The 288,358-nt window shown below is 41.7% G+C and overlaps 2 protein-coding genes and 2 non-coding genes across 4 annotated transcripts; 2 read left to right on the top strand and 2 right to left on the bottom strand.

The window, feature by feature from the left end:
* The first annotated feature begins 47,266 nt into the window (after positions 1-47,266).
* On the top strand, positions 47,267-225,662 carry LOC126235351 (uncharacterized). The gene is made up of 8 exons (XM_049944074.1): positions 47,267-47,540; positions 92,173-92,501; positions 148,861-149,019; positions 179,041-179,137; positions 190,732-190,937; positions 194,323-194,430; positions 202,305-202,492; positions 225,198-225,662. Exons 1-8 carry the CDS (start codon positions 47,267-47,269, stop codon positions 225,229-225,231), a joined length of 1,395 nt encoding a protein of 464 aa, XP_049800031.1. The 3' UTR covers positions 225,232-225,662.
* Positions 126,505-126,577, top strand: Trnaa-cgc (transfer RNA alanine (anticodon CGC)). The gene has a single exon. It is a non-coding gene; the product is annotated as a tRNA-Ala (tRNA).
* Positions 136,110-136,181, bottom strand: Trnah-gug (transfer RNA histidin (anticodon GUG)). The gene has a single exon. It is a non-coding gene; the product is annotated as a tRNA-His (tRNA).
* Positions 225,663-244,699: 19,037 nt separating the features above from the next.
* Positions 244,700-286,139, bottom strand: LOC126235350 (uncharacterized). Its single transcript, XM_049944072.1, has 5 exons — positions 286,071-286,139; positions 285,590-285,706; positions 265,437-265,544; positions 255,197-255,345; positions 244,700-244,865 (listed from the first exon to the last, which is right to left on the bottom strand). Exons 2-5 carry the CDS (start codon positions 285,638-285,640, stop codon positions 244,700-244,702), a joined length of 474 nt encoding a protein of 157 aa, XP_049800029.1. The 5' UTR covers positions 285,641-285,706; positions 286,071-286,139.
* Positions 286,140-288,358: the final 2,219 nt, after the last annotated feature.

Below are 288,358 nucleotides of genomic sequence, written 5' to 3'. Positions count from 1 at the left end.
CTGATGATGTAAATTCTGCAACTGAACACGTTCAGTCGTTTAAAGGAAGAAAGTCTCACTATGGTTTAGCTAAGTCTCAAAAACGCTACTTGTCAGAGGAACTTAAAGTGAGTAAAATGTTTTGTCTCTACAAAAAGGCTTTCCCAGATAGTAAAATGTCACTGGAAAAATACAGAGAAAATTTAATTTGACTTTTGGCTATCGAAGGTGTGACAACTGCAGCACCTGTAACGAATTGACTGTGAAAATATAATCTGTTCATTCGAACACTGCCCACTACTGCTCAGAATGAAGCTATAAAACTTAACTGTGAAATAAAGAACCTATTACAAAAAAAAGAATTACACTTAAAGTGAGCTGATTCCTTTTTCAAACTAAAGAAAAATGCTAGGCTTGCAGCACAAAAAGACAAGACCAAAGAAGTAATTGCCATGGACTTTCAGAAGAATCTACCTCTTCCAAATATCAGCACAAACAATGTTCACTATCGACGATAACTATCATTCTACATGTTTAACATAAACCAATTATCAGATTCTGAAGCTATTTTCTACATTTATCCTCAAACCTCCGGCAAAAAAGGACGTGATGAGGTTTGTTCCATGCTGTGGGATTTCATTTTTCATCTTCTTGACTCTGAAGTAAAGGCACTTTCTATTTTTTTGTGACTCATGTAGTGGTCAAAACGACAACTAATCTGTGTGTTTAGAATGCTACAATACATTGTACATAACGCCAGACGACTAAATACGACACAAATGGGTTTTCCAATAAGAAGACATTCGTATTTAGAATGCTATAAAAACATGGGTTTAGTTAACCAGAAGTCTGTGGTTGAACTTCCTTCTGAGTAGAACAAGGGTCTCCAGAACTCGGCCGGCCGAAGTGGCCGTGCGGTTAAAGGCGCTGCAGTCTGGAACCGCAAGACCGCTACGGTCGCAGGTTCGAATCCTGCCTCGGGCATGGATGTTTGTGATGTCCTTAGGTTAGTTAGGTTTAACTAGTTCTAAGTTCTAGGGGACTAATGACCTCAGCAGTTGAGTCCCATAGTGCTCAGAGCCATTCCAGAACTCGAGAAACAAACCAAGACCATTTAAAGTCATTTCTTGTGACAATCAAGAAATATTCAGATCGTGGACCACCTTTCTTTCCCTGATATATGTAAAACAATGTCCCTTTAAAATATGTCCAGTGAGGAAACTGAAGATCATCAGTCACCATCTTAGAATGATCTTACATCGGCAAACCTACAATGGCATGGGTGATGAAAGTGTTGTCACCAAACCGAAGAGGAAAATCTTATCTCTACCTAATGGCTGCTTTCACCTTCCTGAACTAGCATATGACAGACCTATACCTGTTCCAAAAGCAAAGTTTGATGACCTTCAGTACCTGAAAAAATTTTGTTCTGTCAAACCCCAAAAATTTTATGCATCATTCCCTCGTTTGTGAAGCATATTGTGTATTTAAGAAAGCTAGTATTAGTTTCAGGTATGATGTATGCCAATTTATATCAAGTGATATTTTAAGTGTTTCAAAAACTACCACACGAACTATATACTCATAGATTTCACTACAAATGAATGGACAGTTATCCTTTTTGCCTACATTTTTGTGACATGAGTCAATTATAATGTTATTTTTATATACTACATTAATGCAAAAAGTCTGTCTACATAATAAAAATGTGCCAGATACGTTATTTATCAGTGTAACATTATTGTTTTTTAGGATTTAGTTATTTCGTTTCAACACTAAAACAGCTGGTTTCTCAAAACTTTGTTCACTGGACCCTCATCCTTTTTTCCCTGGACTCTTCATATACAAATTAGACAAGTTTTAATTCAGAACTCATTATATTAAGATTCTGTGATACCAACCCCATATACTATATATAAAAGTTTACACACAAATACTTTATAAAGTGACTAGCACATTCGCCCTTTTGCAAATGAATGTGATAAAACATTTAGAATATCTAAACAAATGATCATGATCTGTTCCATTGGAATGTCACCTCACTCTCAGTCTACTGACATACCATACTTTTTGCGTACTTCTCTGTTTTTAAACTGCAATATTTCTTTAGCACTGACCAAACTAATTATTTGTTAAATAAATTAGATATTAATCACCAGTCTTCACAAATACAATAAGGTAATGTGTAGTATGATATGAGACTTGGCCTACTGCATTCATTTACATTGTGACTGTGGTGGATTCTATGATCTGACATATTTCATTAATAAAGATATAAAAATGGTAATAGCTCAATAAATAAAATAGATATAAATGTGAGGCGTGGGGGAATGATAGCTGTAGTGTTAGGCTTCGATCCCATACTTCGTTTATTAAGATATTATGCGATATTCCGCAGTTATTAACTTACACTGATTAGTGTGATACTATTCATTTGTGTCGACATCTAACTACTACAGCTTTTTAGATACATACAGTATTAATATTCCAAAAGATGCATATCAGTGACTTGACTACGACCAACCATGGAATTATTACAGAACTAGCCGAGTCCTCACCATTGCCCAGATACATATTTATTTCAATTCTACTAGTCAGTCTCCTCCTTACCCCTCTCTCTGTCCATCGCCTTCTCCCTTTTCTCTCTGTCCACCTCCTCCATCCCCCATTTTCTGTCCTTCTGTCCCTCTCCCTGTCCATCTGCTACTCACCCTTCTCTCTTTCAATCTCCTCCTCCCCATCTCTCTTTTCATCTCTTCCTCTTCTCTTTCTCTGTCTATTTCCTCACCTCTCTGTGCTGTACAGTGATATAATGTTGTATGTACATTCAGTGTGATATGTGGATATCCCTTAACTGAACGTGTTCTGATTTTGTAGATCACATTGGTTGGGTGAAATTGCCCCAAGGCAGTTAGAGAGAGGGCTGTGTTCCCGAACCGTTCCTTCTTACGATCGAAACAGGCCCACATCAGTAATGTTTCACTTTTGAGGGATGATAGCAGTCGTAGCAACTACAATGTCTTTGTTTTCAGTTCCTTTATGGGAGTTATTTATTCGTATTAGGCTTCTGAAACAACTGGAAGTAAACTGCTATTTGTCAAACAAATATTAACCGATTTATTTTTGCAATTTGGCTGCGATAAAATTGACTTTGCATCAGTGATTAAGAAAAAATGCGGATTCTGACATTAGAGGTGAAAAATTTCATACCAAGTTTAGAAATTTTGTATCAACAATGAAGGCAACTGTAAAGAAGTGCTGGGAGATTCTCAGTCGTTCATAAGCGAAAAGAAGTGGATTTATTTCAAAAACTTGAGTGCATAGCACATGCTAATATTCTGAATACCATTACAATTGAATAAGACGTTTAATTTCTGATCAGTCAATGGGTGAAAGGAGGGTAGAGGTTGACGCAAGGAATCCATGTGGCTTCTGAGTGAGCAGAAACAGCCTGGAGAGGCGAGCGTGAAAATTCTGCAATTCAGTAATTTATGTATATATACACTTACATTAAAAATTACATACAGATGTATTTGAAAATAAAATAAACAAGAAAACCGAATGTACATTCAGTGGTGGTTATTTTACTTGCCGATTTATCGGTCGTTTAACTCACTGCGAGAAAGAGCAGGTAGTAGGCATCAAACTCTCGATGAAAGGGGTTTGAAGTCCAGTGTTAAGGGATTTGTCTTGGACACAACATTGTAACGTATTTCCCCCGGTGACTATAGTAATTTTATTCCTTTTCTGATTTGGTGAACTTTACGGGTCATAAAAGTAACTTTACTCTGCCACGATTTCTGCTGATAAATTAAGAGCACCCAGCGTAGATGAAAATCAAACTCTATTTATTCATATATGTACATAACCACTATCTCACATACGTACACTTCCAAAATACATTTTCGGTGGTAGTACTGTGTTCCAGTAATTCAAACGTGAAACTATCTTTCACGGAGCCCGCCTGCAAATCATCAAACCCAGACTTGCCCTTTGTTTTCCGAGCATGCTTGTTGGCTTCAGCGATTACGTTAAATACATCATACAGTGGTGCTGTACTCTTACAAACAGTATGAAATACGAACACTTTTAGTGGTGCATGAGTTTTGATTGAAAACTTTTTTGGAAAACATCATTTTCAAAAGCTGAAGAAACGACTGTTCCACTATATCAGTTTTGTTAATTTCCAAAACATTTGGAAGAAAACAGCCCATCTCGAATCTTTTTAGAATTAGTTGGGATCTGTCTTAAGAAGCATCATGTCGTACGTTATCTTCCCACGATCCAGGTTGTATCCATCACGAAAGACGAAAGCTAAATTTATTTCCTGTGGGAAAATATTTATGTCTCTGATGAATTTCAATAATGATCACAAGAACAAAGGCTAATACTATGTCCGCATTTCCTTATCACTGTATTTGTCGAAGTATAGGTTATTCTGTAGCCCTTTGAATCCAAGGAAAAGTACCTATATGAAGTATCAGGTTGTCGATCACGATTTTCTCATGTGACTTAAAAGAAACTGTTGCAAAGTAATTAATGGTTCATTCATCCTCTTCTTAGTCTTCTGAATAAAAATTGAAAATAGTCAATGCACTGAAATGAGGCAGAACCTTCAAACGAAAGGATTGGAGGGATACAAGAAGGAATCGTTCAAAAGTTAGAAATTATCAATATGGGACTCATCAATTTGTTTTTGATAAAATAAGATTACTTTTTTACAATGTTTAATTTCAGTGGAATGCTGGTTTAAACAAACCCTGGGTACTTGCATGAATATGAAAATGTTATCAACGCTCTGCACCTACTTATTTAACTGAAAATCGTAAATTATCTAGCTGAGAAATGCGTCAGCTCATGCAGGAAAAAAAACAGATAATTTACAAAATTCCAGAAACAGATGCAGTATGTGCATCATGTTGTATCTGAGTAGCCACAGCATAAAATGAGACTTTATCAGAGAACAAGAATTTTTAAAAGAAAATATGACTTGTTATGTTTGTTTCACAAATAATGGTCATAGTAGCTTTTGTAGATTATGTTATTCAAATTAATAAAGGGTCGTCAGTCATTAAGTTAGAAGTAATGAAACTGTTGATTAATCAGCTACTTCGGAACAATATTTCTGAGACAAAAAAAAGGATTTAATTATCGGTTTTTCCTCCTCTATGGTGGCCGTGAAAACATTCTCCTATTGAAAACAAATGTTAAAAAACCCAATTTTGACAATGGAAACAAACTGCGTGATAGCATAAGGCAAAAATTGGATTTGAAAAACGAAAGCTTGCCCTATAACATCAGAATGGCTTTTTGGTAATTCTACCATTTTTTGCTTCCCACTAAGTTTTTTATCATACACTCCTGGAAATTGAAATAAGAACACCGTGAATTCATTGTCCCAGGAAGGGGAAACTTTATTGACACATTCCTGGGGTCAGATACATCACATGATCACACTGACAGAACCACAGGCACATAGACACAGGCAACAGAGCATGCACAATGTCGGCACTAGTACAGTGTATATCCACCTTTCGCAGCAATGCAGGCTGCTATTCTCCCATGGAGACGGTCGTAGAGATGCTGGATGTAGTCCTGTGGAACGGCTTGCCATGCCATTTCCACCTGGCGCCTCAGTTGGACCAGCGTTCGTGCTGGACGTGCAGACCGCGAGAGACGACGCTTCATCCAGTCCCAAACATGCTCAATGGGCGACAGATCCGGAGATCTTGCTGGCCAGGGTAGTTGACTTACACCTTCTAGAGCACGTTGGGTGGCACGGGATACATGCGGACGTGCATTGTCCTGTTGGAACAGCAAGTTCCCTTGCCGGTCTAGGAATGGTAGAACGATGGGTTCGATGACGGTTTGGATGTACCGTGCACTATTCAGTGTCCCCTCGACGATCACCAGTGGTGTACGGCCAGTGTAGGAGATCGCTCCCCACACCATGATGCCGGGTGTTGGCCCTGTGTGCCTCGGTCGTATGCAGTCCTGATTGTGGCGCTCACCTGCATGGCGCCAAACACGCATACGACCATCATTGGCACCAAGGCAGAAGCGACTCTCATCGCTGAAGACGACACGTCTCCATTCGTCCCTCCATTCACGCCTGTCGCGACACCACTGGAGGCGGGCTGCACGATGTTGGGGCGTGAGCGGAAGACGGCCTAACGGTGTGCGGGACCGTAGCCCAGCTTCATGGAGACGGTTGCGAATGGTCCTCGCCGATACCCCAGGAGCAACAGTGTCCCTAATTTGCTGGGAAGTGGCGGTGCGATCCCCTACGGCACTGCGTAGGATCCTACGGTCTTGGCGTGCATCCGTGCGTCGCTGCGGTCCGGTCCCAGGTCGACGGGCACGTGCACCTTCCGCCGACCACTGGCGACAACATCGATGTACTGTGGAGACCTCACGCCCCACGTGTTGAGCAATTCGGCGGTACGTCCACCCGGCCTCCCGCATGCCCACTATACGCCCTCGCTCAAAGTCCGTCAACTGCACATACGGTTCACGTCCACACTGTCGCGGCATGCTACCAGTGTTAAAGACTGCGATGGAGCTCCGTATGCCACGGCAAACTGGCTGACACTGACGGCGGCGGTGCACAAATGCTGCGCAGCTAGCGCCATTCGACGGCCAACACCGCGGTTCCTGGTGTGTCCGCTGTGCCGTGCGTGTGATCATTGCTTGTACAGCCCTCTCGCAGTGTCCGGAGCAAGTATGGTGGGTCTGACACACCGGTGTCAATGTGTTCTTTTTTCCATTTCCAGGAGTGTACATTCATGGTTATTGCAACATTTCTTCTCTACCATTTTCATATTTGTATTAATCAGTGCTACTATATTGAATGTTTCTTTGAAAACGATTATCTCTTTACAGAGAATGTATTTTTGTGCCATCTGAGCGTACTTCTGTGCTTTGACGTGTGCATCTTACGGTTCTTGGATATTACTTTTTCTGTGGAAGCAGAGGACAACTGGCTGCTGGCCATGTAAACCGTTGGCTGGGTGGCATTTGAAAGGTTACATTACTATGTTGCATTATAAAACTATTGGAACGATTTATGAGGATCTAGAGAAAGTGCAGAAGGGGCTACAGTTTCAAAGGGTGTAGGACGAACACAGAAAGAGAGTAGACATAGGAACAATCATTAATGTAGTTGTAAACTGTCGTAGCTGTGCTGGAAAACAACCAGAGCTCCAAGCGCTAATAGCATTGAATCTCAAATCGTTATACGTACGAAAAGCCGGATAAAGCCAGAAATAAGTTCAACCGAAATTTTTGCAGAGGACCAGCCAGTGCTCAAAAAAGATAGATTAAACACAGTTGGTAGTAGAGCATATATTGTTGTCAGAAGTAGAGTACCTTGTAAGGAAATTGAAGTAGATGCATTTCGTGAGTTAGTATGGGTAGAGGTTATATTTAACAATCGGAATAAATTAATAATTGGTTCCTTTTCCAGACCCTCCGACTCAGATGATACAGGTGCTGAATAGTTCAAAGAAAAGTTGAGTGTCATTTCAAACATGTAGGCCTATCATCTCAGTTGCGTGACAGGACCGTGGTTGTCCATCAGAAAGGTCACAGTTCGTAAACAACTGATGGAAAGCTATCGAGAGAAAGAGAAGTAACATCTGGCGTTCTGCAAGGAAGTTTTATAGGCCCTCTGTTCTCCTTTATCTACATAAACGATTTAGGAGACAATCTGCGGAGTTCTCTTAGATTGTCTGCAGATGATGCTGGCATTTATCGTCATGTAAAGTCATCAGACGATCAAAACGAATTGCAAAATGATTTAGACGAGAGGGTACGATAGGGAACAAAAAGTGACAGTTGACTCTAAATCATGAAAAGTGTGAATTCATCCACATGAGCACTAAAAAGAATCCGCTAAATTTCAGTTGCACAATAAATCAAACAAATCTAAAGGCTGTGTATTTATACTTAGGGATTACAGTTAACAACGTAAATTTGAACTGTCACATAGCTAATGTTGTGGGCAAAGCAAACCAAAGAATGCGATTTATTGGCAGAACACCTACAAAATGTAACATGCTTTAGTTTAAGTTAGGTTAAATAGTTTGTAAGCTTACGGACCGTTGATCAAAGCAGCTTTGTCCCATAAGGCCTTACCACAAATTTCCAAATTTAGGCTGTGGGCTCCGCATGAGATAGAATAACTTAGGACATCGAAAGAGTTCAAAGAAGGACAATTCATTTTGTGTTATCGTGAAATAGGGGAGAGAGTGCCACGGATACGATATACGAAATGGAGTGGCAATCACGAAAACAAAGACTTTTTCGCTGCAGTTGGATGTTCTCCTGACATTTCAATCACCAACTATCTCCTGAGAGGTTGAAAATATTTTGTTAGCGCCCATCTACATAGGGAGAAATGATCATTATAATAAAATATGAGAAATCAGAGCTCGCACCGAAAGATGTAAGTTTTCGATTTTCGCTCGCGCTGTTCGAGATTGGAACGGTAGAGAAGTAACTTAAATGTGGTTCGATCAGTTGTCTGCCAGGCACTCAATGTGAACTGCAGAGTAATCATGTAGATGTAGATGAATTTCGTGAAACTGTTGCAGAGTAATCACGTAGATGTAGATGAATTTCATGAAACCCAACAACTTGTTTTAACCATAGTTTTATAATATGGATGTTTACTGTTGCCCAAAAAGTTGGCCACTACTTCTGTAAACGAGGCCTAAGCCCTTTTCTCCACCTTATTCATTGCAATTTCAGCCAAATATACTTTCATTAAATTTATGATCTGCAGCCCCACAAATATCCGATACTCAAGTTCCTCATAAGACACTTCCAAAATCATTTTACCAAGTACAGGAAGCAGTAATCTTTAGGGAGTGCTTTACTGAACTGTTTTATTAATCCACGCTTGATGTGAAGAGGTGATATCAGTATTTTACTTGGTTGAACCATTGGTTTATTTGCTGTATTCTGTGAACCGGGCTGGAAGCTTTTTCCTTAGGGACAGCTACTTACGCTTGCCTTTGGCTTGGCTGTCCCACTCACATATGAAACACGGTATTTTTTGTAACCAGATTGTTGACAAAGTAACATGCCAACTACTTTCAAATTCCCTCATATTGTCCAAGGATGTTCTTCATAGTTCACATTATTATATCAACGCAGGTGTGAGGTTTTCATACGTCTCCATATGTTATATTAAAGTACACCTTTCAAGTTACGTTTTCATGAGTCTATAAACAGTCTACAAATGCTTGGACGTACGTGACGTTAAGAAAATTCGTTGCAGTTTGATACAGAAAACAGCCAAAGTTGCGAAACTCTGTTCTATTAATTTAACTGATGACCGGTTTCGGGAATATTCCGCAATTGCACTCAAACCATCTTAATATTGTACATATTTGTGTCTAGGTCAAGTTTCTCAGTGACTATTGGCAGGACAAAATGGACTTAGTCACAAGCATGTACTGTATTAAAATGGTTTGCGTGCTATCGCGGAATACGTCATTTTTTCTGTTTCAATGTTTTGAAAATGGGTTCTGATACCCGAACCCGGCCATCAGTTAAATAAAGACTTGGACATTCAGTATATCCTCAACATCAGAACAAAAACCCATACGATCTTCTTCAAATAATTTTATTAATTGATTTTCTCTGTTCTTGTACCAAAAGAATGATACTCCAAACAGTAGATGTTTTGCTTTGGTCTTAACCCAACCAAATCGGTGGCATCTTTTGTCAGATTCAGGTCACGAGTTCAATCATTTAATTCATTTTGACTAAATACAGGTAATTCTGGTGGAGAATCTTCTTTCAGCTTGTAATCGTCACCATCATTGCATTCATTTTCTGAGCTGTTCTCCCGTAGGAAATCTTCAAGAATGATATGTGGAAATGGAACAGGAAGAGATTCCCTGTGCGTAGCTGGTCGTAAGGCCAAAGAGATGTTAAGATATTTTATATCCTACGTACTTTTTGCATTATGATCTTCAATGTTAACCGTATGAAAATAACATGATATAGCCTACACGATTTTGGGGCTCCCTCCAAACCTTGGGAATTGCAAAAGGCATTGGTTATCACCAAGCCTTATACCAGTGCATGCGTAGTAGATATTTTTCACGCAACTACTAATATCCTGTATTTGCTTAGCAATCACGTACTTACCACAGATATTACAGAATATTTTTGGGTTAATTCAAACACTTGCGGAAACTCATTTCTAAGCAACTGTAAAACTACATCTAACATCTACATCTACACCATGCACCGCAAGCCACCTAATAGTGTGTGGCGGAGGGTACTTTTATACTGAGCCCTCCAATCCTGTTCCACTCGCGGAAAGTGCGTGGGAAGAATGATTGTCGGTGAGCGACTGTAATGGCTGTAACTTCTCGAATTTTCTCCTCGTGGTCATATGTGGTGGGAAGTAATATGTTGCCCGACTTTCCCGGAAAGTGCTCTCTCGAAATTTCAATAGAAAATCTCTCCGTGATGCACAACGCCTCTCTTGTGCGTAACGTCTGCCAATGAAATTTGTTGAGCATCTCTGTAACGCTCTCGCACCGGCAAATGATCCCGTGGCGAAACAGCACTCTTCGTTGGATTTTCTCTCTATCTTTCTCCTATCAGTTGTGGATGGTAGGGACCCAGATAGATGAATAATACCCAAGAATCTGTCGAACAACGCCTTATAAGCCACTTCATTCATTGATCAGTTAATTTCCTTATGATTCTTCCTATAAATCTGGCATCTGCTTTCCCCACGGTTTGTTTTATGTGGTCATTCCACTGCACAAATATAACCTCAAAACACTGTAGCATGTCCACAATGAACTAAAGTTTCCCGCCTACGAGCCTGATGTGTGTGGTAAGTGTGGTAAACTATTCCATATTACTAAAATAAAATTTCCATTATTGCAATAAAATTTCTCTCTGAGGAACTTGAGTTTAAATAAAAAACAAGTTTAACTAATTAGTGAAAAACTGTATGTGACAGAATATACTAAAAAGATCTGAAATCAGCGCAAAAACTATTCCAAGAACAAGTAAAATTAAGTAAACATCAAAAACCATGTCGTACGGTGTTATGAATTGGCCGTCGCGATGACTTAAATGTCCGCCGCTTCAGACTGTGAGGTACTGGGATTCCGCCACAGACAGATTTGGAGCTCCTTAATTCTCAATCATCGAAGTGCTACAAGCCACTCTTCTAGATTCGAAATCTTATGTTGAAATTGCTCTCTTATCACGTTCGAATATCATGACCGCCACTACGTTCATCATTGGTTGTCTTAGTCATGACGATTGATGCTACCTCCGCCACCGGATCGCATTACGACAACCAAGCCATCAGAATGAGGATATCATCTGAAATCATTGCTATGACAACAGCCACACTGTACTCGGCACCATCTGCTACCTGGTAACAACATGGGCAACAATTGCCTGTTGGACAGACAGACACACAGGACGTTCATCTACATCTACATACATACTCCGCAATCCACCATACGGTGCGTGGCGGAGGGTACCTCGTACCACAACTAGCCGGCCGCTGGTGGCCGAGCGGTTCTGGCGCTACAGTCTGGAACCGCGCGACCGCTACGGTCGCAGGTTCGAATCCTGCCTCGGGCATGGATGTGTGTGTTGTCCTTAGGTTAGTTAGGTTTAAGTAGTTCTAAGTTCTAGGGGACTTATGACCTCAGCAGTTGAGTCCCATAGTGCTCAGAGCCGTTTGAACCATTTTTTTGAACCACAACTAGCATCTTCTCTCCCTGTTCCACTCCCAAACAGAACGAGGGAAAAATGACTGCCTATATGCCTCTGTACGAGCCATAATCTCTCTTATCTTATCTTTGTGGTCTTTCCGGGAAATACAAGTTGGCGGCAGTAAAATTGTACTTCAGTCAGCCTCAAATGCTTGTTCTCTAAATTTCCTCAGTAGAGATTCACGAAAAGAACGCCTCCTTTCCTCTAGATACTCCCACCCGAGTTCCTGAAGCATTTCCGTAACACTCGCGTGATGATCAAACTTACCAGTAACAAACCTAGCAGCCCGCCTCTGAATTGCTTCTATGTCCTCTCTCAATCCGACCTGATAGGGATCCCAAACGCTCGAGCAGTACTCAAGAATAGGTCGTATTAGTGTTTTATAAGCGGTCTCCTTTACAGGTGAACCACATCTTCCCAAAATTCTACCAATGAACCGAAGACGACTATCGCCTTCCCCAGAACTGACATTACATGCTTGTCCCACTTCATATCGCTCTGCAATGTTACGCCCAAATATTTAATTGACGTGACTGTGTCAAGCGCTACACTACTAATGGAGTATTCAAACATTACAGGATTCTTTTTCCTATTCATCTGCATTAATTTACATGTATCTATATTTACAGTTAGCTGCCATTCTTTACACCAGTCACAATTCCTGTCCAAGTCATCTTTTATCCCCCTACAGTCATCCAACGACGACACCTTCCCGTACACCACAGCATCATCAGCAAACAGCCGCGTTTGCTATCCACCCTATCCAAAAGATCATTCATGTAGATAGAAAACAACAGCGGACCTACCACACTTCCCTGGGGCACTCCAGACGATATCCTCACCTCCGATGAACACTCACCATTGAGGACAACGTACTGGGTTCTATTACTTAAGAAGTCTTCGAGCCACTTACATACTTGGAAACCAATCCCATATGCTCGTACCTTAGTTAGGAGTCTGCAGTGGGGCACCGAGTCAAACGCTTTCCAGAAGTCAAGGAATATGGCATCCGTCTGATACCCTTCATCCATGGTTCGCAACATATCGTGAAAAAAGGGCGAGTTGCGTTTCGCAGGAGCGATGCTTTCTAAAGCCGTGCTGATGCATGGACAGCAATTTCTCTGTCTCGAGGAAATTCATTATATCCGAACTGAGAATATGTTCGAGAATCCTGCAACAAACCGATGTTAACGATATTGGTCTATAATTTTGAGGATCCGTCCTTCTACCCTTGTTATATACAGGCGTCACCTGCACTTTTATCCAGTCGCTCGGGACTTTACGTTGGGCAAGAGATTCGCGATAAATGCAAGCTAAGTAAGGAGCCAATGCAGTAGAGTACTCTCTGTAAAACGGAATCCCATCAGGACCTGGCGATTTATTTATTTTCAGCCCATTCAGGTGCTTCACAACCCCAGGGATGTCTATCACTATGTCCTCCATACGGGAATCTGTACGAGACTCAAACGGCGGTATGTTTGTACGATCCTCCTGCGTGAAAGATTTCTCAAATGCTAAATTTAAAATTGCAGCTTTCGTTTTGCTGTCTTCCGTTGCCAGGCCAGACTGATCAGTGGGTGACTGGATGGAAGCCTTCGACCCGCTTACCGATTTTACACAAGACCAGAATTTCCTTGGGTTTTCAGCAAGATCTTTTGCTAAGGTATGACGGTGGTAGTGGTTGAATGCTTCGCGCATCGCTCTTTTTACAGCAGCACGAATCTCTACTAACTTTTGCATGTCCTCATTCTCCCGATCTTTCTTGTACCGCGAGTGCAACTGCCTTTGCTTCCTCAGCATTCTCCGACTTGCGCTGTTAAACCACGGTGGGTCTTTTCCGTCCGTAACCCACTTTTTCGGCACATACTTGTCCAATGCGTGATTTACAATGTGTTTAAAATTTGCCCATAATTTTTCCACGTCCATCGTACCGGAAGTAAATGAAGTCGATTGATTTACTAAGTGGGATGCGAACAACTGCTTGTCTGCTCTTTCTAGTAAGAATACTCTCCAAGCCTTCTTGACCGACTTTTTAACTTTCGTAACCATAGTCGTAATGACAACATCATGATCACTAATCCCTGTCTCAACACTGACACCGTCGATGAGGTCTGGTCTGTTCGTGGCTGCCAGATCTAAAATATTTCCATTACGCGTTGGCTGTCGATTTAGCTGCTCAAGGCAGTTTTCGGATAATGTGTTCGAAAGTAATTCACACGACGGCTTGTCTGTATCACCTGTAATGAATCCATAGACATCCCAGTCTATACTAGGTAGGTTGAAGTCGCCTCCGACTAATATAGCATGATCCGGGTACTTCCGCGATACAGAATGTATACTCCCTTTGAATGATTCTAGAACTGTCACGGTGGAACCTGATGGCCGGTAATAACACCCCACAATTAACTTTATTTCCCCTAGCCCTGTTAAACGTGTCCAGATAACTTCACAATCACACTCTACTTCGACCTCAGTAGACACAATATTTTTGTCAACTGCAATGAAGACATCACCTCCTACGGTGTCTAATCTGTCTTTCCGATACATGTTCCAACCCTCACTAAATATTTCAGAACTTCCAATCTCAGGGTTCAGCCAGGTCTCAGTCCCGAGAATAATTTGTGCGCCACACGCTTCCTGGAGGGCAGTAAATTCAGGAACTTTATTCCGAAAACTGAAAATTTACTGCTAATATCTTGATAGCCGAAGTGTCTTTACACTGAGCGCGTCCTGATTTCCCTGCCTGCACGTCGACTGGTGAGTGTCCATCAGGACACCTCGCACTACTGCCTAGCCTAAAACAACCCCATGTGCACACCACAAGTACTCTGCTACCTGAGTACCCGCTTCCTTTGCGTAGTGCACCCCTGACCTATCTATGGGCGTCCAACAATTCCCCACCCAATAGCGCAAGTCTAGAAATCTGCAGCCAAGACCGTCACAGAGTCGACGAAGCCTCTGGTTGAGACCCTCCACTCGGCTCCAAACCAAAGGACCCCGATCCACTCTGGGAAAGATGCTGCAAATAGAGAGCTCTGCTTGCACCCTGCGTGCGAGGCTAGCGGTCTTCACCAAATCCGCCAGCCGCCTGTACGAACTGAGGATCACCTCAGAAACCAAGCGACAGGCATCATTGGTGCCGATGTGAGCAACTACTTGCAGATGACTGCACCCCGTACGCTCGATAGCCGCAGGCAAGGCCGCCTCCTCATCTTGGATGAGGCCCCCGGCAGACAAACCGAGTGCACGTTGGATTTCTTTCCAGCCCTGTACGCTATTTCCCTAAGGGGCTCCATCACCCGCCTAACATTGGAGTTCCCAATAACCAGCAAGCCTTTGCCCCAGTGTGCCTGCTCGGGCCCTGCTGAAGGAGCGGCCACCTGCCCACTGACAGGATGAACGGGCGAGGCCAGCCGGCCAGCCTCCACATTGGCCCTCTGCCTCGAGCGACGCGAACGCGTTGCAGTCCGCCACTCACACTGAGGTGAGGACGGCCCCAACGCGCCGGGTACAGTAGAAGGTGCCTCGTCGGCTGAGTCAGCAGACGCAGCAAGCGACACCTGGGGTCTTTCAAGCGACGCGCCAGACCCTCCGCCGTCGCTGCACCCCGAGGCAGCAGCCTGAAGGCGGCTGACTGGCCAACAGCACGCTCAGCTGCTCGCAAACCGCGGCCAGTTCCTCCTGCACCCGCACACAGCACGCACACACCCTATCCATCCTACTGCTAATATCTAACGACTCCGCGAATTTATACCCTACGGCTATCAATAAGCAATTTTACTCCTCTCAAATACGAGAATACGCAAGGATTTTATGTAATTAAATATGCAAGCGCACAACCCCTCGGAAAGAAATTAAGAATCAAACTACAAAACAGATATGAAAGCTAAATATGCGACTCGCTACTGCACTGCTGCTGCATTGATACTTCACCAGCGGCTGCTCAAGGCTCACGTTATCAGGGATTTGTCCATCTCCCCTGGTGTGGCGGAATATGAGCTGCTTCTCCTTAATAATCATCTTCGTATGTGATGGAATACCTCACTTTTTGTGGTGTCAGGTCAGTTCCTTTCTAAGGTTAGTTGTCTTCTCATGGTCAGCAGCACTGGCACAGACGTCTTGAGAGGCAGCTGATCTCTTTGCCTGCAGATCAGGCAGTGTGGCTGTCTGGACAGTTGGCAACATGGCCCCGATGGCTCACTCCAGCATCTCGGCACGGTGGCACACACACCCTGTTGAGGGTTGGGGACAGTGAGTAGACAAGTGCAGTCAGGTTGCCACTGGTGACAGCTGCTGTTAGCGAGTGAGTGGGCGCAGCAGCTGCTATGGAGTGACTTGGTGAGGCGTTGGAAGTGACGGCAGTGTTAGCTGCTGTGTTAGCTGCTTCTGTGTGTCGGCGAGTTTCCCCCCTTGGAAGACTTTGATTTGACCGTCTGCTAACTGCCTTTAGTGCCCGTGACAGCTGTATGTGTTGTACAGGGGCAGTGCACTTAGACCCACAGACGTTCCTGCACATTCTACAACACTTCTGTAAGCCATAGCTCTCTTTTTGCAGCCAGTTGTGGAGGCGCTGACCAACCTTATCATCTGGGTGGATCTGCTTGCAGGCTGTGACTCCATCCTGAGCAACTTCTCTGCTCTTTGTCGAGGCCTTCACTTCCATACCTCCACGCAGAATCTGAAATTCTATATTGGCAGAGGAAGATGGTCGTATGCTTTGATGTAATTCTCTTCTATTTTGTCCAGTTCCACGTCTGTATTCACAGGGAATGCCATCTTGGTTGGGGGATCAGATGAAGTCATTGGCAAAGCCAGCTGCTTTGCTGCACTGAGAGCCTCAAAGAACAATGTGTGCACCCACACCACTTTTGAGGTTTTAGAATGAGGGGGAGCACATACTGGTAAGCCACATGGCACTTCAGAAGAGCTCCTGTCACCTCATTTCATCGCGTACACAGCGGTAATGGCGTCCACAGTCACACGTACACCATTGTGCAATGCCATCGCACCTCAGGCTAAAAATCACCCATCAGACATTTGCAACACCTATCCACAACACTCCAGCATAACTCACGGTGCCACTGACTGACTAGGCAACAGCACCACAACATCAGCCACAACTATTAGCATCATCAGCTGCAGTATCATGACCAACAGTAGCAGTGATGTCATCACTAGCAGCAGCCACTATGCCACCAGCGATAACACAAGCTACAATATATGCAACAGCACCTGCAGGTAAACATTCTCTACCACCAGTCATCTCACAACTTCCTTTCAACACCCAACCTAAATCTATTACAAAAATCAACAAAAGGCGCAGTACATGTGAGTGTCTGTATGAAACCAAAAGAGTTAAGTTAACTGTATAAAACATAGACGACATACAGATTGAAATAACTCCAGAACAGCAAAACCAAGTACCTTTGTCTTCCTCTTTATATATCAAAAGTGACCCCAAATTCGTAAACCCCAGGAAACTCTTCAGTCACATTCAACGGTGTATACCAGCACTGCAAATCCAGAAACTCATTCCCTGGAAAGCCATCATCACCATCAAAACCAATGACCCACATTATCATTCGTCCATACTCAGATTTGTCTCTTCTTTAGGAGGAAATTCGACCATAATAATCCTTTTAACCCTTGACCAAAACAACTGCAGCCTCCAGGCTGGCGCCCAATGTTCACAGCAGTAATTAAAAATGTTGACTGAGAACACACAGACAAAGAAATTGAAAGTGAACTGAACGCACTACCAGGAATCAGTGTACATAATGCACCACAAGTTCAAACTGATAACAGCCTCAAAACTTAGTAAGAGTTTTTCAGAATGACCCCACAACATAGGTAGACTTATAAAACAATAGGGCCTTATTTACTGCAGGAAACAAGTTTTAGCAGCATCTAGAACAATGATGACAATGTAGTGTCGCCAATATAATGGCCACCTGACCAAAAACTGCAAGAACCCACCCAACTGTCTTCACTGCAAGCAACACCACCTTTGCAAACAATGAGTGAACCTACAATCCCCACCTACCTGTAACAGCTGTGCCCAATCTCATCATACCTCCTCCCACAAGTCTAAATCCAAACCCCTTCCCCAAAAACCTGAACTGACCTTGGCCACATACATTGCTAATATACTGCTCCATGCTAACAACTCCCTCCATCCTCCACCCACTACTGAAAACAGCTCCTTTTTTTTAACCTTAGTCCTCCACAGCATCTACTCTTTTGAAAGACCCCATATCCTGTAATATTAATAAAACTTGTCACCTGAACCATTTTTCATCTCAATGCATACATCACATATTCCCAAAATGAAGCCCATTTCATTTTTGATTGCTTCTAAACACTCATTTGAACCTACACCTCAAACATCTCCCTGACTAACTGAAAATAGTGTAACAGACACACATCACTCTATACCAAAATATCTGTTCCCTCTGCTCCAATGAAAATGCTCTTACCCATGCCCTCAAACAACACAAAACTGATGCTCTCCTCCTTCACAATACCTTCCTCCAATCCCAACATTGCACACATGTCTCCATATATGCCACATTGAGCTGAGAATGCTAAGCCTATTTCCCATGATAGAGTAGTCATTGCCCATCTTCCAAATAGGCATTCTACACATTAACCCCTCTTAAATGTTCCAACTGAGCAACTCACCTGCCCCAATTTTCTCCACCACAAGTATCACATCACTTATGATTTTCTAACCTACATAGACCAAACCCTTAATACACACATAATCACTGCTACCATTAACCTGTGAAAAACATGTTGAAAACTGTGATGGTATTAGTTTATTAACATCCTGAGTGATGACAAAATCCACATCCCTACCCACACCCAACTTGATACCCCTGTATACTACCTCTAATGACATTATTGCTCCAAATAACCCAGTGTTGTCTATCTGCATGCTGCAAGCTGCATGTAGAGTGAATAAAGTATTTGTGTGACTCATGGTTCTCAAACATATTTTATAATAATATATAAAAATGACAACTAACACTGAAAACAAAAATACTTACAGGTACACTAATATGTTAAGATATTTTTCATTTCAATTAATGTTGATGAATTCAGCCATGGGCAAGTTTGCCACTTATCTTAGGGGCATAAGTGCAAGTACTGCAGCTACTGGGGGTTAGGGAATGTGATGGGGAGGAACATTTGATTGTTTGTCTTCCAGTAATGATAAATCACAGGTGTGAGCCACTCATATTGATTATCTGGTGTGGTATAAATATGAAACAGAAATAACCAGGATTTATGAATGGGAATTATAGAGTTGATCACCTTCAAATAAGGAATATGAGGTTAAATTAAAGCTATTGTAATACAACAAAATAGTAGAGGAAAAATGGCATTCAAAACATTTAGTGAACATTTATGATCATGTCTCATATTTCATAATGCATTTAAATATAAATCCAATTAATGATCCACTGCCACAGGCAACTCAACAACACTTCATAGGCAATTACAGGGTCACAACTTTGTTGCTGAGGTGTTGCCCCACACTGTCAGTAGCAACCCTTGAGCAAAAGAGTTTGACTAAAACTGCTCTAACCTCTTGAGATGCAGTCCAGTAGAAGTCCTAAATCCAACTGGAGGTGATCATCTATCTGAACTTCTTCAGATTTCTTATTGTGTACCAATCCCAACACAACATACTCCTAATCTTCCACCATGAGGAATCCAGGATTTTCCTATGCAGACTGGAATGGATGCCATGACCAAATCCTGCCTTTATCAAAAGCCACAATTCCAAACTTCAGAATCCTGATGACATCCAGCAAGAGGTTGATTTCCTATAACAAACCATCTCAAATGCAATTTCCAATCACATCCCACTATGAGCTATATACTACAACTGTCGCACTCCACCTTCACGTGCTCTTCCTCTGCTCCAAGAAATCCATTGGTTTTGTAGAGAATTGTTTCATTCCTGTGACTGAGACATGCTCACACACCACCAATAGCTCCTGCAGTCACATATACCTTCCTACACAACAAGAGACTCCTTCCTGGCAGTCTCACCAAAGCCAAGCACTTTGATTCCTACTTCGCAGATGCTTTCACCACCATAAATAGTCCAGACTTTGATAACTTTTGATGATAACTTGATGGGCCCTATGTGTATGAACATAAATATATATCCAACCTCTCACACCAAACTGCCTGTACTGATACAGCATTCCACAAGCAGAATAAAACACATAACTAACAGATGATAACACAAACTCTCACAAAAAAAGTGAAACACTGCACCTGGTCATGATACAGTTACTGCCACCTCAAGGAATGCCCTAAAATCTACCACAAACTGATTGCTATGCTTTACAATACCAACCTCTACACAGGTCATTAGCAGGGCTGTGAAAAACATCCAAATTCCTGCTGTTCCCTAAAGCTAATAAACTACCACCACAGGCCCCTTTCTATTGCCCATTAGCCTCACATCGGTTTGCAGCAAAATCCTTGAAACTATTCCTACTCAATGAACCCATTATCACTTTGCACCCCACGTACCCATATCCAACACCCAATGTGGCCTTCATACCAACTGTTTCATTGACAACCAACTTCCTTACCTTATCTGCCTTACCTTATCTGCCTTACCTTCAATCAATTAAATTAATGAAAACCTGCCATATTTGACTCCATTCATATCCAAAAAGAACTGCTCTCTAAGTTGTAAATCTATGCACTCTCAGTTAAATATATCTGTCTTATTGGCATCCTTCCTTCACCACTGTCCTACATATGTCACATCCAACCACACCTTCTCCCATACATTTCACCACAGTGCAGATCTGTCCCAAGGCTCTGTCCTGTCCTCCCTCCTTTACATCCTGTACATTGCAGACATTCCCAGACCTCTACCCTCCACCTATTTCCTGCAATAAGTTGATAAATTCACCTACCTAGCCACTCGCCACACCCTTCAGTTCTCCCATACCTTCCTCCAACACCACTTGAATCTCCTGCTCAAGAAATGTAATATGCCAAAACTTCAGATGAATCCACAAAAGATCCTTTGGTCACACAAATTGATATTTCTGTCATCCAGACTGCTTCCACATCTCCATTTACAACTAACTTATCCCTCTGACTAACTCATACCTCCTTACCATCCAACACGAATCCCAAAACTGACTAAAATTACTAAACAGCCACACCTGGGGTGTACATCCTTCTACCTTTATTGTCACCTATAAATCCCTCATCTGTCTAATCCTAACTGCCTGTCCCCTAAATTCTGCAAGTCCCTAGAAGTCCTGGAAAGACATGCAACCTACCTTGTCTTCTGTATGACCTCACCTTCTCCAACTCACAAGCTACACCAACTCATCCATTTCTCACTGCTTTTTCTCTTCATGAGCACCTTTGGTCCAATACATTAATCGTAAAACCCAGTGCCAATTAAATGTCCCATTTTATCTTTTAGCTTTTATACACTTTTATTCTCTTCTTTATGTTAAATGGTTTGGGATTACTATGAGAACTTTCTATCTTGATAGAAAAGTAGAATAATTTTTATTTAATTTTTAGTTTCCTTTTATTTATACAGCCATCTAATACAATTTTTAGAATCAATTTACATTATGTGTAAAATTATCTACTTGCAGTGTATCAACTCTTTGAAACAGTATCTCATAAGCAATCTAATGAAACAGGTTACAGGATGTCTGTACCGTGACCAGTCCACAACTCATAAATCAATGGTAAGGTGATTGAATTCCAAAGACAGAATGTCATTCAGAACAATGTCAATTTAATTTTTATATTACTTCCTACTTGCCTAGCATCCATTAACAACATCACAGTTTTGGGCATTGCAGTACATACACACAGGCTGAGACAGAAGACAGCATTTACAGTTAGGCTATCCACCCATAATTCTTGTATTTTTGAAAGTGCTGAAAAAACTCTGTATTGAAATGTTAAAGTTGTATTGAATCTGAATGTTGTCATTCTTTATTGACCTTTTAGAAAGCAGAAACATTCAGTTTACTACCAGGATGGAATATTGGTGACATTATGAAAAGAATGGATTCCTACTCACCATACAGTGTATATGTTGTGCAGACAGGCACAACAAAAGGACTGATAACCAAGTACACTTTTGGCAAAAAGGCCTTCTTCATAATTAGACAACATACATACTACACAGTCATGCAAACACAACTCACACATATGTGACCACTGTCTCTGGCTGCCAAGGCCTAACTGCCCTTTGGCAGATATGACCTTCAATTCCAGCTCAAGATGGTGGAGTTGGTGGTCATGTTTGCATGCTTGCCTGTGTGTATGAATGGTGTGTGTCTCTCTTTTGCTAATGAAGGCTGTGGCTGAAAGCTTCATGTAAGTGTCTTTTAATTGTGCCTGTCTGCAACTTAACATCTCTTCTTTATGGTAAGTAGCACTCTGTCTTTTCCTTCATTGTTGTTTTTCCTATATGGAGTTTCCATTGTTCATTTAGCAGCTTGTTTGTTGTGCCTGTCTGTAACTCCATGTCTCTGCTATGTGGTGAGTAGTAATCTACCCTTTTCATAATACTATCATTATTCCATCCTGGATTTTTCATTTACTAGTGTAGATTGTGAAACTTTAATCACATGTATTGGAAATGATTCCTCATGCTTAATTAATTTTAAGTAAGATGTCAAAAAACTGCATGGTTGAAGCCCATTAATATTTTACTCAGTAAATAAGAACAATAAAAGTTATCAACTTTAACAGTACATACTAAACATCACAATTTTGTAGCAGCACTGGCAATTTTGCATCTCTCTGTACTGTTAGTAAAATAAATGCTTAATGAAATTTGTTCATACACAATAAGATACAAATAATAACTTCAATAACAGAGTAGTCTGCAGTCAATTAAACACATTAAGATTATAGTGAGATATATAATCAAATTCTAGAAAAATCACACTGATACAAAAATTAATTGAAAGAAATAATAGCTTTGGCGTTTTGTGGTCAATGATGCCCTGAGATTTATTATCAATTCATTGGTGCCCAGATGTGCTGCATCATATCGTTCAGCTCTCATACCATTTGCATGTTCTTTTTTCCTGAATATCTCTTCACATTCAATTACTATTCAAACAGCAGCATATCAATCCAAGGTTAATAATCATGATCTTGAACAGAATGCAGGCTTGTTTTGTCTACTCTAAGATTTTTTCTTGCATCACATGCAGAACAGTTCTGTTTTTTCAGGAGCACGTACCATAACAACTGATATGTATTGTTTTTGTGTGCATGACAATGCAATACAGCTCTACATCACAGGAGATTCCCCAGATTGTTGCATCCAGATCAGATTTACAAATTGTGTTTGTAATAAGGGTCAGATTACAAATTCTCTTTTATAATTACAACTTCTAATTATGAATTATGTAACTACTACAAATTTCTTCTGATAAAATTTACACAGACACTAGCCATGTATCATCAACAAATACAATACATAGTGTTAGGCAAAAAATGACATTTCACAAAGCAGATACAAAACTGTGTTAAATGTATGTCAGATGGCAGTGTAGTTACATTATACAGGCACCCAATACCCCTCCCACTAATCGTCAATTCAGGTATGTTGCTGCACCATTACATCCACATTCAACCTTCCATGCACCTTCATGCCTTACCTATCCTCCCACTTCCCAGTGATGAAATCCATCCTGAAATATAGCCGCCTTTCCAACCCTAGTCACAACATTCCATCTCTCCACTCCTCCATCTCAGTGACCTTTAGTTGCTGCCTGCAGTCCCACAGGTTCCAATTTTCACACTCAACATTCCGCCTCCATCATATCGTTAACATTTTCATGCACCATCAGGATCAGCATTGTACCAAGGCATCATTAATGTTTACCACTAGTTGTCATTTTTAACTAAAATTTCAAATTGTCTAAAAAGTTTTAAACGCCTATTGTTCATCAACGTACTTTTTAAAGAACACCATTTATTGTCATCTGTTGTTTTATGTCTCTCAAAATTTGTTTTAAATATGTATAATGTTTGGTTGGATGGTTAGTGGTTCTTATCCATTGCCATCTCTCCCTTCCCCCTCCCCCTCATGGGAGTTGCAATAACAATAAAGGAAATGTAAAAAGCAGCACTTCAGAAGATTTCTGGAGAGTTTATGTCTCCTCAAATGTCACAGACACACTACTACATAGCATTTTCTTATTTTGTTTACCATCCCATGCTATCACCATGGTTTATATTACAATCAACTTTCTCTTTTCTCTACAACATTTTGTGCCTTCCTCTCCCTCATTTTATACTCTTCTCTTGCTTCTGGTGTCTTCTGTAGAAACTGTACTCCAAAAGTACCATTCTTCTTCAAACCTACTTCTTTAACTTCAGGATTCCACCAAAGTGTCTCCCTGTGTCTCCACCTTTTATCAGTTCATTTATACAACTCATACCCTTCTTTTAAAGAGTGTTCTTAACACTCCTTCATTCTTATTGCACAGTTTGTAGCTCAACCAGAAACTTTTTGTTTCTTATTTTCCTCTGATATTGTCCCTTTAGCTCTGCTTCTTCTAGTTCCATAGTATCATTTACGATTCTTGCTTTTCTTCTTCTTTTTTCTACTTCATTTCCCTGATTTTCATCAGTAGCATCTGGTGGCAGCTATCTAAGCTTCTGATTGTATTCCTTTGATAATTTCTACATATATTATCATCTGATCATCTATTGTTGCTGTTATCTTCAGTACAAATGCGTATCTAATGCAACTTCTAACCCCCTTTCTTTGTTTTCGTATGTGTTAAAATCAATGGTTGAATTTCATCAGGAGACATCAGTGGCATGCGTTGGTGTAGTCTGGGTATGACGAAGCACAAAGGCAATGCAAATAAATTACAATGTGATGGAAAAAGATTATTTGAAAGAGAAAAAGTGACTTGAGTTGTATCTTCTATGTAAACTTCACAAAGTTTCTTTTATTTGGCTCAGTATCTATTTGCTTGATTCCTGCTTTAGGAAGAGAGATCCAGATTTTGTAGTTCATTTATTATATTTTAGAAATGAAATATTGCATAGCTTTGCTCATTTTCATTACTTACACAATTTGTTGCTTGTACAATGCATCACACAATTACAAGACTTTTTCAGATAAATATCTCCCTTCTTGGATTTCCAGCATAGAACAGCACAGAACTGGTAGCACTGAACAGAATGTACAGAACACAACTCCATCAATAGCATCAAAAAGTTAGACTATCTCGCAACACAGAGACATTAAAACATATCAGTCTATGCACCAAAAGATAAACTCTTATGTAATTCATACGTTACATAATTTGCTTTACACATGTTTTCAAATTATCATCCAAAAGTGATAATAGAAATAACAAATACAATAACAGCAATTTTGAACATATTTTCCAAATAAAAGAAATAGGTTTAACATGGCTTTTTAGTGTTTTAATTCTTAGTTTGAAATAGCTGTTTATTGCATGTTCTTATGACTGAAAATGAATAAAATAATCCTTTAATGTTTGTTTACTCATAAATAAAAAAACAAAATTTTGCTATCTATAAATAGTGTCAGTAGATAAGGTAGTATGTTTACTTGAATGTATTGACAATCATGTTGAAGAAAAGTGTGTCATTGATCAGTCGCATTACAAGCTCTTCTTCATCTCTGAATAGCTACTGCAATCTACACCATTTGTACCTATCTACTGTATTCAGGCCTGGGTCTCCCTCTAAGCTTTTACCCCTCCACACTTCCTTCCTTTACCAGATTGACTATTTCTTGATGACAGGATGTATCCTACCAACTAGTTTCAGTCAGATTCTGCCATACATTTATTTTTCTCCAGTTTTATTCAGAACTTCATCATTACTTAGTTGATCCTGATGTTTGATCAGTGTGCAGATTGAATAACACTGGAGGTAGTCAACACCCCTATCTTACGCCCTTCTTAAACTACTGCTCCCCTTTCATGTCCTTTGACTTACAACTGCACTCTGGTTTATGTACAAGTTGAAAGTAGCCTTTTGCTACCCAAATAGCAAAATCCATTTATTACTTTAGTGTTTCATTTACTAACCTAATTTCATTAGCCTTGCCTGGCTTAATATCAGTACCTTCCATTATCATTATTTTAATTTTGTTGGTGTTCATCTTATGATCTCTTATTGAGGCACTATATATGCCATTAAGCTCCTCTTCCAAGTCTACTGCCAACTATGACAGAATTATAATACTATCATCAAACCTCAAAGATTTTATTTCTTCTCCCTGAATTTTAATTCCGTTTCCAAATTTCTCCTTGGTTTCCATTACTGTTAGCTCAGTGTACAGATTGAATAATATGGGGTATAGGCTACAACCCTATCTTATTCCCTCCCCAATCACTGCTTCCCATTCATGTCCTTTGGCTCTTATAACTGTTTTCTGGTTTCTGTAGAAGTTGTAAATAACCTCTTTCTCCCTGTATGTTATACTTCTGCCCTTCAAAATTTCAAAGAGTGTATAGTAATCGTCTTTATTTAAAGCTTCCTTTAAATCTACAAATGCTATAAACATAGATTTCATTTTCTTTACCCTATCTGTTAAGACAAATCATAGGGTCCACAGCTCGTGGTCTCACGTTTGCGTTCTCGCTTCCCAAGCACGGGGTTCCAGGTTCGATTCTCAGTGAGGTCAGGGATTTTCACCTGCCTTGAGATGACTGGGTGTTTGTGTTGTCCTCATCATTTCATTATCATTCATGAAAGTGGCGAGACTGGACTGAGCAAATGTTGGGAATTTGTACAGGCACTGATAACTCTGCAGTTGAGCACCCCACAAAGCAAACATTATCACAAGTCATCAGATAAGCATTGCCTCTTAGTTTTCTACATACCTCTGAAATCTTAAAGAACCTTCCCTGTTTTTCCATTCTTCTGGTACTTATTTGTGTCATTTTTTGCAGCTGTGACATATTAAACTGATAGTTTGATAATATTGACGCCAAACAGCACCTGCATTTTTTGGAATTTGAATAACTACCATGTTCTTGAAAACAGAGTATTTCCCCTGTATTGTGTCTTTCAAACTTCAGGTAGAATATTTTTGTTGTGCCTAGCTCTCTCAACAATCTCAATAACTTTGAGAGAATGTTGTCTGCTACAGGGGTCTTGTTTCGACTTATGTCTTCATGTTCCCTGGCAAGCTCTTTTCACAGTATCATATTTCTAATCTCATAGACTTCCTCTTCTTTATCTATAATATTGTTTTGAACTCTGAGAGAATGTTGTCTACTGCAGGGGTCTTGTTTTGACTTATGTCTTCGTATTCTCTGCCAAACTCTTTTCACAGTATAATATTTCTAATCTCATATACTTCCTCTTCTTTATCTATAATATTGTCTTGTAGTTCAGTTCTCTTGTATAACAATTCTATAATATTCCTTCCACATTTCAGATTTCCCTTGTATGCTTTGTACTGTCATGCCATCTAGCCTCTTGATAGTCATACAGCTGCTTCTCCTTCCTCTAAAGCTCTCTTTAATTTTCCTATATGTGCTCTCTATCCTCTCCCTAGTTATACATGCTTCTACAGCCTCACATTGGTCCTGTAACCATTTCTGATTAGCCATTTTACACTTTGTCAGTTTCATTTTTAGATATCTGTATTAAGTGTCACCTGCTTCATTTGCAGCATTTTTATATTTTCTCCTTTTGTCAGTTATATTCAATATCCCCTGTTTTACCCAAGGATTTCTATTAGGCCACATCTTTTTACTTGTGTGATCCTCTACTGCTTTCATTATTTCATATCTCAAAGCTACCAATTTCTATTCTGTGGTATTCCTTGCTATTGCTTCAGTCAGACATTGCCTAATACTCACTTTGAAACTTAAAAATCTCATGTTCTTTCAGTTTATCCACACTCAATCTCTTTAATTTCTTAATCTAGTAACATATGATCATTTACCACTTTTTACACCTGTCATTGCTATATCATTTTATCTTACGATTGTGCCTCTTATCAAAGTAGTAGATTTCCCATTTCAATCCATCCCTTTTGCAAAAACTTAATCACCTTTCGCCTTCCTTGTTTCTGCTACCCAGACATTTGCTCCAAGTACACTTTTGTATCCATGTCTCTCTACATCAGCTAGTGAATTCAGTATTCGGCAGTACTGAAGTATTTAAGGATTACTTTACCAAATATTTAAAAAAAATCTTTAGAAATGTAGTTAATGCAGCCAAAAAACTGCAAAATGATAACCTGCTCAAATTATCAGCTAACAAAAGTAAATGCATGTGGAAAATCATTAATGCACACAGTGGCAGAAATCAGCAGCTGACAAGTAATATGAACCTAAAAATAAATGGGAAATCAATCACAAATGAAAAAGAAATAGCAGATGAATTTAACTCATATTTTATTAAAAATGTTGAAAGTCTCACAGACCACCTTAAAAATAATCACCTCCCAAACTTAGAACAAAATAACTGCACTGACACACTGTTCTTATTAACAACAGCAGAGGCAGAAATAGAAGAAATTATTCATACAAAAATTAAGAAAAAATTCTCTGCAGGACAAGATCAGATCTCCTGCTTTCTTCTCCTTAACTGCAGCAACCTTATAAGTAAACCACTGTCCCACATAATAAACTCTTCATTCCTCAAAGGCATATTTCCTAATAAACTTAAGACTGCAAAAATCATAACTGTTCATAAAAAAAGGAAGTAAAGATTATATCAACAATTACAGGCCAATAGCAGTACTCTCAGTATTCAGCAAAATATTTGCATATACTATGGCAGACAGACTAATTCTTTTCTGAAAAAAAGAAAAGCCATATCACCTGCTCAGTTTGGTTTCCAAGGAGGAAAAACCACAACTGATGCAATACAGCAACTCCTAGATTATACCTTAACGCTAATAGACAAGACGCTTCCAGCCATAGGCATTTTTCTTGGCCTAAAAAAGGTATTTGATATGGTCAATCACAATATACTGCTCCAAAAAATTTATTACCATGGAATAAGGGGCACCGCCCATGACTGGTTTGAAAGCTACCTCAAAGACAGAAACCAGTATTTCCAGATGAATGTAACTAATCAACCAGGAATTTCTAATACTGTACAGTCATCTACCCAAATCATAGATCATGGAGTTTCCCAAGGCTCAGTGTTGGGACCCTTGTTATTCTTACTTTATATAAATGACCTATCCTTAAATTTACACAATAGCAGTACCTTCCTCTTTGCTGATGATACCACAATTATGATATCCCACTCAAATGAACATCTTCAAGACGCAATCAACAGGAGCACAGCACAACTAAACTTATGGCATAATTCAAACATACTACTCCTAAATATAAAAAAGACAGCTGGTATTACTTTCCACCAGTACCAAATATATCACTGAGTGATGATAAAATCAACTGTGTAAAGGAAACAAAATTTTTGGGGGTTACCATAGAACATGCTTACATGGAAAAGTCATATTGATATAACCTGCACCAAACTGAATAAAGTATGTTTCATGATTAGACAAATAAGGAATATTGTTAATTAATACCAGGACCCTCACATCAATGTACTATGCTCTATTCCACTCTATATTAAGCTACGGAATTATCTTTTGGGGCCACACTGCAGAAGCAGTGAGGCTGTTTAAACTCCAAAAAAATTGGTTAGAATAATATTATTCAAACAGCAGAAAAAAATATTGAAAATCACTGTTCCAGAATCTGAACATATTACCCCTCCCATGTCAGTACATACTGGACCTCGTACTGGACCTACTATGTTTCACCAAGAAAAATATGAGCAACTTAGATATAAACTCAAACTGGCACCAACATGATACAAGGTCAAAGAACTCTCTACGAGTAATTCCCTATTCAACAAAACTATACAGTAAAGGCGTCAAATATATGGGAATAAAACTCTACAATCATCTCCCAATAGCAGTGAAGAACATTACACAACTGGAGGATTTTAAAGTAAAACTACAGTCACTTTTAATTAAACTGCCTCTACAGCATACAGGAATTCCTCGAAAACAACTTGCTATAAGAAACTGCTATAAGGAACTGCTCAACAAAACCATCAGAAAATGGATCCCAAAATATTGACCTTATGTAAGACAACTGAATGTAAGTTTTATTAGTATAAATGCTGGCCGCGGTGGTCTCGCGGTTCTAGGCGCGTAGTCCGGAACCGTGCGACTGCTACGGTCGCAGGTTCAACTCCTGCCTCGGGCATGGATGTGTGTGTTGTCCTTAGGTTAGTTAGGTTTAAGTAGTTCTAAGTTCTAGGGGACTGATGACCACAGCAGTTGAGTCCCATAGTGCTCAGAGCCATTTGAACCAAGCCATTTAGTATAAATGGTAAATTCTGGTAGAGAATAAATATAAGACCTAAGTACAGTACACATGTGATATAAATATGCAATCATTTTATAGATTCAAAGACATGTATCTCTTCTTATAAAAGACTAATATATATCAAATGACCTGTCCTATATCATGATGTGCATTTCTGTACAATGTGTTATTCAGAGGATCAAAATAAATAGGCTAAATAAAAAACTTTCATTATAATTGCATTCTGTTCAATGTGAGATAGGATAATAGGTTTAAATATTTTATGATAGTGTAATTAGTGATATTGTTCTATAATTTGAAACTTCTACCTTACTTTCTTTCTCAGAATCAGATCAAAATCTTATTATCTTATTATGTGCATATATAAATAATTTACTTAATGTACAGGAGACTCATCAATATAAATAATGCAACTGACACTCACTTAATATGCCAAAAAAACTAAAATGAACATTAATTTAAAAATACAATTACTAGTTTTTTGTGTTACTCTACAAAGAAATCTTTATAATCTTTTAAAAATTCTATTACTGAATAACAACTATTTACACTAGGATGGCATGTAATTTTATCTTCAGTACATCTACTTCCTCACCAGGATAGTGTCTCAGTTTTAAAAAATTACTACAAATTTTCATAGTTATGTACTAAGGAGTCTGTGAGAGATTTTTAATCTATGAGCTGGTAACATAGCATTATCTTCATTTCTTGTGTCACACATAGATTGAAAATAGTTTCCTATAAACAATTCTGGACTGGAGCACATAAAGATAAATAGTTCAAAATGTAAATACATGGAATAGTTAAAATATTTAGATCCCTCAATAAAGGTTGACATCAAAGCCTAGGCATCATATGACATACATTTCTAATACCAGTTTTTTTGAAGTGTTAATATTCTCTTTACACTTCTTCCTGAAGATTATTCTGTATCTTCCAATAGACCCAAAATAACTGTGGTAAACAACTTTCCTATCGTCCATGTCACTTTCACAGGCCAGTATTGTGACTGTGAATGCAAGACTATTTAGTTTGTTGCCAAACAGCTTATGTGAGAAATCTAAAATAAATTTTTTACTGAAAATATCCCCAAAATTTGGCACAATCTGCTTCCCTAATTTCCAAATGTTTATGTATAGTTTGGAAGTCACTTGATTTTGATTGTTTGGTTCTAAACTGCATTAGCTGGGTCTTTGTCATGTTTAATTTTAATCTATTTACATCAAACCAATGTTGTAAACTATTTAATGTGCCAATGACTCTTTGGGGAATTTGTTCTGGAGTCACACTTTCAATGAGTATAGAAGTGTTGTCCGCAAATAAAACCGAGCTGGATGTTGTATGTAGAGTACAACATTTATATAAAATAAAATCAGGATTAGGTCTAAAAAGAAAACTTGTGGGACCTCTCATGAAATAATTTTCCAGTCTGAGAAACACTTTCCTGTATCTGACACTACAGCTACTCTCTGCTTTCTACCTGTCAAACATGATTTGAACCATTTCAAAGCACTACTATCTTTCTAATTTATGTAAGAATAGAGAGTAGTTTGAACAGTCAAAAGTCTTCATAAAGTCACAGAAAATTCCTGTGACTTTTTTGGAGTTGTGCAGAGAGAAGCAAATTTTATCAACAAATTTGTAGACAGCACATATTGTACTCTTCCCTTCCTGGAAGTCAAACTGATTTAATGTTATGACTTTAGCTTTTGCTATGAAATTTTGCATCTGGATTGCAACAACTTTTTCCAAATACTTTTGAGAATATTGTTAGAAGTACTGGTTGTAATTTTCTACACCTTCCAAATGCTCAAAGCATTTCTTGAAGACTGTTTTTATTACTGCAGGCTTTAGAGCAGCCTGTTTGGAATGACTTGTAAATTATTTGAGTTAGGGGCCCTGATGCTATACTATAAATTGTGTTAAATACCATAGTGGCTATTTCAGACATTTGCTTACTCACCCTTACTTTTATGTTTCCTGCAATACTAAAATTAACGAGTTGTGTAAGGGATTACTGATAGGCCTATTGTTTATATGATTTTTACTATCATATTAAAGATACCTGCCTAAATAAGATTTCCATAATTAAGTTCCATTTTCAAAACACTGTAGAACGAGAATGACACCTCAGAATGACATTAAATGTAAACGACTAATTATTGCCACAGAGAGAAATATAAGAACATTTAAGCATAAGAATATGCACAACAACAGACATGCAGTACATGGCTATTCCTCAGTTTGTGTCCACATGACTGTTTTGATGAAGGATTGCATGATGGTGATGAAGCTCTTTTATAAGAATGGTGATTGTGTGTCAGTTGGCCTGCAGAAAAACTAGACACTCAAGTGCATGAAAAAGGCTAGGGGTCTGGAGGAAATGACAACAAAATGTGAAAAGACAGGTTGTCTCGAAGTGCAGTAAATGGCACAGGGAGGAAAGCAGTTGGTCTGACATCTGCTGGAGATGTGACCACAGCATTCCAGGAGGGATCAAGTGATGGTGTGCAAACATGCTGTGCATGGAGAGTTGCCTGAACATTGGAAATGCCTGTGAGCATGATGCATAAAATCCTATGAAACATCTTGCATGGCTATTCATATGAAATCACCCATGTTCTGGAGTTGGTCCCTGCTGACCTGCCAGCAAGATAAAAGTTCATTCTAGAATTTCTTGCTCATGTTGAAGTGGAGTGTGAATGACTATGGAATGTTCTATGGCCAGACAAAGCTCATTTCCATATCCAAGGACATATCAATACACAGAATTGCAATATGGGCAATGGGAAATTTGCATACACATCAACCAGTACCACATCTATCTGCAAAGATAATAGTGGTGTGGGTTGATAGCATTATTTATCAAAGGACCATATTTTTTCAAGGAGATGAGTTCTGTGGGTCATGTCACCTGTACTGTAACTGGGAAACACATGAGACTCTTTTGCACACCGGTGTCATTCCCACCCTTCAACAGTGTGGAAGGTTGGTGTTTCTCAACACATTGCACAGCCAGTGAAGCAGCAGCTGCAGAATCATTTCAGAATTGCTAGAATTATCAGCCATCATTTCCCTACAGCCTGGATATCCAGGTCATCTGATCTTAATCTGTGTGACTTCTGGCTGTGATGTTATCCAAAAGGTGTTGGATTCAGTGCACCAATTAAGAACATAGATGAATTGAAGGCATGCATTGTGCAGCAAATTTTGAACATGACCCCCAAGACACTCCAATTTCAATTTCAACTTGTGGCAGAAAATGGTGGTCAGCATATTGAATATGTCTTGTGCCAGTCTCACTACAACTAGAAACATGTCATTTTTCTTTTTATGTGGCTTTTGGCCCCAGGACAATTAAAACTGATGTCATTTTGTGTAAGCTGAAGGTCGAGCTATGAGAAATGAAAGGAAAAGGAATAATTGCAAATGTAAGCTGCATTGGGTCCTTATGTACAATCAGTGGCGATGAGTGAAAATATGTGACAGACCAGGACTTGCATGCAGGATCTCCTGCTTATTACACAGTAGTGTTAACAACTGCATCATCCAAACACAGTGTTTATCACAATTATTTGGATTATCTCAGCACACTTCTCTACTTAAGTATTCTAACAGTTAATGATAGTGATGCAAGTAAATAAAAGGAATACTTCTGTAATAATGACCATATTTTACATATCTCTTAATCTATTCTAAAGGTATTGATGCAGTTTCTCTGGTATCAGAGGTAACTATATTTCTGAGTTCATATGAATGTAATGTATTTGTCAGATTCATGTAAATTATACTACATTACAATAACTTTATGTTTATTTAACCCATTTGAGTGAAATTTTGTGTGGAGCATGGCACCAACCATTTCAATTGCTCCTTTATTGCTGTTCTGTTCAAGAAATGAAATTCTTTTAAGTGGAATATGTTTACTAACAAATATGCCATCCCACCTCTTTTGTAGTGTAACCTGCAGTAACTAATTGCTAATGGATAACCACCTTATTTGTGATATATAAATTCACTATCCATCAGTTCAAGGTCTGTTATTACTAATAGGTGTAGTCAGTTCTCATCCACAGACAGTTTTACCAACTAAGTTTTTTTTAGATGCTGACATTTAGGTGCATTAATCTAAGGGAGACAAATTTTTACCATATTCTGTTCTCTACAAATCACAACAATAGGTAAGGGATCTTGAATCATGAAATGCATCCATATTTAAGAATATGGATAACCATCAGCTGTATAATGTAATGACAACAATGAAAATTTGTGCCACACCAGGACTCAAATCCAGATTGCCCGCTTTAGGTGAGTGTTTGTCTTAACCACTTTGGCTATCCATGCACAACTCATGGTCAGAACCATACTCCTATATGTTATCATTCATAGATTACAACCTGCACATGTGCACATTATGTAATTTCCATATAGAGGGGGGAGATTTTAATTGAAAGTAACTGCTTGGTATCAGTGGATAAATATGATATTGCAGTGCCTGTGCAGTACAGTGCAATGTCCATTCAGACATGCATGCAAGCTGACGAACCAAGCAGTGACTTTCAATTGAAATGTCCTCCCCTGAATACATGATGCATATGAGTGCAGGATGCGATGCATGAATGATCACACATGGAAGTTCAGGCCTGGCTATGAGTTGTGCATGGAGAACCAAAGCGGTTAAGGCAATCCCTCATGTAAAGTGGGAAATCCAGGTTTGAGTTCCAGTTTGGCACAAATTTTCATTGTTGTCATTCCACTATACAGCTGATGGCTATTGATATTTTCAACTGCAAATATGTGATGGCTGAATTCACTGTAGTGTCTGCATTACATCATACTTCTTAACAGCACAATCACTGAAATGTTGTATTTGGAATCTTTTGACTTATTACACAGATCATTCAAGCTGCACTACAATCACAAGTTACTCACTTCTAAGCCTTCCTTTTATCCAGGAGAACAAGGTTCACTTACACTCAAGATTTTTAATTTAACAGTGTTATGTTACTTCTTGCTTCCAAAAGAAAACTTTAGGATGACCGGGTATTTCCTTTCATACATTTCATCACAGGGTCCTGTTTACTGGTTAAATAAGTGTAGCTTTCCCTTTCTGTTTGAGTGAAATCCATGACTACTGTAACTTAACTCTTTTTTAACATATTCCTACAGAATTTGAGTCTTATATTTTGCTAAAATAAAAACAGTAAAATTCCAGAATGAATCTTTGACTCTGCATTACAGCTTGTTCTCTGGATTTGATAAAACATTTTAAGCCCAGCAGTTACTGATCCCCTGTTCCTGCTTCTATTTGATTTTACCTCTGAAACTTCTTGGCAGATTAAAACTCTGTGCCATAGCATGAGGGGAAGGGTACTGGATTTGTGTCCCTTCCTGGTATTGTTTTAATCTGTCAATTAGTTTCATTGGTAAAATTAAACAGAAGATGGAACAAGGGATCGGATCAATTAAAGTAGCAGTACATTCCACCTAAGTCAGAAGATCATCTATAGTCAAGAGTTAGTACCAGTATTGTAAATTCCCCCAGTCTGTTATTAAGTAGCTAAACACAAGTAGCATGCACATAACATAAAAAAAATCAATAATACAGCCAAAATAATTTGGAATGCTATTAAAAAAAAGAACAAAAATAGTGGTATAAATGAAATTTCATTTCTGGAAAATAGAAAAAGAGGACATATTGAAATCATTGACCACAAAATTAAATAATTGCTTTCCTCAAAGTGGCAACAAATGTTAAACTATTAACAAACAACCAATACAAATGCAACAGATTTACTTTGGTGGGTACTCGACCACCAAAAGATACTGATTTCTAGAATATAACCACTAAGGTTGTTAAAAAGTAGTAATTATTTTGAGTTAAATGGTTTTTCCAGCATAATATCATAATCTAGGACTATTCTTAAACTATTTTGTAATCTGTCAATGAATCAGAGCATATTTATTGGCAGGCTTCAATATGCTGCAGTAATACACACCTATAAAACTGAAGCTAAATGAAAGATCACTGATTACAAACACATTTCACTCCTCCTAGCATTTTCAAAAGTTTTTCAGGAAGTAGTCTGTAATATGTGTTGACTCATTTTTGTGAGTTTATCTTATTAACTACCTTCGAGTTTGGCTGTCACAAAGGATTCTCCGCAGTGAAAGTCATAGAAGATCCATAAATGAGACTCTAGAAGAGCCAACAAAATAATAACAGAATGCTAATAGTAATGATAATACTACTGCCTACTATTTGAGTTTCCCAAAGCCTTTAATTCTGTAGACCCCAAAATTATATGTATGAACTACAATGTTTTGGCACTGAAGTCATCCTCCTTACATAGATGAAATATTACTTTCACAGCATAAATAAGAGGGCCACACTGGCAGACTGTGTCACAGGAATAAAATTAAACTCAGAATGGCCAACATCATGCATGGAGTCCCAAATAAAGGCATGACAAAATGGCTCTGGTAGATGACTAAAGGATGACATGATATGGTGGATCAGGCAGGTTACTAGAGAGTTTTGGTGTTTTGAGAACTCTGACAGCCAAATGGAGAGGAGTCGTCAGCACCCAGACCCGGCAGTATCTGGAGCGGGATCTGGATATAGATAGATAGATAGATAGAACTCTGACAGTGTCTAAAAGGGGCATCATTGTGAGTTCCCATTGGACCAGCTGGTCAAATCATGTAATATCCAGATCAGTGGTGCATTTGGATGTGACAGAGGCCTGATAGTGGGCTGCTTGGGTACATAAGGGGAGGCACACTCATTGTCAAAACTCCAGCAGAACCCTCTGACCATGACAAGGGACAATCACTATGTTGTGCATCAAGCACACTCCAAACCCTTCACATCTGTGACTGCCATCACAGAACACGTAATGGACTCCCTGAAACATTCTGTGACATCCTGAACCATTGGTTGGAGCCTAGCAGCAGCTGGACTAGCTGTAATGTTACGGACTACTGAAACTACCGATACCACTGGCTGGCAAGGTGTGCAGTGCCGTCAATCAACTTGAAGGAGCAAGGAGTTATATTGCCACAGAACTATATTATAAACACTTTTCATTTTTCATACTATGTTTTTCACATATGTATACATGTGATGTGTAAAATATCGATATACAACCAAGGTTGGCAGTATTACACAGTTTGTAAGCTCTGTGAACAGGGGCCGGTTGTTGGCAGGTGTAGAGACAATGGGCAGTTGGTGTTGAGATGTAATACGCTTGCTTTGAGAAGGCCAAGGATAGAGGGAACAAAATGGTGTATTGGAAAAGCTGTTACATTGAAACTTATTGAATATCATCATGATCAGCATTTATAAAATAAAAGTTGGAAGTTTAAATATGTGTCAGTTCTTACACAGCAGAATACACACCCTGGACATCAAATTGATTTAACTAACAGCCGATGGCGAGATTCATCACTGGACCGTGAGCGTGCAACAACGACTAATAAAGGTACGAAAGTTATATTACTCTAAATTCAAATTGTGATGATACCTTTCTTTCTTCATGTCTTCAACCCTGTATGTACTCTGTTGTTAGAGTGAACAGCGTGATGGGGACTTGCGGTCGACTAGGCACACCAGGGAGACCACACAGGTTTAAAATGATAATTTGTAACTTAAAGTACTACTACTGATAATAATTAATATATGTCCCCCGGAGTAAGAGGTGCATTACATAGGGAATTACCATTCCATCCATAAGGTTACAGTTACCACCACAACACAAATGACTGTGTTTGAAGTGATGTAATAACTAGGAAACATGGACTGCTGATGAATGGTGTCGCATTGTGTTCAGTGATGAATTGCACTTTTGACTACCCCAAATGACCACCACTGATGAGTATGGCAGCAATATGGGGAGAAATCTCCTAGTTCCAATGTTCTGGAGAAGCATGGTGTTAAATTCCTGGCATCATGGTGAAGGGAGCCACTGGGTATGACTTCAAGTCACGACTGGTGGTATAAGAGAATACTAATGGCACTGTAGTACATCATGGACATCTCAATCCTCATGTATTTCTCCTCATGTGATAGTATCAAGGTGCCACTTTTCAACAGAACATTTGTCCACATGTGTCACATGTTTTTATGAACTGTCTGTATTCTTGGTTCCTAAATAACCATTGCTGTCTTGGTGGTTTATGTTATTGTCACTTTTCATATAACTGTAAAATGTCAAATACTCATAAATTCTTCATTACACATATTCTATTTTGCCACTTTTCATATAACTGTAAAATGTCAAATACTCATAAATTCTTCATTACACATATTCTATTAAATTGACAGAGGACTATGTAACCTGCACTTTTGCTTAGAACATTACAACTTACATTTAACTTACACAACATGACTTTCATTTTACAATATATCACATGTTTTGACATACAATTTAAGCTCAACATTTGTTATTAGTAATGGAAAACTGTCCTAAATGATGGCAATGCATTTTCCAGTTAATTTTAGATTGCATCTGGCCATCACTGATTCTATAATGTCAGTGATTATAATAATATTTATTGATTCAGTTTTCATTTCTTAGGTAGCATCCTGTGAGCCATCTTTGGGCTACTTGTAGCTGTCGCTATCTCCTACAGAGGGCAGGCCACGTTGAAATACTTTCTTCCTTTCAATTCTCTATCACAAATAAAAATTCTTTTCATTGCATAATTTATACATCATCTCATAATTATATTTTTTGCTATTATGTTAATAGCAATTAAACTTTACTGCAATCTTATTATGAAATTACATCATACTCTGTAACCATTGGCTGTAAATGGTATTATGCTGAAAACAGTGGATGAAGCCTCCACTTCTGAAAAGCAAGTGGCCATACATTGGTCAGTAGCATGTGTTTATCATTACTATATAGCATACTGCTCCTTGCCACTCTCTCCAGCCATCATCATGGGTAGGTGTGGAATCATGGTTTAAATTAGTTATGTTATTTACATTTATACCTAGGTCTTGTTTTCTAAAACTTTGTATTGCTCTTTTCTCAGAGTTTTAATGGTCTGATGATTATCATATCATGATCAAAACTGGTCACATGAATAATAAATTGATAATTATAATAATTTACATGTGATCCTAGACAGTTTTTGTTTTAAGAAACAGTCAGCAGAAAGCAGTCAGTACCGTTTTGGTTAATCTACGTTCACTCATAATTATTACTGATTAAGGGAAATGTTGATTAATTTTAGCTGTTCCTCCAACTGTAGTATCAGAGCACTAACCCTAAAAAAATCAAACTACCACTTTCAAATCTCCTATGTCATGTGTAATACTGCAAAACAAGTACTACAAAAATGATGATGAAAAAGAATATTTCAGATGAGTTTCTAATAGTTCTACACATATTCATGGAACAAGAACCAGTTTGGACTTCATTTACTTAGGAAAAACAAATAAAAATCCCAAAACAGCATTTTTATCAGGGAATAAAATTGTATAATAAATTCACAAAGAAAAGAGAAAGATTACTAAAAGGCATCTGTTTAAAAAGGCATCTAAAACATTATTCATAGGTAACACACCTATAAAATTTAAGATCCCTTTGAGGATTCAGAGTATTGGGTAGCAATGAAAAAAGGGTAACTACAACACCCCATTGTATTTCAGTACACCTACATGATCGCAGTTTACTGCTTTCACAAGAAAATCGTGTGTCAGGAAGTAAAACGCATTATAGTAATGTCTTGTCATTCTCCAGGGTTCAACATCTCACTCATCATGGGAGGATGCTGACTCAGTTTTTCATTTGGGCTGAGGAACATAGCTGAATATGTGCAGGCATGAAGTCTACTTTCTGAACAGGCTAGAGTTGGTGCAAGGAGCACAGTAGCACCTTCCCAGTACAAAAACCTCCAGTGGGTGTCCTTAGTGTGCTCAGAGATAAAGAATGGGACTATATCTTAAGTTACGAGTTACGTGAAATAAATTGTGTGTAATCAGGGAACATTGTACAACAGGGATGAGCTGAATGGGGCAATGCAGCTGTTAAGACACTGACATCATGTTCAGGAGGCCATCCTGATTTGGGTTTACTGTGGTTCCCCTACATCACTAAAGCAAATGCTGAGATGGTTCCTTAATCAAGCCCACGGCCAACCACCTGTACTATCCTCAAGGACTACTTGTCCTATCCTGATGAAGCAAATTATGTATTCTTTGTGTTGTATATGTTGAGTTACTGATCTGTATTGTATTACTTTCATAAATCCTACCTCATTGTGAAAGTATTAAATGATCCTTGGATGAATAAAGATAATAATAATAATAATAATACAAGGTCCTCTTTAATCAAAAAGTATCTTCCATGCTAGTAACTACAATTTCCAGCCTTACTAGTTGACTGATAAACTCTCATGTTGTCAGCAGAGCTCAGTGACTTCAAATATGGACTAATCAGCGGATATCACCTGAGTAACAAATCCATCAGGAACATTTAAACCCTTCTAAAGTCGCTTGAGTTGACTACTGGTGATGTGATTGTCCAGTGGAAGTGCAAAGGAACAACCATAGCTACACCAAGACCAGAAAGACCTCATGCACCGACAGTAAGGGACTGTCAAGAATTGTGGAGACTGGCTATAAAAAGTCACATTATATCAGTGGAAGGAATCACTTGTGAGTTCCAAAAGTGCTACAAGAAGTCCAGCTAGCACAAGGACAGTAGGGTGTAGGGAGCTAAAAAATAATTGTGTACAATGGTCAAGCAGCTCCTCACAGGCCATATATTTCTGTATTCAGTGCTAAGTAACACTTGAGGTGGCATAAATTGCAATGCTATTGAACAGTGGATGACTGGGAATGGGTGATTTGGAGTTATGAATTATGTAATACCCTGTAACAATCCAATGAAAGGGTTTGGGGTTGGTGAATTCCTAGATAATGTTACCTGCCATCATTTGTAGTGCTGTCAGTGCTTTTTGTAGTAAGGGTTTGGTCCCTTTATTGCACTTAAGAAAACACTAGGTGAGGAGGGATATGAACACATTTTACAGCTTTGTGCAGTAGAAGAACAGTTCAAAGATGATGATTGTTTGCATCATGGTGACAATGCACCCTGTCATAAAGCAGCAATATATGGACAATAACATTCATGAAATGGACTGGCCTGCCCAGACTCCTAATCTGAAACCAGTGGATCACCTTTGAGATGAGTCAGAATGCCTATTCCACTCCACACACCAGCATCTAACATCACTATCTTCTCTGGTTTCAGCTGTTGAGGAGGAGTGGGCTACCATTCCTCCACAGACATTCAGACACCTCATTGAAAGTGTTCCCATCAGAATTCAAGCCATCATAAAGGTAAAGGGTGGGCACAACCCATATTAACGTCTCCTAATGGGTATCTGGATATTTGTGATCAGATAGTGTATGTATGAAATATGTAGGCTCTCACTTTGAGGAAACAATCATTGATTTGGTGGCCAATAATTTCAATGTATCAACTTTTCTGTTGCAGCTATTTTCTGGGAACTCCATGTATCACATTTTTTGTTTCTTTTTTGCTTTAATAATGTCCCAAGTTGTTTTTGCTGTATTCTTATTGTGTTTTACTTTTTGAGCATAGCACTTGAGTTTTACTTTTTTATAAACCTGGGAGAGTTTTAGAATACTGGAAATAATAGTGTTTCAGTTCTGATTATAGCTCTGAATTAGGTAGAACACTCTCCTATTAGTACACAACCCTTTTATCAAAAGTTATCCATCCCTTGTCTTTATTTCTATTCTGCTTTACATTTGTTTGGTAAGGAGAAAACAAGACTTAAAGTGTTCAGCACTAAAAATATGCTTTATAAGGGTATAGCTTTGGTTTCTACAGCTTTCTGAAAGCAGAACTTTATTTTGGGAGTTGTTGCAATCTATAATAGTCATAATTTACCATGATAACTTACAGTGCACCCATGAACTTGCAATCAGTGGTATAAATATAATTGCTTTCTGATGATTCTTTCATAGTACTACATTTTTATGCATGTTTAATTCATATCAGAGTGACCAGATTATTATACAGGAAAGGTAAAAAAACTTCTTGAAAACTTTTACCAGTTGCTGACACACTTGGACTACGTATGCGTGATAGGAGACATAACTAGCAGATTGAGGAAGGTGCCTAATAGACAATAAAGGTATTTGATACCTACAGAAAAGCTTTGAACTGATGAAGACAATAGAAGTATCAAGAATTTGCAATGAAAAAGAGCCAAATTACAGAATGTGACAAGTAACTGTAATAATAGGTGGATTAACATGAAAACCCCTTACATAGAAACCATGTGGAGAAAATATTGGATTTAAAATTAAGAACACAATAATAAAGAAGTCCTGAGATAGTGAAAAAAAAGTTAGAAACACCAGAAGAAGTGAGACAGTGGAAACACATGAATGTGGTGAAGTCTGTGTTGGTGAAACTCAGAGACCCATTAGCATTCACATTTCAGAGCATGAACATTACATATGGCTGACACAGAACAACAAGTCAGCTGTAGCAGAACACCACCAGAAATGTGGCCATCCTATCAATTTTCAAGAACCTAGTGTGCTTGCTCAGCAGGTGTGGATGCAACAACGGAAAATAAGAGTGGCTACTGAAATAATTAAATTCCCTAAAATACGAACAGGGAAGATGACTACAAGTTATCTATGACCTGGCTGCCAGTGATTCCAGCCCAGTGACCCACATGTGTTCATCAGCCTGCAGCACCACTTGATCTCGATTTAACTGTATAAACAGCAACTGATGTAGTACTGCCAAGTGGCCTTAACAACTCCCTGCAGGAAAACAGTACCCTCTGGACACAAGGTGCTGATGTGTTATTGCCCTCCAATCAGCAACAAGAGTTTGCAAGCTTCCAGAGCCAGTGATTCCTTCTTCTGGAAGAACAATTGGAAGGGAAGGAAGAGAGGTGAAGGGAAAGGAACTGGAGTGCTTTAGGAAAAGGACTAGAGTTTGGAAAAGTCACCCAGAACCCTGGGTCAGGGGAGACCTAGCAGACAGGTAAGTTTCCCTTGAGCCAGGTTTCTGGCTCAATTGCTCAACGTGTTTTGTGAGTCATGCAGCGACTTCCCTAGCGAGCACAATCTCTGAATCTGTCTCCAACAGAGCACATTTGAGATATGATTGGATGAGATATGACTTGTGCAATGTTTGAATCAACAACTCTTGCAGAACTACATGAACAGTTTGAGCAGGTGTGGCATAACATATCCCAGGACAGTATTCACCAAGTTGATCTGTATCTTCCCAGTTTAAATAGTGTTTTAAGAGTGGTTGGTCAAAACATTATTATCATCTGGTTAGTAGCTTGTTGGCCCAATTTTGGAACTTGGTACAGCAGCAGTTCTGCAAGGCATAGAGTCAGCAAGTCCTTTGTAGGTTTCTGAATGTATGTGATAACCTAATGTATGTACATAGATAATGCAATGCTTGTAAATTATGGGCTGATGGATCACTGGCACAGAACTGGCACCTGATAACATCTCAGATATGTTCCTTTGAGTTCAGATCAAGTAAATTTGGTGGCCAAAACATCAACTTGAGTTCATTATCACAAACCTCAAACCACTGTTGAACAATTCTGGCCTTGTAACATGGACAGCTATCTTGCTGGAAGCTTCCATTGCTCTCAGCAAAGACATCAAGCATGAAGGAAAGCAATTGGTTCACAATAACGTTCAAAAAGTCCACATGTGATGAAGCAAGTTGGTATCTCTTTACTTCCTCTTGTTTTGCCAGTTGCCTCCTCCAATTCATTTTATTTTCATTTTTGCCTGATTACCATTAACATACATGAGTATAATCTGCATTTTCATAAAAGAGAAAGGTTTGTCCTCAGTACAAAGGAATATAGCAACAGGTCTAATGTTATGCTTAGCTTTGTGTGTTTCCTAATTTATTTTGTTATAGGGTGAAATTAGTAATTGTTTCATGACTTGGATTCTATTGTTGACTAATAAACCTATATAATTTCTATACTAATTATAAGCATTTGGAAGAAGAACTACTAGGATTCTTAAAGTATTTATTTGACACTATTCAAAAACTTATTAGCAAAACCAGCCCTTAATTAATTCCAAAATAATTACTATATTTGTCAAAAGTATTGTTTGTATTGCTATATCTGTTAATTTCATTATTTAAACAAATAATTTGGCCTAACTTCATGGTCAAAGTACCTGTTAAGAAGAAGGATTTTCTCAATAGATTCAGTTAAATGAATGAGTTATATTTTAATTGTAATTTCTGTTACTTAAACATCAAACAACATATAGTTTTAGTACCTATTATTGTGAGGTTATATAAAGGCCCAATTTTCGGTCCCAAGACAGTCAGGTCCCAAGACAGTCAGTCCACACCCGATTTTCAGACAGGAGGTCTGTATCAATTACATTAACAACAATGCATCAACTGAGCAGTGGAATTATTGTAACATAAATAGGCTATGTGTTAAAACAATGACAGTCTCTGTTCAATTTATATGAGAAATAGTGAACTGTGTGGTTAGGTATTTCCTGTTCATAGATGTTCAACAGCAAAGTATTGTAGCAGTATGCTGATGTTTGACTGCAGACTATTAGTGAGGCTTATAAAAAGTTAACCAATAGTGAATTGTCATACAACTGTGTAACTTTGAGGGTTGTGAACAGTGAAAGTAAAGAATTCTAAAATGCAACTGTGCAGCTGTCAGCTACTTACATCATTTACAGTAGTCAGTGTTGAACTTACACCCCCCATTTTTCAGCCATTATAATATTGCAGTATGTTGACATCAATGGAGAAATAAAGCAGGTGAATGTCACATATGGAGCCCTTTTGGGTGAGGACTATTGTATTTTGGCACAATAAACTAGGACTTGCAAACTCTGAAAAGTGAACTCAAGAATGGTTTACAGTACAATGATTTTAACGAAGGAAGTGCAACAGCATATGAGTGCATGGGTTTCATGGCCACAGTATGACAGCAGCCAATCAGCAAGTGGCTTCTATGAAAGCAGCCACTGAGTACAGGAGAAACCAATCAGCATTCAGTTGGACATAGCCAACTGGGATAAACAATTCGCCTTACTGAGAAAATTACACTTGCAGCAGCGGTGCAGACGACAAATCGAGATGACAACCGCAGCAGTGGCAGCAGCAGCAGGAGGCAAGTGAATTAAAATAAGGTAATTCATAGCAAAAGCCATTTTATATCAAGTGATGCATAATGAGTGGTCTTAATGAACAAGACAGTGTGATGGGGGAGAATGGTCAATAGTGGAGTGATCTGATTGATAACAAAGCTGTAGAGGTTAAGTTTTCAAATGAACAGAAAGACATAATGGGGACTGGTTCTGTAGATGATAGTGGTTATAATCAGACATGAATGTAACTTTGATTCATGGGGATGAAAGTGCTATTGTAGATGAGATGATAAAAGTATCATCTACACTGTGTGGTGATGTGAGTGAAATGGACAAAAACGGTACTAAAGTGCGTGAAATCATTAAGACTACGGGGGAGGAAACTAGCAGCAAAAGTCAGCAAGGGCAAAAGTTTGTAGCAGGCAGAAAATTGTAAGGCAAATTATGAGTCATTTGAGTGGTATATGTATGAAAGAAGATATTAATAGGGTGGAAAAGAAAACTGGTAGCATTAAAACTGACATGACTAGCTTAAAGGATGAACTGAAGAAAGAAATTGAAAAGGAAATTACGGTAATCAGCTCTAATATTTCAGAATTAAATAAGAAGGTTGAGGCAGTAGAGAAAGATTGTGATGAGAAGATAAAGAAAGTCATGCAGAATACTAATGAGACATTAACATGAATCAGTAGTAAATGTGTAGAAGAGAGAAAGAAACTTTGTGATGATTATAGTAGGAGGGCGGAGACTTCCGAGAAACAGTGTAAAGATGAAGTTAGAGCAGCCAGGAAATTTTGTACTGAAAATAGGGTCAAACTTTAGAACCAAATCGATCAGATTAAAAATGATTTAGAAACAGAGGTAAAAAACCTAGTTTGCAGTACTGTTAGAGGAAAAACTGAAAAATAAATAAAAATATAGATTCAAAATTGGCTGAAATGGAGAAAAACATGGAAGAGGTGAAAAATCTAAAGCATAGAATATGTAGTGTCCCAAACTGTCCTTCATTTGTTAGTTGTAAGAAATTTAATAATTTTGAATCATATGGGGAAGTGAATTCACTGGATTTCATTAGGGAATTTAATGATTTTCCTGAAACATGGAATGACAAAGAGAACATGTCATTTGTGAGAGGTTTTTTGAAAGATGATGCTTATGGATGGGCAGCTCAGGTAGCTGATAGTTGTGCTTCATGGCATAGCTTTAAGAAAGCATTTTTAGATGCATATTGGTCCAAAGAGAAGCAGCAGAAAATTTTGAGTGAATTTTGGGACGGAATGAGATTTGACTCTAGGAAGGGTACTGTGAAAGGTTTCTGTCAGCTTTGGATAAACAAACTGAAACATTTGGACAAAGAGCTAGGCAGTGAATCAATAATTATGGGTTTAGAAACTAAGTTACATCAGAAAATTGTAGAATTGCTTGTACCTGCCCCTAGGGGTTAATATTAGTGATTTTTTCAATTATGTTGCTAAAATGGTGAGGGTAAAGCCCTCAGTGGAATATCATAGGAGGAATTTTGATGACAATAATCAATCAGGGAGAGGGTTTCAGGTGAACAGGATGAACAGAAATAATTATAGTAGAAATTCATGGAATGGTTGGGTGGAGGATGCCAGAATGGGCACAGAAATGGTAGGAGAAATTCAACTAACAGAAATGGAGGAGATGATTTTAATTCTGGATCAAACCATTTAAACAAGATAATGCTCCAGTTTTGGCTCACACTAGAGCAGGTAGTGATGAAGAGCTATGTGTATATAAATGTGCTGTAATCACAGGTAAAAGTAATGATAGTAGTAAGACAAGTGTAAATTCTAATTCTAGTTAGATGTTGACTGATGGTATGTGTAGCAATGTTTATCCTGTAAAAAGAGAAGAGGAAGTTACTATAATAAAACTAAGTGATGAAACAGTGTGTGTTGCTGTTGCTCAGGATGCCCTGAGTGTCAAAATGGATGGTAAATTTTTAAGAGAACATAAGGAATTCAGGTGTTTTGCTATGTGGTCTAATAATGGAAACAAGGATCAACTAATTATCCAAGTATTTGAGGAGAATGAAACTGAAAGTGGTTCTGATTATGACAGTAGTTGTAATGGTGATAGCAGTTGTGAATCCAGTAGTGATGAGGACAAGGTATTTGAATTTATAATTGATAATGCTGGCAATGTGTTAAGTAAAGAAAGAATAAAAGAGGAGAATGAAGAGCTATATTTTAATGAGAATGGTAATGAGGAACAGGACCATTCTGTCTGTCATTTAAGTGTGTCTGATAATTGTTTTGGTAACTAGGATGATAGTTTTCCAGGGAAAGGGTTATCAAAGATTTGTAGTTTCAAGAAGATCACATGGTAGGTAAAAAGGAAGTGTGGCACCCTGTAATAATAACAAGTGTAGAAGGTATACGTGTTAAGCGTTTACTGAACAGTGATAGTGATTTTAGTGGCATTTCACAAGCATTTTTTGAATCTATTAAGATCACAGAGGGTACAGTAGTAATGCATTTTACTGGAATAAAAATTATTGGTGCTACTGGTAAGCTATGAAAGAGTGAGAAACAGGAGGTACTGTTAACTGTGGGGTTAGAGGATGGCTATTGGAGTGCAATTTCTTGGTGATTGATGTAATATTTGGGACTAATTTCTTGTGCAATTAGCAAGTAGGGGGTTGAACATTCTGTGTTAGATTCATTATGTGGCAATAATACTTACCCCAGTGGTCTGTCTCATTTTTTGTGCTTCCTGAGACAGTGAAACTCTTCTCCTATCCTATCTGTAGTTTATAAGTGAATCAGAAACATTCTATCTTTGATGTGCATGTGATTTTGTACAGCAAGATACTTTAGTATAGGAATATTTTAGAAAAGGTTTCTCCAGTTATATCTATATATATTACATTGTGTTAATGATAAGTAATCATAAGAGGATGGAAGAAAAGGCAAGAGAACAGCACTGGTATTTGGTTGAAATCTATGAGATACTGTGTTTACTCTAGTTTTGTGAAATATGATGAAAGTAAATTGGTATCATGGTTAAAGAATTTCTATCAGACAAAGAGGTAAGGTAAACAGAATATGAAAGGTGGCAGCATATGTGGAGGAGAAGGTGCAGATTATCTGAAAACTATAGTTAACATATGAAGTAATCAGCTCATGGGTGCAGCAGCAGAGACAGTATGCAGTAAACACCATCATGAATACTAGGTATTAATATTAATTGTGGTATAATAGAAGTGTTTGTGTTCAGTGCAATCAGTATATGGAGATAACTATCTACCTATAAAGTGTGTTATGGTACAGCCTCTTCTAACATTAAGGAAATAAAACTTTAAATATAGTTGTGTGGAGTAATGTGTGTGGAAAGAACAAGCAAGATTTGTATGTATATTGCTCTTCAGGCTATAATCTCAAGTAATTTGATGGAATAAAGTGAAATAATAGTTTTTCTAAGTGATAATTTTGTCTGATCAGTAATGAGAGTTACATTTGTGTTAGCATAAGGATCCGTTACTGTGGAGTGTTTTTCAACAGAATCAATTTTGCACTGGATAAACGGAGCTGGTGTTTATTTATTAGATGATGAAGCAATAATGAAATAATAAAATAATGTATAATGTTAGGGTCTTAATGGTTAAGGAGCCTGTCTCTGCAGTAGGGATACTTTTTGAGAATGGACTCCACTAGCTAACGAGGTACGAAATGTAAGTAAATGATGGAGGTGACAGACAAGATGAGTAATGAAAAAGATAGCTGTATACAAACAAATGTGGTACAACCATATTGATGATCTGTTTTTGAATTAGGCAACATTGGGTACTATATACAGGGTGTTTCAAAAATGACCGGTATATTTGAAATGGCAATAAAAACTAAACGAGCAGCGATAGAAATACACCATTTGTTGCAATATGCTTGGGACAACAGTACATTTTCAGGCAGACAAACTTTCGAAATTACAGTAGTTACAATTTTCAACAACAGATGGCACTGCAGTCTGGGAAACTCTATAGTACGATATTTTCCACATATCCACCATGCGTAGCAATAATATGGCGTAGTCTCTGAATGAAATTACCCGAAACCTTTGACAACGTGTCTGGCGGAATGGCTTCACATGCAGATGAGATGTACTGCTTCAGCTGTTCAATTGTTTCTGGATTCTGGCGGTACACCTGATCTTTCAAGTGTCCCCACAGAAAGAAGTCACAGGGGTTCATGTCTGGCGAATAGGGAGGCCAATCCATGCCGCCTCCTGTATGTTTCAGATAGCCCAAAGCAATCACACGATCATCAAAATATTCATTCAGGAAATTAAAGACGTCGGCCGTGCGATGTGGCCGGGCACCGTCTTGCATAAACCACGAGGTGTTCGCAGTGTCGTCTAAGGCAGTTTGTACCGCCACAAATTCACGAAGAATGTCCAGATAGCGTGATGCAGTAATCGTTTCGGATCTGCAAAATGGGCCAATGATTCCTTTGGAAGAAATGGCGGCCCAGACCAGTACTTTTTGAGGATGCAGGGACGATGGGACTGCAACATGGGGCTTTTCGGTTCCCCATATGCGCCAGTTCTGTTTATTGACGAAGCCATCCAGGTAAAAATACGCTTCGTCAGTAAACCAAATGCTGCCCACATGCATATCGCCGTCATCAATCCTGTGCACTATATCGTTAGCGAATGTCTCTCGTGCAGCAATGGTAGCGGCGCTGAGGGGTTGCCGCGTTTGAATTTTGTATGGATAGAGGTGTAAACTCTGGCGCATGAGACGATACGTGGACGTTGGCGTCATTTGGACCGCAGCTGCAACATGGCGAACGGAAACCCGAGGCTGCTGTTGGATCACCTGCTGCACTAGCTGCGCGTTGCCCTCTGTGGTTGCCGTACGCGGTCGCCCTACCTTTCCAGCACGTTCATCCATCACGTTCCCAGTCCGTTGAAATTTTTCAAACAGATCCTTTATTGTATCGCTTTTCGGTCCTTTGGTTACATTAAACCTCCATTGAAAACTTCGTCTTGTTGCAACAACACTGTGTTCTAGGCGGTGGAATTCCAACACCAGAAAAATCCTCTGTTCTAAGGAATAAACCATGTTGTCTACAGCACACTTGCACGTTGTGAACAGCACACGCTTACAGCAGAAAGACGACGTACAGAATGGCGCACCCACAGACTGCGTTGTCTTCTATATCTTTCACATCACTTGCAGTGCCATCTGTTGTTGAAAATTGTAACTACTGTAATTTCAAAAGTTTGTCTGCCTGAAAATGTACTGTTGTCCCAAGCATATTGCAACAAACGGTGTATTTCTATCGCTGCTCGTTTAGTTTTTATTGCCGTTTCAAATATACCGGTCATTTTTGAAACACCCTGTATATTGTGCAATCCATGACACTGCAGCTGGGAAAGAGAGTTTGACAGAAAGAGCAATAATTTAGTTAGGTCCTAGTCATATAATGCTGCATTATTGAATTTGTAGGTTATCTGAAAGATACTAAAACGAATTCTTTACAGACAAATGGAAAAACTGGTAGAAGCTGACCTCAGGGAAGATCAGTTTGGATTCCGTAGAAATGTTGGAACACGTGAGGCAATACTGACCCTACGACTTATCTTAGAAAATAGATTAAGGAAAGGTAAACCTACATTTCTCGCATTTGTAGACTTAGAGAAAGCTTTTGACAATGTTGACTGGAATACTCTCTTTCAAATTCTGAAAGTGGCAGGGGTAAAATACAGGGAGTGAAATGCTATTTACAATTTGTACAGAAACCAGATGGCAGTTATAAGAGTCGAGGGGCCTGAAAAGGAAGCAGTGGTTGGGAAGGGAGTGGGACAGGGTTGTAGCCTATCCCCGCTGTTATTCAATCTGTATATTGAGCAAGCAGTAAAGGAAACAAAAGAAAAATTTGGAGTAGGAATTAAAATCCATGGAGAAGAAATAAAAACTTTGAGGTCCGCCAATGACACTGTAATTCTGCCAGAGACAGCAAAGGACCTGGAAGAGCAGCTGAACAGAATGAACAGTGTCTTAAAAGGAGGATATAAGATGAACATCAAAAAAATCAAAACGAGGATAATGGACTGTAGTCGAATTAAATTGGGTGATGCTGCAGGAATTAGATTAGGAAATGAGACACTTAAAGTAGTAAATGAGTTTTGCTATTTGGGGAGCAAAATAACTGATGATGGTTGAAGTAGAGACGATATAAAATGTAGACTGGCAAGGAAAGCGTTTCTGAAGAAGAGAAATTTGTTAACATTGAGTATAGATTTAAGTGTCAGGAAGTCGTTTCTGAAAGTATTTGTATGGAGTGTAGCCATGTATGGAAGTGAAACGTGGATGATAAATAGTTTAGACAAGAAGAGAATAGAAGCTTTCAAAATGTGGTGCTACAGAAGAATGCTGAAGATTAGATGGGTAGATCACATAACTAATGAGGAGGTATTGAATAGAATTGAAGAGAAGAGAAATTTGTGGTACATCTTCACTAGAAGAAGGGATCGGTTTATAGTGCTTGTTCTGAGGCATCAAGGGATCACCAATTTAGTATTGGAGGGCAGCGTGGAGGGTAAAAATCGTAGAGGGAGACCAAGAGATGAATACACTAAACAGATTCAGAAGGATGTAGGTTGCAGTAAGTACTGGGAGATGAAGAAGCTTGCACAGGAGAGAGTAGCTTGGAGAGCTGCATCAAACCAGTCTCTGGACTGAAAACCACAACAACAACAGGTTATCTGAAAACTTCTATTTGTGTTCTGAGGAATTATAAGCTTAAAATGGTAACACTGGAATGAAGAAAAGTAATTTTACTGATTAACTGATAAATGAGGTGCTAGAGTGATGTGAATATTCTGACAGGTCAATTATTTGGTAACATTTTGTGATCTTTTAATTTTATGGTTGAATGAAAGTAGTACTCAGAGCTGAGTGGAGAAGTAGGGCAATGATTTGGTACAACTTCCATCTCCTTAATTTTGATTTGAGTAGTAATTAAGTTATGTGATGGTGACATTTTTTGCATAAATTAATGGTTAGTAAATCTATGCTACTGCACATCTTGAGTTTTTACTGTTTTGCAGATGGAAAATAAATCCAAATCTTTCAAGTTTAGCCAGTTTGAGACAGAACTGTGACATAGTGTAATGTCTTGCAGTGTAATGTGCACTTCATTTTAAATTTTTATGCTAGTTTCCACCTTTAATACTATAGTCAATTTTAGTGCTGATTATTGTGATGTTATGAGAACTAAGTAATGTGTTTATTCATGAAGTAATGACTATTATTTGCCATTAGTGTGAAACATTTTTTCCTTATACTTAGTTAGAAATAGAAGTGAGTGTACTAAAGTAGGGTATTTTGTTTAACTTTTTCATGTATTGTGGTGGAGGAGAACCACCTCCATATTTCCATATTTCAATTACCTACTTTATAGTGAAATTCTGTTGGTAATTTCTACCAGGTTTCTTCATGTTTTTCTGTCTACTCACATAAATTATCTATAGACAGTTTTTCCATTGTTAGTTATGAGTTGAAATTATCAGTACAAAAGACATTAATAAGCAAATTGCATTATACAGGAGATAAGCACATCAGTAATTTGAAAACAATTTTGCAGGAGTATACAACTAATGAACCTTTATATAATTTAAGATCTCATTCAGCAATTTCAATTACCCCTAACTTCGTTGGACTCTTGATACTACCATTTCCTTTCAAAGTTAACCAAACAATTTCTTGACTGTAATACCATAATCCTTAAATCAGTTAGCAAAGTTTTGTGTCAAACCACATAGACGTTTTACCACAACAAAAACTGCCTCTTGTACATATTCCTATATTGACATTTACTAATATTGGTTTTTTCAGTTACTTTTTTATTTACATCTTGTTATTTGAAGAGGTGAATTCACAAAAATTAGCTGCCACATGATTGGGTTCCTAATACATTCTCTCACCATGACTGCATTAAGTAATACCTTTAATATTCTCCACAATTGACACCATTATTACTTCATATACTTCATGAACACCAGTAATGGCAGCTGAAGACTTCCAGCATAAGAAGCTACCCTCATTCAACCAACAGTTTTGTCAAAGAGGACAGAGGAGTGGATAAAGATCCAGGGCATTCTCTTGTGTTGATGTGAGAAACTGCCCCTGAAGCCAGAAGAAACACCAATACTTGACAGCATGAGGATGCAGAAGGCAATGGAAATCACTGCTTTAAAGACACGTAATGTGTACCTATCCATTAGACATGTGGCCTGCAATTGAAGATGTGTCATGATGACCTCTCCATTGGTAAAAGATTCCAGAATAGTTCCCCATTTAGATCTCTGTGAAGGGACTGCCAAAAGTGAAGTGACCATGAGAAAAGATTGAATAACCAATTAAAGGATAACATTCTACAAGTCAGGCCTTGGAATGTCAAAAATTTGAACAGGTTGGGAAGCTAGAAAATGTGAAAAGGGAAATGCTCAGCCTCAGTCTATATATTGTGGTGGACAGTGCAGTGAAATGGAAAGAAGACAAGGATTTATGATCAGATGAGTATAGGGTAGTATCAGCAGCAGCAGAAAATGGTATAACAGGGGAAGGATTAGTTATGAATAGAAAGGTAGAGTGGACAGTTAGTTACTGTGAACAGTTCAGTGATAGGATTGTTATCATCAGAAACAACAGCAAACCAACACTGACAACAATAGTTCAGGTACAGATGACAACATTGCAAAAATGTGTGAGAATGTTGAATGGGTAATTCAGAATGTAAAGGGAGATGAAAATCTAAGTCATGGAGGACTGGAATGTGGTTGCAGTGGAAGGAATAAAAGAATGGGTTGTGGAAGAATATGGGCTTTGTATTATGAATGAGAGAGGAGAAAGACTAACTGAATTCTGCTGTAAATTTCAGCTAATAATAGTGAATACTCTGCGAGGAGACTAGGAGATATGGGAAGATTTAAATTAGATTACATCACGGTCAGGCAGAGATCCCAAAATCAGATGCTGGATTGTGAGGCATAGACAGAAACAGATATAGACTCAAATCACAATTTAGCAGCAATGAAGAGCAGGCCGAAGTTTAAGAGACTAGACAGGAAGAATTAATGGGCAAAGAATTGTGATACAGGAGGACTAAGAAATCAAGAGATACAGGAGACATTATCTGGAGTTATAGACATTGTGATAAGGATAGCTCAGTAGGGAGTTAAGCTTAAGAGGAACAGACATCTCAAAATAGGGCATTCACAGAAGTTAGAAAGAAAAACTAGTTAAAAGAAGGCAGCTGCAAAGAAACAATTGGTAACAGAAGAAATTCTTCAGTTGATTGGTGAAAGAAGAAAGTACAAAAATGTTCAGGGAGATTCAGGAATACAGAAATACAAGGCAGGCCCCTACGTAGGAGTGAAATAAATAGGAAATGCAGGGAAGCTGAGGTGAAATGGCTGTATGAAAAATGTGAAGAAATTGAAATAGAAATGATTGTTGGAAGGACAGACTCAGCATACAGAAAAGTTAAAAATCCTTCAGTGAAATTAAAAACAAGGGTGGTACCATTAACAGTGCAATGGGAATTCTACTGTTAAATGCAGAGGAGAGAGCTAATAGGAGAAACAGTACATTAAAGGCTTCCATAAGGCTGAAGACTTGCCTGATGTAACAGAAGATGAAACAAAGTTGATACAGAAGAGATAGGGGATCCAGTATGAGAAACAGAATTTCAAAGAGCTTTGGAAGACTTAAAATCAAATGAGACAGAAGAGATAGACAACATCCCGACAGAGTTTCTAAAATCATGGGGGACTGCGGGGGAAGGGGAGGGTGGGGATGGCAACAAAACAACTATTCACTCTGGTATGTAAAATAAAGGAGTCTGTTGACATAGCATCTGTCTTCTGTAAAAATATCATCCACTCAATTCTGAAGTTACAAGAACTGACAAGTGCGATAATTATTGCATAGTCAGCTTAACATCTCATTCATGCAAGTTGCTGGCAAGAATAACATACAGAAGAAGGGAAAAGAAAATTGAGAATCTGTTAGATAATAATCAGTTTGGCTTTAAGAAAGGTAAAGCCAGCAGAGACGCAGTTCTGACATTGCGGTTGATAACGGAAGAAAGACAAAAGAAAAATCCAGGCATGTATATAGGGTTTGTCAATCTGGAAAAAGCATACAATGGTATAAAATGATGCAACATGTTTGAAATGCTGAGAAAAATAGGAGTAAGCTATAGGGTGAGACAGATAGTATACAATACCTACATACGTACTTCATCCAGTTTAAATATAGATGTACGAAAAATACGTACAGGAGTCAAGAGGGAAAAATAAGACTGGAGAACCAAGAACAAAGTGCTCAGATTAAAAATGGTGTAAGACAAGGATGTAGTCTTTTGCCCCTACTGTTCAATCAATATATTGAGGAAGCAATGAAGGAAATAAAAGAATGGTTCTAAAGTGGAACTAAAATTCAGGATGAAAGGATATCAATGATAAATTCGCTGATGACATTGTTACCCTCGATGGAAGTGAAGAAGAATTACAGGATCTACTGAGTGGTTAAACAGTCCAATGAGTACAAAATATGGATTGCAAGTAAACTGAAGAACGACAAAAGTAATGAGAAGTAGCAGAAATGAAACAATGTGAAACTTCATATCAGGATTGATCATCATGAAGTTGACGAAGTTAAGAAATTTTGCTACCTTGTCAGCAAAATAACTCATGACAGGTGGAGCAAGGAGGACAGTATCAAACGTAGGCCTTAATTTGAGGAAGAAATTTCTGAGAATGTAAGTTTCGTGCACAGCTTCATATGGTAGTAAGACATGGGCTGGGGAAAACAATAACAGAAGAGTGCCAAAGTGTTTGAGATGTGGTGCTACTGAACAATACTGAAAATTAGGAGGACTAATAAGTTAAGGAATGAGGAGGTTCTCCGCAGAATTGCCTGAAGGGTTACACTGCAATAAACTTTACTGGAAACACCCTTAATAATATGCAAAAGCACTTACTTTCATTCTAACTTGAAAACATGAAGCATGTAAGTGGAAATGGTCCTAACGGCCAAATCTCACATGTTGGTAAAATTATAAAACAATGTATATCTTTTGGTACATAACTTACTAGTAACCAAAAACTGAGAAGGTGTTCTGGTAACATGGAATTGTGTTTCTATCTTGTAACTGCAAAAAAGAATAAGACAAAGGAGAAATATAAGTGATTGATTAAAAACATTCTAAGTGCTATACCAGGAAACTAACTGATTCTAAGTGCCAGTAACAAAGTTTTTGTTATTGTTTTCCCACAGCCCATGTCTTACTACCATATGAAACTGTGCACAAAACGTACATTCTTAGGAATTTCTCCCTCAAATTGAGGCCTATGTTTGATACTGGTAGACTTTTCTTGGCCAGGACCACCCTTTTCGCCAGTGCTAGTATGCTTTTGATGTCCTCCTTGCTTCGTCTGACACGAGTTATTTTGATGACTAGGTACCAAAATTCCTTAACTTCATCAACTTCATTAGTACAGATGCACTACGCTTCATTTGTCATACCACAAGGACAGAAATACAGCAGTAAAATTTCGAATAGTAGAACTGCAGTCAACAAAAACTATTTCACATTTCTTTCAAATTTGATAGAAAAGAATAACATAATTAAATTCAAGAAAAAAAATCTCTCAGTATTGACTTCTGTTACTTACACAACACCACTCCTGAGATCAGCTGCTATGAAATTTATTGTGAAACTCCCTGTACTCTTCAGGAAGAATTGGCAACATAATCAACTGGTCTTTCTGTTTTTCATGACTGGTTATTCACATGAAGTATGGCATGGCATATATCTGTCATAGTTCTCCTCTTTTGAATACATTGACATTTTTCACTCTTCCACTTTACAGTAGCTATTTCATATGGATGAATATGAAGCAGTTTGATGATACTGCATTTGGAGAGATTACACACCACCATTGACAACAAAATTTTCAGCAGCATTTTTAAACTCAAGGAACTCAGTTGTACACAAGGGAGTTACATGGAAGGGGTTCTTAGCTTTAGCTAATTGTAACAGTCTTGAGTAAATATTTCTTCATTTCTCTGTAACGGCAAAATCTCTGTTGCAGCTCCAAAATCTGTGAAACTTTAATAGTCTTAATGTGAACTGAAATAGACAAAATATACACTTAAAAAATGCACCACAAAGGAAATATCCAAATGAGATGAAAATCAGTAAATGTGATGTACACCTACAGACAAACAAATGATTACAATTTCAGAAAAACTGAATGATTTATTCAAGAGATAGAGCTCCACAAACTGTACAAGTGAATAAGGCATTGGTCCACTTGTGGCCCTTAGGGAAGCAGTTATTTATCTTGGCAGTGGGTGATACAGCTGTTTGTCCTCCTGAGGGATTTCATGCCAAATTCTGGTCCAATTGGTCCATTAGATCATCAAAATCCCGAGATGACTGGCTAATGCTCCAAATGTTCAAGACTGGTTTTATTCAGCTTTCCATGTTACTCTACTTGGTGCAAGCCTCTTCATCTCCTATATTCATCTCTTGGTCTTCCTTTATGATTTTTACCCCCCACGCTTCCCTTCAGCACTAAATTGATTATCCCTTGATGTCTCAGAATGTGTCTTCCCACAATCCCTTCTTCTAGTCAGGTTGTGTCAAAAATTTCTTTCCTCCCCAATTCTACTCAGTATCTCCTCCACCCATCTAATCTTCAGCATTCTTCTGTAGCCCCTCATTTCAAAATCTTCCAGTCCCTTCTTGTCTAAACTGTTTATCATCCATGTCTCACTCTCCATACAAATACTTTCGGAAAAGACTTCCTGAGGCATTAATCTATACTCTTTGTAAACAAATCTCTCTTCTTCATAAATGCTTTCTTTGTCATTGCTAGTCTACATTTTATATCCTCTCTACTTCAATCATCATCAGTTATTTTTCCATCCAAATATCAAAGCTCATCTACTGCCTAAGTGCCTTATTTCCTAATCTAATTCCCCTAGCATCACCTGATTTAATTTGACTACATTCCTTTATCCTCATTTTGCTTTTGTTGATATTTTTCCTATATTCTCCTTTCTTCTTGAAGTTTGAGGGTATTTTGCCTGTTTCATACATTTTGACCAACTGATAGAAGAGTTTTGTCATGGCTGGCTCTCCCAAGGCTATCAGTAGTTCGAAAGGAATGTCGTCTACTCCTGGTGCCTTGTTTCAACTTAAGTCTTTCCGTGTTCTGTCAAATTCTTCATATAGTATCATATCTCCCATCTCATCAGCATCTACATCCTCTTCCAGTTCCATAATATTGCCATCAAGTACATCTCCCTTGTATATACCCTCTATATATGGTGAGTCACTAATTATTGACACCTAGAATAACTCTGAAAGTATGACAGTAGCTGAATAGTTTGTGGGACAAATGTTGCATGGGTCAACGTGGGCCATAATATGTTGTTTTTTTCTTTTTGTTGGTAGGTGGGGTTGTGTCAGATATATGGAGGTCAACTTTGTTTTTTTTTTTAAATGGGATGTTATAGTTTGGTACTCACTTTTTGATAGCGGCTATCGAGACAAATCCAATGATGTGTAGCAGTAAGGTCTTTGAAGGTCAACGAAGGTCAAAAAGGTAGCATGAACAGAATGTGTTGGAAGTGATGACCATTGGTATCAATGCAGTGCTGCAGTCTTCTTATCATGGATTGAGTGGTATTCCTTATCACTTTGGCACTTATTGAAGCACATGCCCTGAAAATTCTCTCTCATATATCATGCAAATAGTAAATGGTCGCTGAATACGGCATATCCATCTAACGTGCCATTGACGTGTAAACATCATTTGACAGTATCACAATACAACAATAATAAGAATGGTAAGACTAGTATCGTCAAATCAAGTGAATGTGAATGACGTATTCCTTTGAAGAACAAGTCAATATGCTTCTCACTTATGGAGAATGCCAACGAAATTCGGTAAGAGCTAGAGCCTCATACACTGAAAGATATCCTCAATGTACTCACCATACACATCATACATTTAAATATGTGTATGATAAATTGAGAACAACTGGATCTTTAATGCATCATAAACATATCCAGTAAAGGAAAGTTACTAACGAGGAAACAGAAATTGGTACTCTTGCCACTGTGGTTCGAGATCCTTGTGTTAGTTCACGTCAAATCGCAAGAGAATCTGGCATGAGCCAGACTAGTATTTTTTGTGTTCTGCATTGCCATAAATGTCATCCTTACCATATCAGTCTCCACCATGAATTAACTGGTACAGATTGTATGCATCGCATTGAATTCTGCTGATGGGCTAAACTTCAGATTCAGAAGGGTGACACATTTATTAATTTGAGTATATTTACTGATGAGGCTACATTCACAATCCATGGAAATGTTGAGTCGCATAACATGCATTATTGGGCAACTGAAAATCCATGTTGGTTGCGGCAAGTTGCACACCAAAACCCATGGATGGTGAATGTATGGTGTGGGATTCTGGAGGACAGAATTATAGGCCCCTATTTCATCGAAGGAAATCTTAATGGTAGGAATTACACCATATTCCTGCAAGAAACATTACATCCTTTACTGGAATAAATACCTTTAGGAACAAGGAACAGAATGTGGTATCAACATGGTGAGTGTCTGGCACATTTTTCGCTTATGGCTAGAAATGAGTTGCAGATAGAATTCCAAAATCATTGGATTGAACATGGAAGAGATGTGTTGTGGCTGGCTCATTCAACAGGCTTGACTTGTGGAGATTCGTAACAGACATTGTTTATAAAGGCATTCCAACTACACCTGAAGATGTGCGAGAGAGAATTGTCAGAGCATGTGCTTCAATAAGTGCCAATGTGTTAAGGAATACCACTCAATCCATGATAAGAAGACTGCAGCTCTGCATTGATACCAATTGTCATCACTTCAAACTCCTTCTATAAATGGACGTTTATGCCACCTTTGTGACCTTCGTTGACCTTCAAAGAGCTTACTGTTACACATCACTGGATTCGTCTAGATAGCCGCCATCAGAAAATAAATACCAAACTATAGCATCCCATTAAAAAAAGGAAGTTGACCTCCATATCTCTGAAGCAACAAAAAACCAACATTATATTATGGCCCCCATTGTCCCACGCAACTTTTGTCCCACAAACTTTTCAGCCCCTATCATACTTTCCAAGTTATTCTTGATGGCAATAGTTGGTCACTCACCCTGTATACTCTTTTCACTTTTCTGCTTTCCCTTCTTTGCTTAGGACTGGTTTTCTGTCTGAGCTCTTGATATTCATACAGATAATTCCCTTTTCTCCAAAGATCTCATTAATTTTTCTGTAGGTAGCAGCTATCTAGCTAGTGATATGTGCTTCTAAATCCTTACAATTGTCGTTTAGACATTCCTGATCAGCCATTATACAGTTCCTGTCAGTCTCACGTTTTAGATGTTTGCATTCCCATCTGCCTGCTTCATTCACCGCATATTTATATTTTCTCCTTCCATCAGTTAAATTCAATATCTCTCATGTTAGCCAAGGATTACTACTAGCCCTTGTGTTTTTATGTAGTTAATCCTCTGCTGCCTTCACTATTTCATCTCTCAAAGCTACCCATTCCTTTCCCCTGCTCTTGTCAATCATTCCCTGATGATCCCTCTGAGACTCTCTACAACCTCTGGTTCTTTCAGTTTATCCAGATCCAAGCTCATTAATTTCCTACCTTTTTGTAGTTTCTTTGCTTTTAATAACAGTTTGTGGTGGATCCACGTGTCGAGTAATGTGAAATGTATGAACTAAGATCTGGGGCCCATGCTGAGCAGTCAGCTAGTCTCTTGATTACAGGTGTCATCTGGTAATGAATGTCTGAAACATTTGCCCCATGATTTGACACTTGCAATGAGGCTATAGATATGCAACAGAGTGCCAAGAATGCACTATCAACGGAAACATGCTTTGTGAAAACCTGCCACTGAGAATGTTTTCCATATCCACTCTTCAAATGATTTATACTAATGGCACTTGATTTATTTGAAACATTTGCTCTACTGCTGCCATTGTATACATCTCTAGTGCTTTAAAATACAGTTTTCTATAGTTTTCCAATAATGCTTCCCAAGAATTTTACATGCTCTCATATTTTTGGCTTATCTCAACACTTATATTTGTTTTAGCTGAAAGAAATTCACTAATTTGAGCAACACTTCAACATTAGATTCATTGATGAAATACAACATTTTCCACTTAATTTTGCTGACATTTAAATATTACTTTCATCCTCTTAAACATTAATAATAATTTCTGTGATGAAAAGTTTAATTTGCATTTAAACTGAGGATAGTAGAAAATTATTACATTTCTTCTATAGTCTACAGAGATGACAACAGAATGGAGTGAACCAAGGAAGGACTAATAGATTACCCAACTGGGGAGGCATACTCACCAAGTAGTGCATTCATTAATGAATTTACTTCTGGCAGTTTTTTCAATGCTGCTTAAAAAATTATTTCTCCCTACTTCAAAAATAATTCAGAGTCCTGCTCTTGTACTTCAAACATTTCACAGATTGTATATATGGTTACAGATAAATAATATTCTTTACGCAATGTACTCTTTTAGATTTTGGATGTGTTAGATTGTATGCATTATCATGGGCAGTCGTGGCTATTGTAAACGGACCATTACATAGTTGTAGAAATTTACTCATTTCTTCATTTACTCTTCTGGACTTTTCCTTGGTTTTAACTAAAATGAAATCTTACCACCATGCATTTTTTTTCAATATCTTTATTTTTTAGATAAACTTTTTTCCCATACTTTTTTTTCTTCTTTAGTTATTTCACTTAACATTGTAAATTATATTTCTTCACCAATAATATTATTAGGATTTTTTCCAAAACATTAATTCACAAGGATGAAAACCAACAGAATCATTTCATCTATTGTTTATTAAGTTTTCATTTTCAAAATCTTGTATATGACTTTCACCAAGCAATGTTTCTTTTTACTACAAAAGATGTGGCATAGTCCATTAGTTTCCTTCATTAGACTCTCACTCATATTTACTTATGGAAAGCAGGTTTAAATCCTTATAAGCCTGATTTTATACATACCCATCCATTGCACAAACCTTTCTGAAATGAATTGTGGCCCAATGTCTGATAATAATGCTTTTTAGGAACCCCAGACTTGAAAATAGTCAGTTTTCAATTTTTCTACATTTGTTCTCATGTTGGTGTTTTTTTTATAGGATGTAATTTTGCATGTGTACAGAAGGTATCCAGTAAAACCAACATGGATTTCCACTACCACCTCCTCTTCCCCCACCAGGTAGAAGTAGCTAATAGCCCTAATACATAAACTACAAGTAATTCTTTTGGGACAGTGGAAATTAGAGTATTCATCAAGCCTTTTGATGGGACAGCTATTTTTACCCTCTGACATTTTTCACATTTAGCCATTCTTTGCTTAACCTTTCTCCACAAATTATTAAATATTACTGTTTCTTGTAACCTCGCTCCTGTTTTTGTAGTACCATAATGCCCATAACTCTCCTGTAAATAATCAGTCAGTTTGTCAACATGAAATTCAGTAAAACTTACCTTGCAGTCCTGATTATCCGATTACTTTCTTTGAATACCACCCCTTTGTGAATTATGTAATACTGTTTTATGTTCTGAAAATTATCAGAATTGTAATATTGTTTAATTTTTCTTAAGTTTGCATCCTCATTTTGTTTCCTATGCATGTATTTACAATTTTTTCTAATTAATTTTTCATCTTACACCCCCTTTAAGCAAAATAATCTTACATAATCCATGTTTTCATTCTGATCACTTCCTTCCCTTTTTGCCATAGGCATTCCCGATAAAGTATTTGCTTTACCCGATCTCAATATCAAACTGTTGTAAGAACAAGGCCCACTTAGCCAGTCTTGGGTATTCCAGTCTACACTTTGTTGAAAGAAAGTTAAATTTTATGATCAGTTTTTACATTTCTTTGTTTCAAACAAATACGCTTCACATTTCTGAAATCCATGTACCTTGGTAAATGCTCTAATTCTGAGATATGATAATGTTTTTCTGCATTCATGCAAAGCTCTCCTCACAAATGCAATTGTTTCGTGTATCAACACTTCTTTTGTTTGTAACAACTCAAATACCTCAGCCCCAGACCACAAAAATTGAATCTGTGCCCAAACAAAAAGGTAGAGAAAAAGAATGTTACAATAAATTATTATTAATTAGAGGAGGAGGTTAATGTTTAACATCCCATTCATAATGAGGTCATTAGAGATAGAGCACAAGCTCAGATTAGTGAAGGATGGAGAAGGAAATTGACCATGCCCTTTCAAAGGAACCATCCTGGCTTTTTCTTCAGTGATTTAGAAAATCACAGAAGACCTGAATCAGGATGGTCAGACATGGGTTTGAGCAGTCATCATCCTGAATGTGAGACCAGTGTGCTACCCACTGTTCTGCCTTGCTCAGTTTATTGTTAATTAATTCGCTTTTCAATTTTTGGAAGGTATCTTCATATTCTTTTGCCCAATTCCATACTATATTTTTCTTCAACAAATTGCTCAAATGTGAGCTGTTAAAAGACTAGTCAACAACATATGTCCTGTAAAATCCAAATAGTTCAGTTTTTAGCAGCAAGAAAGCTCTCAACTACTTTATTTTTCTTTGGGTCTGATTGTATTCTCTTTGCATTAATTATATGGCCTAAAAATTAAATTTCCTTTTCTACAAATTCTGATTCACTTAGTTTCGACTTCATTCCTTCACTCTGAAGTGCCCTTAGTACCTCATTTAAAATTTTGCAATTTTCTCCCCACAATATTGTTAATAGCTCTTACTAACACACAGACAAAAAGATTTAGCCAAAAAGAAAAGATATCAGACAATAATAGTAGCACTTTTCTTCATGTAAAATGCTCTCTATGATGTGGAATCTTTAACTAAATTAATATTCCAATAACCAAATGTTACATTATAAAAGGTGAGAAATTTATAATCATGAAATATTTGTAAGATTTTATCAATACTAACAGCCCAATAGTTTTCTCTTTTTACTACTTCATTTAATTTTCTAGCATCAAAAACCACTCTGACACTTCTATTCTTTTTACCAGTTATTAATAAGGAATTGTTGTATCTACTATTAGAGCTTTTATTTGTACTCCTTTCTACCATTTTATCTGTTTCTTTTCTAATAGCTTCTTTTCTAGAAAAATTAATGATATATGGTTTAAAGAAAAAAATGTTCATGTGGTTTTAATCCCAATTTGCATTCAAAAGCTCATACCAGCCCTGTTTTGTCTGAAAATACAGAACTATTTTCATCATAATTTCTCTAAATCTTGCCTTTGACTGTTTGCTGTAAGCCTACCCTTTGTAATCCAAGGACTTTATTCTTGATCTTACAGTCTTAATTTTTCCTTTTGGTTCTCATACATATTGTATATTACTCATCTTTCCCTATATCTAACATATATTTTCTTGAGAATTTCAGACATGTTGCTACATTTTACATTGTTGAGCCACACATCTTCTACCCTAGAGAATTTCGTTAACTAATCAAACAAATGAATCAGTGTATCAAGCATACATGACAACAAAGATGTCTCATAAAGGTACATGTAAGCATTAAATGCAATGAGAGAAATCTCACCAAGTATAAAGTGGCTGTAGCTAATAATTAGGGCAGTCATTTCAAGTCTATACTATTGAAGGTAACAGATGTACACTGGCAACAGAAATGCGTGGTGACTGTAATGCATTGGCATCTTTGGTGGTGACTCATAAAGGGGAGAAAAAATGTAGCCAGCACAAGTACACTACCATGAGGACCAAAGGTTCCTTGTGAACTGGCTGAGAACTAAGAGTAAGACTACTATGACCTCATCAATGGATAGGTCTGATCAGCTCAGACTCCAAGTCTCACTGGATGCTTGGGATGCACCACCTACAAATGGTTCCCAGTGGAAATGCTTGGAAGTGGATAAAAAAACCTGCTCTTCAGAGTACTTTTCCTTATTAGTTTCCAAGATAGAGTGTGGAAGTGGTAGTAGGAAGCCTAGAGTTGACTGCTCGCAAACTGAGTGACCACTAGTTGGAAAAGACTGTTGTTGACGACAGGTTGTTGAGCTCCTATATACATTTCAGGACAAACCAGGTCCCTATGACAATTGTTGCCACTGTTTCTTATTTCTTTCCATCTATTGTTGCTTATTACTAATTTTCCTGGGTAGTTAGGTACTGGTAATAATTTAAAAGAGGAAAAACAGTGTACTGGCTAAATGGATATGTGTAATACTGTTTCAAAAAGACAAAAATGAAGAACAATGAGGAAATAAACAAGCTGCCAGAAAATAACAAATATGTAAAAAAAAAAACCTCTGACACCTATGAAAAATAACATCAGAATTTGCATAAAGTAAAACAACATTTTCTTGTTCATGGCTATAGGAGCCTAGTTATTGTTACAGCATGCATACTGTATCCACATAGCTTTCAGAGCTTCTTTCTCTGAATACCAGCTCATCAATATATTTGACAAAACAACAATGTGGACATCCTGGTACCATGCAATGTTCAATAGAAACTCTCCTAGCCTTGGTTTCTATGCACCTGACTATATCCCTGAACTTATAGCAACGGCATATCATGTGTGGAATGGTAAATGTGAAAAACCACATTGCCACAGAAGTTGTCAGTACTATAATCTGTGACCTACTGCTCCAAAAAGATATTTATTTATGCACTGAACATACGGTCCCCATTGTTGTTGTTGTGGTCTTCAGTCCTGAGACTGGTTCGATGCAGCTCTCCATGCTACCCTATCCTGTGCAAGCTTCTTCATCTCCCAGTACTTACTGCATCCTGCATCCTTCTGAATCTGCTTAGTGTATTCATCTCTTGGTCTCCCTCTACAATTTTTACCCTCCACACTGCCCTCCAATGCTAAATTTGTGATCCCTTGATGCCTCAGAACATGTCCTACCAACCGATCCCTTCTTCTTGTCAAGTTGTGCCACAAACTCCTCTTCTCCCCAATTCTATTCAATACCTGCTCATTAGTTATGTAATCTACCCATCTAATCTTCAGCATTCTTCTGTAGCACCACATTTAGAAAGCTTCTATTCTCTTCTTGTCCAAACTATTTATCGTCCATGTTTCACTTCCATACATGGCTACACTCCATACAAATACTTTCAGAAATGACTTCCTGGAACTTAAATCTATACTCAATGTATATACGGTTCCAAAGAAGCTACAAATCAGAAAGTGGTGCAAATCACTTAATCTTTTCATGTGGGAACTATCTGTAACCTCATAGACCACAAAAATATTATGCAAGAGTATTTATGACTCCAAGAAAGACTTTTGAAGGTACAGGCCACAAAACAATAGCAGAAATGTTAGGTGTATATAGTATGATATCTGAAAAACAGGAGCTAATATACAGAAGCTACAAAAATGGCAGGTGAGATAATAAGACCTGAAGCAAGAATTCCTACACTGCTCTGACCCACAGGGTTCAACATTTAGCCCACTGCTCTTCATTTTATACACAAGTCAGAACCATATCGTAAACACTGCTAATTACAAGGGTGGTTTGAAAAGTTCTCAGAATCAACAAGAGAGGTCAGCGGTCTCATACTGAGTTGTTCATGTGATGTTCATTGGACTATTGACTCTTGAAAGAGAGCTGTGGTGGAGACGTGGCTCTGTCGTTGTTCCAGCTTAGTGATTTGTGAAGTGGGAAAGATCGAGATTCGAGCAATGATTAAATACTTCATAAAGGAAGGTATGAAAACAAAGGACATTCACGCCAATTTCCAGAATAGACTGAGGGACTCTGCTCCTTCTTATTCAATTGTTGCTAAGTGGACAAATGAGTTTAAATCTGGTCAGGAGAGCTTAGATGATGATCCGAGCAGTGCTCGGCCAAGATGTGTCACTATTCGAGAAATCATTGCAAAAGTGCACACAATGGTCATGGATGATCACTGACTGAAATTGTGTGAAACTGCTCATGCTTGCCAGATATCATCTGAAATGGTATATCAAATTTTAACTGAAGAATTGGAAATGAAAAAATTATCTGCAGGATGGGTGCAGTGACACTTGATGCTGGACCAAAAATATGAGCCATTGCCATGGCAAAATTACATGAACTAAAGTATGAATTGTTGCCACACTCACCTTATTCACTTGATATGGCAATTTCAGGCTTCTATCTCTTCCCAAAACTGAAAATGTTTCTTGATGGATGAAGAATCTCCTCAAACGAAGAATTGATAGCCAGAGTTAACAACTATTTTGCAGCCTTAGATGAAACTCAATTTCAAGATGGGATCAAGGCACTGGAACATTGTTGGACCAAGGGCATTAATCTACAAGCAGACTACATTGAAAAATAAAAAAAAAGTTTCAGTGGTGTAAGTACTTGTTTTCTATTCCATTCCAAGAACTTTTCATACCACCCTCGTATTAAAATATAGCTACTTACGCAGATGGCACAATGCCGCTAATAAAGGATAATGAGAGAGAATATCTGGAAATAACACTTAAATGGAAGCAAATAATTCTATCCAAGGGTTGCTGAAATAAGTTTGCATAGACCCAATGCCAATGTGGAAGTAATTTGTTAAAATACCATAATAAAAGACCAATAAATGGAGATATCAATATTTGCAGAGATGAGTGCAGAGAAGAAACCCCCCCCCCCTCTGCTCAAAAATTCCTTGGGGTAATAATTGAGAAATAATAAAAACGTAAGTTGTAATAAGCATGTGGAACATACAAGAGGAAAACTCAGCTCAAACCTTTATGTCAACAAACTCAGCTAACTTAGCACATAAGCACTATTAAAATGACTTACTATGGTCTAATTTATTGTATGTTACGTTATGGCACAATTTTATGTAGAGGCACCTCCAAAACATATACTAAGACTACTCAAAATACACAAAAAAGAATAGTAAGAATGATGTTGCTGTTGGGTCTTCAGTCGAGAGACTGGTTTCATGTAGCTCTTCATGTTTCTCTATCCTATGCATGCCTCTTCATCTCTGAAAAACTGCTGCAGTCTAAATCCTTTTGAATCTGCTTAGTGTATTCATCTCTTGGTCCCCCTCTATGATTTTTTACCCTCCATGCTTCCCTCTAATACTAAATTGGTGAGCCCTTAATGCCTCAGAACATGTCCTATCAACCCATCCCTTCTTCTAGTCAAGTTGTGCCACAAAATCCTCTTCTCCCGAATTCTATTCAGTACCTCCTCATTAGTTATGTGATCTACCCGACTAATCTTCAGCATTCTTCTATAGCACTACACTTTGAAAGCTTATACTCTCTTCTTGTCTAAACTAGTTATCATCAATGTTTCACTTCCATACATGGCTACACTCCATACAACTCTTGGTCCCCCCTCTATGATTTTTACCCTACATGCTTCCCTCTAATACTAAATTGGTGATCCCTTAATGCCTCAGAACATGTCCTATCAACCCATCCCTTCTTCTAGTCATCCTGTGCCACAAAACTCTCTTCTCCCCAATTCTATTCAGTACATCCTCATTAGTTATGTGATCTACCCATCTAATCTTCAGCATTCTTCTGTAGCACTACACTTTGAAAGCTTATATTCTCTTCTTGTCTAAACTAGTTATCATCAATGTTTCACGTACATACATGGCTACACTCCATACAAATACTTTCCGAAAAGACTCCTGACACTTAAATCTATACTCAATGTTAACAAATTTCTCTTCTTCAGAAAAGCTTTCCTTGCCATGGCCAGTCTACATTTTATATCCTCCCTATTTTGACAGTCATCAGTTATTTTGTTTCCTAAATAGAAAAACTCATTTTCTACTTTAAGTGTCTCATTTCCTAATTTAATTCCATCAGCATCACCTGATTTAATTTGACTACATTCCATTATCCTCATTTTGCTTTTGTTGGTGTCCATCTTATACCCTCCATTCAAGACACAGTCCATTCTGTTCAGGTGCTCATCCAGGTCCTTTACTGTATCTGACAGAATTACGATGTCATCGGTAAACCTCAAATTTTTTATTCCTTCTCCATGGATTTTAATTCCTACTCCAGATTGTTTTTTTATTTCCTTTACTGCTTGCTCAATATACAGACTGATAACATCGGAGATATGCTACAACCCTGTCTCACTCCATTCTCAACCACTGCTTCCCTTTCATGTCCCTTGACTCTTATAACTGCCATCTGGTTTCTGTTCAAATTGTAAATAGCCTTTCACTCCCTGCATTTTACTCCTGCCACTTTCAGAATTTGAAAGAGAGTATTCCAGTCAACATTGTCAAAAGCTTTCTCTAAGTCTACAAATGCTAGAAACATAGGTTTGCTTTTCCTTAACCTATGTACTAAGATAAGTTGTAAGGTCAGTATTGCCTTGCATGTTCCAACATTTCTATGGAATCAAAACTGATCTTCCTCGAGGTCAGCTTCTACCAGTTTTTCCTGTCATCTGTAAAGAATTCATGTTAGTATTTTGCTGCCGTGACTTATTAAACTGATAGTATGGTAATATTCACACCTGTCTGTACCTGCTTTCTTTGGGATTGGAATTATTATATTTTTCTTAAAGTCTGAGGGTATTCACCTGTCTCATATTTCTTGCTCACCAATTTGAAAAGTTTTGTCATGGCTGGCTCTCCCAAGGCTATCAGTAGTTCTAGTGGAATGTTGTCTACTCCCAGGGCCTAGTTTCAACATTGGTCTTTCAGTGCTCTGTCAAATTCTTCATGCAGTGTCATATCTCCCATTTAGTCTTCATCTATATCCTTTTCCATTTCTATAATATTACCCTCAAGTACATTGCCCTTGTACAGACCCTCTATACTCTCCTTTCACCTTTCTGCTCTCTCTTCTCTGCTTAGGACTGATTTTCTATCTTAGCTCTTTATATTCATACAGGCGGTTCTCTTTTCTCCAAAGGTCTCTTTAATTTTCCTGTAGGCTGTATCTATCTTAGCCCTAGTGATACATGCTTCTACATCCTTACATTTGTCCTCGAGCCATCCCTGCTTAGCCATTTTGCACTTCCTGTTGATCTCATTTTTGAGATGTTTGTATTCCTTTTTGCCTGCTTAATTTACTGAATTTTTATATTTTCTCTTTTCATCAATTAAATTCAATATTTCTTCTGTTACCCAAGGATTGCTACTAGCCCCATTTTTTTACCTACTTGATCCTCTGCTGCCTTCACTATTTCATCTCTCAAAGCTACCCATTCTTCTTCTACTGTATCTCTTTCCCCTGTTCTTGGAAATCATTCCCTAATGCTCTCTCTGAAACTCTCTACAGCCTCTAGTTCTTTCAGTTTATCTAGGTCACATCTCCTTAAATTTCTACCTTTTTGCAGTTTCTTCAGTTTTAGTCCACAGTTCACAACTGATAAATTGTGGTCAGAGTCCACATCTACCCCTGGAAATGTCTTATAATTTAAAACCTGGTTCCTAAATCTCTGTCTTACCATTATATAATCTATCTGAAACCTTCCAGTGTCTCCAGGCCTCTTCCAAGTACACAGCCTTCCTTCATGACTCTTAAACCAAGTGTTAGCTATGATTAAGTTATGCTCTGTGCAAAGCTCTACCAGGTGGCTTCCTCTTTCATTCTTTATCCCCATTCTGTATTCACCTACCACATTTCCTTCTCTTCCTTTTCCTATTATTGAATTCCAGCCCCCCAATTTCGACTCCCGTAACTATCTCAATAATTTCTTTTATCGCACCATACATTTCTTCAATCTCTTCATCATCTGTGGAGCTGGTTGGCATACAAACTTGTCTACTGTGGTAGGCATCGGCTTTGTGTCTATCTTGGCTACAATAATACATTCACTATGCTGTTCGTAGTAGCTTATCCACATTACTGTCCGCCCCCGGTAGCTGAGTGGTCAGTGCTGCAATCCTAAGGGCCCGGGTTCGATTCCTGGCTGGGTTGGAGATTTTCTCCACTCAGGGCTTGCGTATTGTGTTGTCCTAATCATCATCATTTCATCCCCATCGACGCGCAAGTTGCCAAAGTGGCGTTAAATCGAAAGACTTGCACCAGGCGAGCGGTCTACCCGACAGGAGGCCCTCGTCACACGACATTTTTTTTTTTCCACATTACTATTTTTTATTCATTATTAAATATACCCCTTATTTTATTTTGTGTTTATAATGCTGTATTCTACTGAGCAGAAGTCTTATTCCTCCTGCCACTGAACTTCTCTGAGTCCCACTATATCTAACTTTAACTTATCCATTTCTCCTTTTAAATTTACTAACCTGCCTGCCCAATTAAGGGATCTGACATTCCACAATCCAATCCATAGAACGCCAATTTTGTTTCTGTTGATAACAACAGCCTCCTGAGTAGTTCCTGCCTGGAGATCCAAATGGGGGGACTACTTTACCTCTGGAATATTTTACCCAAGAGGATGCCATCATCATTTAACCATACAGTAAAGCTGCACGTCCTCAAGAAAAATTACGGCTGTAGTTGCCCCTTGCTTTCAGCCGTTCACAGTACCATCACAGCAAGACCATCTTGGCTGATGTGACAAGAACAGATCAATCAATCATAAAAGCTGTTGCTTTTGAAACTATTGGAAAGGCTGCTGCCCCTCTTCAGGAACCATATGTTTGTCTGCCCTCTCAAAAGGTACACCTCCATTGTGGTTGCACCTACGGTATGGCTGTCTGTATCGCTGAGTCACGCAAACCACCCCACCAACAGCAAGGGGGTCAATGACAAGAATGATAGTCAATATGAAATGAAGAGAATCATGTATGTCAGCATTTAAAGCACTTAGGATCATAACACTACCAAGAAAGTCATATGCTGGACAGAGTTCAGGTATTTTCCTGATATTCACGATATTGAGACATGATGAAACCATGACACAATGTAATTAACTTCCTTCATGCACCCAGACACATCAATATGAAATTCAAAACAAAGTCATTCTATGGAAGACCAAAAGCTCTCAAAAACTCCCTTCAAACTCGAGAGAGGCAAGAAATAAAATTATTTTTAAAAAAATCTCTCAAATCATTTTTGATAGAAAACTGCCCTATAGTACAAATGATTTCAGGTACACTATATTGTAAGATAAATTAAAATGTAATACTGAGTAAAAAATGAGACATAGCTTACATAATGTACAAGCTACATTCTTAAACCATATATAGCAGTAACATATACACATATAGCACAGATTGTGAAAGCAAAATTGTAGTTTAATATGTTGTAGTCCAATAATATTGGTGTATGCCATTATAATTTGCTGAAGGCTGGTTATTAGAAATTTGTATACTTTTCTATGATTGTGATACAAATTTGACTCGATCCATACAATGTATGTTGTTTACACATTACAGCAGGTCACTTTGTGCAAGATTGTAAGCAAGCTAAAACACCTATTGTCCACCAGTATCTCTGTTACCCATGCATCAGAAAACAACTTACAGCATCATCACAGACTATTTAGGAGGTTGTAACCTGCTCATATAATCGAATGCACATGCCCATGGAATGATTCTGTACCATTTCATGGACTGTCAAGCAGTATCAAAAAAATTCTGTACTCCTGACCTTACGTATACAATTGTCTAGTGAGAGAACTGTGAAGAAAATTCAGCTCAGAAGTAATCAGTGAATTCATACTGATCCTTACCCTTTTTTACCTTTGATAATCTAGATAAAAATGTGTTAGGTGGCAATTAATATGATGTGTCATTATTATCAGCTATTATATGCTTTGTATATCCTTAAACAATTTTTAATCATATGATTTACTACCTTTGTAATGCCACATCAGATCTGGGATCTGAATATATTCTAACATCATAGGTAACATGGTTTGTGTGCAATCTCCTTCTTAGACTGATTCCAGTTTCTCAGTTTGCTGACAACAAACTGGAGCCTGCCACCTGCTACACTTATTACTGAGCCCATGAGATCATTCCACTCCATAGCCCTCCAAAACTGTTACGTCCAAGTAGCCCTATTTGTATACATCAACAAATTCCTGTTGTGACTCATTAATATTGTAGTCATAGGATACAATGTTTTTAAATGATTCATGGAAAAACCTCAACTCCTTTTCGAATCTGAATTTCACTTGGTCCTTCTCCAAAACCCAAGCCACCTTCCTGGATGTCGACCTTCATCTTGTCGAAGCTCACATCCACACCTCTGTCCACATCAATCCCACAAACAAACAACAGTACCTTCTGTAAAGTTTGGAAGGTAGGAGACGAGATACTGGCAGAAGTAAAGCTGTGAGGACCGGGCGTGAGTCGTGGTTTGGTAGCTCAGTTGGTAGAGCACTTGCCCGCGAAAGGCAAAGGTCCCGAGTTCGAGTCTCGGTCGGGCACACAGTTTTAATCTGCCAGGAAGTTTCATATCAGCGCACACTCCGCTGCAGAGTAAAAATCTCATTCTGGAAACAGTACCTTCACTTTGATAGCTGCCATCCATTCCACATCAAACGCTCCCTTCCCTACAGCCTAGGTATTCGTGGCAAACGTATCTGCTCCAGTGATGAATCCCTCAACAATTACACCAATAACCTGACCAGTGCTTTCTTCTCCCGCAACTATCCCGCAGACCTTGTCCACAAACAGATCTCCTGAGCAATACATTCCTCCCCATCCAACAACAATGTTCCTACCCCCAGACCACACAGAAGCATCCCCCTTGTCACCCAATATTATCCTGGCCTCGAATACATCAACAAATTACTCTGCCAGGGATATGACTTTCTCAAGTCAAGCCCTGAAATGAGATCATTCCTTGACAATATTCTCCCCACACCACCCAGAGTTGCCTTTCATCTCCCCCCTAACCTCCGTAACATCCTTGTCAAACCCTACAATATTTCCAGACCACCTTCTCTACCCAGAGGTTCCTACCCCTGCAACCAACTCCGCTGCAAAACCTGCCCCTTGCATCCCCCCACAACCACCTACTCCAGCCCTGCTACTGGTAAAACATACACAATTCAAGGCAGGGCCACATGTGAAACAACACATGTCATTTATCAGCTGACATGCCTGCACTGCACAGCCTTTTACATCGGTATGATAACAACTAAACTGGCTGAGTGCATGAACGGGCACAGACGAACTGTCCGCCTATGAGATGTTTAATACCCAGTAGCAGAGCCTGCCGTCCAGTATAATTCTAGGGACCTAGGAACCTGCTACAACGTACGTGCCATTTGGCTTCTCCCACCCAACACCAATCCCTCGGAACTGTGGAGATGGGAACTTGCACTCCAACACATCCTTTTATCCCGCCATCCCCCTGGACTGAACCTACGTTAACCAACCTCACTCCCATTTACTCTTCAGTCTTCTCCTTTTCCCTCTCCTCTTTAGCCATTTGCGCATCTTTTCATCCTACATAGTTGTGTTTATCTTTATACTACATACCTCTTTACTCCTGTATGCAACCTCTTTGCTTTGAAGCTGGCACAGTACTTAACAGTAGAATACCTTTGGCTCCCCTCTGACAACCATGCCTCCATCTTTGCTACCCTCCCTGCTTACCTTTCCCTGTTGCTTCATAACCTGGGTTGTGAGTAACTGAGTCCACTTTCCCTTCTTCCCTTTTTCCCCCTCTCTCCTCCCTGATGAAGGAACAAAGTTCCGAAAGCTAGGAATGTAAATTTTCTGTTCTGTTTTGTGTATCTATTGGCTGTAGTGAGCTGAGGTAAGTACTGGCCAGCCCCTCTATCTCTTTGTTAGTATTTGATACAATGTTTTTGAGTTTTGTGAAATGCATAATTTTACATTTCTGAACATTTGAAATAAGTTGCCAACATCTGCAGCAATTTGAATCTTAGAAGTTCTGTCTTGATACTTGTGCCGCTTTTTTGAGATGGTTATTCATTATATATAACTGCATCATCTGCAAAATTCTGGGGTTGGTAGGCCTAATCATCTGTCATGTCTTTCATATAACATGAATCACAAGAACATAAGAATTTTTAACATTGTGTAGCCCTGTCAGCAACTGTGATAACTGAACATGTAACATGTCAGCCTCAGCTTCAAATAGAAACCAAACTTTACCCAGCTTTCAGCCAAAATAATTTGACCTTCTTCAGAAGCGAGTGACACTAAACTACTGCATGCAATAGTTTGGCCATGTCAAGTATAGAGCTGTAGCACCGTAGTAACCAGTCATAATCTACATTACTTGGGCTGAAGAGAAACAGCAGGCCCCACTGGGTGGACGATGTCGGTAGGTCGCGAGAGCTGCACGGGAACTAAACACGGCGAGCAGCTGTGTACTGAGCAGTGCTGGTAGCCATGTGCATGCGCGTGTGGAAATATAGATACATAACAGTAGCTATCTTTACATTAGGAATTAGATTAATATAACCATTAAAACCTTTAATGGCATAATATGTAAAAGAACTTACTTCTGAGGAACTGATACCCCTATAACAGATTCTGATCCCATGAGAAAGAATAGCTGTTACTCGGAAAAATTATTTCTCAATTCTGAATACATTGCTCAATCTTTATGTGGTTAGTTAATAAATGTATGTGTGGCTATTTACAGGAATGATCTGTAATATTGCGGAGAGTACATCAGTAAGACTAAGCATCAATAAAGGCAACAGTGCCTAAAAACTTAAAAGTAGATGAATGATTAACATAGCATTAGTAGCAGTAATGGCAATAGCATTAACAAAAATTGCATAGGGTAGTTAGAAACTGGGTAGGCCTGGCAGAACATTAGGTAGTAACATAAGATGATGTAACACGTTAATCGTGGTACTGCAAAAGTATAACGCTAAGTGTTAAGTTTCCGAGGACCTTTTTATAAATTTGGCATATAACGCCATAAATACAATGGAACAATGTACATGCAAGTATATTGTGTCAAATTACATATCCTTAGTAAAACGTAATGGTTGAGATAAAGAAAGGCAGCAGTGCCTTAATATTTTGTACTTAAAAATAAGTTAGTATACAGGTGTGTTAAACTGACATTGTCTAACACTGATTAATGAGAGAACAGAAGTTAACCATCAGTATCAGTAAGACTGGGTGTGCAATGCCACAGTCCTCAATTACATAAAAAAAATTAAACTGTCATTAGGTCAAATTTGCATTTAGACATTTAAACATGCATCTCTGCTTACGAATAATATTTAATATCAATCTGATATTATTTGCAAGCGGAAATTCATGTTTCAATGCCTAAATGCAAAATTGACCTAATGTCAGTTGAAAAAAACAATCCAGCAGTTTTGTGGATCACTTACATTCTCTTCTTGTACATGAATGTATTTTCTCCTTTCTTCCAACTATCAGGCACATTATTTTGTTCAAGGGACATTATGGTTAGAACTGTGGCTAACTCAGCCCCAGATTCCATATAGAATGTGCAGCTGGTTTGAGAACATTGTTCCATATGAGCAAACACCACTTGAGCAAACGCCTCCTCTCCATCAATCAGACATTACCTGACTGACTTTCCTTGCACTCCTTAAAAAATAAATCTAAATCTAGTGATGGTGGAAATAGGTCATTTTTCTCTTTTAAAATAAGTACTACAGTGACATTCCATTGTAACATATATAAGTTTCTGAAGCTAATTCCAGGGCTAAAGATAAAAGAAGAAACATTTCAATTTAAGGTAATTTGTGAGATGTTTAAAGGTCTTTGGTGAAAGCAGAAAGATATAGATGTACTGTATTGTTGTAGCTTAAATTAAAATGTGCTAGCTATTAAATCAAGTTCAAAGACTAAAAATATAAAATTTCTGGGATTTTTTAGTTTAACAATAGAACTTTATAATTCTGTAGGGTGTTCCATTCGAAAGAGGCTCCACCAATGTGTGTAATAATGCCGTTGAAATTGCACCATGTAATTTGTGACATTTGATGTAGCAACACTGCACTCTGCAACACTGTTTGACACAACAATGTGTTTTTGCGTATCACTATGGCTGGATCCCAGTGTTGAGTGTTTTATCACAATGTGTCACTATTCTGTCAAAGACCATGTGTTTCTTGTGAAACAGTATTGAATCACTGTTTCCATTAAGACATGTCAGTGAATGTTTATTGAACGGTTTGGTGACCAGCGTATACCATATAAATGCTGCATACAAAAGTTACTGAACAAGATGAGGAGCAGTGGAACTCTGTTGGATCTTCATTGAAAAGGGGGAGGGGGGGTTCCACCATTATTGGAAGAAAAATTGATGTGAAACAACAATTATTGCCCTCTCTCCTGCAAAGTCTGTTTGACGTTTATCTCAGGAATGTGGAATGTCACGGAACACATGTCACTGAGCTGCAAAGAAAGTTGGCATGTATCCATACAAGTTTACAAGTGTTCAGGAACTGAATGTCAATGATGAATATAGATTCACATTACATTTTGCAGTTGGTGTCAGTAATTTATTGCTCAGGGAGAGGAATATTGCAGTACACATGGTTCAATGATGAGGCTTGGTTCCACCTGTCTATTTAAAATCTCAGAATATGTATCTATAGTGTAATGAAAATCCACATGATATGCACAGGTTGAGCAAATCCCCCATTCACAAAAGATTGGCATGTTCTGCGTAATATCACAGCATTGCATCATCAGACCGGTTTTTTCGAGTCTACTGTGACAAGTGCAGTTTACATTGAAATGTTTCAGGAAGTTGTGAACCAGTTGAATGATGAAGAACTTACCCCTGGCTGGTACCAACAGGATGGTGCCACATGCCACAGGTCTCGATTGACCATGGATGAGCTAAAATCATTTTTCACCATAAGAATGATTTCGAAAGGACTGTGGCCCCCAAGATCACCTGATTCAACACCGTCTGCCTTCTCCCACTTGGGTGGTCTAAAAGACAAGGTTTACCGGAACAAACCACACAACTTGTAAGATTTATGAGAGAATACCATCTGTGAAATCCAGGCAGTGAAAGCAGAGGTTCTGTCAGCAACATTCGAGAATCTACAGTATCATGTTCAGCTTTGTTTACAAGTTGAGGATGGTCACTTATAGCATCATTTGTGAGTCACCTTTATTTCCCCATGAACAAGGTGTGACATGTTCATTTCATTTGCTTTCCTGATTTTAATGCAAAGCCTTTGAGTGTAATTTAAGCAAATGTTTGCTTGTGGAGCCTCTTCAAGTGAGATGCCCTGTATAACTTAGCCTACAAATTATTTCACTTTCCACTTGCGAAAATGGGACACTAATATAAAAAATATAACTTAATTTCATATTGACATGTGAAGCATCAGATAGTGTTTTGATGCATTATTTGTACAAGATGTGTCTGAAAATTCAGTGAATGGCCTCAGAAAATCAAGGAAACTAGGAATTCAGACAACAAATTCCTTTACTAGCCTTCACAGTAATTACAAAGACTTCTGATATCAACTGTAAAGGTGCTGAAAACCATCAGCAAACGCTTCTTATGAAATCGCTCGAAGAAGCATGGTTACAACGAAGCTGGACACACGCAAAATCTGCAAGTGTTCATGAACACCAACGCATACACTCCCTTCGCTTACCTTCAACTCTTCTGCTCTAACTCTCATAGACAGGTGCCGATTATCCGCAAGCATCCGTTGCGCTCGTCTCATTGCAAAATGGAGCAATGTTTTAACATGAAGTTTTGCTTCCAGTCACGGGAAATGGCAATGGAGATTCACAGAATGTTAGTACACGAATAGGGTGTCAAAGCAGTAAGTAAAATGTATGTGTTCGAGTACTTTAAAAACTTTAAAGACAAACAGGATGGTGTCGTGGATGAGCCGCATTTGGGTCAACATGCAAAGTTCCAGACAACATCGAACGAGTACGACAGATGCTTACGGATGAGCGGCGACTGTCTTTGAGAATGAGTTGAAGAAGGCATTATTGTTTATGAACGTTGTGGATATCCAAAAACATGTGACCACAGTGCTACAAGCGATTCCACAAGAAGTGTTTGCTGACAATTTTCAACAACTTTACAACAGATGCCGGAAGTTCACTGTACATAAATTGTGATTTCTTTGAAGAATAGTAAAGGTATTTTGTCTGTAACTCTTGTTTCCTTTATTTTGCGAGACCATTCACCTAACTTTTCAGAAGCATCATGTATATTAGATGTGCAGAAAACTCGTCACTGTATCAAAATAACAAATAAATTAGCCTCTGACTGCAACGATAATTTATTTGGAATTTCAGCTCATCACACAACTGCACTCCTACGTTCATCTTGATGGAAAGTATAAATATCATCAATAAAGAGTTAAATTTCAGAAAATTTCGCATGAAAGTAATTGAAAATTGGAAAATGTTATGTTGTCTCGTTGTCACTGTAGGTTTGTGTCATGGCAAGCCAGAAGAGGATGTTGTTGGTGACCAGTATTGTCTTCCTGTAATACAAAACCACGCATATATTAACAGCGTTCTTAGGGTTCTTTACTAACCAGAACAAGAAGCTACTTATCTTAAGCTGGTTGTTGTGGTACAAGCTCTTATTTATTTATTTATTTATTGTTCCGTGGGACCACATTTAGGAGAAGTCTCCATGGTCATGGAACGAGTCAATACATGAAATTATAACACGATTGTAGAAACAGAATGAAATGAAATATAAGAAACATATTCATGCGACAAGTCGTTAGTTTAAATAAAGAAAATCAAGAATGTAACACTGGAATTTGCTTAATTTTTTAGCTCTTCCAGGAGCTCCTCGACAGAATAGAAGGAGTGAGCCATGAGGAAACTCTTCAGTTTAGACTTAAAAGTGTTTGGGCTACTGCTAAGGTTTTTGAGTTCTTGTGGTAGCTTATTGAAAATGGATGCAGCAGAATACTGCACTCCTTTCTGCACAAGAGTCAAGGAAGTGCATTCCACATGCAGATTTGATTTCTGCCTAGTATTAACTGAGTGAAAGCTGCTAACTCTTGGGAATAAGCTAATATTGCTAACAACAAACGACATTAAAGAAAATACATACTGTGAGGGCAATGTCAAAATTCCCAGACTATTGAATAGGGGTCGACAAGAGGTTTTCGAACTTACACCATACATAGCTCGAACAGCCCGTTTTTGAGCCAAAAATACCCTTTTTGAATCAGAAGAATTACCCCAAAAAATAATACCATATGACATAAGCGTATGAAAATATGCGAAGTATACTACTTTTCGTGTTGAAATGTCACTTATTTCAGATACTGTTCTAATGGTAAATAAAGCGGCATTTAGTTTCTGAACAAGATCCTGAACATGGGCTTTCCACAACAACTTACTATCTATCCATACGCCCAGGAACTTAAACTGTTCCGTCTCGCTTATAACATGCCCATCCTGTCTGATTAAAATGTCAGTTCTTGTTGAATTGTGAGTTAGAAACTGTAAAAACTGAGTCTTACTGTGATTTAGCATCAAATTATTTTCCACAAGCCACGAACTTATATCATGAACTACATTATTTGATAATGTTTCAATATTACACACAAGATCCTTCACTACCAAGGTGGTGTCATCAGCAGACAGAAATATTTTTGAATCACCTGTAATACTAGAAGGCATATCATTTATATAAATAAGAAACAGCAGTGGCCCCAGCACTGACCCTTGGGGAACGCCCCATTTAACAGTGCCCCATTGGGACTGAACATCATTACCACTCTCAATATTGCGGAGGATTACCTTCTGCTTTCTGTTCTTAAAGTAGGAGGCGAACCAATTGTAAGCTACTCCCCTTACTCCATAATGTTCCAACTTCTGCAGTAATATTTTGTGGTCAACACAGTCAAAAGCCTTCGTTAAATCGAAGAAAACACCTAACGTTCGCAACCTTTTATTTAATCCGTCCAAAACCTCACAGAGAAAAGAGACTATAGCATTTTCAGTTGTTAAGCCATTTCTAAAACCAAACTGTACATTTGCCAGCAAATTATGTGAATTTAAATGCTGCAGTAACCTTGTATATACAACCTTCTCGATAACTTTAGCAAACACCGATGGAATAGAAATAGGTCTATAGTTGTCAACATTATCCCTGTCTCCCTTTTATGTAATCATCCACGTTAGCCTCTGCTGGTGAAGTACAAGTCCCACTATGTACACTACTCTGGTCGTTAGTTATTGACCGAGCTACAAGCTGAGCTAACTGCGACTGCGACTGGGCTGTAACTGAAGACTCAACTGGGTGATTCACTTACGCCAGCACAGAAAATATGGGCAAAATTTGTATGTATACAAATGAAAAGTAAAACACAAATTTGTGTGTGATACGAAATAAAAATACTCTATTACAAGGGCCATTCAATAATTAATGCAACGATTTTATTTCTCAACCAGTTTCAGTTGGAAAAAATATGGAATTTGTTGTGGGACATCATGAAATATTCCCATTTCAGCCCCTTTAGTTTCAAGAGTTCCGATTGGCTGCACTACATGTAGCCTTCAAAATAGCCTCTGTAATGGAGGTGCATTCCAATCAGAGAGCTGTTACTGAATTCATTTTGACCAAATAGCAGAGTATCACATATACCGGGTGACAATTATTGAACTATATGAAATGAAATCGTTATAACTTCTGAATGGCTTGTGTTAGGACTTTCAAACTGCACTGTTGGCTGTGGGCCCTGTTGGGAATCAGTGTGCAAATGCATGGTTTGGCTTAGTGATGAAGCCCCCTTTCATATGGATGGGTTCATCAATAAGAAAAACTGGCGCATTTTGGGGACTGAAAATCCGCATTTCGCAATCGAGAAGTCTCTTCACCCTCAGTGGGTGACTGTTCAGTGTGCAAGGTCCAGTCAAGGAAAAATCGGTGCAATATTCCTTGATGGCACGGTGACTACTGAATGGTGCGTGAATGTTTTGGAAGAAGATTTCATCCCCATTATCCAAAGTGACCTTGATTTCGACAAGATGTGGTTTATCCAAGATGGAGCTCGACCCCACCAAAGCAGGAGAGTGTTTGATGTCCTGGAGGAAGACATTGGGGTCCGTATTCTGGCTCTGGGGTACCCATAGGCCACTGGTATGGGCCCCGATTGGCCGCCATATTCTCCAAATCTGAACACAGCTGACTCCTTTTTGTGGGGCTATATTAAAGACAAGGTGTCCAGGAGTACAGCAATAATGCCAAAACCATTAGTGAGCTGAAACCAGACATTCAAGAGGTCATCAACAGCATCGATGCTCCAACATTTCATCAGATCACGCACAATTTCGCTATTCGTCTGCACCTCATTATCGCCAATGGTGGCAGGCATATTGAATATGTCATAACCTAAATCCAAATATCTGTAGTGACATTTACATGATGAATAAAGTTTGTACAGGGCGTAGTTTGTAAGTAATTTACGTTTTTTTCATATAGTTCAATAATTGTCACCCTGTACTCAGGAAACTTGCAGAATGTCTGCAGATACCTGACAGTGAACAAAAGCACGGTGAGTCGTAAGGTGAGGAGTTTGTCATCATCACAACAAGGTCGCGCAAATCTGTCCGATCTTCCACAAGCCAACTGGCCGCACACAGCTGTGACTCTTGCAATGTTGGAAATGCGGACACTCTCATTCAAGAAGATCGACTGATCACAATTAAACACCTCGCTGCTCAATTGGACGTCCCTTTTGGTAGTCCTGACACGCTAGTCGACCAATTGGGGTGGTCAAGATTGTGTGCCCACTGTGTTCCTCACTGTATAACAGGAGACCATAAAGATCAACAAAGTACCATCTGTGAGGAATTGCTTGTGCGTTACGGGGCCGATTGTGACATTTTTTTCAAACATCGTCACAGGCGATGAAACATAGGTTCATCACTTCGAATCTGAATCAAAACAGAAATCGATTGGGTGGCGCCATACCATCTCTCCTTCGAAGGAAAAGTACAAAGTTGCATCCCAGCCGGGAAAGTCATGACGACGGTCTTCTCGGACTCTGAAGGGATTATCCTGTTTGATGTCTTTCCCCATGACGCAATGTTCAACCATGAAGCTGCTGTGTTGCCCTCTGGAAATTGAAAAAAGTTCAACGTGCTCGTCGCCACAAAAAAGCAAACGAACTTTTCATTCTCCATGAAAACTCACGCCTTCACACAAGTCTGCTCACTCGAGAGGAGCTCGTCAAGCTTCATTGGACTGTTTTGCTTCATCCACCATACAGCCTGGTTGTCGCACCTTCCGATTTCCATCTGTCTGGGCCGAGGGAGGATGCATTTCGCTGGAAGCAGTACGTGTATGTGGGGGAGATTATTGACGTTGGCTCCAACGTCGACAAGTGGAGTGGTACCACGCGGGCATACAGGCCCTCCCAGTAAGGTGGCGTAAAGCCGTCAAACTGAACGGAGATTATGTTGAAAAATAGGGTTTAGTAACCAAAAGAGTGTGGAATAATATAGTGTATTGGAATCATGGGTGAAACCAACCTGCTTTCAGAAAAAAATTTCTTGCATTACTTATTGAACACCCCTCGCAACAAAGTGATGTGAGGACGACACCTTACTCACAAATGTAACATGTAATGTGCTCAAGTAGTACTGTATTTCTTGTTAAGGTGGGTCTTAGGTGAAATGGTTCACATTTCAAATACGTCTGCGCTAACCAGGACAATATTTGACAGTGAACTAAAGGCTCGTCTGAGGACACAGATTTACTTGGACGTTTTGGCTTCTATTATGGTAACTTTCACGCGTGTCAGTTTTCGCTACTAATTATGATCCTTCCCGTATACAAATTTTACACATGAGCGCCCCTCTTAGCTTGGCACCTCAAGCGGCCATTTGTATTGCTAGGGCCTTAGAAGTACCGAGACAGAACGTGGTAGGAATTCTATAGGGCTCTGACGCGCTGTTCAGTTTTATCTGTTTGTGGTGATGTGTAGTCCGCCCCGATAGCTGAGTGGTCAGCGCGATGGTCTGTCGCCCCCATGGGCCCGAGTTCGAGTCCCCACTTGGTCGGAGATTTTCTCCGTTCAGGGACTGGGTGTTGTCCTCATTATCACTTCATCATCACCAGTGGAAGGCAACGGGAAACCACCACTGGAATCACTTCCCTAGACGCTCATACGGAGGATCTCCCTGACGAGGCTTCACCATGACAAGACCTGCCATAAGGCATAACACAAAGTTATTAAGTAGGTTATGTGTATTCGATCCATTTTGAATGAAAAACGCACGATACAGGTGTAATATTGCACAATATTTATTATTTTACAGACCAAGTTTTACGAAGACAAGTATTCGTGGCTGTGAAATTTTTGTCCGATCAAAGGTTTTAACATTTTGCATCTACAGCATAAACAAGGGAGCCGAAGTATTTGGTGTTTCAAGAGGCACTGTATCGCAGATTTATACCGCATAGTTGGAAAGTGGAGAAACGTCACCCGCAATGTCACAATGCTAGCGGAAGTATATGTTGACTGCTCATGACAGACCGTCATTGAAGAGAATTGTGATGAAAAATAAAGAGGATGACAGTTCTAAAGGTCAATGCAGGACTGAATGTCGCAGTCGGGAAGCCTGTTAGCACCAAAACAACAGGAAGTGAGCTCCATAACCTGGGAATTGCAGGTCGAGATGGAATTACAAAGCCACACATCAATTACGCAAACGCCCATAGCAGCAACAACAGGTGTCGGCGCCATAAACCCTGGACTAGAGCTAAGAAAGAACGTTATTTGGTCGGATGACTCTCGCTTCGTACTGTTTCCTACTTCTGGCCGAGTTTATGTACGCAAGAGTGAAACATGGCAAGGGTGTGCTGATGTTTGGACACCCATGTGCTGGTGTTCCATGGGCCCGATGGTTACCCTGCGAAGTCACATTACTGCCAAGGATTTCGTGACAATTTTGGCTGATCAGGTCCATCTCTTGGTTCTCGTATAGTATTTGTTCTCCAGTGGTGACGCCTTGTTCCAAGACGACGTGCCAGACTGGTTTTATGAGCACGGAGATGAAATGGAGCAATTACTCTGGCCATCGGAGCCATTATTGAGCTCTATTGGTCTGCTTTGGAAACAAGGGTCCGTGATCTCTATCCACCTCCATCATCTGAACGTGCCACTATTTAGCAGGAAGGATAATAACTTACAAGATTGGCTTGAAAACGATATAAGACTTGTACTTATCCATTCCGAGACGATTGAGTGCTGTTCTGAACGCCAACTTGTTTCTTACACGGTATCCGGAATGATAATGCGGTTCTGGGTGTTTCCGTATCTTTGTCCACCCCCTGTATTTTATTAAAGCTAAATAGTTTCACACCGCATTTTTACTGAAATAGTAGCTCTCGTTGTAGTGCTAATCAAACATTAACAACTACCGTCTTTGGAAAGCAACTGAGGGAGATATACTGTAGATGCACTATTTTAAAATCTTTGATGCAAAACAAATATTTTACAGCCTCACATATTTATCTTTGGAACTGTTGACGTCGTAAAAGCTTTAAACTGGGTTGTAAAACAATAAATATTGTAGAATACTACACAAGTGTCAGGTGTTTCTTGATTCATAATGTATACAATACAAGGGGCGTTAAATAAATAATGCAACACATTTTTTTTCTGAGAGCAGGTTGGCCCTACTCAGGATTCCAATTCACCATATTATTTCCCACTCTTTGGCTACAAACCCCCTATTTTTCAAGTACTCTCCGTTCAATGTGACGGCCTTAATCCACCTTACTCGGAGAACCTGTGTCCCCGCACGGTACCACTCTATTGTTCTCTACTGGTCGACGTCGGGGCCAGCGCCTTACTACATCAATAACTTCCCCATCACCCATGTACTGCTTCCCACGGACTGCATTCTTGATTGGACCAAACAGATCGGAAGAAATCGGAAGGTGGATGAGAAAGAATAGTCCGATGAAGTTTTGTTAGCGCCTCTCAGGTATGCAGACTTTTGTGTGGCCTTGCATTGTCATGGAGAAGTTCGTTTGCATTTTTGGGGCGACAAGCACGCTGATGTATGTGTATACCAGTCAGATTCCTCTCAGAGTATGCTGATAAAATAGCTCCATATTTAACAATTATATACAACCACTCGCTCACAGAACGATCCGTACCTAAAGACTGGAAAATTGCTCAAGTCACACCAATACCCAAAAAGGGAAGTAGGAGTAATCCGCTGAATTACAAGCCTATATCACTAACGTCGATTTGCAGTGGGGTTTTGGAACATATACTGTATTCGAACATTATGAAGTACCTCGAAGAAAGCGACTTATTGCCACATAGTCAGCACGGATACAGAAAATATCGTTCTTGTGAAACACAACTATCACTTTATACTCATGAAGTAATGAATTCTATCGACAGGGGATGTCAAATTGACTCCATATTTTTAGATTTCCAGAAGGCTTTCGACACCGTTCCTCACAAGCGTCTTCTAACCAAACCGCGTGACTAAGGAATATCGCCTCAGTTGTGCTACTGGATTCGTGATTTCCTGTCAGGAAGGTCACAGTTCGTAGTAACAGACGGAAAGTCATCGAGTAAAACAGAAGTAATATCCGGCGTTCCCCGAGGAAGTGTTATAGGCCCTATATTGTTCCTGATCTATTCAGGGTGTTACAAAAAGGTACGGCCAAACTTTCAGGAAACATTCCTCACACACAAATAAAGAAAAGATGTTATGTGGACATGTGTCCGAAAACGCTTAATTTCCATGTTAGAGCTCATTTTAGTTTCGTCAGTATGTACTGTACTTCCTCGATTCACCGCCAGTTGGCCCAATTGAAGGAAGGTAATGTTGACTTCGCTGCTTGTGTTGACATGCGACTCATTGCTCTACAGTACTAGCATCAAGCTCATCAGTACGTAGCATCAACAGATTAGTGTTCACCACGAACGTGGTTTTGCAGTCAGTGCAATGTTTACAAATGCGGAGTTGGCAGATGCCCATTTGATGTATGGATTAGCACGGGGCAATAGCCGTGGCGCGGTACGTTTGTATCGAGACAGATTTCCACAGCGAAGGTGCCCCGACAGGAAGACGTTCGAAGCAATTGATCGGCGTCTTAGGGAGCACGGAACATTCCAGCCTATGACTCGCGACTGGGGAAGACCTAGAACGACGAGGACACCTGCAATGGACGAGGCAATTCTTCGTGCAGTTGACGATAACCCTAATGTCAGCGTCGGAGAAGTTGCTGCTGTACAAGGTAACGTTGACCACGTCACTGTATGGAGAGTGCTACGGGAGAACCAGTTGTTTCCGTACCATGTACAGCGTGTGCTGGCACTATCAGCAGCTGATTGGCCTCCACGGGTACACTTCTGCGAATGGTTCATCCAACAATGTGTCAAGCCTCATTTCAGTGCAAACGTTCTCTTTACGGATGAGGCTTCATTCCAACGTGATCAAATTGTAAATTTTCACGATCAACATGTGTGGGCTGACGAGAATCCGCACGCAATTGTGCAATCACGTCATCGACACAGATGTTCTGTGAACGTTTGGGCAGGCATTGTTGGTGATGTCTTGATTGGGCCCCATGTTCTTCCACCTACGCTCAATGGAGCCAGTTATCGTGATTTCATACGGGATACTCTACCTGAGCTGCTAGAACATGTGCCTTTACAAGTACGACACAACATGTGGTTCATGCACGATGGAGCTCCTGCACATTTCAGTCGAAGTGTTCGTACGCTTCTCAACAACAGATTCGGTGACCGATGAATTGGTAGAGGCGGACCAATTCCATGGCCTCCACGCTCTCCTGACCTCAACCCTCTTCACTTTCATTTATGGGAGCATTTGAAAACTCTTGTCTACGCAAGCCCGGTACCAAATGTAGAGACTCTTCGTGCTCGTATTGTGGACGGCTGTGATACAATACGCCATTCTCCAGGGCTGCATCAGCGCAACAGGGATTCCATGCGACGGAGGGTGGATGCATGTATCCTCGCTAACAGAGGACATTTTGAACATTTCCTGTAACAAAGTGTTTGAAGTCACGCTGGTACGTTCTGTTGCTGTGTGTTTCCATTCCATGATTAATGTGATTTGAAGAGAAGTAATGAAATGAGCTCTAACATGGAAAGTAAGCGTTTCCGGCGACATGTCCACATAACATATTTTCTTTCTTTGTGTGTGAGGAATGTTTCCTGAAAGTCTGGCCGTACCTTTTTGTAACACCCTGTATAAACGACATAGGAGACAATCTGACTAGCCGTCTTAGATTGTTTGCAGATGATGCTGTCATTTATCGTCTTGTAAAGGCATCAGATGATCAAAACGACTTGCAAAATGATTTAGATAAGATATCTGTATTGTGCGAAAAGGGACAATTGACCATAAATAAAGAAAAGTGTGAAGTTATTCACATGAGTACTAAAAGAAATCAGCTAAATTTCGATTACGCGATAAGTCACACAAATTTGAAGGCTGTAAATTCAGCTAAATACTTAGGAATTACAGCTACAAAAAACCTAAATTGGAACGATCACATAGGTAATATTGTGGGTAGAGCAAACCAAAGACTGCGATTCATTGGCAGAACACTTAGAAGGTGCAACAGATCTACCAAAGAGACTGCTTACACCACGCTTGTCCGCCCTATTCTGGAGTATTGCTGTGCGGTGTGGGATTCGCATCAGGTGGGACTGATTGGATGACATCGAAAAAGTACAGAGGAGGGCAGCTCGTTTCGTATTATCGCGAAATAGAGGAGCTGGTGTCACAGACATGATACGTGAATTGGAGTGGCAATCATTAAAACAAAGGCGTTTTTCGTTGCGATAGGATCTTCTCATGAAATTTGAATCACCAGTTTTCTCTTCCGATTGCGAAAACATTCTATTGCTACCCACCTACATAGGAAGAAATGATCATCACCATAAAATAAGAGAAATCAGGGCTCGCGCAGAAAAATTTAAGTGCTCGTTTTTCCCGCGTGCCGTTCGAGAGTGGAACGGTAGGGAGACAGCTTGAAAGTGGTTCATTGAACCCTCTGCTAGGCACTTTATAGTGAATAGCAGAGTAATCACGTAGATGTAGATGATGTCGTTCTTCAATTTCCTGAGAGTAGCACAGTACACTTCAAAGTTGGTCGTTGGATCACGAGGGAGGACCTAAAACTGGATAACGCTTTCAGAGTCCCAGAAGACCGGCTGAGGATGCGGCTTTGAACTTTTCATTCGAAAGAGAAGTGGTGTGGCGCCACTCCCTGGATTTCCGTTTTGATCCCGATTCGAAGTGATGAACCCATCTTTCATCGCCTGTGACGAGGTTTGACAAAATGGTTCAAATGGCTCTGAGCACTATGGGACTTAACTTCTGAGGTCATCAGTCCCCTATAACTTAGAACTACTTAAACCTAACTAACCTAAGGACATCACACACATCCATGCCCGAGGCAGGATTCGAACCTGCGACCGTAGTGGTCGCGCGGTTCCAGGTTGTAGTGCCTAGTACCGCTCGGCCACTCCTGCCGGCTGAAGTTTGACAAAAATTTGTCACAACCAGCCTCGTAACACGTAAGCAATTCCTCACAGATGGTCCTTTGTTGATCTTTATGGTCTTCTTTTGGGTGGTGAGGAAACCAGTGGGTACACAAACTCGACCACCCCAACTGATCGACTAGTGTGTCAGCACTACCAAAAGGGACCGTCCAATTGAACAGCAAGGTGTTTAATTGTGATCAGTTGTTCTAATGTGTGTGAAATCTTATGGGACTTAACTGCTAAGGTCATCAGTCCCTAAGCTTACAGACTAGTTAAACTAAATTATCCTAAGGACAAACACACACACCCATGCCCGAGGGAGGACTCGAACCTCCGCCGGGACCAGCCACACAGTGCATGACTGCAGCGCCCTAGACCGCTCGGCTAATCCCGCGCGGCTCGAATGACAGTGTCCGCACGTTCCAACATTGCGAGAGTCACAACTAGTCTGCGGCCGGTCGGTACGCGGAAGGTCGGACAGATTTGCGCCACCATGTTGCGATGATGACAGACGCCTCACTCAGCGACTCTCCGTGCTTTTGTTCACCGCCAGGTCTCTGTAGACATTTTGCAAGCGCATACGAATATTTGCTATGCCTTCATTTTTCACCAAAAGAAATTCAGTGACAGCTGAACGCACCTCCGTTACAGAAGCCATTTTCAAGGCTTCGTATAGCACCGCCACCTATAAAAACTTAATGAAAATACATGTGCTGAAACGGGAATATTCCATGATGTCCAAGGACAAATTCTACATTTTTTCAACCGAAATTGGCCGAGAAAAAAAGTGTTTCATTATTTTTTTATTTTTTGTTATTTTTTCATTTTTTTCTTCATTTCTTTTTTGTCTTATTTTTATTTTTCTTTTCTTTCTTTTGTTCTTTTTTTCTGTTTTTACTTTTTTCTTTTTTTCTTTTTTATTATTTATCCGATGTTTTTTAACTTCGGTGATCGGACGAGAACCGGTGTATTTTTTTAATTTTTTGTTTTTTTCTCTTTCTTCGTTTTTTTACATACTCTCCAAGTGGAACCGCATCCTATTACTCACTTACTCTCTCTTTCTGACTTTCCTTCTTTTTTCCCCCTAATATATATATATATATATATATATATATATATATAGAGAGAGAGAGAGAGAGAGAGAGAGAGAGAGAGAGAGAGGTGGACATATAACAAATATACACAGATACGTGGAGACTGATTCTATTTCACCACCTTATGCTAACTATATATCAATACTTATCTTTGCTACAACAACACATAAGACGCAAGAATGAGATCGATGTGTGAATCGTCGAACCTCGATTGCAAGACTAAATGTACAATTGAGGGAAATAAGAGGAGCTCGCACACGTTTTCACAAGGGAAATTAAGTGTAGATGGTTCAAATGGCTCTGAGCACTATGGGACTCAACCGCTGAGGCCATAAGTCCCCTAGAACTTAGAACTACTTAAATCTAACTAACCTAAGGACAACACACACATCCATGCCCGAGGCAGGATTCGAACCTGCGACCGTAGCGGTCGCGCGGTTCCAGACTGTAGCGCCAGAACCGCTCGGCCACCAGCGGCCGGCATTAAGTGTAGAGTAGTTTCGCATATGCATGATGCAATCTAACTGATAAGAAATTGGCAAAATATTCATGGTGTTTTTCACTGTTTTTGATCTTAGAATATTGTTCCCAAATGTAAGTCAAAAAGGCGAGTCCATCGTGAATTTGCCGATAGATGAGGGCGTAGACAGTATGGGCCAACAACCACACAGCAGTATTGTGTTTTGCACGCGGGAAACATTTAAAGTCCGGTACAATGACACTGTCAACAGAGACGTGTACCGGCGTAGTTCGAGTAATGAGAGTTATCATTGACTGGCAAGTCCTCCACACATCGGAAACATGACATTGCAGGCTGTGTTCTTTGGTGTCAGGCACGCCACACCTGCCACAGTTGGGGGAGGCGAGAACCTGAATATCGGCTAAACGCTGATTGGTGGGCAGTGTGTTGTTAACAAGTTTGTACCACAACGCAGACACATCGGACGACAGAACACTGTTATTGATATTTGACCACACTTGCTTCCAGTTTACAGTAGGTAGGCGAACTTCCAGTTTATTAAGCGGAGGTTGTCCCATCAATTGGAAATAGTGTTGCTGTGCTGTCCTGGTTGGTTGAACGCCCGTCGTATTCTACCAATAACCAACGGAACAGATGATTCGTTTTGGTTCTAGAAGACGAAAGTGATCGATATCGTGAAGTTTTCGACTTAGCCTATCGGTGATTTGATGTATGAGGAGAGCGCCGAGGTCGGTCCTGCCGAGGCCGGAAGATTGCTGAGGAGCCGCGACCGCAGCAGCGGGCAGCTCTGGCCTCGGCGTCGTCGCCGACCCGGCCGCGTCTTTCCTGCGGCGCGCGCTCGCTTCCTGCGGCAGCGCCCGGCGCCCACCGCCGTCGCCTTCCGCTTTCCGGGGCAGTCACTCGCGCGCGCCGCCTCACACGCTCAACCTGGCTGGCGCTGCACCGGCGCCCGCGCCTCACCTCACCATCACCTCAGCTCTGCACACCTCCACTGTCGGCGTCGCCATGCCGTCCTCTGCCTTGCCGCTGCTGTTGCTGCTCCACATACTGACGGTCGCCGTCTCGCCGTCCGGACACTTGCACAGAAAGGACTCTCATCGGAGCAAGGTAAGGGACCACGATACCCAGCGTGCTTGCCGGTTTATACAGGTTGGCGCACGAAAAATGCCTTCTCTGCACGATAGCAATCGAGATACTATCGAAGACAGTGCTGCCAAAGCAGAGTTACTAAACACAGCCTTCCGAAATGCCTTCAGAAAAGAAGACGAAGTAAATATTCCAGAATTCGAATCGAGAACAGCTGCTAACATGAGTAACGTAGAAGTAAATATCCTTAATAAAAGCAAGTCTTCTGGTCCAGACTGTATACCAATTAGGTTCCTTTCGGAATGTGCTGATGCATTAGCTCCATACTTAACAATCATATACATCCGTTCGCTCGACGAAAAATCCGTACCCAAAGACTGGAAAGTTGCACCCGTCACACGAATATTCAAGAAAGGTAGTAGGAGTAATCCACTAAATTACATGCCCATATCGTTATCGTAGATACGCAGCAGGATCTTAGAACATATATTGTGTTCCAACATTATGAATTACCTCGAAGCAAACGGTCTATTGACACACAGTCAACATGGGTTTAGAAAACATCGTTCCTGTGAAACACAACTACCTCTCTATTCACACGAAGTGTTGAGTGCTATTGACAAGGAATTTCAGATCGATTCCGTATTTCTGGATTTCCAGAAGGCTTTTCACGCTGTACCACACAAGCAGCTCGTAGTGAAATTGCGTTATTATGGAATATCGTCTCAGTTATGTGACTGGATTTGTGATTTCCTATCAGTTCGTGGTAATTGACGGAAAGTCATCGAGTAAAACAGAAGTGATTTCTGGCGTTCCCCATGGTAGTGTTATAGGCCCTTTGCTGTTCCTTATCTATATTAACGATTTTGGAGACAATCTGAGCAGCCGTCTTCGGTTGTTTTCAGATGACGCTATTGTTTATCGACTAATAAAGTCATCAGAAGACCAAAACAAACTGCAAAACGATTTAGGAAAAAAACATCTGAATGGCGCGAAAAGTGGCAGTTGACCCTAAATAACGAAAAGTGTGAGGTCATCCACATGAGTGCTAAGAGGAACTCGTTAAACTTCGGTTACATGATAAATCAGTCTAATCTAAAAGCCGTAAATTCAACTAAATACCTAGGTATTACAATTACGAACAACTTAAATTGTAAGGAACACATAGAAAATGTTGTGGGAAAGGCTAACCAAAGACTGCGTTTTATTGGCAGGACACTTAGAAAATGTAACTGGTCTACTAAGGAGACTGCCTACACTACGCGTATCCGTCCTCTTTTAGAATACTACTGGGCGGTGTGGGATGCTTACCAGATGGGACTGACGGAGTACATCGAAAAAGTTCAAAGAAAGGCAGCACGTTTTGTATTATCGCGAAATATGGGAGAGAATGTTACAGCAATGATACAGGATATGGGCTGGACATCATTAAAAGAAAGGCGTTTTTTGTTTCGACGGAATCTTCTCACGAAACTCCAATTACCAACTTTCTCCTCCGAATGCAAAAATGTTTTGTTGACACTGACCTACATAGGGAGGAACGATCACCAAGATAAAATAAGGGAAATCAGAGCTCGTACGGAAAGATATAAGTGTTCATTCTTTCCGCGCGCTACACGAGATTGGAATAATAGAGAATTGTGAAGGTGGTTCGATGAACCCTCTGCCAGGCACTTAAATGTGATGTGCAGAGTATCCATGTAGATGTAAACATGTAGATGTAGAGAAACAGGCCCTTAAATACACACGGCTCAAAAAAAAATGGTTCAAATGGCTCTGAGCACTATGGGACTCAACTGCTGAGGTCATTAGTCCCCTAGAACTTAGAACTAGTTAAACCTAACTAACCTAAGGACATCACAAACATCCATGCCCGAGGCAGGATTCGAACCTGCGACCGTAGCGGCCTTGCGGTTCCAGACGGCAGCGCCTTTAACCGCACGGCCACTTCGGACACACGGCTCGCCAGTTACGCACGAATCAATCCGCAAGGCTGACTCGCGTAAAGTTGACAGGTCGCATCATTTTGTTGAACCACAGCATACGCCATACGCATGTTTATTGGTGCGGCGCGGGGAGGAAGCGGGGGGGGGGGGGGGGGGGGCTGCGGCTACTGTGCGTAAAATTCCTCAAAGATTCTCATATACGAGGCGTGTTGGACGTGCTAAGATATCTCAATAATTTTATTTTTACATGAAAGCCTGTACCTTAATCTACTTTTCTATATAATTTCCGTCAATATTGAGCCACTGTCATAACGTTGTACTAGTTTTTGAATACCCTCCTCATAGAAGTCTGCCTCCTGAATTGTTAACCACTGTTTTGACTTCGTTATCGTCTTGAAGACGCTGACCGCCTAGGTGTTTCTTCAAGTGCAGGAACAGATGGTAGTCACTGGACGCAAGATCGGGGCTGTACGGAGTATGATCTAGAGTTTCCCATCGAAAAGATGTGATGAGATCTTTGGTCTGATTCGCCACATGCGGATGGGCATTGTCTTGCAGCAAAACGATGCCCTTCCTCAACTTCCATGGACTGTTGCTTTGATTCTGCTGTGACGTAGGCCACCCATGTAGGCCCGTAAAAATTTGGCTTAAGAAATCATCACCGTCGTTGTGGTACCGCTCAAGGAAAGTCAATGCACTGTCTAAACGTTTGGTTTTGTGCACATCCGTCAACATTTTCGGTACCCAACGTGCGCACAATTTTCTGTAATTCAAGTGCTCGGTCACAATGCCATACAAAACACTACGAGAAACATTTGGAAAGTTATCCCGCCAGGAAAAAATCTAAAGCGTCTGTTTTCTCTCACCTTATTGTCCACTTCCTGCACCAAACTCATTAACGACCGAAGGACGCCCACTCCATTGGTCATCATGCACATTTGTGCGGCCATCTTTAAATGCTCTCACCCACTTTCTTACCATTCCATCTCTCACAATGTTTTCTCCGTAAACTGCACAGATCTCACGATGAATATCGATCACTTTTAGACCTTTAGCACTAAGAAATCTTATAACAGCCCGTACTTCACAGTCGGCGGGACTCACGATTATTGGAGGCATCTTAAACACTCAGTACACAACGTAAACAAGGAAGAATCAGACTGTAATGGCGTCAGTGCGTAGATTAAGGTACAAGCTTTCACGGAAAATTAAAATTATTGAAATATCTTAGCACGTCTTTTTTTTTAATTTCAAAACGGTACTTACTTAAAAAACACGCCTCGTACATAGCAGGGTTTACTGCTGTTTCAAAAAATATGGGACCCACGATCATCGTAGTTGACAAGGCACAAAACACTCCGATTTTTTCACCGTGAAGACGTTCGTTAATCGTATAGGGAAGGGGTCGGAAATTGTAGATGAGGTCCGGATACTTTTGAAAATTTTTATCGATGTCCAGAAGAAAAACCTCATATTCCGAACACGTTTTTTATTTTAATTTTCACTCACAAGATATGAAATACAACACATAGGCATATTTGTATTAAAAAATCAATGGGAGAAATTACAAGTGCGATGTTGAGCCAGTTTCTTAAATTTAGGTTCACGTGGGGAGCAGCGTATGCGAACGGTGGCTTCAAGGTGAGCGGCAGTTAATCTTGAGCGATACTTCATCTTCAAAAAATCCAGTTTGGGAACTGGAATTTCGTAAGTAAATGTGGAGCCAAACGAAGCATCCAGGTATATGGCTAATTTTTTTGCAATGTTCTTATTTTTCTGGGACATGCCTACTTCAAAATTCTTCAGGGGATGTGGTTATAAGTTTGCTAGGAAATGTCTTCCTGCGAGTCTGTTATCTCCATTTGGAGTAAAGGCTTTGAAAGGCAGAACAACTTCGTAGCCACATCCGTCCATTCTGCCACTGAAGAAACTTCAAAAGGCGATTTTAAGAACTGCGACAGCTTCTCTGTCTCCAAAAAGTCTTCGAAACTTTCTTCTTAAGATTTGACATAAAATTTGAGAATACTGAAATGTCTGTTTCAGAATTACTTTTATATTCAAAGATATCCAGCTTGCGACGGAAAGAGGAGACACTTTTATCGGATCACATATTAATTTCCCACTTCCTTGTAGCGCGGTATTCAGCGCATTTAAATGTTTCAGAATCTCTTTCAAGAAAGCCACAAGTAGCGTACTGCGTTGCTTTGCTAGGAACTCCAAATGGTTTCTCGGTTCTTGTGAATCCTAGTTTTCTAAGGACGTTACATCATCTTTTATTAGCATCAGAAAGAAACTTTTTGAACTGTCTCCGCTGAAGAGAAGAACGGGACCTCATAAAATTAATCAACTTGATCAATCTGCCCATTGCTTCTTTCAGAGCCAGACTAAGTTTTCCACAAAGGGATGCCTGATGAATTATGCACTGATAAGATAATAGCCCACCATTCTTATCTTTGATTCTCTTTAGTAGTCCTTCTTCTTTGCTGATTATCGCTGGGGCTAAAAAAATGGTTCAAATTGTTCTGAGCACTATGGGACTTAACATCTGTGGTCATCAGTCCCCTAGAACTTAGAACTACTTAAACCTAACTAACCTAAGGACATCACACACATCCATGCCCGAGGCAGGATTCGAACCTGCGACCGTAGCAGTACTACGGTCGCAGGTTCGAATCCTGCCTCGCGCTTGGATGTGTGTGATGTCCTTAGGTTAGTTAGGTTCAAGTAGGGGACTGCTGACCTCAGAAGTTAAGTCCCATAGTGCTCAGAGCCATTTGAGCCATTTGAACGAGCATAAAGAATGGTGTTTAAATGAATGTGCTTTCTCTGATTTAATATAGGTTTCAGAGGTTGCCAGAGAGTGAAATCGATTTATAAAATTTTCTTGTTCATTAAATAAAATTCTTGTGTTGGATTCGTTTGTTCAGATCATTTATGTGGATTGACATAACATGCTGCGCCGGCCGACCAGCTTGCTCCCTTCCGTCCCCGCTCTTCAGCACACTCTCCTGCTTAGCTACTATGTATTTAATCTACCCAAAACTAACCATTAAGAATCCTAATTATTCGGAAGTTAATTGTACACTACTAAATACGCCCAAACGAAGTGTTATCTACAGAAAAGTATTTTTTTAAATAATTTGAGTACATAATTTATACTTTCAAAATAATTCTGGCAGGCCAGTTTTTGATCGATCGCGGTTCGGACCTGGACCGCGGTCCGCCAGTTGCCGACTGCTGGTATAGGGATTGTTTGTTGACCAGTACCTGGTGTTCCGGGAGTTCACGTGTCCTGTCGGATGGAACCAGGCTTCATCACTACAGCAGCGAATCCAACATTCCACTCTCACTTGTTTGACATAGTATTTCACACGTTTTGCGTTATCACTTCTTAAATACATGCCATTTTGCAGAGCTTCATCCCTATATGGTGTAAAACGCGCTATCAAGACCTACGCGAAATGTTCACTTGGTGCGACAGTTCGCGTGTCGACTTCTTTGGACGCTGGATCATTCTTTCTCTAATATCCACGATCACAGCAGGATTCTTTTTTTGCGTTTGCAACTGACCCTGTAGCACGGCACTTTGTCACCAAATCCTGAATGCCGCTCTTCGTTGGTATTGCAACGTCAGGAAACTTGTTTGCAAAAATGTTCCGCGTTCCCTTAAAGGAACCGGTTGACATGCACGCCTCCATTACTGCGAATTCTTTCTGGAAGAGCATAAATTTCGCTGAGACATTTGCTTCACACGTGTCAACCAAGTCGCAACGGCTTTCGAACTAACAAAGCAAACCGTAGCCGCAACAGCTTGGAAACAACAGATGACAATTGGCGGGCGACAGTGTGTTGTCTAGCACTCGCGGTCTGTTCTTCGTGTGCCACCAAGTATATATAACAGGATGAACAGAACTCCACCGACAAACTTCTGAGTATGTTGGTATAAACGATCCACGGTCACCGGCGGCTCGTTACAGAGCAATAATGTAACTGTGATTTATTCGGTTTGTTATCGCAATCTTGACAGCCTTGTAATGCTTAACTATGTGGTTGCCGTCGGTGTGGCAACAGCTCAGCGTAGCATTGTTTTCCCGCTCCCCATTGCATTCACTGAGCCCGTACACAAGGCGCCTATCGGTGTGTATCACTATTAACACACAACTGACACTGCCGGAAAACAAAACCCTACACTAAACCGAGCACTACTAAATGCAAACTTGAGGGCAACGAGTTAAAGAGGGCGTTACTGTTTCCAGAATGAGATTTTCACTCTGCCAGTCGAGTCTGCAGGTTAAAACTGTGTGCCCGTCCGAAACTCGAAGGCGGGGCCTTTACCTTTCGCGGGCAAGTAATTTACCGGCAGGGCTGACAAAGCACTACTTACGACCCGTCCTCACAGATTTACTTCCGCCAGTAGCTCGTCTCCTAGCTTCAGTTCGTGAGTTTTGCTTCGGGAGCTCAGTCGGTAGACCACTTGCCTGTGAAAGGCAAAGATACCGAGTTCGAGTCTCGGTCCAGCACATAGTTTTAATTTGCCTGGAAGTTTCGGCATTACTGTAGTCAACAACATGTACCATGAGCGAATAGAAACAAGACAACTAGACACACAAATTAACGTCAACATTTCCACTGTTGGGCACTATTTCTGTGCAATATAAATACGAAGTTAATTACGGCAAGAAACCAAACGAAATGCTATAATTGTGTAACGAGCCGCCGGAGACAATGGGTCTCTTATACCAAAATGCTCAGAAAGTATTCCTGAACAACTTATGAAAGTTTGTTGGTCGAGCTCTGGATCACACAGATGTCTCTCCAAAGAGTCGTCAGGAGCATTTTCTCTGCCGATTCGGCTGATACTTGCAGTTTAGTTTCTGGAATGTGTATCTAGTGTTAGCCCAAACAAAATTGTACGTCGGTCTCTGTTTATTCTTTTCACTATCAAATTCCTGAACGGTGCATAAGTGCTACTACACCTAAAGGCCGAGATGATCTGTTCCAAGTAACAGTCCTCACGAAACGTTGAACGCATTTAAACGACTAAGCAACTGAAGGAAGATGGCAATCACCCACTTCTTGCACCTTATTTTCTCAGTATACATTTCGGGCTTCTTATCCTATCTTCCGATCACTCAGAGCCAATACAGTCTTTTCTTTCCATTCTACAGACGATGCACGAACGATGGCGGTTCGCGCATGTCGAGGCACGGACTGTGATTGCATTGTTGACGACTCCAAGCGACAGTTGCGGTACACGCATGCGCGTGGCTGGCTCTGAGCACTATGGGACTTAACATCTATGGTCATCAGTCCCCTAGAACTTAGAACTACTTAAACCTAACTAACCTAAGGACATCACACAACACCCAGAGAAAATCCCTGACCCCGCCGGGAATCGAACCCGGGAACCAGGGCGCGGGAAGCGAGAACGGATGCGCGTGCTTTCCGCTTGAGGAAAGCGTTTATCCTGCAAATTATGTCACTCGCTTGCTTGTGCAGAATTTATCACTTGCCACCACAGTCAGCGATGACAACTTACAACAAATGGAATCGAAATTCACTAAACAACTCCCTACTATCACGTTTAATGCTCGCATTAGCTACGGTATTCACAGCAGAGCGCTCGGAACACTTCTAAGCGCTCATTGGCTGTCGGAGAATACGTGACTTGGGCGCACAGAACAAGCCTAAACTCTACCGCCGTCGTTCGTGACTCCAACGAAGATGCCACGGCTGTTTTTAGCGGTTCATAGCGCAGTAGTTCCTTCTTCCGTTGCAAAAAGTGGGTGGTTGCCATCTTCCTTCAGTTTACGCACATGCCTTTTTGATCAAAAATTGGTATCGGCATGCACACTGTTAGAAACTCTACTTTGCTAGAGCGATACATTCGCCATCCGGTCGGTTGCCGACTTCTCACAATCGCTATACTAACATTTAATAAATAGGACAAATTGCAGAATGTGTTATTACGCAGGGGAAAAGGGAGAAAAGGAGAGGAAAGGTCATTGGACACGGAGCTCTTGCTGGATGTGGTGGACAAGGACAGACGAGGAAATCGACCGTGTCTTATCAGAGGAATTATTCCAGCAACAGGCTTAAGCGTTTTAAGGAAACTGCAGAGTCTCTAAAGCCGGTTATCTCGAAGGGGCACGGACCTCACTTCTTCCAAATGCGGGTCCAGTGTCTCACCACTACCCACCTTTCTTTGTACCTGTGTACATAGTCGCTGTTACTTTTTTCATAACTCCGTAATACCGGCAATTGTTAAATTTTATTCTATTTTCGTACTGTTGCACAATTTTGGCCTATACCGTTTTCAAGTACTTGAGCAAATTTCTTACCTCTTTGCTCACGATGGCAAATACTGACATTTTCGTGGAGGGTAATATTACAAAGAAATTCTGTCAAATTCTGTTCACTGCAATATATGCCAACACATGTACTTTATAAACATAAAAATGTATCTAGGTGCTTGAAAATTGTCTAAGGCTGAAATTCAACAATAACACGAAAGTAAAATAAAAATTTACTGTTGCAGGGATGGAGTTATTAAACAAAACTTTACAATTTACATGGGTGAGCCTGACCATCGTTTATCCCTTCCATCAGTGCCACCTCTGCATCGCGTCTTTCATTTTGTGTCTTAATTTTTCATCATCTTTCCGCAGTACCTATTCCCTTTCATAGCTCCGTACCTCGTTCTGCCCAGTAAGGTGGGCAGTGGTAAGATAAATTTTGAGGAGTGAGGTTCAATTCCCATTCGAGTTAACTAGTCTTAGAGTCGATGTGGTTTCCTAATGCTGAAGGGAAGGTTTACTATCTTTGGCCCGAAAAAAGCATGTTCTTTGAGAATTTGTTTTCTCAGGATATGTTATAGATATCAATGTCAAATTTGGTCCAAATGTTTATTGGTATTTCCTCTACAAACTGGAATTTTTTCGACCGGAAATGTCGAAGAGCAAAGGCGGAAGTGCCGTTGGAACGAAACAAAATTTTGATGTAGACCTCCACGCGCGGTATGTCACAGGTCAGCCGGCTCGTCTGAAATCCAAATTGAGTTGACGTTAGCGAAGTACATAAAATTCTTTAGGAATTGTACCTCGCTTAAGTTATTTGGACCACAGGAAACAAAATGGCGGCCATTTGAAACAAAATAGGGGTTTTTCATCGATTTTGATGGAGCGGAATAAAAGTGGTACAAGTGCTAAACAATTTATTTACCTTCATCGGAAACAAAGAATCATGTCAATGGGTTCAGTAGATGTGAAGTTACCATACCGCGCGATAAAAAAAAGTCATTTCGAGAAAAACGCGTTTGAAGTTTTAACTACATATAAAAGCAATATTATGCAACTTCTATCTACTATTCCGGGTCCATAAACTAGTCCATCCTCTTCCTCATAGAGGGCGTTCTGCTCGATCTCGGCCATCCTGCGATGGTCCAGAGCAGCTCGCACGGCCGGTGACAAGAAGTTTTCGGCCGTTTGAATCCGGTGGTCGTCCGAATGCTTGGCGAACTGCGTCAAATAGAGTCCCAGGGTGACTTCCATCGTTGTCATGGTCTTCAGAATTGCTGAATACCCTTCACTGAAGCTGCTCACTGCCAGGAAACTCGCAATCTCCACAGTCTTCACACCAGAATGCAAATTCTTGGGGACTAACTTCCAAACACACGCGTTCAAACTTTCATTTGAGTTCTGTGTGTTTCCTCCCAAGCACCGGTACAATAACTCGTCCTCCGAAAGGGCCTCGTAGATTGGATGAATCACTTTTTGAACTTTCTTGGACAGCGGCTGGTCGTGTTGATATTCGTCCAGATGTCCGGTAGCCTCTGCAATGCGCCACTTGCACCAACTAGTTTCCCCAGCCGGACAATGTTGGTGTTGTGGGTGGTTATCCGTCGAACACTTGTGGAAATACATTGCCCAAGTTGCCTTCTTCATCTGTTCCACCGAATTGGAATGCCGTCGGATTGCCAAGGCGTAGTACGTCGTAAGCTCCTTGATCACTTGATCCTTGGGAAAGCACATAGAATAATTTTTCGCAGCTACAAAGTCGAAATTCCCGAAAAAACTGTTGCGTGAAAAAGGCCGACTTCAGGCAGGTGCATTTTTTTGTTCAACCGCGAATAACAAACATTTCCGTTCCGTATTCGGCAAGACCGTTTCAGGGGTGGATCCTAAACACTTTTATTCATCCAAAAATGCAATTTTTTAAAAATCGAGTTTTTGAACCAAAAGATAGCAAACCTTTCCTTAAGGCGGATACCGGAATAATTACTTTGAAAAGACATAGCCGATTTCCTTCTCTGCCCTAGTCCATATCGACTTATTGCTCCGTGGTCATCTCGTCGTCTGCACGACATTAAGATCTCATCCTCCTGCTCCTTTTTCCTCACCTCCTTCCCCCTTTTCCCCGCCCGCATAATCGCACATCCCCCCCCCCCCCCCCTTCGTCCGCTCCACCAATGGCGTCAACATTTGTCACTTCGCAGTTTGCCCCATTTATGAAGTAGTTTTGCTGTCGAAAGAAGCAAGTGTACTGACCCGATGACAAATGTGTCACTGTAATAAGTGTACGGTTCGTAACAGTGCTCATAAAGGCCACTTGATCATAATCTAGGCCAAAATTTTACAAGATTGCGAAATTGTAAAAAAAAAATTAACAGTCACAGACACCTGGAGTTATTAAAAAACCGTACACCTGTGCTACTGTCACTTGCCTCTTTTTACCATACAGAAAATGATCGCTCTTCACCTTTTTGTCCCAGCAGTATAGTAACACAATATCCACACTCAGGTCTACTTTTAACACACAGCAGCGCTAAAATTATGAGACTTCTGTACGTGTACGTGTTTTACCGATTACGGAAAACAATAGATTTAATACGCACACATGACAGTCATTTACGTTGGTTAGCTACGCTCATAACATAACTCTCACATCTCCATAGGAAAGATGACAGTCGGAATGGAGAGGAAAAACCTTTCCATGATTTTGTTTGCTATTCTGATAAAATAGGTAACTAACGTATGCAGGTACCTAGGGCCCAAATTGTAGAACAGTGAGAAAATAAAATAAAAATTAATATTTGCTGCATTATGGAGTTATTGGAGCGTTCATAGCGACTACGAGCACGATAATTATGAAAGAAAATCATGACACGGTTTTCTCTCATCATTCCGACTGATATCGTTCCTTTGGAGATGTGAATGTTGTGTTTCGAGAGTAGCTAGTTAGCGTAAATAGCTGTCAAGTGTGACTATTAAATTCATTGTTTTTTGTAATTGGTGACACAGGTATAAATGTCTCCCAAATTTAGTGTTACAGTGTATGAAAAATAGACCTGAGTTTGGGTATAGAGTCGCTGTACATTGGGGAAATACAGTAATCAGTTTCTGTAACATAAAACAAAGCAAGTGACAGTAGTACAAGGGTACGTGTTAGCAGCATAATATAGAATACGCAGAATGTATTTAATGTAAAAATATACAACACGTAACGTAAAACAAAATAAGTAGCAATAGTGAAAGTGCAAAGATTAGCAGAAAATCTCGAGCACCAATAACGTTCACTTAAACTGACGATGTGAATGAGCCTTCATAAAGCTACAAATATTACACACATCAAAAAAAGTTTTGCGTCACCCCAGTTCCCAGAACTCCTGAAGAGAGACGTTGACTGCGGATATTGTATCACAGACACAGTCCCTTTGACTATTCAGAGATGTCACTTAATCCGCCCAAGGATGTAAATAACCATGCGTGAGCAGCGCCTATTAGACGGAGGGGGTCCGACAGCCGATCAGGTCCAGTCATTCCAACAGGAAGTAGGTACACGGCTCGCGTTGCCTGTAGTTCAACCATGCCTAGACGGTCAATACCGCGGTCCGATCGCGTCCGCATTGTTACTTTGTGCCACCAGGAAGAGCGCTCAACAAGGGAACTGATGCCGTGCTTCAACAAGGAGGCGTCTCTAAGTGAACCAAAGCGATGTTGTTCGGACATGGAGGAGATACAGAGAGACGGGAACTGTCGATGACATGCCTCGCTTAGGCCGCCCAAGGGCTACTACTGCAATAGATGACCGCTACCTACGGATTATGGCTCGGAGGAACCCTGACAGCAACGCCACTATGTTGAATAATGCTTTTCGTACAGCCACAGTTCGTCGTGTTACGACTCAAAATGTGCGCATTAGGCTGCATGATGCGCAACTTCACTCCCGACGTCCATGGCGAGGTCCATCTTTGCAACCACGACACCATGCAGCGTGGTACAGATGGGCCCAACAACATGCCGAATGGACCGCTCAGGATTGGCATCAAGTTCTCTTCAGCGATGAGTGTCGCGTATGCCTTCAACCAGACAATCGTCGGAAACGTGTTTGGAGGCAACCCGGTCAGGCTGAAAGCCATAGACACATTGTTCAGCGAGTGCAGCAAAGTAGAGGTTCCCTGCTGTTTCGGGGGGAGGGGGGGGGGCATGATGTGAGGCCGACATAAGCCGCCGGTGGTCATGGAAGGCGCCGTAACGGCTGTACGATACGTGAATGTCATCCTCCGACCGATAATGCAACCATATCGGCAGTGTATTGGCTCTGAGCACTATGGGACTCAACTGCTGAGGTCATTAGTCCCCTAGAACTTAGAACTAGTTAAACCTAACTAACCTAAGGACATCACAAACATCCATGCCCGAGGCAGGATTCGAACCTGCGACCGCAGCGGTCTTGCGGTTCCAGACTGCAGCGCCTTTAACCGCACGGCCACTTCGGCCGGCTGGCAGTGTATTGGCGAGGCATTCGTCTTCATGGACAACAATTCGCGCCCCTATCGTGTACATCTTGTAAATGACGTCCTTCAGGATAACTACATCGCTCGACTAGAGTTGCCAGCATGTACTCCAGACATGAACCCTATCGAGCATGCCTGGGATAAATTGAAAAGGGCTGTTCATGGACGACGTGACGCACCAACCATTCTGAGGGATCTACGCCGAATCGCGAGATAGGTCACGGCCAAAGGCGCAGGTACAGCAGGAGCACAAAAGCTGACCAACCAAATAGAAGAAAGAAATACCGTGTAAGAAATTACCCGGAGAAGTCAGTTCTCCCAATACCCCGTGTTCCTATCTTCTGCCTGTGAGAATAAGGCATTCACCCGGCCCGCAATCATATGCGCCCCCTGTTGTGACAGTGTCAGTGTCATTTCGGCCAAACAACATCGTGTAAAGAAGCGGCTTCTATCGGACGGACGTTATAGCTTATAAGTAACATTATTTATCCACAGTGAGTTTGTAGATGCAGCTCCTCCTACACAGCTGGCTCATGTCCTGCTGTAGCTGCTACATCGCTACGTTATTGTATACTGCTTGACAGTTGCTAAGGAACGGAGATATTGTTGGACAGGAACAATCACAGGCATTACTGGGCGGCATGAGACACTAAATACGTAATAGAGGTGGAGTGGCAGGTTTATAACGAAAAACATGGAAAAGCACTGTAAGACGTAAATAACTTGTTTGACACAGGTCAGACTCCCAACAATGGAGATCGATATGGATTCTCAGTAAGGAACATCCCCTTCTCGGGCATTCATGCACATTTTGCACCTGGCTATCAGACTATTGAGCAGTCCTTTGGGGAAATTGTCCGACTGCTCTCTCAAGGCGGTTACCAGGTTCTGCACAATTCAGAGAGGGTTTAGGTCCGGGGAGTAAGGAGGCGTTCAGTATCTTCGCTTTCGAGTGTGTCCGACACCTCAGCTGTCCTGCGTGAGCGGGCATTGTCGTCCGTTAACAGGAAGTCGGATCTACAGTACCGCACCCACAAACTGATGGAAATGTCGCAGACTAATCTCCGTGCAATGCGGCAGTGCTGTGACGGTGCCTCGTGCAAAGATATGCAGCGGTCTTAGGCCGTTGTGCATAATCCTTGTCCACACCACAACGTCTAGGCCATTTCGATGACGTTCATGAACATTTTGTTGTGCCTAACGTGTTCAGCTCTCTCTCCATACGAACTGGCGGCCAGAATCACTTGCCACAGTGAAGCCGGTTTCTTCAGAGAACATCACTATAGACCGCTGTTGCTGACCCGAACCAACAAGCTTTCTACACCAAGGAACTATTTTTCGACGATAGTGTGATAGAAGGGGGATGCAGAGTACTACTTATCGATCCTTTTGGGGTGTCGTTGTCCGTCTAGGTCCCCCAGCATGCTTTCGCTTAGCATCTACATCTTCAGTAGCCTTTTTAAATCTCGAGATGACAATTTTGAACACGCCCATTACTGTGGCCACAGTGGTGATACTTTGGCTCCAGGCCTTCCAACTGCTCGTCCACAATCGTCTTGCAAACGTGTTACCGTACCACGCGGAATGTCGCACTAATCGGTTCCCCAGCAGCTTTCGTCAAACACCGTACTGCATGAAATATCGAATGGACACAGAGCGTTCGTGCACATGCTTCGCTGCAGTAAACACGTCCCGCCATCTAAATTTCCTTTTATTATCATTGGCCGGGAGTTCTGTACAATTATCGATTGTTCCCTAGCAGTTGACAGGTGTTCCTTAGCAAGCGTCAGGTGTTACCTAGTAACTGTCAAGCAGTGTAGGATCTCAAAGATCGATTTTCGGAGAAGGGTGCTGAAGTAAATATGCTATTTGACCGAAGGCTTCCTATTTTTGCCGAAATCTGTTGACAGGACTGGAGCGAGAAGCGACTGTGAAGGAAGTAAGCAAAAATGTGCTGGAGATAAGTAATTCAGTTGCCCTTCAAGACAGTGCCTTTGCAGCTCCCAAGTTTTTTTGGTACGATCCGCTGTTTAAATCAAAAAGGATTCTAGAATAGACCTTCTGTGGCTGATTAATAACATTATAGGTAAATTCCAAGTCCGTGACCGGACCATCGGCCTGACTGCAGGTAGAGTGCGGGCATCTTATGCACTGCTAAGGCCGCCTTTCACCTCCGAGAAAGCTCCCACATACTCATCATGGCAGCGTGATGAATGCACCTGGGACCATCCTGATGGGATTGGAACGAGGAAAACTCCTCGCCTGGATTGAACACGGGACCTCTAGAGCCGGAATCCAGTGATGTACTCACTAGACAACGACGGTAACGATTAATAGCACTGTAGGAGTTGTCTTTCGTTGTCTCTACAGACAGATGTACTCTGTTCATCTGAGCTGAACCCTCTTGTAAAGGTATGCTCTGCTTTTGGTCATCGGCTACAATGCTGATGCATTTGTTTTCGTAAAACCACTGGAAGTTGGCCTTACTTATGTATTAGATATTTTGTTGCTATTCTAGTGCGAGTGAAACTATACACGCCAAAGCGTTGAGAGTCTACGTTTCTTTGCTAATAACTGCGCTAAACGTTTAAATCATGTACTTCTTGTATCAGATCTCGCTGGTGAGTCGATTTCAGAGTGCTTCATTTAAATTAAAACTACTCACAAAGTTATTACACTTTCTAAGTTTCTCTAGAAACGGTAGTTTTATAAGGGATGGGGGGGGGGGGTGCTTTAGAAGTTCTGGCAGGGCTGCAGGTAGGAAAACTTCGGTACGTTAGCCTTTGCAGCTCTCACTCGAAGGTGGGTTACGGAGCACACATGGACTCCGAGATGAGCTCTCTGGCGGCTGGCAGAAGCTTAGAGGCGCGATGGGTCAGCTTGTATTTCTGGTAGCCCATTCAGTGCCGCTCCATTGCGTGTCGTCCTCGTTTAGCACGAGGCCAGCCGTACGAGTGAGTAACGTGGAATGTCTGGGGCCGGACGTGCGGGCGCGTGGGTCGCGCTTATGACGCACTGTGTGACGGAAGTGCGCGCTGTCGCGTGTCACGTGCCGCCGGTGCACTTTATCGCGCGGCGGCGACTGTTCAGACACGGCCACTACCGTCTCATCACGTCGAGCCTGCCCGCGCCAGACATGACGTCGTCCGTATGCAAGGTGATGAGCCAACAAAGAACCTCGCAATGCAAGGGATACTAGTCTACTGATGCGCTGCACAGTGAAAACCCCTCTCCTTCTCCTTCTTCTTCTGCCAGGCCAGGATTGTGCATGGCCTGTTCCGGCCTCACCTTCTCGTTCTCGGCCTTCCCACACGCCTTCTTCCAAGAGGATTGTTTTTCATCGCTTGTCGATGGATTCTAACTAAAGCGCCAAGAAACTGGTATAGGAAAGTGTATTCAACAACATCGATGTGTAAACAGACAGAATACTACGCTGCGGTCGGCAACGCCTATATAAGACAAAAAGAGTCTGGCGCAGTTGTTAGATCGGCTACTGTTGCTACAATGACAAGTATCAAGATTTAAGTGAGTTTCAACTTGGTGTTACACTCGGCGCACGAGCGATGTAACACAACATCTCCGAGGTACCGATGAAGTGGGGATTTTCCCGTACGACCATTTCACGAGCGTACCGTGAATATCGGGAGTCCCGTAAAACATCAAATCTCCGACATTGCTGCGACTGGAAAAACATCCTGCAAGAACGGAACCAATGAGGACTGAAGAGGATCGTTCAACATGACAGAAGTGCAACCCTTCCGTAAATTGCTGCGTGCTGGGCCATCAGCAAGTGTCAGCGTGCGAACCATCCAACGAAACATCAGCTATATACGCTTTCGGAGCCTAAGGCTCACTCGTGTACCTTTAATGACTGCACGACACGAAGCTTTAGGATTCGCCTGGGGCCCGTCAACACCGACATTGGACTGTTGATGACTGGAAACATGTTGCCTGCTAGAACGAGTCTCGTTTCAAATTGTATCGAGCGGATGGACGTGTACGAGTACGCAGACAATCTCATGAATCCATGGACCCTGCATGACAGCAGCAGACTGTTCAAGCTGGTGGAGGCTCTGTAATGGTATGAGACGTGTGCTGTTAGAGTGATATGGGACCCCTGATACGTCTAGATAGGACTGTAACAGGTGACACGTACGTAAGCGTCCTGTCTGATCACCTCCATCCATTCATGTCGATTGTGCATTCCGACGGACTTGGGAAAGTCCAGAAGGATAATGCTACACCCCACACGTCCAGAATTGCTACAGAGTGGCCCCAGGCACACTCTTCTGAGTTTAAACATTTCCGTTGGCCACCATAGTCCCCAGACAGAACATTATTGAGCATATCTGGGATACCTTGCAACGTGCTGTTCAAAAGAAATCTTCACCCCCTCGTACTCTTACGGAATTACGGCCAGCCCTGCACTATTCATGGTGTCAGTTCCCTCCAGCACTACTTCAGACATTAGTCGAGTCCATGCCACGTCGTGTTGCGGCACTTTTATGTGCTCGCGGGGACCCTACACGATATTAGGTAGGTGTACCAGTTTCTTTGGCTCTTCAGTTTATGAAGTGACGTACGCAATACATGCTCTTTCCAACCCTGCATTCGTTGTACTACTTTTTTAGTTAATGGCTGTAATCCCAATTATTTTCTTGTTTCTTGCTCTGTCTTTTCTTGTACACTCTTTCGCAAATCTAAGAAACTTCATTTCTGATGTTTCAAGCTGTGTTCCGTCTTTAGTATCTTAACTCCAACTTTCTGTTGCATACACTGTTGTGGGTAGTGCCATGAATTCATAAAATTTCATTTGGGTCTCCTCGTTTTGCCCTTTCTGTTCTTCTTATTGTGCCACATTCTCAGTATGTCCCAGTTCAGTTAGGACTGCCTGTGTGCAGTTCTAAACTGCGATGCTATTTCATGGAGATTTGCAGCGTTACGATGCTTGAAGTTTCAAAAACAGCTGTGTAGAAAGTCAAAGCGCTAGCATCCAAGCAGCAGGAATCCTGGCTGCGAATGTAACGGCATGTGTCTGGTACTCGGGGAAACATCAGTGGTGCTGTGAGATAACACACAGTTTTTTCCCCAGTGTTTGTGGGCGAATATTTGTCGAATTCTACCCGAATACCGACGGGCAGATTAATGGTTACTCCTCCAAGACGACACCCCAGACAGCAAAGACTGTGCACCACCCGACTTCTGTTTGTTCCTCAAATTGAAGTTTACAGTGAAACGAGACCGTTATCAGGCAGTTATGGATATACAAGAAAATTGTGCTACAGGACTAAATGCAACCGCAAAAACGGACTGCAGGGACTGTTTTAAAAAAATTTAAAACGATTTCAGGTGTCTTTTGAATCAGGGGAAGGCTATATTAAATAAATACAGTGATTTTGCGAAAATAATGTGTGACCTTTATTTTTCATAGCCACAGTCCTAACGGAACTAGGACACACTGCGTATATATTGATAGGTATCAGTTTTCTTATTTATGTTTCCTGTTCTTAAAAAGTTATGTCACATCCTAGATACTAGAAAGGGGACACCGTTTCTATTATTAAATTACCGATGGTTATCTTAGTTGTCACTGGGGTTTCCTAAAAAGTTGATCGTTTATGTTAGCTGATGGTAGCGTATCATCAGGTTATAATTTAGGCTTTTATTGTTTAATCTAAGTATCATTATTTGCAGTTTATCTTCACTGTCCTATAAGGTTACTTGGTAGTCAGCAAAAAGCATTATGTTTAGAAATTTTCCTGGCCCAGTTCTTATGCGTTGAGGTATTCTGTCCTCCATCGATTCCCTGACCAGGTCGTCGACGTAGATGTTGAACAGTGCTGGTGACATGCTAAAACCTTGTCTTACCCCTGGTTTATCTGCATTTCTGCTGTCAGCACTTTGCCACTATCTACTCTTATTTTTGTATTCTTACGTAAAACGTAGTACACTTATATCAGGTGATTAGAGAAACCTCTGTTATCTGTTACTGACCAGGACTTTTTTCTGTGGATGCCGGCAATTATGTTTTTCGTGGTCAATGAATGTTAGGTGTGTTTCCAAATTATATTCTCGTCCTTTTTGTGTAATTTATTTGAGAGAAAAAAACCTCGTCGTAACGAGATCTTCCTTTACGGAAGCCCACTAAGTCTACATCTACATCTACATTTATACTCCGCAAGCCACCCAACGGTGTGTGGCGGAGGGCACTTTACGTGCCGCTGTCATTACCTCCCTTTCCTGTTCCAGTCGCGTATGGTTCGCGGGAAGAACGACTGTCTGAAAGCCTCCGTGCGCGCTCTAATCTCTCTAATTTTACATTCGTGATCTCCTCGGGAGGTATAAGTAGGGGGAAGCAATATATTCCTCATCCAGAAACGCACCCTCTCGAAACCTGGCGAGCAAGCTACACCGCGATGCAGGGCGCCTATCTTGCAGAGTTTGCCACTTGAGTTTATTAAACATCTCCGTAACGCTATAACGGTTACCAAATAACCCTGTGACGAAATGCGCCGCTCTTCTTTGGATCTTCTCTATCTCCTCCGTCAACCCGATCTGGTACGGATCCCACACTGATGAGCAATACTCAAGTATAGGTCGAACGAGTGTTTTGTAAGCCACCTCCTTTGTTGATGGACTACATTTTCCCAATGAATCTCAACCTGGTACCCGCCAATCTCAACCTGGTCGTCAGTCTTCTGACTGGTTTGATGCGGCCTGCCACAAATACCTCTCCTGTGGCGATCTTTTCATCTCAGAATAGCAATTGCAACCTATGTCCTCAGTTATTTTCTGGATGTATTCCATCTCTGTCTTCCTCTTCAGTTTTTACCCTCTTCAGCTTTCTCGAGTACCATGGAAGTTATTCCCTGGTGACTTAACAAATGTTTCATCATATTGTCCAGTCTTCGTGTTAGTGTTTTCCATATACTCCTTTCCCTGTCGTTTTAACAGAGAACCTCCCCATTCCTAACCTCATCAGTCCACCTACTTTTCAAAGTTCTTTTGCGGCACCGCATCCCAAAGGTGTTGATTCTCTTCTGTTACGGTTCTCCCACAATCCATGTCTCACTACCATACAATAATGTGCCACAAACGTGCATTATGAGAAATTTCTTCCTCAAATTAAGACCTGTGTTTGATACTAGTAGACTGCAGTTTGCCAGAACGCCCTGTTTGCCAGTGCTACTTTTCTTTTTATGCCCTCCTTGCGCCGTCCGTCGTGTGTTATTTTGCTACCTACATATCAGAATTTCTTAACTTCATCTACTCCGATCTCCAATTCTGATGTTCAGTTTCTCTTTACTTTCGTCTTTCTTCGATTTACTCTCAATCCATATTCTATACACATTAGACTGTTCATTCCGTTCAGCAAATCTAATAATTCTTCTTCAGTTTCACTAAGGTAAGCGATGTCACCATCAAATCTTATCCTTTCATCTTGAATTTTAGTTCCACTCTCGAAACTTTCTTTTATTTATGTTCAAATGCGTGTGAAATCTTATGGGACTTAACTGCTAAGGTAATCAGTCCATAAGCTTACACACTACTTAACCTAAATTATCCTAAGGACAAACACACACCCATGCCCGAGGGAGGACTCGAACCTCCTCCGGGACCAGCCGCACAGTCCATGACTGCAGCGCCTTAGACCGCTCGGCTAACCCCGCGTGGCTTTTATTTATGTCATTGGTTCTTCAATGTATAGCTTGAACAGCAGGGGCGAAAGACTACATTTCTGTCTATGTTCATTTTAATCCTAGTGCTTCGTTCTCGGTCTTACCCTCTTATTGCTCCTTGTTGACTCTTGTACATATTGTGTATTACCCATATTTCCCTATAGCTTACACCTATTTTTCTCAGAATTTCGAATATCTTTGCCGGCCACCGTGGCCGAGCGGTTCTAGGCGCCTGAAACGGGAACCGAGCTGCTGCTACGGTCACAGGTTCGAATCCTGCCTCCGCCATGGATGTGTGTGATGTCCTTAGGTTAGTTAGGTTTAAGTAGTTCTTAGTTCAAGGGGACTGATGACCGCAGATGTTAAGTCCCATAGTGCTCAGAGCCATTTGAACCATTTTCGAATATCTTAAATCATTTGGCATTGTCGAACGCTTTTTCCGTATCGACAAATCCTATGAATGTGCTTTGATTTTTCTTTACCTTGCTTCTATTAAAACCGCAACTGCAGAACTGCCTCTCTGGTGCCTTTACCTCCCCTAAAGCCAAACTGATCGTCATCTAACACATCCTCGATCTGCTTTTCCATCGGCTCTTGCTATCCTCGGAATTGTGAGGATGATTAAGAGATGTCCATCTTATTGCATGGAGACAACAAGGGGTCAAGTTCAGACTCCTGATAAAAGCTAGCCCATGTGTGCTAGTAAAAAGGATCCCACAGTAAATGCGCCAAGGAAATCAAACATTCTTTTGGCAGTGGTGGGGCCAGATAGCGGTAATGTGCCGCCGAAAGAAGTCGTGTGATGGGATAAAGACATTTTCAAGATACAGTTGTGGTAGTACTTTTTCTCATACGTGCCGATGAATGTTATCTATCCCTTTTGCCTTCTTGGTTCTTCAGTCTCACAAAGCTCTATTAGATCTTGATTCTAATACTGCATCCCCTCTCTCTTCCCTGTCGCCTCCTGTTTCCCCTTGCATCACGTCATCAGACAAGTCTTCCACTTCGTAGAAGCCCGCTTGCTACTAAAAACTTAACTGAATCAGCGATGTTTCGAAGCCTTTCATCAGTTATTTTTCTGTAGATTTTATAAGAAAACCGATACCCCTGTAGTTACTTGTGTTACTTCTGTGTCTTTTTTTCAAACAATGAAATAAAGAAAATTAAACCACATACCTGTGTAAAAATAACTACTGCCACTATTGTGTGCAACATTTAAAGGCCGCTAGCTACAGGCAGAGGGTACTTCTGGTACCACTGTCATTTCTCCCCTTACCTGTACTATTCGCGTAGGGTGCGCCTAAAGAATGACTGGAAGTAAAAATCACATCGAATTTTATTGATTTTCGTGTAAGGGTCTTTTGGCGAGATGTGTATTGCAGGACGCGATATGCTGCCTCACTTTCTTCGAAAGTACGCTCTCAGAATTCCAACAATAATCCTCTCCGTAACGCACATTAGCTCTTTTGTAGCATCTCTGTAACGCTCTCCCGATAACTAAATGCGCCGTCCTCCCTGAAGTATTAGTTAAAACTGCGTAGATGGAAAGTTCCTATAATTATATATGTGGGGGCCAATCCCTGTTGAGATATGAATCGCTTTACTTGTGACGAGTAAATTGTAGATAATATTCGGTGGTACAGATGAGACAGGATTCACAAGAGATGGCATAACAAATTACCACAATACTGACCAGTGAGCAGAGCAAATCGTCGAACAGTTGTGGAGATGAGGCTTCAGTATCAATGTATGGGCAGGAATTGTCGGTGACAGAGCCATACGGTCATATACTTTAACAAACGGATTGACAGGTGCTGCGTATCACTGACTGGACAACGCTACTTTTGCAGAAAGACAACGACTGCAATTTATTCATGATGGAACACCACCTTACCGCAAGGTGTCATGGGCGCAGGATTGGTTAAGGAGGACCGGCAGCATGGCCTGAATCCGTTGAATTTCTGACTAAGTGGACATTTAAAGCCATTGGTGCATGCCCAGCCTATCGGCAATCTGCAGACGATCCAGGTGCATGTGCTCAATACATGTGACACAATACGATAAACTAGGTCTATTTGAAACAGTGTGTTATTCACTGCGAAGAGAGGCTGAAGGATTTGTCGGGATGCATGGTAACGGCAAGCATCACTGCCTATAATGTCTGCTTCTACGTAACAGGCAGATGGAAATGAGAGGACAGATTGGTCCATATCTCATTGGCTTCCAGACATATTATAGTCTTGGCCAGTAACAGTGTTCAAATGTGTGTGAAATGTTATGGGACTTAACTGCTAAGGTCATCAGTCCCTAAGCTTACACACTATTGAACCTAAATTATCCTAAGGACAAACACACACACCCATGCCCGAGGGAGGACTCGAACCTCCGCCGAGACCAGCCGCACAGTCCATGACTGCAGCGCCTCAGACGGCTCGGCTAATCCCGCGCGGCTCTTGGCCAGTACTACTCTCTGTTTAGTGTACAGTATCGGCCCCATAACACCTCTTGAGATACTCTCGATTTTTTACATCTGACAGGTTCAGACCGTTAAGAATGATGTATTGACTTCTTTGTACTAAGAAGCCCTTAATCCAGTCACCAACCTCATCCAACATTCCGTAATGTGTTGTATTCGTTGTGTAACATGTTGTAGTGAATGCCTTCAAGAAGTCAAGGAGCCTGACATCAACTTGGAAGCTGTTTCCTATGCACTCTGGATGGCAAGAACGAACAGAGTGAGTTGAAATTCACAAGATCGTTGTTTTCGGAGTTCATGTTAATGCTACAGAGGATTATAAAGCGTGTTCCAAATTCCACAACGGAATTACGTAGTGATATTGACCTATAATTATTTGCATCTTTCCTACGCTGTTTCTTGAAAACGAGCCACACCGACGCCTGATTTCCAACAGTTCATTGCTCCAGAGACCTACGGTAAACTGCTGCTGGGAAGACGAAGATGTCTCTCCGTTAAGAACGACCTGATGTCTTCTGTTTGCTAGAAACTCTTCCAAACCTATTGTGGGAGTTAGGGCGTTACAACACTGCAGCTACTAGTAGAGTTCAAGAAATCTGCTTCAGACACCGTAGCATAATTGTCTGAGACTTTGGTTTAGCCCTCTACTTGTCTCAAGAGTTAAAGTCCAAGATCAGTCGTGGGTACTACTGCTGCAAATCGCAAACTATGGTTCCACCCCACTGGCGAGGATCACTATCATCTCCAATTCAACAAGCTGTCTAAAGGAACCTAGGTTTTCGTCAGAAGTAAGTTACCAGGTGTCTTTCGTGCCCACATGAATCACAGTGTGCAGATGACGGCATCCGTTAGTTCAACAACTGTTGGCTGAGCCTATTTCAGGTCTTGGAATAGGTCTCCAGGGGAACAAACGGAACGTGCACTGACCTTCCGCACGATTTACCGACTATTCCGTCAAGTGGCTGCATTCCCCGCCAAACTCTGGATCTCCCAGTGAACAGCATATTCACTCTCTGAACTTGTCTGGCCTATGCAGGAAGGTCGTGCATACCCCCGTTCTGCTCTGGTTCAGATGTGCTCACAACGGTGGACAGCATCATATACATGTAGCTCAGAGATTCTCGGACTGCCAGTGGGTCACACTTTCAGAAGTCCACCAGTTTGCAGCGAGCTTTACCTAGAGACTAAACAATCCACAGTAAAAATGCCTTTTACGTCGGGCATGTTTCGTTAGCTCCACAAACCATCTCGAAAATTAACCTAAAATAATCTGTGTTGGAGCAATGGTTCTCTCAAAGAAGGGCAGTGGTGAGAACTACCAATTAGTGCCCACAGAGAATCCCGTGGACGCGGTGCTGCCAAATCATTTATGCATAGTGTGTGAACCCAAGGGCTAGAGTTGGCTAAGCCAATCACTTGTCAAGCCCTGAATATTGCAGGTTCCCAACGAGATAGGTCTGATGTGGACGACTATGCACCAAACCCACAGTAGTCATTCTACAGCTCCCATGTAAGCGAGATTTCTTTCACAGCGTTTTCTGAGAACGTGTAGTACACTTATGCATTACATCTACCACACATGCAGTCAGTGCACGACCGTTTCCAACATATGTAGGATTCGGTAGGCGTAACACGGATTTTTGGGTAAATGCCGTGCAGTCTGCTCAGGAGTTTCAACTTGGCCTGGAAGATCCCTCGGACATTAGTGATGGCCACAGCATGTGTGACCAGACATCTCGAACGATTGCCGCAGTGCGTTCCCACGATATCAAAAACTCTTAGCGTAAGCCCACCGGACGGAATACTAGTGACGCCAAGAGACATCAAGCTAAGGAGTTGAACACAAAATCTTTCTTAATGGCCTCCATTCGTCAAGGAAGACAATGCACAAGTTTCTTCAGGCATACTCATTGGAGATTATATTCCGTAGAGGTATCAACGTGTACGGATGTTGAGAGCTACACTTCAGCCGCTGTTCTAAATAGTGTCATACGTTTTCTATGACATTAAAACTGGTAACTTTAGTGGGCCAGTCAGGGTGTGATAGGTTGTCTGAGACAAAGTGTTCGTCTAACCTGGAACTTGTGTGTGTGTGTGTGAATGTGTGTGTGTGTATTATGTATGTGTGTGTGTGTGGGGGGGGGGGGGGGAGCTGTCTGTGAATACAGTTGGTTTTCGTCTTGGAAAATGTGAATGTACCAGTGTAATGTTATGTACATTAAGAAAATATTTCTACTTAGTGCTTGTGACGGGAAAAAGATAGCAGATTATGTGCTTCATTCATTTATGATGAAGGAAATGTCGAAAAATCGTGCATAAAATTCTGTAGTTTTGCTAAATACGCTTTGGACATGTAAGCGCCGAGCAGTTTCGTGAGGAATGGGAAACACCCGTTGTGGTTCCTTAGCCACGTTAGAAGTGGCTACGAAGCAAAGAGGATCTTTATCACACATTTAAATGAAGTCATAACTGTGCACATAAATGTTAAACTAAATCGAAATAAGAGTACAGAGAACAACGCGATAATCGTTGAGTGAACTAGAAAGTAATATTTTGTCGGCTGATCGGTTGAGCTAGGCCGGCCGCTGGTGGCCGAGCGGTTCTGGCGCTACAGTCTGGAACCGCGCGACCGCTACGGTCGCAGGTTCGAATCCTGCCTCGGGCATGGATGTGTGTGTTGTCCTTAGGTTAGTTAGGTTTAAGTAGTTCTAAGTTCTAGGGGACTTATGACCTCAGCAGTTGAGTCCCATAGTGCTCAGAGCCATTTGAACCATTTTTTTGGTTGAGCTGGACCAGACGACCCAGTCTGTCTGTAAAGACAGCCCACACCATTATGGAACCACCACTAGCTTTCATAGCGCCTTGTTGACAGTCTGGCTCCATGACTTCGTGGGATCTGTGCCACACTCGAACTCCACCATCAGTTCTTACCAGCTGAAACCGGGACTCATCTGACCAGTTCACGGTTTTTCAGTCGTCTAGAGTCCAACCGATATGATCACGAGCCAAGGAGAGGCGCTGCGGGCTATGTCGTGCTGTTAGCAAAGTCACTCGCGTCGGTCGTCTGCGGCCACAGCCCATTAACGTCAAATTTCGCCACGCTGTCCTAACGGATACGTTTGTCGTACGTCCCACATTGACTTACGAGGGTATTTCACGCAGTGCTTCTTGTCTGTTAGTATTGATAACTCTACGCAAACACCGCTGCTCTCTGACGTTAAGTGAAGGCCGTAGTGGGAGGTAATGCCTGAAGTTTGGTGTTCTCAGCTCACTGTTGACGCTATGGATCTCGGAATACTGAATTCCCTGACGATTTTTGAAATGAAATTTCCATGCGTCTAGCTCCAACTATTTCCGCGTTCAAAATCTGTTAATTCCCGTCGTCCGGCCAAACTCACATCGGAAAACCTTTCGCATGAATCACCTGACTACAAATGACAGCTCCGCCAATACAATGCTTTTTTATACCTTGTGTACACGATACTACCGCCATCTGTATGTGTGCATACCGTTATCCAATGACTTTTGTCACTTCATTGTATGATGTGGTCACGGGCACGCCCAATACAGCTCATTTCTACCGTGTTGACATGTCTCCAAGTCGACCCATTTTTTTGCGCTGATTCCATACAACCGACTTTCACATATACACCACTCCATTGCCATATCTTCATTAGCGGTGGGGGGGGGGGGGGGGTCACATGACCGCCTGGTATCATTCTACGCCATTTAAAGCTCTCCAAAGTGACCAATGTGCTCATTTTAGGGGAAACAAATATTTTTTTCCCGTGAGCTTATATCAGTCCCCATCAGATGTACCGGTCAGACAACACGTTGCCAGTCTGCAGCGGCACCCATTGTCGTGCGGTGACTCAACGCAATCGAAGAAGACTATTCCGAGGAACTGATCGTAGAAGACATTACGCAGTCGTGTCACATCTGATGGTAGCGTGAAGCCCTTGGAGAATGGCGCGTGCACGAGCTGCCGTGTGAACGCGCAGGGTGTCTGATAGACTAGCGGCATACATATCACTCATTACTTTGATACGCATGCACCCAGTGCGTCCCAAACAGAGCTGAATAAAATGGGCTTCGAGACCAGGCAGGAATCCTTGCACTAGCGAACTAACCACGCCACATAATCCGAGAGCAACTTGACTGTGTATTGTCTTGCTGAACATTCGTGGGTTGGACAAAATAAAATGAAGATATACTTACTATGACGTGTGGCCACCTTAAGCATCCTTAACGGTGTGAAACGTTTAGAGATCGATGTATGTAAATCATCACTTTTGGTAATTTAAACTTTATATCACTCATCGTAAAGAAACTGTTATAATTCTTTGAGATATACTGGTGTAAAGTTTGATTGGTTTGATTGACGGATAATCCATCATCATGTCTGCCCAAAAACAGAAAAATAGAGCATTTGTATCAATTTACCTACTACAGAAACTTCATACACAATAAAAATAGTGGAACATTACACGAGTAAGGAATTTAAACGTAACGTGCAGGTACTGTGACCGGAGAACATCAGTCAACTGTCATACAACATAGCAGGATTGAAAAAGGAAGAACAATTATGAAAGCTGTGACAAATCGAACATAGGACAAATTGCCAGGAGTGTGTTATTGGAAACATGCAAATGACAGCAATAAGATGGCTCTCGGGACTCCTTTTATTCTCAAGGTGAATGAATTAAGAAAGGTTAACGGACACATGAAAGTACTGAATGAAGCCCCGAAAGGATGCTACCCGAAGGTTTTGGAAGAGTTCGAAATACACTCACGTTACTGAAGGAAACTGAACAGATTATTTGATGGGCAGAGTAAGTTTCAGTACGATATTATTATCTATTTATATTATTTGCCATCAAGTATCTCGTTTGCTACCTAGAAATAAAAGCAAACCGTACAACCAGAAGAAAAAATTTCATTAATTCCAGAGCGAAATAGATTCTAGCAATAAACTGATAATCTTGCAAAATTTTCTAATTAACCTACCTAAATGAAAACTGTCATTTACTCTGGCATCATTCGCAGTACCTTCCTTTTACCAAACATATTCTCATACTCTGGTTCCCTGATGCTCTACCCACACCACTTATATTGTTTCTCTATAATACATTGAATTTGGTTTTTAGTTATCGTACATCGCAATGGTTGACTTGCACGTTAGATGGAGTGCCGTGTCCTAGTATTAGCTCGTACACTGCGTCCACTAAGAGGAACCCTCACGGGACTCTTCGTTTCCCATAACTTTTGCAGGCAGTTTCCAGAACGTAACACCACTCTTGTACCCGAAACGTGCAGGGTATGGTGACCTGAAGTGGCCGGCAATAAGTACTCCATTTGCCTGAATCTAAAAACTCCATTTTTCTGCATCTACGAGGGTTGGAACTTAAATAGTGGCAACTACTTATTTACAACCGATACAAGAGAGTTACATGTTTGCATCTGTTACTGTCCTTCATAGTAGTCACCGGCGTTGTGTATAACCAGTTAGAGTAAGCCCACCGGACGGAATACTAGTGACGCCAAGAGACATCAAGCTAAGGAGGTGAACACCAAATCTTTCTTAATGGCCTCCATTCGGCAAGGAAGACAATCCACAAGTTTCTTCAGGCATACTCATTGGAGATTATATTCCGTAGAGGTATCAACGTGTACGGATGGTGAGAGCGATGTGGAAGCCGTAGTATACCGTTAGCAGAGCCTGTTCTGTTGATGGTGCGAATGGAACGGTCTAAAGTTATGATGCATCTCGTGTACGATTGTGATGGTGTTATCCTGACGCATTACGTTCCTCCACGGCAGACCGTCAATGCACAGTATTACTGTTTGTTTTTGGAGCATCACCTGCGACCAGCTTTGCGAAAGAAGCGGCGACACTTTCTGCGCAACCCACCCACCATTTTGGTCAACAATGTGCGGGCGCATACAGCGCAAGCTGTGGCTCCCCTGTTCGGTCGATGGGTCTGGGAAGTACTGTACCATCCACCATACTACCCGGACTTAAGTCCTTGTGACTTTGATTTGATTCTGAAGATGAAGGAACCACTTCGTGGCATTCGCTTCAGAACTGTTCCAGAGATTCGACAGGCAGTAGACCGCTCCATTCACACCATCGTCAGGACAGGCTCTGCTAACGGTATACTACGCCTTTCACATCACTGGCAACGGATTCTACACAACGCTGGTGACCACTTTGAAGGACAGTAACAGGTGCAAACATGTAACTCTTTTGTATCGGTTGTGAATAAATAGTTGTTACTATTTAAGTTCCAACCCTCGTATAAGCACTGTGAATATTTGCCAATTGTTGCACATTATTTCTTAAACATTATATACTACATTGAATTAATGAAATACATATTTTTAAGTGCAGTGTGCTCATTATTACATAAAATTTATGTACTACAGTAGATTAAAACTGTTGATTTTTTGGCTTCTGTCTTCTGACTGGTTTGATTTGGCCCTCTACGAATTCACCTTGTGCTAACATTTTCATCTCAATGTAGCACTTGCTACATACGTCCTCAACTATTTGCTGAATGTATTCAAATCTCTGGCTTCCGCTACAGTTTTACCCTTAACAGCTCCCTTTAGTACCATGGCAGTTATTCCCAAATGTCTTACAGATTTACTATCGACCTGTCACTTCTTATTGTCAGTTTTTGCCTTATATTCCATTCCTCGTTGATTCTGCGGAGGATGTCCTCATTTTTTAGATTGTGAGTCACCTAAGTTTCAACATTCTTCTGTAGGACCACATTTCAAACGCTTCGAAACTCCTCTGTTTATCTCAAATGCTTCGATCCTCTTCTGTTCTGGTTTTCCCATAGTGCTTGTTTCAGTGACGAATTGTACAGGTAATACCATTCTTTGATGCTGTTGAGTAGCATGTTCAACTCACTGTGATGTGTTACTTAACCTGCTGCTCCTGCCATGAAGTGTAACTTACAAGCAACGTCTGTAGTTTTGGATGTTTAGTTGTTTCTGCTACTCTTGAACGGTATTCAGGTTGTTCCCAAGAACCACTGCTGCTGCTCTTCCTACTTTAGGGGCATCTTCATGTCGTTTCACTTGTGCTGCCTGTTGTACCTGGTATATTCTTGAGGCTATATCTCTTCTTGACAAATACAGTTCTAATTCACCTTGCGACACCTTTTCAGATAATCTGTTTGGTGCTTGACATACTCCGCTATCCCCTAACTATATTAAAAACATTATTTCTAAAAAGTTGTCTCTCTCGCCCCATCTTTGATATTTGTGCCGGCCAGGGTGGCCGAGCGGTTCTAGGCGCTACAGTCCGGAACCGCGCGACCGCTACGGTCGCAGGTTCGAATCCTGCCTCGGGCATGGCTGTGTGTGATGTCCTTAGGTTAGTTAGGTTTGAGTAGTTCTAAGTTCTAGGGGACTGATGACCTCAGAAGTTAAGTTCCATAAGTCTCAGAGCCATTTGAACCATTTGATATTTGTACGTACACACTCAAGAACGTGCCCATGAGTCCCTCTCAGCCCACAAACACAAACGTCGCTCTCCCACCGATTACGATTTTCAGGTAGGTGGGATATGGGCTTATAAAGTGAACCAAACCTCTTGACGGATAAAAATCGCCCATTAGCTATCTTTCTTCAAGATTAGGGAATATTTCAATCATTTGTCTCCGAGTAACGCAGCTTTCTCAGGTCTTTTGCCACTCTGTATTGATTTCCAACGTACTGTTAACAAATCTTCTATGGATTTAAATTTCTCTCTGTCTGTTTTTCAGAATCACAACACTGCAGCTCTGTAACGTATGATCTAATCCACTGGACAGATTCCAAGAATAATAAAAAGTTAATCTGTTGGTATCGTTCGATATGCTCCTGGTAATCTTATCAGTAGTACTCGTATTACTCAGGCAAGTGTTATTGTCCTCAGTCTGTGAGACCATACACTTGCTCCATGTCACACGATAACTGATCAAAAGTAGTCATGACATATCTTATTAACTGCATTGTCACCAGACTGATAGTGTTTTATACTACTGTAGCTACTTCATTATTGGTTTTATCTTTATGGGCTGGAAAATTTTGTCTTTCATAAAAAATAATCCCTGCAAGGTGATTAGTAAATACTCTGCATATTGATCCATTGCTGATTTTTGTCAAATGATAAGTGCCGTTTAACAATATACGAACTGTTTATTTCGCTAGGAACAATCATATAAAATTTTCATTGCATTTCTTCCTCTTTTTTCCGATATGTACCCTAGTCTCCCCCCCCCCTCCCCTCCCTCTCCCCCCCCCCCCACACACACACACGCACACAATTAATAGGATGTCTCTACAAGCGAAGTCCGTTGTTTCATTTGAATCCTGACCAAGACTGATTGTCTAATTGATGACATTTTCGGTCGAACGTGCCTGTCTGAATTCGTATTAATCGTAGCTCACAAACCTTAACTCTCTTAGGTCCATGAACCTCTTATGTAAAGGGCGATCCTATATTTTCGAAAAATTCTTTTATCAGGGAAGTAGGCCAATTTGGCTTTGGGAGAGCAGCATCTATATCTTCCACTTTTTGAAGACAGGAACTTCAACTTTTTTGCATGTCGTCGAAATTCTTCGGTGACGCAAGCAATCCTTGATTACACTTGTCAAAAATGGTGTTACGTTATCTTCCACTGTCTGAAGAACCTCGGACAATATACCGTCAGATATCACCGTCGTACTTTAGCAACAGGTCTTGAAGAGAACCCGACAAAATACTGGTACATCGTAAACATGCTAAGTAGGTCTAGGGCTTCTATCCAGTTACTCGTTGAACATTCTGGTGTGGAAGTAGAAGACAGCAAAAATAAAACTGAAGTTTCAAATACAGCATTTAAGAAATCGTAGAATCATACCATCGACTCGCCATTGCACAGACTTCCGTATGCGGGACACAGTAATAAGCATCGCTGATGTAGAGAAACAACTGAAAGAGTTGACAGCAAATAACTCGCCAAGTCCTGATGGAATCCCAATTCGGTTTTACAAAGAGTACTCTACGGCACTGGCTCATACTTATCGTGAATCTCTCGCCCAGCGCACGGTCTCAAGCGATTGGAAAAAAGCGCAGGCGACTCCTCTATATAAGAAGGGTAAAAGAACGGACCCACAAAATTACAAACCAACATCTTTAACATCGGTTTGCTGCAGAATCGTTTAACAATTCTCAGCTCGAGTGTAATAATTTCATTGAAAGGGAGAACGCTTCTGTCCACAAATCAGCACGGTTTTAGAAAGCACTGCTCTTGCGAGACTCAGCTTGCCCTTTTCTGACATGAGATCCTGCGAACCATGGATGAAGGGCAACAGGAGGATTTCACGTTCCTAGATTTCTATAAAGCATTTGACACGGTGCCACACTGAAGACTGTTAACGAAGGAGTAAGCATCCGAAATAAATTCCCAGGTATGCGAGTGGCTCGAAGACTTCTTAAATAACAGAATCCAGTACGTTGTCTTCGACGGTGAGTGTTCATCAGAGACGAGAGTATAGTTTGAAGTACCCCAGAGAAGTGTGATAGGACCGCTTTTACTTTCTACGTACATAAATGATCAGGCGGACAGGGAAAGCAGCAACCTGCGGCTGTTTGCTGATGATGCTGTGGTTTATGGGAAGGTGTCGTCGTTGAGGGCTATAGGAGGACGCAAGGTGATTTAGACAAAATTTCTGTTTGGTGTTATGAATCGCAGCTAACCCTAAATGTAGAAAAATGTAAGTTAATGAGGAAGAATGAGAAAAACAAACCCATAATGTTCAGATACAGCGTTAGTAGTGTCCTGCTTGACACAGTCACGTCGTTTAAATATCTGGGCCTAACGTTGCAAAGCGGCATGACATGGAACGAGCGTGTGAGGAGTGTGGTAGGGAAGGCGAATGGTCGACTCCGGTTTATTGGGAGAAGTTTAGAAAAGTGTGGTTCATCTGTAAAGACGGCCGCATACAGGCCACCTGCAATATATTGTTGAATATTGTTCCAGTGTTCCACACCAAGTCGGATTGAAGGGAGACATCGAAGTAATTCAGAGGCGGGCTGCTACGTTTGTTACCTGTAGGATCAAGCAACACGCAAGTATGCTTCGGGAACTCAAAAGGGATTCACTGGAGGGAAGGTGACAATTCTTTTCGAGGAGCACTGTTGAGGAAATTTATAAACCCGGCATTTGAGGCAGAAATGGTTCAAATGGCTCTAAGCACTATGGGACCTAACATCTGAGGTCATCAGTCCCCTAGACTTAGAACTACTTAAACCTAACTAACCTAAGGACATCACACACATCCATGTCCGAGGCAGGATTCGAAACTGCGACCGTAGCAACAGCGTGGTTCCGGACTGAAGCGCCTACCGCTCGGCCACAGCGGCCGGATTTTGAGCCAGACTGCAGAACGATTCTACTGCAACCAACGTACATTTCACTTAAATACCATGAAGATAAGATTAGAGAGATTAGGGCTCATACGAAGTGCTTACAGACAGTCGTATCTCCCTCTCCCTGTTTGCAAGTGGAACAGTAAAGTAAATGACCAGCAATATTAGAGCAGTGTACCCTCCGCCACGCACCATACAGTGATTTGCAGAGTACGTATGTAGTGTAGATGCAGGTCCCGAAGAGTTTCTTTCTTTCAGCTGCCTGATGACTACTCTTACTTGTTTCTTAATGAGGTCACTGCTGTATGGCTATGGTACGCGTCATCCTTCTTTATCGGATGTTGAATTCGATTAAGATTTTCATCCTCTAACGTGTCTTTCGTTAATAACACTTGCGTCAACAGACTCTTGTCAGTCTTTGGTCATTTCTCTATTTTCTCGTTTTAGAATTGTCAGTAGTGTAGGCGCCCTTACTTTGCTTTACCTTGTAGATACACCCTAAGGATATGAGGCCAGTTCTTAGTCAATAGTAATAAATGCAACAGTTATCTCGAAGCATTTGGGGATATTCTCGTTATTAGTGGTTCTATTCACTTTATGTGGCTTATTAAATGCGTATAGAGATGGTCTCCAGTTATTCCGTGATGTATTAACAGATGTCCTACCATTCTGTCCCTTCTTCTCGTCAGTGTTCTCTATGTATTCAAATGTTCAAAACCGAGCGAGGTGGTGCAGTGGTTAGCACACTGGACTCGCATTCGGGAGGACGACGGTTCAATCCCGTCTCCGGCCATCCTGATTTAGGTTTTCCGTGATTTCCCTAAATCGTTTCAGGCAAATGCCAGGATGGTTCCTTTGAAAGGGCACGGCCGATTTCCTTCCCAATCCATCCCTAACCCGAGCTTGCGCTCCGTCACTAATGACCTCGTTGTCGACGGGACGTTAAACACTAACCACCACCACCACCAAATGTTCAAATGTACGTGAAATCTTATGGGACTTAACTGCTAAGCTCATCAGTCCCTAAGCCTACACACTACTTAACCTAAATTATCCTAAGGACAAACACACACACCCATGCCCGAGGGAGGACTCGTACCTCCGCCGGGACCAGCCGCACAGTCCATGGCTGCAGCGCCTTAGACCGCTCTATGTATTCCTTTCCTCGCCAGTTCACCGGAGAACTTCCTCATTCCTTACCTTACCAGTCCCTCTAATTTTCAACATTCTTCTGCAGCACCACATCATAAATGCTTCGATTCTCTTCTGTTCCGGTTTTCCTACAGTCCAAGTTTCACTTCCATATAATGATGTGCTCCAAACGTACATTCTCAGAAATTTCGTCCTCAAATTAATGCCAATGATTCATACTAGTAGAACTCTCTTGGCCACGAATACCCTTTATGCCAGTGCTAGTCTGCTTTTTATGTGCTCCTTGCTCATTCGATCATGGGTTATTTAGAGGCCTAGGTAGTAGAATTCCTTCGCTTCATCTACTTCGTGACCATCAATCCTGATGTTACGTTTCTCGCTTTTCTCATTTGTGCTAGTTCTCCTTACTTTCATCTTTCTTCGATTTATGCTGTATTCATATTCTGAACTCCATTCAGCAGGTCATGTAATTCCTCTTCACTTTCACTGAGCATGTCAATGTCATCATCGAATCGTGTCATTGATATCCTTCCCCTTGAATTTTAATTCCACTCCTGAACGGTTTTACTCTAAGTGAGTCGGTCTCTTTTCTCGGTGCCTAATTGTCCTCTGCCACAAAAAGATACAGAAGATGGAAGAAAAGGAACCACTATAAACACATAACATTACCAAGCACAAACCGTAATAGGAAAACCTTTGGCATTAAAAACAACTTCCATTCGTCTCGGAGTGGTTAAATGCAGGTCCTGTATGGTTGTCAAGGGAATCTTACACCGCTCTTCCTTCAAGCTGCCAAGTTCAGGTAACGATCATGAGTGGGTAGCCATCATGCTCCCTTCTCTCCACAGTAGACGGCAGAGGATCAATAATATTGAAATATGGTGAATGTGGAGATCGGGTGACATGCGACATTACATGATTTTGGAATTCCGGCTTGCTTTGCAATTCCCTGCTTCTGGAGCTCCCTAGCTTCCTTCGAGTTTTTTTTATGCTGACAGAATTCGCGAGTGGGACATTCAATTCTTCAGTGTCTTTCTTTTGCAGCTGTAACCCTCTTTTCTTTCTTTTATTTTTTTTTTTTTTTTTTTGTTACAGTCTCCTTTAGTGACCATTGGTCACCATCACTCAAAAGACACTTTCATTCTCGTTGTGACTTAGCGCGTGCTGTTTTTCCGCTTTCCTTGAATGCGTAATAAGTATTCGATTTGGTGCCTCTTGAAACACCGAATATTTTGGCTAGCTTGCTTCAAATGGTTCAAATGGCTCTGAGCACTATGGGACTTAACATCTGAGATCATCAGTCCCCTAGACTTTGAACTACTTAAACCTAACTAACCTAAGGACATCAGACACATCCACGCCCGAGGCAGGATTCGAACCTGGGACCGTAGCAGCAGCGCGGTTGCGGACTGAAGCGCCTAGAACCACTCGGCCACAGCGGCCGGCGGCTACCTTGGTCACTGAAACCCACATCCTACGAGCATCAGTACTGTGTCCACGTTCGAATTCACTTAGCTCCGACATCATGCACTCACAAACATAGAACACTCTTCTGACCGCGACTGACGCTTTCAACATATTGAGAGCAAGCGTGGCTAGCAGCTGCATTTCTGTTCAAACATCCATTTCTCGCGGTGTTTACAAATTTTTGTCCAACTCCTGTATACTCACAAGGCACCGACGTAGCTGGAATAAACAATCTTTTCAGATCAAACTTGATTTCCACAAGTTTAAGAAATCACTGCATCTAGTCAGACAATCGTCGTGACTTCCTTGGAGCAAGATTACTTCAGGGCACTCGACTCTTTTTGAAAAACATAACATCTCTTTTGATCTCATCAGCATTTTTGTGTTGCATGTTGCACAACGAGGTTTAATGAATGTGAAAAACCGTAGAACATATGAAATGTTCAAAAGCATGGCAGCTAATTTCGCGTTTGAAGCATTGTCCCCTATTTTGGGCAGTGATTTTAAACCTGAAGTTATATTTGGTGGCGACAGTCTTTACCCAGTTTAACAAATTTTTTGCAGTGTATCTATCTTCACATTGGAAGCATTCTAGAAGATACAACTGTAACTGAGTCTTCTCATCTATAAAATGTGCCGTTAGTACATAAAAACTAACGTTCTCCCCCTGTCGTTGACTTTGCAGCAATCAAATTATTTTTAATTTTACCAGTTTGATAACGTTTTTCGAGTTTGTAGATTATAATTTTGGCATAATATATTTGTGAACTTTTTTAAATGTTCCGTCTCTAATGTCATATTTTTGTGAGATCGGCTTTATAACATGGAAAAATTTGATTATAGGTTGTTGCAAACGAAAATGGGCCACAGGTGAGGGTGTCACAAAATAAAATAAATCAGAATGTGATCGAGAACCAAATGACAGTGACAAATTGGCAACAGATTGAGACCCACTTTGACTTCCTGGTAGAACTTCATCTGAAGTGGAAGCAGAAAACCGTGAGGATGGTTTAAAAAAACGATTACTAGAATTTCTGGAGAGTAAAAATTGGTTAATTGAGATCTTGATCAGCTATCTCACACCGAACCAGAGTTACTGTTTGACGATGCGTACTTACGGCGCGTCTTCAGAACTTATATTGAGTGAGAATAACAGGATGTTATGTGCTGGCAGTAATGGTACTTTCCTTTTTTTATCTAGTTTGGTGTAACGATATCATATGTAGAGATACATTATACAGAAAAATTGAAATGCTATTAAGATGCACTGTTTTAAATTCTAGAAAGTCAGAGTGAGAAAAAGTATACACACAATGTGCTCTATAATAGATATAAGCAGTGATATACATGTAAAATTTAATACTGCAATATAGATGCCATTATTATTATAATGAACATTATCCGTGATGAAATGAACTCAAATGGAGACTGCTGGACAAGAAAGAATCCAGTACAACTGCGAGTTGAATCAGTGAACAAGCATATAGTGCCGCAAGCTGAATCAGTGATTAGCTAAGAGCGCAAAGAGCGGGAGTGTAAAAAAGGAAACTAGTTTTTCGACTTATCTGGCAGCTTCAAAGACATTTAAATCAAAACTTCTTGATATATTTGTGCTTTTTTATGAGTTGAACATACTTCTCAAGCACAGTGAGACCCACCCAATGTTACATGTGTGTTGAGGGATGTGAGAACAAATAGACACAAATTTATGTGCTGCTAGAGAGTGGGATGGATTTACAATAGGTGCGGTAGAGGAAAGGTGAGTGGCTACACTGAAGAGCCAAAGAAACTGGTACACCTGCCTAATACCGTGTAGAGCCTGCGTAAGAACCCAGAAGTACCGCAGTACGAGGTGTCATGGACTCGAGTAATCTCTGAAGTAGTGCTGAAGTAGTTGACACCATGAATCCTGCAGGGCTGCCCATAAATCTGTACCAGTACGAGGGGATGGAGATCTCTTCTGAGCAGCACGTTGAAAGGCATCCCAGATACGCTCAATAACGTTCATGTCTGGGGACTTTGCTGGCGAGCGGAAGTGTTTAAGCTCAGAAGAGTGTTCCTGAAACCACTCTGTAGCAATTCTGGACTTGTGAGGTGTCGCATTTTCCTGCTGGAATTGCCCGTCAGAATGGATGCAATGGACTGAACGGATGCAGGTGACCAGACAAGATGCTTACATACGTGTCACCTGTTCGAGTCGTATCTAGACGTATCAGGGGTCCCATATCACTCCAACTGCACACGCCCCACACCGTTACAGAGTCTTCACCAACTTGAACCGTCCTCTGCTAACATGCAGGGTCCATATATTCAGGAGGTTGGCTCCATACCCCTATACGTCCATCCACTCGATACAATTTGAAACGAAACTCGTCCGACCAGGCAACATGTTTCCAGTCATCAACAGTCCAATGTCGGTACTGACGGGCCCAGGCGAGGTGTAAACTTTGTGTCTTGCAGTCATCAAGGGTACACGAGTGGGCCTTCGGCTCCGAAAGCCCATATCGATGATGTTTCGTAGAATGGTTCGCACTCTGACACTTGTTGAAGGCCCAGCATTGAAATCTGCGTCAATTTGCGGAAGGGCTCCACTTCTGTCAAGTTGAACGATACTGTTCAGTCGTCATTGGTCCCGTTCTTGCAGGGTCTTTTTCCGACAGCAACTATGTCGGAGATTTGATGTTTTACCGGATTCCAATATTCACGGTACACTTCTGAAATTATCGTGCGGGAAAATCCCCATCTCATCGCTACCTCGGAGACGCTGTGACCCATCGCTCTTGCGCCGACTATAACACCACGTTTTGAAAACCTGCCATTGTAGCAGCAGTAACCGGTGGAACAACTGCGCCAGACACTTGTTGCCTTATATAGTCGTTGCCTTATATAGTCGTTGCCGGCCGCAGCGCCGTATTCTGCCTGTTTACATATCTCTCTGTACTAGTTTATTTGGTTCTTTAGTGTAGGTCTGCTTCACGCTGAGTCAGGATCTATAGGCGAGCAGCGAGGAGTGACTGGTTACGATTCCTGAAGTCAGTTTCCTGCAACTCCTTCGCTCGCATGTGAGCTTCCATGTGCTCCCACTCCACCGAGCTAGTTTCTTATAGTGAAGTGCTGAACTGGTCAGAACAATTGTTCCTTGTAAGCTGTTCTTTTCAAATCAAGAGCGGCAATAAAGGGGTGAAAGTGTTTGCTATGCTTATTCTGTGATCTTACTTCACATTCTATTCTTTTTATGGCTGATAAAAGTTCCTTATAGGAGTAAGGTATGTAGACACAATCATACGCATTGTCCATAGTGTATCTTTCTGCAGTCTGGGAGATGTTTCTCACTATAATGGTCTATGCTATAGTTACTAATTCAGCATGTTGTGTGGGAGGTTGTTGCTAGAGTCTTGCCCAGAAACTTCATTCCATTCACTGCTGTTCCTGGAGCGACATTTTGGGTCTGAAGACCTACCTCTCGTTTCCTCCGAGTTACTGACTGCTTATTCCACAGAGGGATCTAGCTCTTTGAATCAAGTTCAGGAGCGGATAGCCATCTCTGTCCGTGAAAGGTGAGGCACAATGGGGGAATAAAACACTTAGCTGGCTCACTTTTCAAGAGTAGTCGATGGAAGAAATTCGCCCTTGTTAAAGGGCTTTAAGCCTTGTTCCACTGTAGACAAGAACTAGTTCACACTAATTTGCTTACAGAACTAGTAATCCTACGCAACACTTGTATTCTGTGAAACCATAGTATGTCGCTCTGAGAGATTTAGATGTAGATGAAGAGAATTTTGCCCTATGAGCAGCTCGTCGTGTTTGCTTTTCTAAGTGATCCATTTAAGGTTGTTTCTTATGGCCATTTGCAATGTTTCAATACATTTATTTACTAGTTGTAATGTTTGACTATCTGATATTCAGATTTGCAGATCATATTCCTATCCCCTCTCTCTTACGACAGTATGCACACTGAAGCACATCTTAACTGACTTACAGTGAGTAGCTTTGGACACCGCTCAACGAATCAATTGCACCCTTTCAGCTCAGCAGGCCAATCGAAGCTCATGCCAGTGGCCTCTGGTTACCACAGAGACAGAATACTCCCCCAGGCCATGAAACACTCTCCTGCTTCGGTGGGGTCTATCTCCGTCTTGCATGAACCACACTTTGGCAGAGAAAGGGGTGAAATACGCTGACACAAAGGTCTTTTAGTCATTTACCAAATAGCGTTAAAAGTCTGACACATAGCCAATCAGCATTTAAAAACAAATCAAAAGAATTTCTGAATGACAACTCCTTCTTCTCAACAGATGAATTTTTAGATATGAAGTAGTAATTGTAAAAAATTAATTATATTGTGTAAAGAAACCTTACGCTAAACTGACTCATTCCACATCATTACGAAATGTCGTACTCATGATCTATGGAACAAGTATTAATATAATATGTCATATCCCTGTCTAACCTTCATCTACATTCTCTTTCGTTTCCATAATGTTGCCTTCAAGTTCATCTCCCTTGTACAGCCCCTCTATATACTCCTTCCACCTTTGAGCTTTCCTTGCTTTGCTTAGTACCGGTTTTCCATTTGAACTCTTTGATTTTCATACAGCTGCTTCTCTTTCCTTCAAATGCCTCTTTAATTTTCTTTTAGGCGGCATTTATCTTTCCCCTTTTTATATATGCTTCTATAGCCTCGCATTTGTCTCCTAACCATTCCTGTTCAACCATTTTGCACTTTAGGTCAGTTTCATTTTTTAAATGTCAGTAGTCCCTTTTGCCTACTTTTTGCGCTACATTTTCTCTTTTCATCAATTAAACTCAATATCTTTTGTGATGTCTAAGGATTTCTACTAGGGAATATCTTTTTACTTATTTGATCGTCTGCTGCCATAACTATTTCATGTCTCAAATCTACGCATTCTGCTTCTACTGTATTCCTTTCCCTTGTTGTGGTCAATCGTTGCCAAATGCTCCCTCTGAAACCCTCAATTACGTCTTGTTTTTTAACTTTTCCATGAGCTATCTTCTTACTTGCCCATCTTTTAGCAGTTCCTTCAGATTTGATCTACAATTCATAACCAATAAATTGTGATCAGAGTCCACATCCGTTGTTGGAAATGTCATACAGTTTAAAATCTGGTTCTGAAATCTCTGTATTACCATTCTGTAAACGATCTGAAAACTCCGAGGTCTCCAGTTCTCTTCCACACATACAACCATCTTCCATTATTGTTAAAACAAATGCTTAGGATGATTAAATTACGCTCTGTGCAAAATTTTACCAGGCAGCTTCCTCTTTTATTCGTTTCTCACAGTCCATATTCAGTTTCCGTCTCCATTTTTTTTCCTACTATCGCAATCCAGACCCTAATCATAACTAAATTTTCATCTCCCTTAGCCATCTGACTATTTTTTATCTTATTATAAATTTCCTGAATCCATTTTCCTCAATCAATTTTATAAAAACGTAAAAATCCGGGCCCTAGTAATGACAGTTGCCTGAATTAAATTGAACCGCGTTTGCCACCGCTAGCACCTCCATAGAATGCAAGGCCTAAGATTACTGAACTACGATTGTGAGGAAATTCAGGACGTCGATGAAAAATACCTTGTTTGCGCTAGACACAGAAAGGAATTAGAATGGCTATTTATGGAGCAGTTTGAAATAAATAAAGGACTTCCCTTGAATGTCTTGACTCTCTTGACGTTAGTGAACATAAACATTTATAAATAAGTCGTAGAAATTTCGTTTTTTTGTTTAACTAACTAACTAACTCACTGTCGACGAACCACTAAATTCTTGTCTTCGTTTTCAATCTCTTCTAAAAATCCACTGGAAACCCCAAATAAGTGATTTATTTGATGTTTTCCTTCAGTTGAGGAGATCAATGTCTATAGTTCATTTTTCAAGCAGCCAAGTTACGTATTTGATTTACTGCGTTTTCAAAATTTTCGTGAGAAAGGTAAACGTCTATATACATAACCCCCGCTACTGCTAAGGTTATTTCTGTCTTCAAATTATTATCACCTTCGGAATCATACTGAAGCAATAGTTCTCACGTTGTTATAGGATATTATCTTATAAATGATGATGATGATGATTATGATGAGTCCCAAACTCCTTTAGAGAGCGTAGGGGAGCGACGCGAGAGACCCGCGCCGCCTTACTAGGCAAGGTCCTAGTGGAGGTGGTTTGCATTGCCTTCCTCCGACCGTAATGGGGATGAATGATGATGATGAAGACGACACAACAACACCCAGTCATCTCGAGTCAGGAAAAATCCCTGACCCCGCCGGGAATAGAACCCTGGACCCCGCGCTCGGGAAGCGAGAACGCTACCGCGAGACCACGAGCTGCGGACTATCTCATAAATATGGAAGTCATTTTTGTAATCAAAGATGTAATTTTTGCTTGATCGTAACCGAGGAATCTCTTACAAAGTTTTCTATGTCGAAAGTCAACATTAGACCTGAGGTATAAGTAGCCAAATTAGTACTTGACAAGAAGCTTCTATAATTACTAGGATTATTTCATCGCATTTTTCATCAACAGCTGTTTGGTATCACCCCGTATGACCACAATGACAGCTCTAGAACTTCTTATTGCTTACATTCGGAGTTCGCCAATTACTTGCGAAGATGCAAAATATTTGATCAGGTGAACATTAGCAACTCAGGAACACATTTACAGAATAAAAATCCGCTTCAACTGCTAGCAATTTTCTTAATTTATTCCACCACCGTTTTCGAAGCTTGAAACTTCATCTTCAGGTGCCACCAAATAATTATGAAAACATGAATGTGTGGTGGTCGAGCCAGTTAGTCGCTGGTCCTAACTTCCCATATGTTTGTTTGACGCCGATGTAATCCCCAGTGACTGACTGGCAGGACCGCCGCACATTCATGTTTTCATAATTATTTGGTGGTACCTGAAGATGAAGTTTTAAACTTCAAAACCGGTCGTGGAATAGATCAAGAAAAATGAAGCGAATTTTTATTCTATCAACACTTGCCAAGATCTTCCTCTGGTACATTAATTCTCTTTTGCTTGTTTTTGTCACGTGTGGATTTCTCACTAAGTTTCTCCATGATATTTACCGGAAGTGTCGGCCTAAATGTCAGTTTTTAAAATAATAAGGTTTGTAATGACATTACTCACTCCACGTAAACCATACAGTTTCGTCTCTCTCGTTGCCCTTGTGCTATTCCCATTTCGTAAGTCTACAAAAGGTCAAGTCCCCATTTTGAGGCTTCTGTAGTTAATACTTCATATATGTATCTGTATTTCCGTCTTGTTACTACTACTTCATTTGCCCTAAGATGTGGGAAAAAACATGTACGGCATACGTCTGCGAATAGTGTGAACTTATATACATGCACTTTAATATTTTAACAGTTGATTTATTGTGTTTGTGAGGTAGAAAGAAAGAAACATCGCCACCCGTGTCTTCGCGGATGTGAGAGACCAACAAAAAAACTAGATATTTCCTGCTGGGTGTTTTGGACCAACTGCCTGTTATCCCTTGCTTAGAATAGTATGTTTTCTCTTAAATGCTGTGTCTTCGATGTTCGGCAATGCATGTGCGGGATTGTCGTTATTTGTCTATTCACGTAACTTTGTGTTTAGATACTACACGGCGTGAACGTCAAGTTTATCTTTAAGAATCTGTATCACAGCCTTAACTGTGTTGCCCGCTATTAGTTAAAAATAAAGCTTCTGCCGTGACCAGGATTCGAACCTGGGTTCTTGCGGCCACAACGCAATGTCCTAACCACTAGACTATCACGGCTGGCGAGCTGCGGGCCTCAGTAACAGAAAGACTAGCGGTCGACTGTGCAGGCATAATAGCTGACGTGTCTGTGACGTCATTGAGTTGTGTGCAGGCAGCACAACGCCGACAGTAAAGTGAGTGAGCGATGGTTGACCTAGAAGCGTAGTTTGTTGTGTGTTTTCTGTGCGTGCCTCTTTTTCCAGGTCGGAAAAAGGCAATTGGTAAAGAATATTTCACATCCTACACGTTCATGATTAATAAAGCACTGTAGGTAAGGTTACCAGATACTCCTTTGCATGTATTCTTCCGTTTTTTCGCCCAAATTTTCTTCCTCCGTTTGGTTTTAGGCGGAGTGAATAATTCTACGTTTTTGTTTTGAAGACTATTACTGATTATAATTTATGGAATAAATATAATCTTAATGTCGTTAACTTCTTGAAAAATGACGTTTTTGTAGCTGTTATAGTTTCTTTGGTATGTTGAACATCATGCACTTTGGCTTCCAGACCGAAGCAACAACAACGAAACTAATTTAAACTGCTTTCTCCACCGCCTCTAGTCTGAATCAGATGTGGTTCGGAGTGTCTTCTTCAATCGCTACTTTTCGTTAGAAAATTAATTTCAAGTTAAAAATATTTGAGAATGAAGGACATTCGTCAAAGATTCCTTCGCGAAAAAAGTTTAAATTTCGAGACAAACATAAGCAAATATATCGCATGAAGTGAGAACATGCCTTCTAACGGGTTAAGCCAGGACCAGACGAAAAGCAGGCGTTTTTTACTATGTACTTTGCACAATACAAGGGTATCTCAGTAAAGAAAAGTGTAATTCTGGAAGTTCAAATAAACTATCGAGTTCCTTTTCAACTTAAACTGTAACTTTAAAGAAGAGCATGATAAAAGCACGGTGTGTGAACTTAGTCAAGCAGTGAAATATAACCTGTTACTCGAGTGTTGACTGCGGAAACAACATTGTATCCCACATTTCTACTGTGTCTGCAATTATTGCTAGCAAACTTTCACGTGGACGCATTAACGTGGAAAAGATTGTGAAGAAGGTTCTTGCTCCTGGAATTGTTAATGGCTACGTGTCTATTTTAAAATGTCCAGAAAAGCTTTGAAAACCAAAGCATCAAACAAATGCAATCGGAAGGTGTTTCCAGGCTGCATCCGGTACTTCATTGAAACTTTTGAGAGAACATCTATGGCAGTTACCTATACGTCACTTCAAAAATTAAAAAAACAAAATTTCGATTTGATTTATGTGTCTTCTTACCGTGCAGACAGTGCCAATGTGAGCTCTGGAAAAATACATTTCATACGGATGCTGAGAAACAAAAACCCTAACCCAATGGTAGGTAATTTTTGTACGTAACAGAGTTAAGTTTGCTATTGATACATTAGATATTGATGTTGAAAATGTAGTCTTAAAGACGTCCAATCACTTCCCTGTATCAGCCAAAAAAGAAAAGAACAAAAATCATTATTTGAATTCGTGGATTTGGATAAGATTAGATTACATTACATGTACTCTTCATTCCTGTTGATCCATAGTGAGGAGATCCTTTGGTGTGTGAAACAAGTCAAAAACAACATAGAATTAAACAGCCAACCTGCTGCACATAAACGGTAGGTACGTTTATCTAGGTTTCGACACCCACTAGGGGGTGCCTAAATCAGAAAGAACTGTTGCAAAATCCTATAAAAATAATACAAAGAAAGTAACGTACTAGAAAAAAACCACATTAACCAAGATGATAATTTTCATGACGCACAAGGTTACTTACGTAAAATTACATTTGCTAAACAGCAATAGCATTTGGAGCAACTATGCTCAAGTCAAAAGTAAAATAAAATGTTCCAGTCTTTGCCTCGTGTGTCCAGCTGGGAACATCAGACTAATCGGTCCCGTAGCTTACATTGCTGACACGAAAACAATACGAGTTGCGCCGCCTATCAGACGCGGATAGTAACATGTACCCATTTGAAACGTTATACCAGAAATACTTGAAAAAAAAAGACAGTTAATTTGAAAAACAAAATATAAAGAGAGCTTATTGTCTTTTTGAAAATACATAGTAGTCAAGCACATTAAGTGTAATAGTGCCATCTGTTAGGCTTTACAGAAATTACTATTACGTAAAGGACAGAATCACATAGATTTTTTTTTTTTTTACTAACAGCTGTACAATCCAGAAAGTATTTGCATGAAGGTAACTTCAGCAGCACATACCTATGAGATTAGAAGAAAATAATGTTTCGAAACCAGAAGCAGGGAAAATATAGTAAAAATTTAAGGAATCAAAATTCCGCGAGCAGAGGATTGACACCATTGAAAAAAATTTTGTTGCGTAGTTGTAACTGTTCATTAAGAATGAGGCCATCGTTCTTAGAAATACGCTTGAAAATCTCTAGCTCTTCTAGTACATGAAGTCTGTGACATTTCTTTTTTCTGTGTAAAATGGAAATTTCTTCAACACATTTCGGTTTGCGTCCGGAAATTAATAGATGAACAGCAAAAGTGGAAAAAAAGGAAAAAATTTCAGATAAGCTAGAGTTTGATTGAAAGCAAATTGTAGTACTTGCGTACATACACTATGTGATCAGAAGTATCCGGACACCCCCAAAAACATACGTTTTTCATATTAGGTGCACTGTGCTGCCACCTACTGCCAGTACTCCATATCAGCGACTTCAGTAGTCATTAGACATCGTGAGAGAGCAGAATCGGGCGCTCAGCGGAACTCACGGACTTCGAAAGTGGTCAGGTGACTGGGTGTCACTTGTGTCATACGTCTGTACGCGAGATTTCCACACTCCTAAACATCCCTAGGTCCACTGCTTCCGATGTGATAGCGAAATGGAAACTTGAAGGGACACGTACAGCACAAAAGCGTACAGGCTGATGTCGTCTGTTAACTGACAGAGACCGCCGACAGTTGAACAGGGTCGTAATGTGTAATAGGCACAAATCTATCCAGACCATCACAGGAATTCCAAACTGAATCAGAATCCACTGCAAGTACTAAGGCAGTTAGGCGGGAGGTGAGAAAACTTCGATTTGATGGTCGAGCGGCGCCGGTAAATGCCAAACGACGCCTCGCTTGATGTAAGGAGCGTAAACATTCGACGATCAAACGGTGGAAAAACGTTGTGTGGAGTGACGAATCACGGTGCACAATGTGGCGATCCGATGGCAGGGTGTGGGTATGGCGAATGCCCGTGAACGTCATCTGCCAGCGTGTGTAATGCCAACAGTAAAATTCGGAGGCGGTGGGGTTATGGCGTGGTCGTGTTTTTCATGGAGGGGGCTTGCTTCCCTTGTTGTTTTGCGTGGGACTATCACATCACAGGCCTACATTAATCTCTTAAGCACCTTCTTGCTTCCCACTGTTGGAGAGCAATTCGGGGATGGCTATTGCATATTTCAACACGATCGAGCACCTTTTCATAATGCACGGCCTGTGGCGGAGTGGTTACACGGCAATAACATCCCTGTAATGGACTGGCCTGCACAGAGTCCTGACATGAATCATATAGAACACCTTTGGCATGTTTCGGAACGCCGACCTCGTACCAGGCCTCACCGACCGACATCGATACCTCTCCTTAGTGCCACACTTCGTGAAGAATGGGCTGCCATTCCCCAAGAAACCTTCCACCACCTGAATTAACGTATGCCTGTGAGAGTGGAAGCTGTCATCAAGGTTAAGCGTGGGCCAACACCATACTGAATTCCAGCCTTGCCGACAGAGGGCGCCATGAATTTGTAAGTCATTTTCAGCCAGGCGTCCGTATACCTTTGATCATATAGTGTATTATGCACATTCAGCTTTATTTTAATAATGTGCAAAATTATAGTATATGTGGAAACCACACCAGTGAAATCTTACATGTCATTTCTGAGAAATAACTGGTGATTTTCGTCTGAGAGAGTGACTTCCATCTAGCTCTGATCAGCGATTTTTCGATGGTAATAGCTGGTGATTTTCGTCAGAGTGACTTCCATCTAGCTCTGATCAGCGATTTTTCGATGGTGATGAGAGCTATGACAAAATAATCACTCGGGTCCGTTGTGAGGGCGTAGGAGCGAAGGGCATGGACAGATGAGCTTGCTCCGCTCGGTGTGACTCGAGTTGGTGGTTGTTCTTCGTGGTCTTCCTCGTCCTCATCCTGACAGGCATACAGCTAAGCATCGCAGACATACATCATCGTCAACATGAACTAAATCCTCAAAGGCACAACAGCGGAGTAGAAGTTCCCACCGTCAGTCTGGCGGGACTGAATTAATTACTTCTCGTAGCTTTGGTGGCTGTTCCGCGTTTTCTCTTTACGTATCACCAGCATTGTCTGAAGCAGTTATAATGAGTATTAGGGCTGACGTTTTCCCAGGCCTTATCAATCATTGTTGTCAAAACTGTTATGTTCCACCTCTCACCTTTATCAGTGCTATCCAGCACAACTGAAACAATTTCTCTTCGGAAGAGAGCTTTAAACTTTTGTATTACGCCCTGGTCTAATGTTTGCAATCTTCATGTCGTGTTGGGTGAGAAGAAAATTGAATCTGCATGGTCTAATGATGGTGGGTTGTTATGTACGGCACAGTTGTCCAAAAACAGCAAAATTTTGCGTTTCTCCTTTTTCACATCACTATTAACCGTGGTCCGCTATTCATTAAGCAATTCTTTTGTCATCCATGATTTTTTGTTTGAGCGATAAGTCATGTGAAGCGATTTCATTCACTTGAAACAACGTCATTTCGCAGATTTTATAATTATGACTGTATTCAGCTTCTGAGATCAGTCCATGTTACAAGATAGAACGACAGTTATTCTGTAGTTGTTCAGTTTTCCTCCATGATACTTTTCGTCCGACCAGGAAAGCATTTATTTTAAAAAAGCCCGGTTTCGTCTGTGTCGAATACGTTGCGTGCGTGCATTTTTTTCGTTCAACACAAAAATGAAATGAAGTGATCGTATGGCATAATTGCCCGGGAGACCCCAACTGGACTTGTACGGCCGTCTAATGCAAGTATTATTTCACAGAAGAGCCAAAGAAACTGGTATACCTGTCTAATATCGTGTAGAGCCTCCGCGAGCACGCAGAAGTGCCGCAACACGGCGTAGCATGGACTCGACTAATGTCTGAACTGGTGCCATGAATCCTCCAGGGTCGTCCACAAATCCCTAAGAGTACGAGGGGGTGGATATCTCTTCTGAACAGCACGTTGCAAGGCGTCTCAGATATGCTCAATAATGTTCATGTCTGGGGAGTTTGGTGACCAGCGGAACTGTTTAAACTCAGCAAAGTGTTCCTGGAGCCACTCTGTTGGAATTCTGGACGTGCAGGTGTCGGATATTGCCCAAGTCCGTCGGAATTCACAATGGACATGAATGGATGCAGGTGATCACACAGGATGCTTACGTACGTGTCACCTGTCAGTGTCGTATCTAGAAGTATGAGAGGTTCCATATCACTCCAACTGCGTACGCCTCGCACCATTACAGAACCTCCACCACCTTGAACAGTCACGTGCTGACATGCAGGGTCCATGGATTCATGAGGTTGTCTCCATACCTGTACACGTCCATCTGCTCGATATAATTTGAAACGACACTCGTCCAACCAGGCAACATGTTTCCAATCAACAGTCCAGTGTCGGTGTTGGCGATTCTCTTCAGTCGTCTTGGTCCCGTTATTGGAAGATCTTTTTCCGGTCGCAGTGATGTTGGAGATTGATGTTTTACCGGATTCCTGATATTCATGGCACACTCGTGAAATGGTCGTAAGGGAAAATCCCCACTTCATCACTACGGAGATGCTGTGTTCAATCTCACTTAAATCTTGATAACCCGCCATTGTAGTAACCGATCTAACAACTGCGCCAGACAGTTGTTGTCTTATATAGGTGTTGCCGACCGCAGCGCCGTATTCTGCCTGTTTACGTATCTCTGTATTTGAATACGCATGACTGTGCCAGTTTCTTTGACGGTTCAGCGTATATTCGATGTTAATAACTCTGTCTTCTTCAGAAATGCATTTCTTGCCGTTGCTAGTATACATTTTACATCCTCTCTACTTTGGCCGTCATCAGTTATTTTACTGCCGACATAGAAAAAAATAATCTACTCTTTTAGTGTCTCATTTCCTAATCTAATTCCCTCAGCATCGCTTGTCAGAATTACGGTATCATCGGCAAACCTCAAAGTTTCTATTTCTTCTCCCTGAACTTTCATCCTTTCTCCAAATTTTTCTTTGGTTTCCTTTACTGCTTATTCATTGTACAGATTGAATAATATCGGGGATAGGCTTCAACACTGTCTCATTCCCTTCTCAACTACTACTCCCCTTTCATGTTCCTTGACTCGTATAACTGCTGTCTGGTTTCTGCACAAGTTGTAAATAACTTTTCACTCCCTGTGTTTCGCCCCTGATACCTTCAGAATTTCAAAGAGTGTATTCCCATCAATATTGTCAAAAAGCCGGCCGTGGTGGCCGAGCGGTTCTAGGCGCTTCAGTCTGGAACCGCGCGACCGCTACGGTCGCAGGTTCGAATCCTGCCTCCGGCATGAATGCGTGTAATGTCCTTAGGTTAGTTAGGTTTAAGTAGTTCTAAGTTCTAGGGGACTGATGACCTCAGATGTTAAGTCCCATGGTGCTCAGAGCCATTTGAACCATTTGTACCATTATCAAAAGCTTTCTCTGAACCTACAAATGCTATAAACGTAGATTTTCCTTTCCTTGTCATACCTTCTAGGAGACGTCATGGGGTTAGTATTAGAGTCGCCGCAGGATATGCTGGCCGACGTGTAGTGACCAATTTTCGCCCAGAGTGCTAGGCGAGTTCATTCGCTTGTTGGAAAGGAGAGGCCGACAAGTGTTTGCCACTTTTCAGCCGGTCGGCGATGACATAAACGAGGCGCACTCCAAGCACTCTTTCTCAAAAGATTTTACAGAAACCTATAGCTTTATACAATAAGTTCACAATGATGTGTCCATCATTTCGTTAGTGGTCATAGTTACTGTAATAACCACGCGAAAGTAAGACATTCCATGAAATTCGGAAATGTGTGCAATGAAAAATAGAGGTCGCTATGAGTTTCGTCCAAAGTGCTAGGCGAGTTCATTCGTTTGTTCGAAAGGAGAGGCCGATGCATATTACATAATATGTTGCTGTGTATGAATTTTTCTTTCGACTTGGGTAGAGTTGTCTATGTGTCACTAATCTCGAGAAAACCGATCTGACGTAGAACAGTCAATTGCGATCGCGCCCCTCTATCGATAAAGCTAGAGTGAAATATTCACAACAATCCTCAAATTTCATAAACGGTTGCAGATATCGAAATGAGATTTCAACAAATGATAGCAGGCAAAGACGAAAATATCATTATTATGCAAAACTTCATTATCTACCATGTTATTCCACTAACTAGTCTTTTTCGATGAAAGAATTTTCAAGGATCGTCGATAGCTGGCGAAATGAGAAATTCCATGGGTTTTGGAACAAAATTAGTGAAGATAGTCTTTTGTACCGAGGATATGCTTTTTCACAAGCTGGTAACCTCATAAACTTCCTCAGTTCCTCACTTCATAAACTTACTGAACCACTCAGAATTATCCCGCAATTGTGTCTGCACAATATGTTAGTGAGCTGAGACTATGTGTCTCCAGATCTCTTCCACACATGCAGCTATCTTTCATTATTCTTGAACCAAATATTAGCAATGATTAAATTATGATCTGTGTAAAATTTTACCAGACAGCTTCCTCATTCATTCCTTTCTCGCAGCCCATATTCAGCTGCTACTTTTTCTTCTCTTCGTTTTCCTGTTATCAGATCTCAGTCTCCAATCGCAATTTTCCCTTAGCTACCTGAATAATTTCTTTTATCTCTTCATACATTCTTTCAATCTCTTGACCGTTTGCGGAGCCGTGACAGAGTGGCAGGAAGCAGTTATGGTGTTTGGACATGCCCATCACCACTCTGTGAATGAAGCTGCTCGATTTGTTGGTTTGTCAGTGATGACTGTCCAACGTATCTACGGGAATGGTGTATCACTCCCAGCCATTTCACAGGCGTAAATAAAGGTAGTTGTTAGAAGACCATACTAAGAGTAAACCTCGTCAATGGCAATTGTCTTGACACTCGACAGAAACTGCTGCTGAACGCAAGTTCATTCCTACCAGTTCCCAGGTGAACTATGAGAAGAGAATTGCATGGACATTTGCAGTCGGTGACCTCCAAAAGATGGCCCAGTGTCCGACAGTCCAGAGTTCGGAGGGTGTAGTTGAGGCTCTAAGTGGTTCTGTGATGTTTTGGGTTCGGTACCATGAGTCGGCCCACGTATTCAGGTTACCCTGAACGTGAACCAGTGTGTTTATTTCAACATTCTCGAACACCGATAATTGCCCTTATCTTACATTTTCAAGATTGCTATGCTGTGGATGATCCTGTCTTTCAAGATTACGAAGTTGTGTTCATGGGGCTCCATGTAGCAGTCGACGTCCCCACGATTTGGTAGATCTACTGAATCTATTCATTAACGAGTGGCTTCATTTAGATGTGACATGCCCGAGGGAACTCGTGAACTTCCATACTCGCTGAACTGAAGCATTATTAACGTTAGAGATGGAGGTACAGGTATCAGCCTATTGTCTCCTCAGTGTGACTAATTTTTTGGTCGGTATGCTTATGTTGGTCGCAAGAAATCTTTAGCTTTTTTTTGCTTCAACAGCTGAATGATGTAAATGTTAATAAAAACCACCACAGATGCAGCTGAGTTACGTTTATTACGTCGTAACGTCATAACCGGTTTCGCTCTAAATGACCATTTTCAGGTGACTGAAAATTCACCAGTAGTCTTCATAGATAATTTTCACAAAGGGGAAAATTAAAGTCGTATGACATTGTTGAATGAGGGTCCCCGAAGCGCAGGTTCAGCCGCCTAATTCGAAAGGGTTTTCGTCGTCCACGCTCACTGGCACAATGGCTTCGTGAAGAATGAGAGATGTGTGTATCTGATAAGTGCAGGTAACTGTATTTGGTGTGTGTAGTGCGGTGTCATGTTCGTACTGGATGTTGGCGAGAGAAGGAAGAGGATGAAACCTGGTACCAGAATAAAGCCTACTAATTTCGAGTAGCACCAAGGAGGCTGTCACATCTAATTACCCCTCCTGATGGACAGAGCACTGTCAGCAGTGTCACATGCTCTCACTTCATAAGACACTGCAGAGAGGTCTGGGATTTAATCAGAACATTTGCAAAAAGTTTGATGATCGTGAACTTTACGCCAACACCCCTCCTCTCCTTTGCCATAAAGGCAAATGGAAAGCAGCCAACAGCACTTGGCGTACTCAGCCAAGTACTGGCCACGCGCGACGTTGCTTAACTTCGGTGATGTGACGAAGAGGGGTGCATTCATCGAGGCAACGACGTTCGTTTTCACAAAGTGGCAAATCAGCACATTTCTGTCGATTCCTGAAATTCAGTCACGAAGACTGCTGGTGAATTTTCGGTCATCTGAAGATGCTAAATTTAGAACAAAACGTATTGTGGAGTAGGAAACGTATCTAAAATACATCTGTGGTACTTTTTATAAACATTTCTTTTTTTGTGGGTCGCGCGTCTGTTCGATATATCTTTGATGTTCGACTCTTTGGTCGTATTTCATCATCATATGCACAGCTATCCTGTCTATTTCCAGACAAGCGCAGAGATTACCCATACACTCTGTCTTGTCTATTACCTTATCAACATACGCTGTCCCTCATATCTCCCCTGGACCTTCTCGCTCTTGTCCAAACAATATGAGAGGAGCGCTCATTCCAATCACAACAAAATCCTTTCTGTCCCATTCCATCGTTCAGCCACTTTCTCCAAGTTCTTCTCAGTAGCAGGAACCCAACTCTGGAATAATCTCCCGCATTCTATTAGAGAACTGAATATCATCTCTAGCTTCAGAAGACAGTTAATTACGTAGCTACTGAAGCAACAGTAATGACTACCATGATCCCTGTATGCATTCGGTACCCCTGAACGTCCCTTCTCCCAGCAACAACTTTCTCATTTTCCAGTACTCTTAGCTGGTGTAGTGTCCTTAAATTTACTTCCTCCAGAACTTGCTATATCAAAAAAATATGTATTTTGTGCACCAATAAATTCTTTTTATATTTACCACGATGTCTATTGCTATTACAGTCATCATCTCTGTTATTATTAATAATATTATTATTGTTGTAGCGTAACAAGCTAGTCACGCCACACTGAGGAGGAAGCCTAAAGGCACGCGTACACACACGCCGACTGGCGTCAAGTCTGGAACAGGATAAGTTATGACTGCTATAAAGAAAATACGTAGCTTTGGGAATATACTTAACTTTTAATCAATCCTTGTGATACATCTCTCTTGACTATACAAATGAGACTCGTAAGATACATGCACTGTGACAATTGGCGCCTTGCTAATGAGACTCGTAAGATACATGCACTGTGACAATTGGCGCCTTGCTAAGTCGTAGCCATTAACTTAGCTGAAGGCTATTCTAATTGTCTCTCGGCAAATGAGAGCAAAGGCTTCGTCCGTATAGTCGCTAGCAACGTCGTCGTACAACTGGGGCGAGTTCTCGTACGTCTCTCGAGACCCGCCGTGTGGTGGCGCTCGGTCTGCGATCACACAGTGGCGACACGCGGGTCCGACATGTACCAATGGACCGCGGCCGATTTAAGCTACCACCTAGCAAGTGTGGTGTCTGGCAGTGACACCACAATTATTATTGTCGTTATTATCGTTATTAGTGACAATAGAAGCACTACTAAGAGTACTGCGAGTATTAACTTTATTAGTTCTTAGTCAGTATTTTTTACTCACTTGGTCTCTATACAGTGTGCCCCAGAAATGTTGCGACAAATTTCGAGGGGTTGTAAGTGTATCTTGAAGAACAAATCAACGGTAGGAATCCGTGCCCAGAAACGTCATCCGACGACGCTACAGAGCGTCGAAGCTGCGGGGCGCGGCACCTGCCACTAGACAACCCCTTCGGTAGCAAATGTGACTTTGTATGCCGACTGACTGTAGGCCGAACGTGTCGCAATGTTGTTTGTTATTCAGTGATCGCGACTGATTGCCACGATCGCCAGTGGAGAAGATGGAGCTATCTGCTGCTTAGAAAGGCCTTGTCTCCTATGAATGCGATACTTCGTTGCCTCCGTGGATGACGGTTTCAGACCGGGTTTCCATCTGCAGTTTATTTTTCCCCTGGAACTCTCAAAAATCTCCAGTGTTTCTCAGTATACAGGACAAAAATAAACTGCATTTGGAAACCCATGTCCAAAAGCGTCAACCACCAAGACAAGAAAGCCTCACATTCATAAGAGGCAGGTCTCTATAAGCAGCAAATAGTTCCATATGAAACGTCCCCATAGAAAAATTATGAATGACTGTGCTAGTAAACTTCTACGTTATTTGATACAAAGACAGCTGAGTAAAACTGAACGTAGACAATTCTCTCTTTACTTATTCTGATCACCACTAAACTGACACACAATATTTTTTAGCGCAACGCAATCTGACTTTCAAAAATCCCTACAAAAGAGTGGCCCTGACTAACAATAACCTATACCTTTCATGAATCACTTACCTCACAAAAAATCTTCGTCACTCGAACTACTGCAATACAGCGAGCAACAATACTGCCAGCTAAATAAAATATTCTAACTACTGAAGGCACTAACTACTGAAAGGTATAGTTAGCAAATCAGATTCAAAACTCTGACATCTCTCTCTCTCCACATCCACCACTGCTGGCGGCTCACTTCAAACTACACAACGCTACGCGCTGTTCACATCAACTGTCCAAGACTACACAAGCGAATATTCCAACAATGAGTCCAACCAGCCACAGACTGCACACAGCACAGTCAGTGATTTTCATACAGAGCGCTACGTGGCGTTGCCAACATAAAAACCTAAAAAGCCTACTTACACATCTTATCCACTGGCGATCGAGGTAGTCAGTGGCGATCATTAAACAATAAAGAACATTTCGAGACGTTCCGCCTATGGTCCGTCAGCGTACAAAGGCACGTTTTCTATCGAAGAGGTGGCCTAGTGGCAGGAGCCAGCACTTACAACTTCGACTCTCTGTAGCGTTGTTGTATGACCTTTCCAGTTACTAGTTCCTATCCTCAGTTTGTTCCTCAAGACTCCCTCTACAATCTCTCGAAGTTTGTCGCAATATTTCTGGGACACCCTACAGACACTCAAATCATTTTAATACTATTTGTCACATTAAAATTGTTGCAGCGCGGGATTAGCCGAGCGGTCTAGGGAGCTGCAGTCATGGACTGTGCGGCTGGTCCCGGCGGAGGTTCGAGTCCTCCCTCGGGCTTGGGTGTGTGTGTTTGTCCTTGGGATATTTTAGGTTAAGTAGTGTGTAAGCTTAGGGACTGATTACCTTAGCAGTTAAGTCCCATAAGATTTCACACGCATTTGAACATTTGATTAAAATTGTTATTTATTAGGTATCTATGATGTAAAAAAGGTACTATATGCGTGAAACCCTAGTCTGATGAAAGAGAGTATTTGATGGCCGTAATGAGATCTGGTCAAATAAATAAAAAATATTTCTGACTACAGTGAGTCGATGATACTTGTTGCGTGTGAGCAGTAAGCTGACCTGACGGAAGGATCTGTGGACAGGAGCGGCTGCAGCAGCTGTCGCTGCGCCTGCACCGGTCGGCGTCGGCCGTGGAGCTGGCGTCGGTGCTGGCCGCGCACGACCCGGCCGCCTTCTGTGACAAGGACATGCTGCGCTGGTTCCGCAGGCAAGCGCACGCCGCCAGATCGCCGGAAGCCATGGTGAGCGCCTCACTCCTCTGCTGCGAAGCTGACGCCAAGTGACTGGCAGGGGACCTGCACACTACATTACTGCACGCACTCCAACTCGTGTCCAGTCTGGTCCCTACATCTACATCCAAATGATTATTCTGCTACTCATAATAAAGTGCCTGGCAGAGGGTTCAATGAACCACCTTCAAGCTGTCTCTCTACCGTTCCACTCTCGAACGGCAAGCGAGGAAAACGAGCACTTAAATTTTTCTGTGCGAGCCCTGATTTCTCTTATTTTATCCTGATGATAATTTCTCCCTATGTAGGTGGGTGCCAACAGAATGTTTTCGCAATCGGAGGAGAAAACTGGTGACTGAAATTTCATGAGAATATCCCGTCGCAACGAAAAACGCCTTTGTTTTAATGACTGCCGCTCCAATTCACGTATCATGTCTGTGACACTATCTCACCTATTTCGCGATAATACAAAACGAGCTGCCCTTCTCTGTACTTTTTCGATGTCATCCGTCAGTCCCACCTGATGCGGATCCCACACCTCACAGCAATACTCCAGAATAGGGCGGACAAGTGTAGTGTTCCACCTGCCAAGTGTTCTGCCAATGAATCGCAGTCTTTGTTTGCTCTACCCACAATATTATCTACGTGATCGTTCCAGTTTAGGTTATTTGTAATTGTAATCCGTAAGTATTGAGCTGAATTTGCAGCCTTCAGAACTGTTTGACTTATCGCGTAATCGAAATTTAGCTGATTTCTTTTAGTACTCATGTGAATAACTTTACACTTTTCTTTATTCAACGTCAGTTGCCACTTTTCGCACCATACAGATATCTTACCTAAATCATTTTGCAAGTCGTTTTGATCATCTGATGACTTTACGAGACGATAAATGACAGGATCATCTGTAAACAATCTAAAACGGCTACTCAGATTGTCTCCAGTGTCGTTAATATAGATCAGGAACAAAAGAGGACCTATAACACTTCCTTGGTTAACGCCGGATATTACTTCTGTTTTACACGATGACTTTCCGTCTATTACTATGGACTGTGACCTTTTGACAGGAAATCACGAATCCAGTCGCACAACTGAGGCGATACTCCTTAGGCACGCAGTTTGCTTAGAAGACGCTTGTGAGGAACGGTGTCGAAAGCCTACATCTGCATCTACATCCATACTCCGCAGGCCACCTGACAGAGTGTGGCGGAGGGTACCTTGAGTACCTCTATCGGTTCTCCCTTCTACTCCAGTCTCGTATTGTTCGTGGAAAGAGAGAAAAAAGAGGCCTTCTGGAAGTCTAAAAATATGGGATCAATTTGACATCCCCTGTCGATAGCACTTATTACTTCATGATTATAAAGAGCTAGTTGTGTTTCACAAGAGTGATATTTTCTGAATCCGTGCTGACTATATCTCCATAAACCGTTTCCTTCGAAGTACTTCATAATGTTCGAATACAGTATATCTTCTAAAACCCTACTGCAAATCGACGTTAGTGATATAGGTCTGTAATTCAGCAGGTTACTCCTACTTTCCTTTTTGGGTATTGGTGTGACTTGAGCAATTGTCCAGTCCTTAGGTACGTATCTTTCTGTGAGCGAGTGGTTGTATATAATTGCTAAATATGGAGCTATTTTATCAGCATACTTTGAGAGGAACCTGACTGGTATACAATCTGGACCGGAGGCCTTGCCTTTATTAAGTGATTTAAGCTGCTTTGTTACACCGAGGACATCTACTTCTATGTTTCTCATCTTGGCAGTTGTTCTTGATTGGAATTCAGGAATATTTACTACGTCTTCTTTGGTGAAGGAGTTTCGGAAAAACGTGTTTAAAAACTCTGCTTTATTGGCACTGTCATCAGTGACTTCACCCTTGTTATCGCGCAGTGAAGGAATTGATTGCGTCTTGCCACTGGTGTGCTTTATGTATGACCAGAATCTCTTTGGGTTTTCTGTCAGATTTCGAGACAGAATTTCGTTGCGGAAATTATTAAAAGCATCTCGCATTGAAGTACGCGCTATATTTCGAACTTCTGTAAAACTTGGCCAATCTTGGGGATTTTGCGTTCTTTTAAATTTGGTATGTTTTTCCGTTGCTTCTGCAACAACAAAAATGGTTCAAATGGCTCTGAGCACTATGGGACTTAACATCTATGGTCATCAGTCCCCTAGAACTTAGAACTACTTAAACCTAACTAACCTAAGGACATCACACAACACCCAGCCATCACGAGGCAGAGAAAATCCCTGACCCCGCCGGGAATCGAACCCGGGAACCTGGGCGTGGGAAGCGAGAACGCTACCGCACGACCACGAGATGCGGGCTCTGCAACAACAATCTGGCCCGTTTTGTGTACCCTGGGGCATAAGTACCATCACTTATTAATTTATGTGATACATATCTTTCAATTGCTGTTGATACTATCTCTTTGAAAACATTCCACAACTTTTCTACACTTACATGATCAGATCGGAAGGAGTGAAGACTGTCTCTTAAAAAGGCGATAAGAGCATTTTTAGCAGCTTTTTTAAATATACAGGGTGATTCAAAAAGAATACCACAACTTTAGGAATTTAAAACTCTGCAACGACAAAAGGCAGAGCTAAGCACTATCTGTCGGCGAATTAAGGGAGCTATAAAGTTTCATTTAGTTGTACATTTGTTCGCTTGAGGCGCTGTTGACTAGGCGTCAGCGTCAGTTGATGCTAAGATGGCGACCGCTCAACAGAAAGCTTTTTGTGTTATTGAGTACGGCAGAAGTGAATCGACGACAGTTGTTCAACGTGCATTTCGAACGAAGTATGGTGTTAAACCTCCTGATAGGTGGTGTATTAAACGTTGGTATAAACAGTTTACAGAGAATGGGTGTTTGTGCAAAGGGAAAAGTTCTGGACGGCCGACAACGAGTGATGAAAATGTAGCACGCATCCAGCAAGCATTTGTTCGCAGCCCAGGAAAATCGACTCGCAGAGCTAGCAGAGAGCTCAGCTCGAACAAGAAGCACAACAATTCATATTTCAGCAGGATGGAGCGCTGTAACTACCTGAACGTCAACTACCCGAGGCGATGGATCGGCCGCCAGGCAGTCCGTGACAGAGCACTTCATCATTGGCCTCCAAGAAGCCCTGATCTTACCCCCTGCGATTTTTTCTTATGGGAGTATGTTAAGGATATGGTGTTTCGGCCACCTCTCCCAGCCACCAATGATGATTTGAAACGAGAAATAACAGCAGCTATCCAAACTGTTACGCCTGATATGCTACAGAGAGTGTGGAACGAGTTGGAGCCGGCCGAAGTGGCCGTGCGGTTAAAGGCGCTGCAGTCTGGAACCGCCAGACCGCTACGGTCGCAGGTTCGAATCCTGCCTCGGGCATGGATGTTTGTGATGTCCTTAGGTTAGATAGGTTTAACTAGTTCTAAGTTCTAGGGGACTAATGACCTCAGCAGTTGAGTCCCATAGTGCTCAGAGCCATTTGAACCATTTGAACGAGTTGGAGTATCGGGTTGATATTGCTCGAGTGTCTGGAGGGGGCCATATTGAACATCTCTGAACTTGTTTTTGAGTGAAAAAAAACCTTTTTAAATACTCTTTGTAATGATGTATAACAGAAGGTTATATTATGTTTCTTTCATTAAATACACATTTTTAAAGTTGTGGTATTCTTTTTGAATCACCCTGTATATACTTGGCGTTTCTTCTTGATGGTTGTAGGTGTTATGGTAGAAACAGTATGGCTTCTGTGAGGATGAGCAAATAAAACGGTGGGGCTGTGCAGCAGCAAGTACCACGGAGCAGTGAACCACGTGACCATGCGAGCCGTATCAGTTTCGCAGGTACTTCTTTCGCTTGTAGGATTCACTTTTTTAGTGTTTTTCTTGAATAACTCGAAAACAGCGGCGTCTAGCGAAAATGATTCCCAGTACAAAATTAAACTACATGTAATTTCCTACACAAAAAGGCTATATTAATTTTTTGTCTAGGACTAAGTTTTCGTGTTGCAGCGGATGGAAAAATCGCATTGGTTAAAAATAATGCTTTAATGGTACAAAATTAATATTTATGTTTACATAAACTAGGTTAAGAACAAATATAAAGTGAGCATACCACATCCATTACTGTAGAACCGTATTAAGGGATACATTGTGTTCTGGTCTGTAATATTTTAGAAAGCGTGGGAAGGAGAGGCGGGGGAGGGGGGGGGCTAAAAGCAAATAATGAGCTATTGTGCCATATCTAAGTGCCGTAGATACTGCATTATGGGACTGATTGTGTTCTCGGCTGTAACATGGTGGAAAGGGTGAGGGTCAGGGGACGGGGAAGGGGCATGGAGATTGTCATGTCTTCCTTTGCACGTTGTGTGGTTCTTTAGTGGATACAGGAGTGAGGAACAGATGCTGTTCATGCACTGACAACTCATATATTAATTTATTATACATGTAATATCAAATAGTAAAAATAAGACATACATTTTTGCTGAAGTACCAATGTCAGCTGCAATCAGTAAATTCTTTCTTTCTTTCTTTTGGCCTTTGTCCCGCGCCAACGCGGGGTCGGCTGTGTTATTACGGATTTGGCAGTGTTAGTTGCAAAGGGTGACCGGATGCCCTTCGTGATGTCACCCCGAACCCCCTGGGACGTAAGTAGTGTACCCCAGCTGTGTGCATCTAGTGTAAGCCATGAAATAGTGCGAACGTCTGTAAATGTCTGCGAGTCGTGGAACTGCGGCGGAACGTGGGGACCAGCCCGGTATTCAACAAGCGGGATGAGGAAAACCGCCTAAAAACCACATCCAGGCTGGCCAGCTTACTGGCCCTCGTCGTTAGTCCGCCTGATACAGGTCCGGCGCGCCTACCCGAGTCCAGGAAGCAGTGCATTAGCGCTCTTGACTATCCTGACAGGTAGTTGCTAACAATAAATCTGAATGTAAAAATATACAGAGACAAAATATTTATAAATCTGTCGCTTTTCAATAAAATGTCTATTCAGAAGACGTTGAGCCCTGCTCACTATGGAAGTTTGTAAACGCTATTCAACTTACAAACACACAAAATAGGCTCAGAACATGAATGCTTGAACTTTATACCCGCCGCTGAATTTCCGGAGATGGGATGCTTGTAACTCATTGGCAGCAGCTTGATCGTTCGTGGCAGCGCCCTCATGCCGCGATGGCGGTTGGAGGAAATGTGGCAGCGTCCTGGCGGCGCGCGTATGTGAAAGTGCGGTCGACCAGATAGGGGCCGATACCGCACCCCTTCCCGTCCAACTTTGGTGGTACGGGGGGAAGCCTACGCCGTAGTTCGTGATGAGGCTGGTTGCTTGCCTGGGGGACATTGCGTCTTGTGAGCGCCAGGGAAACTGCGCTGGAAAACCAGGCGCAGAACATCCGACGGCCCAGTTAGGAGCAAGGAGGGTGCTGCAGAGGGTGCCGGGGACTAGCCGACGATGACGGCGTGGATGTCCACGGGAGAGGTGACCTGCGACGTTGGCGGCGACGGTCTCAGGTGGGCAGACGTAGACTTCCATTAGCGAGACGGCCGGGGGTAAGCTGCACAGGAGGCTGCGTTGTGGCGGATGGGCGTGGCAGCTTCACGGCGGTTAGACGTCGTGCAGGAAAGACACCTGAAACAGTTTGATCTACGGCAGGATCACTGTCACGGAGCCGTAGATGATTTTGGTGGCGCTGACGCGTGCCTTCGCTGCCGCGAATACCATAATGCGCTCTGCCAGCCGAATTGAGAACGACGCCAGATACCCTTAAATATGGCTTGTTGTACACTCGATATTGAATTCTGATGTTCGGGTGAAACTTCGTGGTGAAGTCTGAAGCTGGAGCAGAGCGGTAAGGACGAAGCAAATGCAGCAAGGTCCGACGGCGCAAGCTTTCTGCCGGCGAAATGTGAGGAGCAGTCAGAATATGATATGAACTCAGAAACATCAGTAAGACAGCTTCACATGAATGTGAAGCTCGAAATTCTGACTTTTGCGTCTTGAACGTTCGAAGGAAACGTTCGGCCTCGCCGTCAGACTATGGCGATAATGGCCTTGTCCTGACATACTGTAGTTCATTGTGTTTGCAAAATTGTGCAAATTCATTGGAAGGAAAAAAGAGGTCCATTGTCAGGAACAAACTGTTTGTGGCAAGCCATCGAGAAAAAATACAGAAGCGAGTAGCCTTGATAGTGCTGGCGGCATTCGTCAAATGTATTGGGATAACAATACGGTATTTGCTGTAGACATCGACAATAATCAACCAATGTGTTAGCCAAAAGGGACCAGCAACGTCTATACGGAGGTGTTGCCATGGAGTATCAGAATGTGGCCAGGAGCGTCCTGACAGTCTGCTGAAGTGCGACATGGTGCCGCCACACGTTCTATTTTCTTATGTAAACCAAGCCACGCACAATGTTGGTGTTTAGGAATCCTGAATACTCGGTTTGATACACAAACAACCAAACAACTCATATTAATGAGTTTTATTACAACAAGACAAGTACAAATACTTAACTTTGTCTGAGAATTCTTGTAGTCCTTTATTCATGATCTTCCACAACTGCAATTACATAGATGTGTTGCAAGCAAAGGGCGATATACAAAATAATTAATCTTCTTCAGGATAGACAAACACAAGGAAAACTTCTGCTCCTAGCGACCGCTTCTAACAAAAGTCTGTCACCTGAACTGCAGTAACTGCTGATCTCTGACTCAGCTACGTAGAGACTGATAATGAAGAGGCTACGACACATCGACTAACGAAGTGGCTAACGTTGAAGCTGCTGTCTAAGTGTGCTGCCACCAGTTGGGCGCGGCGCTTACTCGTATGTCGTCTTCACCTAGGGGCCGCTGCTGTCACGTTGTCGTCCTGGAAGGAGATGGGTCAGCATACGATTGGCGACTTCTTCTCACAGCCTTCTCTCCTCTGTCGTTCCCAACTGGCGCGCCGGCGCTAACTTTACGCTGTAACAGTTGGCACGCCAGCTCCTTAGTGCGACCTGTTCCCCAATGACCTCTATACAGAAGACTTAACAGCTGCTGTTGCAACAAGGAGGATATTAACACTCTTGTCTGTTCTTTAGGCGTGTGAAGCAGAAGCGCATCATTCAGAAGAGATAAACTGTTGCAGTGCACAAAATATCTTCTTACTATGGGATAGAGAATACATTTCTGAGACCGCAGCCAGCCTTGGTGAATGTAACTTTTTAGGAATCGTAGTGATTGGTAATCCTCCATGGCTTGTGCGATCAAACGTGAATCAATTGGAAAATAATACAGTGCTTGCGAATCAGAACAATCAACAAGTGAACAAGAAGCGTCGAATGCTGCATCGGTGTCGACAGGTAAACGAGGCAGTATGTTGGCCTTTGCGTATTGTAGACTTTCATACTGGAAATTTGACAATAATAGCGTCCAATGTTTAGGCTTGTGCACTCTGCAGTCGGGCACTTGTTTCAATAGACAGTGCAGTCAAGGCTTATGGTCTGTGACCAGGAAAAATTTTCTGCCATACAGGTAATGATGAAACTTGGTGACACCATGTAAATTATAACCAGGGGTTTCTTCTCCAGCTGATTATAATTAATCTGAGCACTATTCAAAGTTTTGAAAGCAAACATGATGGGGTGTTCTATTTTGCCAAGAGCCGTGGGCGAATCATCAGTGAAAGCACAAGTGGTTTGAGCAGATCATAGTGCATAAGGCAGTGTTGACAAATCAGTGCATTTTTCAGTCTCTAAAAAGCTTGATCACTGTCTTTTGTGCAATGGAACGGAACATTTTTACGTCTAAGCCGGTTCAGAGGCGCGGCAATTTGCACCGCATTAGGAAAGAACTTTATGTAAAAAGTCAATTTTCCAAGAACAGCTTGCAGTTCATGTAAATTCTTTAGAGATGGCAGTTGCTGAATTGCCTGCAAGGACTAGAGCCATTGGCGTCTATGATCTGTCCTAAGTATTCAGTCGTTTTGTTGAGAAAAAGAACATTTCTACGGATTATGTTCAAATGTGTGTGACATCTTATGGGACTTCACTGCTAAGGTCATCAGTCCTTAAGCTTACACACTACTTAACCTAAATTATCCTAAGGACAAACACATACACCCATGCCCGAGGGAGGACTCGAACTTCCACCGGGACCAGCCGCAAAGGACATGACTGCAGCGTCTTAGATCTGCATATTACATTTGAGGCCCACCTCAGTTAAAACTTGAAAAAGACAGTCAATATTTTGGAGGTGTTAGTCCAGAGACGATTATGTCGTCAAGGTAATTAAAACAAGAAAGCACCCTCTGCCAGACACTTAAATGTGATTTGCAGAGTATCCATGTAGATGTAGATGTAGATCTTGGACGTTACTCATTCTAGAAATTTTTGAAACAACACAGATGCAGAAGCGCTTCTGAAAGGTAGGCATTGGTATTCAAACAAGACAACATCACTATTCACGGCAAAAATTTTCTTTGTCTCTTCGTCCAATGTAATCAAAAATAGGCTTCTGCAAGATCAACTTTTTAGAAGAGTTGTCCTCCCGCTAGGCGATCCAAAATTTCCTCTTTACCTAGGAGTGAGAAGGAATCAATGACTGTTGGTAAATTTAATGTGTACTTGAAATCTGCAGAGAGATGAATCTTCCTATTTGGCTTACAAGTGATGACTAAGGATGACGCCCACTAACTTGCTGAAACGGGTTTTAAGACAGCAACGGATTCAGTCTCTGAATTTCACAGTAGTAGGGTTAATGGCGTTCTTGGTGCAATTTTGATATCAAATTGATATGCAAATTAATAAAATTGATCAATTAATACCCCCACACCCGCCCATCCCCACCCCCACCTCCGGATGCTCGCAAAACTCTTCCAGTTTCCACATGTTGGGACTGACTTTTATTTAAAATCATCCAGCGTGTGTGTGTTGTGGTAGTAGTAGCAATAACATGATTTACACCATGCGATATCTAGTTTTCTGTGAGAGCCAATGAATCAAAACGTGTTAATGTCAGTTTAAAACCTGACACAGACCTCGAAGTCGTGGCAGAAAATGCAAAATGTATGGCAGTGTACAAAGCATGGTACAGCAGAAAAAGCAGTGTATCAAACAACAAAACAGGGACCCTCTCTTGCGACTACAGTCTGTGGGATATGGTCCTCGTACAGCACATGCAGTTAAACCTTACACTGGTCTATGCAAGTGACTTCGATGACTGGACGCCTGCTCCAGTGCATCAATACCTGTATATGTAATAGGACTGCTGCATATGCTTGAGTCCAGCATGTAGACAGTATTTGTTTTCGTTATATCGGAGGAGAGAAGCAGCAAAAATCTTATCGATTTATCTATCAGATGAAGTTAGCGGAGCTTTTACAGTTCGTAATTTTTCTCTGTTGGATGATACAGAATAACGCTAATAGACTGGATAGATGTGATAGATGTGAATGGACCCTGAGGGACGCAGATCTGCTTTTGAGTGCAGTACCTGTATGATGTTGAGTCTTCCTAATTTTCCCGATTAGAAACATCACCGTAACTGTTCGTACTGTCTTTTGTACTACCTCATGTTGCAGGAGCATGCTTTGTCTGGCGCACATGGTACACGGTTGGCAGAGCTACGACAACATGTTCCCATTTCCACCGAATGGTCAAAACACGGTCCTGTTGCATTAACTCAGCTCACTCTGTTTCTACATGGGTAGCAGAATGTGGTGGGTATAGCTCTCCCCGGTGTCTGCTCAGTTCCGACTTAAACTGGAACGATCACATGCGCAAGGCTGCAGGGATAGTGGGGCAGAGTCTGAGGTTCAAAATGGTTCAAATGGCTCTGAGCACTATGGGACTTAACATCTGAGGTCATCAGTCCCCTAGAACTTAGAACTACTTAAACCTAACTAACCTAAGGACATCACACACATCCATGCCCGAGGCAGGATTCGAACCTGCGACCGTAGCGGTCGCGCGGTTCCAGACTGAAGCGCCTAGAACCGCTCGGCCACAATGGCCGGCGAGAGTCTGAGGAGCAGTTACAAAATGCATAGGGACTATCTAAAACCACATTGGAATTTTACTCTAACAGATAGGATCCAACGCAGGTATTTTGTTGAATGGAAAGACTTCATTCCAAATCGCAGACAGCATTTCTATTGGAAAGTAACACTAGGGATCCGAAAAGCCAGTGTACATTTATTAAGACCTCAATCAGCACACCAACTACTGTATGTGATCATTCTCAATCAACCATCGCCTACAACCCAGTGTACATATCGCAGAACCTCTGACGTGGCATCAAGAGAGAATGTGTTACAAATACTAGAGAAATATCTAGCGGCAGCATGAGGGAGTTGCAAATACTGGCTTCATACCATATTCCTTAGCTGAATCATTTTCTAAATTCGGTGATTTTATTTCGAGCTTACACCTTGGGCGACGTGTAACCACACTGACGGTCTGTTAATACACACTCCAGCGATCACCATCTATATTCAGTGTCGCGGCATTTGTGTGGAAAAATCACTTCAGTTGGAAGTACTGCCAACATAGATTTATAAGGCGTGTATAGTTTTTAACATGGATATCGCTAGCGATAATTGTGAGCACCTGTAGAACCAAGAGTGCTTGTGACAGTAAAATGACCGTTGCGACCTTGTTTTTAACAACTGGGATCTTGCAAGATGATTACGCCTCTCTTTCTAAGACACAATGGTACCACTCGCAAGGAAAACAACTTATGAGGCATGACCATCCATCTCCGACTTTCGCTCAGTATTGTTTCGTATCGTCAGCATTCAGTTATAGGTGAAGTATGATACTTAGTAGTAGGCGATACGTAGTAGTTTCGCCGTGAGCAGCAGGATTATGAAGTATGTGAGTGTTGTGACATGTGCAAAGAAAATGACTATGCCCTATCATAGTGTTTCAAATTGCTTACAAAACTAGAACGCGAGAATCTTCTGCTGTATGATAGGACCTTTACTGACATGGAGGTCAGTTATGTATCAAAACTATCAAATGTAAGCACGCAGGCGGTAATTGGTTTCGATGTAACGGAAGAGAGAGATATGTGATAAAATTTTATAGAAGTTCCTATTACAAGACAGGCTCTCACAGTTTGTTTCGTAAAAGCTAGTGTGATATGGCATCGAACTGGAAAAACGGGACATGCCATAGTGTATTCTCTTGAATTATAGCTTGTTGTTGTCGAACGTAAAATGATTGTTTTTTTTCCGACACGTGAGTCAATGGCGTGAAGCATTGTATTCTCTAATATTATTTCACATGTGTGAAATGTTTTTAATACACACGTGCTGATTTGAAGGCGAGAGACGCTCTCAGGTCATGTAATTTGTCCAACAAGCTGAAAGAAAATGCTTAACATAAATGTTTTTCTTAAGAGTTTAAATTCTCGTGTTTTATTTACTCCAATGTCGGTTTTGAAATAGTGAGGAAATTCTGCGGTAATCTGTAGTTTTCGCATCAAAATAGTGGAAGCTTTTTCCTGATTATACGCAGGGTGGGGCATGTCTCTGCTGATCATATGTAATCGGCGGCGATGCACTTTGCTGGATGTCGCAAAATAATGAGATGCGAATTGTATCCGACAGTTGAACATAAAAACTATACCGATTTTGCTTATAAAACTAAAAGAAAATGGACTGCGCCTAGTTTTGTCGAAATAGGACATTACTTATCATCCTGATTATGTTTTCTTTTTTAATAGGATCTTGATTACAGGAGATACGTTAATGTTAAATACAAATGTTACAGCCCAGTGCTCAGAATGATGTGGTGACCGAGTTCCATATGGTCGCGGCTGTCCTTTTAGACACACAACCTGTGGCTGGGATAGGCCTCAGTTTCGTTCTGAGGGATGCAGGTGACATGCTCTGTTGTATGTGTAGCTTTTGTTGGTGTCGATAATGCTGGCAGCCCAGTCAAATGCTTGCGGTGACGTATTGTACTGAGGACACTGTGGACGATCTGGACCATTCTCCGGAATTTCGTTGTAGTCCCAGAGGGGTCCAGTCTTTCCGAGAAATACGTTTAACAGGTTGCAAGAAAGAGTTGTGTTGACGTTAAATAAAAGTGTTATTCCATCGCAAAACGACAGGCCTACTGGAGGCGTTGGAGGGCCTTTCTAGTCTGTGCCAGGTCGCCGCCGCAGATGCGCCCCCTGACCATTTGGGGCGGCGTTCGGGGGCGGGGCTGTGTCGCTATACTTTAGATGAACAAGTTGCATTTGGAACGGCCGTGCCGGCCGGTGTGGACGAGCGGTTCTAGGCACTTTAGCCTGGAACCGCGCGACCGCTACGGTGGCAGGTTCGAAGCCTGCCTCTGGCATGGATGTGTGTGATGTCCTTAGGTTAGCTAGGTTTAAGTAGTTCTAAGTTCTAGGGGACTGATGACCTCAGATGTTAAGTCCCATAGTGCTCAGAGCCATTTGAACCATTTCGGAACGGCCGTTGTTTTGTCTCCTACTGTTTAGTTAACTATACCAGTTTTTGTGTTGGTGAAGGGCCATCGCCTCAACAGCGGCCGCGGCCAGCTGATGCCCTGAGGTCCTCGGCTGTAACAGTTGACCGTTTGAAAAAGCCTGTGTCCTCCCTGTAGGGGGATGAATTGAGGGAGGGGAGGGACGAGAGGAGATAAGAGGGCCTCGATTTTCGGCAGTTTTTGAGCACCTATCGATGAGAACACATGTTCAACTACCGCCCCCTCTGCAGTATTTTGGGACAACGATTATCCCCAGTACATGTCTTCCACTATGACCTGTACATTACGAGTGCTGGTTTTTTTCACGACGATTTGGAAGTGTGATTAGAACAGTGATGCATTTTTTCCATCAGTTGTTCTAGTGTGCATTGTCTTCAGTTACCTGGGCTGCAGGGTGGATTTTGAGAAGGCATCTGTAGTGAACTCTGATGCTAAACAACAATAGATACTGTCGTCAGCTGTATGCTTACGGGTTATACACTTATTAAGTTCCTCTCAGTCCAGCACTAGCAACTCATCAGTTGAACATATTTCGCGCCAAAAAGAATAAAGAACTACCTTACACCTCAGCCTTTTTCCCGCCCAGCTTGTAGATGAAGGGTAGAGTTTGTCTGTCACAACTTTCCAGTGGTACTGTGAAATTTTCTTCCAGTAGGATAGCCCCAGTTGCCGGCTTCTGTGGCCGAGCGGTTCTATGCGCTTCAGTCTGAAACCGCGCGACCGCTACGGTCGAAGGTTCGAATCCTGCCTCGGGCATGGATGTGTGTGAAGTCCTTAGGTTAGTTAGGTTTAAGTAGTTCTAAGTACTAGGGGACTGATGAACTCAGATGTTAAGTCCCATAGTGCTCAGAGCCATTTGAACCATTTTGAGACCCCAGTTGTATGGCATCTCCAATTTTTGAGCTGTTTTGCGATTCTAGGCAGTCCTTGTGTAGCGTTTTGGATATAGTTATGTAATTAGGGTCGATCTTTACGTTAGTTTCCAAGTCAAAATAAATAAAGTACACTAACCTAACTTCCTCTCCCGCATTTAGGCATTTTCCATGTGTTCGGGATGCGCTTGGGCTTTCCTTCCAGAATGACCAGGTTTCGAATGCCGCAAAGAGTACCGCCATTTTTAATCTCCCGCCAGTTCCCGGTTGGGGGAGGGGGGGGGGGGTGGAGTGCGACGTTAGCACCGCCCTTGGACAAAGAAATTCCCACCAAAATTCGAAATTCCCGCCAAAATTCGAAATTCCTTCCAAAATTCGAAATTCCCACGAATAGGATTGTTTGGGGTAGTGGTAGGGTGGGGACTGGGGAGGAGGCTTGGCCCACGTGTCTGCTCAGAAAAACACTTAACGTCATCCGGAGGTAGGGTTGAGAGTGGTTAGGGGTAATTGATCAATTTAATTAATTTTCATATCAATTTGATAACAAAACTGCACGGAGTTCCCCATTACGCTAGTACTAGCGACGTCGTCGCATAATGCATGCGGCACAGGATGTGCACGGTAAAATTATGGTTGTGCCTTAGCTTGCAGCGTAATGTGAGCCTGAAAATCTTTTGCACATCCTAGAGTATCTTCGAATAAATGTTGATACTTGTCATAAAGTTGCTGAATTGCGGTACGAGAAGGTTTTGTGTCAATGGAATACACATTGTCCCGTACATCTAATCCGAAGGAATCAAATGCATGCATACCGAAAATATGTGGGCTTGTGCTTGAGCGGAATACAGTGGAAGGGACTGCCTTGGTTGTGTTTTTGTATTTTGCATGTAAGCGGTACGTTCCAAGCAATGAAATGCTGTCGCCGTTGTAGGCAGTGAGAAGCAAACTTGATGTTTGCAAAGGTGGTTGGTCAATTTTTTTCATGCTTAGCTAGGTTAATCAACGTGGCAGAATTTCTGGTATCTAGTGGAGAAGGCGCTGACTGGCGACAAAATGGCTCTGAGCACTATGGGACTTAACTTCTGAGGTCATCAGTCGCCTAGAACTTAGAACTACTTAAACCTAACTAACCTAAGAACATCACACACATCCATGCCCGAGGCAGGATTCGAACCTGCGACCGTAGCGGTCGCGCGGTTCCAGACTGTAGCGCCTTGAACCGCTCGGCCACTCCGGCCGGTGAGTGGCCACAAATTTTCAGCGTGATCCACACTTTGCGGTGTGTTTTCTGAATACAGTTGTCCATTTCGTGTTGTGAAAAACTGTTCTCAGATTCCACCCACGCACTAGAGCAGCGCTTTCGTGAATTTCGAGATTGGGAGAGCCTTTTTAAAGTGTGTGGTATTCGCATTCAATGCGCTCGAGTGCGTTTTCTGCACCGTTTCGCTTGTCTGGTCGTTAAGCAGGAGGCGGCGCAGAATCCGAACATGAAATGACGTTGATTTCCATCTGTACCTGCTTAGCTTTATTCCCGTGTGAAACAGAGGAGAGCTTTCTAGTGTTTCGCTGGCAGTCCGTTTTTGTACGTCTCATGTAATGACAAAAATTGCATTCAGCTTGTCTGAAGGAGCAATTCTTCCGATTTGGGTGACATAACATTTTACACAATACTTCACTTTGCGCGGAGCTGGGGTAGTGTAATTAGCGTTGCGACGGCACGGCAAACGCTGTATGCAGTGTGCCCGGCCTTGTTTACACGTTGTTGACTTGTGAGTGCTGCGGCCCGGTCTGTGGCTGGGGCACGGGTTGTCTGTCTCAAGGGAAGCGATAACTGCCAGAAAGAAATCTTGCTCTGCTAAATCTTTAACTTCGCGTTCATCGATAACTTAAGCACTTCACTGAAGCTAGAGTTGCGATGCTTCAGAATTTCGGCCCTCAATCTCTGACCTGATAGATTCTGAACAACAGCATCACGAAGCGTTTCATCCTGATACGTTGCGCCACAGACACAATTGAATTTAGAGTCTATAGATATGCCCTGCAACTCCACAATGTATTCTGTATAGGACTGATGACTACGACGTTGCGTGCGGAAAAATTTATACTGTACAGCAGCAACATGTATTGACGCTCAAAAAATTCGTCTAATCTTGCAATTATGACCTCGTAGCGCTGGGTTTGGGGCTCACTGAGGGGAAACCATTTCACTAAATGATGGTCGGTGTACGCTTGTACACATGAATGAAAAATGCACGACGTGATTCACCTGTGATTTTGTACCGTCGAAATGTTGATGCAGCTGTGCCATGTATTATTTCCATGTTTCCTTCTTCTCATCGAAATGTCGGAAGGGCGGTGGTGGCAGCTGAACTCCTTCTGCAGCTTCAGGCACTTTTGGTGCTGGGCTGCTTGCGCTTGTACGAGGCAAAAGACTGCTAACTTCAGTTCTGATAGCTGTTGACTCTGAAACTAAACAAGAGATGTTAGACGCTTCTCAGCACTTAGACGTTGCTCCCTCTACCGGATTCGCCGTGATTCCTTAAATATCTCAACTTAAATATTTCAACTTATGTCTTAGAACTTAATACACACACACACACACACACACACACAGGAATTCAATATAAAGGAAAACATTGTCCTGCTCTAGTGTTCAAAGCTCCTTGTTCCACTTTCCTTTTGCTTGTAGCCAGTCGGTTAAGTCTTTATGGATCCTTAGTGGATATACGAATTAGGAACATATGCTGCTTATGAACAGAGAATTCAGATATTAATTCATTCCCAATTAATATCGCCGGCTGGAGTGGTCGTGCGGTTCTAGGCGCTACAGTCTGGAACCGAGCGACCGCTACGGTGGCAGGTTCGAATCCTGCCTCGGGCATGGATGTGTGTGATGTCCTTAGGTTTGTTAGGTTTAATTAGTTCTAAGTTCTAGGCGACTGATGACCTCAGAAGTTAAGTCGCATAGTGCTCAGAGCCATTTGAACCATTTGAATCCAATTAATATCAAATAGAAAAAATAATGCATTGCTTTGTTGCTGAAGCAGCAGCGTCAGTTGCTAACAGTATACAGGGTGTTTATAAACGAATATCGTGGTTTTAACGCTTTATAATATTTATTAAATTAAACTTACAGTTATAAATAATATGTCTAATGAAAGAGCAACTCAAACAGTTTTACCAAGAACCTTATAAATGTTCAATGCGAGCACCATTTGTCACACGGCACACATGAAGTCTATAGCGGAGATCTTCCCAAACTTTGATAAGTGTGTCTTCAGTGTTTGTAGCAACAGCTGCTTCAATCCAGTTTCTTAATTCAGGGAGGTCTGCTGGTAGCGGAGGCACTTACACACGATCCTTGATGAAGCACCAAAGGAAAAAATCGCATGGCGTTAGGTCGGGTGAATGTGGAGGCCTTGCAAAGCAAGCCTTGTCATAGGGCCCCTTGCGGCGTATCCAGCGCTTGGGCTGTAGAATTGATGTGTGCCGTGTGACAGATGGTGCTCACATTGAACATTTATAAGGTTCTTGGTAAAACTGTTTGAGTTGCTCTTTCATTTGACATATCATTTATAACTGTAAGTTAAATATAATAAATATTATAAACCGTTAAAACCCCGATATTCATTTATAAACACTCTGTATTTGAGTGAAAAATATTTACAGACACCTAGATTTATAAATCTGTCACTTTTCAGTAAAATGTTTATTCAGAAATTGTCGATCACTAGTCACTATGAAAGTCTGTAAGTGCTATTCAACTGACAGCCACACAAAAAGGACCCAGTACATGAATATTCGAACTGACATACACTTGCCGCTGGTGTTCCGGAGAGCGAATGCTTGTATCTTTTTGGCAGCGGCGTAACAGTTCGTGGCAGCCCTCTCGTGCCGTGGTGGCGGCTGTAGGAAACGCGTTGGCATAACAGGAGGCGCGTATTTGAAAGTGCAGCCGACCGGACAGGTGCCGACACCACAGAGGTTAGAGGCGCTAGGGAAGGTAGGTCGTCAGATTGTGGTCATGCACTTCCCTCCTTAGCTCTGCAAACTGAAGAGCAAGCAGGCGATCCTCCACTCTCTCAACCACACTACATCACAAAAAGCAACTATAAAGTCATGTGAACCATGCCACAGCTTGCCTTATGAATTAATGCCGATGTAGTGTGCACACATGTTCGGAGGTGTTCGTTTTCCACCAATTTCGTTGACACTACTTACAATAGGTGATATGGTTTACTGATAGAAGGCCCACTCGTGTACCGCAGATGACTGCACTACACAAAGCTTTATGCCTCGCTTGGGCCCGTCAACACCGACATTGGACTGCTGCTGACTGGAAACATGTTGCTTGGTTGGACGACTCTCTTTTCAAATTGAAGCGAGCGGATGGACGTCTACAGGTATGGAGACAACCTCGTGAATCCATGAACCCTGCATGTCAACAGAGGACGGTTAAAGCTGCTGGAGGCTCTGTAATGGTGTAGGGCGTATGCAGCTGGAGTGATATGGGACCTCTGACACATCTAGATACGACTCTGACAGGTGAGAAATACGTAAGGATCGTGTTTGATCACCTGCACCCATTTATGTCCATTGTGCATTCCGACGGACTTGGGCAGTTCCAGTAGGACAAAGCGACTCACCACACATTCAGAATTGCCTCAGAGTGGCTCCAGGAACACTCTTCTGAGTTTAAACATTTCCGCTGACCACCAAATTCCCCAGACATGAACATTACTGAGCATATTTGGGTGCCTTGCAACGTGCTGTTCAGAAGAGATCTCCACCTCTCGTACTCTTACGGATTTATGGAGAGCCATGCAGGACTGATGGTGTCAATTTCATCCAGTTCTGCTTCAGACATTAATCGAGTCCATGTCTCGTCGTGTTGCGAGAATTCTGTGCGCTCGCGGGAAAGCTACACGATATTATGCAGGTGTACCGGATTTTTGGCTCTTCAGTGTATTTTCAGCTTATAGAGTACTTGTTTACTGTTGTTAAGAGAGCTATCATGAAAAAACTCTAGATCTTGAAGTGTTTGTCCTAAGTTTAATATGCTAGCCATATGTATACTGTATCTCTACTGTCAATGGCTGGAATAGTTTCCACAGCATGAGGTGTATCAAATGCGTCACCCCAAGTTTCACTTTCCAAACATTTGGAGAATCCGAGAGGCTCAAATTCGCTCACTCTACCACATAAGTAGGCCATCTAGGTCCTATTTCAACATAAGTCAATCAAAGTATTACAGCAGATAATTGTTTTTGTTTTTAACGTAATCGCCCTGTTTCATCAGACATATTGACACCCACCTTGCAAGATATTCTGTGAGAGTGAGGTAAGAGGTTCCACTCAGTGTAGCCCATTCCACAAGTGTCAGAAATTCCTGAATGGAAGAGATTTATGGAGTCTACTAGCAACACAATTAATGATGACAGAATTGCAGTAACTATCTGGTTCATTAATTCACCACGTAGTGAATACAGCACGGTTACAATGGCGTCATAATTTACTGTCAACGACAGACAAGTGCCACATTTATTAATACGATCCTTTTCCTATCAACACTACATAGGTTGCTGACATCACAATTACAAATAAAGCACTTGTCATCCAATGTTTATAGCAACGTATTTTACATAAAAGTTCACTTAACAACTTTAAGAACGCACTCAATAAAACGAAAATAATTCCAGCTCCAGCTCAGTGGAATTATTCTATCTACCTATATAAGATAACTGGACAGGAAATGTCTTGAGATGAGGGGGGGGGGGGGGGGGGTTGTAATCTGTTGTCTGTTTGTAAAGCGTAAAGCAAGCAGCGTTCATGGTGGAGGAAGTCGCCTTTCCCGGAAGAACGTTACAATTGCCGCACAGGATGACTAAGAATCAGTTTCCTCTCTAGTAGCGTAAAACAGTGTGCAGAGATTTACATGGAATCAGTCCATGTGTTTCCCTTCCATCAGTGTAATTTGCAACTCATATCAGTATTCAATGTAGCGTTAACAGATTGTGTAGAAAATAAACACCCCCTCCCATGAGTGTCTCCGGACTGTGTTGCCATTCATAAGGAGAGCTGCGAAAGGGTCTATACAGCTTTCTGAAATAGCTTAGTAGCTTTTTGTAATGAAATGGGGTAGAGAGAGTGGAGAATCGCCTGCTCGCTCTTCATTTTGCAGACCTATGCAGGAGGGAAGTGCATGACCATAATCTGGCGACGTACCTCCTAGCGCTTCTAACCTCCACGCCTCCCCTCCTCCTTCCCAACCTGTTACAGCCCAGAACACGATTTATCCCTTAATGCGGTTCTACGGCACTTAGATATGGCACAAAAATTTAATATTTGTTTCTAACCTACTTTATTTAACAATATACGTTAATTTTATACCATTAAAACATTTTTAATAGTACGCGAGTTTTCCATGCCCTACAACGTAGAAACTGTTAGTCCTAGAGAAAAAAATGAATGGAGCCCTTTTGCGGGAAATTTAATGTAGTTTAATTTTTTACGGAGAATATTTTCGCCAAAAGCCCCTGATTTTGAGTTATTCAAGAGAAACATATAAAGTGAACACACACACCTCACCGGTCAGGATTTTTAGTATATTGTTCAAGATAATCCCCCTACCACTGTACAAAAATTTGTGAGTGCATGAGTTTTTTTCCTCTATTCGACGTGTTTGGGTGTTCGTTGACTGGGTTAATTGAGCTTTTAAGTCTGCCCGATGATGACGAAATAGTGGAACCTAGCTGAAACAGTTTTATGATGATACATGAAAAACATGTTTTATCAAAGCTGTGGAGCACAGCTTGAAGAAAATTATGGTTGAACATCTCGTCAATAACCAGATCATTAGAGACAGTGCAAATGCTCGACTAGGAGACTAGGTGGAAGGAAATCGGCCGAGTCTTTTCACTGGAACTATCGAGGCATTCACCTTAAGCAGTTGAAAGGAGCCCATTGAAACCTTAAATCCTAACGGCCAGATGGGGATCTGAATTGCCGTCATCCCGAGTGAGAGGCCTTTGTCTTACCACTCAATCACTTGGCTCGATTCTATGTAATAGCGACACACAAATCGATGGAGGAAGAAGTATTTCTACGTGTGTTGTTTAACAATCAAAATTAGTCTCTCTCTTACGTATCTCTGTGAATGGTGCTGTGTGTTCGACCGGGGTGCTTTTAGTTATGCCAATAAATTCCGCTTTATACGATACCCAGTGGTCTGAGCAGTTAGCGGGCGCTACTGTGTATATGTTCTAACCGGAAATAGTAGTTTCGGATCCTGGGTGTGAAGGAAATTTTCACGAGTAGTACTTAGCTGCAATATGTGGATATACAGAGTGTTTCAGAAGTGGTGGTCAATACTCAGGGATATGACAGAAATGATCATTCGAAACAAAAAAGGAAACACGGGCTCTAAAACAGATACCTTAAGGGCTATGAGCAATTCTTGATCTTCGATACTGTGAATCAAATCTCTTCTACTGCAAGTGCTTTGCTTTCCATATTTTTGGAAGTGGTAGTATGGACAAAAACTAGAAAAAACTCTCCAGTTAACATGGGCTCTAAAATGCGTACCTTAAGAGCTATGAGCGCCTGTTCATCTTCGCTACTTTGAAATACAACTTTTCTAATGACCAAGTGCTCGTAACTTTTAACGTATGCATTTTAGAACACATGTTCACTGGACTTTTTTCTTGTTTTGGTCCATACTATCACTTCCCAAAATACAGAAAGCAAAGAGCTTCCAGTACAAGAGATTTGTTTCATAGCAGAAGAGATTTGTTTCATAGTTGCCACGGCCAGATTCGACGTTAACCTGTAGGTTTTCCTACAGCGGGCCAGGTGGACGTTAAACGTCGAGAAAAGCAATGAAATGGTACCGACCTTGCCATAAAAAGGCTCTGAAGCCTTGTAAGCCAAACATTATGCTACGAAGGTACTATATATTTAGACCTACCTGAAATGGAGCGTGCATCTAACACAACGGCAATCAGAAAGCCGATGATCTATTCACGCAAGCATGAATACATAAAATTTCGTGTATAAGTTATGAGGTAGTATGATAAATATTCTTCACAGACAGCTGCAAGCATAAAATGTGTCGACATGAGTCATTGTCGCTTTACACGACGTCATCAAATGGTTCAAATGGCTCTGAGCACTATGGGACTTAACATCTGAGGTCATCAGTCCCCTAGAACTTAGAACTACTTAAACCTAACTAACCTAAGGACATCACACACATCCATGCCAGAGGCAGTATTCGAACCTGCGACCGTAGCGGTCGCGCGGTTTCATATTGAAACGCCTAGAACCGCACGGTCACACCGGCCGGCACGACGTCATCGCTGCGAAACACCGAGGCATCAGTCATCTTCTGACTGAAGTGCTTCCTGGTAGTCATGATTGCAGAAATGTGGTAACTACTGTGTTCCGTTTAGTATGGTAAAACAAAAATACTTTCTCATTTTCCTTCTCCATAGATATTTCACCATATCTGTATCATGTTTAGTAGGTTCACGATAATAGAAACTTAGGCCTAAGTATTTTTGTAGTTACTGTTTGGGTGTTTCTCTTTTAGCTTAATTCTAGTACCCTTGGGTTTGTACAACATCCTTTCCTTCTGCTTCGGGCTCGTGTCAACTGCAATAACACGGTGTTTTTAACGAAGTTGTGATAATTAGAATAAAACCTTCTGCTGTATAGGTTGTTAATTTTTTTTGTATAAGATGAGGGTCTTCTTTTGTGAAAATGATCTGTCCTATATTCAGCTTAAAAGAAAAAAATTGCACAGCCTACGCAGATAAATGATTTTCACAAGTTCCCACCATCTTCCTAAAAACATGATCTAACATCAGACGACAGGCATCCATAGAAAATGAATGAATATTCAAAAAACAAAAGAAACTAGTAATTGAGGCAAAAACAAAAATTGCTATTGCAACAACAATATTTGTCCAATTTCAAATCATCGTTGTTAATGTTAAAACATCCAAACCTTTGCAGGTAGGTGAAGCAGAGAAATTGAGAAGAAAAAACTGATTTTATTAAAGTCGGGAGAACTCATAAATAGAGTGATCCAGGCAGTGTTTTCTTTCAATATACTCAGTCCTGTAATCGCTAGTAGTTATTCAGATGGATTCAAGTGTGAATTTTTCCTTTATTCTTTTATCTTTACCTCATCTGCTGTCAACGGCGCAATAACGGCTGCTTTTCGGTCAAGTTTTCCAATACGATAAAAATGCAGAAATTAATATTTTAAACAAAAATAAGATAATATTAAATATATGAAATACATTTTCAACTAAACTATTTATGTGAAGCTTTACTGTACCAGGACTATTGATGATATGTAGTTGCGGTGATAGTTAATCATCGAAAGTAGTGATTTTATGTGAATGAGTTTCAAAGGTGGGGGATTATGAAGAATTTCAAAGGAAAGTACAGTGTATAGTGAAATAGTGTTATATGTGTATGTTACGAACGATCAGGTAGGGAAAGGATTCTTAAACTCGAGAGGGAAGAAAATAATTTCTAATATTTGATAGGGTGCCTTGTGTTAGCATGGGATTCTTTGGTTGGTACTGAGAGCTGATTGGCTACGTTAGAAGATCATGAAGTACTTGTTTATTTGTATTGGTGGAAGGATGTGTTGGTTTGTGTGTGTCAGTGTGCCAATCGGGAGAAAATGATTGGGTGCTTGATGACAATTTTATGTTGAATGTAAGGTATCGTTGGTAAACGCTGTTGGTTAGAAGAAAGGAGAAGCTCGATAACTGTTAAAAGGATGCGTTTTAGGAAGGTACATTCTTAAGATGCTAGAGAGCAGGTTGGGAAAGTGGAATATTCTTGTAGCGCTATGATGTGGAAATGTCTTAACTATCTCCACTAACAACACAATCACAATTTAATGTGCCCATCTCCAAATTTCGTTGTATTTACATCCCGGCAGATGACCTGCTTTTCTAGTGTATGGACAGACCAAGCAAAATGCGCATCTTGCGACGTTACTATGTGTTGTGCCTTTGAGGTAATTAACGACTTTCGTAGTATACTCGTACGAAATTGAAAATGGAGTGGAAAATAGAAATAGAATATATACCAATTTGACCGAATTTGTCTTTCCTCCGGATGAGAAATACAAAAGATAAACAAACAATAACGCCCTTGATATTTTGTGCCTCGAGCAGGATGGATCGCTTCGCTTCCGGGCGGTCGGTTCGGGAGGTAGGATTGTAGTCTTGTCTGGGTGCTTCTGTTGTTAGTTTGGAAGTTAAAGGGAAGAAGAGGATCGCACTCAATACAAGAACATAGCCTGGCCATTTTCGGTAACAGCAAGACTTCCACTGAACTTAACTTACCCATTCGCCCGTCGGGTCATCATCATAGGCTGACGTGCTCTCACTCCATGAGACACTAGGGTGAAGTTCTAGACAAGGGTTTAAGACAAACTAATGGCGAATAGTCTCGTAATTTGCAACTGTACTCCACCATTTTTTCAACCCTTACCGGCCATATACTGCTGTTGATGGAAATATCTTCGACCACTTGGTTGATATCGGTTACATAAATTGCAGTTATTATGATCGCACTAGCAGTACTTTTTTTATTGGTGTAGCCTGCTAGGGACCATATGAATAATTTGTCTCCCTTTTTTGCTCCTTTTTTACAATACTTCTTCATTCTTTCCGTATGTTTTTTTTTCTTCTGTCCGTATTGCAGCTGTCTTTTTGCTCTCTCCTGGAAGCCCTTGAACTTTTTTACTTTTGTACTGAGCTTTTCGCTTTCTCTTATTTCTTACTCCGTTATTTCCATTTCCGTAGGCATAGTGTAATTTCTTTGATCAACGTCATTGATGTTTTTGGCTTTCTTTCAAAAAAAGAAAAAATTGCTATTTGTTGTACATTTTTCATCTAGTCTTTTTAGGTGGTCGTAGAATACGACTCTTGTCTTCCTCACTGTTTCTAGTATTCGTTCTATTTTTTTATAGACTTCTTAATTACTTCTTAATTTTCATTTTCCACTGTCATATATTTACATCCCAAGACTTTTCTGATTAAAAGGAAGGTGGTATTTTCCGCTTTTGCTAAATTAATTTTATTTGTTCAATAAATAAAATTAATATGGCAGAAGTGGAAAATGTCACCTTCTTTTTTTGTAAATTAATTTCTGTAGTACCCGCTATAAAGAAAAGCTCCTCATTATTATTCCTTTCCTTCTTTTCTATTTCACCTAACTGTTTGGCTGTATTTAACGAAATCCATTCTGAAATATAAAGGCATTCTGATCTGATGACAGTTTTGTAGTGCTGCTGTAGTTTTGTATTGATGGTAATAGATTTCTTGCCGTACACTGCTTTTTTTGTCCAGAGTATTTCATTGTATCATTTACATACATTATACATTATTGTATTGCTATTACTGGATTCATCCAGTTATATCTTCAGATCGCCCATCCACTCTATTTTTTAATTACACTCGTCCGTCTTCTACATCTACATCTATACTCTGCAAACCACTGTCTGGTGCATAGCAGAAGGTACGTGCCATTGTACCAGTTATTAGGGTTTCTTCCCGTTCCATTCACGTGCGAAGCACGGGAAGAATGGTTGTTTGCATGCCTCTCTGCGTGCAGTAATAATTCTGACCTTATTCTCACGATCCCTGTGTGACCGATACAAAGGGGTTTGTAGTATATCCCTAGAGTAAAAATTTAAAGCTGGTTCTTGAAACTTTGTTAACAGACTTTCTCGGGATAATTTACGTCTGTCTTCAAGAGTCAGTCATTTCAGTTCCTTTAGTCCTTTTTTGTGATTTTCTCCCATGGATTAAACAAACCTATGACCATGTATGTGTTCAATACTCCCTGTTTGTCCTATCTTGTACGGGTCCCACACACTTGAGCAATATTCTAGGGTGATTTGTAAGCAATCTCTTTAGTAGACTGATTGCACTTGCCCAGTATTCTATCAATAAACCAAAGTCTACCGCCTGCTTTACCCACTACTGAACCTATGTGATCATTCAGTTTCATGTCCCTACAAAGTGTTACACCAAGGTATTTGTATGAGTTGGCCGATTCCAACAGTGACTCACTGATATTATAGTCATAGGATACTACATTTTTACGTTTTTTGAAATGCACAATTTTACATATCTGAGCATTTAGAGCAAGTTACCAGTCTCTGTACCATGTTGAAATCTTTTCAAATCTGACTGAATATTTATGCAGCTTCTCTCAGATAGTACTTCATTATAGATAACTGCATCATCTACAAAATGCCTGATTTTACTATTAATATCAAGTTCATTAGTATACAACATCAACAGCAAGGGTCCCCAGTTGCTTCTACATGTGACGATGACTCTCCATCCAAGATAACATGCTGTGTCCTCCCTACCAAAAATTCTCAGTCCAGTCTCAAATTTCACTTGCTGCCCCATGTGATCGTACTTTTGACTATATGCATAGGGTCGGTGCTGAATAAAATGCCTATCGGAAACACTGCATCTACTTGGTTGCCTTGATCCAAAGCTTTCAGTATGCCATGTGAGAAAAGTGCGAGTTGGGTTTCACATGATCAATGTTTTCGAAAACCATACTGGTTGGCACTGAGGATACCTCATTATGTTTGAGCTCGGAATATGTTCTAAGATTCTACAACAAATCGATATCAGGGAAGTTGGACGGTAGTTCTGTGGATTACTTCTACTACCCTTCTTATAGACGGGTGTGACTCGTGCCTTTTCCCAAGAACTGGCCACGGATTTTTGTTTGAGGGATCTACGATAGATTATAGCGAGAAGAGAGGCTAACTGAGCCAAAAAGTCAGTATAGAATTTGACAGGGATAACACCGAAGCCTGGAGCTTTTTTCGATTAACGGTTTCAGCTGCTTCTCAACACCACTGACACTAACACTTATTTCATTCGTCTTATCAGACCCTCAGTCACCGTCTCTTTCGATAGGGACTGCACATTAAATTTGGTGCCTTTAACAGTCTTTACATCTGGCAATATTCTGGTACAGCAGTCACTGAAGGCATCACGCATTGGTCTCTTGACAGCCAAATGCGTTTCTACAGCATCCCTCTGTCTATAGCCCAGGTTCCCTCCCATTATTAACTATTCTGCTGGATACATATTCTATCCAGTGTGTGGTCAACTATTCTTTTAAACTTGAGCCAGAGTTTCTCTAAATGCTCCTAACCTGTGCTGAAAGTTTCAAGTTCCTCAAAGATATGGCACTACTGATTTTGTATCTAGTTTACTGAACATATATATCTTTCTGCTAGTTTTAATTGTTCTTTGTACTTTGGTAATCATTACTGGCACGACCGCGTCATGGTGACTAATATCAGTTTCGGGGTGGATATTTTCAAAGAGGTCAGGTCTGTTTGTTGCCATTAGATCCAATATATGAGGGTTGAATGAAAAGTAAAGCCTCCACCTTCGTAAATTGGGTTTGTATGGGAATATTTTAATAAATCAAACGCATAAATAATCCTTAGAATGTGATCTTTAATTACCAATATTCACTTTTCCACATAATCACAAGCCAGTTGGATACATTTCTGCCAACGTTGCACAAGTTTTCTGAAGCCGTCACGGAAGAAGTCGACACTGTTTCCGCAACCTCAATCTCACAGTTCTCTCAACGTCTTCAGAAGAAGCACAATTATGTCCCCGCAGATCGTTTTTCACTATCGGGAACAGATGGAAGCTAGACGGTGCTAAATCTGGACTGTATGGAGTTTGCCGTACGGTGGTGAGATTCAGTCTCTGAAGTTCTGCTGTGGTGCCATTTGAAGTGTGTTGTTTGGCATTGTCATGCTGCAGGAAAACATTTCCCTTTTCCTTTCGGACCCTTGTTAACCGTCGTTTCACAGTTCGCAGCGTTGTGGTGTGACGCTCTGAATTTATTGTTGTTCCACGACAAAGGAAATAAACATGGATAACACCATCTGCGGCTAGAACACTGTGGCCATGATTTTTGCAGCTGAGGGCTGCGTCTTGAATTTCTTTTTCTGGAGCGAGTCTTTGTGTCGATATTCCATTGATGTTTCGTCTACGGGTCGTAACGGTGTACCCACATTCCGTCCCCTGACACAATTGAATGGAGAAAGGCGTCACTTTCATTCTCGTAACGCGAGAGGAGTTCCTGGCAAATTTCAAGTCTGTGCGCTTTCATTTCAGGAGCCAGAATCCGGGGTATCCATCGTGCACATATATTCCGATGGCCAAGTACAGCATTAATGTGTCACACACGTTCTTGTGAAATGCCGATTGTAATAGGAATTTCTCTTTGAGTGATACGACGATCGTCCTGAATCAATCTGTCAACATTTTGCTTGTGAAACTCGGTGGTTGCTGTCACAGGACGTCCAACTCTTTATTTGTCACGCAGGTCAGATGTTCCCGCCTCAACATCTTTAAAATCACTCGCCCAACGACGCACAGTAATCACATCAACACGACCACCATAAACTGCTTTCATTCTCTGACGAATATCCTTTGGGTTGTCACCTTCTGCTGTCAAGAATTCAATGACTGTGCACGTTGCTTAAATCGCATTGACCGACCGTCTGCGCAAGGTTCCATACTTCACATTGTAACAACACAACTATTCAATGCTAAGGCTTCCCGCCAACTGGAGCTGTAGAGAAGAAGCTACAGAACAAACCACTACCTGCCACGTACCAATGCTGCCAACTGTTGAACAGTTACGAAGGTGGAGGCATTACTTTTCAGTCAACCCTCGTGTTTCTATCTAATGAGTGGGGTTCCTAACTATCTGTTCTAGGCAGTTTTCATAGAAGGCATTTAGTAAAGTTTCACAGGATCTTATCACGCCCCTAGCAAAACTGTAATTTACCCAATTAATTGTTGGATGATTAAAGTCTCCACCGATGATTACAGTATGATTGAGGACCTTATGTACAAATGAACTGAGATTTTGTCTGAAGTTTTCGGTTACATCACGAGATGAGTCTGGTGGGCGATAGAAGGATCCAGTTATCATTTTGTGCCTAACCCTGATACTGAGTCTCGTCCAAATAGTCTCACACGCAGCTTCACTTTTTGTCTCGGTGGATTTGAGTTTTTTTGTCTACTGCGACAAATACACCATCCCCATTTCCCATTTGCCTATCCTTTCAATATACACTTAAATTTTTCCCAAAAATCTGACTGTTACCAATTTCAGATTTCAACCAGCTTTCTGTACCTAGTACTGTGTGAGCTTCACTGCTTTTCCTGAGCGCTTCAAACTCTGGCACTTTCTTACTAATACTTCGGCAGGATTAGGATTTTAATACTCTCACCTGTGGGGGGAATTTATTTCGAGATTCACTGATACTTCAGGGTTTCCTACAGTCATCGTTATCTGGAGTGGATTGAGAGTCATCCAATCTAAAAAAACCTTGTGTACACTCCATGCACAGTCAGCTACCTGAGAAGCAATCTCTAATGTGTAGTGCGCACCTGACCTATTTAGGGGACCCTACAGTTCTCAACTCCATGGCGCAAGTCCAGAAAGTCGCAGCCTAGGTTGTCACAGAATTTTCGAAGTATCTGGTTCAATCCGTCCACTCGACTTAGAACCAAAGGGCCACGGTCAGTTCTGAGGACAATGCAGCAAATTGTGAGCTTCGTTAAAAGTCCACGTGCAAGGCTGGTGTACTCAGTCTTCTCTACCAGCCGCTAGAATGACCCAAGAATGCCTTCGGAGCGCAGAAGACAGTCATCATTCGTTCCAACGATTGCACACAATCTGTAGCTGGTGGCATCCTGTTCCCTCAGTGGCTGCTGGAATAGCCTCTTCAGCATGTTCAATGAGACCCCAAGGCATACACACTGGTGCCCTTTCCTGTCCCTTGCTGTCATTTCCTTAACGGTCTTCGGTCAGAGACATCGTCACGTTATCTTTGTAATTGTAGAAATGACACGTAGTGATAGGCTCTGAGCACTACGGGATTTAACATTGGAGGTCATCAGTCCCCTAGAACTTAGAACTACTTAAACCTAACTAACCTAAGGACATCACACACATGCATGCCCGAGGCAGGATTCGAACCTGCGACCGTAGCGGTCGCGCAGTTCCAGACTGAAGCGCCTAGAACCGCTCGGCCACAATGGCCGGCCGTCGTGATATTTAACACTGAGCCTCTGCTGTGCTCTTCGCCAACAGTAGTTAATGCGGAAGGGATGGGTATCTTCCTCAGACCAGGTGCCAGAACTCTGTTGTGCTTTAGCGTCATTGGTGAGTGCCAGGATGCCACTTAGAAAGCAGGTCACGTTAAGCAGGCAAAATGGTGTATGCTGAACTTGAAGATGCACGCTGATCATAAAATTATCTGCTCATTCTACAGCAGCAGTAATGTGACTAACTCTACATCTCACTGAATCTGACTCAAACAGTTACACAACACAATAAGTGACGATTCTTTATAAATGATGAAAAATACGCATATTCATGTAGAGATGCCTTACACTCATTGACATTTAGCATGTCTACAATTTAAGAAATATGCTCAGCTAACGAAACAATTAATTTTATTGAGAATTATGGTACAAATTTTCATGTTTCTATAAATATTGATACGACTAAGGAAATCGTATGCTTATAGTATATTCCCGAATATGCCCTTAAGTTGTTTTTTATTATTTCATTTAAGGCTTCCTTCGAGGATCTTAAGCAAAAGTGCAGACGCATCAAAGTCAGACGACACCCCAGAAGGCTGTTAGGTCCGAAGAGAGGAGCATCTTCTAAAGGTAAATAGCTGCATCAACATCTCCTGTCTCGGAATCAAAATTTAAAGTATCTAAATATTTTTTCTCTAAATGGCTAGTGTTTCGTCTTCAGCGAAATCTTGTCCAGTAATTTAACCACTTTTTACAATTCATAGAAACTTTGTTATTGTTTATGAGATCGGTACTGACTTTGCGAGTGAATAGAAAAGGAAGTAGGTGTATGAAGTTTCTGTGCCGCGATAGAAATATTCACATTTTATTATACTTACCGTTCTCAGTGTACTACAATTGTACGTTACTTGAGCGAGACTCGATAAAGCGGTGAAATGTGAGATATCGTCATAAAAGGCTTTAATAAAATATTTTGTGTAAAATATTATAGAAAGTTTCTTACTGTTTGTAATGGCCTCTTAAGAGCTTCAGAATAAATGAGTTTTTTTATACTTTATGTAATTAAATTCAATAAAATTGGAGACAATTTATATAAATGGAAGCTACTACGGTTCACTAGGCGTATCTAGTAAAATATCGTGTTAACATTATAGTTTGTCGGGGACGGCCAAGAATCCCATAGTCCTCAGTCTGGCCGCACATTTCCCCCACCATCACCCCACGCTATCTGTGAGGGAGGAGGGGGATGAGGGGCAAACTGCGATCCCGCCGTAATTAGATGGAAATGATGTCGCACTGCATGCGACTTGATTTCGTATTTCATCTTTCTCAACAACAGATATCACAACTGAAATAAATTTTCAGTATTAACTGTTTATTTTTGGTGCTGTGAATACATAATGGTACAAATTGTTGGCTTACAGATAGACGCTGACGATTTCACTGATTTTCGCACTCAGGTTCCCGCATAATCGTTACTTATTTAGTTTCGTAACCGCAACAAAGTTCTCTCACAGACATGTGTTGATCAAAATACGGTAACACTTTTGCAGCCTCATTATGGTGACATGGATACTGTACCTGAAGAAAATGGCGTACAGCATCAGTTTTAACGCAGAAAGATTCGTCTTTAAAACGGGACTCACACTGCAGATCGATCAGTTACATCTGGACGTGCACGGAGGTCTTTTCGACCGAAACGACAAACGGTCTCGAAATCAGCTCTAAAACAGATGTGAGATTGACAATGTCCTCAAAACGTATAGGAAACTGCCCCTATACTTCTGCCAAGGCCACAATAAATTCTACAGAGCTCGCAATTTGTTTAACGTCAGTGAACTTAGGGAACTGGACTGTGATTTTTTTTTAATGCATCCACATCAAATCAGAAATAAGTTGTTCCTCATCTTGCAATGTCTTACTGTGGGCAGTGGGCAGTCAAGTCCACTTAAGATGCAAGGTCTGCAGTCCATTCCGGATGGTCTAATTTCTTGCACTCCATTTTCGTCATAAAAGCAACAATAGCGAGTTATAAATCGAGAAATCTTCCCATGCATGCACCGTCACTTAACCAACATACTTTGCAGTAATACATAAAATCTCTAAGGTCTTTGTTCATTTCCATCGAAAACTGTTGCAGCTGATTGTGTAATAATGTAATCGACTTCTGAAATCTTACTATTCGTACCACCAACTTCTTCATGTGCTCCATGCCTCCAAATATGGCACAAAATGTTTCTTGACGTTTTGAGGGGGTGTATAAACCAGGCCATTATATAGTTAACTGAATTGTCAGTAAAATTTTATAGTGAGCTTCATTTACGTTACTTTCTCTTAACGGCCATAACGCATAGTTCACAAGACTGTATTATGTAGTGTGTTAGCATGTTTTTGGTGTTTCATACGAGACATTGTAAAAGAAATTAAGAATAAAAATAATAACTGTGATTTGCTTATACCAAGGTCTCAAGTAAAAGTTTATAAAAAAGCTTTAACAATAGTTTTAAGCCCCATATTTCACATGAGGATGACTGGGTTGTTCCAGTAAGTATTTATCTCAGTCTTACTTTAGCGTGCCATCTGTTTAACGCAAAACTTTTATTCTACTATAACTGTTATTTGTCTACTTTTATTTTCATACCAAATTTGTTTGAACTGTCTTAAACAGATGTAATTGCCGTAGCGAACGTTCTTCATCCTCTATGTCGTATACTGCGGCTGGTTGTATAGGTCTGTAGACAGCAGACTTAGTTGTATTCAAGCTATGTTTGTGAATTTAAAAGCCTGTTGAGGCTATATGACTCACTTCATAAGGAATGTTACTTACTATGGAGTCTCCAGTTCTGCGCAACTGTGACATAGATCTACTTTGATGCCATTCCTTTGTGTTTCTTACATATCTGGGACTGATAATAGCTACACTATAGCTGAAATCTAGATCAGCAATAAATTATAAATTGAATCACAACTGATTGCTGATTTCCTTCCTATTTTAATTACAACACAGTCGCTGTGCACAACAGTTCCAATGGAATCCAGCCTGATTCTAAAGACTGTTCACAGGTCCTCGATTTTGTCCTTAACCCCGCTCAGTACCTCGTGTGCCTCCCACAGACTGTAATTCAGTTATTCACACATCCAGGTTTTACAGTCAGTGCTACTCAGATTGTCTCCTAAATCGTTTATGTGGGTCAGGAACAGCAGAGGGCCTACAACACTTTCTTGGGGAACGCCAGATATTACTTAGTTTTAGTCGATGACTGTCCGTCAGATGGTATGAATTGTGACCTTTCTGGTAGGAAATCACGAATCCAGTCATACAACTGAAACGATGCTCCATAGAAAAGCAAATTAAGTTACAATTTTCTTGTGAGGTATGGTGTCAAAAGCCTTTTGGAAATCTAAAACTATGGAATCAATTTTACATCCCCTGTCAGTAGCACTCATCGGTTCGTGAGAACAAAGAGTTAGCAGTGTTCCACAAGAACGATACTTTCTGAATACGCTTGAGCACGTATCTTCGAGATAACTCATAGTGTTCGAGCACAGTATATATTCCAAAGTCATACTGCAAATCGATGTTAGTATTTCCTTTTTTCGCTATTGGTGTGCCTTGTGCAACTGTTCAGTCTTTAGGTGGGGTTCGGTTGTATATGAGATATACGGAGCTTTCGTATCAGCATACTTTGAGAGGAACCTGACTGGTAAACAGTCAGGACCGGTGGCTTTGCCTTTATTAAGTGATTTAAGATGCTTTGCTACACTGAGGATATCTACTTGAAAATTACTCAAGTGGGGCAGTTGTTCTTTGTTCGAATTCTGGAATATTTACTTCGTCTTCTTTGGGTGAAAGAATTTCAGTGAACCGTATTTAGAATCTTTGCTTTAGTGGCACTTCAAATGGTTCAAATGGCTCTGAGCACTATGGGGCTTAACATCTGTGGTCATCAGTCCCCTAGAACTTAGAACAATTTAAACTTAACCAACCTAAGGACATCACACACATCCGTGCCCAAGGCAGGATTCGAACCTGCGACCGTAGCAGTCGCGCGGTTCCGGACTGAGCGCCTAGAACCGTTCGGCCACCGCGGCCGGCCTTTAGTGGCACTGTCATCAGTAACATCACCATTGCTGTCGCGCAGTGAAGGTATTGATTGTGGCTTTCCGCTGGTGTACGTAACATAGGACCAAAATCTATTTGGATTTTCTGCCAGATTTCGAGACAGCTTCGGTGTGGAAAGTATTAAACGTATCTCGCACTGAAGTTCGCGCTCCATTTCGAGCTTCTGTAAAACTTCTCCAATCTTGAGGGTTTTGCTTGCTTTTAAATTTGGCGCGCTTTTCTTGTTGCGTGCAACAACGTGCTGACATGTTTAGTGTACCATGGAGGAACAGTACCATCTCTTATTCATTTATATTGTATATGTCTCTCAATAGGCGTCGATACTATTACTTTCAATTTAAACCATATTAGGTCTGCTCTTACATATTCAGATTGGAAGGAGTGGAGATTATCTCTTAGTTATTGAACTGATTGTCTCGCCAGCCAAATTTGTATTCTCTCCATCGACTGAACGTATGAAATTAAGATTCTAAGGCTTTTTGTACATTATAAAGGCGTAGAAGAACTTCGAGCATTGCCCGAAACAGCCACTGAGTAGGCATTGTCTGCGTTGACTCCATCTACGAATCACAGAAAAAAATTGTTAATATTTGTAGAACTGGAATAAAATAACTTTGCTCTTTGCAGTGGCAGGGGCAGCGTTGCAAGGATTCTGACAGCTATTCTTTACGAGGCTCTCCAGGTATCCACGGAACACATGTGGCTCTTGAGAACGAACTACTAGTGTATTGGTTTCCAACATGGGGGTAAATGAAATTTTCTGGGGTGTAAAAACTAAACCATTCGATTCTGTTTCAGTCACGAAACTAAATCATTTTCTAAAGATGATTATTATTATCACAGTTTTGCAAGAATCCAATACTGATTACATCAGTTATCAATAATTACTTTTTCTCAGTTAGTAGCATAAATGCGGTGGAGGTTACAGGCTCCTCACGCAGTCCACCAACTGCACATATGTCGTGCTTCATCCCGTACATCCGTGATGCTAAAAATGAGACAAATACGTAACAGTTTATAAATATTTCAAGAAAATGCCTTCTCCAAGTAGCGTAACTACATGAGCGCTACTATTGTACTGTACACAGTTTATTATAATAATGATAATAATAATTATTATTAGTATTAGAGTGGTTAGACAGAAAGCATTAACAGCCTGAAGTTTCCGCGAGTTCAGAACTAAGGAGAGCAACAATGAAGTGATTTACGAACAGTAAGTATAGAGCACACGTCTGAACGTGTTTGATTTTAAATCGGATTGCAGTGTGCAGATCGAGCAAGTTCCGTGATGGAGATCAGTAATGTAGGGAAAGCACGTTTTGTAACAAGTGTGTACCCTCACTGTGGGTAATTAGCTTTCTTTTCTGGGAAGTAGTTGTGAGTACCACTTGCGATGCACCACGAATTCCTTCGTCATTCATTCTAACACACACACACGCACACGCACGCAACCTAAATATCATTCATATTTCATCATTTAAAAAATAAAAGTGCTCCGAGAAAAGTCCTTCATTCTACAGTTTGTTAGGTGCTAAAGTTGGTTTTAATATGGGGGAGGGGGGGCAACTGATGGCAGGGAGGACGGGGGTACTAGTTAATGTCTGATTGCACTCAGGGGTAATGGTCTAAAAAAGGCTGAGAACCACTGTACTAGTGGCTGCTGGCTGTTTCCTACTGCAAGACTTGCTTAATCGTGATGATGTTGTTTGCTTTGTGGGGCGCTCAACTGCGCGGTCATCAGCGCCCGTACGCAGTCCCACTTTTTACACAGTTCAGTTTTTTTCACAGTCCAATCTAACTTTGCTTAATAGCGAATCACAAAATAATTTTAATCGAAGTAAAGGAGCAGGCATGGCATGGCATCTGGCATCTGGCGAGTGTTATGGGGGACATCTTATATAGCAAGGACTTTCTTGACGCACACAGACCTTCGCCCGGTTCTCGTGATTGGAGTCGCACGCAGGGCAGCCCGGCTGGTTCGTCGGACTGTGGAGTCGAACTGGAGTCTGTCGAATTTTGAGCCTAAGACGAGTGACTGGTAGCCCACGGGACGTCACGAATCCAGAGCCACAATAGGGCGAGTTGTGTGGGAGATCCCACTGATATAGGAAATGTTAGTTTACAGCCTAGTCCTATCACTGTGGGCTCCATACTGATGATCGTGCTTGTATTCTTTATATTAGAAACTTTGTGAGGTTTTCAATCAACTCAAATATTTATCACTACCTGTACCTTCCTCTAAACATACTGGTAAACTCACACATAACACCTATTTGTTGTTAATTTATTTATTTATTGCTACATTCAACAACCACAACTACACATTTATCGGAATGTTTTTAGCACACTTGTTAGCTGTTACTTTTTGTTATTGGGTAAGATTCAAACAGATACACTAGACAGTAAGTTTGTTCGCTATAGACAAATGTGAGATACATGTTGCCATGCGGCAGTTTCGCAAGTCTTACAAGGAAACATCACCAACCTGACCTCATATTTTAAGGAGAAAAAAAAACACTAGCAAAATTCTGTGTCGTGGTTCTGAGAGTACAGCTTTTAAACTTTATTCGCGCGCACCGTTTGTCTGTCACTTGCTCTGCCCCACTGCATTAACTGACTGTCCGAGCACGAAGTACTGCACAGTGGAGTGAGTATGAGGTCTGTCAAATACTGTTTTGAAATTGGCAACGTACTTCGTTCACTATGTCGAAGTGCACGGTTTCTCACCTGCAGCTGGTGCCAGGGATTCCTCTGTTCTGAATAGTTTTATGTTGCGATACACAAATAGAGGTAAATGATTGGAACGAATGAGTGTGTCATTAAAGAAGTACCGATGACCACGCTGTCTGGTCTCCTTCCCCAAACCAACCAACCATTAAAGAAGTAGAGTAGCGCTATTTAATTATTAACATCGCTGTTGTGCGTTGTATTCTTTGAATTTAAAAGCTGGCATTGTTAAAGTGAAGTACATTTGCACAGGATGCACTATTTTTCAACTCGATTGGTATGATATTCTTCAGCTGCTTACGTTCATTCATTTTGACTTTGAGACATGTATATAAAATAGGAATAATAATTGATCAGTTTCTTAGGTTCATTCATTTTCACTTTGAAGCATGTATATAAATCCAGAATGACAGTACGAGAATTCTCTTAACATTGAACTGATAAGAGCGTAATGTTGACATACTATGTACTCATATTATTCAATATTTTTCGCGTAAAATAACATGTGTTCTCGTACAAGATATCAAAATACGTTGGGCAGATGTGTCCACGTTCCCTCTCCTCTTCTCTAGTTTTCGATATCTCTCTAATAGGGGAGCTCTGGTTGTCAATCGCGTTTGGGTATGAGGCGGATGAAATGAGATGAAGCGAGTGACCAAGGGGGCTCACGGAAGTTTAAAAGCTGTACTTTCGGAAGATCATGACTGCTTACTGTCAGAATTATGGCCCGAATTTTCGCGTGAGATCGATTTCTGGGACTGATGTCTTGCTAGATTGCTTTCTTTCTTCTTAAAATATGAGGTGAAGTTGGTGACGTGTCCTTGTTAGACTGAATAGATACTGCAGTAACGAGTGTATTGCAATTGAGACACGCGTTGTCTGTGGACTTCCTTGACGTGTTGTTCTTAACCTTACCGGCATCTGCTGCATTCTTTGTGGCTCTTATTATATCCTTAATTTATATGTGCTTAAGTGGCTGTCCTAAGTTACACCTTTCTGCGGTAAGCGTAATTCTTTATCATCAAATGTAATGTCAGGTCCACTTGTAACTCCAGAATAAAAATTATGTTGAGGCCCATTGCTAAATCCGCCATAGCTATGCGCATTGACGACGCAGGATATGCTCTTGACAACACAGATAAAACTAATAATAATTCATAAACCAAACAACAAAGGTCAGAAATTGAACCTCTATGAAGAACTTTTCATCCGCAGACGGAAAAGGTGGATTAAACATCTTCAGTGACAGTGTCAATGGACTGTTTTTTGAACCTTCTCAAATACATTAGACGACATACACCAATTTTTACTCTCATTTGGTTTTTATTGATCTAAATCTTGGAAACAACACCCAGATCTCCAATCAATACATTAACAAATAAGGTTCCTTGTCCCAATTAGCCTCGAATCTGTAATGCACTGAAAATCGTGCAGAACACAGCGAAATGTGGACAATATATCTATGGACAGATTTGCTGATGAAGCGTTGGCCGATATGCACCTCATGTATGCGTTCATTGATTGTAATGGAAGACAAGCATAACGATGCTTTGCGGAGCTGCTCCCACGGCACCGGCAAACCCATCACAATACAGTGTTTTTTCTGAGGACTGTTGCATTACCCTACGTGTTGTATTGTATGTTGTACGTTTTAGTTTTTCCATGTTAGAATAACTTCCCTGGTGTGAAGATATTTTCACAGAAGCAAACTGAATAAATCATAATTGCATAATTACTCTGTAATGATCCGCCGATTCCGTGGGTTCCTCATACGAGATTTCTCTGAACAATGACTGGAAATTTGTAGGTATTATGGATATAAGGGCAGACATTTCTGTTGATGACTGACGACATTGTTTTGAACAACACTGTATCACTACTTACTCCATTTGGCGACTAATAATGATAGCTGTTAGGAATATCATGTTTTTAGGTGAGTTAGTATCTCCAAGTATGCGTTGTTTAATGTCCCTTGGGCAGAATGTTAGGCACTTAAGTGTGGATGCATCGACGCAGAATGAATTGTCTGTACTGACAAGCGCATACTTCGCTGTGGAGTTACAAGCGTGCAGAAAACATCAGGTAGTACATTATGTGATTTGTTTGTGTGGAAGACCGCTAGACGCAGAGAAAAAACAACTAACACACGCAAGTTGGTACACATTAAGGTACCAATTATCACAATATCTGTACCTATGCCCCCAACACCCTGTACACACAGGATGTTCCACCTAAAAGCTGTCAGGCGCGTTTTTGCTGGCGTTTCGGCAGATACCGGGTGATCAAAAAGTCAGTATAAATTTGAAAACTGGATAAATCGCGGAATAATGTAGATAGAGAGCTACAAATTGGCACACATGCTTGGAATGACATGGGGTTTTATTAGAACCAAAAAAATACTAAAGTTCAAAAAATGTCCGACAGATGGCGCTTCATCTGATCAGAATAGCAATAATTAGCATACCAAAGTAAGACAAAGCAAAGGTGATGTTCTTCACAGGAAATGCTCAATATGTCCACCATCATTCCTCAACAACAGCTGCAGTCGAGGAATAATGTTGTGAACAGCACTGTAAAGCATGTCCGGAGTTATGGCATTGGCGTCGGATGTTGTCTTTCAGCTTCCCTAGAGATGTCAGTCGATCACGATACACTTACGACTTCAGGTAACACCAAAGCCAATAATTGCACGGACTGAGGTCTGGGGACCTGGGAGGCCAAGCATGACGAAAGTGGCGGCTGAGCACACGATCATCACCAAACGACGCGCGCAAGAGATCTTTCACGCGTCTGATAATACAGCTTCACTAACAGCGCCTTTTCAGGTAATGTCAACATGCTGCGACTGCTGGCGCATCTGATTCTCTCTCTCCTTTTTTTTTCTTTTTTTTTTCTTTATTCTATTTCAATTCCCTCTAGACGCTCACGAGAAACAGCACTAAGCACAACACTGATGTGGCACACTGATGATGATTAATACAGAGGATCTGCCAGGCGCTAGGAGATGAGGGAGACCTGAAGAAGGGAGGGAGGGGAAGAGATGGGGGAGGTGAGCGGGGGGTGCGCGGAAGAGGGCCAGGTAGGGAGGGATGTGGGAAGGAGAGAGGCAAGTAAGGGGTGCAGGGTCTCAGGGGAGGGGGGTTCGGAGGAAAATCCGCTCTGGGAGAAGGAGGAAAGAGGAAAAGGGGCCCTGGGGGTGGGGGGGGGGGGAACAAGGCCAGGTTATAGTTGGAAGGAAGGGTAGATGTCACGGCGAAGTTCGTCATCCAGGAGGGGGAGGCGTTGGAAATTGCCCTGATGAAGGAGATGGTGTGGAGGTGGAGAGTGGGAGGGATACAGCGATAGAGGCGCGACAACGGGCGGGGGGTGGAGAGGAAGGAGGAAACCAGAGAGTGGGGGGGATCAAGCCTGCGAACAATGTAAAGGATGCGGTGATGTTGGAGGAACAGGAGGAGGTGGGGGAAGGGGATCAGTTCATACAGGAGCCGTGTGGGGAAGGAAGGCGGATACGGAAGGCAAGGCGGAGCGCATGGCGTTCAAGGATTTGGAGGGCCTTGTAAAAGCGGGTGGAGGCGGAGATCCAGGCGATGCTGGCATAACAGAGGATGATTCTCTCTCTCATTACAGCTCCTTTTATACACGATTCACTGACGTTTTGCTGTCCAGCGCCATCTGTCGGACTTTTGTTTTTGTTCTAATAAAACCCCATGTCATTCCACACATGTGTGTCAATTTTTACCTCTCTGTCTACAGTATTCTGTGGTTTATTTAGTTTTCAAATTTATACTGACTTTTTGATCACCCGGTATTTGTAATTTCGTTTTCTGAATGTGTACCTGGAGTGGCCCCAAACAAATACTGTTAGTCACGTCTTTCATACGACTCCCAGTGTCGACGCAAAATGCTGGTTTGTTTCCTGTTTCAAACAAAATGATTTTTAGAGAGGATTTTAATCGCCCATTCAAGAGAACGGTCCAGAATTAGTCCTGCCCGATATTCGTTTTATCGACGAACATCGGATGTAAGAATAAACAGCACTCCAGCAACGACAGCACCGTCCTGGAGCGCCAAGAGTGATACCGACGTGCAGTGGTGCTGCTCAATCACTACTGGAGTACTAATTGTTCTTAGTGTCCCTGCTAAACTGTCACGGTAAGACGAATATTGCAGTAGTCTAATTTTGGATCACTCTATCGAATGGGCTCGTAAAACAGCGCTTTAGAAATCATTATCTTTGTAACAGGGAACAAACTAATGCTTACCGTCGACACTAGGTGTCGAATTAAAGACGTGACGCCGGCCGCTGTGACCGAGCGGTTCTAGGCGCTTCAGTCCGGAACCGCGCGACCGCTACGGTCGCAGGTTCGAATCCTGCCTCGGGTATGGATGTGTGTGATGTACTTAGGTTAGTTAGGTTTAAGTACTTCTCAGTTCAAGGGGACTGATGACATCAGATATTGAGTCCAATAGTGCTCAGAGCCATTTGAACCATTTTTATTTGGGCTGACTCCAGCTACACACTGCAAAAACGAAATAGCTAATATATGTCGAAACATCAGAAGAAATGCCCCTGACGACTCTTAGGGGCAATTCGCAATGGAAGCTGATAATGCTCTTCGACTTAGAAGACGTTTCATTTCTACTATATGTGCACAATCTCTGGACTTTTTGTGCTTCTGTTTCGTGTTAGTGTGCCACATGATGATGAAAATGTATATGAATAATAAATCTCGTGGTTCTTTCAGCTGTAACATCTTGAAAGTAGCTTTAGTATTATTAAAAATTTACAAATCCAGTGTCATATTACGATAAGTAGAGCAAATTATACCTGATTTGTAGCGAAACTATGTTCAGAACAGATAGCTGGCTACATCCAGCAAACAAAAGGTCAATGTATTCCGGTGTTGTACCTTAAGATGAGGGTGGAAGCTCTCGAAACGCGTCGTGAGAAAGAAAGTGATTGACACAGCTAATTGTTTTAACTTGTTAAAACCCAGCATGAACAGTCACTTCCACAAGAAACTTCTTTTTTATGAGGTTACCGGTTTCGGTCCGTTTTAGACCATCTTCAGACCTCACACCACGATGGTAGACGGTGGCTGCGAACGGAGCAGGTGCGACAACTCCACGAACGCTAGCCGCTTAAGCAATTAGCATTCGTGTAGTCGTCACGCCTGCTCCGTTCGCAGCCACCGTCTACCATCGTGGTGTGAGGTCTGAAGATGGTCTGAAACGGAGCAAAACTGGCTTCTCAAAAATTGTTTTAATTAGTCCTTTATGTCATAAAAAACCGTACTCTCGTAACTCCAATCTAGCACGGACTCGATAGTATTACTGCAGAGGCAGTGTGTGTGTGTGTGTGTGGTGCCCGCAGTGTCGCCGGAACAGCTGGTGTCTCTGCACCGGCGCCTGACGGGCCTGCGCTGCCAGCCGCGGCGCGCCATGGTGACGCTGAACGTGACGCAGCACGACGCCATCACGTTCCCCAGCTGCGTGGCGGTCAGGCGCTGCGCCGGCTGCGACTGCCCGGGAGACGGCGAGCACTGCGCGCCCACCAAGACCGCCACCGTCAAGCGCAAGGCAAGTACCGCCCAGCACTACCACACAGTCCTATCCTCTGTGCGCGTCTGCTGCAGATAGTCCTCTCTGGACATTCCCGGAGCCTGCGTCATTCGAGCCGAGAGAGCTGAGAGTGTGAAGGCGACTATGCACTGGAGGAGCGTATAACGTGTCCTTGTCAATTCGACAGTGGCTGTTTGCCCGTGGAGTAATTCCCCGAGTCCATTATTTCAGCTGCTACAGGCTCTACGACAGACACAGACTGCCTGAACAGTAACAGTTTCTATGACAGCCACTGTATGGGTTAAAATATATCTTTGGTTTCGTTATTGCGCACTTTCGGCAGTCAAATGTTTGCAGAGCACAAAAAAATCGACGCATCAGGAAGGAATTATCCAAATGGCACGGAAATCGTTAGATGTGATGTAAATTACAGACAAACAAATGATTACAGTTTCAGAAAACTTGGAGGTTTTACTCGAGAAAAAGAGCTTCACGAATTGAGCAATAATGCGTTGGCCCACCTCTGGCCCCTATGCAAGATTCGGGATGGCAGGGGTTGATGTCGTCTGAGGGTGATCATGCCAAATTCTGTCCAACTGGCGCGTTGGATGATTGTCGAAATCCTGAGCTGATTAGAGGGCTCTAACCATAATGCTCCAAACGTTCTCATTGGGAAAGATCCGGCGAGCTTGCTGGCCACGATAGTGTTTGGCAAGCACGAAGACTAATCAATAAAACGAGGCACTGAATATGGTCTACGTATCGCTGTGCTGTAAGAGTGCCGTAGATATCAATCAAAGGGTCCAGTTGTGAAATGAAATGGCACCCCAGACCATCACTACTAGTTGTCAGGCTATATGGCGGGCGACAGTCTTATTGGCGTCCTGCTAGTGTTCGAGGCGTCTCTAGACATGTCTTCGCTACTCATCGGCGCCAAGTTCGGAGCTGAACTCAGCACTGAAGACAGTTCTACTCTAGTCAATGAGATTCCGGGCTGAAGACGTGTCTACAGACGCCCTGGACAGCGGTGGGATACCATGCTCACCGTCGCCCGCCATAGGGCCAGACAACCAGAACTGACGGCCTGTGGTGCCACTTCGTTTCATAGTAGTCGGATCCCTTTGGTCGTCATCGGCGTCAGCCTTTCAGCAAAGCGCTACGTCGACGATATTCTGTATCTCGTGTTGTTGACCTTCATGGCAAACCATCGTGGACTTTCATTTCAGCAAGATGACGCTCGCCCACACACGGTGCTTGCCAAACCCTATCTTGGCCAGCAGGGTCGCCGGATATCTCCAAAATTGAGAACGTTTGGAGCATTATAGGCAGAGCCCTCCAATCAGCTCGTGATTTTGACCATCTAACGTGCCAGTTGGATAAAATTTCGTACGGCATCCCTCAGGAGAGCATCCATCAATTCTGTCAATTAATGCCAAGCGAAATAATTACTTCTATAAGCAACAGAGGTGGACCAACGCGTTGTTGACTTCGCCTGTTTCCGAAGCTTTTTCTTTTGAATAAACCACCCAATGTTTCTGAAACTGTAATCATTTGTTTTGCTGTATGTGTACGCCATACCTAGCAATTTACGCCCCGTTCAGATAACTCCTTTGTGGTGCGTCGTAATCAGCCCGACGTTTCGATCTTTGTCATCATCAGATAAAAACTAACAACCCGCAAAAAAAAGTTCATTCTCACTTGCAGCACGGAGAAGAGGTGCCTAAGACAGCCCCCCATAGGCGTAGCTACACCCCACCATGTTCACTCCAAAACCCCTTCTGCAAATAACACCAAAGTAAGTGAAACTATAACAGTTCTGGCGTCTATCGTGATATACATCCGTTCCTGGGTGTAACGTAAACATTTTCTCCTTTTTCTGACAGAGACAACCTCGAAGTCTGAACAGGTTTGTATGGCTGTTGTGGTGAACGCCTGTCTATAACAATTTGAATCATTGATTCTCTGTGTAAGCGAGATCACAGTAATTACCTCTGCGCTCACCTTCTTTGCGCAGACCTCAGTCGATCCTAACATAATCACGTAACACCTGAGTTTCAGTGGATGGGCGAAGGATGTATCTCACTTGTCAGAAACTCAGGACTCTTTCCAGTTGTGACGAAATGTCTCCCAAGTACTTTTTTCGCCGTATCAGTCCAATTATGGACAATGTGCAACAGTCACTTATGATTTATTATTTCCGGCAGATTTTCTTTTTCCTTTCTTCCCAATTCTTTTCATTCTTTCATAATACCGTTTCCTCTGTTCTTCAGTACGATTCCTTTGCGCTCTTTTTTCCTTTTCCTTAACTGAGGTCATGAAGTTTCCTCTGTATTAGGTATGTTCTTCAGAAATATTTCTTTCTTCTAAGTCTTTTTGACTTTCCTCGCTCTACTTATTTTTTCCTCTTTTTGCTGTTGAAGTATTGAAATATTTGTGTAGTTAGCCTACTTTCCTCACTTCTTTATATATGGCCAAATAAAGTGACAATTTTTTCCGAATTGTGTAAAATCTTCTTCAGTTTCGTTCTTTGTTACTCACTATATTTGCAATTTCCATCTGTTTCCGACACCAGAATTTTTAAGGATTTTTATCTCCTTCTCAGTTCCTCTCCATTTCTTCTAGTTTGAGTGAAGCTATGCATTCTGCTACGAAAAGTGATTGATGTCCTATTACAGTGGTATAGTTCCTGATTTTTGTTTTTATGGGAAATGACTTTTTTATTATATGTAGCTTTGGAGAGTTCGTACACAGTCACTGTCGATCAGGTTCGGTGTCATTAGCTTATATATTATCCCATTTATTTGTATACCTTTTTCCAGGATTTTGAGCTGTTGAATTTTGTTTATCCTTCTGAAGTCTGTTTTTAGTGATTTCGGAGCATATAAGACATTAGTCATGTACTTCTTTTTGGTTGTATACGTATACGTAAACAAGGCTTTTTCTGTCAGCAGTTTTTCCGGGAGATTTATCTGAATTATGGCTGAATGCACGTCTTTGGATAAGGTGCTTAGGTCATCTGCGGAAGCCAGATAACGGATTTTGACTCCTTTACTTTTTACATGATATGTATTCACAGTTGCGAATGCGAACAACCATCAGCATGCAAGCACTGAGTAACATATCACTTCCTCTCACATACGTCTCACGAAATGACCGCAGCGAGATAATCCAAGGAAGTAGTGCTAACACAGAGTGTTGCCGATAGTAACTTTTACCACGCGTCCTTCCCGAATGGAACAGGAAGTGACAAACAGATAGTGGTACCTGAAGTAATCTCCGCCACACTCCATAAGGTGGCTTCCGGAGTATAGATTACATGCAGACTAGATGCTTATGTTTCTAGTTTTACTGACCCTTTCGTATGATATTGAGTGTTTGATTTGTGGCTGTTGTTTATCCGCAGGTGCTGTCTGTAACCAGCCGGTTGCTAGCCAACGGGACGTTGAAGGAGAGCGTTCACGTCAAGGTTATCCCGGTGGAGAGCCACCTAGAGTGCGGTTGTGTCTGCAAGGTACCGTAGCCTATTCTAACATCTGCTTTCTTCTTCTTTCCTTACGGCCTCTGTACGACCACGGTTAGTCCCCTTCATGAATTGCATTTTCTCCTCCTCCTCCAGAACCTCTTCATGCTTTCTGGTCTCTTCTTGCGCTCATGTTGCGCGATCATCAGTACCCTTCTCTCTTATTTGCACCACTGGTGAGTCATTGACATTTTTCTATCCTTCACTGTCGTTTATCTATGGTGTATTGGTCGTTGTATACTTGCTTCTCCACTTTTTCTGCTCTTCCACGTTGATTCCCAGTCCTTTCTGAGTTAAACAATCCACTTGGTTCCTGTCTTCTCTCTTGTGTGCCGGTTGTTTATCTTCAATAAATGTACCACAAATCTTTCCCTTTTCTGGTGTCCCCTGATATTGTCTTCAGGCCCCTGTACAATTCTCCCCTAGGTCTTCGAATTTATCTCTCATCACTTCTTTTAGGCCCCAGAAGCTTCTTCAGTATTTTTCCCTCTTCGTTTAGTTGTTGTGCATCATGTGTTTCCAGTTTAAACGTCTCAGCTGCATATGGTAGCGCACTGCAGTGCACATGCTTTGCGATATTCCTACAGTTTACCGAGAGCAAATACTGTAGCTTTATCAACTGTTCCATCCACAGGAACAACATAAAAATACTGTGATCACGTGTTCACAATAAAGCATTCCTGAAATCAGAAGATAAGACATCATACTGAACCAAGACATTAGTACGGCAGTCATATCCAACGTCACTAAGGGTTCTCTGGTTACTCCCCTGTCACCGTTTCCAAGACTTTCGGGAATACTTCTTTAGTAAGGAATTACCCTACCTGGATTTTACTTCGGGTAGAAACTTTACACTGCTTAAGCTGGCGTGATAGATTGCCATCACGGACACATATTTTCTGTCACTGAGACTGCAGCTGGCTGTAAATACACTCCTGGAAATTGAAATAAGAACACCGTGAATTCATTGTCCCAGGAAGGGGAAACTTTATTGACACATTCCTGGGGTCAGATACATCACATGATCACACTGACAGAACCACAGGCACATAGACACAGGCAACAGAGCATGCACAATGTCGGCACTAGTACAGTGTATATCCACCTTTCGCAGCAATGCAGGCTGCTATTCTCCCATGGAGACGATCGTAGAGATGATGGATGTAGTCCTGTGGAACGGCTTGCCATGCCATTTCCACCTGGCGCCTCAGTTGGACCAGCGTTCGTGCTGGACTTGCAGACCGCGTGAGACGACGCTTCATCCAGTCCCAAATATGCTCAATGGGGGACAGATCCGGAGATCTTGCTGGCCAGGGTAGTTGACTTACACCTTCTAGAGCACGTTGGGTGGCACGGGATACATGCGGACGTGCATTGTCCTGTTGGAACAGCAAGTTCCCTTGCCGGTCTAGGAATGGTAGAACGATGGGTTCGATGACGGTTTGGATGTACCGTGCACTATTCAGTGTCCCCTCGACGATCACCAGTGGTGTACGGCCAGTGTAGGAGATCGCTCCCCACACCATGATGCCGGGTGTTGGCCCTGTGTGCCTCGGTCGTATGCAGTCCTGATTGTGGCGCTCACCTGCACGGCGCCAAACACGCATACGACCATCATTGGCACCAAGGCAGAAGCGACTCTCATCGCTGAAGACGACACGTCTCCATTCGTCCCTCCATTCACGCCTGTCGCGACACCACTGGAGGCGGGCTGCACGATGTTGGGGCGTGAGCGGAAGACGGCCTAACGGTGTGCGGGACCGTAGCCCAGCTTCATGGAGACGGTTGCGAATGGTCCTCGCCGATACCCCAGGAGCAACAGTGTCCCTAATTTGCTGGGAAGTGGCGGTGCGGTCCCCTACGGCACTGCGTAGGATCCTACGGTCTTGGCGTGCATCCGTGCGTCGCTGCGGTCCGGTCCCAGGTCGACGGGCACGTGCACCTTCCGCCGACCACTGGCGACAACATCGATGTACTGTGGAGACCTCACGCCCCACGTTTTGAGCAATTCGGCGGTACGTCCACCCGGCCTCCCGCATGCCCACTATACGCCCTCGCTCAAAGTCCGTCAACTGCACATACGGTTCACGTCCACGCTGTCGCGGCATGCTACCAGTGTTAAAGACTGCGATGGAGCTCCGTATGCCACGGCAAACTGGCTGACACTGACGGCGGCGGTGCACAAATGCTGCGCAGCTAGCGCCATTCGACGGCCAACACCGCGGTTCCTGGTGTGTCCGCTGTGCCGTGCGTGTGATCATTGCTTGTGCAGCCCTCTCGCAGTGTCCGGAGCAAGTATGGTGGGTCTGACACACCGGTGTCAATGTGTTCTTTTTTCCATTTCCAGGAGTGTAGAAATAATGCTTTCCAACCATTTCAGGAGAAGACATTTCCATTTACTTGCATCTAGTAGAGAATGTATGTAATTAAGATGAAGTGTAGCTGGCATTTTGGAAGGTTCCCGGCGCACGCTGAGTGCCTCTGCATAACTTTATGGATAACCCTAAGCGTCAGATGATTTCCCATGACGTTAGTAGGATAGTTTATAGACTGTATGAGATGCTTAATATGAATATTTCGGAGAGGTTTCACAAAGAACCAGGAGCGAACAGAGAGGTGTCAAAAGAAAAGAAAGGGCAGTATCGATTTGAGTGGAGGCAAACCTAATCAGTACGGACTCGCTGAAAGACTGAATCTTGAAAAATTTCTGTGACCTGCTCTGGAAAAGGGAAATCGAGGGACCATACACGGAATTTGATTGAAGGAAGTGGGGTGCTTTCGCTGAAAATCAAGAGCAATAGTTTGTCAGATGCTTCGGTTTTTCGAAGATTGGATATGTGGTCAAGGAGGTCCGACTGATTTTATTTGTGATTACGTTTAGCTTGCTTTTATTTCCTCCCTTGGCAAGATTTTAGTAGAGGTAGTGCGAACCGGGAACCAACGCATAGCACGTTATTCTCGAGAAGCCGCCTCTCAAATGATTTCGTGGTCAACGGGGCATTATACCAAAATCGGCCGTTCATCTGTTCTTCGAAAAACGCCAACGCGCAAATTAAGCTTAACGTCCCCAGCCTACGGACGGAACCCAACCAACAGTGTCACACTCACTACTGTAAAGACGTCTGAGATTTATTTAATCAAGAACATTGGGGCAAAGCCGAGGTATCAGATCTCCTCATCATTCCAGTCAACTGAACATGAACATACGGAGCGAGCACCTCCATACTGTAGGATGAATGTAGCGCACTACTAAAAATAATATGCTATTTCACAGTTGCGTTTGATTGAAGAGATATACGATTGCTTCTTAAGGGTACAGTTACTTTTGGAATCTGATATACATGATTATTTATTGTTATACTTTACGTACATCACATGATCACGTCTTGCTTAAGTTTCGTATCACAGTGCCCCATTAGTAACGACGTTGTTATCGACGTAACGTTAAACTCTAATCTTTCTTTCTTTTTTCGTTCCTTATACGATGGCTTCAACTACAGTCAGATTTTCTTTCGTATAAAACTACAGGTCTGTTGTGGTGGTGGAGAGAGGAGCATTGTAGTGTATGAAAAGGTGAAAAATGATGACTGATTTCTTCTCCTTTATTAGTACGATAAGCTATTTCTGCTGCAGAACGTGTACTCGCATAAGTGCGGAATTATCGTCCTCTGAGGCTTCGTATTACAATGAGCACCATGAATGCACTTGGAGTCTTCAGAGTTCAAATTGCCTCGCCATTTTCGCTGTTGTTTTCGGCATTCCATGAATCAGGCACGATGTTCTGTACGATCTCGAGAGAGCAAGGGATAACAATCACGAGCACATGACGTTTTGATTGAAGACTACAGTAACTGGTAGCACTAACTTCTTACAGTCTTTTTGCATGAGCTACAACTATTCGATAATCTCAGACAAAGAAATTATCCGAAAGGTACGGAAATGGGCAGACGTTTCGTACATGTACAGACAAACAAATAATTACAATTTCAGAAATATTGAATGGTATATTCAAGAGTAAGACCGTCACAAACTGAGCAAGTCAGTAAAGCGTTGGTCCGCTTCTTGCTCTCATGCAAGCAGATATTCTGCTTGGCATTGACTTCCAGATTTGTTGTGTGTCATCTTGAGGTATATCGTGCCCAATTATGTCCAATTGGTGCGTTGGTTCGACCAAACGCCCAGCTGGTAGAAGGACCCTGCCCATGATGCCCCAAACATTCTTAACTGGGGAGAGATTCGGCGACCTTACTGCCAAAGTCATGGTTTGACAAGCACGAAGACAAGCAGTAGACACTCTCACCACGTGCTAGTGTGCTGGCGGGCATTGTCTTGGTGAAATGTAAGCTCAGGATGGTTTTCCGTGAAGGACAACAAAACCGAGCAGTAAGGGTGCCGCGGATTATAACCAAAGGGGTCCTAGTATGAAATGAAATAGCACCCCAGACCGTCAGCTCTGGTTGTCGGGGTGTATGGTGGGTGATAGTGAGGTTGGTGTCCCACCACTGTACGGGGGGTCTCTGGCAGCGCCTTTCCTGGACATCGGGGCTCAGTGCGAAGGGGAACTCATCACTGAAGACCATTGCACTCCAGTTAATGAGATTACATTACTTTTGAATACATTGTGGGAGTGGCAGTGATCAATGTCTTACAAATATTTACTATTAAAAACAGTCTTGATCACGATTTATTTATCAAGGTGATCGGTTTCGACCACTACTGTGGTCATCTTCAGACCATTGAGTAGGAACCTCTTTCTGTTGGAGAATCACTAGTAGCCATTCTCCAACAGAAAGAGGTTCCTACTCAATGGTCTGAAGATGATCACAGTAGTGGTCGAAACCGATCACCCTGATAAATAAATCGTGATCAAGATTGTTTTAATAGTGAAAATGAGATTACAGGCCGCGATGATCAGCGAAGACGTGTCTGGAGACGCCCCGGACAGCGGTGGGATACCAACTTGACCGCCGTCCGCCATGCGGCCCGACACCCAAAAGTACTGGTCTGGGGTACCATTTCATTTCGTACCGGGACGCCTTACCCTACCTTGGCCTCCGCGTCTGAGAAACACGTTTGGGGCATTACGGGCGGTGCCCTCCAACCAGCTCGTGATTTTGACAATCTAAGGCGCCAGTTGGACACAATTTGGCATTTTTCCACGCAGGAGGACATCCGACAACTCTATTAGTCAATCCAAAGCCGAATAATTTCTTGCATAAGGACCACAGGTGGAACAACACGTTATTAAGCTGTTCTTTCTCTTGAGTAAATCACTCAATTTTTCTGAAATTGTAATCATTTGTTTATCTACACATGTATATCACATTTACCGATTTCCGTCCCATTCGGATAATTCCTTCGTGGTGCGACGGTTTGTTTGTGTACACTGCGACAGATGTGGCGATGGAACTTTTGTGTAGCGATTTGGTTTATGCGAGGTGTGACGCCCGCGAGTTTATCTCAGAGAGGTCTGTTACTCTAATGGAAAACGACGAATGAACACTCTAAATTAACTGTCTATCACAAATGAAGACCTGTTCACGTAGTGTACACTTCTACATCTATATCAAGAAATGGACTTCTTGGTCCGTTCCGTCTCCTTCAAAACTGGTCAAGCCATCTCTTCTTTGATCTTCCTAAAAATCTTTTGCCTCTTCGTCTATATCGTTTTATGGCTTTAGTGATTCTTGCATTTAGCATACCGTCTATATGTTCTGTCCATCTTAACTGATACTGATCGAGCGAGGTGGCGCAGTGGTTAGCACACTGGACTCGTATTCGGGAGGACGGCGGTTCAAGCCCGCGTCCGGCCATCGTGATTTAGATTTTCCGTGATTTCTCTAAATCTCTTCAGGCAAATGCCGGGATGGTTCCTTCGAAAGGCCGACTTCCTTCCCTAATCTGGTGGGACCGATGTCCTCGCTTTTGGTCTCCTCCCCCCAAATCAATCAACCAACCTGATATTGTTTTATTATGTCAGTTACACTCAGTTCAGATCGGATGTCATGATTTCTCTTTTTATCCATCAAAGTGTATCCAGCGCTGTGTGTTGTTTGCGGTCATAATCACATGGCCACAAATCAGTTAAAAAATAACGTTCGGCAGTAATTTCAATTTCGTATCAGGCCTGCTTCAGTTAGAAAATGTCCTGAAACGATGCAGAGGGACGATCATAGAGATATCTGATGTCTTCGTGAGAGATAGTGTTCAATGCTACATCCATCACCTGTCACAACAGCTCAAGAGGCCCAACCGCTAATGTTGCTCAGACGGGCCGTCATCCCATCATGTCCATCATATGACGAATGGTACAGAGTGCTGGTGATATGGCTGTCTAGTAAAGTTAATGCACACGGTGCGCAGAGTGCAAGAATAAGTCAAGAAAAAGACTGTTAGAATTACTACTTTACTGTTGGATTTCATGGAGCGATTGGGCTGTACCGCAAACCCAGGATGGTTCATGTCCATTGAACATTTAAAATAAATAAAATCAGTAAGATCAGTTCAATAACACAGTTACCGTGATACCAATTATCTATCAGGAGGTCTGAAATTCTTCCCACAGCGATGCTCTCCCCAAATCCCACGTTGGATAACTTTTTCTTTGGGGCTGGGAGTATGAGTCAGTCCTAGAGGCGTGCATGCATGACGTAGTAGGTTAAGTCGACTGCTTTCTATAGGCAGGTCTGCGGTTGAAACTCACTCTGGCATAAATTTTAAACAGACACAGCAGATGAATATGGATGGCGTGTCCTTTAAAAAGGTGTGAATGAGGTGAACAACCTGGATGGAAAATGAACGGGTTAATTTACTAGCTGATGCTAATTGGAGATTTAGAAATGAGAAGGAGATGGAACGAGCAATGTGACGGACGAAAGGAAGAGTTTCCTAGGTGCACAGATGAGTGGCTCAGTATTTATTTCGTGGATGAGGTGTTGGATCATTATAGGCAGAGGATGTGGAAAGTGTTTGTTTGATTAAGGGGACGAGCTAGCATTGTTTGTAAAGGGTACCAGAACCGCACATAGATGAGAAAATAGGTGGTGGTTACTCTCATGTCTGCAGCTGGCGCAAGATAATTTGGTAAAATTATGAAGGGTGCATGATGAGAAGTATAGGCAGATACAGGAAGTAGTGCATAGTGCATGCTGTTTAGAGTTTGGACAGACATGTGAAATTTTTAGTGTGCAGAAATTCTGGTAATATTGCCAAACATTTGGAGAGATCAGCTAAGTGTTTTGTTGGATCTCAGAATGTTGAAAGTCTGCAGTCCCACTGTTAAACTTGAGCCCATTGCAGCCTATGTTCAAGGTAGCGAGTACATGAAACTTCAATTGTCGTCTTGAGTCAAAACTAGGAGAGTGGTTTGTAGAGTGGGAGTCAGTAACAGAGTACGAGTAAATGCCTTGTCAACAGTAGTGGAGAGTGATGCACCCTTTAATAGATGAATCAGTGTTGAAACGTAGACTCAACCACTTTTCACAATGCAAAAACAGTAGTTACAGTGGGAGGTGAACCGGAGAGATCTCTGTAGTGTTTGCTAGAGGACAAAGAGAGCTGTGGTGTCGATATACTGAAGGAGGAAGATGGGAATTGCTGAGGAGATACAGTAGTGATTTAGCAGCCGAATGCCGCAGCAGATATTCTATATCTGTGTCTCTTCATAGGTCTGGACGCATATCTATAGCTCGTGTTGCTGCAGTTGGGGAAAATTCCACCACCTACGTACCTCAGTGCGGTTGCACTGCCTCTTGAGGCCTGTAATATTGTAAGCACTTGCTGCGGTTGCAGTTCGATGCTCTATTACGACTACAACTCACGCAGCTGCAAGTGCGCCACGATACTGTACTTGTGAATGGTGACAGGTGCAGCCGGAGGACTGCAGCCCGTGGCAGTGGTACGACGAGAACTCGTGCAGCTGCCAGTGCCGGCACGCCGCGGCGCAGGCGCACTGCAGGGGGGTGCGGCGCTGGAACCACAGGCGCTGCCTCTGCGAGTGCCGGTCGCCCCCTTTCTGCAGCACCGGTTTCCACGTCGACCCCCTCTCCTGCAGGTACGTAAGTCCGGCGCTCTTCTCAATTCATCGTACATGTTGTTGTACAGTTACTATTCATGTTATATTAAATACCGTCTATATTTAGGGTTGTCGACAAAATATCGAAGTACCGATATTTAACCAAAACATATTGATTTACGTTGGATGCGACATTACCAGCGATGTATCGATACCGAAATGGCAATATCGAGGACCGATATTATTTTATATTACATTTTTTTTCGAAATTTACGGTGAATATTTGCAATTGTTCTTTTGAAATTGTAGTACAATATAATTTTACTTTCACTGTATGAAGCAGTCTTACTACTTTTTGCGCTTTCATGGCGTCCAGTCTTTCTCATTAACTGTGTGAAGCAAGTATAGGTGGCACAAAGTAGAAGTCTGGGGGGTGGCGGTGTGAATGTAATAACAAGATTTCCGATGTGGAGATATAGCACACCAGTCGCGTTAAAGGCCAATTTTTAACGCAACTAGTCTGCTATCTCTTCCCATTGGCATTCTTCAAAAACAGTAGCTGACAATGATGAACAAAAATCTAAATGACAAGATTGGTCTTTGCGGTGGGCGGAGACTTGTGAGAGGAAATGCTAACATAATCGGCGTCCGGTGCTACCAACAGTAGGTGGGACGTAAAACTTGACCTCGCAGTTTTCACACAACTGCTAGTTCTCTGGCGATTACAGAAATAATAATAAAAAAAAAAAAAACACGGAAGGCGACATGAAGTGTTCCGCACAAATACGATATATAACGAAACCGAATGAAGAGACCATCGAACACCTTTGTAATTAGGCTGTTTAGGTTTTAATGTTGCTAACGCCACGTAGTGCTCTGTATGAAAATCACTGGCAGAAGTAAAGCTGTGAGGACCGGGCGTGAGTCGTGCTTCGGTAGCTCAGATGGGAGAGCACTTGCCCGCGAAAGGCAAAGGTCCCGAGTTCGAGTCTCGGTCGGGCACACAGTTTTAATCTGCCAGGAAGTTTCATATCAACGCACACTCCACTGCAGAGTGAAAATCTCATTCTGGAAACATCCCCCAGGCTGTGGCTAAGCCATGTCTCCGCAGTATCCTTTCTTTCAGGAGTGCTAGTTCTGCAAGGTCCGCAGGAGAGCTTCTGTAAAGTTTGGAAGGTAGGAGACGAGATACTGGCAGAAGTAAAGCTGTGAGGACCGGGCGTGTGTCGTGCTTCGGTAGCTCAGATGGTAGAGCACTTGCCCGCGAAAGGCAAAGGTCCCGAGTTCGAGTCTCGGTCGGGCACACAGTTTTAATCTGCCAGGAAGTTTCATATCAGCGCACACTCCGTTGCAGAGTGAAAATCTCATTCTGGATCACTGGGTGTGCTGTGTGCAGTCTGTGGCTGGTTTGCATTGTTGTCTGCTATTGTAGTGTTGGGCAGCTGGATGTGAACAGCGCGTAGCGTTGCGCAGTTGGAGGTGAGCCGCCAGCAGTGGTGGATGTGGGGAGAGAGATGGCGGAGTTTTGAGAGCGGATGATCTGGACGTGTGTCCATCAGAGACAGTACATTTGTAAGACTGGATGTCATGAACTGATATATATATATTATGACTTTTGAATACTATTAAGGTAAATACATTGTTTGTTCCTTATCAAAATCTTTCATTTGCTAACTATGCCTGTCAGTAGTCCCTTCAGTAGTTAGAATCTTTTATTTAGCTGGCAGTAGTGGCACTCACTGTATTGCAGTAGTTCGAGTAACGAAGATTTTTGTGAGGTAAGTGATTCATGAAAGGTATAGGTTATTGTTAGTCAGGGACTTTCTTTTGTAGGGATTTTTGAAAGTCAGATTGCGTTGCGCTAAAAATATTGTGTGCCAGTTTAGTGTTGATCAGAATAAGTAAAGAGCGAAATGTCTGAGTACTTTTCAGTTTTGCTCAGCTGTTTGAAAATCAACTAACGTAAGGGGTTTACCAGCACAGTAATTCAATAATTTTTCGAAGGGGACGTTACACCTTTTATTGTACCGGTTACATGGAGTTACCATTATCAACCGAGCGAGGTGGCGCAGTGGCTAACACACTCGACTCGAATTCGGGAGGACGACGGTTCAATCCCGCGTCCGGCCATCCTGATTTAGGTTTTCCGTGATATCCCCAAATCCCTCTAGGCAAATGCCGGGATGCTTCCTTTGAAAGGACATGGCCGACTTCCTTCCCCATCCTTCCCTGATCCGATGAGACCGATGACCTCGCTGTCTGGTCTCCTCCCACAAACAACCCAACCCCAACCCAACCATTATAAGCAAAGTGGTTATCACCAAGCGTGACGGTGCATCGTTTTCCTATCAGTTGTTGCTCTAAGGGGGTAGGCAAGCTACTATTGATGTACAGAATGTTTGTTGTTGTTGTCTTCAGTCCTGAGACTGGTTTGATGCAGCTCTCCATGCTACTCTATCCTGTGCAAGCTTCTTCATCTCCCAGTACGTACTGCAACCTACATCCTTCTGAATCTGCTTAGTGTATTCATCTCTTGGTCTCCCTCTACGATATTTACCCTCCACGCCGTCATCCAATACTAAACTGGTGATCCCTTGATGCCTCAGAACATGTCCTACCAACCGGTCCCTTCTTCTTGTCAAGTTGTGTCACAAACTCTTCTTCTCCCCAATTCTATTCAATACCTCCTCATTAGTTATGTGATCTACCCATCTAATCTTCAGCATTCTTCTGTAGCACCACATTTTGAAAGCTTCTATTCTCTTCTTGTCCAAACTATTTATTGTCCATGTTTTACTTCCATACATGTCTACACTCCATACAAATACTTTCAGAAACGACTTCCTAACACTTAAATCTATACTCGATGTTAACACATTTCTCTTCTTCACAAACGCTTTCCTTGCCATTGCCAGTCTACATTTTATATCCTCTCTACTTCGACCATCATCAGTTATGTTGCTCCCCAAATAGCAAAACTCCTTTACTACTTTAAGTGTCTCATTTCCTAAACTAATTCCCTCAGCATCACCAGACTTAATTCGACTACATTCCATTATCCTCGTTTTGCTTTTGTTGATGTTCATCTTATATCCTCCTTTCAAGACACTGTCCATTCCGTTCAACTGCTCCTCCAAGTCCTTTTCTGTCTCTGACAGAATTACAATGTCATCGGCGAACCTCAACGTTTTTATTTTTTCTCCATGGACTTTAATACCTACTCCGAATTTTTCTTTTGTTTCCTTTACTGCTTGCTCAATATACAGATTGAATAACATCGGGGAGAGGCTACAACCCTGTCTCACTCTCTTACCAACCGCTGCTTCCCTTTCATGCCCCTCGACTCTTATAAATGCCATCTGGTTTCTGTACAAATTGTAAATAGCCTTTCGCTCCCTGTATTTTACCCCTGCCACCTTTAGAATTTGAAAGAGAGTATTCCAGTCAACATTGTCAAAAGCTTTCTCTAAGTCCACAAATGCTAGAAATGAAGGTTTGCCTTTCCTTAATCTATTTTCTAAGATAAGTCGTAGGGTCAGTATTGCCTCCCGTGTTCCAACATTTCCGCGGAATCCAAACTGATCCTCGCCAAGGTCGGCTTCTACCAGTTTTTCCATTCGTTTGTAAAGAATTCGCGTTATTATTTTGCAGCTGTGACTTATTAAACTGATAGTTCGGTAATTTTCACATCTGTCAACACCTGCTTTCTTTGGGATTGGAATTATTATATTCTTCTTGAAGTCTGAGGGTATTTCGCATGTCTCATACATCTAACTCACCAGATGGTAGAGTTTTGTCAGGACTGGCTCTCCAAAGGCCGTCAGTAGTTCCAATGGAATGTTGTCTACTCCCAGGGCCTTGTTTCGACTAAGGTCTTTCAGTGCTCTGTCAAACTCTTCACGCAGTATCATATCTCCCATTTCACCTTCATCTACATCCTCTTCCATTTCCATAATATTGTCCTCAAGTACATCGCCCTTGTATAGGCCCTCTATATACTGCTTCCACCTTTCTGCTTTCCCTTCTTTGCTTAGAACTGGGTTTCCATCTGAGCTCTTGATATTCATACAAGTGGCTCTCTTCTCTCCAAAGGTCTCTTTAATTTTCCTGTAGGCAGTATCTATCTTACCCCTAGTGAGATAAGCCTCTACATCCTTACATTTGTCCTCTAGCCATCTCTGCTTAGCCATTTTGCACTTCCTGTCGATCTCATTTTTGAGACGTTTGTATTCCCTTTTGCCTCCTTCATTTACTGCGTTTTTATATTTTTTCCTTTCATCAATTAAATTCAATATTTCTTCTGTTACCCAAGGATTTTTACTAGCCCTCGTCTTTTTACCTACTTGATCATCTGCTGCCTTCACTACTTCATCCCTCAGAGCTACTACCCATTCTTCTTCTACTGTATTTCTTTCCTGCACTGCTGTCAATTGTTCCCTTATGCTCTCCCTGAAACTCTTTACAATCTCTGGTTTAGTCAGTTTATCCACGTCCCATCTCCTTAAATTAGCACCTTTTTGTAGTTTCTTCAGTTTTAATCTACAGCTCATAACCAATATATTGTGGTCAGTGTCCACATCTGCCCCTGGAAATGTCTTACAATTTAAAACCTGGTTCCTAAATCTCTGTCTTACCATTATATAATCTATCTGATACGTTTTAGTATCTCCAGGATTCTTCCAGGTATACAACCTTCTTTTATGATTCTTGAACCAAGTGTTAACTATGATTAAGTTATGCTCTGTACAAAATTCTACCAGATGGCTTCCTCTTTCATTTTTCTCCCCCAATCCATATTCACCCACTATGTTTCGTTCTCTCCCTTTTCCTACTCTCAAATTCCAGTCACCCATGACTATTAAATTTTCGTCTCCCTTCACTACCTAAATAATTTCTTTTATCTCATCATACATTTCTTCAATTTCTTCGTCATCTGCAGAGCTAGTTGGCATATAAACTTGTAGTACTGTAGTAGGCATGGGCTTCGTGTCTATCATGGCCACAATAATGCCTTCACTATGCTGTTGGTAGTAGCTTATCCGCACTCCTATTTTCCTATTCATTATTAAACCTACTCCTGCATTACCCCTATTTGATTTTGTAATTATAACCCTGTATTCACCTGACCAAAGTTCTTGTTCCTCCTGCCACCGAACTTCACTAATGCCCAATATATCTAACTTCAACCTATCCATTTCCCTTTTTAAATTTTCTAACCTACCTGCCCGATTAAGGGATCTGACATTCCACGCTCCGATCCGTAGAACGCCAGTTTTTTTTCTCCTGATAACGACGTCCTCTTGAGTAGTCCCCGCCCGAGATCCGAGTGGGGGACTACTTTACCTCCGGAATAATTTACCCAAGAGGACGCCATCGTCATTTAACCATACAGTAAAGCTGCATGCCCTCGAGAAAAATTACGGATGTACAGAATACCTAATAATAAATCAGAACTTAAATTACAGCTGTAAAACCGGCAGTGTATTTACAATGTGGAACCGATATTTTTATAGACAGGTACTTTAATTTTTTCCGTCGTTACATGGATATTTTTTTCCATGTGTCGAAGGCCGATAATGATATTTTTTAAGTATCGACACATTGGATTCCGATATTTTAATGAATATCAACAGTTCACGAATCACAAAAGGAGGAGGTATACTTGGAAAAGCCCGAGTTATACGGGAAGATTTCACTTAGGTTACATCATGGTCAGACAGAGATTCTGAAATCACATTCTAGATTGTAAGACGTACCCAGGAACAGATATATACAGGGTGAGTCACCTAACATTACCGCTGGATATATTTCGTAAACCACATCAAATACTGACGAATCGATTCCACAGACCGAACGTGAGGAGAGGGGCTAGTGTAATTGGTTAATACAAACCATACAAAAATGCACGGAAGTATGTTTTTTAACACAAACCTACGTTTTTTTAAATGGAACCCCGTTAATTTTGTTAGCACATCTGAACATATAAACAAATACGTAATCAGTGCCGTTTGTTGCATTGTAAAATGTTAATTACATCCGGAGATATTGTAACCTAAATGGTTCAAATGGCTCTTAGCACTATGGGACTTAACATCTGTGGTCATCAGTCCCCTAGAACTTAGAACTACTTAAACCTAACTAACCTAAGGACATCACAAACATCCATGCCCGAGGCAGGATTCGAACCTGCGACCGTAGCAGTCGCGCGGTTCCGGACTGAGCGCCTAGAACCGCTAGACCAATAGACCAAACCGGTCAGAAGACTGATGACTCAAAAAAAAAAAAAAAAAAAAAAAGAATCAAGTGTTCCTGTTTATCTATGTCTATGTAATGTTATACTTACGTCTAGATGGAGTGACGTTCATAAATCATTTTAGAATGTAAGTTCTTTTATGGTTTACGTTGTTAATCTACTTCCTGTATTTAATTTCTTCAGAAAATATGTGTTATTTTTTTGACAGTTGTAAAATACCAGATAGTTCCAATGTTGCTTTATAAACATAAAAATTATTTGGACAACTTTATTGACATAATAAAAAAAGAAAAGGGACGAACACAGCACGATAGACAATAAACGATCTGGTATTTTGCAACTGTCAAGAACTAACACTCAGTTTTTATAGAAAATAAATATTCGACATACGTTAACGGCATAGTACATAAAATAAATTACGTTCCAAGATGATTTATGGACGTCACTCCATCTAGACGTAAGTAGGCCCCTACAATATAAAACCTCGTAATACTATCATATTGACACTGGGAAGATCTCTAATTTTATAATTGTCAAAAAGTAGTACAAAATTTCACTATTATTCTTCTATAGGAAGTAAATACGTGACCTAATTATCAACATTGTACTTAGAACTTATGTAATCAACCAGAAACAAACAATTTGCAGCTAATTTTCACAGAAATAAAAAGAAGCCATTATTTTTTCCACAGGTAAAAATACATCCAAATAGTCACCGGTCAGAATGAACATAGTTCCAATCTTAATGTGTACTAACAAGCGGTGAGACACAGAGCTTACGAGTTCTGTCGGAGGAGAGGTTACACTAACAAATTTTTGCAACTTTTCTGCAAGGTGGAACAAAACGTTACGGGCATACCTTCAGGGAACATTATTCACGCATAGGGTAGGAAAATATCTTATATAGACATGGCTTTATTTCCATGTTAGAGCTCATTGTCTTCTTGTCTTCATAATCACATTAATCATGGAAAAGACACAGAAACAGGAAGTGCCAGCATTATACGACATTTATCTTACATGAAATGCTCGAACTACTCTCTTGGTTATGGTTTACAGTAAATTGTTATTCTTAGGATCAACGGTAGTATTAGTTGTTCCAGTTGAACAAATGTAGTGCTGACATGTCACTGACTTCTTTGCTTTTGTTGTCATTCGACTAACTTCATTGCTTGCGTTCACATACATAAGCTTCTAAGTACCAGGTTAGTTGACAGATGAATAGATAAAGGTGTATCAGTACCTCGGCTTCCGCGCTCTCTGGACCTAATGCCAACACACTTTCATTTTTGAGGGCATTTGACAACTATTTTGTACGGAACCACGATACAAGATGCACAGTGTCTTCGTGCCCGAATTGTGTAAGGCTGTGAAACAATACGCAGTTCTACTGGGATATATCAGCGCATCAGGAATTCATTGCGATGGTGGGGTTGATGCATATATTTCTTTTAGCAAAGTGTTTCATACTGTGCTGATACGTTCTTTTCCAGTGCGTTTCCCGTGATTAATGTGATTATGAAGAGAAGTCGAAAATTAGTTCTGACATGGAAATAAAACTTTTCTGAATGCATCGTCTATATGAGAAGAATGTTTGTTGAAAATCTGATGATTCCTTTTTGTTTCACCTGAACAAAAGGAGGATAGGAAGTCGTCGTCATCAGACACTAAAGGCAGCACCTTGTAGATGCTGCAATTCATTCCTCATAATGCTTTGTAATATAGGAGATCTGAACCTGCCTCTTGATTTGTTTTCATTGTGGTGAAGGGGTGAATGCTACAGGCGGCCAAAGTAAGCGGTGATGTATGCCGGTGTAAGTTGTCTTCTTCCTCTCGACTACTGTCAGGGAGTTAGGCCAATCTCTTCTCCTGGGGTGAAGAAATTGACCACGAAGGCGGATGAATCGAAGTGAAGTTCAACGGTAGCAGAATACGGAAGGCAAGGAATTAACGAGCCTTAAAAATGTCTGAAGCTCTGTAGCGCGATTGTACGGAAAGATAGAAAATAACTAAATTTTATGTATTGTGCGTATGCAGCATAATAGGAAGAATATATGAATCACTTTGTTAACCACCTTAGTGAAAGCACGAAAAACTTAAATCTAGGGGACCAGACGGTAATCTGTATGGCTGTCCTCTCGTATGTAGGAACAGGCGGCACTCTACAGCAGCACACATAGTGACGACTGCAGTGAAAATGTAACAGAGGTGTACAAAACATGTAGCCAGGTGAATAACTGGCGGATTGGCCAGAGAAGTTCTTTACTGGACTTCGAGAGAAAAAATATCTGCATTGCCTAATAAAAGAAAAGTGAAGCCCTCAGAAGATACGGTCAGATGTCACTTCGTAGTCGGAGTTAGTTAGTTAGTTAGTTGGTTGCGTGTTCCATTGATCAATGGTACGGTAGCCGTTATGATGTGGAACGTGTCAAGTGCACAAGAAATGCACATATGAAACAATATTTTTAATATATATATTACAATACAGAGTTAAAGATTAATATTTCTATTATTTACCCCATTCCCTTCAATGGCACAAAATGCACATACTATATTTATAGATTTATTTATTCCTACTCAAGAATTAATCTATGGTGTAGAAGGAGTTGTCAAGAAGATATATTTCAATTTATTTTGGAAGCTATTACTGCTGCCTGTCAGACATTTTATTTCATCTGGTAATTTGTCGAAAATTTTTATAGCAGCATATTTTACCCCTTTCTGTGCCAAAGATAGGTTAAGTAAAGGATAGTGTAAGTCTTTCTTTTTTCTTGTCTTATAATCATGAATGACACTGTTGTTTTTAAACTGGTCCATGTTGTTGAGAACAAATTTCATTAGTGAGTAAATGTGCTGTGAGGCTGTTGTAAGAATTCCCAATCTTTTAAAAAGCTGCCTACAAGATGTGCCACTATGAACCCAACACATTATTCTAACCACTTTCTTTTGAGCAGGGAATATTTTATGTTTAAATGTTGAGTTACCCCAAAATACTATTCCATATGACATCAGAGAGTGAAAGTATGCAAATTATGTTAGTTTACTAATTTCTATATCCTCAAAATTAGCAATTATTCTTATTGCATAAGTGGCTGAACCTAGTCACTTTAGAAGATCCAAAATATGAATTTTCCAATTAAGATTCTCATCTACATGTACACCCAAAAACTTAATATGCTCTACCCTGTCTACTGACTTCTGTTGATATGTTATATTTATTGAAGGAACTGTATATTTTGCAGCAGAAAATTGGATGTACTGTGTTTTTTCAAAGTTTAGAGCAAGCCCATTTGCAGAAAACCAATTAATGACTTTTCCTAAGACCTTATTTGTATCATTTTCAATTGGAGTTTCTTTTACTGAATGATGCTTGTATCATCAGCAAACAGGGTCAGTTCAGCTTCCTGTTTCAGGTAGGAAGGGGGGGGGGCGTTCACATATATCAAGAACAGAAGGGGACCCATGATTGAACCCTGTGGAACACCTAATGTAATTTCACCCCAGTTAGATGAATTGGCAAACTTATTTAAATCACTTGACCCATATAAGGAAATTTTTCGCTTCCTGTTCTGCAGGTATGACTTAAACCACTCATATGCTATACCATTTATACCATAGAATTGTAATTTCTGTGGCATATCATGGTTCACGGAATCAAATGCTTTGGACAAGTCACAGAAATTTCCTGTTGCTGAAATGTTACTATTTAAAGACTCTATTATGTGGACAGTGAAATAGAATATTGCTGTCTCAGTGAAACTGCATTTCTGCAATCCAAACTGTGATTTACTAAGTATCCCATTACTGTTGAGATGGCTAACCACTCTTGAGTACTTTACTTTCTCGAAGATTTTTGAAAATTCTGTAAGCAAGGATACAGGCCGATAATTATTCACATCTGTGGTGTCCCCCTTTTTCTAGAGAGGCCTGACAATGGCATATTTTAACCTGTCTGGGAAAATACCTTGAGTTAGTGATGCATTACATATGTGACTCAGAACATTAGCTGTAGTTGTTCCACATTGTTTTAATATCTTCTTAGAGATGTCATCTACTCCAACAGAACATTTATTTTTCAAATATTTAATAATTTTACTTATTTCGCAAGAGGTTGTTAGGTGAATGCCATTGGCAGGAATGTGAGATTTTAGAGCTGCAGTTCTCTGTGACAGGTAGAACGGCCAACAGAGCTCATTCGTTTTGTTCGTATTTAGTGTTGTAACCAGACCCGATAGGATATATAAGAGGCATAAACAGCGTCAGATGTTGAGTGATGACTGTCAAGAATAGGGAGATGCTACATACACGAGTGAGTCAGAGGCATCAGCACCTGACTGATTCTAAAAGTGCCTTGTTGTGGGTCCCCATTTGGCCGGCTGCTAGAATCGTGCCGTATCCAGATTCGTAAGGCCCTGTGTTGGAATGCAGGCATACTCGTCGTCAAGGTTCTGGCCGAGCACGTCTGTCATAAGGGAGCATCGCGTTACTGTTCACCAACCACATCGTAAAATTTTCACATCTGCATCTGCCATCCGACAACAAGTAGTGGACTCCCTGCAAGCATTCTGGTCATCCTGCACCACTACTCAGAGACTAACAACAGCCGGACTAGGTAATTACTCGATGCGTAGGCTGTCGTTAACACCACATCTCAAACGGCTGCGTTTGCAATGGTGCCGTGACCAGGGCGCGCGAACTGATGATGAATACATCACATTGTGTTCAGAAAAAAATCGGGGTTCTCCACAATCCAGAATGACGAAAGGCGGCGAGCTGTGGAGACGTTCTATTCTTCCAGTGTTCTGGAAACGCATAATGATGCTACTCCTGGAGTCATGGTGTGAGAAGCGATCCGGCACGTCTTGGGGTCACGGCTGGTAGTGTCTGAAGGAGCTATAGTGGCGCAGCGGAGCATCTCTCACATCCCGCATCCTCATGCGTTACCTCGCACGCGACAAGGTCCAGTTTATGGCTTAAGCGATACAAGCAGCCCCTTGGGGCGCCCAATTGAGAGGGGCACCAAAGGGGTCACAGATGTCAGAATTAAATTGAAGCGCCAAAGAAACTGGTATAGGCATGCGTATTCAAATACGGAGATATGCAAACAGGCAGAATGCGGCGCTGCGGTCGGCAACGCCTATATAAGACAACAAGTGTCTGGTGCACTTTTGAGATCTGTTACTGCTGCTACAGTTGCAGCTTATCAAGATTTAAGTGAGTCTGAACGTGGCGCTATAGTCGGCGGACGAGCGATGGGACACAGCATCTCCGAGATAGCGATGAAGTGGGGATTTTCCCGTACGGCCATTTCACGAGAGTACCGTGAATATCAGGAATCCGGTAAAACATCAAATCTCCGATGTCTCTGCGGCCGGAAAAATATCCTGCAAGAACAGGACCAATGACGACTGAAGAGAATCGTTCAACGTGACAGAAGACAAATCCTGCCGCAGATTGCTGCAGACTTCAGTGCTGGGCCTTCAACAAGAGTCAGCGTGAGAACCAATCAACGAAATATCATGGATATGGGCTATCGGAGCCAAAGGTCCACTTGTGTACCTTTGATGACAGCACGATACAAAGCTTTATGCCTCGCCTGGGCCCGTCAATACCGACTCTGGGCTGTTGATGACTGGAAACATGTTGCCTGGTCGGACGAGTCTCGTTTCAGATTGTATCGAGCGGATGGACGTGTACGGGTACGGGGACAACCTCATGAATCCATGGAGCCTGCATGTCAGCAGGGAACTGTTCAAGCTGGTGGAAGGGAGTGTGCAGGTCGAGTGAGATAGGAACCCCTGATACGTCTAGATACGGTTCTGATAGGTGACACGTACATAAGCATCCTTTCTCATCACCTGCATCCATTCATGTCCATTGTGTATTCCGACGGACTTGGACAATTCTAGCAGGACAATGCGACACCCAACTCGTCCAAAATTGCAACAGAGTGGCTCCAGGAACACTCTTCTGAGTTTAAACACTTCCGCTGGCCACGAAACTCCCCAGACATTATTGAGCGTATCTGGGATGCCTTGCAACGTGTTCTTCAGAAGAGATCTGCACCCCCTCGTACCGCCGGCCGCGGTGGTCTAGCGGTTCTAGGCGCGCAGTCCGGAACCGCGCGACTGCTACGGTCGCAGGTTCGAATCCTGCCTCGGGCATGGATGTGTGTGATGTCCTTAGGTTAGTTAGGTTTAAGTAGTTCTAAGTTCTAGGGGACTGATGACCACAGATGTTAAGTCCTATAGTGCTCAGAACCATTTGAACCATTTTGAACCCCCTCGTACCCTTACGGAGCCCTGCAGGATTCATGGTTTCAGTTCCCTGCAGCACTACTTCAGACACGCCACATCGTGTTGCGTCAGTTTTACGTGCTCGCGTGTTCGCTACACTGTATTAGGCAGGCAAAAACTGAAACTTCTGAAAGTGTACGACGGAAGAAGGGGGGAGGGGCGGCAAATGATAAGTCGTTTGTGTTGTAAAATATCGAAACAGCCCTGCTTGCTACATCCATGTGGTTTCATTTTTCAACAAGACAATGCTAGTCCACAGATGGTAAGTGTGTCTACGAACATCCTGCGTGATGCTGAGGTACTCTCTTGGCCAGCAAGATCTCCACATATGATTCCGACAGACTGCAACAGATCTGGGTCAGCTTGACACAGCAAAGAACTCGACGGCTTCATGGCCTCATTCCGCATAGAAGCAGTGCATGCATACAGACCAGAGGCCGTGCAACGTCATACAGATAACTGGCCTCATTACTGCCAACTTCCTCATAAATTTAACCCTGATTTTTAATCAGTAAAATAACATCACATACCTTCTAAACCCCTGAATTTTCTTTTCGTTTACCACTTCCCTTCCAGATGCTTCACTTTCTTTGCCAGGCTGTGTGGATGACTATCTAGAGGAGGGACAGTACATGGCATTAGTAAACATGCGGGAACGACGTGGATGAGTATAGCTAAGACCTTAGAGCTTGGAACAGTCTAAAGGAGGCCATTATCCATTAGTTTATGTCACATGGCTGATGATTATGATGATATCGTCACGTTACTAAATAATGCTACACTGTTTACTAACATGTTATTGTAAATTCTTTTAGCAACTGCAGGATCAACATCAACATGGACAAGAGGTGTGTAACCCTATGGACGGTTCGGACTGTTTCAAACATCAAATGGGCTGATAAAGCATTTAATGTGTTACTTATTATAGCTTTACCAATGACTGGGTCTCGCTTTAAACAGAAAACAATTCGAGATGGTGGAAGTGAAACAAATGGAAAAGTCTAGTAAGTGCAATGATTTATTTGTTATAAATTTCGTGACAATGGATATGTGAGAATGTACAGTAAGAAAGTATATTAGGTAAACGTAACTTAAACGTGTTCAGCATTTCATACCACGTATGCGAGTCTCTAGAGTAGCGAAATGAAGGACTAATAATATAAGGGGCAATTAGAAAGTTTCTGTTCGAAGGTCTTACAGTCCAGAATCTCTATATCAATCAGGCAAAATCGGCGTGACCATTCAGGCAATCATCCAACCGACGCACTAGGATGAAGATACCCGTCTGGTTAAACGCAGTGTCCTGCTGCGTGAAGAAGTCCGTAACTGCCTGCTGTGCAGCCTCGTCCGACAGGAATCGTCTACCCTTGAAGGCCTTTTTTAAGTTGCCGGAGGCGTAAATAATCGCCTGAGAAGCGACAAGGACTAGAGGGCTGGTGCTCGAATGACTCCCATTTGAGTTGGCATAACTTCTGCGTAACGCCGTTTGCGATATGCGGACGTGCGTCTTGTGTCGAATCACGACGAGCACGGAACGTCGTGCACTATTCCACAACGGTGGTTTTCGACAGATGTGCTGCCCCACACAGATCTTCATTTTCCGATGTATGTCCACCGGTGTTTGTCCTTCCGCAACCTAGAAAAGAATAACAAAATGTTATCCCTGTTTGGATGCATTTGATAAAAATTTCGCCATAGTTTACGCTTCCGTATTTGCCGCACCCACATCGGATGGACACAAAGCCACACCGCATCCTTCTTGCATGTCAGTGCTTATATACCCGCATCGGAGTCACGCCACGTTTCATGCACACTCCAGCAACGCTTTCAAACGGTAACTTTGATCATCCCGTATACAAAAGTGTGACGAGAAATAAGAAATAGCGAATATATTCTTGACAGATTCGTTCCGATAGAAAAACAACGAACCAACTATTGAGCTACACGGCTATGAATAGGGTCTATTAATTCAACAGGGAGCTAACAAGTGACCTGTTACAAAATAAAAAGAGAAATTGTTGAAATTAATTACACTACTAACCATTAAAAAATGCTACACCAAGAAGAAATGCCTATGATAAACTGGAATTCATTGGACAAATATATTATACTAGAGCTGGCTTGTGATTACATTTCCACGCAATTTGGGTGCATAGATCCTGAGAAATCAGTACCCACAACAATCACCTCTAGCCGTAATAACTACCGATACGGCCGGAGGTTCGAATCCTTCCTCGGCCATGGATGTGTCTGATGTCCTTAGGTTAGTTAGGTTTAAGTAGTTCTAAGTTCTAGGGGACTGATGACCACAGCAGTTAAGTCCCATAGTGCTCAGAGCCATTTGAACCATTGAACCGTAATAACGGCCTTGATACCCCTGGGCATTGAGTCAAACAGAGCTTGGATGGCGTGTACAGGTACAGTTGCTCATGCAGCTTCAACACGATACGTGACTGGCGTATTGTGACGAGCCAGTTTCTCGGCCACCATTGACCAGACGTTTCAAGTTGGTGAGAGATCTGGAGAATGTGCTGGCCAGGGCAGCAGGCGAACATTTTCTGTATCCACAAAGGCCCGTACAGGACCTGCAACATGCGGTCGTGCATTATCGTGCTGAAATGTAGGGTTTCGCAGGGATCGAATGAAGGGTAGAGCCACGGGTCGTAACACATCTGAAATGTAACGTCCAATGTTCAAAGTGCCGTCAATGCGAACAAGAGGTGACCGAAACGTGTAACCAGTGGCATCCCATACATACCATCACGCCGGGTGATACGCCAGTATGGCGATGACAAATACACGCTTCCAATGTGCGTTCACCGCGATGTCACAAAACACGGATGCGACCGTCGTGATGCTGTAAACAGAACCTGGATTCATCTGAAAAAATGACGTTTTGCCATTCGCGCACCAAGGTTCGTCGTCGAGTACACCATCGCAAGCGCTCCCGTCTGTGATGCAGCGTCAAGGGCAACCGCAGCCATGGTCTCCAAGCTGATAGTCCATGCCGCTGCAAACGTCGTTGAACTGTTCGTGCAGATGATTGTTGTCTTGCAAACGTCCCCATCTGTTGACTCAGGGGTCGAGACGTGGCTGCACGATTCGTCACAGCCATGCGGATAAGATGCCTGTCATCTCGACTGTTAGTGATACGAGGCCGTTGGGATCCATCACGGCGTTCCGTATTACCCTCCTGAACCCACCAATTCCATATTCTGGTAACAGTCATTGGATCTCGACCAACGCGAGCAGCAATGTCGCGATACAATAAACCGCTATCGCGATAGGCGACCTTTATCAAAGTCGGAAACGTAATGGTTCGTTTTTCTCCTCCTTACATGAGGCATCACAACAACGTTTCACCAGGCAACGCCGGTCAACTGCTGCTTGTGTATGAGAAATCGGTTGGAAACTTTCCTCATGTCAGCACGTTGTAGGTGTCGCCACCGGCGCCAACCTTGTGTGAATGCTCTGTAAAGCTAATCATTTGCATATCATAGCATCTTCTTCCTGTCGGTTAAATTTCGCTTCTGTAGCACGTCATCTTCGTGGTGTAGCAATTTTAATGGCCAGTAGTGTAGACTGAACCCGTGGTGTAGGAGTAGCGTCTTTGACTCATAATCAAAACGTCTTCGGTCCCGGTTTCGATCCCCGCCACTGCCTAAATTTTGATAAATAATCAGCATTGGCGACCGAAGACTTCCGGCATAAAACGTCAGCCTCATTCTGCCAACGGCCTTGTCAAAGAGGGCGGAGGAGCGGATAGAGGTTCAGGGCACTCTCTTGTCCTAGGGGTGGGAAATTGCCCCTAAAGGCGGAAGAATCAGCAATGATCAACGATATGAGGATGCAGAAGGCAATGGAAACCACTGCATTAAAGACACGTAACGTGTATCCACAGGACATGTGGCCTGTATTTGAAGAAGTGTCATGATGATCTCTCCATTGGCAAAATATCCCGGAATTGTCCCCCATTCGGAACTCCTGGAGGGGACTGCCAAGGGGGAGGTTACCATGAGAAAAAGATTGAATAATCAACGAAAGGATAACGTTCTACGAGTCGGGGCGTGGAATGTCAGAAGTTTGAACGTGGTAGGGAAACTAGAAAATCTGAAAAGGGAAATGCAAAGCCTCAATCTAGATATAGTAGGGGTCAGTGAAGTGAAGTGGAAGGAAGACAAGGATTTCTGGTCAGATGAGTGTCGGGTAATATCAACAGCAGCAGAAAATGGTATAACAGGTGTAGAATTCGTTATGAATAGGAAGGTAGGGCAGAGGGTGTGTTACTGTGAGCAGTTCAGTGACCGGGTTGTTATAATCAGAATCGACAGCAGACCAACACCGACAACGATAGTTCAGGTATACATGCCAACGTCGCAAGCTGAAAAAAATGGTTCAAATGGCTCTGAGCACTATGGGACTCAACTGCTGAGGTCATTAGTCCCCTAGAACTTAGAACTAGTTAAACCTAACTAACCTAAGGACATCACACACATCCATGCCCGAGGCAGGATTCGAACCTGCGACCGTAGCGGTCTCGCGGTTCCAGACTGCAGCGCCAGAACCGCGCGGCCATCGCAAGCTGAAGATGAACAGATAGAGAAAGTTTATGAGGATATTGAAAGGGTAATGCAGTATGTAAAGGGGGACGTATGTAATGGGCGACTGGAATGCAGTTGTAGGGGAAGGAGTAGAAGAAAAGGTTACAGGAAAATATGAGCTTGGGACAAGGAACGAAAGAGGAGAAAGACTAATTGAGTTCTGTAATAAGTTTCAGCTAGTAATAGCGAATACCCTGTTCAAGAAGCACAAGAGGAGGAGGTATACTTGGAAAAGGCCGGGAGATACGGGAAGATTTCAATTAGATTACATCATGGTCAGACAGAGATTCCGAAATCAGATACTGGATTGTAAGGCGTACCCAGGAGCGATATAGACTCAGATCACAATATAGTAGTGATGAAGAGTAGGCTGAACTTCAAGACATTAGTCAGGAAGAATCAATACGCAAAGAAGTGGGATACGGAAGTACTAAGGAATGACGAGATACGTTTGAAATTCTCTAACGCTATAGATACAGCAATAAGTAATAGCGCAGTAGGCTGTACAGTTGAAGAGGAATGGACATCTCTAAAAGGGGCCATCACAGAAGTTGGGAAGGAAAACATAGTTACAAAGGAGAAACCATGGGTAACAGAAGAAATACTTCAGTTGATTGATGAAAGGAGGAAGTACAAACATGTTCCGGGAAAATCAGGAATACAGAAATACAAGTCACTGAGGAATGAAATAAATAGGAAGTACAGGGAAGCTAAGACGAAATGGCTGAATGAAAAATGTGAAGACATCGAAAAAGATATGATTGTCGGAAGGACAGACTCAGCATACATGAAAGTCAAAACAACCTTTGGTGACATTAAAAGCAACGGTGGTAACATTAAGAGTGCAACGGGAATTCCACTGTTAAATGCAGAGGAGAGAGCAGATAGGTGGAAAGAATACATTGAAAGCCTCTATGACGGTGAAGATTTGTCTGATGTCATAGAAGAAGAAACAGGAGTCGATTTAGAAGAGATAGGGGATCCAGTATTAGAATCGGAATTTAAAAGAGCTTTGGAGGACTTACGGTCATATAAGGCAGAAGGGATAGATAACATTCCATCAGAATTTCTAAAATCATTGGGGGAGGTGGCAACAAAACGACTATTCACGTTGGTGTGTAGAATATATGAGTCTGGCGATATACCGTCTGACTTTCGGAAAAGCATCATCCACACAATTCCGAAGACGGCAAGAGCTGACAAGTGCGAGAATTATAGCACAATCAGCTTAACAGCTCATGCATCGAAACTGCTTACAAGAATAATATACAGAAGAATGGAAAAGAAAATTGAGAATGCGCTAGGTGACGATCAGTTTAACTTTAGGAAAAGTAAAGGGACGGGAGAGGCAATTCTGACGTTACGGCTAATAATGGAAGCAAGGCTAAAGAAAAATCAAGACACTTTCATAGGATTTGTCGACCTGGAAAAAGCGTTCGACAATATAAAATGGTGCAAGCTGTTCGAGATTCTGAAAAAAGTAGGGGTAAGCTGTAGGGAGAGACGGGTCATTAACAATATGTACAACAACCAAGAGGGAATAATAAGAGTGGACGATCAAGAACGAAGTGCTCGTATTAAGAAGGGTGTAAGAAAAGGCTGTAGCCTTTCGCCCCTACTCTTCAATCTGTACATCGAGGAAGCAGTGATGGAAATAAAAGAAAGGTTCAGGAGTGGAATTAAAATACAAGGTGAAAGGATAACAATGATACGATTCGCTGATGACATTGCTATCCTGAGTGAAAGTGAAGAAGAATTAAATGATCTGCTGAACGTAATGCACAGTCTAATGAGTACACAGTATGGTTTGAGAGTAAATCGGAGAAAGACGAAGGTAATGAGAAGTAGTAGAAATGAGAACAGCGAGAAACTTAACATCAGGATTGATGGTCACGAAGTCAATGAAGTTAAGGAATTCTGCTACCTAGGCAGTAAAATAACCAATGACGGTCGGAGCAAGGAGGACATCAAAAGCAGACTCGCTATGGCAAAAAAGGCATTTCTGGCCAAGAGAAGTCTACTAATATCAAATACCTGCCTTAATTTGAGGAAGAAATTTCTGAGGATTTACGTCTGGAGTACAGCATTGTATGGTAGTGAAACATGGACTGTGGGAAAACCGGAACCGAAGAGAATCGAAGCATTTGAGATGTGGTGCTATAGACGAATGTTGAAAATTAGGTGGACTGATAAGGTAAGGAATGAGGAGGTTCTACGAAGAATCGGAGAGGAAAGGAATATGTGGAAAACACTGATAAGGAGAAGGGACAGAATGATAGGACATCTGCTAAGACATGAGGGAATGACTTCCATGGTACTAGAGGGAGCTGTAGAGGGCAAAAACTGTAGAGGAAGACAGAGATTGGAATACGTCAAGCAAATAATGGAGGACGTAGGTTGCAAATGCTACTCTGAGATGAAGAGGTTAGCACAGGAAAGGAATTCGTGGCGGGCCGCATCAAACCAGTCAGTAGACTGATGACCAAAAAAAAAAAAGTGTAGAATGGGTACCGCTCGTAAACAGGCCTAATGAGAGAAGATCTTAGTGAGTAAACTGATAATGTGTGCTGCAAACAGCTGTTGTGCTCATCTGTCAGGAGCAGCAGCGAGTAGCGAGCTGTGTGGCGGATGCGGCGACCGCATCTCCATCCGGCTGCGGCTGCGACCGCGTGCTGGCGGTTTCCGCCCGGCTTCCGTACGTGGCTCACCAAAAACGTTTACGAAAGTGCTCCCCGTGAGAGATAACATTGCTGTATGCTGGAAATACGCTTGAGTATAACTTTTTAGACACTGAACAGTCCCGAAATTTCCTGACGGCTTAAAACTGTATGGAGAAGTGGCATTCGGACCCTGTTCCTTGCTTTCATGGCCAACATCATTCCCAATCTAAACACTGTTGCGACAGCATTCGCTGTCAGTATGTTCCAGCTGAGAACGCTTCACTTCCAACCCAAATCCCCCCTCCCAAATCCATTTTCTTCATTACTCGCAGCATCTTACATGATTGCATGATTCCCTCAAGAGGAGGAAAGGGAGGTAATGACAGTGGCACGTAAAGTGCCCTCCGCCACACACCGTTGGGTGCCTTGCGGAGTATAAATGTAGATGTAGATGTAGAGGTAGAATCTAGTGTGCATGCACGTTGGAGATATCGTGAAATACCGCCAAGGCTTGGATATTACTGTTATATGTGTGATGTATGTTCTTCCGGACCTCACGCATGTGACATACAGCTTTCTGTACGCGCCTGGGAGACCTCTGGCATCATGCTCCCTCACTTTCTTTCATTTTCGTCGAGTTATTAATATGTTGTTTTACTTTATCTGTATCAAAATGGTTCAAATGGCTCTCAGCACTATGGGACTCAAATGCTGTGGTTATCAGTCCCCTAGAACTTAGAACTACTTAAACCTAACTAACCTAAGGACATCACACACATCCATGCCCGAGGCAGGATTCGAACCTGCGACCGTAGCAGTCGCACGATTCCGGACTGCGCGCCTAGAACCGCGAGACCACCGCGGCCGGGCTTTATCTGTATCGTTCTTAAGTTTTGCAGAGGCACTGTTTGAAGAATAGGAGTGGCCCAAAATTGAATCCTGTGGCACTAGTTTCATCATTTCTCACTGGCCACTAAAATTTTCTCTCCTTTCATTATCGTTCGAATTACTCAACACATTTGGCATCCTGTTTGTTAAGTATGATTCAAACCAGCTGTATGTAAAGATTTCAATTCCATAGAACTTAAGTTTTTCTAAGAAAGTAATACTATCTACGAAATCAAACGCCTTGGAAAGATCACAAAAAATGCCAATTGGTGATACGAGTATTTTACAATTCAAGGTTTGTAGTATTTGGTGTGTACCTGTACAAATAGCATTCGCGGTCAGACAAAACTTCTGGAATCCAAACTGCGATGTGCTAAGTAAATAGTTTCTATTTAAATGTGAATCTATTCTACCTCATTAGGGAATTTGACGGTAATTATTTGTCTTTTTTGTCACCTTTCTTTTTAAAGAGGATTAACAACTACATATTTCAATCTGTCTCGAAAAATTCCCTGTGCCAGTGATGCATTACAGATGTCACTAAGGACATTACTTATTAAATTAGAATCATTTTCCGAAATTTATTTGAAATACCATCGCATTTGAGCTTTAGCTTTTTGGAATCGTCATAATTGTATTAATTTCAGTGAGGGACATTGGTCCTACTTCTAATTGCTTAGAAGTGTTGTAGAATGATATTTTTAATTTTTTCTCTTGCTTCTTCAACTGAACCATTTAATCATCTTGGGTATTAAAAAACTGCTTCAACTATATTTAGTTCTTTATTTTTAGATCATTACTGGTTTTGTGGCACTAAATGCCACATCTTCAGGTAAACATCTATGTAAGGATAAATTCAGAAATAATAACAACCCTGAGATGTCCAATGATGTGATGATTTTCTAAAATTATTTTATGATTTTAAAAATTAAAAAAACTATTAGAAACTTGTATATGAGAATATTAAAATATTTGTGACAAATAACTAAAACGTTAGAGCTAAAAAGCTCGGAACTTTGTACCCAACAGTCATTGTCCTTCAGAACAAAACACCGCTAAAAGATGATACGTGAAGGAATAAAACAGCCGGTTTCCAATCCAGTATGGTGGATGGGCCCTAAACAAATTATACCATAGTGACCCATTGTCGTGTAAAAGTTTCCAATAATTTTTCAATTTTTTTTAAATCTTAGAATAATTTAGAAAATTATCAAATCATTAGATGTTTCAGAGCTGTTATTACTTCTTGATTTATTGTTATACAGATGTTCACCTGAAGATGTGGCTTTTAGTGCCATGAAATCTGCAGTGATGTAATAATAAAGGACTGAATACAGCTGAAGCGGTTTAGTAATACCCAACATGATTACTCATAAATGTGGTTCCACTACCTACAAGGTTGCATGCTGAACCATTTAATTCTATTTTTGCTGCTAAATTTAGAAAGTGGTTGTTAAAGAGACTTGCAGATTGTGAATTATCAGTCACAATATTGTCATTTAGTTAAATCGTTGTGGTATCTTGGTCACTGACTGTCTTGTCTCCCATTTCACAATAGCACGTACAGTTTTAATCTTATTATTTGCGTTATTAATTTTTGTCAGGACGTACATACTGTATTTCTCGACATTTTAAGGGGTTTCTATAAAATAGTAGAGCATTTTTTGTACTATGTGATATTTTAGTCTGGCTTACTTGCTTTTTTGTTAATGGACTTTCTGGATAATTTCTTAGGAAACTATCAAATGAGACACAAATTTACTATGGAATATATTGAATTTCAGATTAGCATCTCTTTATACATCTTCATCTCACCTCCTCTTTTAACTTATTCTTTAAACATTGTATCCTGTTCTCATTAATAGTACTAAAGTTAACAGTCTACCTCAGAGAGCCACAATGGCAATTCATAGCCAGTATCACAAAATTTTAAGCTAAATTTCATGTATACATACTGTAAGCAAGTACTTCTATTTCTTTATCGAACGAAATTTTTTATGTGTCAGATATTACAAATCCTTTGGCATTTTATTTCTTTTTTTAAAGGTGCGTGCCAGATCCTGACAACAACGTGGTCTGACGAAAAGGACAACTTACAACGACAGTGATTCTCTCGACCGACGCCAAAGACCTGGAGATGGTACAACGGCTTCAGCGTACTCACTCTGTCAATAAACTAAACTTCGGAGGATACAGAGGAAGCTCTCTGTGGCTAACGTAAATGCAAGATTAAACAGACGTGGTATTCTGATAACTCGAGAGCCGGACAACAACACTTTCTCCTCGACGGATAATGTTTGAACTTCTCACAGTGGTCCATCGCTGAGAAACATGGCGAAAAGGAAGCTTATGTTACACGTCTTCACAGATTGCGGGTCTGATATTGCCATTTTTTCGATGTGTAAAAACAATCTTGGAACGTGGTTCAAAAATTTTATCACTGACTTTCCTTGAAATGAACGCCATCTATCAACTGTACAATATTTTTTGTAATACATTCATATAATATAACGTGAAGTTTAAACTTTCTTAGCCTTATAGCAAGACTGTATTAAACACTATGTGATCAAAACTATCCGGATACCTGGCTCAAAATGATTTAAAAGTTCGTGGCGCCCTCCATCGGTAATGTAGTGTTGGCCCACCCTCAGGCTTGATGACAGCTTCCACTCTCGCAGGCATACGTTCAATCAGGTGCTGGAAGGTTTCTTTGGGAATGGCAGCCCATTCTTCACGGAGTGCTGCACTGAGGAGAGGTATCGATGTCGGTCGGTGAAGCCTGGCACGAAGTCGGCGTTCCAAACCATCCCGACGGTGTTCTATAGGATTCAGGTCAGGACTCTGTGAAGAACAGTCTATTACACAGATGTTATTGTCGTGTAAGCACTCCGCCACAGGCCGTGCATTATGAACAGGTGCTAGAAAGTGTTGAAAGATGCAATCGCTATCCCCAAATTGCTCTTCAACAGTGGGAATCAAGAAGGTGCTTAAAACATCAATGTAGGCCTGTGCTGTGATAGTGCCACGCAAAACGACAAGAGGTGCAAGCCCCCTCCATGAAAAACACGACCACACTATAACACCACCGCCTCTGAATTTTACTGTTGGCACTACACACGCTGGCAGATGACGTTCACCGGGCATTCGCTGTACCCACACCCTGCCATCGGATCACGACATTATGTACCGTGATTCGTCACTCGACACAAAGTTTTTCCACTGTTCAATCGTCCAATGTTTACTCTCCTTACACCAAGCGAGGCGTATTTTGGCCTTGCCGGCGTGATGTGTGGCTTATGAGCAGCCGCTAGACCATGAAATCCAAGTTTTCTCACCTCCCACCTGTCATAGTACTTGCAGTGGGTCCTGATGCAGTGTGAAATTGCTGTGTGATGGTCTCGATAGATGTCTGCCTATTACACATTACGACCCTCTTCAACTGCCGGCGGTCTCTATCAGTCAACAGACGAGGTCGTCCTGTACGCTTTTGCGCTGTACGTGTCATTCACGTTTCCACTTCACTATCAAATTGGAAGCAGTGGAAGTAGGGATGTTTAGGAGTGTGGAAATCTCGCGTGCACACGTAAGACACAAGTGACACCCAATTACCTGACCACGTTCGAAGTCTGTGAGTTCCGCGGAGCGCCCCATTCTGCTCTTTTCACGATGTCTAATGACTATTGATGTCGCTGATATGAAGTACCTGGCAGTAGGTGGCAGCACAATGCACTCAATATGAGAAACGTATGTTTTTGGGGGTGTCCGAACACTTTTAATCACATAGTGCACATTTGGGTGTTTAATGTTCAATGGGGTACACGCCGCCTGTATTATGTTACGCTTCGTTTCATAGAGTTTTTTTCTCATTTTTATCGGTTAACATACACACTAACAAATGACAAGCGTATTATGCTTTTTCTGTATAGAAGAATGAAAACCGAACAAGACACCAATTCCAAACACGAAACTGATAAGATATAACCTCTGGTGTTCGCTTCGTAAAACCTTGTATTAGAAGGAAGATAATTTTAACTCTTAACTTGCACAGTTTCCCATCAACTAACGCTTTAAGGAGCTGATTCACACATTTTCTATCGAGAAACGCGATTGCTGTTTCAGTGATGGTTAGCTTCTTCAATCTGTGTGATTTGTATACAATAACCATCTTATTCGTCGATACAACAATTAACAATTACTGGTTGCTGAAAAACATCCCATGGACATGTCACTTATTTACTGCTGGTTGCAAAACTCTGATGAATGTACATTACGATTATGAAATACCCATTTAACGTTGTGCTGCATTGAATAATAGTACGGACATTACAAAATATTTTTTCATTGGAATATTATTGAACAGTGTTGGATTAACACAACAGAACGATACTGCGAGAGAATTATGTTGAGAAAGTAGAATACTGATGAGTAGTTATTTCCCTGATGTGAAACAGAGTGGCAGGGTACGGTTGTTTTCCGGACCAGGATCTGAACTGGACTCATGTCGACCAAAACACGTTCAACCAAACTGTCTTACCTCACCTACCAGGCCGACTGAAGCCTTTGGTCTACGTCTACTTAACAGGATCAGGCGCCGTAGAACCTCTGCTATAGTATGAGGGGCGTTCAGTAAGTAATAAACCAGATTTTTTTTCCGAAAGCAGGTTGGTTTTATTCAGGATTCCAGTACACCATATTATTTCCTATTCTGTTGGGTACAAAACCCTATTATTCATCATAATTTCCGTTCAATGCGACGGCCTTACGCCGCCTTATTGGTTCAAATGTTCATATGGCTCTGAGCATTATGGGACTTAACATCTGAGGTCATAAGTCCTCTAGAACTTAGAACTACTTAAACCTAACTAACCTAAGAACATCGCACACATCCATACCCGAGGCAGGATTCGAACCTGCGACAGTAGCAGCATCGCGGTTCCGGTCTGAAGCGCCTAGAACTGCTCGGCCACCGCGGCCGGCTCGCCTTATTGGGAGGGCCTGTATGCTCGCATGGTACCCCTCTACTGGTTGATGTCGGAACCAACTTTTTTGCTTCGAATGATCGTTCCTGACAAACACATTAATAGTGATCATTCCTATTGGGACACACTGTATACCATACGATGCCTTGTAACAGCAATAAACACGAACAACACTAATGCACTGTGCTGGCCATTCTATCGGTTACAGAAAATTGCAATTCTAATCATTTACATACACAGCGATGGTGCGTACGTGAACGAAGTTACATCTACATCCGACCATGTCTTCTGGGTGCTTTACTTTCTTGTCAGGTAATGTATATACTTTTGATGATCAAATTTGCCATAAAATTTTGTGAAGAGTAATAGTGTCCATGTAAGAAAAGTAACCACTATTGCCCATTTTGCTAGCTGTGGCGGAGAAAGGACTTTAATATGCATCAGCAAGAATTTTTGATCATTTACCCAAAAATATAAAACGCCTGGCAGGCAATAAAATAAATTTTAAATCTAATCTAAAATATTGTCTTCTGGTCAACTCTTACTCTCCTGGAGATATTTTAAAAAAACAGGTACCCCATAAAAAGTAATTTTTCAGTGAAGTTGCATCAGCAGGACTGGAGAAAAGTTATGTTCTTTAATACTGAAACTAACCATATGTACTTATCCTTTAAACTGATTCGTTTCACATAATTTCGATAAAAAATTGTTTAAAATGATCTATGAAACAGGGTAACTAACTATCTACTAACTAAATTGTCCAGAACGGAATTACTCCAGTGCTTGTAAGAAGCAATGACTTTCAGCCTCGATGCATTTACTGATGTTTCTTGTACAAAATCACTGACAAAGCAATTGTATTTCCTGCGAGAGTTTGCAATTCGTTCAATTATTCTTGCCTGAGTTGCAGGCATTTCTTTGTTCATTTTCTCTTTTAGAAAACAGAGGAAGAGTTCTAGGGATGTGAAGGTCAGCCACCATCGTCGTGCAAACACAACTGAAATAGCCGCAATCAGGCACAGAAACAAATTCAATGGCGACAAGCAAAAACCTTTACTCAGCCAGGACTCGAACGCAGATTCCCGCCAGAGGTCGGACGAAGAGAGCACCTTCGGTGAATGCTCTTTAATTGGCGTCGATTTCGTGCATTTGTGAACGGTTTCAGTACAAAGTACATTTTCTCTTGGAAACTGAGCATGCAGTTAAAAGTAGGGGTTTTATTTTATAAAAATGAATTTGCTGTTTGTTTCATCGACAACAGCGCCTTAGCAAAAACTAGATAGGGGAGTCTGTCATTAATGTTACTTTTGTTTTTGCTGTTTCCTCGGACGAGTCATGCTCTCGACATACTTTGATAGAAAAAATGGTTCAAATGGCTCTGAGCACTATGGGACTTAACATCTATGGTCATCAGTCCCCTAGAACTTAGAACTACTTAAACCTAACTAACCTAAGGACAGCACACAACACCCAGCCATCACGAGACAGAGAAAATCCCTGACCCCGCCGGGAATCGAACATACTTTGATATTTTAAGTGGCTAATTCTGCACGTGACGTGGGCACACGGTGGTTTCAGAAGTGTTGCAGAATATTTTCGTAGTAATAATAAAAAAGAAAGAACTTACGTATGAAGGTGTAATTCGTATCAGTGCAATGTTTAAACATGCATTGTCCTCCCGTGGGAGGTGTATCCTTGCCTTCCTATGACCCAGATACGGCTTACGCAGCCAGTTACTGGAGTAGCTCTACATTTTGCGTGGATTCTCGACATTTTTAACAGCACCGTCGCCAGCGTCGCTCCTGCTCTTACAGTATATACTTCGATAATAGCTTGCTCGCTAATTCAGTTCCCGTCTGTTTCTCGCTCTTCCGTGCGCTCATTTCTATCAGTTTTACGGACGTTCGTGCTGTGCGACAAATATAAAAATAACTACCTAATTGCCCCAAATTTCTGCATTTTTTCTTTGTTCATGTGTTCACAAGCATAATGAGTTAGGTACGTAAGTCATTTTTCCTTCAATGCTGTACTTTATTGGAGAACCTTGTTACTGTCGTTCTTATTTTCACGTGCATCAGTATTCAGTCGAGTAAATGGTCAAGTACGATGTCTTAATTGATCATATACACTCTCAAACAAAAAAAAAAAAATACTGGTAACTCGAAGAAACTACACGAATGGGACGGAAATCGGTAGATGTGATGTACACTTGACAACAAAAAATTAGGCCACTGCTGAATGCAACCAACATAACGTAGCTGGGTCGCAGGTCCTTTAAACGCCGTAACACTGTGGGGTACAGTTGTTCGACTACACACAATGGTTACAAGAGGCCACTAGAGAACATTGCTCATTATGGCAGTCAGTCCAGATGTAAACTAATACCATGATACAACAAATATTAGAAAACACATTTTAGAGATGAGACAATCCCTAACGCTTGTATTTTAAACTTCATTACAATAAATGACACTTCAGATCTCTTATCATTCCCATTAAATGACATGACCAGCTATTGTTCGTGATCTGAATTTGAGGACACTGCCAACCAAACAAAGCTTGCGTCTCTGATCGAGAGTCAACTAGGCATAAAGAGACGTAAAATGTCAAAATTTCACTAGTATAACTTTACAAGGCCGAATGTTCGGGCCTAGAAATACATGACGATTTGTTTAGCCGTGCACGGGGAACCCCTTGAAGCTTATGCTGCCCCTGAGAAGTAACCACAAAAGGTATGTAATAAAGTGCAACGCACAAGTGTGAAACGCCATGAACTAAAGTGGTGGTGTTAGACGGAGAGTGGAACACTGTACCTATATGAGTTGTTAACTAAGCACAGACAGACGTCACATATTAAATACACTCCTGGAAATGGAAAAAAGAACACATTGACACCGGTGTGTCAGACCCACCATACTTGCTCCGGACACTGCGAGAGGGCTGTACAAGCAATGATCACAAGCACGGCACAGCGGACACACCAGGAACCGCGGTGTTGGCCGTCGAATGGCGCTAGCTGCGCAGCATTTGTGCACCGCCGCCGTCAGTGTCAGCCAGTTTGCCGTGGCATACGGAGCTCCATCGCAGTCTTTAACACTGGTAGCATGCCGCGACAGCGTGGACGTGAACCGTATGTGCAGTTGACGGACTTTGAGCGAGGGCGTATAGTGGGCATGCGGGAGGCCGGGTGGACGTACCGCCGAATTGCTCAACACGTGGGGCGTGAGGTCTCCACAGTACATCGATGTTGTCGCCAGTGGTCGGCGGAAGGTGCACGTGCCCGTCGACCTGGGACCGGACCGCAGTGACGCACGGATGCACGCCAAGACCGTAGGATCCTACGCAGTGCCGTAGGGGACCGCACTGCCACTTCCCAGCAAATTAGGGACACTGTTGCTCCTGGGGTATCGGCGAGGACCATTCGCAACCGTCTCCATGAAGCTGGGCTGCGGTCCCGCACACCGTTAGGCCGTCTTCCGCTCACGCCCCAACATCGTGCAGCCCGCCTCCAGTGGTGTCGCGACAGGCGTGAATGGAGGGACGAATGGAGACGTGTCGTCTTCAGCGATGAGAGTCGCTTCTGCCTTGGTGCCAATGATGGTCGTATGCGTGTTTGGCGCCGTGCAGGTGAGCGCCACAATCAGGACTGCATACGACCGAGGCACACAGGGCCAACACCCGGCATCATGGTGTGGGGAGCGATCTCCTACACTGGCCGTACACCACTGGTGATCGTCGAGGGGACACTGAATAGTGCACGGTACATCCAAACCGTCATCGAACCCATCGTTCTACCATTCCTAGACCGGCAAGGGAACTTGCTGTTCCAACAGGACAATGCACGTCCGCATGTATCCCGTGCCACCCAACGTGCTCTAGAAGGTGTAAGTCAACTACCCTGGCCAGCAAGATCTCCGGATCTGTCCCCCATTGAGCATGTTTGGGACTGGATGAAGCGTCGTCTCACGCGGTCTGCACGTCCAGCACGAACGCTGGTCCAACTGAGGCGCCAGGTGGAAATGGCATGGCAAGCCGTTCCACAGGACTACATCCAGCATCTCTACGATCGTCTCTATGGGAGAATAGCAGCCTGCATTGCTGCGAAAGGTGGATATACACTGTACTAGTGCCGACATTGTGCATGCTCTGTTGCCTGTGTCTATGTGCCTGTGGTTCTGTCAGTGTGATCATGTGATGTATCTGACCCCAGGAATGTGTCAATAAAGTTTCCCCTTCCTGGTACAATGAATTCACGGTGTTATTATTTCAATTTCCAGGAGTGTATGTTCACCAATAGCGTGATATTGGTACCTGAAATGACGATACAAATGATATTTGCCCGCCAGGCATTCGAATCCAGCACCTTTCGCAATTGTCTTAAATATAAGAATAGTCATGAAATATTTGTTTCTTCACCAGTAGCCCAATGCGCATATGTTCGGCTAGAGATAGCGCAACGAATAGTTCTCTGCTGCCAACCCCACGCATATCGTCGTTTCTGACCCCACACGAAGAGGTGTCAACTATCTAATTTCCTATGCCTACTAGTTTGAGTCGCTCCGTTGGTAGAGACCTAGAGGAGTTTGGCATCGTGAGGAAACGACGAAATGATGGGACTGTATCATCTCGAAAGGTTCAAATGCAGAGAAAAATTGGAATCTGAGCTCGAATTAAAGTCCAGTGCCAATATTTTCAAAATCTCATGGTCACTTAAAATAAGAAATGAAGTTCCTATCACCGTAGATGACGATTGGTTCGTGAAGTAAAATAACATTACTATTGTAAGAAAGCTTACTAGAGACAGTGTTTCCGCAAGCAGCGACTTCCGCCTCTGACAGCCGAAACTAATCCAACTCTATTCCAGTCAGTTGAAAACTAATACACGTTTAATATTGACTTGGAACGACGGCACAGTCCTGTCTTCTTTACTTGGTGTTAGTGGAGGTGAGGGGGATATGTTTGTGGCTGTTAAAAACTGGAACCCCCCGCGGGAATCGAACCCACACTTTAGCCATTAAAAGCTAGTCTCAGTCCAACCAAACACCGAATTTCACATGTATTAGCATCATGTTTTTGTCGTCTTAGGGTACGCAGCACACGGTGCGAGAAGTGTTGACTTCCACGTGAGGTGTTTGTTGTGAATAACCTATTCCTGGTCTAATAGTCAACGTCATGCATTGCGAACTCAAAACTGTGATACCAAACTCCCTTTTTTCCTTCCTCTTTTAAGCCATATTTCGTCTGTCTGCTAAGAGCATCAGTCTGACAGAAGTTCAGAGTCAGTTTCGTTCGTTTTCTATCCAGCCAGTAATAGAAAAATCTTGCGGAAAGATGTCTGTGAAATGGCTCGTGGGTGTCTGCCATGGTAAGACGAATTTCAGCGCCATCAGCCAGCGGCTGATTGGTACAGACCGGCGTCCGCCTGAGTGATCGCGACACATCGGGCATAGAGCCTGTGATCTCCAGCGGACTTTTCTGCGCACGAATTAGCAAGTACACTGCTGGCCACCGTAAATGCAACACCCTGAAGGAAGCATCCGAATCAAGTGAAATTTACACCATGGGTTTGCAGCGATGAGATATGCAACTGACAGAATTTCAGCGCAGACGCACATCACGCACGCCTGTGGCGCCACCTCATAGCGCCATTTAAGGCTTGGCGATTTCGACGAGTGTACGTTCGGCACGTGTGTTTACCTTGTGGTTGTTTCACAAGACGATCAGTTATGCCTCGTAGACAACAGCGAACATCTTTTGATCAAGTATCCGAATTCGACAGAGGAAGGATAGTGGCTTACCGAGATTGTGGATTATCATACAGAGAAATCGCTAGTCGTGTTGGACGAAACCAAACAACTGTAATGCGGATATGTGACCGTTGGATGCAGGAGGGTACGACGGACCGACGTGGTCGATCGCATTCACCTCGGTGCACCACTGCACGTGCTGATAGGCAAATTGTGCGCATGGCAGTGACGGATCGCTCAGTGACATCCCGAACCATAGCACAGCACATTGCGTCTGTAACGCATCATCCAGTGTCTGCGCGTACCATTCGACGCCGTTTACAGCAGAGTGTCTGTTCGCAAGACGTCCATTGCTTCGTCTACCATTGACGCAGAACCACAGACGTCTCCGTCGCCAATGGTGTGATGACAGACGGATGTGGACGGCAGAATGGAATGACGTTGTCTTTACTGACGAGGCACGCTTCTGTCTGCAGCACCACGATGGTCGGATTCGAGTGTGGAGACACCGTGGAGAGAGGATGCTGGACAGCTGCATTATGCACCGCCACACTGGTCTTGCACCGGGTATTATGGTATGGGGCGGTATTGGATATTACTCTCGCACGCCTCTAGTACGCATTTCCGGTACTTTAAAGAGCCGGCGCTACATATCCGAGGTGATGGAGCCAGTTGTCCTTCCTTACCTTCAGGGCTCGGCCACAGCCATATTTCAACAGGATAATGCGCGACCACACGTGGCACGCATTGTCAAAAGGTTCTTCGTCAATAACCAGATTTAACTGCTTCCCTGGCCGGCTCGCTCTCCGGATCTTTCGCCGATAGAAAACATGTGGTCCATGGTTGCTCAACGAGTGACCCAGATTACATCCCCAGCTGCCGCACCAGATGATCTTTGGCAACGTGTGGAAGCTGCTTGGGCTGCTGTACCCCAGGAACAGATCCAACGTCTCTTTGACTCAATGCCGAGACGTGTGGCAGCGGTGATCTCCAACAATGGCGGCTACTCTGGCTACTGATTCTGGCAGGAACCACATGTCACAGACGTCTGTAAACGTAATCATTTGATACTTGGTCAACATGTTATCTACAAAATAAATTTTGTTGTGCTATCTCTTGTCTTTCTTGGTGTTACATTTACGGTGGCCAGCAGTGTACCGAGCGAGGTGGCGCAGTGGTTAGACACTGGACTCGCATTCGGGAGGACGACGGTTCAATCCCGCGTCCGGCCATCCTGATTTAGGTTTTCCGTGATTTCCCTAAATCGCTCCAGGCAAATGCCGGGATGGTTCCTTTCAAAGGGCACGGCCGACTTCCTTCCCCGTCCTTCCCTAATCTGATGAGACCGATGACCTCGCTGTCTGGTCTCCTTCCCCAAACCAACCAACCAACCAACCAACCAGCAGTGTATAACTTCACCTAATGTTGCATATCACGGCTTTCCGGGCGGGTAAGAGAGCCGGTACCTGGCACGACTCCGCCCGGCAGATTTGTGTCGAAGTCCGGTGAGCCGGCCAGTCTCTGGATGGATTTTAGGCGGTTTTCCATCTGCCGGCAAATGCGGGCTGGTTCCCCTTCTTCCGCCTCAGTTACACTATGTCGGCGATTGCTGCGCAAACAAATTCTCCACGTACGCGTACACCACCATTACTCTACCACGCAAACATCGTGGTTACACTCGTCTGATGTGAGACGTTCCCTAGGGGGTCCACCAGGGGACCGAACCGTACAATAACCCTGCGTTCGGTGTGGGGCGGCGGAGGAGTGAAGTGGACTCCGGTATTCGTCGTGGGGTTGTGGACCACTGCGGCTGCGGCGGGGACGGACCTTCTCCGTCGTTTCTAGGTCCCCGGTTAACATAACACAATGTTGCATATGATATACTTGTAATAATGTTTCAGCATGCTCCGTGGCGACTTTGTATGGCATGTTGCTATAAACATATTTAACTATGTCTTTGTTTGTTCATAGCTAGTGCCATGACTACTTGGATATTTCTTATTTTTGAGACGATGAGTACCGTCGTTTATGCATTAAAAAACGGAGTCTAAATTTGCTACATTGTGTTCTGTTTGTGTATAATGGAAGGGTGAAAGCAGTGAAGGCAATTCGAAACACTTGTCCCCTGTATGGAGAGAGTGCTATCGAGAATGTCAAGTTGTACCTTTTCAAATAAGATCATTTTGAGATAAATTAATCACCACATTCAGGAAGACAAACAGGCACTGATGAAGGACTTTCTGCGATTTACTACTAGGATCAATGACAGTGCATCAGGTAACTGGCATGTGTGACGATCAATTAAACATCATGCGACACTTGCCTTCAGTAGGCATATAGAGGTTAAAGGAAAGGAAGGTGGTTTACGGTACGATGTCTCGTTGAAAACGAGATTGATGCGAAGTAGAATCTCGAACTGTGAAGGATGGGAGTCTGTGCCCTTTGCAAGAATGACTGATCCTGGCATTTGCCGTAATGGATTTAATGAGGTCACCGTAAATCTAAATCAGTGTAGCACACATCCGCCCGGCGGATTAGTGTCGAGATACGGTGTGTGCCGGCCAGCCTGTAGATGGTTTTTAAGGCGGTTTTCTATCCGCCTCGGCGAATGCGGGCCGGTTACCCTTATTCCGCCTCAGTTACACTGTGTCGGCAATTGCTGCTCAAACACTGTCTCCACATACACGTACACCATAATTACTCTATCACGCAAAACATTTGGGATTACACTCGTCTGGTACGAGACGTTGCTGGGGAGGGGGGGGGGGGGGGAGAGGGGAGGTGGGTGCCGAACCGTACAATAACCCTGGGTTCGGTGTGGGGCGGCGGTGCGGTTGGATACTGAGGGCTACGGCGGGATGAAGCCTCTCCCTCGTTTCTAGGTCACCAGTTCAATACACACACACACATATATCCACACACCCTACCCAAGTGTGTATTATAAGCTAACGCAGCTAGAGCCTTTTTGCTGTAACATAAGCAGGCGTTTTTGACGTTCCATTCAAATATTTAACGAAAAATAAGTTAAGGAAAACACTCGTGATAAACGTAGCTACCACAATACATTTCAAAAATGGTTCAAATGGCTCTGGGCACTTTGGGACTTCACTTCTGAGGTCATCAGTCCCCTAGAACTTAGAACTACTTCAACCTAACTAACCTAAGGACATCACACACATCCATGCCCGAGGCAGGATTCGAACCTGCGACCGTAGCGGACACGCGGTTCCAAACTGAAGCGCTTAGAACCGCACGGCCACATCAGCCGGCAATACATTTCAACTATCTATCAATTACACCTTAGATCTCAAGTTAAGGAAGCGTCTATTCTACCAAGATAACTAAGTGAAATGTAAAAGCAAGCAGTTTTGGTGACAACCTTGCGAAACAATTGCGTGCAAGTAGTATGTCATCCACAGTTTGAGTACTCGCAAAGTATACTCAATGTCTCTCAAACAATATGTGCTGCGCGACAGAAATTACGTTCTGCCGAGGCTCTTCATTTACATCGCAATGATACACGATTATTCTGTAACTCACAGTTACGTGTTTCTAAAGGGTTCACAGTATCGCTTCAATTTCTCGACCGTTCCAATCACGCACGAAGCTCGAGAAAAAAGAACACCGAAATCTTTATTTGCGAGATCTAATTTCTCTTAAGTAGTACAGCTGTAATATCCTACTTTGTAAGGTGCTTGAAACAAAAACTTTTGCATTAAGAGGGGAAAGATGGTTGTTGAAATGTCGTGAAAATAACGTGCCACAGTGAAAAAGCGTTTGTTTCCATACTGTGTCCCCATCTCGCCCCCCTGACCTCTTGCCGCACCACCCCATTCGCGACACACTCTCCTCTAGTACGATATACTACAAAATCAGCTGCCTTGTTACAACGTTTTCGATCTACAGGTAATGATTACACAGTGCTCAGTAATATTCTAGAAGAGCTCGAACAACTGTAGTATTGGCAATCTCCTTAGTATATTTCTTGGGTCTTCTAAGGGTTGTGTTAATAACCCAACGTTTGTTTTACCTTCGCCACAAAATCTGATGTGTCCCAGCTACGGTTTTTTTTTTTTTTTTTTTTTTTTTTTTTTGTAAAACTTAAGACTTTCGTTAGATCGATAACACTCAGATTTGTATTACTTATCGATTTCTCGAGGCTTGACAAAACATTCTTAGTAATCACGTGGAGACCGTCATACACTTTATTATTTAGGGTCAATTGTCACGTTTTGCATCCTGAAGATAAATTTTCAACATCATTTTGCAATTCGCTTTGCTCTTCTGAGGAGTTTATTAGATGGTAGCATTACCTGCCATGAGTATAAGAGAAATGTTTTGATTGTCTGATAAATAGTTTATATATACTAGAAATAGCAGAAAGTCTACATCACAGCCGGCCGCTGGTGGCCGAGCGGTTCTGGCGCTACAGTCTGGAACCGCGCGACCGCTACGGTCGCAGGTTCGAATCCTGCCTCGGGCATGGATGTGTGTGTTGTCCTTAGGTTAGTTAGGTTTAAGTAGTTCTAAGTTCTAGGGGACTTATGACCTCAGCAGTTGAGTCCCATAGTGCTCAGAGCCATTTGAACCATTTTCTACATCACTGTACTTACGGAATCACACTCATCACTTCCGTTTCACCACGTGACGTCCCATCAGTTACTGCGAACTGTGACCTTTCAGACAGGAAATCACGAATCCAGTCGCACAACTGAGTCGATAGTCCATAGGAAACCAATGTGGTTGGAAGTCGCTTATTAGGAATGATATCAAAAGCCTTTTTCGAACTCTATAAATAAGGAATTAATTTTAGAGCCCCTGTACACAGTTTGTCGTGTGAATAAAGTTCCAGCTGTGTCTTCCAAGAGTGATGTTTTTCAAATCCACGCTGGTTTGATGGCAAAAGGTAATATATTTTCGGTGTATTTACAACGTAGGGACAAATTATTTGTTCACAGGTCCTGCTACATATAGATGTCAATGAAATGGATATGTATTATAATTTGGTGAATTACGTTTATTGTCTTGCATATATATATATATATATATATATATATATATATATATATATATATTTATAAAGGCGGTATGTGCAACTTTCCATTGTTCTCCCTCATTATAAATGCCACACAGTCATTTCATTTCGTACTGGAATACTTCTCAAGACGTTGCAGGAAAAATAATTAAGCCACTGCATCATTGATAGACAAGACACACTCCTGAATTGTCAGACCACTCAAGAAAGACATTGTCTGTAGAAACATAATCATCCTGCTATGCCTACGTGAGTTTCAAGACAACGTAATGGAACGTGTCTGCTAACACTGCGATAGTATTGTTACTTCCTGGAAAGAGAGAGAATTATCCTGCAAGATTTAATTGATATATTCGTGGAATACCAATCAAAGATTCTGAATGAATTCCACTTAAGTGTGTCATCGACATGTCAAGTACATGTTTACAGATAGAGGAGATTAATTACACACAGCAGTCACAGATAATCTCGTTATCTACATTACGAAGGGCAATGGCAATGAGAAGGCTGCAGTTGGTCGCTTGCTCCCTGAAAATATCGACGCACTGTAAAGACTAAGAGGCACTAACTCTCAGTTCCAAACTCGCGCAAGAGTAACACTTTACCTTCTCTGTGACAGAGTTGCAAACAGCTGTATCGAAATTATAACGACAGGTTTAGAAATTTTCTCATCATAATACGTCTCGCTATGTTCAATAACACGTAGATATAGACTTAAGAAACACAAAATACAGAAGAAATCCTACTGAAAGCACACAAATCTGTTAATAAAATCGTATCACTGCATACTCAGTTAATTGTGTTTCCTTCCGCAACTACTCTCACAGACAAGCACGCGGCAACCTGCTGATTCTGAGTTAATCCGAGAATAAAGCACAATCACCAAGACAAAACAAAAATTATTTTCAAGGTAGTTGATCGATTAGGGGCGAGAAGGTAAACACATGTGGGCACCAGATCAAAATATGTGCGGTAGGCATGTTTACCAACCAAACCCTTTGGTGCTGTGTTCCGGGTTGCATTTGTTACTTTGCTACTGCAAGGCATCTCATTTGGCAACAAATGTCAACTGTGAAAGACACATCCCTGTGAAGCAATTCATAACACGAAACACCTTTGCACCACCAATTGTGCATCAATAACAATACTTTTTGTGGACATATACAGGCCATCGTTTAAAATGTTTGTTATGGTGTACCCACTATTTTCTACTCATGAAGTTACCATACACTGATTTACATATACGGTGATCTCCTTAAATCCATTACAGCAAATGCGAGAATCAGTCATCCTTGGAAACGACGCAGATGACTTCCTTCCCCATCCTTTTGAGCTCGAAATTCTGCTTCGGATCTAATCTCGTTTTGGACGAGACATCGTATCATACATAATCCTCCCTCATTTCTTTTAACCTCTATATGACTACTGAAGGCAAGTGCCGTATAAAGGTTAATTGCTCGTCACACTTGCCAGTTATCGGATGCACTGTCGTTGATCCTAGTAGAAAATCACAAAAACGCCCTGCATCAATGCCTGTTTGTCTTCCTGAATGTGCTGATTAATTTATCTCAAAATGATCGTATTTGAAACGGTGCAACTTGACATTCTCGATAGCACTCACTCCACACAGGCCACAAGTGTTTCGAATTCTCTTTACTGCTTTCACCCTTTTCTTATAAACAAACAGAGCACAAGGTCACAAACTTTAGGCTTCATTTTCTGATGCATAAACGACGGTACTACTCACGTCAAAAGTGAGAAATATCTAAGTTGTCACGGGACTAGCTATACTACAAACTTAAAATTGCTTATAGCAACATGCCATACACAGTCGCCCCGGAGCATGCTGAAACATAGTATTACAAGTATATCATATGCAACATTACGCAAAGTTATACTTGCTCATTCGAGCGCAGGAGAGTCCGCTGGAGATCATAGGTTTTATGCCCGAGGTGTCGTGATCACTCAGGCGAGCGCCGGTCTGTACCAAGCAGCCGATGGCTGATGGCGCTGAAATTCGTCTTTCCATGGCAGACACCCACGAGCCATTTCACAGACATCTTTCTGCAAGATTTTTCTATCACCGGCTCGATAGAAAATGAACGAAACTGACTCTGAACTTTTGTCAGATTGATGCTGTTAGCAGACAGACGGAACATAACTTAAAAGAGGAAGGAAAAGAGAGAGTTTGATATCATGGCTTTGCGTTCGAACTGAATGACGTTGACTACTAGACCACGAACAGATTATTCTCAATAATAGCTCAAATGGAAATCAAAACTTCTCGTACCGTGTGCTGCGTAACCCCTTATGACAAAGCCTTGATGATAACACACATGAAATTCGCCTGTTGATTGGACTTAGACTGTCTTGTAATGGCTAAGGTGTGGGTTCGATTCCCGATGGGGGTACCGGCTTTGAACAGTCACAAACATATCCTCGCCGGCCGGAGTGGCCGTGCGGTTCTAGGCGCTACAGTCTGGAACCGAGCGACCGCTACGGTCGCAGGTTCGAATCCTGCCTCGGGCATGGATGTGTGTGATGTCCTTAGGTTAGTTAGGTTTAATTAGTTCTAAGTTCTAGGCGACTGATGACCTGAGAAGTTAAGTCGCATAGTGCTCAGATCCATTTGAACCAACCAAACATATCCTCTTCACCTCCAGTAACAACAAGTAATGAAAGGGGGACTGTGCCGTGATTCCAAATAAATATTAAACATGTCCATTCAGTGCTGAGTGGAACAGAGTTGGATTAGTTTTGGCTGTCAGAGGCGGAAGTCGCTGCTTGCAGAAAATGTCTGTAGTAAGCTTTTGTTACAATAGTAATGTTATTTTAGTTCACGAACCAATCATGATGTATGGTCATAGAACCATTTCTTACTTTAAGTGACTCTGAGATTCCGAAAATATTGGCACTGGACTGGGTTTCGAGCTCCGATTCCAATATTTCTCTGCATTTGAACCCTTCGAGATGATACTGTCCCATCGTTTCGTTGTCTCCTTACGATGGCAAACTTCTCCAGGTCTCTACAAACAGTTCTGTCCGAACTACTAGCGAAATAGAGTTCGACAGTTGACACCTCTTTGTGTGGGTTGGCAGACAAAACTATTCATTGTATTAACTCTAGCCGAACATATCATCTTGCTACTGGCGAAGAAACAAATATTTCATAGCTATTCCTAGATATGAGACTATAGCGACAGATGGAAGGTTCGAATGCCTGACAGGTAAATATCATTCGTATAGTCGTTTCAGGTTCCAACATCGTGCTATCGGTGAGCATATTTAATATGTGACATCTGGCTGCTTCTTTAACAGTTCATATGGGTACTGGGTTTCACTCTCCATCCAACGCTACAACTTTACTTCATGGTATTTTTAATACATACCTTTCTTGGTTACCACTCAGGCGCAATACAAGCTTCGGGGGGTTCCCAGTACAACGCTACACATATCGTTTATTTCTGTGTTCGGACATTCGGCCTTATAAACTGATGCTAGTGAAAACTTCGATATCTTACGTCTCTATTTGTAGTCGAGTCACGATTAGACATACAAGCCATGTTTGGTTTGCCGTGTGTTCAAATTCAGATCACGAACTAAAACTCCTGTCATTTAATGGGTGTGATAAAACTTCTGAAGTATTGCTTAATATACAAGCGTTAGGGATTGTCTCATCTCTAATAATGTGTTTCTTAATATTTGTTGTATCGCGGTATTAGTTTACATCTGGACTGACTGCCATAATGAGCCATGTTGTCTAGTGATCTCTTGTGGTAACCATTGTGTATGGTCAAACGACTGTACTCCAGAGGGTTCAGTAAACCTGAGACACAGCTATGGTATGGTATGTTGGTTGCATACAATCAGTCGGCCTACACATTGGAATTCAGCGGTGGCTCACTTTTTGTGCTGTCAAGTACACATGTACAGAGAAACATATGATTCCAGCCTCAAGAAAATGCATTATTTCGACGAAATCTTGTTGGGATTCCAGTGCTTTCAAGGGTCCCTCCAGAATTTTTTTGTCTTTGAGTGTATGTCTTACGAACTCTACGTATAATTTGTTGAGACAGTTTTCTTGATCTGTTTGCTCCATTGTGTGATATTGCACCTGAAAATAACAATGACCTGGAAACCGTCCGATCGTGAATCAAAGCAGACTTTCACCCCCTCAATAAACTACTAGCTTGCAGGAAGAATTCTTTCATTTCAATTATTCCCTGCACCACACATTCGAATAACGAATATATTTCTATTGAGACACCGAGCGAGGTGATGAAGTGGTTAGCACACTGGCTTCGCAGTCGGGAGGGTGACGATTCAGCAAATATCTTTTGAAAGGGCACGACCGAATTCCTTCCCGATCCATGAAACAATCCGAGCTTGAACTCCGTGTTATCGATTTCGACTGAACATTAAATCCGAATCTTCTTTCCTTCTACTGAGAGATGTTGATATACGTGCCATGAACTTTTTTAAGACGTGGTAATCAACTTTTTTATGATGTAGTAATTACTTAGTCAAAGCGAACTGATAAAGCGCAGTAGGATATTTTAATTTATCGACGTGTCGAAGTTGACTTCGTTCCATTGTGGTAGCAATCTACGTCACTGCATTTCCTTAACACAGCGTCTTCGTCACTATAACTTATAAGTAAAAGGTGAATCACGTTTCTGTATTAAAATACTGTACATGCGACATATGAAATGCTGTAGAACTGTCAGAATATTGTAATAAAAAGTAGATATTTTAATCTTCAAACAGTCCGTCATGTTATCACTCATACTCATTTGGCTTTCACCTAAATACCTATATCAAGAGAGCTAAAAAATTATTAATATGTTAATATGTACTGGATCGCTCTTGATAAGATTTTCATTGTAATATGAAATAAATATCACGAAGAACTGTATAATATTATAGTTGTGTATAGTCGTTTAACGAAAACGGAGTTATGCCAAGTAGTCTGCGTGTGGATAGCCAATCGATCAGTGTAACAGACGATGAATTCTACTGCTACAATTCTGAGACGCCCAACAAAATATTCTTCCTAAAATAACTGGACTTGGCGTTATACCTTGTGAATGACATGAGACAGCACAGATGTTTAGACAGCATGCAATCTTTTAACATTCGCAAGTGTGTGGCAAAACACAGTGTGTTTTATTTCGATAGCGGGTGTCAGTACGGAAAAATAGACAATCGAGTTAGATGCCTACCAGCTAAATCGTTGTACTGATTATTGAGCATGGGGGCAACATGGGACATCCCAAGTTGGTTTCTGCTGAAGGGATGGCACTACGCACTTACCACCGACTTCCTCGAAACTGGTGCTTCATGTGCTAATTGTATCACGTGGATTATTGCGAAGAGTGCTTGTCAGTATTGTGCCATAAGAACTACAATCGAATGTAATGAAAGGAGACACCGAAATCTCTGCTAGCACCTATTTATTGCTTTCGTCGAACACCGATGACGTCGCCAATTATAACATCCCTACCCGTTTAGTGAATCACTGTCAACAGAGTCACTTCCTGTCACTGTATGACACACTGCGGACAGGTTTGGAGTAATTAAGGACAACTGACTTTAGTTCTCTAGATACGAAAAGGTGGCGATAAATTTATTTTATACCAACTGCATTCATATCGATCGGACGTATGCAGCTGACTGAGGTATCAGTGTCTTGACGTTGTTGACTAATAATTTATGAATTTTTTATTAAATAATTTTACACAACAGACAATACACACTAAACTAACGGAATGTTTGACAGATATGAGATTACTGTCCACTTGGTTTCTTGTCCATCTTCTGCTGGGCAGTGACTCTGGTCCCTTCTATCGCCGTCGCCAGTGGAGTCACGCGAGCTGATCTCGTCAGTGCTGCCAACCACAGGAGCAGCCGGTTCTGCAGACTGCGGTGCCTTCTGCGGCCGCTCTCAGCCACCCTGTGGAAATGTGAACATCTCATCATTGTCGAATCGCTCAGAAGAAACTGCAGGACTTCTTGAAAAAACAAAACCTTTTTCTTCGGAATAAATCTTTCACTTCACATCTCGACACAAGTTATTGACTCATGAAAAATGTTTGCCACACTTTGACACGATTCCAGACCGATGCTCTTACCAACACATGCAGGGAAAGACCTCCCTCAAACCCTGAGTCTACCAGTATTGGACGTGCACAAGGTCGTTGATCGCTCCTAGTATATCCTACTGAATAATATTTTTACTCATTTCCTTGTGTTGCTAAGATAGCTATAAATTTCAGTTGGAAATGGAAATGCCGTATGGCTAGGGCCTCCCGTCGGGTAGACCGTTCGCCTGGTGCAAGTCTTCCGAGTTGACGCCACTTCGGTGACTTGCGTGTCGATAGGGATGAAATGATGATGATAAGGACAACACAACGCCCAGTCCCTGAGCGCAGAAAATCTCCGACGCTGCCGGGAATCGAACCAGAGCCCTTGGGTATGACATTCCGTCGCGATGAACGCTCAGTTACCAGGGGCGGACTAATCTGAGTTATTCGAGTAGCATTGTTTTACTAAAGACATAGGTATTCTGGAGTGCTGTGGGTGGTGTCGTGAGCTTTCCGACGTTGGACTTCGCGACCCGTAACTTCAACACTAAGAGAAGAATTTATATGAATGGCATGTGAATCGGTAAATATGATATATATGTACAGACAGATGACTCATCACAGTTTAGGAAAAATTGGACGATTCATTCAAGAGAAAGAGCTTCAGAAATTGAACAAGTTAATAAAGCGTTGGTCCAACTCTGACCCTTCTACAAGCTGTTACTCGGCCTGGCACTGACTGACAACGTTGCTGGTTGTCCTCCTGAGTGCTATCGTGCCACATTCTGCCCAGCTGGGGCGTTAGATCAACATCCAGAATTGGTTGAAGGGCCCTACCCATAATTCGCCAAATGTTATTAATTGAGAAGAGAACCGGCTACCTTGTTGGTAAAGGTAGGGCTTGGTAAGCACGTAGGTAAGAAGTAGAAACTCTCACCGTGTGCGGGTGGGTATTATCTTGCTGGAATGTAAGTCCAGGATGGCTTGCCATGAAGGGCAAGAAACGGGGCGTAGAATATGTCGACGTACCGAAGCGCTGTAACTGTGCCGCGGATACAGACGATGTAAAGTGCCAATAAGACAGAATTAGGCACCGTATCGCTCAGGAGGGCATGCAACAACTACCATTCAACGTCAAGCCGAATAAGAGCCAAAGATAGACCAAAGAGTTATTATCTTGCTCGATTTGTGAAACTCTTTCTCTTTAATACTTCATACAATTTTTCTGAAAATGGTTCAAATGGCTCTGAGTACTATGGGACTTAACAGCTGAGGTCATCAGTCCCCTAGGACTTAGAACTACTTAAACCTAACTAACCTAAGGACACCACACACGTCCATACCCGAGGCAGGATTCAAACCTGCGACCATAGCGGTCAATTTTTCTGAAATTGTTATCATATGTATGCCTTTACATGTACGTCACAATTACCGATTTCCGTCCCATTCAGATAATTCCTTCGCGGTGCTGCTTTCTTTTGTCTTAGATTGTATTTTAGCTGTGGGTTTTTCCGCCGTCAAAGGAAGCCGCAACAGTGGGGCAGACTCTGCCGACTGTCGAGTAAAAAGAATATCCCTTCACATTTTATCCACCCTTAGGACTGGCTATGCACACGGTACATAGGCATTATTAATTTTTTATTTTTTTTATATGTTAACATTTTATTTTTAAATTTACCTGTTTTCTACAACGTTAGTGCAACACCTGATGAAACCTATCTTATTTTATGAGTTTTAATTTCCCACGCAGTTCTGTAAGAAAGCTAAAGATTTTAATGAGCATTTTAATTCCCCGATATGGTGTATATTGTTATAACACCTTTTAACCTTTTGTCGAGATCTGTGTGTAATTTTTCTTCTTTTTTGAAGAGACAGGGCGAAATAATCTTTTTTTAATTTTAAATATAGCAGTTACTGCCTACTCCTTCAGTTTACTTATCAGAAAATATGTGTTTCGATTTCTTCGAGTTATTGGGAAATTTAGTTTCCTATTGTCATTTGGTATATAAGGATACTCCAACAATTGATTATGTAGTCTATGAATTTCATTGTTACTGTCCAGGCTTCATGGTCACTGGTGGAAGATGTGCCACTGCAACAGGTATGCGGCGCAGCAACTGAACTACTACTCTATCCTTGTATTTCTCCGTTAACACAGTTGTCACTTCTCCTTCCAAAAACATTGATTGGTCTGAAAACTGCAACCGAAAGGGGATCTTTCAGGGAATGCTGTTCTCAAACCTTTAATGGTAGTCATTTCAAAGTATAGCACTGAAATTTTCGTTGACGATCTAGGCATCTTACTTTTCAATCCAGAAGGAAGTATTTTGACTTTTGTCTGGGAGCAAAGCATATAAAACAGGAACTAACATCGTCTCTTCCTGCTTGGTTCTGATGTCAGCTTGTGTGTTATACAGTTGTTTGCATTGTTTATAACTACTGTCAAATGTTCCGTCCATGAGAACCGTTCCTGTTTCTCCGCTTCTTCAGAACAGAACACCAGGATTCTTTTGTCAGGAACAGACCCATTGTCAGTTTTCAAGAAGCTATTGCCTTCAGTTAACCTCAAACGGCCTGTGCCAGAGTTCTGGATCGCCCGACAGCTTCCTTCTTGCTGTACACATTGCAGTCTTGGAGTTCTCTCAGTTTGGCATATTTGCTGCGAAATCTTAACCTTTATCTTTCAAATCATGAAACTGCTCTTTCAAACTTTAGGAAACATGCTCTGCTTTTTCTTCGTGGACTCTTTTTCTGCAGTTATGAATTCGTTTCTTTTTCTGCGTGTCTGCTTCGTCAGGTGGGCGAGAAAGTTTCTGTTCAGCTATGATTCTGCCATTTGCAGTTTTTAAACGGCCTCAGAATTTATTCCTTTCGGAATTCACACACAGCCAGTTCGTACGCTCGTCACTTTCTCTGCCCACCTGGTATTGGTGACTATCCTTGGGATGATACTCGTTCCCTTTCGTTGTTGTAATTGGTTCCGTTACTCAAAGTGTACGGAATTCAATAGCTTCACACACAGCCAGTTCGTACGCTCGTCACTTTCTCTGCCCACCTGGTATTGGTGACTATCCTTGGGATGATACTCGTTCCCTTTCGTTGTTGTAATTGGTTCCGTTACTCAAAGTGTACGGAATTCAATAGCTTAGGCCTACGAAACTGTACGAAACGAAGGCTGTCGACGACGGCACTACCTGATTGAAAGTAAGAGCACATCCGCAGCTGATGAACGACTGGCATAAATCAGCAGTGGGGCAGACTCTGGTCGGAAAAACCACCGGGCAGAATGGTTGTCCGGAAGTCCCACGGTACCTGTGGCACCTACGAAAGGGTCGGAGACACCGCCATCGGAAAGCTCACGTAACCTTGTAGGCTACCAAACTGATGCCCATAACTAAACATCAGGTTTCTCTGTCGTTTTTATAGTAGTGGTGCTGGTTTGGGGGGGGGGGGGGGGGGAGGGGGGGGGAAGAGTGTAGATCAGTGGAAGACGTATCAAAGGCTCCATTTCATCATTTCTAAATATTCCACTCACGAGACTACATCCACGTTGCTTTGTTGCCAACTGAGTGTATTGCTCATGTATTCTTAAATGTAGAGATTGGTTTTAATTAAACTTTCGCTAGTTGAGAGGTCCCCATGACAGACTAGTGATCATAGTTAATAAAACTTGGTGGAAACATTTGTAAGGACATGCAAAAGAGATAACGAATAAACTACTGAAAGAAACACATTTTAATTTACACAGGAGAAGATAACATTGTCAAACACGTACCATGTTTACTATCCACGTTACAAAAATTGCTCAATGTGACTACGATTTGTGTCCATGGGAGCCTGGAACCGGACTAGAGATTGCTCTACAGCTGCTCGGAATAACGGTGGACAATGGAATGTTTAGCTGTCGTCACAGAGTCCGTGCACTGCTTGAACATCGCATATTGCTTCCAGCATACTCAGCCATGCCAACAATAATTTCAACTCGTGGCGCAATTGACCGTCAGCCTCTCGCAGGAGGAATTCGCAAATCTGTTAAGTCGAACTTTCGAACCATGTTCTTCCACCCTGGAGTGGATATAGGACCTCTCCGTATTCCTTTAGTGCGTGGATAGTCGTGAAGAGCAGCAGCACTTTCGCTGTTGTGTTGACAAAACACCTCTGCGAGTAAAGCCCTGCCCACATTGTCCAGACTACGTTTGTCTGCAACTGTAATACACACTGATGCTTGTGTTTCGACCCTACGCCACCCACCAGTATTGGCGCCTAACGGTAAGCCACGGCACTAGCATTACTAACAATGCAAAGCCTGTAGCACACCCTCTGAACATCATTCCTATAAAGCTGAGTGCCCATGCTGCAAATAGTGTTCCGTCTACTCTGGATCGAGTAGTGAACGTTTAATTACAACCACCCTGCACTCGTACCCTATCTGGTCTCTCGTTAACTCATGTGACCATTGGAGATGCTTCAAGTGTCCAACGGTGACGTTCCAGCTCCCTTGTTAATCTGCGTGCACTGCGACACGCAGTGGGGAAAGGTAGAGCTCGCCAAAATAACGTCGCATCGGCATAGAAGCGCATTCTCGTCTCTAGTGTTGAGCGATTCCAGCCAGTTGTTCTGGTGCGGAGACTGTCTTTAGTTGATTTCGCTTGCCGATCTGCACACATCAAGCGCTCTCGTTACTATATCTCTATTACATATCATAGTACCACGGTCTTCCAGCACCGTAGATGCAGGGGCGTTCTTCTTCATCGATCATGTGTGACTATATGCAATACCATTAATTTTTTTGTAGGAAAAGGCAAACATGGAAATAAGTCTCACTAAGAACTGTGCTTGAGAGGCTTACAGAAACAGTTAGCTGCCCCAATCGCTCAGTAAAAAGAATAAATAAGGAGGTGTGAAAAATAGCAACGAGTACTTTTCAAGGTTTCACTATTTCAGAATAATGTAAAAGGAGGAGTTTTTCAGATAATATAGCTAATCAGTCTATCAGAGAACTGACACATAATGTCCAAGTGGCATCTTCTTTATCCTACTTTGCTAGAACTGTAACAAGCAATATTGTCCGCTAAGCTACGTATTTTATTCCCTTGTTTTGTGAAATTTCTTTCTGGTATCATATAGTCTATCGTGTTTTGCTCTGGTTCATCCGTCGTTTATTCTTTTTCGGTACTCTATGCAGAAACTATTAACTTCGAATGCTTGTATTTGTCCAATTATTGGTCGTACTGACATAACATGTTAATGGCTGTAATACCTTACAAGTTTTACGAAATATACATTTGTGCCAAGATAGGTAGAAATCTAACGTTTGTGCTTTAGGTGCAGAACAGCACCTTCAATACCACGTTGTGGACGCTCACAACAGAGGCCTCACCACACTACCGCACAGTCTCCACAGCTATGCGGTAAGCTATTTTGAGCACCCTGTATGTGTGGGGCCGCAGCGTGTGTATCGTTGATTTTCGACACAGTGTTACGACTGTTCGTTGTTACAATCCACTATATGCGATGGTGGCCTTTGTCATCAACATGTTTCTGGTTCCAGATGGCAGTGCCTTTCCCTGAACGAAGGTACTCTCTGTATGCCGTTGTCATGGTGGTACGTGATAAGCCCAGTGCCGGCACGACCTCTGAAACTGTCTCTTGCGTCGGGCATACAACTTGTGGCAGCGTTCGTATGCGCTGAAGTCATTCACATTGTTCATCCCGTGCTTGAACGTCACATCGACGGCCATTACAAGCTCTGGTGCCTTCTAAGTCTTTTGCCTTGTCCCACTCCTTCTGTGGGGTCGACATTTTTATAAGGACTGAGGCGGTACGTGACCGGACGCCGTTCCTGAAGCCACCATTCCCTCCTGTACAAAATTTGTGTCCACCGTATGTCTGCGTCTACAGTACATAATTTTTCATGTGTAAGCTTTTATCTGAAGCGGGGCGTGGATACCATCCCGGTATTTACCTACATGGATTTGTGAAATAGCCTAAACTCTACAGACAGGCTCGGTACAAAGTTTGAAACGTAGAGTAACTTGCAAGTATCTCACAAGGGGAGTCCACGACGTTTGGAACGCGGATTTACTGCAAACTTCGCACACTCGTAGTACTCCATGAGGACAACAAAATGTGTAAGCAGTAGCGCATACTTCTCAAAGTGTTAGTGAGAAAATCGCAAGATAATTTAGGTCGTCAAATATATACCTGTGCGTGGCCATTTTTACCATGAAGTGGCGGCAGCCGAGTGGTTACCATTCAAGCCCCGTAATCGCTGGACCGATGAATCGAGTCCCATTCATCAGTTTTTTTTTTTTAGTTTCTAGCAAAGTAATTTTCTTTACTGTTTGTATTACAATTGATATAATGGGAAAAATACGTGTAATCGGATGAACTTTTATTAAATTTACAGTGTTATTTGGCAGTCTACAAATTTTTATTATCACAAATAATATAATATTCATAACTATCGACTAGTAAACGACCAAACGCATAAAGTGATACTGAAAATGTATGCTTGTCCGTGTCTTCAGAATTGTTCGTATTTAATCAAAAGAGAACGAGAAATTGCTTCTCGTGAAGACGCTATTAAAATACAGTCGACACTGCATGATCAATTATCAGCGCCGATATTTAAGGAAATGCTGCGTTATGCATTGTTTACTTCCAGGCAATCGTCTGAAAGAGAGATTTTGAAAATTTTAGCGAGGTCTGTTTTTCCAAGGAAAACCTCAAAAGACTTTGCGTATGCGGAAAAATAGCATTTATTCAGCTGGTGTCGTTTAACTTTGTTTTCCGTGTTTTTACGAAAAATACCATCCTGAAACTTGTACTCGTAATGTCGAAAGCGACGATCAACTGTACATCTTTCGAAATCAGTCTGTGCCGATCAAAACTTGGAGGTAACAAGTCGTTTAGGGCTCCTTCCAGGTATAAGGGATTTCTCAAATCACGGACAAGCATACGTTTTCAGTATCACTTTATGCGTTTGGTCGTTTACTAGTCGATAGTTGTGAATATTATATTATTTGTGATAGTAAAAATTTGTAGACTGCCAAATAAAATTGTAAATTTAATAAAAGTTTATCCGATTACATGTATTTTTCCCATTATATCAATTGTAATATATATAGTAAAGAAAATTACAGTGTTAGAAATCTTTAAAAAAAACTGACGAACGGGACTCGATCCATCGCTCCAGTGATTACGGGGCTTGAACGCTAACCACTCGGCTGCGCCGCTTCGTGATAAAAATGGCCACGTACAGGTATATATTTGACGACCGAAATTATCTTGCGATTTTCTCACTAACACTTTGAGAAGTACGCGCTACTGCTTACAGATTTTGTTGCCCTCATGGAGTACTACGAGTGTGCGAAGTTTGCAGTAAATCCGCGTTCCAAACGTCGTGGCCTCCCCTTGTCAGATCTTCAACTACATTACCACTTTGATAAACTGTTGCAGAGTAGTGCAGACAAAGTACGTTCTTCGGCAAAAGACATCTACTAGTATCAAATACAGGCCACAATTTGAGAAAAATGGATGATAACGTACGTTCATAGTATGCCATTGTATGGACGTGAGTCTGGACAGTAAGAAAAACGGAAAAGTAGAGAACTGAAGAGGCAGAGATGTTTTACAGACAGATGCTGAAAATCAACAACATTGACATGAAATGAGAACGTTAACCGCAGAATCGGCGAGGAAAGGAATGTATGGAAAACACCAAATGAAAGAAGGAACAGGATCATACGACCAGGGAGTAACTTTCATGGCACTAGAGGGCATAGAAGGCCAAAAATAGTAGGAAGAAACTGATTGGAATATACAGGGTGGTCCATTGATAGTGACCGAGCCAAATATCTCACTAAATAAGCGTTAAACGAAAAAAATACAAAGAACGAAACTCATGTAGCTTGAAGGGGGAAACCACATTGCGCTATGGTTGGCCCACTAGATTTAAAAAACCTACCTGTTACCAACTGTTCGTCTAAAATTGTGAGGCATATGTTTGTGACTATTACAGCGCCATCAATCACAAAGCGCAAAAAGTGGTCCAACTAAAACAGTCATATTTCTTTACGTACTACACGAATATGTAATAAAAATGGGGGTTCCTATTTTAAAAAACGCAGTTGATATCCGTCTGACCTACGGCAGCGCCATCTAGCGGGCCAACCATAGCGCCATATGGTTTCCCCCTGAAGCTTGACAAGTTTCGTTCTTTGTAGTTTGACACTTATTTCGTGAGATATTTGGCCCGGTCACGATCAATCGACCACGCTGTATATAAAAAATATTTGGTTGTAATTGCCTCTCTGAAATGTTGAGACATGTCAGGGGAGAAGAAACTGATGGGATGAATCAAACCAGTCAAGGACTGATGATCCCCTCCACTCCCTCCCCCCCCCCCCCAAAAAAAAAAAAAAAAAAAGTTGCAAGATTATTTGGTGTGCCGCCATACTGTGGAACTATATGGGAAAGGAGAAACTAGTCGGGTGTTCAAAAGGCCAGATTGGTGTGTGCTAATTCATTTCTGCTCTGCCTAACAAGAAAATAGTCTTGTCTTACGAAATCTGTTTTGATTTTTTTTTCACTGGTAGTCAGTCACCTTTGCAAAAATTCAGTCTACAGAATTTCAGCCGCCGTTCTGAACCGTAAGTAACTCAAAATTAATTATGAAGTACATTTTCCGATGGGTTTCCGCGCATGAAATTACCTGGCATGAAGCCTGAATTCTCGCGTTGCACCACAGGGTAATCTCTTGTCGATGTTGCCATACGATGAGTGCGCTTAATTACCGATTGAAAGCGATCCAAACTTAATTCGACACTCATAGGGAAATACAAAGTATGTTTTATCCATAGTGTTCTCTCCAAATTGTTGTGGAGTATACACAAATGAATGTAGTATTTCCTACACGTTAAATTAATTTTATATCTCATAAATAAGGACAAAAGTAAGTCTGTTTAGCAATCCCTTGACTGGGCTATTGGCTGACTAAGGGTAGAGTGCAACCTTCCTTCGGCGGGGCGCTGAGAGGGGGGAGCGTGTCGAGCCCATAGCCCCAGCCGCCTTTACCCCCTGGAAAGATTCCCGGTACTCATTTGAATGCAACGTGACTGAACCTGGGGTCATTCCAGGAGGATGGAACGACGAAAAATGTCCACTCCTATCCAGGATTAAATGTGGTCCTTCCACGGCCAGAGTCTACTGCTTTACCAGCTAGATCAACACGCCCAGATTTCTTGTAATTATCGCAAGGAAATTAAATATTGATACAATGCTCAAATCGTATATTATTTGTGCACCACAAATACAAATTAATGAATATATTAACTGCCCTTCGTTCATTCCATACCCCAGAGCTCCTTCTTAGACAAGAAAATATTAGTTCATTATTTTCTTTCGGAGAGAGCTGTATGTCAAATGTGTCACTATCAATCGCAAATTTTTCATTAAAATAATTATCTTCAGTTCCTGACGGCAGTGATACTCTGTCTTAACGAGGTTTTAAGTCTTTCCACTAAAAGTTCGTTTAAAAACTCAACTATAATTTCACACGTCACAATCTTCACGACTGTTTCCTGTTGACAGATTCAGTTGGTATCTGTTTTACTCTTCCACAGCAAGTAGCTAAACATTTATGTGATTTCCCATGACATTTTCGGTGGAACTGAATGTATACAATAATTTTTGGAACCCGAGTTACGTTTATAACAATGTGTTTGCAAACTTTTACCAGAAAGTAAACGAAAGAGCTGCAAAAAATTAATGTTAACTTCTGTTTTTAACAAATCCTTGATTAAAAACTTCAATTGTCGCTGCACGATGACAAAACGGCCATATATCCCCAATCATGGGTGGTATGCTCTGCGTAAAAACGAATAGTGAATCCAGAGGTATCCATCTTTTGTTACAAGCACCAAGCCAGGAATATGCGATCTTGTGATTTTTTTAGTCGACTTCCAGGATGTATCGGCAGCTGAAATTTGGCATGGGGATTTTAAGTGACGCTAACTACGGGTGGTAAAAAAAACCATGGCAAATTTCGACATGATAAGTTGTACAATCTCCTTGTACGTAAGGTACCCCATCTGATGTCCTAGGGCTACAGACGTCACACTACATGAGCGAGTCTGGAATTTCGCTGCTGTGTATAAACCAGTTTGTCTAATGGAAGAATTCAGTGCGAAGCGCTGACCTGCGCAGCACGGCGCTACTCTCGTGTTCCCTGGCGTGGGACCGCAGCACGGCGTCGATGACCGCAGCCGCTGTGAAGACGTCCAGCGTGTCGGCTGCGGCTGCCTCCTTCACAGACGCCAGGGCGTCCCTCAGCGCTTCCTCCGGCATCTGCAACAGCCAGCAGACAGCACGAGGAACTCCCATGCACGACGCTTCCCTTGGGCTTTATTTTAAAATCTTCATTGTCTCAATTGGTTTTTTGCCTTCCTGTAAATATCCGTCTTGTATTAAGCCAATTTACGAGAGCAACTATTTGATCCAGTCGACCACTACTGGCAGTTGTGTCTAGTGCAGCGCCCCTAGCGTATTATTCCTGTACTGCAAGGGGAGCTTACGAACTGCTCTGCCCTCTTCATACTAAAGCAGTACGATGCAGATCTCATAAAAACTCAAAAATCTTCCTTGAAAGTTAGAAAACTTCCGTGACTCGGGAAGTACAAAATATTACGAGAGTGGTCAGTACGCAGCTATGTCCACCCCCCAGCAGGAATTCTTTTAAATTATTTTTGTCATCACGTTCTTATTTGGTCGTTTTCTCGTCTGGCTGTCTGTTCAGTAGAAATTCTGCAGTTGATTTTAGTCTTCATAATGAGCTAGAGACTTGAAATTAAAAAAAAAGTCAGAATTAGATGACAATGAAATATTAACGCCATTCCTGTGTGGTGTGTGGCGGAGGGTGATGTGTGTACCAATTCCATTTCCCTCTTTTCCTGTTCCAGTCGTGAATGAGTCCTGGGAAGAACGTCTGTCGTGTGAGTTCGAGTGTCGCTCATTATTACCTTCACGGTCTTTTCGCAAGATATACATAGAAGGAAGCAAAATATTGGCTGAGTCATGTGAATTCCGCTTTTCTCATCAAGATGTTAGAAATCGATTGAAAAATTTCGCGCACGAGACTAATAATCAGAAAATAATTATTTAAATAAAAATTAATTTTAATATAGCAAGTTTTTAAGCCCCATACAGATTCCTAATCCCACTTTAGGTGGCCCTGAAAATTTGTGATCAAGAATTTTTAATAGTCAAGAAAATATTTTTTAAATTTAAAACTAAAAACATGGGGAACATGTAGTATCTTAACTGATGCCTGAATAGTTCACTTCCTTATTAATACACTACTTAACTGCCCGCATCTCGTGGTCGTGTGGTAGCGTTCTCGCTTCCCACGCCCGGGTTCCCGGGTTCGATTCCCGGCGGGGTCAGGGATTTTCTCTGCCTCGTGATGGGTGGGTGTTGTGTGCTGTCCTTAGGTTAGTTAGGTTTAAGTAGTTCTAAGTTCTAGGGGACTTATGACCACAGCAGTTGAGTCCCATAGTTCTCAGAGCCATTTGAACCACTACTTAACTACTAATGCATGAATAGTTCCTCTCCTTACTATTCTCTGTTGCATGCCACCACATTTTTCGTTTTAAATATTACAAATATTTCCATAACTGTTAAAATCACAATTATAAATTTATATGCGGACACCAGTCTGTATGGTGCTAGGAGAAATTATTGTGTACTAATCAACCCAATTTAAAAATTGCTAAATTAAAAATCCATTTATTTAAAACTCATATTTATTTTTAAACAGAAATGTTAATTAACAAATACTGAATTATATTTGTTAGTACATTTGTCAATACAATAATATTAAATAAAATACCTTTATATTTCTACTGAAAAAATGGCTCAAATGGCTCTGAGCACTATGGGACTCAACTGCTGAGGTCATTAGTCCCCTAGAACTTAGAACTAGTTAAACCTAACTAACCTAAGGACATCACAAACATCCATGCCCGAGGCAGGATTCGAACCTGCGACCGTAGCGGTCTTGCGGTTCCAGACTGCAGCGCCTTTAACCGCACGGCCACTTCGGCCGGCATATTTCTACTGATTTAACAGTATTAGGATGTATATACTTTTCAATAATAAAGCATTTTGCATGTTTGTATCAAATTTTAATCTACTTTTATCTAATTAGTAATTAAAATAGAAACACTGTTACCTTTATTAAAAAAAGTACGATGCCATATCTTTTAACTGACATCACAATTTGATAATAAAAATAAAATTTAAATAAAAGTTTAAGAAATTGGTACTTACAAGAACTGAATCAGAGACCTTGTGATTATCAGACATTGTCAGCTATTGTCGACCCTTATAATTATCTAGAAATATTATGTACTAACTAACACTTTGAAATTTTCTTATCTCCAAAAGCGATTTTTTTTCTGGTTAGTGTATTATTCAAAGGGCAAGTCCGTAAGATGCCCTTGTGAAACTGGCTTGCCACAAGCGTATGTTTTCACGAGACAGCACTAAAATCGCATGTCTGCAGAGAGATGTGAGCTGTGCAATTTGACACCCATATTTTTTAGTGAAGAACGATTTGTATTGGACGTCGGTAGAAAGAAAGGGAATGTCACCGTCAGCTGGTGTTTTGCTCACACTAGACAAAACGTCAATATAACGCTACATCACTCAGTCCGGTACTGAATGGTGAAGCGAAAGGTTATGGGTATCCGTCCGCGTTACTAAAAGTCGGAATATAGCAACAGCATTAAGGAACCCAGTTATGATAGCAGAGAGTGTCAATAACCAAACTTTATTTACTGCCTGAAATATATGCATACAAAAACAACACACTGCATCTGCAAGGCTATACATGATCTATCTTGTTATCTATGTGCTAAAGATCGTCAAAGAACCGTATTTCTAAAAACCTCGTTATCTATTTGCGTTCTTATTGATACACAGTTTAGACACTCTCTATGTTGAGGTGCCTTTTTTTTCTTTTTTTAATCCAGATATTTGATCTCTACTCTGGTGGAACAACATTAAGTCCTCATGGAGCCTGCAGTGTGTCACAGAAACAAACCAAAGAATAAAATAATGTTTTTAACAATGTCTGTAGGAACAGACATTGGTGAAGATCTTGTTGTTGTACTAAATTTATGAAATTTATTACCAATTGCAGGATCGTTGTGACATTAGCTGCGTAAGGTACGAAGTTATTACCTATTAGTGATACATGAAAATTTATGCCGGACTGGAACACCGACCAGGATTTCCAACTTGTTGCAAGTGGTAACCTCAACTGCTTCGGCTGTCCGAGTGCGCTTCCAGGACCGACCCAAACTTCCATGAGTCATACTTTCTACGACCCCATCGCTCGGAAATGAATACGTTTTTCTCCTTGAAACCTCGTGGCGCGATTCCAAATAAAGTTGCGAGCTAGAGTGTGTCGAATGTAAGTTTTGGCCAGTCCTGGAAGCGTGATTGGATAGCCGAAGTTGTTAAGGCAACCGCTCTTGGCAAGCAGGAAATCGCGGTTCGCGTGACAGTCCGGCACAAGTCTTCATGTGTCACCAGTAGGTAATATCTTCATACCTAATGCAGCTAATGTCAGAAAGATTCCACAGTTGCGAATAAATTTCACAGATAAAATAAAGATCAAGTAGATATATTGGCCGTCGTAGTCTAGTGGGTAGAGCGCTAGACTGGGTGCAGAGGTTCCGCGTTCTGTACCGGGTCGAAGTACGGACTTTTCTCATTCCATTGTCTCCCGGACGGACCCGCGGCCACATAGTCTGGTACCAGCGTCAGCACTGGAGATCTTTCTCAGGGCCAAAAATGTCCTGAGTGATTAACTCACCACCCTCTCCCCGTCTAGTGCTGTGGTGATCAAAATTGTTCCCGCTACATACAGCCAGACCAGATGCCCGTACACAGGTTGCGCGCCATAGACTATACCCTGAAGGAGACACAAAAGTACGAACTTTGTTAATATAGCATTAGTGAGCGAGGCTTCAATACATTGCCGTTTCAGCCCAGATGCAGCAATCAGTAAACTGGGAATTTTACAACTTTACACTTGTGAATATCAACTCATCATTGATGTCACGGAATCACTGATTTATACACTGGCACGTCATGCGCACCCATTACTAGTAGTTTATTTATACAAAAAAGGCACTGTGTAATACAGGCTTTTATGTTCCAGTAGTTACACACTAATTAAATCAGACACCCTCCATCCATTCATATTCTAGTCTCCACAGGCAAAGACACAGCCATAAGACGGCTCTTCACCTTCGATCCCTACCAGCCTCAGCAGCGTCGCTGCCTGCGGGAAGAAATACCCCTCTCACACTACGATTAATACTGTTGCGCTTCAAACTAATGCACTTAGTGCAGCCAAGTAAAAATTCAGATATTCCTCGGCAACGCAAGAAGAAGAAGAAAGCGGGTCAAGCCTCAAAATCTGGGTGGAGTTACAAAGAGAGTCCACTGATAACGCAGGTACTAAAGTTGCACTACCGACCTAACAGTTACACACCGTATGCCCTGGACTGTCCGAGACTCCAGTGCAGCATAACGATGTCAAAAGGGAGCGAAGTGCTATCATTACGGTGACCACGGACGATTAAGTAAGAAAGCGTAAGTCTGATGCTAGAGTAACTACACTGCGCAACAAAATTAAAGATCACTTTTTCGAAAGCCCATAATTGGTCCCCTTTGGGAAGCAAAAGTTTGAAATTTCGCTTAAAGGTACCACCATTTTTAATGGTGCGAAATCTTGGCGACCTATGACGTCACCCTCGGACTGCGCGACACTTCAGACAACAAGGCTTCGACACATGCGAAGAAAGATCACAGCTCAGACTTTCCTGTGAGCTGTAAGGTAGGTTAATGGTGTAATATTAGCACCAAATTTCACCTCAATTATACTCGATGATACCGTGGACGTATCACACGATGACAAGGTGGTCACAGCCCCTCTTGCCCAAATTTCACCCCTTCTTTCGACGTCTCTGCGATGGATGTCAGAAGTTCGACACCTAGCGTTTAAATCACGCGGTTTTCTTATGAGTGGCCGAGGAAAATTCCAGACACACCGCTGCTCACAATTCACATGAAACTGCCTCAGGGATTGGCAGAAAGGGCTTCAGTGAAACCACCCCTTTCCCCGGGGTGTTGATTCCCACGCATTTCGCGGTCTAAATCGACAGTTGGCAGTACGATGAGCAACAGAAAGATGTTCTTGACATCCTTTGACACTGTTGATACCCTCTGACGTTTTAACTCTTCTGAGGACGTGATCGCATCCCTTTGGAGAGCAGCGCGACCGCAATTTTTGCTCTCGTGTACTGACTGGAACCACTAGGGACCGTTCAAAACCATTCGGTGTAATTTTAACGCTATTCGAAGGAGTAAATGGTAGTTATGCTTTTGCAACCCTCCTGTTTGCCAACCACCTGTTGCATGCTCACGCGGCAATGAGACATCAACATGTGCGGGAATGAAACGGCAAATGGTCACTCTTAACACCCCTCACCCTCCAGTTCCGCAACAGCCTCAGTGCCACCAACGCACCTTCGTTGAGAACGTTAAAAATGTACGTGCCAGACATTTCGACATCAAATCAGCCTGGCGGTTTCTCTAGCGCCTTAGGGTTAGGCACCTCCTTCGACACCCATGGGTGCAGTTTGTCTACCTTCAGGTGCTGGAGAAGCCGCCAGGATGATTTGGTATCGAAATTTCTGACAGGTACAGTTGTAACTTGCTCAGTGCAGTTGTATCGAGAGTGTTACCGAACTGCATGTGAGGGGGTGGTCTTAGAAGGCGCCTTTGCCGTATTATTCACGCACATGTTAATGTCGCACCCCACAAGAAGGCGCAAAACAGGAGGGTTGCAAAAGCGTAAGTATCCTTTACTGCTTCGGGTCACATTCAAATCTCATAGATTGGTATTGAACGATCCCTAATGGTTTCAATCTGTAGACGAGAGCAAAAACTGCACCCCAAAGTGGTGCTATCACGTACGATGGGGATACAGCCCCGCAGTGTCCTTAGAGAATGGTTGAAACGTCCGAGGGTGCCCACAGCGTCAAAGGATGCCAAGAACATCTTCTTGTCTCTCATCGCCCTGGGAATTGTCGTTTTCGACAGCGGAAATGTGTGTAAATCAAAGACCCTCATGCCCTTTATGTCACCCCCTGAGGTATTATCGTCTCGATTCTGAGCGGCGCTGTGTCTGATGTGTTCTCATCGTCCATCCATAAGAAAACCGCGTCATTTCAACGCTGAGTGTCGCGGTTCTGACCTCGCAGAGACCTCAAAAGAAATTCTGAGCTGTGGCTTTTTTTTTTTTTGTATGTGTCGACACCTTGCTGTCTGAAACGTCTCCCGTGGGTGACGTCGCAGGGCACCACGCATTTGCACCATTACAGAGAAAGGCTACAGGCACCTTTAAGCGAAATTTCAAGTTTTTGCTTCACAATGGGAGGCAGTTAAAGGGTTCCAAAAAAGTGATCCTTTAATTCTGTTGCGCAGTGTATTTTGTACACTGACGCTGCAAAATACACAAACCACAGCACCTGAGTGTATAGTTGGGACATCAGGAGACGTTCAGGTAGGCTGCCCGAGTGATGTCACTGTTGCCTCACGGTGGCGTAACGATCGCGGACCAGTCCTGTGTAAACACTGCTCTCTCCAGTCATCAGCTGACCAGCCTGGAGAAGGGACCTATGTCGGTTTACTATCTGCTCATCTAAGTGTCTGCAGTCTTCTATGCAGCATCAAGTCCTATCCTGGGAACTTAGATGTTGTTAGCCCCAGCGTCCCCATATATGTTGAATCCGATGGGGAGGACTTAGGCGTCTTCGATCGGTGGGCCGGTTGAGGACCGTACAATAACACCTGTCGCTGTTCGCCCTACCGCCCTGAGGATCTCTGGTTCCCGACCGAGGACGTGCAGCCCCTCTTCTGTCATTAAAAAAGATGGTTCAAATGGCTCTGAGCACTATTGGACTTAACATCTGCGGTCATCAGTCCCCTAGAACTTAGAACTACTTAAATCTAACTAACCTAAGGACATCACACACATCCATGCCCGAGGCAGACTGAAGCGCCTAGAACCGCTCGGCCACACCGGCCGGCTCTTCTGTCATCGCGGGGGCTTAGTCTCAACTGCCCACGTCCTGCTCCAGTGGACGGACTCTGCTGCCGGTGGCTGCTTTTTTCTTTGTACAGCCTACAGCGTGGTCATGCAAGCCGTGATCACTTACTTCCGAAGCTGTTAGGAGCCCTGGGAAGAGCTGGCGATTGCGTGTGTTAGCTCTGCGTAGTCAACAACCATGTGACCATGTGATGTCACCGTAAATGGTACCGCTGCCGCCGCCGCCCCCGTGGCTGTGAGTAGTGAGCTGGTCAGCACACATCTCAGTGACCACCAGCTGCAGCTGCCCCGCCAGGACCGGCAGCCTGAAACGTCTTCAGATCATCTGTGTATTGTTGAACAGTGAACAGTAAATAATGTTTTACCAAGGCCGGCGGACATTAGACGGGCATCCACTCACCAAGCCGCCACGTCATAGGGCAATGGTCTATGCTATCCTGATCTCAGTCTGCCAACCACCAGCCAAGGTAACGTCCGATCCCCATCGCATTACAGTACGATTTAATGCCGACCCACGGACAGTCAGATATATGCGTGGGCTGTTCGTGAAGACTGCACACAGGTTTTTGCAGAGCTGTGCTACTTCACATCGGACGCTTACGTACTGTGTTTTACGCTTGCTACAGCGACTTCCTATCTCTACATTAGTGATGCACTCTGCCTACTCCTGCGGTACGTGTGAGACTGTTGTTTGGTTGGCCATGCGTGTACTCGTTATCTACGGACCGTATGTACAGCACGTTGGCGCTGCGTGTATTTTGTGGACAAAGGATCGTCAATGTGCCATCACAGTGTGCCACTACAATTCTGTTCATCTGCAGCTCATTCCAGACTCCTTAATACTGTAATAGGTGTCTTACTAAACTTTCCCTTCTACTTACAAAGGTTTTCCACAGAAATCTGACGCGCACCATTCTCCCTAGTACCTCCATGTTTCATCTGTCCACTTTCGTCCCAGGCATCCCACTTCGCATTCTTTGGGTTTCTATCTCTCCAGTGTCCCTATAATACACATTCACGTAAATATACACACTGATCAGCCAGAACATTATGACAACCTACCTAATAGCCGGTATGTCCACCTTTGGTACGTATAACAGCGGCGACGCGTCATGGCATGGGGCCTTGGCTGGTCGCAAGAGGACGCTACCATCACATCTGCACATACAAGTCATCCAATTCCCGTTAATTCCGGGGAGGAGGGCGATGAGCTCTGACGCCATGTTCTTTCACAGCCTAGATGTGTTCGATCAGTTTCATATCTGGCGAGTTGGGGCCAGCACATCAATTGGATCTCGCCACTGTGTTCCTCGAAGCACCCTATCACGCTCTTCGGATTGTGAAATGGCGCATTATCTTGATGAAAAATGCCACTGACATTGGTAAAAATGATTATCATGAAGGAGTACACATAGACGATACTCCACAGCTGTCTCATGGTGCCTTGCATGTTTACAGTACAGGTTTGAAGGAGCTGTCCCCTGGGAGAAAACGGATTCGCACCCTCCCATCCGCTTGATGAAGAAGGTATCGGGATGCATTACACTACGCAACACACTGGCACTGCACCATTGGCTACATGCCCATTTCACTCTTACAAGGGAACCTCCCCATCGCACCCACCTCAGATTTAGTTATAAGTTGGCACAGTGGATAGGCCTTGAAAAAATGAACACAGATCAATCGAGAAAACAGGAAGAAGTTGTGTGGAACTATGAAAAAAATAAGCAAAATATACAGTCCATGCTCAAGATAGGCAACATTAAGGTGCGTACCAGCTGAAAAGCTCCGTGGTCCTGTGGGTAGCGTGAGCAACTATGGAATCAGAGGTCGTGGGTTCAAGTCCTCCCTCGAGTGAAAAGTTTAATTTCTTTATTTTTGCAGTTATGATATGTCCGTTCGTTCATTGACGTCTCTGTTCACTGTAATAAGTTTAGTGTCTGTGTTTTGCGACACTGTATTGTGATAGTAGAAAAGCTTTACTTCACGCGACTACTAATCATAGTTCGTGACAGTTTATGGATATTAAACGGGAACAATCTTTTTATCGAAAGTGACAGAACATTGTTTAGTATCTCTGATATTGACGGGATTCCAGATTAGATACTTATTCAAAGAACCCCTTTGAATGCGATCGTGTGAATGAACTGATTTATTAATAATTATTGTTGAATAAAATAACGTGTCAATTTGAAACTGACTATTCGTCTTGAATTTTACTTCGATTTAGGTTCATAAATAATTAGGTTACGTGATTTTCACCAAGAATAAACTACAGACTAGTAACTGAAACAAGTGAACGAGAATCTATTGAAAACACTAGTATTAATTTACTTATGATTTTTTCCTTGAAAACTGGGAAGACAATACGTGTAGTGACTCACTGGGGTTAATTTAAGAACTAGCCGGGATAAAACAAAATCCCTCAGTACCAGTCAATGTATAGATAAATTAACACTCCTACTTTCATGCAAGATACGGAAGTCGGGATAGAGAAAAGGGTTGCTACACTAGGGATATTTAGGAGTGTGGAAATCTCGCGTACTGACTTATGAGACAAGTGACATCCAATCAACTGACCACGTTCGAAGTCCGTGAGTTCGGCGGAGCGCCCCATTCTACTCTCTCACGACGTCTAATGACTACTGAGGTCGCTGATATGGAGTACTTGGCAGTAGGTGGCAGCGCAATGCACCCAATATGGAAAACGTATGTTTTTGGGGGTGTCCGGACACTTTTGATCACATAGTGTAGGTCTGGTGCCGCAGAGTGCAGTTTATCAACAGTTGTGTAAAAATTGTTTTACACAACTGTTTTACACACCTAAAGACGATCTGCAACGCAGACTGAAATCGGTGGTCTGAAAATTAAAAGTTGTGATCCAGACGATTTTTGTTTATTATAAGAAGTTACTAGTACATGTCGGCACCTTGATGGCTCATTTTTGGCCCTCTCCATCGCCACTCCGTCCCACATTTGAAGCGAAAAGTGTTATAATCTATATTCACAGTTCGGCCATCACCACTGCGAATCCTCTGCTCACTGATAGACGAAGCGATGTGGTCACAATTCCTCCTGTGTATCTCGACTCCTAATCTGTTTTGGCCTTAAGTTGATCTAGGAGACACACAAGACGAATCAACACCACAGAAGTCTCCGTGACATGTATTATCTACCCCACAACAGAACGCGTGCACACCTGGTGGGAGTTTGCGAGTATTACCCGGTTCAGAGTACTTTGGTCAACACTTACCTTGCTGGCGACTTCACGCAGACGCGCCGTGTCGCTTGCTGAGAACCTCTGGCGGCGGGCCAGCCAAGCGTACCTCGGGTCTCGAGAACGGCGCACCATTGCCTCACCCTGCAAAAGGAGTACACTCAGAGCACCAACACGGTTCTGCACTGATAGTAATGGAAAGAGTTACGCCAAGAAACACCAGTCCGATATCAAAGCTTGTGGAGCTTTTCATGAAAAAACGAGTGTTAAATAATCCACCTTTCATCCCATTCGTAACTGATGTCCATTAGCATGACGTGTGACCCACCACGGTTATCAGTACGCTTTTATATTCGTTGTGGCATGGAAGCAAACAGCCACCGTATGTGACCTTGAGGCCTGAGCTTCATGAAAATCGATGGCTGTAGGCTTCCCACATCCCAGGCATGCTCTATGGCTGACAAATGAGGGGGCTGGGTTTCATGCCTCAAGGAGCTTGTCATGCGAACTGTAGTGTAGGGGCTTGCATTACCCTGCCGGAATAGAAAAAAAAATTGGCGTCCTGGTAATGACAGGTGTGACAGCAAAGTCTACCACTCTTACCACGTACTGGCGAGCGTTCAGCCTTACTTCAAAAATTACCAGATTATTTCCAACAGCTCCCTATACAATTATTACAGGAGTGTTAGAGCTATGGGTCACAAGAATTGCTGCCTCCTGAGATCTTCCACCACATCGTCTGCGGATTTATTGACGTCGAAATGACGGCCACGATCAGAAGCGATATTCATCCCTGAACACCACATAATGCCATTCAGTACCCCAGTTCACTCTGGCTCTATGCCACGTAAGTCTCTGTTGACTACGGCTCTGTGTCAGTGGTAGATGTATCTCGAAATATCCATCTAGTTTCGAGTAATCTGTTCCCAACGGATCGTGGCGACACCCGGCCTCTAACATCAGCTCAGATTTCAACTGTCGCCATCCATATAGTCGTCATAGCCGGTCGAAGAATCCTGCGGCTCCTGGAACGACCCGTTTGTAGGCTTCGCGCCACACTGTTTTTCTGATTTCATCTCGCCACAACTCGCTCTGCAATCATTACACTCCAGCCAATGGTCTGTGTCGTCTTTCGGTATGGTGCTCTCATGTCCCTCATGCCGGTGATTCGACGTTTGTCGAAGACAGGAAGATGTCGATAAGCTGCTCGTGCATCTACTTATAGGCGTGCTGTGATGCTACCACTGGTAAAGTCGCAATAACGTCACACTTATCGAATGGCCTTCACGTACTCACACCATTCTTCATGTGTAGCAATAACTTTTGCACCACTCAAAATAAGCTCGTACAGGGATGAAATTTTAATCAACAGATCCCAAATGAATGTAAATGACTGGCGTATCAATTTTGTGGCGTTTGCGCAATGTGTTCATGGCTACTTAACGTTGGACAGAAGGTAGCTTGACTATAAGCCGTGAAACCTGTGAGACTGTGAGCAAATCTCAAAAATATCATAACGAGTGATGAAATAATGAAATGGTAAAATCAGGGGCATAGGAAATGCCAAGAAGATGGCAGACAATTGTTATTGATGCCAACGACGTGTTGTTTAGATAGATCGACTTGGGTCTTAAGAAACCACGTCTAGAGTGTATTAATGGAATTCTGTTAAGGTTATAGAACGCATTATGCATCAACTAATTAGTGATTGATTTTAGTTAGGCCATTCCTTAGGGACCAACTTAATGTCTATATCATTATCTATTTACATATAATAATAAAACTGTAAAACTGCCATGTCTGTGTTTGTTGAACAAGTTGATCTACAAAATCAAAAGACGGTATTTTCATGGGGTTTTCACAAGTAACTTGACTGTAGCTTGGAGTAACGTACAGGCTTTATTTCATCAATATTGGGACACAGTAAAAAAGATATCGTAATTTAAAGTTTTATCGGAAATCATCTGGTCAGCTTACTAATTCTGATGTTTAATCATCACAGTGTAGTGCATCAAAGAACCTATAGATGGCGCTGTTAGTTTCATTATCTCATTCACAGACGTCATTCACAGAATTAAGCGCCGCAGTCCTTTCTTTATGAATGTAAATTAACAGCGAATTTACTTTGCTGTATTAAAAACTCATTGACATTGCTTTGCTTCTTTCGACAGGTTTGTTGCTAGGAAAAACTAATATATTAAGCTCGCTTTGTGATTTGTGTGCTTGCTCATTACATTTTGATTTAGTTTCGTTTACGCATAAAAAGCTTATCATTTTGAATAAACCATAACGGCTAAAAGGCTAAGAACTATAAGCTCTTAAGAATCCATTGAATATCATGAGGCGAGACTTACTGTGGTTCGAGAACACCAGGCTGTATCTCGTTCTTTGGAAAGTCCTTCGGAAAGGAAAGTGTGACGTAACTCTGATCTAAAGCGTCATACAGAAGCGGAAATTTTGCCGGAAAGTGGCACATGCGAGAGTTTTATACCCGTTAAGCAAACAAGCTCTTCACGTCCCCTATCATACTACTTCAAACTTTATAAGCAAAATAACTTTGTAAGTCCATCGACAATACGACACTGCGCCGCAACAGCTCAAAGCATTCGAAGATTGCATCTGGCATTTTCAAGGCACGACTCGTTTATGTAAATCCGCAGAAGTCCCCCATGTGCTCGTTCAAGATGTAGACCGCATCCAACAGTTCTGCAGGTACTCCACAGACGTCTATTCGTTGTGCCAGCCGAAAATTAGCCATTCTGCACGTCTTTATACGCCGTGTTATGTGGCGACATTTGAGTTTCGAATAAGACAGGTCCCAATTGAAACAGAGAATTCATTCTCGCTGTGGACATGGAGCTCGATACACTGAAGAGCCAAAGAAACTGGTGCACATACTTACAAGGAAACCTCCCCATCGCACCCCCCTCAGATTTAGTTATAAGTTGGCACAGTGGATAGGCCTTGAAAAACTGAACACAGATCAATCGAGAAAACAGGAAGAAGTTGTGTGGAACTATGAAAAAAATATGCAAAATATACAAACTGAGTAGTCCATGCCTATGATAGGCAACATCAAGGCTCACGTGAGCTCAGGAGTGCCGTGGTCCCGTGGTTAGCGTTAGCAGCCGCGGAACGAGAGGTCCTTGGTTTAAACCTACCCAAGTGCCAACTATGCATTATTATTATTAGATATTTTTTTAAAATGATTTCCTTTACTTTGTGCCTATAAAATTCTATTGATTACTCACACTATCCTTTCTGCTTCTCTTATGTAATATGACAAAATTTTCTCTATTCTTCAATTTAGGTATATCATGTAGTATATGTAAAAAAAAAGTTTCTTCCACTTCTGCTCCACCTATAATGGTGACGTTCCCTCACTCATACTGTCCCACTTAACAGTGTAACTAGAGGAAGAGATCAAACCAGAATACACAATGTGCCTGTGGCACCACAAGTGCATCACATACAGAAACATAAACTCAAAATCAATGCATCGATGCCAAATATAAACTGTTATGCCTGTCCTGCAATGTCTAACCCCCTCAAAAAAAAAAAAAAAAAAAAAAACGACAAATGGCCATGTAAAAGGGTTTAAGGAACAAACAATAAGGGAAAAACGAAAAAGGAAAATATAAAAACGAAAACATATAAAATGACAGTAATATTAACCATCACTAGGAATATAATAGGGGTTAACAGAATAAAATGTCCTTTTTTTTAAATGTATCGTTGTTAATATATTTAAATAAATATAAATGGTTACAAAAAGAAACGGGGGAAATCTTTAACTTTTTATTTTCAGTTTATGTAACAAACGCTTATATTTTCATCAATTTTTGGGAGTGATTATCACATCCACAAGAAAACCTAAATCGGGCAAGGTAGAAGAATCTTTTTACCCATTCGCCAAGTGTACAAGTTAGGTGGGTAGACAACATATTCCTGTCATGTGACGCACATGCCGTCACCAGTATCGTATAGAATATATCACACGTGTTTTCCTGTGGAGGAATCGGTTGACCTATAACCTTGCGATCAAATGTTTTCGGTTCCCATTGGAGAGGCACGTCCTTTCGTCTACTAATCGCACGGTTTTGCGGTGCGGTCGCAAAACACAGACACTAAACTTATTACAGTGAACAGAGACGTCAATAAACGAACGGACAGATCATAACTTTGCGAAAATAAAGATACTAAAATTTGCAGTAGAGGGAAGACTTGAACCTAGAACCTCTCATTTCGCAGCTACTCACGCTAACCACGGGACCACGGCGCTCCTCGAGTCCCGTAGTCCTTGATGTTGCATTTCATCGCATGGACTAATCAGTTTGTATATTTTACTAATTTTTTTCATAGTTCCACACAACTTCTTCCTGTTTTCTCGATTGATCTGTGTTCAGTTTTTCAAGGCCTATCCACTGTGCCAACTTATAACTAAATCTGAGGGGGTGCGATGGGGAGGTTCCCTTGTTAGCATCGTGTAGAACCCCCGCGAGCACGCAGAAGTGCCGCGACACGACGTGGCATGGACTCTACTAATGTCTGAAGTACTGCTGGAGGAAACCTACATCAGAAAACCTGCAGCACTGTCCATATGTCCGTAAGAGTACGAGGGGTGGAGATCTTTTCTGAACAGCACCTTGCAAGGCATTCCAGATACGCTCAATAATGTTCATGTCTGGGGAGTTTGGTTGCCAGTGGAAGTGTTTAAACTCAGAAGAGTGTTCCTGGAGCCACTCTGTAGCAATTCTGGACATGTGGGATGTCACATTGTACTGCTGGAATTGCCCAAGTTTGTCGGAATGCACATTGGACACGAATTTATGCAGGTGATCAGACAGGATTATTACGTACGTGTCACCTAGACGTATCAGAGGTCCCACATCACCCTCCACTAACTTGGACAGTCTCCATACCCGTACACGTCCATTCGCTCGATACAATTTGAAACGAGACTTGTCCGACCACGCAACATATTTCGAGTCATCAACACTCCAACGTCGGCGTTGAAGGGCACAGGCGAAGCGTAAAGCTTTGTGTCGTGCAGTCATCAAGGGCACACGAGTGGGCCCTCAGCTCCGGAAGCCCACATCGATGATGTTTTGTTGAACGGTTCGCCCACTGACACTTTTTGATGGTCCAGCATTGAAATCTGCAGAAATTTGCGGAAGGGCTGTTGTTCTGTCGCGCTAAACGATTCTCTTCAGTCGTCGTTGATCCCGTTCTTGGCAATATCTTTTTCCGGCCGCAGCGATGTCGGAGATTTAATGTTTTACCGGATTCCCGATATTCATGGTACATTCGTGAAATGATCATACGGGAAAATCCCCTCTTCATCTCTATCTCGGAGATGCTGTGTCCCATAGCTCGTGCGCCGGTTATGGCACCACGTTCAAACTCATTTAAATCTTGATAACCTGCCATTGTAGCACAGTAACCGATCTACCAACTACGCCAGACACTTGTTATATAGGCGTTGCCGACTGCAGCGCCGTCTTCTGCCTGTTTACATTTCTCTGTATTTGATTACGCGTGCCTATACCAGTTTCTTTGGCGCTTCAGCGTTGTTGCCTTTCACCTTTGGTGTTCAATAATGAGGCTACGTTTTATTTAAGAGGAAAAATAAAAAAACGTAATAGGGGGAGCACAGCGGCCACATATCATTCTAAAACACGAACCTCTCCAAAACTTCATGTATTTTGTGCCGCTTCTCGTGGAACGTTTCCGGCCATTCTATTTAACAGGTCGGAGCACTACCGCAGTGGCACCTACATGTAAGAGCATTTCTTAACTACGAGCTGCTTCAACGGTGCATCGCCGGTAAGGTGTGTACAGATGTTGCATTCCTCCATTGTCAACTAGTGTCCCCTAATTTTACGATATAGGGTTTTTATGGACTCCCCTCCGTCAATTCTGAGTGCACTGCGACACTTTATATGGTGGTTGTAAAAAATCGCATGAAATCAGCGGGAGGAATCAATCTTGATTTCCTAAGTGCCACGAGCAGTCGAACTAGCACAATGACTGTGCGTATGGAGTTAAAAAGAATGGCGTTCAGTGATCGAGGAGCTCCTCATAATCCTCACAAATTTCTTTAGTCAATGCCAAGTGACGCTTGAAGTGGTGTAAAGAGCGAAGTGACTGGACAGCTGATGACTGGAAACGCTTGATTTGGAATGATGAACCACGCTATACGCTGTGGCAATGCGATGGAAGGGTTTGGGTTTCCCGATTGCTGTAATACATTACTTGCCAACATGTGTAATGCACACAGTGAAGTAAAGGGGATGTGTTACGATATGGGTGTTTTTCGTGGTTAGGGTGAGATCCCCCTAAAGCAGTTTAGAAAACACAGCATTGTGTGGTTGGTTGGTTGATTTGGGGAAGGGTATACCACTTATATCGATTAGAAGTCGGTTTATTTTATGTAACTGTCTATCCGCAATTATGGAGCGTGTGTTCTTTGTTATTTGAAGTCCTTGAGCTATAGCAAAAAAAATTAAAGTTTTGTAATGTATATAGGAAAAAGGCAAAAGGATAAGTTAAAATTATAAATTATTATAATATGTGTATGTTCATAAAAAGAAAATGTTTATTGAAAGCTGGTTCATACTTGTAACGTAGGAACTGATAACCTTAGCAGTTAAGTCCCCTAAGATTTGACACACACTTGTAACATGTAAAAGCTGTAGGGTAACCCCCCCCCCCCCTCCACAACGGAAGTGGAATGGCGCGATGTAAAAGGTGGTTTTTGCGGTCGAACTGAGCGCCTCCTTTGTGTGAACGGTACGCAGTATGTGGCTAGGCGTAGCACGGCACACTTCAGCGGTGCTAAGAGAGGCAAATGGAAGCTGCTTTACAAAGGATTTGCCTCGGATATTGATCTGGATATTATTGGGTATTTTCGGCATAAAGGAATGGCTCTAATATGTTGAAAATCCGACGCCAATAAGAGACTTTATAGAGCATTCGAACATCAAGAGCCGTGACTACAGTTAGCTGCCATGTCGCTTGACATCAATCTTCACTACTGCTACCCACTAACTTCATACTTTCAGTAATGTATAAGTGTATGGACCAGTTAATTTGCGGGTGGTTTTAATAATAATAATCACCTATGCAGGGTCCTCACCTCAGTGCTACTAAAACCGAGTATCCTGATTTAAATGAACAAATCTTGCATTCAAGTGTTTAAAAGTGATTTTTTGGCCTAATATAAAAGGAGTAGCAAAAGTAAAAGCTAAAACCACAAAAGTGAAATTCGATAGGTTTTAGCTAAAGTATCCTTAGTTTATTACAAAATATAGTTTTGTAGGATTACAGTGCAAGATTGTGTAAATACCATTGTCTAGAATACCTGCTTCACAGGTGATAAAAAGGCAAATAAATTAAGCTCATTATAAAAATAGTGTGGTTTTGATTGCTATCATAAATGGTTCCTTTTTTGGAGTTAATTAAGCCCAGTGTTGTGTTTTATTGTCTTGCGAAGTAAATTATGAATTACTCCAAGTGAAGTGAATGATTAGCTTTTTGAATTAGTTCTTTCTACTGCAATAATCAGAGTGTGTTGATTAGTGCAACTATACTAGTTTATGGGTCCCCATCATATTCTCCACTTATCAGAAAGAAAATTGAACTATTACTGTAGCTAATGAAAACTGATTCATGTTGTTGTTGTTGTAGTCTTCAGTCCTGAGACTGCTTTGATGCAGCTCTCCATGCTACTCTATCCTGTGCAAGCTCCTTCATCTCCCAGTACTTACTGCAACCTACATCCTTCTGAATCTGCTTAGTGTATTCATCTCTTGGTCTCCCTCTATGAGTTTTATCCTGCACGCTGCCCTCCAATGCTAAATTTGTGGTCCCTTGATGCCTCAAAACATTGTCCTACCTACCGGTCCCTTCTTTTTGTCAAGTTGTGCCACAAACTCCTCTTCTCCCCAATTCTATTCAATACCTCTTCATTAGTTATGTGATCTACCCATCTAATCTTCAGCATTCTTCTGTAGCACCACATTTCGAAAGCTTCTATTCTCTTCTTGCCCAAACTATTTATCGTCCATGTTTCACTTCCATACATGACTACACTCCATACAAATACTTTCAGAAACGACTTCCTGACACTTAAATCTATACTCGATGTTAACAAATTTCTCTTCTTCAGAAACGCTTTCCTTCCCATTGCCAGTCTACATTTTATATCCTCTCTCCACGGCCATCATTAGTTATTTTACTCCCTAAATAGCAAAACTCCTTTACTACTTTCAGTGTCTCATTTCCTAATCTAATTCCCTCAGCATCATCCCATTTAATTTGACTACATTCCATTATCCTCGTTTTGCTTTTGTTGATGTTCTTCTTATATCCTCCTTTCAAGACACTATCCATTCCGTTCAACTGCTCTTCCAAGTCCTTTGCTGTCTCTGACAGAATTACAATGTCATCGGCGAACCTCAAGGTTTTTATTTCTTCCGAATTTAAAATACCTACTCCGAATTTTTTTCTTTTGTTTCCTTTACTGCTTGCTCAATATACAGATTGAATAACATCAGGGATAGGCTACAACCCTGCCTCACTCCCTTCCCAACCACTGCTTCCCTTTCATGTCCCTCGACTCTTATAACTGCCATCTGGTTTCTGTACAAATTGTAAATAGCCTTTCGCTCCCTGTATTTTACCCCTGCCATCTTCAGAATTTGAAAGAGAGTATTCCAGTTAACATTGTCAAAAGCTTTCTCTAAGTCTACAAATGCTATAAACGTAGGTTTGCCTTTTCTTAATCTTTCTTCTAACATAAGTCGTAAGGTTAGTATTGCTTCACGTGTTCCAACATTTCTACGGAATCCAAACTGATCTTCCCCGACGTCGGCTTCTACCAGTTTTTCCATTCGTCTGTAAAGAATTCGCGTTAGTATTTTGTAACTGTGATTTATTATTAAAATGATAGTTCGGTATTTTCACATCTGACAACACCTGCTTTCTTTTGGATTGGAATTATTATATTCTGCTTGAAGTCTGAGGGTATTTCGCCTGTCTCATACATCTTGCTCATCAGATGGTAGAGTTTTGTCATGACTGGCTCTCCCAAGGCCGCCAGTAGTTCTAATGGAATGTTGTCTACTCCCGAGGCCTTGTTTCGACTCAGGTCTTTCAGTGCTCTGTCAAACTCTTCACGCAGTATCTTATCTACCATTTCCTCTTCATCTACATCCTCTTCCATTTCCATAATATTGTCCTCAAGTACATCGCCCTTGTATAAACCCTCTATATACTCCTTCCACCTTTCTGCCTTCCCTTCTTTGCTTATAACTGGGTTTCCATCTGAGCTCTTGATATTCATACAAGTGGTTCTCTTCTCTCCAAAGGTCTCTTTAATTTTCCTGTAGGCAGTATCTATCTTACCCCTAGTGAGATAAGCCTCTACATCCTTACATTTGTCCTCTAGCCATCCCTGCTTAGCCATTTTGCACTTCCTGTCAATCTCATTTTTGAGACGTTTGTATTCCTTTTTGCCTGCTTCATTTACTGCATTTTTATATTTTCTCCTTTCATCAATTAAATTCAATATTTCTTCTGTTACCCAAGGATTTCTACTAGCCCTCGTCTTTTTACCTACTTGATCGTCTGCTGCCTTCACTACTTCGTCCCTCAGAGCTACCCATTCTTCTTCTACTGTATTTCTTTCCCGCACTGCTGTCAATTGTTCCCTTATGCTCTACCTGAAACTCTTTACAACCTCTGGTTCAGTCAGTTTATCCACGCCCCATATCCTTAAATTAGCACCTTTTTGTAGTTTCTTCAGTTTTAATCTACAGCTCATAACCAATAGATTGTGGTCAGTGTCCACATCTGCCCCTGGAAATGTCTTACAATTTAAAACCTGGTTCCTAAATCTCTGTCTTATCATTATATAATCTATCTGATACCTTTTAGTATCTCCAGGCTTCTTCCAGGTATACAACCTTCTTTTATGATTCTTGAACCAAGTGTTAGCTATGATTAAGTTATGCTCTGTGCAAAATTCTACCAGATGGCTTCCTCTTTCATTTCTTCTCCCCAATCCATATTCACCTACTATGTTTCCTTCTCTCCCTTTTCCTACACTCGAATTCCAGTCACCCATGACTATTAAATTTTCGTCTCCCTTCACTATCTGAATAATTTTTTTTATCTCATCATACATTTCATCAATTTCTTCATCATCTGCAGAGCTAGTTGGCATATAAACTTGTACTACTGTAGTAGGCGTGGGCTTTGTGTCTATCTTGGCCACAATAATGCGTTCACTATGCTGTTTGTAGTAGCTTACCCGCACTCCCATTTTTTAATTCATTATTAAACCTACTCCTGCATTACCCCTATTTGATTTTGTATTTATAACCCTGTATTCACCTGACCAATAGTCTTGTTCCTCCTGCCACCGAACTTCACTAATTCCCACTATATCTAACTTTAACCTATCCATTTCCCTTTTTAAATTCTCTAACCTACCTGTCCGATTAAGGGATGTGACATTCCACGCTCCGATCCGTAGAACGCCAGTTTTCTTTCTCCTGATAACGACGTCCTCTTGAGTAGTCCCCGCCCGGAATCCGAATGGGGGGACTATTTTACCTCCGGAATATTTTACCCAAGAGGACGCCATCATCATTTAATCATAAAGTAAAGCTGCATGCCCTCGGGAAAAATTACGGCTGTAGTTTCCCCTTGCTTTCAGCCGTTCGCAGTACCAGCACACAAGGTCGTTTTGGTTATTGTTACAAGGCCAGATCAGTCAATCATCGAGACTGTTGCCCCTGCAACTAATGAAAAGGCTGCTGCCCCTCTTCAGGAACCACACGTTTGTCTGACCTCTCAACAGATACCCCTACGGTACGGCCATCTGTATCGCTGAGGCACGCAAGCCTCCCCACCAACGGCAAGGTCCATGGTTCATGGGGGGAAGCTGATATATGTAGAGGAGCATAAACAGTGTATCTATGATATTATTCATCTTTATTTGTATATCACTCAGGATAAAAGCCTCTCACGTCCAAATTTAGTTCTATACTTAATGCAGTAACATTTCAGTATTTGATTAAGTAGTGATCTTGAGTGTAGCTGTCATTAGTAACTTGGTGGAAATTTGCTTCCTATAATTCACTGGTGTGTGCGTTATTGGTAACTGCTGCTACACACAGTTCAAAGTGCACTGTGTCAGTTTGTATCCTGTGTGTTATTCAAAGCGAAATATCAACGAAAGTAGCTTCAATAACAAATATTCAATTTTCTTAAACACATATTTCCAAATTAATGTGCCTAATTGGGCTGGCGAACGCTCATAATTTTTTTTTCATTCACTTATGATTTTACCACTTTCATTAACTCCCTAGGTTAAAGTCCGTTTAGATTTTCTGTTAATTTCGTATTCAAAATTATAGTCCGATGCCTTTGTCCATTAGACATCCTCACGGTCAAAATTCGAAATATTTTCAGAGGGTAACATTAGCGCGTTTCACGACACGTTAGTGTTATAAGGTGACCAAACCGCGAGGTCATTGTTTCCTTCAGATTAGGAAAAGATTGGGAAGGAAGTCGACCGTGCCCTCTCAAAGGAGCCGTCCCGGCATTCTAGAGAAATCACGGAAAACCTAAATCAGGATGGCCGGAGGGGGGTTTGAACCGTCGTCTTCCCGAATGCAAGACCAGTGCGCCACCTCGCCCGGTAGTTTTATGTGCTACTTTCAGTTGACGAACAGCTCGGAGATATGACAATGCATCTTACCATAAAGCGGTATTTGTGAGGCAATGGTTTGTAGAGAGTAATATTCCTGAAACCGACTGGTATGTCCAGGGTCCCGACTTGAACCCAATGGAACACCTTTTGGACTAGTTAGAACGTAGATTTCACTCCAGACCTCTACGTCCAACATCAGTACCTTCTCTGGTTTTGTCCACCAATAGACATCTCATTAAAAGTGCCCCCAATAAAGACCAAGGCATCATAGGGGCGAAGGGTGGACACAACACACGTTAATGACCCTTTTTAGGCGTCCAAATTCTTTTGATCAAATAGTGTATCCATAAGCAAGCAACTCCAGACTGCTGAAATTACTGTGGATGTGTTTGATGTCAGGTATTACTGTGTCCTTACACTGTGATAATTTTCGCATAATCTATCAACTCAGGACTAGTGTTCGAGCAGTTTACTACAGGCGCATTCTTGCATGCCACAGGGGAAATGAAACCGATGCTACAGGTTTGTGCACTTATCAGTTTTGGTTAATTAGTTGTTATCACCTTCGAAGTAGGAGTGCTTTCAGTTCACACACATCTATATTCGTACACTCCCCCCCCCCCCCCCCCCTCCCACCTCCAACAACTCGACACAGATACGTGTTCCGTTTTCACGAGACAGCGCAAGAGCTCGACTGTTTTTGCCTTGTCACAAAGTGCAAGAGATTGCCACCGAAGGGAGGACGACTAGGCTGTCGGAGACAGATTACTACCTCTGGTTGGAGAAGGATAGGAAAGGAAACAAGACTAGTCATTTTGGAAGGAACAGTCGCGGCGTTTATCCTAACCGATTTAGGAAGAACTATGGAAAGTCAAAAACTGCCGTCGGAATCAAACGAGATTCAAATCCTCCATAGGGCTAACCGAATTGTATTTCCCATTATACCTTTAGGACAGTCGGGATGAATGGCAGAATGATAACCTAAAGGTAGCCATGATCGGTAGCCTTCCCAAATCAGCCTTGCCCAAATCAGATCCTGGAGCCATATCCAATGTACACCTTATCGAATTTGAGAAGACATTGTAAGTAGCCTGTTTGTATGTTGGCAGCGCTATAGACAATGAATATCGCTGACAGCGCACTGCGCCATCAGCAAGAGATTCTGTGGTTGTACGGACCCGCGGTTAGCGAGTGGATAGGGAAGTGTATGGACGTGATATTCCTAGTGGAAACTCTGTGTTGGTAGGACATGCATTGTAAAGTGAGACGAAATGTTGTGTTTATAAGAAAATCCACAAGGAAATGTATGATGATGTATGTTTGGTTGATAATGTTTGGGTAGTGGAATTATTGACAACTATATCATTCTTGAAACCGGATGTCACATGAATAAGGTAAAATTCTCTAAATTCATTGTTTGCTCTTCAGCAAAATCTTTTTTTCGCGAACCGTAAGTTTCTTAGTAGTTAGAGTCTATAGTAGTTGGAATCTTTTTATTTAGCTGGCTGTAATTGCTGTAGTAAGTGCTATGAAGATTTTCTGTGAGGTAAAGGACTTACGAAAAACAATGGGGTTTGCACTGTTGGGATTCGTGATTGAAATGAGTTTAGGCAATTCACAGAGTTGGAGGTAGTTTCACATTTCTTTAATTTGGATTTGTATTATTGTTAGGATTTCTTGCAATTCAGGGCCATTCTTTTGTGATAATTATTGGAAGTCATGTTGTTAACGTATAGCTGTCAGACTGCGTTAAGCTTGAATATTGTGGGTAATAAATGAATAGGTTAAGTCTAAGTTGTCTTTTTCATGGAAAATAAAAAATAATTAAAGAGTTAGTTTTAACATACAATTATAATCTTCTACATTTTTTCTATTTCCTGTTGGAATATGTCAGTGTCTAAAATGAGAACAACCACAAACTAAATTTCCCGTCCAAGCTCTACAAATTGAAGACATTAATTTGTGAAATCTTTGCTGAATATCCCGCATTACGCTAAAAACACTTCCTCTTGATAAAGTTTCAGAGATACCAAATTATGATAAGTGGAGCCATAACAAAAAGAGAAAGATAACCACGTGCTGTCATAATAACTTATTGGTATCTTATTTATCATGACGGATGATGATATTGAAGGCAAATGCTCTCAGATGAGTACAACCACATGAGACTATACGGATAAAAAATGGTGAATAGAGAATCAAAAACTTGTTGTTTTCACAAAATAATTGTTCTGTCAATAGCTCATGAGTCACCACCTGCAAGTACGCAAATAACGGGTTGGAATCAAAAAGCCACTGTTTATATGGCCTCTGAATTGCGTGGTTTTTAAGTGTGGGCTACACTACAGTCTAGGGGCAACCAACACATCTGTCACATTAACTCTAAAAAATTCAGACAAGATCGTATAAACACGGACTGGAATCGGCAGTGAAAATAATGTTCACTAATTTTTTCTTAATTTTAACAAAACTGAGTTTATTTCAAAGTAAAGCTTATCGTAGTTAATAATTGTTCTTCACAGTAATGATGATGACCTGAGTGAGGATTTAAATGAAACAGAACAGCACCTCACGTTTGCATAAACTTCAGGAAAAATCATGGAAAATTAATCTTTTAGCAGAGTCTATAATTAAAGCTCTATAATTGCTAAATAACTAAACTCCAGGCGCAGGTCACACTAAAATAACTGCAGTAATGTTTTAAAATTGAGTCTAGATCATCTAACGTGAAATATTCTGTAGCACCCCCTGGATAGTTTTCACAACTAAACATAGAATATACAACTTATGTGGATTTTTGTTAAAAGTAAAATATTATTCTGATACTAGAAACAGTGATGAAATCTGTACTATGTACATTCACTAAATATATCGTTCATGACTGCTAAAGACTATGACAAGGATGTATACAGAAGAAGCCAACATGTAATCGCTGGCTGCTATCATTTAATATATATATAATCATGCGATAAGATTATCGCTCGTGGTTCTGTTCGTTTTGCTCTCTCTTGCTATTGTCTTGTGGTTTCGTTCGCTTGCTACTGATCTGATGCAATCGATGTGAGTAATAGCGAATTGGTGAACTTACGTCTGCTATTCTGTTAAATTTGACTTATTCTGGAATAGAGACTTAGCAGTAATTGTGGTTACATGTTTTCATTTATGGAAATGTAATTACAACTTGCCACATTCTTTAGTTTGCTGCGGAGACAAACGTAACATCGCTATCTCCTTGTTGTCCGCCATTACGGGGAAATTTTAATTTTCAGTAATTATTTATGAAATGGTGCAACCTAAAGAGCACAGACAGTTATATTATTATTATTATTCCACAAGAGTTCTGAGATCAGGCTGTCACAAATACAGGGTTATTACAAAGATTGAAGCGATTTCACAGCTCTACAATAACTTTATTACTTGAGATATTTTCACAATGCTTTGCACACACATACAAAAAGTCAAAAAGTTTTTTTAGGCATTCACAAATGTTCGATATGTGCCCCTTTAGTGATTCGTCAGACATCAAGCCGATAATCAAGTTCCTCCCACACTCGGCGCAGCATGTCCCCATCAATGAGTTCGAAAGCATCGTTGATGCGAGCTCGCAGTTCTGGCACGTTTCTTAGTAGAGGAGGTTTAAACACTGAATCTTTCACATAACCCCACAGAAAGAAATCGCATGGGGTTAAGTCGGGAGAGCGTGGAGGCCATGACATGAATTGCTGATCATGATCTCCACCACGACCGATCCATCGGTTTTCCAATCTCCTGTTTAAGAAATGCCGAACATCATGATGGAAGTGCGGTGGAGCACCATCCTGTTGAAAGATGAAGTCGGTGCTGTCGGTCTCCAGTTGTGGCATGAGCCAATTTTCCAGCATGTCCAGACACACGTGTCCTGTAACGTTTTTTTCGCAGAAGAAAAAGGGGCCGTAAACTTTAAACCGTGAGATTGCACAAAACACGTTAACTTTTGGTGAATTGCGAATTTGCTGCACGAATGCGTGAGGATTCTCTACTGCCCAGATTCGCACATTGTGTCTGTTCACTTCACCATTAAGAAAAAATGTTGCTTCATCGCTGAAAACAAGTTTCGCACTTAACGCATCCTCTTCCGTGAGCTGTTGCAACCGCGCCGAAAATTCAAAGCGTTTGACTTTGTTATCTGATGTCAGGGCTTGTAGCAATTGTAAACGGTAAGGCTTCTGGTTTAGCCTTTTCCGTAAGATTTTCCAAACCGTCGGCTGTGGTACGTTTAGCTCCCTGCTTGCTTTATTCGTCGACTTCCGCGGGCTACGCGTGAAACTTGCCCGCACGCGTTCAACCGTTTCTTCGCTCACTGCAGGCCGACCCGTTGATTTCCCCTTACAGGGGCATCCAGAAGCTTTAAACTGCGCATACCATCGCCGAATGGAGTTAGCAGTTGGTGGATCTTTGTTGAACTTCGTCCTGAAGTGTCGTTGCACTGTTATGACTGACTGATGTGAGTGCATTTCAAGCACGACATACGCTTTCTCGGCTCCTGTCACCATTTTGTCTCACTGCGCTCTCGAGCGCTCTGATGGCAGAAACCTGAAGTGCGGCTTCAGCCGAACAAAACTTTATGAGTTTTTCTACGTATCTGTAGTGTGTCGTGACCATATGTCAATGAATGGAGCTACAGTGAATTTATGAAATCGCTTCAATCATTTGTAATAGCCCTGTATTTTTCTACACAAGGTATCGATGTAAGTAAAACGTTCAGAATCGGTAACGGCCTGGCTCAAGGCTTAAGGTACCGTAAAATAATTAATTCTCAGTTTACGCTGGTATAAAAGTGAAAGATATTAAACTTTAACAACATTACTGACTTATGGGGGATATTTTGCAGTATTTAAATAGTATTTTTGTGGTGTCTAATTTATACATTATACGCACGTAAGTACAGACGCTTAACGTCGCGAGATTGTTTTTCTTGCATACACAGACTAAATTATTTTCACTTGTACCGGAATACTTTAAAAGACTTAAGCTCCAATTACTTTCAGTATACAAAGTACTGAGTACAAAAGTGTATAGATATTTCTGTGCGTACTAACAAGAACCCACTCAATTACTTTCACGTTTATAGACGAAGTATTACACTTTCTGATCTTAAATAGTGTACAGTCTATAAACATTTTTAACGTACAGCACCTGCAAAAACACATTGTGTTCAGAACAATAGTAATTTCTTCTTACAAAAGACACTAGCTAACTAAAAATAGTAATATTTTCGAATAAGATATTAAAATTCGAAGTTAACGTTGAAAATATTTTAGAGTATTCTTAAGCTTGTGAGTCCACGACTCAGCCAATTCACCTGATGCGAAATGTTCTAAGTCCCAAGTTGAAAATATTTCAGAGTGTTCACTATCGACTCACACGAATATCATATGTCCATTCGACTCACTCAAACACAACCTATTGTCACCCATACAAACATTCTGTTCCAGATCTCAATGACCACGCGAACGAAATGTAAAGCCTTCCTGCGCCAGAAAGCTTCTCGCGGAGATGGCTGCTAGTATTTAAACCCTCGCATCGACATGAATGAACCATACGCAATTTCGACTTCCTTAACATACTTAAAACTATAAGTTTAATGTTAAACACACGTATCATATATGAATTGCACGTAAATTTTCTCAGCTTTCTAAAGATATTCTTAGTTTTTCTCTAACTTAGTTTCTTCACCAACAATGATTCTGCCCCTGCAAACACTCCTTAGAGTTATGTTGCTAATAAACATAAATAATTAAGACTAAGTACACTCGTACATCGCTAACTATGTCTGTTTAGCAATGATGCTGCTACATTCGAAGTTTAACGTCTGAATTATGCAAAAATTCAGGTATTTACGCGCGGAATGTACATTACGGACTGTAATTCAAAATGGGTAATGTTTATAAACAAATCTATAATAGCCCGATAGTACTGAATGAGACCTATGCGTAGAGATTGCATTTGAAAAATCACTTAGGACGTTGTCGAGATATTAACTCTTTCAAGTTCATTTACCGAGAAGAAACTTAAAACATACTCTTCTTAATTTTGCCCTTGTGACCAGGTTACAGGGTCCTCCCCTACTGTTTGGGTCTAGTTTTTATTACATTTAGTCTTATTTGGTATTCGTTCCGGACAGTCAAGTCAGCCGTGGCGTTTGCCCCACCATGTTGCACGCAAATGGCCTGGTTTTTCGGACCACACGGCCAGAGCCTGCGTTCATCTGACCTGCTGACTAAAATTATCAAACTCAGGAGGAGAACATGGCAGGTAGCATAGCCTGACTTCCCAGAAACTACGCTCGGTGGAAGACGAGCCAAGATAAGTGGAAACGCGGCTCCACTTATTCCTACATATTCGACCGTTTCTGAGAAAACGACTTTCAAAGTTTTCGAAGTAATTTATGTGCGTCATAGTCCATAAGCAGTCCAACCGAAGCGGTAGCAAGCTCGAATCACGGCTTCACAATTTTGTGCTCCACATTCGATACCCAGATATTTTTATTTTCGTTTTTCATTTATCCACCCATACCCATTGACGGTAACTACACAAATGTTTTCCAACCTATATTTAAATAACGTCGTCCTTGTTCGTCTACCAATTCTGCGTCTGGTGAATGAATTTAAAAAAATGAAAGAAAAGCAAGAAATCAGTGAAAAAGCTGTTTGGAATTGTTTGCCGTGAATTTCCTGTAATGTATCTTGATTTACAATCAACTGTAAGGCCCAGTTTTCGGAAAAGTGATTCGTTAAGTGTGGTTTGCCGTGAAATTATTGCCAACGCGTGAAATCTTCAGTAATGTCAATGACGTTCCTTTCCCGAGTGAGATCATACAGAGAAATGTTGCTGTGGCAAACATGCCTTCGCGTGATGCTCCTGGCGTTCGGAATTTCCATGTCTGTGTTGTTTCTACGATTGGCGTCATCCAAGGAAATGCGCCAAATCTTCCTGAAGAATAAACGTAAGAATAAAATATAAGAATGAAGAATAGATACAAGAATGAAATTTAAGAATATGAGAATTTAATAAGATTTTAACCTCAAAGTACCATAAAAATAAATTATATAAATTCACTACTGGCCATTAAAATTGCGACACCACGAAGATGACGTGCTACAGACGCGAAATTTAACCGACAGGAAGAAGATGTTGTGATATGCAAATGATTAACTTTTCAGAGCATTCACACAATGTTGGCGCCGGTGGCGACACCTACAACTTGCTGACACGAGGAAAGTTTCCAACCGATTTCTCATACACAAACAGCAGTTCACCTGCGTTGCCTGGCGAAACGTTGTTGTGATGCCTCGTGTAAGGAGGAGAAATGCGTACCATCACGTTTCCGACTTTGATAAAGGTCGGATTGTAGCCTATCGCGATTGCGATTTATCGTATCGCGACATTGCTGCTCGCGTTGGTCGAGATACAATGACTGTTTGCAGAATATGGAATCGGTGGGTTCAGGAGGGTAATACGGAACGCCGTGCTGGATCCCAATGGCCTCGTATCAATAGCAGTCGAGATGACAGGCATCTTATCCGCATGGCTGAAACGGATCGTGCAGCCACGTCTCGATCCCTGAGTCAACAGATGGGGACGTTTGCAAGACAACAACCATCTGCACGAACAGTTCGACGGCGTTTGCAGCATCTATGCACCCAAATTGCGTGAAAATGTAATCAAATGTCAGTTCTAGTATAATACATTTGGCCAATGAATACCCGTTTATTATCTGCATTTCTTCTTGGTGTAGCAATTTTAATGGCCAGTAGTGTATATGACACTTAATGTAAAAGCCAGGTGTAATTTTACAGTTAATATAAGGCCCTTATATCTCCTAACCAGATGAACATTTGTGTAGTATCCTTCTCTGGCTATGGGTAGATAAATGAAAATGAAGGTAACTGGGTTTCGGACATGAGACGCTGGCCACTATGGAACCTACGTTAGACTGTACTTACCGCACTCTACAAGGCCTCTAAATCGTGTTGAAAACTTTGACGGGCGTTTTCCCTGAAACTGTCGAGTATTTATAGACAACCCAAGATACGTTTTTGCTTATTTGGGCTCCTCTACCACTGAGTGAAGTTTCTGGGGAGTCAGATTACGGCACTTGTTTTCCTCTTCAGAGCATAAGCCAATCACTGCTCCTCAAGGGTGCCACCATCTATTGATGACAGTCGTGAGTCTCTGGCAGTCTCCACACCTCCACACCCTTCTGCGTGTCACGCATCTGTTAATGTTTCTCGCCACAGTACCGGGTTGTAGTGTCTAACACACTTTTACTCTGTATAATCATCGTTGCTGTCAGCAAATACTTTTCTGTTTTTGCCATGCAGAAATATCAGAGTTTAAGTCAAAGCTTTTATGTTCATTGTGAAAGAAATAAAATTTTTTAGTCATTTTAGCAGCCGTTGTCGTTAAATTTACTAAGAAGACATACCTCAGAGATAATGGCGTCGAAGATCTCCCGATGAGCAGCATCCCACACCATGACGGAGCCACAGCCTCCTAGAAACAGTTAGCTGTTCAATCCTCTTTCCTGACGGTCTGTGGCGCCCTGAAAGAGGATCACACGTTATTTTCAGCGAACAGCTTTCACAGATGTTTCAAATGCTGTCGCAGCAAGGAAAGGCGCACTAACTTCGCTCACCACTGATCGAAAATAATCTCGGAACTGTGATTTCTGCATAGATTATCCAACAATGGTCGTTGAAGACGCTGACTTAATCTCAAATTGATATCTCAGTAAGTTCTTAGTGAGAGTGTTTTATTGATGAAACACTAAATAGTCACAAATATCCAAGCTACTAAAAGATATGCTGCTACAGTTACTGGAAGACATCTTACTGGATACGAGGTAGTCCATATGGTACCAGCGTGATGGATGTCTCAGACTTTATACACAGATAATAACTACAGACCTTAACAGAACAGTTGGAGATTGTTGAATCGGGCGTTCGGGAAACACAGGATGGTGTTCACACTCAGCAGGCTTGGCACCTCTGGTCTTTTTATCTGTGCAGAAGATTTATATAAAAGGCCTAGGAGGAAACACAGACGATTCCCGAAGACATGGATTGTCGTATATCGCGGAACTGTTCTGCGATAAGCCCGGATGAAATTTAGCGTGCAGTGCTGTCAGTCTAGAATTGGTTTATAGCATGCACCAGGCTTCAAGATCAACATTTTGAGCACTTGCTAAGACAGTTATGATAATAAATACACGATTCGTACTTGAGTTTCGTGTTTACTGATAGCTGGTGCTGTAGATCTGTATCCAAGTTGCTTGTAATTACGTGTGTACAAAAGAATAGAAAAGAAATCTGAGCATCTGTTAGAAGACAATCAGTTTGAAATAGGGAAGGAAGGGCAACAGAGTCAATTCTGACGTTGCGCTTGGTAGTGGAAGCAATAGTGAAGAAAAAATCAAGACACACTAATAGGGTTTCTCGACCTTGAAAAATGGTGCAAGATTTTCGATATTCTGAGACATATTGGAGTAAGCTATAGGGAAAGTCAGGTTGTATACAATACGTACAAGAACCAACAGGGAACAACGAATCTGGAAGACCAAGAACGAAGTGCTCTGATTAAGAAGGGTTGCAGTCTTTTGCCCATACTGTTCAATCTATACCTCGAAGAAGCAATGACGGAAATAAAAGAAAGGTGCAAGAATGGGATTAAGATTCAGTGTGAAAGGATATCAATCATAAGATTCGTTGATGACGCTTCTGTCCTCTATGAACGTGAAGAAGAATAACAGAACCTGCAGAATGGAATGAACAGACTAATGAATACAGAGTATGGACAGAGTAGATCGAAGAATGACGAAAGTAATGAGAAACAGCAGAAATGAGGGTAGCAAGAAACTTATCAGAACTGAGGATCACGAAGTAGATGAAGTTAACGAATTCTGCTACCTAGAAAGTAAAATAATCCATTATGGCTGGAGCAAGCAGTTCATAAAAAGCAGAGTGCCTCAGAGAAAGAGGGCGTCCCTGGAAAACAGAAGTCTGCTGGTACCAAACACAGGCCTTCATCTGAAGAAGAAATTTCTGAAAACCTGCGTTTGGAGCATAGTATTGTATAGAAGTGAATCATGGACAGTGAACAAAAAAAAAAACAGATAAGAATCGAAGTGTTTGAGATGTGGTGAGAAGAACGGTGAAAATCAGAGATTCTCCGCAGAATCGCCGAAGAAAGGAACAGGTAGATAATATATATGCTACGACTTCAGGAAATAACATTCATGATAACAGAGGAAGCTGTGGAGCGTAAAAACTGTAGAGAAAGACAATCATTGCAATACAGCCAACAAATAACTGAGGACGTAACGTTCAAGCGCTACTCACATATGAAGAGGCTGGCTCAGGAAAAGAATTTGTGTCGGGTGGCATCAAACCAGACAGAAGACCGATGGAAAGAAAGTCCCACTCGCATTATGTCTGAAGTTTCCAGAACGGGCTCTTTCCAATCTCCCAGAAAAAATAGAGTGTTCCATTAAAAAATGCCGTTGTCATAGTTAGGTAGCTACACACGTTAAAAATTACTTGCATACGTCAGAAAATTTTGACATATTGTCCGCTATCAGTTGAGAAATCCGTGCTACTCATCCTGGATATTTTGCGTGTGGCTTGTCTTAGCTGCTCACCCTGTAGATACAGTCAACTATGCTGTGTAGAATGAAACACGAATTCGTACCATTTTAATTTTCAGCAGTTCGCCTCGTCTGCGTAAAATCATAGCGAATGTATCCTCTGCTTGCAAAAAAACGACTTATGTAGCTTACAACGAATAGCTGATGAACTTTTGACACCATAAGTGAAAGGCCCCAGGAGTAGACAACATTCCATTAGAACTACTGATAGCCTTGGGAGATCCAGCCCTGGCAAAACTCTACCATCTGGTAAGCAAGATGTATGAGACAGGTGAAATACCCTCAGACCTCAAGAATAATATAATAATTCCAGTCGCAAAGAAACCAGGTGTTGACAGATGTAAAAATTACCGAACTATCAGTTTAATAAGTTACAGCTGCAGAATACTAACACGATTTCTTTACAGACGAGTGGAAAAACTAGTAGAAACCGACATCGGAGAAGATCAGTTTGGATTCCGTAGAAATACTGGAACACGTGAGGCAATACTGACCCTACGACTTATCTTAGAAGCTAGATTAAGGAAAGGCAAACCTACATTTCTAGCATTT

Source organism: Schistocerca nitens, chromosome 2 (assembly GCF_023898315.1).
Source record: "Schistocerca nitens isolate TAMUIC-IGC-003100 chromosome 2, iqSchNite1.1, whole genome shotgun sequence".
Classification (NCBI taxonomy): Eukaryota; Metazoa; Arthropoda; class Insecta; order Orthoptera; family Acrididae; genus Schistocerca; species Schistocerca nitens.
This window is presented reverse-complemented; position numbering and strand designations above follow the sequence as displayed.

Coding starts and splice junctions, on each gene's coding strand:
- LOC126235351 (XM_049944074.1), top strand. CDS start 47,267: ATGGATGGTAAATTTTTAAGAGAACATAAGGAATTCAGGTGTTTTGCT. Junction 92,502..148,860: donor AGGACTCTCATCGGAGCAAG/GTAAGGGACCAC, acceptor ATCTGTGGACAG/GAGCGGCTGCAGCAGCTGTC. Junction 149,020..179,040: donor CCAGATCGCCGGAAGCCATG/GTGAGCGCCTCA, acceptor ATTTCATTTAAG/GCTTCCTTCGAGGATCTTAA.
- LOC126235350 (XM_049944072.1), bottom strand. CDS start 285,640: ATGGTGTGGGATGCTGCTCATCGGGAGATCTTCGACGCCATTATCTCT. Junction 255,346..265,436: donor TGCGTGAAGTCGCCAGCAAG/GTAAGTGTTGAC, acceptor TGGCTGTTGCAG/ATGCCGGAGGAAGCGCTGAG. Junction 244,866..255,196: donor AGTAGCGCCGTGCTGCGCAG/GTCAGCGCTTCG, acceptor ACATTTCCACAG/GGTGGCTGAGAGCGGCCGCA.